Consider the following 285,862-nt stretch of genomic DNA (forward strand, 5'->3'; position numbering starts at 1 on the left):
AATAGTAAAGATAATTTGTAAAAATAGATCAAGTACACTATAAAAAGTAAAACACTGTTTGTCAGAGATAAATTACACAAATCACTTGGATTTATTATATTTACTAATTTTTTGTAATTTAATGTCAAAACTATTAATTCATTGAAGATAAATTGCTAGTTTCTTAACTAGAACGAAAAGGCTGGACAAATGAATTATAAAAAAATAAAAAAAATGTTTAAGTAACATTTAAGTTTTCTACTCAAAACCAATGCATTAGTCGAATAGCTTAAGCATGAACACGCATTTCCTTTTGTTTAGAAAAGATTGGCTAAAGTTTTTTTTATATACAAATAGCTTCCAAAACACAGGTGAACAAAAAAAAAAGGTTGGGCAATTTTAAATGGCAATTCTGAGTGCACATTCTGAATTGTCCACTAAGTGTTGGTCCATGGCTGAATTTAAGAAAAAAATTCAATGTGTTCATTTTTGTCAGCAAAAAAAAAATACTGTTTTAAACTTTAGTAGACAGACATTAAATAAATAAATCGCCCACCACAGAAAATAGTAATATTGCATGATTTTAGCCTGGAAAAAAAAAATTTGAATGACACGAGAAAAAATTATATGCAGTAGAACCCTGGGATACGGCATTAAAAATTAGTAACAAAATACAGTACAGTATATAATACACATGTATATAATCAAATAACATTATAAATAACACCGTATGGTGGGGCAAATACCATAATCAGGAGCCGGAAAAACATTGTATTCTATGTCGTAACCTGAAAAAAACGAACAAAACGTATCCTAGGGCCAACTTATCCTGGGGGTTCTATTGTATTTGTAAATTATTGGAATTTTTGTCTCCCCCCCCCCCTTCACTGATTAGTTGTTTCCTCGTTCCTTCAGGGCCCCAGGGATTGGCTACAAGAATTTCAATTCCTACATCCTTAAAGGTCATGTTAGGCAGCCTGTAAAAACCTTCAAACACAGAGATTGAACTTTCGTGACAAGCTCTTGACAGCAGTCACTGAAAGTCTTCTAACTTTCACTGTTATCTTGAATTGAACTACTTCTCAACACAGCGCTAGACGGCAGTTAGAAGTTGGCCATTGTTCATTCCCAAATTCCTGCTTGCTTTACAACAAAAGTTCACACAAAAGTTTTGTCACCCAAACTCTTCACTCAGATAAGTTCTTGCAAAGCAAGTTTTCACAAACCTAACCTCTTCTTCCTTTCTGAACAGTTACCTTTTTTCTTGTATTATATACCGTTTTTGCTCACCCAGTAAATTTATTCTAAAATTATGCACACACTAGTCATATTCCTGTCATCCTCATATTTCTGTTTCGGAGATTATCCGCATTCCCACGTACAGAAATTGAACTTTTTTCCAGTGTAAAATTAATACATTGGTAAAAATAAAGGGTCAAATTTTGTATGTGTTTAAGTTTTATCAAAATAACCCCAAATGGGATATCGCAAATATATAGCGAAATTTCAGTATATTTACTCATTTTCACCCTCTGACATCGTTTGGTTTGAGATATTTAGCTTTTTTGTGGAGAAAAGCAAAAAGCTGGTGTCTCATGAGTTGCATGCTTTTTGTTTTTCGTTAAAAATGGAGAGACTTATTAAAATAAATTTCAAATTTTTTTTTTTTATGGCACATTACCATGGAACTGCTTCCCTACAAACTACAACATGGCTATCTTTAAATCCAATGTGACCCAATAATTGTTCTAAACTCTCTCATAAATAATGGCGCTTTGTTAATTCCATTAACCATTTCTTTTTTGCTTAAGAATCTATTCTCTGATTAAGGGATTTTTTTTTTTTTTCATAAATGGCAGAAAGTTGTATATGCTTTCAAACGGTTTTTTTTATTGGAATTTGTAAGTTAAGAAGCCTATAAAGTACAGATTTTTTTTTTTTAATAAACATTTGAAAATTTTAAATCAACTAAGTTTTCAGCAATGTATGCCTTCATCAGACCTTTTCTTTACTGGAGAGATGGTGTCACTAAAAAATCAGTGTGTGGTCTTAAACAGTGATTTCCTTTATTGTTTCAAATGTTCTAATCAAGACGGATAAAACTTTTTTTCCATGTGCCTAGCATCAGGTGGAATTTCCATGAACAATTTCTTTCCAAGAACTTCTCACCTGTGGAATACATTTACCTGGGACTGCTTTCTTACAAACTACAATATAGCTGTCTTTATATCCAACGTGATTAAATTATTGTAATAAACTGTTCCATAAATAATGAAACTTTATTAATTCCGTTAACTTTTTTTTTTTTTTTTTTTTTTTTGCTTGGTAGTCACCACTTAGCAAGGCCCAAAGGTCACACAATTATAAGGTTATGAATGTAAGGTGGTAGTCAAGTAATCGTTAATCGTTTAAATTGGATAAAATTTGATTATATATGGGGACAGCTTAACAGGAACTTGTTTACATTGGATTTGAAGGCTACCATGTTGTATTTAACTGGGAAGCAGGCAAAAGTGTTCCATAGGCGAGCAGTTTTAGGAAAGAAGCTTTGTTCATGGAATCTGTGTTTAGATTTAGGCACAGATGTTGGGGGAAATCGTATATAGTGGTTGTAGCTGTCGAGTTTTTGTGAAAGTTTGGCAAGGGGGTTGCATAGATTGGAATTCAGTTAAGCACTTATTTTCATAACAATAGAGCTGAGATAGGCTCGCAGCATCTCTTCTGTGGGAAAGATGTTGCAGGGAAGAGAAAAGGCCATCACCTATTAGGTTTCTAAACTAGTTTTGAAGTCTATCAAGGCTGGGTATGTCGCATTGAGCAGTTCCTGCCCAGATGTGGTAACACTACATTTTAGGGCATACCTGGCTCTTGTGCAAATAAAGGATTGCATCAGCAGTGAAATACCTAAATGGCCTTTTGTATTACAGTAGAATCCCTGGTTTCTTTTTTTTTTTTTTTTTTTTTTTATCGCTAAATTAAATAGCTGAAATGAAAGGCTGTGTATTTTTACTTTGAACAATAAAATAACTGAAATGAAACGCTATGTGTGTAATTTCAATGAAAATTATTCGTCTGCTGCGCGTTCGTTTGAAGCGCCCTGATTGGCTGATAGAGTATCGTACCGCTCGCCATGTTCCGGCATTTTCCGACGGATGTCGATCAACGCTCGGCTAAGATCGTGAAATCGGTGGGTAAAATACTGCAGGAGTACATTTTAGGGCATACCTGGCTCTTGTGCAAATAAAGGATTGCATCAGCAGTGAAATACCTAAATGGCCTTTTGTATTACAGTAGAACCCCGGGATATGATGGCCCTAGGATACGTTTTTTTTCCCAGGTTACACTATTTGCCCCGCCTTACGGTGTTATTTATGTTATTTGATTATATACATGTGTATTATATACTGTACTGTATTTTGTTACTAATTTTTAATATCTACTGTATAAAATTTTGCTTAGGCCCCGCCATATGACAATTTCACCTTACAATTCCAACCCTGGAACAGATTAATCCTGTATTCCGGGGTTCTATTGTATTTAGATTATTTAGACTACTGTTCTCGTCTTAAATGTTACAGTAGTCCGAAAAGTTCAAATAATACAAATTATCAATTGTTATCTTAAAAATTCATGGCCATGGTTAGAACATTAAACCTGCGTCAGTTGAATCCGCTCTTTCCAACAAGTTCACATCTTGAATTCTGGCTGAGCAGTACAGCACTTCAAGGCTGCTTCCATTATGAGCGCAAGCATTTCAGTTACATTGATAGATTCTGTAAAAATGAGGGCCTAAAATCGGTTCAGCATCCTGCTTCACCATCCTAAGCCAGGTTTTAAGTTCGGCACCACAACATTTCTTTCAGCCCGGTGGTGCTGCTGGGTCGATGACTTACTGAATGAAGTCACCTAGGTGTCTACGAAGAGCGTGGCCAAATCCTCGCAAGGAGGGATCTTTGGAGGGAGTCGATCTTACAGTGAGTGCAAACTGTAGTGTTGGAGATAAATTGTTGCCAGCGGACACAAAATGCGGCAAAGGCAGTGATGGTTGAATAATATTTCTAGTTTGTGTAGGTTACTTGCCTGCATAGGTCAAGTCTTGCCGCCATAAAGGAGAATGATGCGTAGAGAAGGGCCTGTTAGATTTTATTTCTTTTCAAAACCAGAGCTGCGATTGAAGTCGGCAGAAGGTGGTGTCAGCATTGCTGATGCAGTTGAGGATGTCTTCTTCCACTCGGCCTGTTGCGATGATAGAGCCAAGGTATTTGAATCAGTCGACCTCGGATTTCCATGTATAGGACAACTGGTTGTTTTTCATTTGACAGAACTTTTTCTTATTGGCATTTATCTTTATGCCAATCTTTTGATGCGTAAGATTTCATCTTGTCAATGGCTCATTAAATGTTAGTGAGGCTTTAAAACAATATGACAATATCGTTAGCATAGAGATCCAATATTTGGCGACTACGACTTGCTGTTATGCCAGGAATGTTGGCCAGGGTGTTCGATGTGAACCAATCTCTCAAAAATTCAGAAACGCATAAGACCTTATTTACTTGCGGACTTTTATCCTCATCTTTATAGTTGTTGTTGTTTCACGTTTCGGTCAACTCCTCCTCTGGCCTTCTTCAGGTGGTTAACCACGACGGGATATCAATGCCAAGTCTCTTAACTGTATCCTCGGTAATTACTGCCATCTACAGTTGTCTCACCACATTTTGGCCAACTAATTTCCTGGCCTGCTTTGGGTAGGATTGAAACTGCTGTCTTCAGACAATGCTCACCTGGAACCGTAAATCAATGTCTACTGCGCCACAGGCCCCAAAGAACCACCTGAAGAAGGCCAGAGGAATAGTTGGCCAAAACATGTTAAAACAATTATCAAGATGAGGATAAGTCTGCAAATAAATAAATATACAAATTGCTCATCTCAAAGGATTCCAATAAAAAGAAAAACAATATTATAGCACATAAGACTTGTTTTCTTATATCTTTGTAAACATGTCATATTGTTCCTTCTGATATGGTGTCTTTGTAATCAACCTTGTGGATCTTTAAATGGTGTGCTATAATTTACTGAATAAATTCAGTTCTAATGCTGTCAGTGTGTCTAGAATGTATTTTAGATTTTGATAATGATACCTTTCCATCATCGGCCTTTTACTTTTTGAGAACTTTTTAAAAGTAAATATCAAGCAATTTAAAAACTTGGTTCCATTTCTAAATTGTTATATAACGGTTTTATAGTCGTAACTATGTGGCTCTTTCATTTGTGTAATTATTGTCACTGCGATTGATAATTCTGAAATATAGAAAATATAAAGGAAAATAATATTCCTTATGTATATATATATAAAATATAATTAACATAATTAAATAATATTGTGAAAGTTAATTCATGTCCTTCAATACCTTACGCACCGATTTTGAATCCCAATAAGTCTAGCCATGCTAATGAGGTGTAGAGATGATGAAGCACATGTCTGGATAACTATCTATTATATTTATACATGCTTCCCTGCAGAGGCATCACTCTGAAAGAAATGATTTCTGTCTAGCATCCAGATATGCATTTCCATAAAAATAATTTAATATTTTCCGTTATCAGTATCATAATTAAAACTAAAATAGTACAATTTATTTATGATGCATCTTTCCCACTCTTACTGGCAAGGCTTGTGACTCGGTGAGTTCCAGGCATCAGTTACTGGGATCTCCCAATTTTGAATCTCGCTAGGCCTAGCCGCATTGGTGAGTTATAAGAGACAATAAAACTTGTGTCTGGATAACTATTTTATGCATTGTACACTGTATATACATATAATTTTTTTGTTTTGTTACTAGCAGTTCAGCCCAGCTTTGCTCAGGCCCTATGTACTGTTCGTAAGTTTATGTGCACATATAGATATAAATAAGAACAAGTAGTTAATAAAACATGTTAAAAAACACTTTGAAAAAGAGTTAAAAACATATTCAATTTTGAAAAGAAAACGCTAAATAAATGGATAGTCCTTAATCCGTGAAGTTTCAAAGAAATACTTTCCTTCTCATCAGAGGGTAGGATTTAGCAAAATGCGGGACCGGATTTTGTTTGCAAAAGTATCAAATGAAACTGCAAGTAAGTCATAGATCTTACTTGATAACAAAAAGTGAAGCAGAGGGAATGGGGTGAATAAAAAAGTGATTTCACGTGAATGGATAGTCTGGTGAAAGGTAAAATATTCAATGATGGTAAAATCCAAAGATGCAGAATCCAAGAAAGTTAGTTAAATTTCCATTCGCACAAGTAAAATCCAAGGGAACCACGTAATTGGAAGATGATCCAAAGTAATCTAAAATGCAGAAATCCGTGAATTTGTGAATTATTCCATGGATTTCTGCATTTTGATTAAAAAGCTTGCTGCATGGCTGAATACGCTTTTTGTAAAATTTAAAATGTTTAGACCCAAAATTGGCTGAGTAGTTTTCTAGAAACCACAAAGGTCAAATCTTTTGAATTTTGACCCCTTGGCAGCCAAATTTTCGACCAAAAACCGATTAAAAAGCTTGTCCTATGTCTGGATACACTTTATGTAAAATTTCAGATGTTCAGACCAAAAATTGGCTGAGCAATTTGGTAGACCACAGAAGTCAATTTTTTTTTAAACTTTGACCCCATTACATTTATTTTGGGCTTAACTAAAATTAATTTTGATCTCTATCCCAGTAACGTACATCTAAAATTTCGAGTGTTTAGACCCAAAATTAGCAGAGGAGTTTGGTAGAGTTTTCAAAGGTCAAATCATTGAACTTTGACCCCTTGACAGCCAAATTTCTGGCGAAAACCGATTTGAAAAACAATGTCAAATCTCAAATCTGTAGACTGAAAATTGAGAGAGTAGTTTGGTAGGGAAATGTACGTACACACACACACACACATACACACACAATTTCACTTTTATAGATATATAGATTATAAGCATTAAATATATTTTATTTTTTTAAATCCGTGTTGTCTCACTTGAAAAAGGAATCTGATATTCACATGATTTTTCTTCTCTTTTAACAGTGCTGTGGGTAAGACCTGTTTGCTGATTAGTTACACAACTAATGCTTTTCCTGGAGAATACATACCCACTGTGTAAGTTGATTTTTGTTTTTTTAATTTCATAAACTTTTCTTTCCTTAGACATTTTAATTTTTTATAATTAAACCTATTAATGTGGCATTTGTGATAAACCTGGATCAAATGGTGGAAGTGGCCCTGATTTGCCTCGCCTCTCTGTCATAAAAGAGCCCATCTTTGCTTGGCATGCAATTTGAAAATTAAAGTTTAACTCGTAGGTTACAAGTGACGTTGATTACAAATATCAGCGTCAGCAGAGACGATTTGTGGTGTTTTTTTTAATGTCGAGGACAGAAAGTTGAGAGATGTAGTTATGCAAATTAACTTGATTTGCTTATGTTGAATTGAAGTTGATAAATGAAAGAACATAATTTGCATTTAGGGGTCAGCAATTCATTTTCTGTTGTGACGAGAAGGGAGAGAAAACATCCAGTAAGATGCATTATTTTTGACTGAGGAAACAAGTTGCTTATTTTCAATAAATTCAGTAAAAAAGTAATCTTTAATGGTCCCATTGAAGCCGGGGTGAAAACGTTTCCCTGAGACTTTCAACCCCCTCCCTCGCAGTGTTTTTATTAGAGTTATAGAGTTGAAAGCAAACCTTTCTGTAGCTTGCCAGAAACATGCATCTACCAAGCTGTACTAATTGTATTGAAATAAATATGCTAACAAATATATGCGCAAAATATGTGATAATATAACCACATAGTAATCTATTACATCAAGGAAAGTTTTCTGTCTAGCTAAAAAGTCAATAACTGAATAAGACCCCCCCCCCCCCCAAAACTAATATATTCTTTGCCACCATTGCCTCAAACAAAATATTCATTCTTTTGGGGAATCAATAGATCAGTCAGGAGTGAGTCAAGATTTAAAGTTTTTTTTTTTTTTTATCCTGTTGCTAGAGAGAGGTGAAGATGAAGAACCAATATGTCAAAATGATTATGCTGTATATAAGTTAATATTGGCAATGATTATTAGATTTTAATTTGGTACTTGTTAAATAATTACTAAAGATATAATTTTTAAAGCATTAGACTAAAGTTGAAGTTAATTGTTTAAAAAAATGTTAAAATCATTTGAAAAAGTTGTATATAAAAGCGAAAATGTGTTTGTGTGTGCACATTTTTGTGTATGTTCGCCAAAGGCTTTTTTTTGCCGGGCTTCTCGGTCTGTTCACTCCTTAACTTTTTATATGCTGTCTAAATCAAAATATCTACGACTTAAGAATGGGGGTCACGGCTATCTTTAATTTGCCCGACTTTTACGCGCTATCTTCGAGATATTTTTCGTTACGCTTTTCAGTATTAAAAAAAAAAAAAAAGAAAGAAAAAAAAAAGCGAATGATGGGGTGGGAGAAACAGAAACTGGCTTTCAGCGCAAAACTAGGTCAAACATCACGCGACTTTCTCGCACCTGTCAATTTCACTTTATAAACATTAACTTACGACACTTGACACTTCCTCTCCACTCGTGGCTGAGATGTTTAGGTCTCAGGATTTTTATCCATTTGATTTCCACCTTCACGTCAAGACTTCAGGGTTCAAGCCTACCTTCCTTCTAAAACGTTTTTTTTTTTCTCTCTTTTACACCTCCAAACACCCGGCCACCAGTTTTTTTTTTTTTTTTTTTTTTTTTTTTAAGCAGGGTTGTTTTGATCTACCTGCCCCGCAACACATACCTCCAAACACCTGGGCAACGCCGGGTATCTCCCCCCCCCCCCCCCCCCCGTTAGTTTCTAATATAAATAAGTCACAGATTAGAGATCAAGTGAATTATCCTGTCGGATATTACATTGAGGTAATACTTTCAGGATGACCCTAGCCAGAAAGGTAAAGCTCAATATTTAAAAAAAAAAAAAAAATAGAGCAATAGAAGTTTAATGATTAAAGTTAAATTCTGTAAATCAAAATATATACATCACTAGATCACTACTCCTCCGACCTGACAGTAATACCCCAGAATATATTGAACTCATTCTGATAATGGATTGTCCAGGGTGTATGAAACTCCTTTTCCTATAACTCCTATTCACCATTCAAATAACATTTTCAATATGTGTTGCAAAGCAAAATACTTGTTTATTCATAGCTGAACATTTTGGTAATTGCATTTTTTTTTTTTTTTTTTTTTTTTTTTTATTACATTTTCACCCCAAACAAGGCAAATTGCCACTTTGATGTAGGGGGCTACTATCAGGGGCAACAACTACTGGGGTACTATGTAGGGATTTGGGCAGCAAGGTGTCGGTTCACGTTACACTTGAACTTCTGCACGTCAGTACTGTTGGGGAAGCAGGGACCTGGAATGGAATTCCAGAGTCTTGCGGTTCTGGGGAAGAAACTATTGGAGTAAAAAGATCTTTTACATCTAGGGACCTCTACAGTGTGGGGGTGGGATAGTAGCCTGTCGGGTTTGTCGAGGGTGCTCGCGTCGTGGGGGCACAAGTGATTGCAATTCGTCAGAGCATTCACCACTAAAATACTTGTAGAAAAGGCAGAGGGATGCAACATTTCGTCGATGGGACAGAGGCTGAAGCTTAGATGCCAGTTCAGGGCCTATCAGGTTTGCGACTCTCTTTTGAACCTTGTCAAGGAGCGAGAGACTAGTAGCAGATGCACCAGCCCAGATGTGGCAGTAATACTCCATACATGGGCGAATGGTGGCCTTATAGAGGTACAGGATACTTTCGGGTGTTAGTAGTTTTCTAGCACGGTAGAGAGAGCCTACCTTTCTTGCAGCGGCCCTGGCAATGCCTTCAATGTAATTGTTCCAACTCATGTTTCTTGTGAACGTTAGGCCAAGGAGTTTGAAAGATGGACTCTCAGATAAAGAGTCGTTGGCCATTGCTATGGGTGGTAGAGAGGGTTTCTTGTAATTATTGAATGAAACTAGTTTAGTCTTGGCAGCATTGAATGCGACCAACCACTTTTGTCCCCATTCCACTACAGATTGGAGGTCTTCCTCTAGTGTTTCTGCCATTTCTTTAGAAATGTGTTCATTCGTCTTCCTGTCGTGTCTGCCATAGAGTGTAGTGTCATCAGCATATATACCCATCTCAGAGGCAATGTTGTCGGGGAGGTCATTTATGAATATCAGGAACAATAGAGGTCCAAGGATAGAACCCTGGGGCACCCCCGCATTTATATCATATTGTTTAGATATGCGACCGTCGAGGACTACCTGGATTTTTCTCTTATGTAAGAAGGATTTAATTATGTTAAGTATTCTACCAGTGATACCGTATGATCTGATTTTACTGAGGAGACCCTCATGCCATACCCTGTCAAAAGCCTTAGATATATCTAGAGCTACCGCTCTGCCTTCCCCCGCTTTGTCCAGTGAATGGTATATACGTTCAGAGATCACAGTGAGGATGTCTGCTGTGGAACGGGCTCGTCTAAATCCATATTGTTTGTCAGTCAGTAGTTTAGCATCTATAAGATGATGGACTAGAGCATGGTTAATTATGGTCTCAAATATTTTGGCAAAAAGTGGGAGGAGGCTAATGGGGCGATAATTTGATGGGTCTGTCCTTTCGCCAGAATTCTTGAATACTGGTACAACAGAAGCAGTTTTCCAACAGCCCGGAAAGCAAGCTTCATTAAGACATTTGTTGTAGAGTTTGGAGAGAACTGGAGCTACTTCGGCTGAGCACTTTTTTAATAGCACAGCTGGGATAAGATCGGGTCCACATGCTTTTGAGGTGTCAAGGTTTTTTATGATAGCATGCACCTGAGCAGGGGTGGTTTTCAGATCGTCTAGTGTGGCGTCTGTCCGCATAGGAAAGTCAGGTAGGGGGTGGTTGGAAGGGTCCAGTGTGGAGTTTGAGGCAAACCGACTGGCAAGCATGTTAGCCTTGTCGGTTGCTGAGGAGACAACCTCGTGATTGTTGGTTAGTGGGGGAATTGTTGATTGCCCATTATTTACTACACTGTTGTAGATTTTCCAGAAGTCTCGAGTTCCTAGTTTTTGTGCTTCGATGCGCTTTTTAGTGGTTTCCGTAAATTCTCTCTTAGCTGTCGCTATTTCTTTCTTAACGTTATTTCTAGCTTCTATATACTTCAGTCTGTTTGAACTGGACTTATGTCAGTTAAACCTACGGTATGCATGCTGCTTTTGTGTAATGGCAGTTGCACAAGTCGACGTAAACCATTGGGGAGAGTGGGGCTTACTATAAAATTTCCGCATGGGAACATGTGCTTCGATTGCAGTTTTGAACCAGTCAGTGGTCTCGTTTGCACATTGTTCAGCAGGGAGAGAGAAAATATTTTTCCATGGAGCATCTCTAATTAGTTCCCTGATGGCTTCCCAGTAAGCCTTATTATAATATCTCGTTGTTTTGAGCACTGGCTCTTCAGTTTTGGGTCTAGAGTTTAGGGCGATTTCAACCATTATCACTGCATGGTCAGCGTTCCCGAGTGGGCTGTGGGCCTTCGTTATGCAGTCATCGGGAACTGTGGTCAAAATTTCATTTCCTCTGATGATATAAGACATTATTAAAATCCATGGATTAAGGAAATAAACATAATTTTTCTCTATATATTCCTTGTTTCAAACAATAAATTCTTAAACATGTATATATATTTTGATTTAGAGAATTTAATTTTAATCATTAAACTTATATATATATATATACTATAAGTTGATTTTTTTTTTTTTTTTTTTTTTTTTTTTTTTCATTCTGACATTTTCTATTTTTTCTATTTAAAAATTATTAAAATTAATATCCTCCACTCCCCTTCTCTTGCCCTCGCCTGTTAAGAATTGTTGAAAGCTACTATCAGCCTACAAGGGCCTATGTATAGGCCTATGATGGAGAGTCGGAGATGTTTTAAATGAGGTTGGCATTCTACAAAGCTGTGCCCTCTCCTCCACTCTTTAACTATGCGATCGATTATATACTCAACAAACCCCTTCAAGGTCACGAAGGGGTTGCGGTTGAGTGAAACATGAACTTGCCTCACCTTGCTTGCACATGATATTTTCCTGCTTGGATCAACTGATGAGGATGTGTAAGCAACAGCTTAGGGATGCACATCAGTGTCTCGAAAACAAAGGTCATGTCCTCACTGATTGACCAGGATACCTGGTAACGGCTGGGCGGAATTCAGCTAGATAATGTGAATTACTTTGCTCTGCTATAACGCCTATTGGGCAGGCAGTGACTAAGATTGAACGGCGAATAGGAACAACACTGTCCGCATTCTTCCATCTCAACTGGTCTCTGTGCTCTCGACAAGAAATACACTTGGACATGAAGTGACGTATTTATCAGGTGATTGTGAGAACCATCTTTCTCTATGGTTGTGAAACCCGGTCTATGAGAATTGTGAATTTGCACAAACTGGAAGTTTCCAACAACAACGGTCTTTGCAGCATTCTCTGTTTCTGTCATTGGGATCATGTTCTGGTTTCTATTCTCCGCCAAAGACTAAACCTACATTTCCTATTGTCCGTCCTTCAATGACATCTCCAGTGATTTGGACATGTGGCTCGTTAACCAAATGGAAGAGCTCCTTCATAAGGTCTTCTCTCTTCCCCTGTCTGCCTGGCTGGCGCAAATGTGTTGGTGGGCATCTGAAGACCTGGGCAACAACAATTATAGAGAACCGGCACTGGAATCAGAAATAATTAGCTACTTCCTGTGCCCTGGCTCAAGATCAACACAACTGGACTACAATGGTTAGAGATGCAGTTCACGCTTGGGAGGAAGTCGGCTCGATCTGACCAGGATAGCCAATACAAGTTTCCCCACTCCAAACAAACCTAAATGTATTCGTGCCCTTGATCATTATTTCCTCCTCATACAAACTTATGAGGAATTTGATTTTTATTATTAAAACAATTCTTTTTGAAGGCAAATCTAATTCTCTGATTCTTTTCACTATTTTACAAAAAGATTATGTAAGCAAGTCTGATAGTTAAAAATAAGTTATGTATTATAAAATACTTTTAAATTTGAAATTTATTCATATCAAAATTTACTGATTTTATTTTTTATTGTAACTTCAAAAAACAAAGCTTTTAATCATGCATACGATTATTTAAATTTGTAGTTCAATGCATTGTCTGTGTTTTAAATAAAATCATTCAGAAACATTCTCGCATTAAAAGAATAAACAAATACATAATTCAACATCAGATAAAATATATATATATATATATATATATATATATATATGTGAGAGAGAGATACTAATAATATGTAGTAATGAATAGTGATATTTACATCTAGAAATAATACTTTTTAATTTGAAATTTATTCATATCAAAATTTACTGATTTTTATTTTTATTTTTTATTGTAACTTCAAAAAACAAAGCTTTTAATCAGGCATACGATTATTTAAATTTGTAGTTCAATGCATTGTCTGTGTTTAAATAAAATCATTCAGAAACATTCTCGCATTAAAAGAATAAACAAATACATAATTCAACATCAGATAAAATATATATATGTGAGAGAGAGATAGTAATAATGTGTAGTAATGAATAGTGATATTTACATCTAGAAATAAAATAGGTTTAAGGCTCCTAAAATTTGTACTAGAATTATACTCAAGGACCTGTAGCACAGTGGATAACATACTTGGTAAAATTTAGTTGTGAAACTTATACTCTTTTGGAGGCTGACGGTCCTCAGTGCAGGCGACAACTTTGCGTATAACTTTGGATTTTTACTCAATCATGGCTGACGGAATGAGAGCATGCTATCCCCATAAATTAAATAAAGGGTTCCATTTTCAATTCTGTGTAGATTCCAGTGCACCTGAAGAAAGTTGGTTACAATTGAAACATTGGGAAAATAACACTCAAGATGAAAACAATATTTAGATTTAAATTAAAAAGTTTATGTGAATATTTATGCTATTGTCCTACTATTGAAATTCTTTTTCAACTACAAAAATTGGATAAAAGGCTTTTTATATATTCGGAAAATAAGCCTTTGCAAACCAAGAGTAAGCTTGAAGCATTCCCTCAAAAACTGAGGATATAGAGGCAATCATAGGGCTGATTTACAATTGTGAAAATTTTTGTATAGTGAGACAAATAACTACTTGTGATTGGTTTGACTACAAATCTGTCGAAACAACAAACTCTTCCAAATTATGCCTATATTAAAAAAACAAACAAACAAAAAAAAAATAAACCTACTAAATCCCAGAAAATCATGTAAAGAGTAGTCTTATCACATATCCGGATAGAACATACATACATAACTCGCTCCTCCATGCTAAAAAGTGAAGACCCCCCTCCCCCGCCCCAATGTATACCATGTCACGAACCTTATACAGTGGAACACTTTTTAGTTGACTGTGACCTCACACAAATTTGTCAACACTACTACAAGGCCACAAACTTTAAAAGAACTCTTCAAAAAAGAAAATCCTAAAACCGTTCTAAATTTCTTAAAGAGCAAATCTTTACCATAAAATATAAATGCCATTAAATAACAAACTATATCAAAACATTGCCCGAATATACCCAGCGAAAATCGACTCTAAAAGTACCAAAAATTTAAATCTTGTATACAGCATTAAATGACCCAAAGAAGGTTGGTATGTTTGTCAAAGAAAGAAACCTGTCAAAGACTGGCATATTTTAATCACTTATGATCCTCGTGTTTTTTTGTTTTTTTTCCGATTCTGTTATTAGTGCAAGAGTATCAACACACCTAGTGACTTGACATGTGAGACTGCAAATAAACTAAATATATTAAATTGTTAATCAGTATCATTTGCCTAACATAATAAAGAGCTGACCAGTTCCAGAAAAAACTATCAGGCTACTTAACAGTATATCCATCACCTGCTTCCCATGACTTCATGTACCTTGATGGAGGGGCTAAGAAGGTACTCGACCTTGCCCAAGGGTTTCCCACTGGCTAGCAGAGAGGAGATGACTTATTGCTCCTGTTGGTGAAAATGCTTCCACCCTGCACTTATAGCAAGTAATTGCAACCTACCATAGGTACTATACTGTAAAGAACATCATGATGAAAATGGTTCAAATGCAGAGAGGACTGATGGCCTATAATCATCAGTGTATGAGAAATAGATCTGATACATGAAGTTTACTGATGCCAATGGAGCACAGGGAGGAGATGGAGTGATTGCAAGAGTTAGCTGTGGTTGAAGTAAGTTGAGGAAATTTCTGCTAGAGCGTTACCACTGTTGACCGAGTGAAAGTCTATCAGGTATGCGTGTGTAGTAAGACAATGTACGGAAGTGAAACTTGGCCATTGCAGATATATATTGCAAGAAAAGAAATTATGTAAAAATAATATGCTGGATGTGTAATGTGAGTCTTAAAGATGCCCTTAGATCTGATGATTTTAAAGGAAGATGAAATCCGGATAGGAAATGGAGATCTGTACTGAACAAGACTTTGTTGATTTAATCATATTAAAATAATGGATGAAACTTCTTGGGTTAGTTATAATAGGGGTAGGCTATAGAAACAAAATTTTTCAAATAAATGCCAAAAGTGGCTTATTACCTTCATTTATATGTAAATAGATGGGAACAAGTGATTTTTTTCAAAACGGGTCAAAATTGGAGGGTCGCTGGCCCCAAATGTGATTTGACCGCGTCAACGCGTGAAAATGGCCCAAATTTCGCCCCCGAACACACTTAATCATTTATTGAAAGCCACAGGGTGCATTTTTTGACTATAAATGCATTTGTATCATTAAATCTAACATTCCCATTGGCTATCCCACAAGTATAGGGCATTTTAGGGTATCTCAGAGTCCAAAATGGGTCAAAATTAGCCAAAAATGGTCGGAAATCACGGATTTTCCAAAATGCACCTCCCAAGCCACACAGGGTGCAATTTTTGACCATAAATGGCTCTATATCATTAAATCTAACATTCTCACTGGCTATCCCACCTATATAGGGCTTTTCAAGGTATCTTAAGGGTCCAAAATGGGTCAAATTTACCCAAAAATTAGCCAAAAATGAACGAAAATCACGGATAATCCCCAAAATGCAGGCATTATATCTCATCGGGCTCCTATAAACACTCCTGTATGGCTTTTTACAGTTGGAAGACTGAAATAACCACCCTGTTATCTTATCCATTTGTATTTAGGGTATTTTTGTTGACTCCTGGAAATTCCGTGCACCAGTTCGCAGATTGTAAGTGACATGTGTTTGGGTGGCGATCTCGGTACATGGGACAGTGCTACGGATTGTACCCGATCTGTTTAATGAGTAGTTCAAATTGTTTGAGGTATCATGCTCTGGCAATTGGTCACTTATATCCTCCACTTCAAATTGATCATCGTCCAAATCCAAACAATTGTGCAGTTCTTGCTCTGCCAGAAACCGTTCATGTTCCATATCGACGTGGAAAGTGTCAATGAGCCATTTGCGAGAGAGAGACTTTTGATCGACAAAGAATCTTCATTCATGTACATCAAATTCATCAGGATTCACATCTTTTGAAAGTATTGAGAAGGACATGGTGCTCTCGTTTCCATTTAATCATATTCACACGTCTGTAGACATCTTTGTCGTAAATTTTTAGCGATCGATCAAGTTTATGCTTTATCCCAGGTATTGTAACATAACGAACATCACTTCCAAAGGCTTTCTCTCCACAATTGTAGTAATCGCAAGGAGAACTGGTGAATATGATTTTTCTGTGTAGTGGTACCATATTTGGCAGCATGATGTTGCACAGCTTGAACACATTCAGCCTCAGTTGGAAGAAAATCAAGCAGAAGATAAGTCCAATCGTCGTAATTATAATCTTCGTCAATCTGCCCTGCTATACCAGCCATGTTCATTGCATTTTACTAACTGAAAAAGAAAGCAAAGTTCAATCAAATTCACAATTAATGCAATGCAATGTTATCGTGTCTATTTAAAGATGCCATTGCATTGTTACAGAAAGAAAACATTTCTTTATTTGGTAATTTTCCATCTATAACTCAAATTAAGCCCCTTTTTGACAACCTATGTTGATTCTTAGGGACTTTTTGACTCTCTTTGGCTAAATCGGCCATATTTAGCCCCTTTTTAAGGTCCTTATACCCCTCATTAACAGTGCAAAAGTTAGGAGAGTGCCTGCTTCAAGCATTTCCCAACAGTTTCTGCTATGTAGAGGTGTCTTTGGGCCCAAATCCGTGATTTCCGACCATTTTTGGCTAATTTTGGGGTAATTTTGACCCATTTTGGACTCTGAGATACCCTAAAATGCCCTATACTTGTGGGATAGCCAATGGGAATGTTAGATTTAATGATACAAATGCATTTATAGTCAAAAAATGCACCCTGTGGCTTTCAATAAGTGATTGTGTTCGGGGGCGAAATTTGGTCCATTTTCATGCGTTGACGCGGTCAAATCACGTTTGGGGCCAGCGACCCTCCAATTTTGACCCGTTTTGAACAAAATCACTTGTTCCCATCTATTTACATATAAATGAAGGTAATAAGCCACTTTTGGCATTTATTTGAAAAATTTTGTTTCTATAGCCTACCCCTAGTTATAGGACAGTCAAGGTAGCATTGTTGGATGACAAAGGAAGTTCAAGGAAAATCTAGAAAGTGATAAGATTGGATTTGAGAGCAAAACAGAGAAAAGCCTAACCAGAGATAGGTTAGTTTAGTAGTCAATTTCTTAAGCCATCCAACGTGCCAGCATGTAAAATCGACATTAAACCAAATTTCTACTATTATATAAAAGGAACTTTGTGTGAATTCATTTCCTATGGCTGGGTCGATTTCTTTTTTTTTTTTTTTTTTTTTTCCAACAAATGTATTATGTTTCTGGCAGTGTTCTTGGGTCAGTTTTGTATCAAAATGTCTTCGCCAAGTATCAATAAAAAAAAATTTTTTTTAAATGCAATGAAAGGAACAGGCGATTTTTGACTAAAGTTTATACCTTACACAACCTAACATTACAAGTGCATTTGAGAAGTTTTATTACTGCACAAGGTTTGGCATAGAAAATTAACAATAGATTCTTTGATATGATAGGGGCGTGTTCGAAATGGTTTTGTTTAGAGCATAATTGAAGCATGATACTTGACTTTTGCATTTTAAATTTTAATTCAAGCCATTATATATAAAAAAAATAATTTTTTTAAAAACAATAGATTCTCTACAGTGCAATGTAGACAATGTATTATGGACTAAGGCACTGCGGAGAAACATGTCAAGCGTCCTCCCAGTGCACCATGGTGGGTTCCCAACTAGAGCAGGCAATTAATCGATTTGATTGAAAAATGGTCAGTTTTGATGACAATAAAATAGGGAGAGTGAAATCTGCATTGATTCTCATTCAATCCCAAACAACATAGTCTCCCTGCTAGTATGGTGAATATATGTGAAGAAAAATTGAATGGTAGAAACTAATAAACTGTCAACTTTCAAATTGTTTCATCACAATATCATCCTCCCAGGATAGGGCAGATGAGGCGCTCTTTTAGCCTTGGTAGTCAATTACCTAGAGATGATGTCCTTTTAAAAACACTGATCCTCATGACCTCACTGGGTTGTCGTCAGAAGGGCACCCAGCCTATAAAGATGTTAAGGAAATGGTTTCTAAAGAAAGCTGACCAAAGATGAGTTTAGAAGTCAATTTCTGAAAGTCGTCCAACACATGCCAATATGTAAAATGGACGTTAAACCAAATATGATGAGAAAACATTCAGTGTAACAAAAATTTATTTGTAAGTAACTGTATTTACTCTGCGTTGCCCAGGATACAGTTAACTTACACCATTAACGATTACTACACTACCACCTTACATTCATTAACCCTTATCCTCGCGTGGCCTTCAGGCCTTGATAAGTGATTTAAAAAAAAAAAAGTAAAATAAAATCATTTTGGTTTTTATTTTGTTTTTTTAATAATTAAAATTTTTAGTTCAAAGGGAGACAACTCAATTATATTCAATTTAAAAGGAGTTATTTCCCTTATATTGAGTTTATGTTTAGGAATACGATTGATGTGTTTACAGAATCTACTTTGACATCCAAATTTGAAAGTTTTTTTTTGATATTACCTATTTATTTCTGAAATAATTTCTATCCGATTTGAAAATATGATTTAAAAAATTTTTGCAGTTTCATCTAGTGATTTTTATCCTCGGTTCCCAAAATCAACAAAGATTAAACCATTCCTGTAATAACCTGGCCCCTGTTGATTGCGGTATAATGCTGGTTTTGTGCAGTTCTGGGAGGTCCACCCTCCGAGGCTTTTTCTTCTCTTTGAGAAGGGTTAGTTTATTGGGCCTGAGGCGCCATTACCGGGGAATACCGACAGAGCTGCCCAAATACTTTATTGCAGGTCCTTCCGGAGTACTGACATCTGAATCCCACTTTATGATCCTGATGTCTAAGTTCTGGCAGTATGAGAACTGTTTATCTTTGCAGAACACTAAAAATAAATTGTGTTCCAAGAAATCCCCATGCAAAACAAAATTATATACCGTATCTTTTCATCTGTATATATTTTTGAATAACTACTTTAAGAAAGCAGGAATACTTTTGCACTAGAACTGTACAAGCATCACTAAATATACTTCCAGTGATTATATTTTTTGATAACGTAATATGGTATCTATATTACAATAACAAAGTTTTTGTATGTGTTTAGTAATATATATTAATAAAATCAAAGGGATGTAGTGTTTACCTGATATACGCAATGGTAAACTTCAACCTAATATAAATAACAGTATTTATAGATAGAAAAGTTAATCCCAACCGAATTAAAAAAAAGCTCAATACGCAAGAGTAGAACTTATTATAAGAGAAAGAATATTAAAACTGTAAGTTGAACTTTACAATCAAAATTTATTGTTCGACTGAATACTCCAAAAAAACAATTTTTACAAAGTCCTTATTCCGCAGAGTTTCAAAGAATGTTATTCTTATTTTTCTCATCAGAGGACATAAAGAAATCAGCAAATTATATTTGTAGCAGTGCTAGAATTTGCTAGATAAGGCATTAAGTGAAACTGCAATTTATTGTAGTTATAAATTGCCAAATAAAAAATGAAAATGTTGGATATGTAAAAGCAAAATATATATACAGGGTGTCCACAAAGTCTGGCTACATAATCTACAGGATGCTTCCATAAAGTCTGGCTACATAATGTAGCCAGACTTTGTGGACACCCTGTATTGTTTTTATTTTGTGGACACCCTGTATTGTTTTTATTTTTGTTTTTTTTTTGTTTTTACATATCCAATATTTTTTCACTTTTTTTATTCGGCAATTTATAATTTATTTTTTTTTTTTTTTTTTTTTTTTTTTTTAAGTATTCAATTGAACAATAAATTTTGATTGTAAAGTTCAACTTACAATTTTAATTTTCTTATATATATATATACCCGGGGCAGAGATGGGACTAGTGCCACTTGTGCCCGGCATGACCAATAATTCGGTCAATGTTATTCAAAATGGATTAAAAATCATCCATTAATTTCCAGCAAACATACTTAGTCTGATCTCAATTAAATTACGTATCTATTCATCTTTCGATAACTAAGTAACCAAAAGTTCATAATTATATCTGGGAATAATACAACGATGCTGTTTTGAACGAATGGTCTTTGTCCGGCCACCATCAGATCCATTGAACATCCCATAATAGCGGCTATAAAAGAGTTGTGGACTTAATTGCTAACCTGGGTAGTTGTCATTGTCATAAATTTCTTTATTCTAATAAATATTTTTCTCATCATAGTAATGAACATGTTCTCTTTTCTTCTATACTTTTGAAAGAAAAAAAATTATCTTATCTACTGTATTAACAAGACTACAAATTATATAGTATCTGGATTGTTTACAAAAATCCACCATGCAAGATACGTTATTCCATCTGTGCTATACAATGGAGAATCACACAATAGCAACTATGATGACTTACTTTGGGTCCACGGACCACGGGTTAAGAACTGAAGTTGACAGAGGGCGGGGGGCACGAGTAGCAATAATAGGCTAGTCACCACTGATATATACATATATAATTAAATTTCAATCATCAAAAGCATGTGAACCTGATCTCATCCCAGCTGTGCTATTAAAAAAGTGCTCAGCCGAAGTAGCTCCAGTTCTCTCCAAACTCTACAACAAATGCCTTAATGAATCATGCTTTCCGGGCTGTTGGAAAACTGCTTCTGTGGTATCAATATGCAAGAATTCTGGTGAAAGAACTGACCCATCAAATTATCGCCCCATTAGCCTCCTCCCACTTTTCGCCAAAATATTTGAGACCATAATTAACCATGCTCTAGTCCGGCACCTTACAGATGCTAAACTTCTGACTGACAAACAATAATGGATTTAGACATGCCCATTCCACAGCTGACATCCTCACTGTAATCTCTGAACGTATATACCATACACTGGACAAAGCGGGGGAGGGCAGAGCGGTAGCTCTAGATATATCTAAGGCTTTTGACAGGGTATGGCACAAGGGTTTCCTCAGGAAAATTAAATCATACGGTATCATTGGTAGAATACTTAGCATAATTAAATCCTTCTTAGATAAGAGAAAAATCCAGGTTGTCCTCGATGGTCGTACATCTAAACAGTGTGATATAAATGCGGGAATGCCTCAGGGGTCTATCCTTGGACCTCTATTGTTCCTGATATTTATTAATAACCTCCCCGACAAAACTGCCTCTGAGATGGGTATATATGCTGATGACACTACACTCTATAACAGGCATGACAGGAAAACAAATGAACACATATCTAAAGAAATGGCAAAAACACTAGAGCATGACCTCCAATCTGTAGTGGAATGGGGACATAAATGGATGGTCACATTCAATGCTGCCAAGACTAAACTGGTTTCCTTCAATAATTACAAGAAACCTTCTCTGCCACCAATAGCTATGGCCAGTGACTCCCTGTCTGAGAGTACATCTTTCAAATTGCTTGGCCTAACGTTCACAGGAAACATGAGTTGGAACAATTATATTGAAAACATTGCCAGGGCTGCTGCAAAGAAGGTAGGCTCTCTCTACCGTGCTAGAAAACTACTGACACCTGAAAGTATCCTGTACTTCTATAAGGCCACCATTCGCCAATGTATGGAGTATTTTTGTCACATTTGGGCTGGTGCATCTGCTACTAGTCTCTCACTCCTAGACAAGGTTCAAAAAAGAGTCGCCAATCTGATAGGCCCTGAACTGGCATCTAAGCTTCAGCCTCTGTCTCATCAACGAAACGTTGCATCCGTCTGCCTGTTCTACAAGTATTTTAATGGTAAATGCTCTGACGAACTGCAGACACTTGTGCCCCCACGACGTAGACACCCTCGACAAACCTGACAGGCAGCTAAATCCCACCCCACACAGTAGAGATCCTCAGATGAAAAAGATCTTTCTACTCCAGTAGTTTCTTCCCCAGAACCGCTAGACTCTGGAATTCCATTCCAGGTTCCTGCTTCCCTAACTGTACTGACATGCAGAAGTTCAAGTGCAACGTGAACCGACATCTTGCTGCCCAAATCCCAACATAATGCCCCAGTAGTTGCTGCCCCTGATAGTAGCCCCCTACACCAAAGTTTCAATGCGCCTTGTTTGGGGTGAAAATGTAATAAAAAAAAAATAAAAATAAAAAGTACATTAACTTATTTCGCTTGTTCTTAATGAACCCATAGGGACCAGTTGCTAAACTATTTTTTTATTAACCGAAATGAGATGAAAAAATATTAAGTATTACCTCATAAATGCTAACATCCAGCTACCTTCTGTGTTTAGTAATATTATATGAAATTAAGTTTAACAAGTGCATGTATGGTCCTCTGTGAGTGCACAGTGAACGAGGCATAAAAAATGACTAAGTTCAGCATTGCCTCCCCCCACCTCCATTTAGCCCCAAAAGTCCCCAGGGGATGTCAAATCCTGGTGAAAATGAACAAACGGTACAGTTTTAGGCCTCAACATATTTAAATTTGAGTTCAGCACCATGCAAAACTGCTAAATAGATATGCACAGAAAATCTGAAAGGCACCCCTAGGGGATCGACCAGAGTTTTCTCTGAAACTCCATTCTGTTACTTTTTTACTCGTATCCTGTTTAATGTTTGAACAAAATTTTTTAAAATTCCGAGGCGTAGTTGAGAAAAGTGCGGACGAACAGACAAGGGTGAATTTACAGGCCCACCTTCCTTTTATCATAATCAAAAGTCCATTAACTCCTCTCACTTGCTAATATCCAACTACCTTCTGATTATGGTAGCATTGTATTTGGTTCTTGAAAATAGCCACATTTATCAAGGACTTTTTTTTTTCTTGCAGAAACATAACGAGGGCCGTTCCAAAAGTAATGCCTCCTATTTTTTATTCTGCCCAAATAGATCAGAGGGATAACAAATTGCTTTGTTATGATGACCAAACTTTGTCATTCATGACATAAGTTTCATCTCTGTTGCAGATGTTAACGGTGTGAAACTAAAAAAGCAACCTTTGTCATGAACATGCATCAGAAGCAGAAATGCGTCATTGAATTCTTGGCAAAAGTGCATTGAGAATGGTGGTAACTATGTAGAAAAATAAATTCTGGAGCACAAACGGCTGCTCATTTTAATGGTACTACTCATTTTTGTAACTCAAATTTTTTAGTTAAAAAAAGATAAGCTTTACTTTTGGAATGACCTGTATAACATCTAAAGTATACACTTAAGTGTTCTTATGGGTAGAAAAAATTAATTTTGGTAGATTGGTCTAATGTTTCTATTTTTCCAAATTTTAGACTAACTAAATCGGTTAGAAAAAAATTAGGTCCAAAGTTTAATTTTTTTTTTTTTTTTTTTTAAGGATTTTATGGCTGTATGAAGTTAAATAAAAGTTTTTAGGGAGGAAATTAATATGTTCAAACTTTGATGACTATTTCTATATACAGTAAAACCCTGGAATACAGCATTAATCCATTCCGGGGTTAGGGTCGTAAGGTGAAATTGCCATATGACGAGGCCTAAGCAAAATTTTATGCAATACACATAAAAAATTAGTAACAAAATACAGTATATAATACACATGTACATAATCAAATATAAATAACACCATAAATACTGTAAGCAGGGGCCGGAAAAACATTGTATTCCACATCGTAACCTGAAAAAAAAAAAAAAAAAATGTATCCCAGGGTTCTACTTTATGTAGAATTCACGATCTGCATTGTTTTTCTTAGAACTATATGCCTAAACTTTTTTCTTTTTATGCAAAGAAACATTTTCGTTTTAAGACAATAAAAAAAAAATTCTAGCTATTTAATCCTTAAAATTTCAGACTATTCAAAAAAATTATAGTCAAACCTTAAAAACACCAGGTCTATACTTTTATATTTTATAAAGAGTTGTAAACTTGGGATCGATTGTTCTTGAAAGTTAGGTATTTAGTGAATTTTTTTAAAGAACATTTGACCAAAATTTGACAGTGTTTGAAAATTTACATCAATGTCTATATAATAGCCATTTTTGCAAAATTATGAAATTATATTTTTTCTTTAGCATTGTGAAGAATAAAATGATGATTTTCTTAAGCACCCTACCAATCTTGGACAATAATTTTTGGTCGAGTTATAGTCAAGATAGTGATAGTGCTAAATATGGTCAACTAATTAACTTTGACCTGACAACCCTGAAAATTATGTTTCAGAAAAAAAAAAACAATTCTGTGGTGACTTAAATGAGAACTCCAATGTGTATATAATCACAATCTGGCAATAACTTTAGCTGAGATAGTAAATTTTTGTTTTCTGACAGTTATGTACATCATAAAGATTTTTTTTTTTCTTTTTATTAGGTTGACTTCTAAATTAGAACCCACTAGCTTTACAATACTTTATTAAAACAAAAATAACCTAATCGATCCATCAGATAAAAGAACTTTCAAACCATAGTGCAAACTCACCTCGTACAGAGTACACATACACAACAAGTATGCAAACAACATGTCTCCTATTAACACAACAGACACATTAACAGCCTTTTGACTAGGAACAGAGCGTAGTATCTGTTCTGATATTACACTTCACCTTTTTTGTCCTCGATCAGTAGAGGAGAAATCCTTCTAGACTGAGGCAATTTTTATTTTTGTTCCTATCCAGAGTGCCCCTTTTTGGGAACTGGATTTTTACCACATTAAAAACTGACCTTGTATCTAACTCTGCCCTCATGGGAAGGTAAGTAAATAGGAACAAAGATGCATTAACAGATATAAGCCAAACGTCCATATCATCGTATTTAGTTGACCATCAGTTTCATATACATGTGTTGGATAGCTTTTACAATTTCACTTCCAAATTAACTTTATTTTCTAGCTTAATCTATATTTGAAATTTTTTCTTAAAATTTTATTCTTATCACTTCTCATGGTTTCCTTGGTCTTCCTCTATCAATTGACCTTGCTGTCTCCACTTCGCCTTAACCTTTCTACATCTGTAATGTTACTCAACACATTGTAGCTTCAGTCGCAAATTAGACAAAGATAAGAAAGAACTTACACTCGCTTTTTCCCCCGTTGTCATGACATTTAATTTCTCATTCTCCTGCCACGCATGAGTCCTCGTTACAGCTGTAATGTCACTCACGTCTCTAACGTGCTCTCAAACACCATCCACATCTCTAACGTGCTCTTTCTTCTTTTTATAGCCTTTTTCTTTACCGGTGATGTCATTTCGCACGCATTTGCATATGCGCGTCCACGCTCCGTTACTCACCTAAGCTTGCTCATCCTTTCAACGTGGTCAAACCGATGAACTATTTCATTCTTCTGATATCATCCTAAACTGATCAAATGTAATCCTCATTGTGGTCATAAGATCTAAGTCTGTCTTTAAAACTCGCATTACACATCCATCTTATTCTCATATTTCTCTCCATGCAACACATATCCTCAAAAGCTAGGTTTCATTCCATCCATCAAACTCCATACACATGCCTGATATACTCTTCCTTTACTCGACGCTGATGTGCTCTGCTGATTTGTAATGGCAGAAATTCCATGAACTTACACCGTCTATTCTTAACTCCTGCAATCACACCAGCACCTCCTCCAGCCTGTGCTCCATGGTATCACCAATTAAGCTAACTTTCTGAGCAATCTCAATAGCTTTGCAATCAAAATATCTTCTCCATGTCTCAATTCTCATCTGTCTTATTTGTTTTAAATTTATTTTTTTACTTTTTTCATGCAAACTGATTATCAACTCTTGGTCGATCTGTAATTTCAGTGCACTTGCGTGCACAATACCTACAGGTACCACAAAATATTGAGACTTAATGTTTATAAAACTATAAGACAATAAACATTGGAAGCCTAAAATTTAATATCAGTTTTTAATTTTTTTAATTCAGATGAACATATCTCGACTCAAACAAAAGTTTATTGACCGAAATAAGCACCATCAGAATTAACACACTTTTGTCAACGCAAAACAAGTGTATTTATGCCAGTAACGTAAAAATCTTGTGTTCTGGTGACAATGAAGTTGCTGAACACGTTTTTGATATTGGTTAGGTTTGTTAAGCATTTCTCATGCAGAAAATTGTTGAGATGCTTGACAAAGTGGTAGTCAGTAGGTGAAGATGTATGAAGAGTATGGCAGATGAGGTCATTTCCTCGCTGAATTTGTTGAATTTCTGCAAGGTTGTTTTATCAACGTGCAGTCAGGCATTGTCATGGAGGAGAATTGGGCCCTTTCTATGTACTAATGCTGGGTGTTGTTGTTGAAGTTTCTGATGCATTTCATTCATTTGTTGACAGTGCTTCTTTGCCATAATGGTTTCGCCTGAATTCAAAAATGAGACTGGTCGCAGACCACTAAATAGTCAGCATGAACTTCTTTTGGTGCAACTCTGGCTTCAGGAAGTTTCGTGGAGCTTCATTGGCGTCTAACCGTCTGAGCCTCGTCAGTTGTCGTAAAGAACCCATTTTTTGTTGCAAGTCACAACCTAGTTGAGAAAGTGGTTGTTCTTGTTGCATAAAAGAAGGGAAGATGACATTTCATAATGGCACCCATTTATCAAGGTTTTGTTTTGTCTTTCCAATATCTCAAGTGGTTGAGAATCATTGTAGACATTACATCTAATTCAGAAGGAAGTTCTTGAACAGTTGTGCATGGATTGGTTTCGACTAAGGCTCTTAATTGAGCGTTGTCAACATCCAATGACTCACCACTCATCTTCCAAACTCTCGTCATCGCCACAAAATTTCTTAAACCACCATTGTGCTGTATGTTCAGTAGTGGATCCTGGGTGAAATGCTTTAATATCGTGAGCCGTTTTCAGCAGTTTTTCAGTATAGCTTGAATTGAAATAAGAAAATTGTGCAAATTTGTTTTGTTTTTTTTTCCATCTTGTATTCAACATTCTGAAAATAAAACATAATTGTAATTTAAATGATTAGATAGAGCGAAAGACACTTTTTAAAATGATATATAAAGTAAAGGTATAACAAAAACTTATTTGAAAATACATCATTTGAAATTAAAAAAGAAAAATTACCAAAAGCGAATGCATTTAAAGATACTTGTAAAATCTATAATATAAAAGCAAAAGTATGTGTGTGCATTTTTTTTTTTTTTTTTTCGTATGTCCACCAAAGGCTTTTTTGGGGGTGTTGCTCGAGGGGGGGGGTGTCACTGTTTCTTAGAAATTTTTATGTACTGTCTAGATTATAATATGTCCGATTTACGAAACGAGGTTGTCTGTATTTTTTTTTATGTTACAAAATTTGTGTTGTAATTTCATTTTCTCTACTACTGTGGCATGATGTTTGACCTAGAAAACCACATGTCGTTTTTTTTTTTTTTTTTTTTTTTTTTTTTGAACGTTTAATTTCACCGTTACTCACTTCTCTGCCCACGTGGTAAGTCATCAGGCTATTCACCTCAAGGCCCCTGGTTCGAGTCGACCTCCTTTCCAAAACGATTTTTTTGTTGTTTTTTTTTTTGTTGTTTTTTTTGTTGGTTTTTTTTTTTGTTTTTTTGTTATTTATTTATTTATTTATTATTTTTTTATTTTTTTTTTACACTCGGGCCAACGCCAGTCACCCCCGCTAGTCTATAAAGGGCACTTGTATGTGCGTTTGTATATCCAACCACGGCATAATCACGTTTACACACCAGTTCTTGTCAGATCACCAAAGTTAAGCAACATTGAGCCTGGCTAGTACCAGATGAGTGACTATTTAGGAATTCTAAAGTGCTGTATGTGCTCTCCACGTATCTCGGCATTGTTTGCAATCATCCTGAACCTCCACTTGTATTTAGCAACGCCGACTCAGGAGAGGTGTACTTAGAGATTGTGCAACTCTTGCCACAAAAATTTCGCGCGCAGGCACCCTTATAGTGAGTATCCATAGTTTGTCAAGACTGAAGGAAGCTACCATAACCAACCAAACATAAAAACCTACAAAACAAACGCAAAGTTGGTATATTCTTGGTGTTGTGTTGAATGAATAATACCTAGAATTTAGAAAAAAAGAATTTCATTCTCTGGCAGTTCATTGGGCCATGTTTCATCCAAAAGGGTTTGTTTTCGGTGTTATTATTTACTAATTTGGAAAGAAATGCTGACTCCTTACTCGAGGATTTATCATATAAAGGAGAGTTGTATATGTGTGTCCAGCAAGAGAGGAATGGGCTGAGAGGAAGATGAGATTGGAGAGAGGAAGATACAGGCAGTGAGGTAGAGATAGAAGTTTTAATATAAATGGTTAACTTTTGCCCCGGGCAACGTCAAGTAGCCCTGCTAGTCTCAAATAAAAGCAAGTGCAGCACACGTGGAGTTTCATAGAGATGCCAGCCAACCAGTGGCATTCACCCTAGTCAGGTTGAACCGGCTTCCCTCAGAGGAAGAAGTTTCATGGAAATATCAGATTCACAAGTGGTTCCCAGTCGCATGTATATCTCGGTGGGAAGAGATGACGACATTAGGTTTTAGCAGATCTTGCAGGAAAGTGTCGAAGTCCTACATACAATACCTGTTATTCCCAAATGATCACCCATCTGGTTCTGACTAGGTTCAACATTGCTCAACTTCAGTGATCTAACAAGAATTGGTGTGTTAATGTGATTATACCATATAAAAAGATGACCAAACTGCATTTTGGTGATTTATTTATTTATTTTTTTATATACTTATACAGTCAGTTGGCTCTCTCTAAAAAAAAAAAAAAAAAAAAAATCAAATGTTATAAAAATGTCACAAAAAAGATTATCTTCTAGATCTCACCTGTTGATCTTCCAAGTGTTCATCTTATTACAGTTGACTTAGAAATTATTCAGAAGATCGGATATGAACTTAAAAATACTTGAACCTGAAAATTTGCCCCCCCCCTTCACCACAACTTTGTCTATCCTAAACAAGATCACTGTGAATTTAAAGCCATATCCATTAGGGCCATCTTAAGTTGAAATTTGTGCAGCAAGCTGTTCACATTACTTAACTTTCTGCATGTTGGTACAGAGTAAAGAGGAAATTCCAAAGGCGAGCAGTTTTAGGAAAAATAGCTATTAGAGTAGAAAGTAGTACGACATCTGTGAAGGGGTGGGATTTAGCTGATTGTCAGATTGGTTGGTGTTGTCTGTTAATGATGCACTAGAGCTGCAAGTCTGTAAAACAAGCACAGGGATGTAACATAGCGATGGGGCAGGGGTTGGAGCTTCGTAAACAGTGTGGCACCTAATAGGTTAGAAACTCCTTGAACTGATTCTGTCAAGTGTCATAACTAGAGGAGTTCTATTTTTTTTTTTATAAATACTGAAAGCCTGTAAAACAGCAAACTTCAGATCTAAGCATAATTTAAGATAAAAAAAAACAACAAAAAAAAACATAACTAGCTTGCATAAGAAACAAGTTTCTTTATCCAATTTTGATATTTAAACTTGTGTGTGTTTTTGACTCCAAGGTTAGCAACATTTCATGCTTACTTTCATGTATTTATTTAATCTACGGGGTTCGCAGGGATAATTATAAAAGTTACACACTTCTGGAGATTGATGGTTACATCCTCAGTGCAGGTGACACCCAAAACACAATTGCAAATTAGGATTTCTATCCAGTCATGGTTGATGGAACGAGAGCATATTACCCCCATGAAGTAAATAAAGGGTTTCATTAGAAATTCTGTACAGATTCTAGAGTTCAACTGAAAGATTCTACCAAATACACCTGAAGATGGTCAGAGGTTACATTCACTGAAACGGTAAATAACACTAAAGATGAGAACAATAGTCCAAAGATAACAAATGATGACTAAGCAACATCTTGTGTCTATTCTTCAGATGTGCTATGCAGAAATTGCTATACTTTACATGGCCGAACCACCTGAAATGCCAAATACGTAAAGCATTTGTAAGCTAATCATTACTAATTTTTTGATGAAGTACAATTCATAGGAATTTTCTTCAGTTTGCAACTGTACATCTTTATCGTTATTTTCATGGAAAGTGTTCGACTGAGCTTCAATCTATGGTCCCCCCCCCTCGCCAAACTTTCACAAGAAACACTAGACTAGCTGAAAACATTATCAATAATTTTCCACACTCTTTATCTGTGCCTAAACCTAAACATAGATTCCATGATCAAAGCTTCTTTCTTAGAACTGCACACCTGTGGAATTGTCTTCCGTTTTCCTGCTTTCCAGCTGTCTATAATATGGTTGTCTTCAAGTCCAACGTGAACAAGTTTCTGATGAGCCGTTCCACTTAACAAATTTACCGAACTTCAATTACTATAGATTACTATATTGTCCTTTTGACTACTCTACACTCTTTAACCCTTATCCTTGAGTGGCCTATCGGCCTTGATAAGTGGTGACGCCTATGTAAATAAAAAAAAAAAAATCATGGCACAGTCATTACGCTGAAACCACATCTCGACTGGTGCATCTACCACTAGCCTCTCCCTCTTGGATAGGGTCCAGAAAAGAGTTTTCAATCTAATAAGTCCCACTTTGTCAACTAAGCTCCAACCTTTGTCCCATTGCCATAATGTTACATCTCTGTGCCTGTTTTATAAATATTTTCATGGAATGTGCTCTGATGAACTCATTGCACTTGTGCCCCCTCGACATGCATATCCCTGACAAACCAGCTCAGCAACAAAATCTCATTCCTTCACTGTTGAGGTCCCTAAATGCCAGAAAGCTTTATACTCTAATAGTTTCTTCCCTTGAACAGTTAGGTTCCTGCTACTTGCTTTCCTGACTGTACTGATATGCAAAAGTTTAAATGTAATGTAAACCAACATTTTGTTAATCTTTCCTAGGCATGGTCCCAATTAGTAGCCTCTTATATTTATTCCAAAAACAAGGCTTAAAAAAAAAATCCTTCAATTTGCAATTATCATTGATTCACACATGGCATTCTCCATCATAGGCCACTAGCAGTTCAGTCCAGCTTTGCTCGGGCCCATAACTTTGTGTGTGTGTGTATATATATATATATATATATATGTATATATATATATACGATTCAGATGTGTTCAAAAGTCAAAACTAATGAAGACAACGAGGTTGTTAAATAGTGCTCAATAAATATATATACACACACTAGTTATGACCAAAGTTTCATTTCATTCGGACAAAACACTAAGAAACGGGGCCTAATTAGAGTTGGGGCCGTTTCTTGGGGAATCACCCTGTGTGTGTGTGTGTGTGTGTGTGTGTGTGTGTGTGTGTGTGTGTGTGTGTGTGTGTATATATATATATATATATATATATAATGTCCAGGTAACCTACATCTAAAATTTCAAGTGTTTAGACACAAAATTGGCGGAGGAGTTTAGTAGTGTTTGCAAAGCTCAACTCTTTCAACTTTGACCTCTTGGCAGCCAAAATTTCATCCAAAAACTGATTAAAAAGCTTGCTGCAGGTTTGAATACACTTTATGTAAAATTTCAAAAGTTTAAACTCAAAATTGGCTGAATAGTTTGCTAGAGACCGCTAAAGTCAAATCTTTTGAACTTTGACCCCTTGGCAGCCAAATTTTCGGCCAAAAACTGATTGAAAAGCTTGCCCTATGTCTGAATATACTTTATGTAAAATTTCAAATGTTTACCGCAGAAGTCAAATTTTTTTTTTTAACATGGACCCCAATTTATTGTTTTGGGCTCAAATCAAATTAAAAAGTTTGATTAATGTCCAAGTAACCTATATCTAAAAATTTCAAGTGTTTAGACCCAAAATTGGCGGAGTTTCGTAGAGTTTTTAAAGGTCAAATCATTGAACTTTGACCCCTTGACAGCTAAATTTCTGGCCGAAAACCAATTAAAAAAAAAAAAAAAAAAAAATTTCCTAAATCTTAATACCCCTTATGTCAAATCTCGAGTCTAGACTGAAAACTGACGGAATAGTTTGGTAGGGAAATGCACACACACACACACACACACACACACACACACACACACACACACACACACACACACAATTTCACTTGTATAGATTTATTGAAGGTCTATTGAAAACGCTTGATTTTTAGAGATTCTATAAAAAACTAAATCGACTGTTTGCAAAATATATAGAATACCATACTGACCCATACCTGTGGATAAGATTTTAAAGCTAAATAAATGAAATCATTTTTGTTGTGAAAACTGATAAGTATTAAACACACCAAAGAGATAATAAAATGCTGAAAAAGTTATGATCCACATAATGTATTATCATTTATTTATCTTTCAACACCTTTTCTCTTTCGGATATAGGTCAAAATGTATGTATTTTCAAACATAATTGCTTTTAATTTCTTTGAAAATTACGTAAAATGATAGATTAGATTTATTTTTAAACTAGTGGGGGCTCCTGGCCTTGCCCGGTCATAAAATACGCTTAAATATGATATTTTAATTTATGCAGATTTCGTATTTATTATTATAGAACCAATTTTCTATTGGTTATTATATTGTCCCTAATATATAATAGTGATTTCAAAATTTAAAAAAAAAAAATTGACTTGGGTGGCATCAGCTAGAATCAAAACCAAAACATTTAGCTTTCCAGTGGTATTCACAATTGTCTGGCCTAAGAATACATGCATATCAAAACTTTATAAAAATTAACATAGTTAAACGTATAAATGTTTGCACATGCATAGAAGATACACATCAAGTCGATTTATGTCTGCCAAGTTCCAATTGTTCAATTTCAACCTCTTCTCAGCTCTTTTTTTCCAGCTAAAAACCAAATAATTTGTTTCACAGATCCAGATATCCTATATGCCAAGTTTCAAGTCTGTAGACTAAAAATTTACAGTAGTTTGATAAAGGCCGCTCCTTATATAGACGGACAAGGTCATTTTTATAATTTGTAAGTTATTTTTAAAACGTTTCATAAGGTTGTTGCGAGGTATCTTTGTTAGTTTGATCATGCTGTTCAGGTGTCACTAATGCCAATTCATTAAAAAAAAAAAAACATGGATCAAATTTTCACTTCAGGGTTTGAAGAATTTGCATGGTGGCTAATTTAAAAGGGGGCTCAAAATGTTGAAGGAAGATACAGAACTGATTAGATGTAAATGCATGATCTACAGTATTGACCGGTGAAATCAAAATTTTGTCACTCGTGTCAATGTTAGCAACGTATTTGGTCGGCTTTTATTCAAGATTCTGAATTCATATTGGAAGGATCCAGCTCAACCAGTTCAGGATGAATGCTGTCACAAGTTCAAATTCATCAACAAGACTTTAGTGACTATTAACAAAGGACTGTAAATGGATGTGGAAGATGAGCATTTCAGATTTATTTGAAAAAAACAAAACAAAAAAAACTAGCAGTTGTTGACAACTAAGGATTTGATAGGACTTAATAACTAGGGCTGTGATAACAGAATATTCTTTTCATTCTATTGACTCACGTATATATCCAACACAGTCAATCAACCGAGAACCACATCAGTCTATATAGAAACATAGTATATTAAAGGATATATATACTCAAGAGTCAAAACAATGAAAATAATATGCTGTTGTCACAGCCCTATTAATAACCAAGAAAATAAAAGTTTTTATATGGCATAATCACATCGGTCTCCATTAGATCACCAGAGTTAAGCCGTGGTGCCCATTTAGAAATACTTGGCTCTGTATGTATCTGTTGACATCTCCCTGCAAAAACTGCAAACCCCAAAGTGTCATCTTCCCTGATTGGGATATGCAAGCAATGGAGGACCGCTTGTGAATTTGAGTTTTCCACAAAACTTCCTCATTTGGAGGAAGCCAGTTCAATATGCCTAGGGTGAGTGCCCTTTCTGTACAGTATGGTAAAATACAAAGGGAAGTCAAATGAGTGCTACATCACTTTAGCAAGCAAGCAGCATTTGCATATATATATAAAAAAATTAAAAAAAAAGGACTTCCTGTTTTGAGAATATGATTTAAATGTTCAACACTTTTCTCGGATCAATTTTTTTTTTTTTTTCTGCGATATAATAAAAAAAAAAAAAAAATTGGTATGTGCATTTTGAATTGAAAGCCATGTTTAATTTCAGATGAGCTTCCGATGGGTAACAAATCTGTATAAGTCCTGGGGATGAAAAAGAGTTTTTGGTGGGTAGCTGATCTGTATAAGTCTTGAACTTATAAATTTGCAGACAAAGAGCGAAGATCTTTCTCGCATGGACATGAAAAAATTATGCGTGGGAATGCTAAAAGATCCAATATTTTTATGGAGCAATTCCAGTTTCTGATTGGTTGCTAGCAGAATGTGGCTCCGTTTGATTGGTTAGTTCCTATCGTCAGTGTCTATAAGTAGAACCTTCCAATTTTTTTTTTAACATAACCTCATTGTATGAAAAATATTGCAGCAGTACATCTTGGTAAACTTAAAATAAACTTTTTTACTATTGCAAAATAATAACTAAATTAAACTTTATAACTTTAAACAAAATCTTTTTTTAAATGCTGTCATTTTGCCATTTCTTATTGCAAAACTCATTCACTGCTAAATTGCATGCATGAATTTACATTTTTTTTTGTACTAAAAAAAAAAAAAAAAGCTTTAGACTTATTTTTATTAACTGTATTTTTGAAAATACACCATGAGCAAAGTTTCTTAGAACTGCCACCTGTGGAACTCTGTACCGTAAACCTAATTCCAGTTGACAATATGGTTATCAAGTTCAATTTAAACAAGTTTTTGTTGAGCCATTCCACTAAATCAAATTTGACCCAATTTCTACCACTACCAATCACCATGCTATTATCTCACTGGCAACTTTACACTCATTAACCTTTATTGAGTGACTTTGAAGCCTTGATAAGTGGTGACTCCCTTGTAAAAATCTGTTATGATGACTCTGTCTGAAGAAACACTGCCTGCAAACAAGTTCGTTTACCCCAAAAATAAAGACCAAGAATAGACAACAATTGAAGACGATAAGATTTATTCATTTTTCATCATCTGTTCTCAATAACTGAAAGTGGGGCAGAGGCAGAGAAGTTTAGAAATTCATCTCGATTTTAGAATGACCACTTGTATCCCTGGTATTTTTTCCTATCATTTTTAATGGAACATGTACTATAGTACAGGGTTTCCCAAGGTGGGTTCCATGGAGCCTTGGGGCTCCGTGAGTGAGGCTGAGGGGTTCCAGGAGCTCTTTCTTCAAGAGGACTAAATGCTTGCTTTATATCGAAAAATTAAATGGCTGCAGATATTTAATTCTTGATCTTTTTTTACTGGAAAGAGATAAGATACATGTGGTTGCTCCCTTTGGCTTAAGCATTAAGTGAAGGAACCAAAAAATCATTAGTTTGTGTTAAAATTTGAAATTAATGTTTTTTTTTTTTTTTTTTTTTTTTTTTCATATTTATTTTAGAAATTATCCTGTTAGAAAAACCTTTGCCCTACTCAGGGGCTTCATGGTGTCCTAAAGTTTGGGAAGCCTTGCTCTAGTGTAATTTTGAAATCTTGTTTTGAAATTTTTAATTTTGCTGATGAAACGTGTACATTTATTTAAACAATTGGTTTTATTTTCAGATTTGACAATTACTCTGCCAACGTAATGGTCGATGGCAAACCAATCAATTTAGGGTTGTGGGATACGGCTGGTCAGGAGGATTATGACAGACTGAGGCCTCTGTCGTATCCTCAAACGGTAAGATTTTTGGATTTTAAAAAAAAAAAAAGATATTTTCTTTCAAACAACTTCTAAATATACAATGTAATGTCATTTTGTAGAAAATAAATTCAAATATATTTCTCAACCTATTTTGTATTCCATGCAATTAAATTACTTTTACTAGTTCACAAAAAAGATGAGTAAATTACATGAAATAAAACAGAAGTAATCTGGAATTCAGAATGGCTGTTTTCATTTATTATTGAAACTAGCCGGGGGGGGGGGGGAGAATATATGCCCGGGTGCTTGTAGGTATGTGCGGGTGGGGGTAAAGAAGAAAACTTAACCCTTTTTAAATATAAAGAAAAAAAAGATAAAACACAGTGATTTTAAAAATCGAAAAAAAAAAATAAGTGGGGGGGGGGCTTGGTGACAGGTGGGCTCGAACCTGGAGCCTTGAGGCCCATAGGCTGAGCCTGAACACCTGAGCTACAGCAACAGTCAATGTAAGAGCGATTAAAAAGTGAATGTCAAACATCGCAGTTTTTAATGAGGTCAAATTGTTTTACTGCGGGATAGTTAACGGTGGTATTTACATCCGGTTCGAATCCAGTTTCGCTTTTCTTATACAAAAAAAGGCGAATCTACACGTGCCGATCCGAAAATGTCGGATATTTAACGTTTCAAAGTCAGGTAAATTAAATAGAGGCAATCACCGTTGTTAAGTCGTAGATATTATCATTTAGACATGATATAAAAAGTTTTAAAAATGAGCGACAGCCTCGAGAATCCACCGGAAAAAGCATTTTGAAGACATGCACAAAAAGCGAACATACATACACACATTTTCGCTTTTATATATATATAGATGTTTTATAAAACATTTCAATAATAAATAGAATTTGTACAAATTCTCATGATATTTTGCAGACATTTTTGGTGCTTGTCCAGAATTCCGTCTCCTGAAAAAAAGGTTCTTATTTAAAATTAGGCTTATTTTTAAAAAAATTGCAGTAAAATCTTTGTATGTACCTATCATGGAATGAAGATGTCATATTCTAAAAGAGCACATAAATTTATCAAGTAGTTTTATATTATACATATATATACACACATTAGCGAGGGTACCCGGCGTTGCCCAGATGTGTAGGGGTGGTGTAGTAAGGAACCCTGGTAGGCAGCTTGGATGGAGAGATGTGTTTTAAAAAAAAAAAAAAAAAAAAAAATTTGTTAGTAGGCATGCAGGCTAGAACCCATAACCCGAAGGGGGAAAAGGTGAAAAAAAAAAAAAAAAAAAAAACTGTTGCATCTGTAGCGAGCATTGGAATGAAGGGTAGTCAAGCGAAAGGAGACAATGGCTTGCAGAAATGTCGATGAAAAAAAAATGACCTCTTTTTGTGAAAAAACGTCCGAGTTGAGGATGAAAAAATTAATGTTTTTGGCCAATTTTTCGCTATTTGTCATCCGAAAGAACAAGCTTTAAGATGATACCGATTTTGTCACATTCTGATACATCTGTCGGAAGTTTTTGCGAGACACACACACACACACACGCACACATTTTGCCTTTTATATATTAACTAGAGGGGGGGTACCCGGTGTTGCCCAGGTGTTTGTAGGTGTGTATGTTTTTGGGTAAATGAAAACAAAAATCATTGGTTGTTTTTAAAAAAAAAAACGAAGCCTTGACGCGCAATTGGAAAATAAAGTGTTAAAAAAAAAAAGAACGTGCGACTTGGCAGGTGCCCATTTTTGACGAGTTAATGACGTCAACTTTGAATGCAGGACAGTGTTTTATTTACCGCGAGTCTGTTCGCTTCTTTTTTATGCAAAAAAGCTTAATGCAGATGCGGCGATCGGAAATTGTTGAATATTTATCTTTTCAAAGTCGGGCAAATTAAATAGATAGGCGATCCCGGTTGTTAACTCGTAGATATTATCATTTAGGCACGATATAAAGTTTTAAGACGTTGTGAGGCAACCGATTGGTTCTCGGGAAAAAGCCTTTCTTGGACATACACGAAAACGCACACACACACAAACATTTTTGCTTTTATATTTATAGAAGATTAGTGAGGGTACCCAGCGCTGCCCGGGTGTTTGGAGGTGTATGTGTTGGGGAAGGGGGGGGGGGGGTAAATCAAAACAATTAAAAAAAAAACGATAAATTTCTTTAGGAAATCTGAAAAAACAGCGTATGTGATAGAAAAAGAAAGAACGAACTGTTTCAATCGAAAAACTCGAGGTGTGTGAAAAAATCGGCAAACGTGAAGCAGACGATGTTAAAACTTGTTAAAAAAAACATCAGAAAAACAAATAAAAAGATATCGTATATCACGATTCGAACTCTCAACGCTTAGATAATGATGCTGCTCTTTAACCAACTGAGCTAAGAAAGGGTCGCTGAAATTGGGTCGGTTTTTATATATTTAAACTAATTTAATGGACGCCGTCTTTGGCACATGCGTATATTGTTATCTTGTCATGAAGGAATGATATTTTTGCTACCCCCTCCCTGTAAAAAAGCGAGCTGTCGAGGGTGAAGGAATTAATGTTTTTAGCCAATTTTTCGATGTTTGTCGACCGAAGGTTCAAGCTTGAAAATGATAAATGGCGAAAATCCGTGGCCTCCGTCGAAAGTTTTTGCGGGACACACACACACACACACACACACACACACACACTTTGCCTTTTATATATATATATATATATATATATATAGACTAGCAGGGGTACCCGGCGTTGCCCAGGGTGTTTGGAGGTGTAAAAAGAACAAAAAAAAATGTGTTAGTAGGCAGGCAGGTTCGAACCTGTGACGCGATGGCGGAAAACCTGAGATCTTACCGTTAACCAAGCTCAATATGGCTTAACTTGAGTAATCTGCAGTATGTACTCAAGCCAGCAGACGTGTTCTGAAGTTGATGCAAATGGTGTCCTGCTGTACTTGAAAAAGTTTCTAATGAAGCACAACTGATAGGATCTGCTTTCTGCTTGCATCCGCATATCCACCTCCTCGTGGAAAGATTATGCTGGCACCCTTGCAGAATATTTGGCATGTCTCATTGCCATGCAAGATGACCAAGCAAACTCCGGCTAAAGAACCGGGAGTAAAGTAAAATGTTGACCCATGTCAATGATGAAATAAGCTATTCAATATATCCTAACCTGCAGCAACTTGTGTTCAATGTATTGTTTACATTAGGAATTGTTTCAACATTAAATAACGCCAAAAGGGTTGAAATGCCATAAACTAACAAACAAGACCCTAAGTGAAACGCTTTTCATTATTGTCACTATTATCATTGTCAAAGTAAAAATGCTTATAAACTCCGTGTTTAATGAGATCAAAGACAACAGGTTTTTCCTAATTTTAGATTCTCATACTTTTGTCGTTGGGGATAGAAACAATTGCTTGCAGATGGGTGGGGGTGGGGGGCATTCAAATTTCTCCTTTCTTGGTACGAGAACTTTCCTTGAATCTTTGGGGGCATACAATTAAGAAGTCGGCTCTGGTACCCATTAGATCTCTGCATGGACATGGAGATAAATCATCTTTAATGAGAAGAAAATATATTAAAGTATGTTAGTTTTGTTTCTCCCCCTCCCTCCATCTCTGAATTGATGAACACATAATCTTTTCAAATGTTTGATTAATCTTATATATATATTATCTTTTTTTTTCTCTTCAGGATGTGTTTTTGATTTGCTTCTCGTTGATCAGCCCAGCAAGTTTTGAGAATGTGAGGGCAAAGGTCAGTTGCTTTTGTTTTTTGTTTTGTTTTTGTTTTGTTTTTGTTTTTTGTTTTTTTTTATACTGGATCACAACTTCACAATGTCATTTTTTACATTTTATGTTACAATATAAAATTGCTTTATCTGAAAATTTTGTTGAAAAAAAAAAAATTTTGTACAAAGGATTGTTTTTGTGATCATACCAGAAATCTGTAAGAGTAAGATTCATCCTAAGATAGAGTACTGCTTGGAGTACTCTTTATTATCTTGACAGAGTACAAAACTGATTTTACAATCCATCCTCTTCTGTCAATATAAATATCTATTTCCAATCCTCTCATGCTGACATTCATCATTAAGGTTAAAGATTGCCAGTTGGACATCTCGTTTCTCAACTCTTTCACAATGCTCTGCTAAACTTGATTTCAAATTGTAGTCCATTGTGTTTCCAGTGGTAAGTAATATGCCTTGTTTAGGGTGCAAAGGATTTAAAATAAAAAAAATTTTTTTTTTTTTTTTTAAATGACAATTATGTACTGCATTAATCAAGGCAAAATTTTTATCAACCTTTGGTGCCAACCCTGTGATTTGATAAGGATTAATACTTATAACAAGACTGGGTGATTGCCCACTAAAACTTGTGGAGGACAGGATGACCTGTTTATGTAATTGGGATCCCATTCTTCATGTTGTTTGATGGATTGAATGGTATAGTGATTGAGAAACAAGGTTGCATAATAAAAATGAAACCTACCGATGTACGATAGTGAGAGAACGTAGATTTATTTACATAAATATACGTGGAGAAATGAATATAGGAGTAAGAGTTTGTTGAGAATGGAATAACGTTACTTGCGATTTATGAGAGGCTGATGATAGATCAGGAGGGCTGGTTGAGTGGCCATACCAACCAGGACAGCTCTTCATTACATGTTTACTGGTTGAGGGTCCAGCATGAAAAAAAGAGAAATATAAGAAACAGGAAGTGACGTGGTTGTGTTACCAGAGTTAAAAGGCAGCAATAGAGTTAGTCTGGGAGCACGATTTTGTATCTGTGTGTCCGTTGGCTGGGAATTTGAATTCCCACAAACTAAAGAGTGCTTCGCTTGCCCTTTTTGTTTATTTCATTTGGTTTTCTTCTGTTGGGTGTACAGTGGGTGGGGTCCACTTGTTTTGTACACAACCACTATCATGTAGTTTTGAGTCCTTGCTACTTTTAGATTTAGTATTTAAAAGCTAATAAGTAACATGAAGCCATAAGGATGGATCTGAGAGAAGAATAACTGGCCAGAGATATGTTGTTAGTTTAGAAGCTAATTTTTAAAAGTTGTCAAATTCATGCCAGCATAGCATAGCTAAACCAAATATGATGTCAAAGATACATTCGGGCTGAATAAAAAAAAAATTTTTTAAATAGGCACTACTTTTGGAACGCCTCTTGTAACACAATTGATCATGCAGTGATAATGGTTGAAATCGCCCTAAACTCTAGACCCAAAACTGAAGAGCCAGTGCTCAAAACAACGAGATATTATAATAAGGCTGACTGGGAAGCCATCAGGGAACTAATTAGAGATGCTCCATGGAAAAATATTTTCTCTCTCCCTGCTGAACAATGTGCAAACGAGACCACTGACTGGTTCAAAACTGCAATCGAAGCGCATGTTCCCATGCGGAAATTTTATAGTAAGCCCCACTCTCCCCAATGGTTTACGTCGACTTGTGCAACTGCCATTACTCAAAAGCAGCATGCATACCATAGGTTTAACCGACATAAGTCCAGTTCAAACAGACTGAAGTATATAGAAGCTAGAAATAACGTTAAGAAAGAAATAGCGACAGCTAAGAGAGAATTTACGGAAACCACTAAAAAGCGCATCGAAGCACAAAAACTAGGAACTCAAGACTTCTGGAAAATCTACAACAGTGTAGTAAATAATGGGCAATCAACAATTCCCCCACTAACCAACAATCACGAGGTTGTCTCCTCAGCAACCGACAAGGCTAACATGCTTGCCAGTCGGTTTGCCTCAAACTCCACACTGGACCCTTCCAACCACCCCCTACCTGACTTTCCTATGTGGACAGACGCCACACTAGACGATCTGAAAACCACCCCTGCTCAGATGCATGCTATCATAAAAAACCTTGACACCTCAAAAGCATGTGGACCCGATCTTATCCCAGCTGTGCTATTAAAAAAGTGCTCAGCCGAAGTAGCTCCAGTTCTCTCCAAACTCTACAACAAATGTCTTAATGAAGCTTGCTTTCCGGGCTGTTGGAAAACTGCTTCTGTTGTACCAGTATTCAAGAATTCTGGCGAAAGGACAGACCCATCAAATTATCGCCCCATTAGCCTCCTCCCACTTTTTGCCAAAATATTTGAGACCATAATTAACCATGCTCTAGTCCATCATCTTATAGATGCTAAACTACTGACTGACAAACAATATGGATTTAGACAAGCCCGTTCCACAGCAGACATCCTCACTGTGATCTCTGAACGTATATACCATTCACTGGACAAAGCGGGGGAAGGCAGAGCGGTAGCTCTAGATATATCTAAGGCTTTTGACAGGGTATGGCATGAGGGTCTCCTCAGTAAAATCAGATCATACGGTATCACTGGTAGAATACTTAACATAATTAAATCCTTCTTAGATAAGAGAAAAATCCAGGTAGTCCTCGACGGTCGCACATCTAAACAATATGATATAAATGCGGGAGTGCCCCAGGGTTCTATCCTTGGACCTCTATTGTTCCTGATATTCATAAATGACCTCCCCGACAACATTGCCTCTGAGATGGGTATATATGCTGATGACACTACACTCTATGGCAGACACGACAGGAAGACGAATGAACACATTTCTAAAGAAATGGCAGAAACACTAGAGGAAGACCTCCAATCTGTAGTGGAATGAGGACAAAAGTGGTTGGTCGCGTTCAATGCTGCCAAGACTAAACTAGTTTCATTCAATAATTACAAGAAACCCTCTCTACCACCCATAGCAATGGCCAGCGACTCTTTATCTGAGAGTTCATCTTTCAAACTCCTTGGCCTAACGTTCACAGGAAACATGAGTTGGAACAATTACATTGAAGGCATTGCCAGGGCCGCTGCAAGAAAGGTAGGCTCTCTCTACCGTGCTAGAAAACTACTAACACCCGAAAGTATCCTGTACCTCTATAAGGCCACCATTCGCCCATGTATGGAGTATTGCTGCCACATCTGGGCTGGTGCATCTGCTACTAGTCTCTCGCTCCTTGACAAGGTTCAAAAGAGAGTCGCAAACCTGATGGGCCCTGAACTGGCATCTAAGCTTCAGCCTCTGTCCCATCGACGAAATGTTGCATCCCTCTGCCTTTTCTACAACTATTTTAGTGGTGAATGCTCTGACGAACTGCAATCACTTGTGCCCCCACGACGCGAGCACCCTTGACAAACCCGACAGGCTACTAAATCCCACCCCCACACTGTAGAGATCCCTAGATGTAAAAGATCTTTTTACTCCAATAGTTTCTTCCCCAGAACCACAAGACTCTGGAATTCCATTCCAGGTCCCTGCTTCCCCAACAGTACTGACGTGCAGAAGTTCAAGTGTAACGTGAACCGACACCTTGCTGCCCAAATCCCTACATAGTACCCCAGTAGTTGTTGCCCCTGATAGTAGCCCCCTACACCAAAGTGGCAATTTGCCTTGTTTGGGGTGAAAATGTAATAAAAAAAAAAAAATTATTTATTAACAATTATTCCAATTATTGTAAGTTTAATGTTTAGAACGTTTTGACCATTTTTTTTTTTTTTTTTTTTTTTTTTTTTCCCCACCAAGATATTGTGAAAAGTTTTGGTTTCAGGGAATACAAAGTTAGACTTAAATAGAATTGGTTGAATTGGAACAATTTTTCAAAAACTCATTTTATTTTCTCATAGGCTTTCACAAATTCACCAAAATAAACATTTTTCACAAGATAATCTCTGCAAATATTTGCACGGAGCAAAAAGAAAAAATGCTCTAAACGAGTTATAAACATTCATACATCAAACTTGTAAAAATAATTGGGAAAAAAAATGAAAATAAAAAAATATAAGAAAATATAACAAATGTTGATGGCTCAACAAAAAATTAAAAATCAGCCATTTTTAAATGCATATGGAATAAACTCACACATAGACAAAGTTCTTATATGTATCTATACTCCTATAAATTCGGTTTTCTTTTGTGTATATTGATATTCATATTAAAAACCCTATTTTCTATTTATTTAAAAAGAAAATACAATTTTCTTATATATGGCTTGTTGAATTGCATTCACTAGCAAAAGATTTAGCTAATTTGCATATTCTTTTAAACATTCATTTTAATTAATTCCCTATTAGTTTTTTTGGTTTTCTTATGGGATGATCATCTTCAGTTAACTATTACGTGTAATTGTATTCATGCAGATATTCTACATAATTTATACTTGCATAATATTTGCGTAAAAAGTTTATAGTAAACACAAAATTGTTTCCATATATATATTTATGTATGCGTATGTATTTTTGTTTAATCTGTCGATCTAGATATCTAAAAAAAGTGAATGTCTGTATCTGTGTACATTTTCCTATGCAATAACTCTGTCAATTTTAAGTCTACAGACTCGAAATTTGATACACAGGGCACTGAGATTTGGGAAAATCTTTGTAATCGATTTTCGGCCAGGAATTTGGCTGTTAAGGGGCCGAAGTTCAACTATTTGACCTTTGAGAACTCTACCAAACTTCGCCAATTTTGGGTCTAAACAGTTGGAATTTTAGATATAGGTTCCTTGGACATGGATCTAACTTAATAATTTGATTTGAGCCTCAAACAAATGTTAAGGGGTCATAATAGGGGTCAAAGTTAAAAAATTGACCGCCTTTTGTTTTTGTTTTTTTTTTCCTTTTTTGCTCAACATACCCCTCCAAACCCTCGGGCAACGCCGGGCCGAAATGCTAGTATATATGTATAAGAACTTTGTCTCTGTGTGAGTTTATTCCGTATGCACTTAAAAATGGTTGATTTTTAATTTTTTTGAAACTTCATGTGAACGTACTCGATGTGTCTGAAAGTGTTTTGTATCTGAATATCTCTAATAAGTATTGAAAATCGATAATCGAAAAAAAAAATCTGATTAAAGAAGTCTGATTTTGACCAAACTTTTCTACAACCTAACATAAGTGCATTTGAGGTTTTATTCCTACACAGAAAAGCTCACCCTATAAAATCAACTATAAATTCTTTTATAAGATGGGCGCATTCAAAATGAATGTTTCTTTTTAGAGCACAACTGAACCATGATACTTGACTTTTACATTTTAAACTTTAAGTGAACCCATTATTTACAGATAATTTTATAAATTCAACAGATTTTCTACAGTGCAGTGTAGACTACGATGTATTGTGGACTAATTCACTGTGCTCAGACTTGTAAAGTCTTCGTCCAAGTACAGTGCAGGGCCGGGGATCCCTAACTAGAGCAGGCAATCAATCAATTCTAAAAAAAAATGGTTGATTTCACAGATTTTGATAACAATAAAAGTGAGGGGGGTCGGACATGTATGGATCCTCATTCAATCTCGGAAAACGTGGGGTCTTCTTGCTTTTCCCTTTTTTTTTTTCATTTTTCTTAAGCTTTTTCTTTTAGGGGATGGGACATCCAACCAGATGTCTGACATTTACCCCTATTTTAGTGAGTCCAACCAAGAGATCTTTTCAGGATTCTAGCCGTCCCTTTCAGTGCAATCGTTTGTATTTCACTTGCACTTGGTTCACCGGGTATGCTTGCTATGTACTTTTTAAAGTTCTTTTTCATAAGCCCAGTTGCTCCTATGATGACTGGTATAATTGAAACGTCTTTTAATTTCCAATTTCGTTTCATATCATACATAAGTCCTTGATACTTTGTTATCTTTTCCCTCTCAGCTCTGTTAAGCCCTGTATCATTGGGTACACTGACCTCTATTACGGTCGCTTTTTTGTTTGCTCTGTCCCAAATCACTATATCTGGTTTAACAGCTGCGTTTTCTAGATATGTAGCAGTAGGGATTGTGTGTGTGTGTGTGTGTGTGTGTGTGTGTGTGTGTGTGTGTGTGTGTGTGTGTGATAAAGAGAGATTCAACTTAATCATGGCAATGGTTAGAATCTTTTCAGAATAAAAATTTCTGGTAGCAATAGCGGTGAAGTCTGAACAGTTAAAAAGCTCTGGCCGGAAATCTTATCACAGACTCCAAAAGTTATGGTCCTGGATATGACCTTAAACTATATCCAGTGGTGAGGCCCCAGCTTGCCATGCTTTGGGGCTTGTGGAGCCACCCTTTAATTACCATTGCTCCCAGGTCCACTCTGACCCAAAGTGGTAGTGCTTGTTAGGGTCCCAACTATGGGTTGAATAGAAACCGACTTGAAAACAACAAATATATTCTATTAAAAAATTTTCCTTCCGAATCTTTGGATTCGGCATTAAATAACCCGAAAAGGATTGATATGCCGTAAAGCAAAAACAACTAAACTAAACCAAAAGTTATATATTTTTTTTTTTTTTTTTTATTAAGCCATGCTCATATAATCATTAGTATTAGACGGAGGCTATTAAGCTAATTAAAGATTAGGAACATCACGGTAGTTAGCCAATACAAAACTCAAAAATGTGACCGTGATACATGTTCATTCACACAATTCTGAGGCAGCACATTTAGGATTGCAGAACATGAAATGCAAAAAGAGATTGACGGTTCATCTCTGAGCAAACACCAGTGTGATTATGCAGAAGGTCTAATGTGAATGTATATCATTGCAGGTTTGGTCGGTTCAGCCACAGCACACTGCGGTATTAAAGCATTGCAGTGGGTCAAGAACCGTGAAATAATCTGTAAGGATGACCATGGTAATAAGCCTATGTATGTGGCTTCAATGAGTATATTAATCTTAATCAAATCCATTACATACAAACTTGTGCTTTCTTGAAATATTTGAAATAAATTTCATGCTCACTTTCTTAATTCTTTGTTTATTATTTTGTTATTACTTTTTCTTAATCCCTTCTCTTTCAGTGGTATCCCGAGGTGTGCCATCACTGTCCAAACACGCCAATCATTTTGGTAGGAACCAAGCTTGACCTGAGGGAAGACAAAGAAACTGTGGAAAAGCTGAAAGAAAAGAAGCTGTCACCTATCACTTATCCCCAAGGCTTGGCCATGGCAAAAGAAATCACTGCAGTCAAGTACCTGGAATGTTCCGCTTTGACGCAGAAAGGCCTCAAAACAGTATTCGATGAAGCCATACGTGCTGTCCTTTGTCCCAAGCCAAAACCCAACAAAAGAAATCGATGCAAGATTTTTTAACTTCTGCTGCTCCTGCAAATTACTACAATTACTCCTCCTCCTCCTCCTCCTCCTATTATAACTCTCCTATTACATACACTTGTTGGCAGATGTGCTGTCACATATTCTTATCATTTCTAACTACGAGCAATTCATACGTCCTGACATTTTTCTATTTGTGTATAAAGCAATGATATATTCTGGCTTCCATTCCTACTTTAAGAAAGTTTTTATTTCAGAAGTGTTGCCTTGGGGAAAAAAAAAAAACAAAAAACAAACAAAAAAGAAATATTTAGAAAAAATCAAATTGGATTTTAAACAAAAAAAGTTTATTTCAATGGATAACTTCTGAGAAAGGAATATGATTTATGAGCACAAAAAAAAAAAATTTAAACAATTGTAAAAAAAAAAAAAACAAACAAACAAAAAAAACTTCTATTTCTTTTCTATTTTTTTTTTTTATCTTGGCCCTTTTATTTTCTTTTTTCTCTCTCTTCTTTTTTTTCTTTTAGCAAATCCTGTGCTTTTATTCTGTTTGTCTAGAGCTTTTTCTTAACTGACTGGAAGTTCTAGCTCATTGATTAAAAAAAAAAAAAAATAACCTCTCCCTCCCACTATGCGTGTAAATGATTACCTGTGTGTGTGTGTGTGTGTGTGTGTGTAATGCGTGCATCTATTTATAAATATCTACTCGTATATATGTATAAATCTATGTGCACTTTACACATTTTTTTTTTTCTTTTGTGGATGATGATTTGCAAATGTTCCTCCCTTTTTACAACAATCCCCCCCCCCCATGTTTATAAATTTTTTTTTTTTTTTTTTTTTTTTCATGTGCGGAAGATAACAAAATAAAACAAAAAAACAAAGCCAATTTCCCCACTCATTCGCAATTTCAAGAAATGTCGTATAAACCAGAAAAAAAAAAAAAAAAAAATGGCATTGTAAATTTGAATCTTTTTCTATTTTGGTTACTTCCTAAATATTTTGAAAACATTTTACTTGCTGGCCCCAACTCCATTTCTCAGACTCTCTTTTACACACACACACACACACAAACACACAAACACAGGAAGCAAAGAAATGTCGCAAGATATACTTTTCTTTATTTCTTTACTTTCTTGATCCCCTACCCTTTCCCCGGTTTTTGAGGGTCATATCCCCTCATTCCATGATGCAATAGGAGTTAATCAGAGCATTGAATCAATTGTAAATTCTCTATACATAAAACATTTCTTCCAATTCCATCTCTTTAAGAAATTAAAAGTTTAACTTCTGTTTAAAAAAAAAGAAGAAAAAAAAAAAGCTTTTGTTAAATATCCTCATTCATTGCCAACTGAATTGAATTGTCCGTTCTTTTCTCGGTTTCAATCTTCTCTCTCTCTCTCTCTCTCTGTTAGATTTAAAAAAAAAATTTTTAATTAAAAATATACAACAAATAAAAATACTCGGAAAGAAACCAGCGTATTTCAAAATTTAAAAAAGAAATCATGGAAAGATAAAATTTGTTTTTGTAAAGTGAACCTTCCAGGAAAAAAAAAAAAAATGGATTGCAGAATTATAGGTGTGATTTCCTGTCCCCCCCTCCCTCCTCCTTTTGGTTTCTCATATCTACAGCATGATTATTACCTTATGCTTACATCAATGGTGGAGGTATCTCAGGAAATGCCTTAAATGGATGCTAGTGTCTTCAAATGAAAAGATTCAAGAAAAAAGAACTTAACTATTAAGATTATAAATAAATAATTAAAAAAAAAATAATAATAAAATACTAGGCTTTTTTTTTTTTTTTTTTTTTTTTTTTTGCCCCCTCTATCTCAACGCTTAAATTTAAATGAAAATGTTGAGTTCTATTCCAATTTTTTTTATTTCTAATTTTTAATTTTTTGTTTACAAGCTTCCCGACTATTTCTCCTGGCATTCAAGATATTGACTTTATTTTTAAAACACATTTTCCTTTTTTTTTTTTTTTTTTTCAAAATATTTAATTAAAAAAATGTACTGCATTTTTATAATTCCTGAAGTGATAAAAAAGGACAAAACTTTTCCCGTTATGTAAAAAGAAATTAAACATACCCCCCCTCAAAAAAAAAAAAAAAAAATCATAATCCAACTCCCCCCCCCTCTTTTTTTTTTTTTTTTTATATAATTCAATTGGATAAAAACTTAGTTGGATTTCAAATCACCACAAATCTTTACCTTTTTGTCCCCCCCCCCCAAATTCTTTTGTTGGCCATCTTTCTCCTTTAGTTAAAAAAAAATATATATATTCTGGTCAGTGTGTGTGGGGGGTGCATTCTGTTTTCCTGGAATTTCTGTAAATACTTTTCTCCTTTCTCCCCCCAACCCCTTCTCTTGTATGAGTGCCATTTATCCTTCCTGTACAGTTTGATAAAACCTTACAACAGTTTTTGCTTTCAGGCTTTTGTTACATAATCTTTCTACTCTTATTTTGATATCTACATTTGTTGCTTATCCATACACTTAAAAAAAATGAAAAAAAAAGAAAAAAAAAGCTATTAAAATGCATGGGTTTTCATTTACTTGTTTTTCTTCTAAATTGTAGGCAGTGCCCTGATTAAATCTGTTTTTTTTTTTTAAATTTTTATTTCTATTTGAATTAAGTGTATGTGTGTATATATATATATATATATATATATATATCATACTTTTTTTTTTCTTTTATTTGAGCTCTAATAAGATTTGTTCTAAATTCGCTGTTTTATCCCTCCCCAACATAATTAATTGAATCCATCATCAATTGTTTGCAGTTATAACAATTAATTTGATCCTTGTCCAGACTTCAACCTAATGCAAAAACAAAATACAGAAATCTTTGTACATACCTGCTACAGTACAAAAATATCATATTCCAAAAATCACAAAATTAATCAAGTATTTATTTTTTTTTTACCAAGAAAATCAAATGCTACGGAGAAGCAAGGATAGTGTGTCTTGCTCTGCCATTTTTAAGAAAGGGAGACAACTTTGAACTACTAAGACTAATAGAAATCAAAATCAGCCTTGTAATGGCTATGAATTACTATTAATTAAATAAAATCGTTGAAAAAATGTTTTTTGTTTTTTAATATTAAAAAAAAAAATTACTTGATCAATTTACATGATTTTTGGAATGTAATATTTTCATTCCTTGATAGGTATATACATCAAAGATTTTTCTGCATTTTTGTTTTTAATTAAGTTGAATTTTGGATAATCATTAATTTAATTAATCTTAGATTGCTAAAAAAAAATTAAAATGAGGTCCAAAGGACTAGATTTGATTAAATTTCATTTTTTTTTTTTTTTTTTTTTTTTTTTTTCTGTCTTTTCAATACAGGTATTCAGTAGCGCCTTCAAACACTATCATAATTAATACTACTTTATTTTATTTTTTATCTCAATATCAATAACTAGCTAAGATTATAAGACAAAATTTTTCAGCCCAAGCTATTTTTAAAATATCTGTTCATGAGACTCTTTAACTCTTCAGAAAAGATGCCTCTCTTAGTCACCATAGTTTCATGATAAAACTGGATGCTAATTACATTTCAATACTAATGCTGAACTCTATGGCAATGATTTGTTGCTAAATCTGTTACACGATTGAAGGGAGATAACTGCTGAATAGTATTAATAATAGTTGAAAAGTTGTCATTTTTTAAAACTTTTTATAATGAAAAAAAGAATATTTTAAACGTTAAGAATGTTAAATGTCGAGTAGAAAAACAATGGTAAACATTTTTCTTTCTCCTAACTTCAAGCGGAAACAAAATCAAAGCCTATTCCTTTTTTTTTTTTCTTTTTTTTTCCACCATTTTTTTTTTTTTTTTTTTTTTTAATGACCATGCTATTTTATTTTTTTGAATAATTTGATTCCCCTCCCATCCTTACAATTTAGGACTGATATGATTTCAGTATCGGACAATATATATAAGTGGATATGTATATATATATATTGCCTTTTGTTTTCGGTGTGTGTGTGTGTGATTCAATGGTGTCATTGTTGGCCTGAGTTGATTTCACTTCTGACACTACAACTTCGGGTGGGGAAAATTGAAAAAAACAAAACAAAAAAAATGACCCCATGAAAAAAGAAAAAGAAATTTCTTATCAAGTCATTGAAATTTGTAGAAAGGTATGGTTACACGACCCAACTGCAGTGTATTTCTGCTGTGACTTGTAAAGGAGACTTAGTGGACATTTATTTTGATAAAATAAAGTAACTTTTTAATTTAAAAAAAAAAAAAAAATAATAGTTAGCTCTCCTATATTTGTACATGCTTTTGTTTGTTTTTTGTTTATCTTTCTGTTTTATGCACTCAGCCAGGATCTAAGTTATTTTCTCCAATTTTATGTTTAGTTCACAAAATTTTTATTCTCTCTGCTGCCTTCACCCTCAGTATGGCTACAAGGGTGAAGGCAGCAACTGAGGGAGGGGGTAATGAGCAGTTGCCGCTGATAGCATCGCTAGCTATCCTTCTTTACATTCAGGGTAAATTGTATAGCTGCTGTGTTCAGCAGTGTAATGTTATGACGATGAATGCTGGGCCTTGACCCAACTCTTTCTTACTCAACTGCAGCTCAATGAGAAATCCAGGATCAGATAGATCTGCAACATAAAATCTAACAAAACCGAACACATTAGGTCAGAGGATTTACTGACAGCACTACATTTACTTAGCATAGATTATCTTAAGGACGAATTGATTAAGCTGGTATGGTTACGTTGAGCATTCGTCCTATTTGATAAACCATTGCAGAAGCATATCTTAAATTGCAGGAAGGTTGACTGGTCAAGGAAAGCTGGAAATCATATGATTGGACAACAGCCCAGCGAGAGGAATTTGAAAGCCGTTGAACCACATGAACTAGTGAGTTTTCCTAATATCAAAATATCTGACCCGTGAACATGAGAAAAGTGTATTCGTACTATCTTGATTCTTTGGATTACTGTCTTCATTTTGAGTGCTATTTGTATGTTTCGGTCAATGTAACCTCTGACCTTCTTCAGGTATATGTTGTCAAACTTGGAATCTGCACAGAACTTTAAATGCAATCCTTTATTTAATCCATGGGGGTTACCTGCTCTCCTGTCGGTCATGACTGGATAGAAGTCCTTGCACACCCATAGCATAGTGGATAAAGTTCTTGGTTAAATTCAGTTGTAAATTACCCAAATTGAGAACAATAGTCTGAAGTTTTCAAATAATAGGAATAGCCAATCCTCATCTCAAGAATTCAGAAACGTAAGAGAAAAGTAAATGTTGAATAAAAAGAAATGGTGGTTTGACAACAACAAATGTGTAGGTTTTGTTAGGTTGGCATTTTTCAGGCCTCACTTGAATTTGGAAATTCCTTTGCTGGTTTTGCATCTCTCCATCGAAAAATTTATCTTCTAAAATTAAAGATTATTTTTGTGAATCAAGATGTCGAATTTTGTCATTTGATAGATTTAGATCTTTCTGAGAGTGGATACTGTTGATTCAATGATCTCAGTATTTTAAAAAATTTGTTTTTATTTAATCTAAATATAAACCAAAGTTTTAAAAATGCTAAAGGTAGATTAAAGTTGCTGGATTTTATCAATATCATCTGTTTAAAGTTCACAAATTTATTTGAGAAAAAAATCAATCTAAACATTGAAATGGCACAATGGATAAATGCATTGATCAACAAGTTCTAAGTCACAGTCCAGTCTTCTGAAGGTTGAAGCTTTAATCCGTACGACAATCGATAATAAATAAGACTGACATTACAGTTATGAATTTTTTAGATGAGAGATGATCGTTTGTATTACTTGTTTTGATCAGACTAGTCTCATTTTGAGTGTTATTTGTGCAATGTTGGCTGCCATTTTGAAAAAAAGTTACTGACTTCGTAGATGATTTCATATTCTTGGAGTTGTTTGTTTTTTAATTTCACTGTAGTTTCGTATGTGTACAAAAAAATAAATTGGTTAGCAAAGGGAGGTAACTGTAATAAAAATTGACAGGAATTATCTCCCTTATTAAAGTTACCCCACCCCCACCCACCCACCCATCCATCCACCCTTTACCAACCAAATTTCTTTACACACATAAAAGCATGGTGAAAAAAAACCCAAGAATACAAAACTATCTATAGAGCCTGAAACTTTTCTCCCTTTTCCAAGATGGTGATCAACATGCCTGACGAAGGTCGGCGGCTGCACCAACCAACATGTTGCACAAATAACACTCAAGATGAGAACAGTAGTCTGATCAAAAGAAGTGATATAAGACTGATATGGTTGCTGGAACAAGAGCAATCTACCCCCATGGATTAAATAAAGTGTTTAGCTTTTAAATCTGTATAGGTTCCTGAGTTTGTATAAGGACTCCCAAGTTTGAGCATATGCACCTTAAGAAAGTGTGATGTTAAATCAGTCAAGATATGAGAATAACAACTAAGACGAGAATATTAGTCCGAATTAACCAAATATTCCAGTTGTAAATGTTTAATTGAAATTAACAGGAAATAGTAATCATATACCGAGGATCTTTTATAACAAGTAAAATATTTGTTTGGATGGATGAATAACATGTACAAAAATGTCGGTAAAATGTTCATTTCAACTTGCTGACATTTTTATTTTGCGCATACTCAAATTCATTCATAGCTAGAAGTGGTTTAATCTTAAATCTTTCTTCTCTGTCAGCTCAAACGGTAGGAAATACGCTTGGAGTACTAAATGTTTTGATTTCAATTCTAGCTGATAACACCAGTCATTTTGAAATCGGTACCAAGCGATTAAAAGAAATCACTTAAAAAATTTTTTTTTTTTTTTTTAATATAAATCAATATTTTCTGTTGAAAGTTCACAATTTATTTAAAAAGAAAAAAAAAAACTCTAAACATTCTAATGAAACCATGGTGCAACGGATAAATTTGAGTACATAATCAGAAAAACTAAAATTGAGATTTTCAATTGAATTGTCAAAAAAAAATATCTATTTTAAATGTAAGATTTTTTTTTCAGTTCATCAGCTCAGAACATTGTGTTGTTATCCAGGGCCACTCCTACTTCTATTTTAAAAGTGCCCTTTTCAGTGGAATGTATTATCGGTTTTTGTCCCACAATTACTATATATTTGGCTTCTTTTTTTTTTTTTTTTTTTTTTTTTTCCCCCCGCCAGATAAAATAAATCCACCCAGAATTTTATGGTCCCATTTTGGACAGCTCAGGCATGATCTACATGCACTCTGTTAAGAAGGAATACTATGTTGAGGTTTTCAGGAAGAGATGCCGTTGAAAGAAGCCAGCACTCTTCAAATCGGGGTCAATGGCATTTTCACCAGGACAATGTACCAGTCCACAACTCCATCCTTGTTAGAGACTTTTTCACCAAGATGGGCATATAGGCAGTTCTGCATTCTCCCTACGGTTCAGACCTTGCTCCCTGTAACTCAAAGAAAAGCTTAGAGGTTGTCGTTATGATACAATTGAGATGAAAACTGCTGTGACAAGCGTCATTGACACGCTCACATCCGAGGATTTCCATGGGGCGTTCCAGAACTTGTTGGAACGGTACAAGCGCATTGCAGCTGGGGGAGATTACTTCAAAGGGGCAAAGGAGACTAGTTTCATGTGTGTTCTATCAATAAGTGTTCATTCAAAAAGTCTGGAAACTTATTGAAGGCACCTCCATATTTGCGTGTTTTTTTTTGTTTTGTTTTTTTTATTATTCCCACTTGAGTACCTGCCCTGAAAAAATTCTCTGCACATCACTGGTGTTATCATAGAATCAGTTGCACAAACAAAAAATTACAAAGCATAATTATGGAGTAGAATTCTCATCATAAAAGAAAACTTGTGTGTATACTCCAGAGAGCTTCACATGTTGTAGAACAAAATTTGGCATTAATCACGGCCATGGATTAGTTTTCCAACTCTTGGGTATGGCATACTAGTCTTGACCCTTTATATGCTTGCCGCATATTTTTCGACATTCTCAGCTTGACTTTTCTTCAATAAAATTTTCCTGGTTGTTTGTTCAGAATTTCCCCAAATGAAAAAAAAAATAGAAAATCTGTATGATGTGTGTACTTGAGATGAAACAAAAATATCATATTCCAAAAATCACATTAATTGATAAACATGGTTTTCTTTATCAAAATAAAATAATTTAAGTGATTAATGGGAATTTGTAGGAATTACAGCATAAATCTTGCAAGTTTAAATTATTGTTGAGTTATCTCCTTTTGTTTCTTGACTTTTTTTTTTTTTTTTTTTTTCAAAATGCCAGGCAAAATAGTCGCTCCTCTGATACTTATTGTGCAAAGAATATTGAACGGAACCCTTTAATTCACGGTGGGTTGTGTACTCTCATTCTGTCGGTCATAACTGGATAGAATTTCAAGAAAGAAACGTAGATAACTCAACAATAATTCAAACTAGATTTATTGTTATTGATATGAATAAAACGCGTGTGTAAATGTTTAACTGAAATTAACAGGAAATAGTAGTCATACACCAAGGATGGTTTATAACAAGTAAAATCTTTGTTTGGATGGATGAGTAACATGTACAAAAATGTCAGAAAAATGTTCATTTCAACTTGCCGACATATTTCCACTACTTTTGCGCATACGCAAATTCATTCATAGCTTGAAGTGGTTTAATTTTTAAATCTTTCTTATCAACTCAAACGATAGGAAATACGTCTGGAGTACTAAATGTTTTGATTTCAATTCTAGCCAATAACACCAAGATCATTTTGAAATCAGTACTATATATTGGGCTCAATCTAATATTCAAAAGAGAATTGGCTCTGTAATAATAAATACAAAATCTGCATGAATTAAAATGTATTTTACGACCAGACAAGGCCGAGTGCTCCCACACTAGTCTGTTAATAAATTTACTTGATCAATTTATGTGATTTTTGGAATGATATTTCGTTTTTCATGGGCATGTATATAATACGGATTTTTTTTTTTTCTTTTTTAATATAGAGTGAATTTTGGACAAACTTTTTGCATAGCTGGAGTCTAATTAACCAGGAAACTTGTTCAAACCATGTTCATCTTTTTTTTGTTTTCTCAGAATATCCTTGATGGATTTGTTAATACGAAGCCCCTTTTTTTTTTTTTTTTTTTTTTTTTTCTTAATTCTTCGAGATAAGGCTGTTATCCTCATCTTTGTATTTGTTGTTTCACTCCGTTTTGGCCAACTCATCCTTTGACCTTCCTAAGGTGATTAACCGTGATGGGATAGGAATGTTAACTTATTCCCAGTAATTACTGAAAACGTGACAAGAGAACAACTACAAAAATGAGGATAACAAACCACAAAAAGACTGAATGCACCTCTTTGATATCTGCATTTTTCTCTGAGTTACTCCATATAGTTCTTAAACACTTAATTTCAAAGGCATTGAGATGCCTCTCCTGCTCTGCCAATCTGGTTAATGTTTTATTTACATATACAACACTAGGAATATTAATGTATTAAAAATCTTGTTGACATATCCTTTCTGCAACGTATATTTTTGAACGTGTGAGTGGAAAAGTAGCCATTCCTATTCAAAGAAAGTTCAGATTTGCAAGTCACTTGTACTGGAGGTTTCCAGTTACAGGATGGAATGATAAAAATCGTCGCCCTAAAGAAAACAACAATACAGCTCTATTTTAAAACTTTTATTGAAAAAATCAATTCGGATAACTTGATTACGTAGTCGAGCTGACATCTATTCAATTTAGTCACCTTCAGCCTTAATCACCACCTCTATACGGGTCCGGAACAAGGAGCATACCTTTTCCACAAGTTCTAGCGGATGGCAGTGATCAGGCTGACTTTGGTGTTGTGGTAGGTCATGTTAGTGATGTTCTTAACGTATGACCAAAGTATTGGTTGGTGCACAAAAAACAATGTTTTTTGACCTACAACTTCATCAAAAAAAACATTATTTTTGCACCGGCCTAATAGTCCAGCGGGTTCAGGTCGAGGGGGGGGGTGAGAGAAGAGTACAAAGTCGTAGCACTCCTGGGTCTCTTTGGACGTTGACCAGTGCTGAATCCTGCTGCCTCACCCAGGGTCTGCCAGCAACAGGGGATTATCACACTCTTCAGCACATCCAGGTACACTTTGATGTTGACTGTCAAGCCGACTTTGAAGGTGTTAAGTGGCATGATGTGGCCCTCACTTAAAACCACACCAAAGACGATAACTGTGGCTGGAAACTTTGTTTTTATTACCCTGGGCACGTCCCTACTATTCTTGGCAATCCAATGATGTATTTTGAGGGTGCTAACAATGGTCCTATTGTCATAACTTGGATTATTAGAGAGTATGAATTATACAGCGGCACATCTCCAATCTCTCGTTAAACATTGTGTCACTTTCAGACATGATAGAAGGCTCTTATCGCCCTTGAGATTTATACACAACTGGCCAACTCGTAGATGGTCTGCAACAAAAAAAAGAAAACCGGTTTTCATCAAACGGAAATGGAATCCTGTCTTTTCTAGGGTGACAATTTTATCGTTCCACCCTGTAGGAAATGATTAGCTTGGTTCTGTAGAGATTTAAAGGCTGTTTTCTATGAGAAAGTGGGAGAGATGATAAGCGAAGCTTGATTGGGGATTTGGTGTAGACGTGCTAAATGAAAAGAATATCTGATGACAAAATTGCTTGGAGAAACGTTGTTACCAATCAGCATTTGTGAGGAGGACATTATATGGGGACGAATCAATAGGGGAGCCCCTATTGATTCGTCCCCATATAATGTCCTCCTCACCAACGTTTCTCCAAGCAATTTTGTCATCAGATATTCTTTTAATTTAATACCATCAATCTGGATGAAAAACCGAGATGAAATTTATTTTAATTTCACTCGGTCATTTTCTTTACGAAATACCTGAGCGTTGTCAGCCAACTTTTGTAGCACTTAATGCTTTAAAATGGAAAAAATTTATAAAAGGGAGATTTCATAAAACAACAAATTTAAAATTCATTTATTTCCAAACCTTTTCTTTTTATACTTTGATCTACAATGAACATGTTTTATTTTCTGCTTTAAACAAAAAAAATGTTTGCAACTACATTAAAAAAAAAAAAAAAAATGGTATCTCCTGACTTTTTGCGTCAATTTCGACTAAAAGTAATGATATCTACTTAATTGGAATGTCAGAATGACTTAAATATTATCGCATTATTATTATTATTTTTTTTTTTTTTTTTAATGAGTTTTTGATCTTTATCGTAAGAAACTGTTGCAATACATTTCTTTGGTAACACGTGAGATAATAACTATTGGAAGTAACTAAGTTATACTAAAAATGTAGAATTTATTAAAAATTGGCAATAGTCACACATTATTTACCTCCCTTCAGAACTCTCTAGTGTTTTTTTTTTATCCAAACATTGTATTTTCACTACTTTTTGTCAAAAAAATATTTTCAATATTTATTTTTTATTTTTTATTTTTTTTCTAATCTTATAATTTTTGGATATATTCATTACTATAATACGACAACTAAGTAGAGACCATTGGTTTGCCTTGAAATTCAATATTAAAATTTTGAATTTCACTATAATAGTGAAGTTGTACCAATTTTTTTCATTTCAAAGTAATATTGTCAACATTCTCCCTTGGTCTCATCAATTTTATTTTATTTACTTATTTTTTATTTTAACCATACAAAATTCTAAATTTTTATTTTATCAATATCGGTTTTAGAAAAAAATAAATTTCATTGGTACTTAGAATGAATGCGTATACAGAGGATAATTCTTTTTCAGAGCCAGTCCTGGAAATGGCCAAAGCAATTTACAAGTTAAAAACTACCATCTTTTTATATATGAATTGTTTTTTTAGGATCTATTTTTTTTTTTTTTTTTTAAACTCTATCCTAACTCTGTGCATATTTAGTATCGTCTGCCTTTATACTTTTTTTTTTTCTCAACTTTCAAATCATAGACTGCTTCAACTATTTCCAAGATTAACTTATCAAAGCACAAAAAATCATCTCAAGATACATCTATTACAAGTACCATTTAATTATAATTTAAAGAATTCCTCACAAAAAAATCTGGATTTCTATGGTTGCAAGCTGTAGTGAAGTAGAAAAAAAAGAAATTTTAAAAAAATATATAAGACACAGCTGTTCCTTCCAAAAGGTCGAGCTCTTCAACATCCAACAATAATTCACCGTCCGCCGTCACTTCCAACCGTCGTTTCACTCTCTGCGCTCTTCACACCTGCTTAAAAAAAAAAAGTACCGTTTATATGCTGCCCATTTCTCCACTTATGCAAATTGACTATCAACCAGAGCCATCTAGTTTTCCATTTCTCCAAACAGCCAATTTGCAAAGGGGGACAACTCAAACCACACGCCCCCTTGATCTACACGATCATCACATGTCAACCCATCACGTAGTCGCTCGACCAACATGGCGGCCGTCTCTCTCGCTGCGATCTCCGCGGAGCCTCTTCGTGAACGTCGCTACTTGGCTCAACGTCGCTGTCTTCCTCTGATGACACCACTACCGGCCGCACATCAAGGATGTGTCGAGGGATGCCGTCAATAGATACATTGTTTGGGGACTGGACACTTGTCACAATGCCCCTCCCCCAGCGTGTGGTACAGTGAGCATCAGGCGGTTTGATCCACACTTCCTCTCCCACTCACACAGTCGCTCGCTTCTCGCCTTCCTCCGCGGGTACCTGTGCAGTTCGGGGATGCCGCCACTCGTACTTGAAGACTGCCCTCTGCGGCACTGACTCCACTTTTTGCCCTGACTTTGGAGCCATATTATACCAGAAGACAGCTTCTGGCGGCGAAATCTGGCCCCTTTCAGCTATAGCCTTAATGGTCCTATGATGCCGCTCCACAATTCCGTTTCCGCCTGGTCTATATGCAGCCCTGAAATAGTGCTGCACTCCCCACTTATCCAACACATTCTTCATGGCAGCTGAGCGAAAGGCAGTTCCATTGTCCATTAGCACTTCTGTCACTGGACTCCTCTCCAAAAACACCTCTTCCAAGACCTTTGCAATTTCACCTGCATTTTCCGCCTTGATTTCCCTCCAAATGGCTACTCTTCCTGGTCCATAGTCGACCATTGACAGATACGGCCTCTGTCGATAGTGCGTTACGTCTATCGCCAACCTGCTCCAGTTCTCTGCCACCTGAACCTCACCAGCTTCATGTCTACTCGGCGCAGGGTCGATTGATTGACACCGGCTGCATCTCTCAACCACTGTCCTAATGGCCTCCTTTGTGATTCTGGGGTCCACCACAAGGTTCTATCCACTCCAAAATGGTGCATGTCATGCAAATCTGTCAGAGTGTCTTCATTCAAACAACATATTGTAACAGCCGCCTCATTCGGCGCCTTTAGCCAGATCTTCCGCACCCTTGTCATCACATCTGCTCTGTTCTTCGCTGAAGGAACGATAGTGACCCTAAGTTGAAGATCAAATTCCCTAATCAGCTCCTTTAACATCATCAATCGATGCTTTACTAGCATCTCGGCAGCGCCTTTCGTCTTCACCCTCCTTTCTCCTGCACTGGATCCTCCCTCTTCACCTCTTTAATAATCTCTCTCATAATGTCCACAGTCTCTTTATCTACTCCATCCTCCCACTCCGCTCCACTAGCTAGCCTTTTGATATAACTACATGCAGTCCGTAACCATCCTGCAATAGGGTAATGGCCCACTAGTCTTCCGCATATTGAGAAGAGTTCTCGCCTGCTCAATTTTTCCGACACCTCCGGGATCTCATTTCCCCTCCGGAACACTAACCATCCTATCTGGTCCTTTCTTAGTTGGAGCCCTAACACAGCTCCTCCCTCCAACGATTCCGGGCATTTTGCAATTAGCCCAAAGCTATTGAGGTGTTTTACTACGTCCTCCGCAGTTGTTACCGTCTCATCCACCAAAATATCATCAATGTAGGAACTGGTGTCTCTTCTGACTGTCCTCCTTGTTTAGCACCATTTTGAGGATCGCTGCCATGATTTTTGGTACAGAATTCAGGCCAAAACCCAACCTAGTCAGGCAGTACGTTCGGCCCTTGTATCTAACCAGCTGGTATTTCCAGAATTCCTGTGAAATGTGGATCTGTAGGTATGCAGATTTTAAATCCACAATCGTCGCAGCCTTCTGAATATGCCTCCACTCTCACATGGTCTCTCCGCACACGTCCATCACATCACCTCTCGTGTGACACGCAACATGTACGTTCAGCTCCCTGAAGTCCAGTACTGGCCGAACTTTTTGTTTTGTGGGCTGAACCACCGCCATTAACGGCAGCATACCTTCCACCTTCTCCGTCTATGGTCTTAAAATCCCCTCTGAGATCCATCAGTCCACCTCCTTCTCAAATTCAACTCTTGTGCCTCCTTGCAATGTATGCTCGTAGCATTCCACTCTGTTGTTCAGTATGGGAGGTTCTCCCTTCCATGCCCACTTGACTGTCCATTTCTCACCATCAAAGCGTGCAGAGAAATCTTGGTCCTCTATCGTGCAACTTTTGTCTAACCTGGGCGTTCCTGTGACACCTTTTTCGAATTGCACACCTGCAGCCCCTTGATGTCCTCCAAATCTCACGGAGTTCCTATATACCGTAACGCCCCCTAGTCGAGCAATTGCGTCCATCCTTAGCACCATATCGACACCCGTGACAATTTTGTTAATAACAATCGCCTGGATTGTTAGTGACATCCCACGTACCATCAACCGAACGATACTTGTGCCATTGCACTTTACCTCTCTGCCGTCAACTGCCGTAATGCTGCTGGTTCCATTGCATGTGTCAACCATGTCTTTGGTGACAATTGTTGAAGTACAGCCCGTGTCGACAAGGGCTTTTGCACTTCGTCCATTTAGGGTCACCTCTACTTGTGGTGACATACCCTGAAGCGCCTTCATCGAATAAGTGGGGTAGCCACCGGCACAGTGGCTTTCCCCTGTTTGTTTTCCCTGGGAACAGAATCTGCTGATGTGGCCGACTTCCCCACAGCGGTAACACGTGACTTCTAGCTTTGGCTCCCTGCACTCCCTCGCCATATGGGGGCCTTGGCATCGGTAGCATTGACCAGAGAACCTGGGTTTCTGCCACAGTCCTCTCTGCTTTTCGTCCTTCACAATTTTCTGCTGCAGTTTGCTTCATTGAGCGACAGCTACGATTCCCTGCTCACTCTCTTTTTTCCTGACCAGCACTCTAGCCTGTGTAATCAACTCCGTCACCTCCATAGTATTTATGTCACCCCCTTCAGCCGGTCGGTTGAGACGATCGTCGACCTCAGAACTCTTCCACTCCAATTACGGCAGCCTGAAAACGACCCGACTCTGGCGGTTTGCAGCTCACTATTTTCGTCCTTCCAGTGACCACTGCCGGTGATAATTCTTAGCCGTTTTAATGTTGCTGATATGGGGTAGTGACAGAATTATCAATTGATCGTCTAAATTTATACTCCGGACCTGACGTTGTGTACTCACTTACCGGCGAACATCGCCAATAAGAGAGCCGTGGATTTTAGTGTGGTGAAAAAGGAAATAAAAACGATTCCACACACGAATAAACAATTAATCTGGGTTTATTCACAATAATAATGGTCTAATAATATTTCAGAGTTTGAAGGAAGTTGGCTGTAGCTATTTTAAAACGGTAGCTTGTGACTCGAGTTCAGATAAGTTTTTCGGCCATTGGAGATACGTGTTTTAAGTCAAAAGCCATCTCTGTCCGACTTTCACACCATCTGAATTCGCCAAAATCGAATTCTCTCTTTTTCTCTCTTCTCCCCTCCTCTCTTCTCCTTCTCTCTTCTCCTTCTGTTCTTTTCTCTGTGTTCGAGGAATATATACATATCCATCAATGCCCTTTAAACATCACGAGTTTGTATTTGTTTACAACAAGAAAACTTGCCTGTCATCAGCTTTCAAACCTTGTTTTCTAAAATAAACAACCGCCTGTCATTTCATCTCGAATTCTGTGTTTCAAAATAAACAGCCAGCTCACTCCAAACTCTGACCGTTACAACAATAAGTATCTCTTGACATACTTTTTCCTTTGTCTGTTCTAACCAAAGAGTCATTTGATCGTCCTATTTTTTCGTTCTTTTGGCTCTTTTTCTATAACGGCATATCAACCCCATAACTTGGTTACATACCTCCCCCACTTAAAAGAAACAATATTGGACTCAATATTTTTTCTAACCCACTTCTTCTTTCTGGGCCTTAATACCATGGCTCTTTGTGGTTTTACAATTTATAATAGTTCATCAATTGGATTCGTTCTTAAAGAAAAAAACTATATCATTCATGCACATGCAAAAAGTTCTCTTTTAGAGTTTAGCGTTTTTCAAATCTGCTTTCAGTTCATACGATTGTCCATAAACCTCATTAATTTTTTTTTTTTTTATATATATATATATTTACATATACACATTTCAATGCATGCAACTATTTAGTCAATAGTCCATTTTTCCTCGGATTTCATTCCATGGCTCTTTCTTGGTTATCTGGCTTCTTCACATATGTATCTCCAACGTTGGTAGGGTATTAGATGCGGGGTTCACTGGTAGTCTTGATTCTGTACCAGATTGATCAGGTCTGGTGTTTTTATCAGAAACCACGGTAGCGTCCCTCACTTCATGCTCATCCCTATTCATTTCAAACAACGAATGGACTTTTCCTTTTAAGCGCTCTAATTGAGAGTTACTCTCGTCCTTATCTATTTTATTAGCATCCTTTCCAGCCCTTAGGAGGCTATTGATGTAGCTAACTCTCCTTTTCCCATACACTAGAAAAGCTATTATCATTATCACGACCAAGATGATTATTGTAGGATTTAACCATTTACTTACTTTTTCCCATCGCCATTTTTCTGGTTCATTACCATCCTTCACTGCTCGTAACTCATCTAATAACTCGCTCATATCAATCTTTCCGTCCAGTTTCAAAAGAGGTGGAATTTCGCGAGCTTCTATCTTCGGAAATTCCTTAGTGATAGGTGTCCATACCTTTGACCAATTTACACGCGGTATTCTAGTTAATGACAGAAAGTCATTTCTGAGTTCAAACTTCTCTTTAAATCTGTAGGACGGCAAGATCTCTAGAGTTGGGCCAAACGCTGCGCAACTCATAGGTAGATCTATAATGGTCATAGGTGGATGAATAAGTATTTCCCCTTGTTGCCGTCCCTTACAGACTTTCGACAACTTCCGTTCACTAGTTGAGGCAACTGCCCAAACACCATCAGATAGATGTATAGTTTGGGGGGTTAGTATATCAATCGACACCTCTGCTCCACAATATTTATCGATCCCCTCCTCATTACCTTGGAATAATTGAACTACGCATAACTTGTGTCCGTTAGTTGCATAGATGGGACTTTCTACTGCACAAACTCTTAGTGCATTCATGCTACACGCTAGTGCTTCGCTAGGTGACAACACTATGAATTTGGTTCGGGCTGGGTTAAAAGCTATTCCTTCCGTTTCAACTTTGTACCTTGCTACTGCTCTCCTCTCAGTGACATTAGTAGGAAACGGTATCGGTAAATTAATTACGTTAAATACTTCGAAGTCGCTATTTTTATCCAATAAAGGTAACTCAACCATTACGTAAATCTTATCATTTTGTAACATCGTAGCACAACTCAAGGTTTTATAATATTCCCATAGACTCTTCTTTGGATCTACTGGTAAGCGTAAAGTATGTGACAAGTCTGCCTAAAGCATCCCAAGTATTGTTTTTAAGTCTTTGGGGGGTATGATGCTCGGTGACATGTGCACTAATGAAAGTAAATCTAATTGTGTCCTAACATGTTCCATTGCCACTGTCAATAACTGAATTGATGAGTCGAGTTGGTTTGTCATCGTCATCAGTTCCAGTATTTGCTTAGTTACAACCTCTACCATACTTATTCTTCGAGCCATAAAAGTCAAACTTTCGTTTAGGCTGACGACTGTATGGGATAGCCAGTTTATTCTTTGTCTATGTTCTGTCAGTTCGTATCTAGTAACGTTCACTATTGATAAGCTTTCCTCTATGACGTGCTTTATCTTCTGTTGATTTTCCTCTAAACTGCTTATATGCCTTTCTAATACTTCTGTGTCACTCTTCGATACGGTCCCGAATAATACGTGCAGTACTTTACCTACGAAAGGAAGTATAGATCTCTTTCTAACTCGTTTTTGGGTCCCATCTGCTGCTAGCAATCCAATATCCCTAAAATATCCTCCAATGTATCGGAGTCTTTGTTTCATCTTATCTAACCGTCCTCCTAGTGATACAAATAACGCTGTATTAGAATTTATCCCAAGTCTTGATTGATTTTTTTGCATCTGCAGCTTTAAGTGCGCTGCTAAGTTAACTTCGTCTTCTAGTTCCGTTTGAACCTTCCGATACGCTCTCAGATCAATGACGAACGTCAGGATCCACTTAGAATGAGTAATCGTTACCTCGCTGGTCTTCTTAAATACCGTACTGTGTGTGTGGCGTAACGCTACTGTCAATCCAACCATCACCGCCATCATCATTATTAGACGCCGCATCCTACAAATACACATAGTAACGTTCCTTTATTATTTGTTCCATTTTATTTTTAGTCACTCAATTCCAGTTCCATAAATAACTTAACGAAAGAATCAGTTTCATCCTCTTCGTCTTCCTTATCCTCTTCATCGCTATTTGTAACTTTCCCCGTTTTAGAGATAACATTGATAGGTCGTCTTACACTGCTTCGCAAAAGTCTAGGTCCCCTAACATCGCCTATTACCTCTGGGGGCTGTGTCGACGGAATCGCATTGCTCTCTGATTCTTCAGCCCTATTCTCATTACCAGCCTCTCTATCTCTCAGTACCGATAGTGGAATATCATCTTCAGATTCCCAACCTTCCGAATCTGGAGGCGTAGTTGTTATCTCTGGTAGCGAGTCGGTATTCTCTACCTCAAATTCTAACTCTAACTCCTGTTCATCCACTACCTCATCAGCCCACCTATCCGTATCTTCCCAATCTCCTTCCGGATCTATCAGGGTGGCTTTCCTTACAGGTCTATCTGTCTGTATATTAGGCATTTTCCACTCCCTAATATTGGCTTCACAGATGTCTGACGCGTGAACCCTCTTCGTTCTATTCGTCAGTTGACCCCATATTTTATATGTCACTGGTCCCGTTTGTTTTACTATACTTTATAGCCCCTTCTATCTCACCCCAGCTCGTCACCGCTGTTCTAGGTGGAATCTTTAAATCTTCACGAGACACAAGATCCACTTGAGTGAGCCTCGTGCTACCTAACATAATCTCTTCCTCCCCAAGGATTAACTTTGGAGGGTCGAATTTTAATACAGCTTTCCTCTCTCTCAGCCAGTCTCCTCCCAGTATCACGTCGTGGGTCATTTTTGGTGCTACATACAATGTGTGGGATGTCTCAGTCTCGCCCACCTTTATCTTTACTTCCAGCATCCAATCTAATCTAAATCTGCCCCCATCTGCCTGAAACACGTTCACTTTAGTTGACATAAATCGGTCGGCAGGGAGTCTTAGTCTTTGCAACTCTAAAGAACTAATGACTGAGACTTCTGATCCGGTGTCTATCAACGCTCTGAACGTTCTGCCCTCTATTTCAATGTTGCAGGTGAGTTCGTCATCTTCGGACCATATTTGACATAACCTAATCCCATCTCTATCCTTATTCGAAGGATTCTTAACCTTACTTTTCCTCTTTCTACAACTGTCCCACAAATGCCCGCTCTTCCCAAACCCCTGGCATGTCTCCTTCCTTAGTGGACAGCTAGTTGCTGTGTGCCCTCTTTCCTTACACTCGTCACACCGTACGAACTCTTTCGCCTTGCAACTTTGAATTAAGTGTTCTTCACTGCCGCACTTAAAACACTTAGGCCTCAGCATGCAGGCCCTCTTTGGATGTCCCGGGCGGCCACAGTTGAAACAGTGCACCCCGTCTATGCACTGGTAACTATAGTGCCCCTCTTTTCCGCAATTGTAGCATTTTAATTTTAAAGCCCCATCTATGCTTTTTCGGACATTCTTATCTCTCCTAGGGATCACCCGCCCTTTTGCTATTGGGGCAACCCTAACTAGTTTAAAGATTTCCTTGTTGGAATCTTCTTAGGGGGCGTGAGTTTTAATTTGGGTCCGGGTGGATTCTTTCTATCCCTATTCCTACATTCATGTGCCCTGTGCCCTTCTTTCTGGCAAACAAAGCACACTAGACCCCTCTTAAAGTTGGGATGGGGTATGTGTCTCCCCTCTCTCTGTTCTGGATTCGAGGCTTCTTCTTCCCCACTCTGGTGAAGCTCAGGGCACTTTGCTCGGATGTGTCCTCGTCGACCGCATCCGTAGCAGACCTTCAACCAGGCTGTCTGGTTCTCCTCTAATTTTCCTAATCTCAGGAGGAGGGCTTCAGCTCTTCGAGCCTGTGCAAAGGCCTCCTCCAACGTGTTAGGCTGTGCCCTTGCCACGTCCTCACGCAACAGGGAATTGCTCAAAGCGTCCGTGAAGAACTGCCAGCTGGGCCTGGGTAGCCGGATCATTTCTCCGATCTTGATCTGGGTAAGCTACCTTAGCGAGAACGCTCATGCGTCCCTCTAGGTGAGCGATGGATTCGTCACCCCTCTGCCTCACACCTACCAGTGCTCGAGCTGCCTCCGTTCGGCTCGAGTGACTGCCGAAGTGCCGCTGGATGTCATTTTCAAACATCTTCCAGTTGGTTTGGGATTTGTATTTATCCAAATACTCTCCAATCCATTCTGAAGCAGCATCCTCGGTATAGTCGTATGCCAGTGAAATCATATCGGCATCCGACAGGTTATAGATGCGCCCTTTCTTCTCTATTGCTTTGAGCCAGGGTCCCAACTCCACAGCTAAACCTGTGAACAATGGGACTCTGGATCCCGTTACGTTAAGTTTTGGGGTTAGCCGTCCCCCTTCTTCAATCCTACGCCCTAACTCCTCTACAGACCTACCGTTTTCATTGGTCATGGTAGTAGTCCTAGCGGATTACGTATTAAATAACAATAGACAAAACAAAAAAAAATATAAGCGCTCTTTGAAAAAGCCCACAAGAAGTCCAAAAACGAATACCGACAAGCAAAAGAAAGTGATAAGAACGAAAATAAGGTGGTTTCCTACCTGATCGCTGAGATGTTGTTGGTTCTGCGCTGCTTTTGTTGACTCGCTTGTTGGGAGGTCCCACCTGTTGTAAACAGTAAACCTCCTGTTTTTTTTTTTGTTTGGTTTTGAATCCGTCTGCCTGGTTAGCTAACACACCTTCTTCCTGATTTCGATAATCCTTGGTCAACGGCCACCAAATGTCACCTCCTTCAGCCGGTCGGTTGAGACGATCGTCGACCTCAGAACTCTTCCACTCCAATTACGGCAGCCTGAAAACGACCCGACTCTGGCGGTTTGCAGCTCACTATTTTCGTCCTTCCAGTGACCACTGCCGGTGATAATTCTTAGCCGTTTTAATGTTGCTGATATGGGGTAGTGACAGAATTATCAATTGATCGTCTAAATTTATACTCCGGACCTGACGTTGTGTACTCACTTACCGGCGAACATCGCCGATAAGAGAGCCGTGGATTTTAGTGTGGTGAAAAAGGAAATAAAAACGATTCCACACACGAATAAACAATTAATCTGGGTTTATTCACAATAATAATGGTCTAATAATATTTCAGAGTTTGAAGGAAGTTGGCTGTAGCTATTTTAAAACGGTAGCTTGTGACTCGAGTTCAGATAAGTTTTTCGGCCATTGGAAATACGTGTTTTAAGTCAAAAGCCCTCTCTGCCCGACTTTCACACCATCTGAATTCGCCAAAATCGAATTCTCTCTTCTCCTTCTCTTCTCCCCCTCCTCTCTTCTCCTTCTCTCTTCTCCTTCTGTTCTTTTCTCTGTGTTCGAGGAATATATACATATCCATCAATGCCCTTTAAACATCACGAGTTTGTATTTGTTTACAACAAGAAAACTTGCCTGTCATCAGCTTTCAAACCTTGTTTTCTAAAATAAACAACCGCCTGTCATTTCATCTCGAATTCTGTGTTTCAAAATAAACAGCCAGCTCACTCCAAACTCTGACCGTTACAACAATAAGTATCTCTTGACATACTTTTTCCTTTGTCTGTTCTAACCAAAGAGTCATTTGATCGTCCTATTTTTTCGTTCTTTTGGCTCTTTTTCTATAACGGCATATCAACTCCATAACTTGGTTACATTTACACTGGGCAGTTGCTGCAGAGCTATAGAAATATGGTCTGGGAAGCCATTGATAAAGGCCATCTTAACCATCTGTCGACGGCCTCCTCCATTGAATCCTGCTAGTTCAGTCAACCTCCTGATATTGTTGGCGTAAACATCGACAGGCTCTCCGGTCCACACTTAGTTTGCCATATGCCACAAACGGTCCTTCGGTAAATGCTTCCTTCAACTTTTCCTCAATGGCGTCAACAGACAGTCGATCCTCCTTCCACATCTCCAGATATACGGCCAGAGCATCACCATCAAGATACAGCGGTATCAAGCTGGCTACATCCGCGATGTCCCGCAACTTAGCGACAAGTTTAACCTTGGTCAGCCAGGTTATAACATCTCCCTCTCCAGAGAACGTCTTAAGCATTTCACTGCTGATCCTCTTTGCTTCCATAGTTCCTGCCGAAATAGCTTGTTGTGAAGTAGAAAAAAAAGAAATTTAAAAAATATATATAAGACACAGCTGTTCCTTCCAAAAGATCGAGCTCTTCAACATCCAACAATAATTCACCGTCACAAAAAGAATTTGCCGTCACTTCTTCCAACCGTCGTTTCACTCTCTGCGCTCTTCACACCTGCTTAAAAAAAAAGTACCGTTTATATGCTGCCCATTTCTCCACTTATGCAAATTGACTATCAACCAGAGCCATCTAGTTTTCCATTTCTCCAAACAGCCAATTTGCAAAGGGGACAACTCAAACCACACAAGCATTTCAATTTTATTGAGTACATGAATAATTTTGTAGAATATTAGCAAAATGTTTATTTTGTGCACTGAAAAATGACCTTCATTTTTTAAATTTAAGACTAAAGTTGCATTGTTTCTTGGTTGAGTTTCAGAATCATATTGGCAAGGATTGACGAGAAATGCTTTTAAAAAAGATGAGTGGTCTCAGCAAGTGCAGGTTTTGCCACACACAAGTAGAGTGAGAGCCACCGGATATCCCGTTGTAAGATTCTATTGGGGGATGGTTGCTATACAATGTGACATCATGGAGTGTGTAAACATCTCCACTGGACGATCTGTAAAATGTCGAATATCAAATGCAGCAGCAAGTACTTGGAACATATACCGTACTTTGGTAATTGCACCAACTAGCTAAAAGTGCTCTTTTGCCAACCATACATATAAAGAGCACTTTTTTCTAGTTGGCACAACCACCTCAACCCCCCACCCCACCCCCAGATTTAGTGCAATTACCCCAAAGTACAGTACCAAAAAGAAAAGTTGTATATAAGTTGTACACCATCTACTATGATTATGCAATTCCTACAACTACGTACCTAAAACATGGAAGTATTAAATCTGAAAATTATATGGGACAAGAAGAAGAAAGAAGCAACCTTAGTAGAAGTTATGTCCTCCCTATGATGCTGGATTAAACAGAGCTGATTAGGAAAAGATAACGAAATACCAAGGTCTTATGTATGATTTAAAAAGAAACTGGAATCTTAAGATCTCCATCATTCTAGTTATTATACAAACAACTAGACTCATGAAAAAGAATTTCAAAAACTACCTAACAAATATACCCAGCGAACTAAGTGCAAGAGAGATTCAAACAATTGCATTTAAAAGGAGGGTCAAAATCATAAAAAGATCTCTCAGTTGGAATATATAAGATAGCGGGTGAATGTTTGGCATCCAGTAGAATGCTCCATCTCTAGCTTGAACAAACTAATTCTTTTTTGTTATAATAAATCCTTCATGTCACTTTTCTTTTGGAATCAATGTACGATTTGGAAAATTGATAACATAACTTTGAAATTGTTTTATATATTCTAAGGGACCCTCTTTGTGTAGGAGTTGCTTTTGTAATAGCAATCTATTATTACTAGTCCAATTTCCTTTCGGTTCGGTTTTTCCTGTGTTGTGCTGTTTCTTATTTTATTTTTTTAAGATGCACGCACACACACACACACACACACACACACACACATTAAAATTTATAAATTCATTTGCGTGGAAATTACAGCATTCACCCACACCAAACCTCTTGGGTCAGAAAGCGGAATGCTTGAGAAATGGGCAACGTAGCTGAAAGTACTTTTTTTTTTGTTTGTTTTTGAATTCATATTTTTGACCAATTAGGGCTCGATTTAAAAAGAAACATTTTTTGCAAGTCTCTGGGAGCCGCTAAAGAAATATAAAAGGCACAGAACTTCTCTCGTCAGAGAAAGGGATACCTGACACCAAAACAGCAACACTCACCGAGTGAAATTCAGTAGCTGAGATGACGGCTTTTCTTGTCAAAAAACATTGGTTGACTCTCTCTTTGTCTCACTTCACCACAACACATAGTCGGACTTTTTCTCGCATGCTCTCAAGTCTTCACCCTTCTACCCTTCCTTCTTTCAGACCGACTGCCACATTGGCGCACACTAAGAAGCAATTTCTTTTCATTTAACAAAAATAAACAAAAGTTTATTTTACATTATTTGGTAGTGTATTTCTTTTTATTTCAGGGTATTTATGCAAGTCCCCAACGATTGGTAAATCCGACGTTCATCTGAAGTGTAGATCACCTGTATTTGGTCAGATTTTTCGTTACCTGAATAAAGGCCAATATTCTCGTTGAGTGAGGGTTTTCCACAAAATTAATTTTCAGATTATAAGTAATTCTTTAATTTATGATATATTTATTTTAAGTGAATAAACATATATATATCTACAAGTGTAAGCCATTTTGAGTTTCAGAACAGTTTCAGATGGTTCGCTGTTACACACAAGTCCTGGGAGGTGACTTATCTGTAGTAGACAGTTCCACAGAACAAAATATTCTTACCGTGTCGAAACCCGGGAAAAGAACATGTGAAATTGCTCCAGAAAAGGTTCTTTATTTATGAAGCAATTCTGGTTTCTGATTGGTTGGTAGCAGAACGTGAATTTATTTGATTCGTCAGTTCTTAGCAGCATCGTTTATAAATAGAATCGTCCGACTGTGTGGGATCATACTCCATTAGTGTTCCAAAATATTGCAACAATATATATATTTATTTCATTATTCTTTGGGACGTACAAAATTTAAATATTGCAATCATGAAAGAAAGACTTCTATTATTTATGATTCAAAATAAAACACTTTTTATTTTTTTTTTTTTTTTTGTTTTAAAAACGAGGGGAAGAGGAAAAAAACCTGAAATTAGACCTTCAGGATCTATCCATCCAAGGTTATAAGGTTTACCTAAAACTCACAAAGCAGATATCCCATTAAGACCCATTTTATCTATGATAGGATCATCACAGCATGAGGTAGCAAAATAGATCTTTAATATTTTACAACCAGTATTAGAACATTATAGTAAATACTGTCATAAAGATTCCTTTTATTTTGCGGACTTTATTCAAAAGTCTACGGTTGTTAATAAATTTATGACAATTTTAAAGAAGAATATTCTCTGTACAGATTTTTTACATCGTAGTCAGATATCACCTCCTGCCATTTCTGAAAGTATATTTGTTGAGCTGATGAAATTTGCCATGACATCTGTTGAATTCAGTTTCAATGATTTAATATACGGGCAAATAGAAGATGTATCCATGGGCTCCGTCCTGGGACAAATAATGGCAAATATTTTTGTGGGTTTCCATGAAGAACATTTAATTTCTGAACCAATGAAACCATTAGTCTATTTTTGATATTTAGGCAATACATTTTGTCTCTTCAGTAACCAAAGTTTTTTCTCAATAAAATGCATCCCATATTAAAGTATACTTATGAAAGAGAGTGTAACTGGTCTATAGCTTTCCTTGATATATTCGTAACAAAAACAACATCTAGTTACCTTATATCAATATACCGCAAACCTACATTTATGGGATTGTATACACACTGGGATTCATTTTGCACCCCCAAAAACGTAAGATCAATTTAATTTGGACTCTAACACATTGTACCCTGATGATTTGTTCAAAAGTAAAAGTGGATGAGGAATTTAAAATGATTACTGATACCTTATCCAAAAACAGATACCCTCTTGATGTGATTAGGTCGGTTATACAAAGAAGATTGAGTTTTCTGAAACTAAAGTTAAAACAGAGACTAAATGTCTAATATATCTTCGTTTACCATGGTTGGGGACAATAAGTGAGAAAATCGCCAAACAAATCAGCTTAATGGTTCAAAAATGTTATCTTGCTTCAAATGTACATGTGTTCTCTACAAAAACGTTAATGCCATCCTCTCGAAAAGATGTTTTACCCCACACACCCCTCATCATAATAATAATGTAATTTACAATTTTAAGTGTAGTTGTGGTGCCAACTACGTGGGTTGGACAACGTTGAGATTTGATGAGAGAGTCCAACACCTTGTACCTAGCAAAAGCAGAAATGGGACATACCGAGCAACGGACGTACTTACCAATACATACGGGTCTTCGATAACCGACCATCCCATTAAAAATCCATCATGTGCAGCAAACTCATTTTCAATTCTGAGTCCTACTTATTCAACATTCCATTTAAAGATCTTGAACACTGCTTACGTTTGGTTAAGGAGGCCTTCTCTCTGTAAACAGAGGGAATGTCTTTTAGGTTTGAGTGTGATTAGTCTCTAGGATCTTTGAAAATATCATAATGTTGCTTTATTTTAATCGTTTCCCTGATATTTTTTTTTTTTCACCCATGAACAGAATGCAACATAACTTTATTTTAATAATGTACGTATTTTTGATTTTTCCTTTTTAAATCCCTCAATATAAATTGAAAAAGCGAGTGTGAAACCGATCAGCTGATTCCCTCCCTTTATTCCCCCCCCTTTTTTTAAACATGTTTTGCGTATTTTACTTTTAATCATGAACAATAAGATTGCAATATATATATATGTCATCTACATACAGTACTGTTTCGTTGTATCACAACTCATCAGTGCGGCTAGACTAGCACCTTTCCTAGTTGAGGATTGAACTTAGAACCATCGCATTATGGCATAATTGCATTGACATACCGGTTCTCGTCAGATCACCAAAGTTAAGCAATGTTGAGCCTGATTAGTATCAGATGGGTGACCATTTGGGAATTCTAGGCGCTGTATTATCTCGGCATTTTTTTCCGGTCGTCACTTGCTACTGGTATTTAACAATGTTGACTCCAGAGAGTTGTGGTTGAAGATTGTGCGCCTCTTGCCACAAAAATTTCATGTGCAGGCACCCCTTCATGGGTATCCATAATTTGTCAAAGACTGACGGAGCCTTTCTTTTTTTTTTCTTTTTTTTTTTATATATATCACACACATATATATATATATTGTTACAACATATCCCAGCCCTACTGGGGACGGTAGAGATGGGTGATGTAACGAAATATATTAAAAAAAAAAAAGTTTCCCAGGTTCCTTGATAATGCGTTGTTATGGGAATGGGATAACCGTCTCGAAGACAACAATAAAATGAAATATACTGGACAACGAAATCACATGAGAAATAACGAGGACAAGTATCGTCAAAGACTTAACAAATTTTATTTATATAAAAAATAAATAACATTCAATTCAAGAAAAGAAAATTAAATATATCTAACTAAATGAAATGATTTAATGATTCAAATTCTACCGAGAGAAAAATATATCATCAACAGTCAATGTTCACAATAAAAGCAAGAAATCGTCTGCTCAATTAGATACAGGTTCTAGGGTAAGAGAAATTAACGTTTTGGTTGAAAACTCACTGAATATCCTTTGAAATGTGTCCTTTCTTTCGTCTCTTTTTTAATATATTTCTTTCTTTTAAATTGTTTACATTTGATTACGTGTGTGCAGGTTAGTTTTCATATTTTTGTCCTTCAGATTATTTACGTTTCATTACGTGCGCGCTAATTGCTCCAAGTATTTGTTTCTGAAGCTCATCGAAGCCCTTGATTTATAGTAAATATTTCACTGCTCCTTTGACCCTTCCTCCGCTGGGTTCATTCTTTTCTTCAGTCAATATTCTAACTTTGATCCCTGATTAAAACAGACTTTTACCATCGCCGCCAACGTCGGCTGGTGTCGTTGATATTTACCTCCGTGACGCCGCTGCTGTCGGTTTTCGCTGGCTTCGCCACCCTGACCCTCGCTGACTTATGTCTTGTCGCTTTGAAGCACGAAGCTCCACTGACTGTTGACAACTTTTTCCAGGCCCCTCTCTCTCTATACGATCTATCTCTCTCTTTCTCTATACAGATTATCTCTCTCTATATATATATACGGTTTATTTCTCTCTATCTTTTCTCTCTCCTCTCTTTCTCATCTATGAGCTTTCTTTTCTCTTTCCTCTTCCACCCTTCGATCACAGTATCTCTGTCTCTTCCTTCTCCTCTTGCTCGCAGACCTCCTCCTCCCCTTTTTTTCTGTTTTGTTTACAAAATGTGAACGAGCAGACGAGAATGGATCTTTTTGGCGCAAAAATGATACAGTAAATAAAATATAGTGAAAATATATCTTCTCTCGGCTAAAAATCAATAAAATAATTTATTATACATTTTCATAAATGTATTAAAATATATATATATATATATATATATATATATATATATATGTATATATATATGATCATATACAGTTGTGCGCAAAAATATTTGACCCCTGTCTAAATTTTCTTGTTTTGTTGAATCTATACTTCAAAAATCTTCATAATGCCTTTTAACGGCTAATTATGAATAAATTGTATATTTTTCAATAATAAATGAGGAAAAGTAATTCGAGATTAATAATATATATCAATTTATTTACAAAAAATATAAATATGGATGTTGCAAAAAATTCGACCCCTTTAATTTAAAGTTTAAATAAAAGCGTCATTAAGTTTATTATTTTAGTCTGACCTTGTATTTATTTCCTATAAATAATATTTATGACTCTACTGAATCTAAAATCAGTTCAAATTGAACTTCAATGCCATATTGAATGATTGAATAATTGTTTCAAGTAAAAAAAAAATTCTTTTTCAACGTCAACAAATCTGCAACTATGACAAAGAACAAAGAGTACTCTGAAGACATTAAAAAGAAAGTAATCGATGCCTACCAGTCTGGAGAAGGTTATAAAAAAATTTCCAAACGTTTTTCTATACCACGGTCGACTATTATGTCCATTATCAAAAAATGGAAAGTAAAAGGGATTGTATCAAGTCTTCCAAGATCAGGTCGTCCAAGAAAAATTACAACACGTGGGGCTAGGAAAATTGTTAGACAAGTTTCAATAGACTCTAAATCTAACCTAAAGGACATGCAGAACGATTTGAAGAATGCTGGCTCAGATGTACACTTGTCAACTATTCGTAGGGCATTAAATCGTGCCGGATTGCATGGACGTATTGCCAGAAGGAAGCCATTACTTTCCAAAGCTCATCAAAAGGCTCGATTAAATTTTGCAAAAAAGTTCCTAGAAATGCCTATTGATTACTGGAATAATATAATTTGGTCAGACGAAACGAAAGTGGAACTATTTGGACGCAACCAGCAACGCTATGTTTGGCGAAAAGAAAATACTGCTTATAATGTGAAGAATACCGTTCCAACCGTTAAGCATGGAGGTGGATCAATCATGGTGTGGGGCTGTTTCAGTATAAATGGAACTGGAAGATTAACCATAATCGATGGAAGAATGGATTCAGTAAAATATCAGTCCATACTGAAAGAAAATCTTATTCCGTCTGCGAACCAGTTGGGGCATGGAAGGAGGTATACCTTTCAACAGGACAACGATCCTAAACACACTTCAAAGAGCACTAAGGCATGGTTAAAGAATAATAAGGTGAAAGTTCTAGAATTGCCTTCCCAGTCTCCAGACCTAAATCCGAGTGAGCACTTATGGCATGATTTAAAAATTGCGGTACATAAAAGAAAACCATCTAATTTGATTGAATTAAAACAGTAATGCCAAGAAGAGTGGCTTAAAATTCCAGTGGACAGATGTAGAAGTCTCGTTAGATGTTATAGGAAACGTTTACTTGCAGTAATCAAGGTCAAAGGAGCTTCAACCAAGTATTAATGAAAAGGGGTCGAATACTTTTGCAGCACCCATATTTTTATTTTTGTAAATAAATTTATTTATATTATCAAGCACTAATTACTTTTTATTATTTTTTGTTGAAAATTATACAGTTTATTCGAACTTAGTCGTTAAAGAAAGTTTTAAAGATTATTGAAGTATCCATTCAAAGAAATAAGACAATTTTGGTAGGGGTCGAATACTTTTGCGCACAACTGTATAATACATCACCTGAATACTCTGTCAGGTGAGTATTTCTTTATATATATTATCAAATATTTACTACTGAAACTCTGTTATTATCTTGCTTATTTGTCACTTTACACATGTTTCATCCATATATCAATGTTCTAGATAATGGGAGGAATCTGATCAGAAATGGAACATACATCAAATCTGTTGCTAAGATCGCTAGAAAAATGTTTGGATCACTCTATCACTTCAGAAGGTATCTGACTGCCAATGCAATCATCTATCTGTATAAGAGCCAGGTACAGTTGGTACATCTGGGAAGGAGCTGCTCAGCAACCTATCTTGTCTGTATAGACTTCAAAACTGGCTTTGAAACCTAGTAGATGATGCACTTTTTTTCTTCCTTTCAACCTATTTTCCACAGAAGAGACATTGTAGGTCTGCCTCTGTTCTATCGTTATTTTCATGGCTAGTGCTCGCCTGAGCTCCAATCTATGCCCCCCCCTTTGCCAAACTTTCACAAAAAGTACTTGACTAGCTAGAGCAACTATAAACGACCCTCCCACACAGATTCTATCTGTGTATAAATGCATACAAGTTTCAAGTTTTATAAGGCGGTACTTTTGAAAGGAAATACAGGTTAATCAAATAATTATATTTAATTAAATTGACAATTGATTGTACGTACATTCTTACAATGTATGATTAAATAAATATACAAAAAAATAATGCAAAAAGCTAAAACATCTAACTATTTATTCAATTGTGTTAATTTACTTTTTAATTCTTCTGATATCAAAATTGAAGTGGGAAGTTTTCCTTTTCTTTCTAGCTGTGCTTTTGACATATGCTGAAGCCTGTAATTGTTGCTACCATGAGCCAAAATTATTTGTTCCATTGTCTCCTGCAATGTCAGGAAAATGTTATTCAACTTTGATTTTTCTAATTCTTGAAAGCTGGTTTCAACTGCTTCAATTAATTCATCAATATTCTTTGGCGCCTTTTGGTGTTGAATGGATTGGATTGTATTGAAGTAACCTAGGTCAAGCACATTCAGATCCGGACTGTTTGAAGGCTGGTTAACCAGTTCAATGTTTAGCCCTAATCTCTCCGATTCTTGTTTGAACACCGGGTGCCTTGGATGTACGTGTGACTTAGCATTGTCTTGTTGAATTATGATTCATTGTGCAATAGATCCACTTGGCCATGTGTTCCGTGTGGAAACAAAGACCTTTTCAACAAGGAATTCACAAATCTGAATTTTCGTGATTGTATCCATGACTTTAGTTACCATTGTTCCAGCAGGCCTGTTTCTGCTGTTATGCTTAGCCGCCTCTTGTTTGACAAATGACCAAATTCCAATCTTCTCGTCAAAGTAACATTTGCAATGTGGATCCCAACGGGGTCGAGCCACGGCAGCCAGAAACATTACCTTTGTAATGAAACGCTTGCTTTTAGTGGTTCTTAAATGGTCATGTTCATCTTTGCCTAAATAAAATTTCCTTGCATTTTGCATCATGTAAAACCATTTCTCATCAATATGTATGACATCAAACATTTCTCTAAAAGTTCCTCGATTTAAATCCAACTGCGAATGGCAAAAATCAATGCAACATTTCAAGTGGTTTTACAACATTTGAATGTGCCCGAATTTCGCCATCTTTCATCCTCGCAATCAACGTTGTCTTAGGTATTCCACATGCTTGAGCAGTAGACCTCAAAGTGGTTCTTTTTCTCAAGGGAATGGTGTTTATTTTTGCCAACTGTGAACTATAGTCCTTCTTTTTAGGCCACAGAGAAACTTACAGCTCAAAGAATCCATTGGCACCGATATATCGGACGAACTGTCTAGTGCTCGTGACCAAATTCTGCCTACAGTATTTCTTCCTATACCGAATTTTGTGGCAACATCTTTGATTGCCCCTCGTTCTAGGATGCGCCCTTTAGACCTTCGTAGCAACGCTTGCAGAACTGCTGTTCATCTTGAATTTGTCAATTCTCTCTTATCACTTCTGTTTTTACTTTCCACATTGGCATCAACTACATTTTCCATATTTATATAGCCACTGTGGGTATTTTTAAAAATAGATTATATAACAGTCAACAAAGTAATGTGCATAGATTAAACTCTAAATGACTTTTAGAACGAAAACTGTTCTTTTTCAATTAAGCATGCTCTAAAGTACTACCAGTTACCCCCTAAAACATTGAAATGGTGCGTGACAAAACCTAAAACGTGGACAGTTTTAATTCTGCACCAACTGTTTCCGACCGGAGGTAGCATTTTATTATTTTACCAAAGGCAAATGAACATAGTTTCCAAGAGAGAGAGAGAGAGAAAAAAAGAGAGTATAGAAAAAAAGAGGGAGAGGCTAAATCTAAAAAGAGAGAGAAAGAGACAGTGAGTATAGAAGAGAAGTAGAGAGATGGGAGAGGCGTCTATTACTCAGGCTCATTTGCTCATAAACCCATCTACCCATGCAGGTTGCTAGGCAACGAAGAATAAAGGAAAGAAAGGGCTAAGAAATGTACTAAGAAGAGGGAGAGAGAGAGAGGGGAGGAAAAGAGGAAGAAAGACCTTCTGGTACATAACAGCAGACTGCTTGGCTGGCGCGCCAGGGCGTGCGCACATGGAAAATTTTCCATCACGTCACCCAGCGACAGATAAATGAAGATGTGGATCCCCCCCCCTCCATCAACAGCGAAAGAAACGAAGTAATGCCTGGGAGGAACTCCATATCAACGGCGAAAGGAAAAAAATAATGCTTGGGAGAACAAGTCGTCGGAATACAGGATGTTAATTTCACGAACACAGGAGACAGGATATTCCGAGAATAACCGAATGGATATGATGGGAATACTGTGTGCTATGAACTATTGTCCAAGGCGAATAAAATGAAGGCTAAAGTTCGCTTTGAAAGTTGAAAGAAAAAAAAAATAAGAGAAAAGAAGCATAAAAAAAACGTGAGTTACCTCTCTCTCATATATTTAAGTCAACGAATTCATATTGCCATTATTTCATTTGGACAGATATATTTTCTTATATTGATATATTTCTCGTTGGCGTCTTTGAATAGTCTACAAAGATACCCCTCCCCATCTTTATAATTTAATTTTTTTTTATTTTCTTTTAATTTTTTTTTTTTTTTACAAGGGTGTCATCATTTATCAAGGCCCAGAGGCCACTCGAGGATAAGGGTTAATAGGTATACATTAGTCATTGTGATTTTAGCATAGTAAACAGTGGGAATTTTGAAACTTGGATTACTTAGGGGGACGATTCAATTAGAACTTGTTCACATTGGACTTTTCCTTTTTTTTTTTTTTCATAGGTATCAACTCATTATCAAGGCCAAGAGGCCACTCAAGCATAAGGGTTAAAGAGTGTACAGTAGAAATTGGACAATATAATAATCATTAGTAATGAAAATTTGTTAAATTTGATAACTTATATGGAACGGCTCATCAAGAACTTATTTACGTTAGACTTGAAGACAACCATATTGTAGTCAGCCGGAAAGCAGGAAAACGGAAGACAATTCCACAGGCGTGCAGTTCTAAGAAAGAAGCTTTGTTCATGGAATCTACGTTTAGGTTTAGGCACAGATAAAGAGTGGGGGGAATTATTGATAGTGTTTACAGCTAGACGAGTGTTTCTTGTGAAAGTTTTGCGAAGGGGGACCATAGATTGAAGCTCAGTCGAACACTTTCCATGAAAATAACGATACATCAGAGACAAACTCGCAACATCTCTTCTGTGAGATAGAGGTTGCAAGGAAGAGAAAAGGACATCTCCTACGAGGCTACGAAGTCTATTTTGAACTCTATCAAGGCAGGCCAAGTCCTTTCTAGCAGCTCCTGCCCAGATGTGGCAACAGTATTCCATCCTTGGACGTACCTGGCTCTTATATAGATAGAGAATTGCATCAGCAGTGAGATATCTACTGGATCGATAGAAAGATCCCACCATTTTTCCAGCGGCCTTGGCAAAAGATTTGATTTACGTGTTCCATCCCTACCATAGTTAGTTCATTGTGTTATAATAAAATTTAACTTTGAAAGTTACCATTGTGTGTCGTGTTTTCCATTATTTTCATATGCTGTTCGTTCGTCTATTATATATTTCCGGTTTTGAAAGAGTCTCTCCATGTTTTCTATTTCAACAAGGTGTACCGAACGCAGGATATATACGTGTTTTAATGTTCATTGTATTTAATGAATGTCCTTTTATTATTTTTTTTTTATTACGAACTCACGAATGTGTTGTTATTATTGTCTGTTTGCATTAATAATAATGGAATTCGTAATACCATTAACGACTACTATACTGCCACTTTACATTCATTAACCCATATCATTGAGTGGTCTTCAGGCCTTAATAAACGGTGACTCCCAGGTAAAAAATAAATAAGTGATTTTTTTTTTATAACTCTTGCTCATCCCCACAAAGCCGAGTGTAACTTAAGACATAGGGGTTATTATTTGAGACTATATCTACAGGGACACTATGTAAAGAGTTTTTTTTTTTTTTTTTACAAAGGAGTCACCACTTATCAAGGCCCAGAGGCCATTCGAGGATAAGGGTTAAAGAGTGTACAGTAGTCAATGGGACAATATCATGGTAATCGTTAGTAGTGTAAATTTGATAAAAAAATGGGATTACTTAAGGGGAATGGTTCATCAAGAACTTGTTTACATTGGACTTGAAGATGACCATATTGTAGTCAGCTGGAAAGCAGGCAAATGGAAGACAGTTCCACAGGTGTACAGTTCTAAGAAAGAAGCTTTGTTCGTGGAATCTATGTTTAGGTTTAGGCACAGATAACGAGTGGGGGAAATTATTGATAGTGTTTTCTGCTAGATGAGTGTTTCTTGTGAAAGTTTGGCGAGGGGGAAACCATAGATTGAAGCTCAGATGAGCATTTGCCATGAAAATAACGGTAAAGCAGAGAAAAGCTCGCAATGTCTTTTCTGTGAGAAAGAGGTTGCAGGGAAGAGAAAAGGGCATCCCCTATGAGGCTACAAAGTCTATTTTGAGGTCTGTCAAGGCAGGGTAAGGTATTTTTAGCAACTCTTGCCCAGATGTGGCAACAATACTCCATCCTCGGACGTACCTGGTTCTTATATATATATATATATATATAGGTAAACAATTACAAGATGTCTGTTCACATTATACTTGAGCTTCTGCATGTTTGTACAGTCAGGGAAGCAGGAAACCAGGAAGGGATTTCAAAGTCTAGCAGTTCAAGTGAAGAAACGACAAGCAGCGAAGGCATCTAGGAACCTCAACAAGGAAGGGGTGTGATTTTGCTGCTTGTCTGGTTAGTCGGAGTGACCACAAGTGATACAAATTTTCGGAGCACATTCCATTATAATACTTGTAAAACAGGCACAGGGGTTGGAGTTTGGTTGATAATACAGGAGTTTTATACAGTTCTAAATATGGAAGTTTTGATGTCATAATCTCTCTCTCTGTTTCTCTGTTCATTTTGTTTACATCATTCCATTGCTCTCACTATTTCTCATCATTTGCAATTATTCATGATACTAGCAGGGTATCTGGCATTGCCCGGGACAAAAGTGTAACATATTTCTATTAAAACTTCTATCTCTCTACTTCCCTCTCTACCTGTCTATCATTCCATCTGCTCCGTTTTACCTCTTCCACTTCCAACCCCCTCTTTTTCCTCTGTCCAGCCCATTCCTCTCTAATTGAACACACACAGATAACTCTCTTTTCTATAATAGATTTCTCTTGGAATGAGTCGGCATTTTCTTTCCAAATTAGTACATGGTAACACTACTGCCCCCTCCTCCACCGACGAAACAAACCATTTGACCCCCAGAGAATCAATATTTTGTTTTCTCAATTTTACATATTCATCTGTGGCAAACTCATAGTCACTCCCAAAAGTGCCCACAAATTAACTCTAAATATATTTACATTTGTTTTTTCTTTTTTTTAATTCAATTTTCACCCCAAACAAGGCACAGTGCCACTTTGAAGTAGGGGGCTACTATAGAGGACATAAGTTACAGGGGCATTATAAAGGGAGATGAGTAGCAAGATGTTCGTTCACATTACACTTGAACTTCTGCATATCAGTACAGTTGGGAAAACAGAATCCCGGAAGTTCTGGGGAAGAAACTATTGGAGTAAAAGGCTTTCTTGCACCTAGGGATCTCTACTGTAAAGGGGTTGGACTTAATTGCTTATCGGGTTTGTCGGGGGTAGTCACATCAAGGAGGTACAAGTGCTTGTAGTTCGTCAGAGCATTCACCATTAAAGTACTTGTAGGACAGGCAGAAGGCTGCAACATTTTGTTGGTGGGACAGACGTTGAAGCCTAGAGGACAGTTCAGGACCTATCAGGTTGGTGATTCTCTTTTGAACGCTGTCCAGAAATGAGAGACAAGCAGCAGATGCAATCAGCCCAAATGTGACAACAGTACTCCATACATGGGCGAATGGTGGCCTTATAGAGGTACAGGATACTTTGAGGGGTAAGTAGTTTTCTAGCATGCTAGAGAGAGCCCACCTTCTTTGCAGCAGCCTTGGTAATACTCTCAATGTATCTATTCCAATTCATGTTCCCTGTAAACATTAGGCCGAGGAATTTAAAGGAAGTACTTTCAGGTTCTTGGCCATTGCTATTGGTGGTAGAGAAGGTTTCTTGTAGTTATTGAAGGAAACAAGCTTACTCTTGGCAGCATTGTATGTGACCATCCATTTTTGTCCCCATTCCACTACAGATTTGAGGTCATCCTCTAGTGTTTCTGCCATTTCCTTAGATATGTGTTCATTTGTTTTCACTTCATGCCTGTTGTAGAGAGTGGTGTCATCAGCAAATATATCCATCTCTGAAACAATTTTATCAGGGAGGTCATTTATGAATATCAGGAATAATAAAGGTCCAAGGATTACATTCATTGTTTGGTCCTTTTGTTACTGTCATTACAACTCTACCTCAAGTTTTTTTTTATCTACCCTGGTGAACAACTTCCTCTCCATTGTTCTGTCAATAAACCCTATTTCCTATAGCTTTGCCTTTCCTGATTAAATTATTTCATCTTGTCTTTTGTTGTGCTTCTTTTTCTCTTCTTCCCTCACATTCCAACACATGGACGGCAGAGGCAATATCAATGGTATCACGTGTCCAGATTTCCAGTTTCCTTTTGATGCGTGGCATCTTGATAAGTGACAAGCAAATTTTCCCAGTGAAGATAATGACTACATGACACAACCTCATGCACAATTATTTCAAGTACTTTACAGACTTTCAGATTTGGCACTTCCCAAAGAAGCATAACCAAAACCGACCCCTGCATTAGAATAGATACTTTAAGAAGATTCTATTTCTAGTATAACAGAGTGCATATAGCGGCTTTATGTAAATACCGAGCTGTGTGCCATATAACGTCACAGTAAGGAAAAAGAAGAAGATGAAAAGGAACATGTTCAAGATCACATTAGAGCTGACTACAATATGGCCGTCTTCAAGTCCAATGTGAACAAGTTCTTGATGAGCCGTTCCCCTTAAGTAATCCAATTTTACCAAATTTACACTTCTAACGATTACTATAATATTGTCCCATTGACCACTGTACACTCTTTGACCCCCTCATCCTCGAGTAGCCTCTGGGCCTTGATAAGTGGTGATTCCCTTGTAAAAAAAAAAAAGAAAAAAAAGTGGGTGACGTTTGAGAGAAGGAGCACAATCACATTTTATTCGAGGAAATTACCTGGAAGTAAACCTCATCACAACACGAAAAACTGAGTTGAGTTGCATATATATATATATATATATACAGGGGCGGAGATGGGACTCATGCCTGGCACAACCAATAACTCGGATGGATTGAAAAATAGATGGTTTGGCCAGAGAAATGTAGCCGAGAAGCGAGAAATTATCAAAGTTGGGCGCCCAACTCCTTTATTGGTGAATAAGATTAGAACTCATTCGTTCCAATCCAAATGGTTTAATGACATTGACTGGTGTTATGTGCAAGTAAATCTGAGGAAAAACTCTATTGTTGGCCTTGCTTGCTTTTCACATCTAAATCAGGACAATCATGGACTGATACTGGCAAGGTACGTTAGTCAATCTGTGCTATACAATAGAGAGTCACGCGATAGCAACTATGATGACTTACTTTTGGTCCACGGACTATGGATTGGGAAATGAAGTTGATAGAGGGCGGAGGGGGCACGATTAGCAATAATAGGCTAGAGTCGCCACTGTATATATATATATATATATATATATATATTCAATAAAAATTAATTTTTTATACCTACAAACACAAGTGTTTCATGCTTACACAATCATCAGTGCAGGAAGTGATAATTACTGCTGGACTTGAGATTTGAACCCAGTCAACAAAGCCAATCTTGGTTTTGTGGGCTATTGTAACTTCCACTCCGCCATCAGAAAATAAGATTTAAATTAGAGTGACTTAAGCTATTTAGCAAGCCATGCAAGTGGGCTTGTCATAATTCAGACAACGAGAGTATTCTGAAAAACAGGAAGTTTGTGAATAATGCATGCAGCTAATTCAACAATTTATTCACAATTCACAAATAGGGCTCAACTTTAATTTTACTTATAGAGGCTTATGACAATATTTTATTTTTATTTTTTTTCAATAAATATTAATTTTTTATACCTACAGTGTTTAATTGGTTTTAGAAATGTGGAAAAGCATGTTAATAGAAATAAGGACACAAACACAACATTAGAGTTGGATCAAGAGATTTCAGTCGATGGTTTTGACCATATTTGTTTGGTAATGTTGCTTTATTGAAACAAAACTCAACATTCTCCTTCCATTTTTTTTCTTTAAAAGCTAATTTACAATTTACAATATATTTATGTAGGTCTGCTCGCTTTCTTGGTCAAATTCCTAGGTGTTCAAAAGTTGAGACTAATGAAGACAACGAGGTTGTTAGACAGTGCTCAATAAAAAGAGCAAAATATTTTTATTATTTGAGGGTAAACAGTTACATATGGTCACTACAAATAGCCATTTGTTTCAGTCAATAAGACTTCCTCAGGCGACCTGAAACCTCTCAACACCACCTATATATATATATATATATATATATATATATATATATATATATATATATATATATATATATATGCATATATATATATATATGACTAATTCATTTAATCACATAAATTATTATACGAAAATATAATTTTATGTGTAAATTTTCAGTATTTACTTCAACACTGCTCAATACCTAGGTAGAGCTCTACCTATGTATTGAGCACTGTTGAATATTCTGTATAGCTTAATTGCCATATATATATATATGAGAATGTGTATGTGTGTGAGGACACTTCTCAAGCTATATACTCAACGAATTTTTGATCTACAGACTTGAAATTTGGTATATAAGGTATTCAGGTATGTGGAAAACATTTTAAATAGTTTTCATCTGGAAAAAAGGGCTGCTAAAAGGGGTATAAATTGAAACCTTAGTACGTGGGGTGGGTCATTGGATTTTTATCTATTTGTCAACTGTTTCTTGAATGCGCATGTGCAAATCGTTCACATGACAGCTACCTTATGTTAAGAATAAGTAGGTTTGAAAATATTTTTTAAGTTTCGTAGCAAGCTGGCCTAATGGTTATCATACTTGGCTCACTGTCTTTAGGTTTTGATTCCGATTCCATTTCAAGTATTTTTTTTTTTTTTTGCTTACAAGAAATGGACTGTTTAGAAAAAATATAATACTCACATGTCTCAGTTTCTTTCCATTTTTTTTATACTTTTGTTTTTAAGGAATTGAACGTCACGCTTAATACCGGGCAATGCCGGGTACATCTGCTAAACGGTATATGGAGCCTTTTCTACTGTCTGTTCGCTTTTTGCTGAATTTCAATTCCTTATTACTTCCTCTCTTTTAATCTATTTGGTCAGATTCTTACTTTGAAGCATTCTCTCCTACAAACTCGTAGATGTGTGAATTGAATACTTATATTGATTTTTTTTTTACAAGTTATGAAATCTTGGGATCAATTATCTCATCTAGTAGTATTCCATCATCTGGCCATTGGATCAAGAGCGAATGTAGGGTGAACAGCTGTAAATCTATACCAACTCCGTTTTTACTGTAAAAACTTAGAATTAAAACAATTGATTAAAGACGTTTCTGAATTTTTGAGATGAGGATTGGTTATTTGTATTATTATTCAACGGACTACTGTTCTCATATTGAGTGTGATCTTCATAACATTCCGCAAGGACCTGTAGCGCAGTGGTTAGAGTACTGGGAAAAATCAATTGTAAAAATGACCTTCTCCTAAAGGTTGAAGGTTCAATCCTCAGTGTGGGCGACCAAAAAATACATTTGCGAATTACTTAAGACCTCTATTCAGTCATGGTTGACAGAACAAGAGCAAGCTACTCCCGTGAAGTAAATAAAGGGTTCCGCTCGAAATTCCGCCCAAATTCCATAGTTCGACAGAAACATTCCCGAGTTTGACAAGATACACCTGAAAAAGGTCGGAGGTTATATCGACCAAAACGTTGTGAAAATCAGACTCAAGATGAAAACAGTAGTCCGATGAATAATGATACAATTGATTAAAGATCTTCAGAAAACACCAAAGAAGACATCTTAGTGGATGTGGTTGAAGAGAGATGATACAAACTGAAAAAAACATGGAATTTACACTAATTTCGACATGACACGTAAGTAAGTAATAATGTTTTCACCTGAAATGCGTTGGTCTCACCAATGTACACAATCACTTTTTTTTTTTTTTTGACATTTATAGTCAATCTTCATGTAACCATGGAGAAGCACCTATTTTTTTATTTTGTTGAATAACTTTATTCGAAGATTGTTGGTTGGCTGGTTGTTTTTGTTTTACGGCATATCAACCCTTTTCGGGTTATTTAATGCCGAATCCAAAGATTTTGAAGAAAAATTTTTAATAGAATATATTTATTGTTTTCAAGTCGGTTTCTATTTAACCCATAGTTGAAACCCTAACAGGTACTACCACTCTGGGTCAGAGTGGACCTGGGAGCAATGGCAATTAAAGGGTGGCTCCACACTCCCTAAAGCCCACAAGCTGGGGCCTTACCATTGGATATAGTTTAAGGTCATATCCAGGACCCCCATTGAGGGACTTTTACCCTCTGCAGGGGGGGGGGCAGTCGGTGTATTCTAATGCCCCATCGACAGGACCTCGAAGATTGTATGTGAACGCATCTGTGTTTGATGTCGAATGGCAGGCATATTTCGTTTTCAATTATGAAATTGAAAAATGTTTATCGAAGAGTGTGTTTTATTTTACATTACATAACTAAAAAAGTAAATATTTTAAGATTTGTTTTAATTTTTTTTTTTTTACGAAGACAACATTGCAAATAAGTCTTGCTAAAGCAAATTATTGTATCGTCTGCGATGATATTCTTGCAGCAGTAACTAAAGGAATAGCTTAATACAAATAGGGAAAACCGACGTTGCCTGGAAATGAATGAATTTCACCCTCCCATATTTCAGTGCCATTGAAAATCGGTAAAATTGCCATTTTTTCCAATCCTCCCCACAGTCCACACTAAATTGTAGTCTATATTGCACTGCAGAGAACCTAGTATTGATTTTATAAAATTATTTTGATATATAATAACTTTAATTAAAATTTAAAATTCAAAAGTCAGATATCATGTTTAAATTGTGCTCTAAACAGAAACATTCATTTCGAATGCACCCCTGTCATATCAAAGAGCCTACTGTTGATTTTATATGCTGGGTCTTTCTGCTGGTGCGGTAATAAAACTTCTCAAATGCACTTGCAATGTTAGGCTGTATAAGGCGTTAACTTTAGAAAAAATCGCCAGTTCCTTTTTTTCATTGGATTTTTTCAATTATCAATACATATAAAAAACATTCCAATACAAAACCTATGTAAAAAATAACTGCCAGGCAAATAAAGTATATTTGTGTGAAATTTCAAAAAAAAAAAAATAAAATAAATCAGCCCAGCCATTTACGAGTTCATAGAGAATGAATTCACAATCAATCATGGACACACACACACACACACACAATTGCTTTATATAATTGTAGAGATTCAATCTTAGCAAAAGCTGGGAACGAGAGAAATGTTGATTTATTATGTTTCCATGATCATCAGCAGCATCTATTATTATTACTTAGCAAAAAAAAAAAAAAAAAAAAAAGAAGAAATCTCCACGATAACAGCAATCCTTAGTAAAACATTTTATTTATTTATTTATTTTTAAATGAGCTGAATTGGAATGCATTAATTTATTGCAAAGAACATGATGGAAGGCAGAAAAAATAAACATCAGCTAGTCTGAATCAAATATCGATTTGTTAGATTGAACCAAGAAGGGATTAAGGACTACCAACTGGTGTGAACCGAAGAGAGAAAGAAAAAGACAGATTTCTGTTGACACCGGTTTGACCTTGACCTACGCACATGGCCTCTCTAAACAAATAGAAAATAATCAACTTGTTCGAATTTTCGAGATTGGTTCATGACAAAGATTTATTTTTTTCTAGTGCATATATATATATATATATATATATATATATATATATATATATATATATATATATATATATATATATATATATATATATACAATTCTTTTTAATAAAACTATTTAAATCAAACTTTTTAATGGCAGGTATTTTATTTATTAAATAAAGAAAAACCCACTAAAGTAAAATTTTATTTTTTAAATGGGGAAAAACCAGCTGTTTCAATCTACTGTAGTTTTTTATTTTTATTTTTTTTTTAATATTTACAAAACTTTTTAATAGAACTATTTAAACCATCAGAAAAAACCCCGCTGTTCCAATCCAGTGTTCCATTTCTGGAGGAACAAGCTCCCGAATATAAGGATTTCTCCATCACTGATCAAGGGAGAGGAAAGATGAAGTGTAGTACCACAAAAAGTTTTTAACAAACAAAGGAAAACCCCTGAGTTATATTATTCTTTTGGTAGCCATTTTTATTTTTTTTAAAAAAAGGTCATATTATTTCGAGAACATTTTGTGGGGAACAGGATTTTCCCTACATTAAAAACTGACGTAAGAATTTAAGATGGTGATCTTTCCTGTCCATGGTCAGTGACGGAGAAATCTTTCTAGATCGGGACAATTTGTATGCATTACAGTCTAGTATCTGTTCTGGTTTTACACTTCACCTTTTCTGTTCTCAGTCAGTGGAAGAGAAATCCTCCATGACTGAGACAATTTTTTATCTTTGTTTCTATCCAGAATGACCCACTTTGGGGATCTGGATTTTTCCCACATTAAAAACCGACCTTATGTCTAACTCTGCCCTTGTGGGGAGACAAGTAAATAGGAACATCACATCTGTAAGCCATAAGTATAAACAAGCAAAATTTAAAAAACACATAATTTTACTATAAATCTTTGGTGCTTGTTTATAATTGGGCCCCCCCAAATTGTTTTTACAAGAAAAATCTGAAAAAAATCTTTATAATGTACATACTTATCACTGCATGAAGATGCCATATTCCAAAAATCACGTAAATTGATCAAGTAGTTTTTTTTTGTATTTAAGAAAATCAAATATTATTACACATTTTAGCGAAGATTTGCTTCACGCCATCTTGTTTGAGACCTAACGACACTAATGACACCTGTCAGAAATATGGGATCAACAAGGGCAGATAATCGACTTTTTTAAATTATTTTTCTTAAATATCGGGTACCTGTACAGTTTAGTCAAGACATTAAAAAATGAAAATATCTAAAAAAGGTTATATTTCACGAATCTGTTATGAAACGAAGTTCTCCGAAAAAAGTCACTTAATTGCATCAAGTAGTTTTTTTTTTTTACAGCAAAAAAACAATTTGTTATGATACCGAGCAAAAGGTTTGATTTTTAGGAAGAAAAGCTAGAATTAAAGACGGGAAGGGAGTGTCGGCACTTTACATTGAGTTATCTCCCTGTGGCATGTTGTTCAACTTCAGCAAATTTCACAATGGCTGACTTCAACGCGCTTTCATAAGAACGTGTTTTTCCGCTGTAAAAAAAAAAAAAACTACTCGATCAAATTAAATGAAATTTTTTTTCGGAGATCTTCAGTCCAAAACAGATACGTACAATATAACCTTTTTTCGATATTTTCATTTTTTGATGTCTTGACTAAACTGTACAAGTGCCAAATATTGAAAACACTTTTTTTATAATACAAATATAAAATAATAAATTAACTTATTTAATGAATAAATAAATTGACTTCTTTTAATAAAGAGAATGTTGAAAAACCTTGGTCAGGATAGTCGGGAACCTTAAAAATCGTCATTTTTTTTTTTTAAATTGCAATGTAAAGAAATACCATTATCTTTTTTATATTTTCATGTTTTTCATGTTCGTTTAATAAAGTTTAAAAAAAAAACTGTTTTAGACATTCTTTTTAGGAAAAAAAATCGTTATGTTAATTTATTATTTTGTATTTGTATTATAAAAAAAAAGTGTTTTCGACATTTAAGAAAAAGAATTAAAAAAGTCGATTGTCTGCCCTTGTTGATCCCATATTTCCGACAGGTGTCGTTAGTGTCTCAAACAAGATGGCATGAAGCAAATCTTTGTTAAAACGTGTGATAATATTTGATTTTCTTAAATAAAAAAAAAACTACTTAATCGATTTATGTGATTTTTGGAATATGACATCTTCATGTAGTGACAAGTACGTACACTATAAAGATTTTTTTTTCAGATTTTTCTTGTAAAATATTTTTTGGGGGCCCAGTTATAGACAAGCACCAAATCTTTTTATAACATTTATTTTTCATAAAAAAAAATAAATAAAAAAAATAATTGCTATTTGCTTGCATCCCCACAAAGACAAAGTTAAATACAAGTTTTTAAGGTAAGGAACAAAATATTATTTAAACAAAATAAATGGACAGTGTGCAGAGATGTTGTCATATAATTTGAAGACTGTATTTTCTGTGTGCCTTCCACATCACAGGAATCCCTTCAGACAGGAATCTAAATGAGATCTTCTACAACTGAGCATTGGTTTAATAAACCTTTTATGGATATTCCAATAACATTCTATTGTCTGTGTATGGACTTGTTTGTTTGTGTTCACAGGATAACGGTTAACAGTTAATGTTTTAAAGAATCAAATAATTAAATAAATATTAAATTGTATTAAAAACACACAAAATTTTTTTTTTTTTTTTACAGAGGAGTCACCACCTTTCATCAAAGCCCGAATGCCACTCGAGGATAAAGGTCAATGAGTGTACGATAGTCATTGGGACAATAGCGTAGTAATCGTTAGTAGTGTAAATTTGGTAAATTAGAATACTTAAGGGTATGACTCATCAAGAACTTGTTTACATTAGACTTGAAGATGACCATATTTTTAAAGTGAACAAAAAAAACGGCAAAAATATAGCAATGAACATGTTTTGATGGGGTACAGGCCTATAATACATTTCTCTGAAAAGAGCACTTTAAAACAGGAGTAAAATGGGCAGGTGCTTGGGCACCCTGAGCACCCCCCCCCACCCCTGCACGTCCCTGCCCTACTAGGTCACAAAGTTTTTCAAATCTGTCCTTGACCATTTGGCTAGGAGCAAAATGTAGGATATGTTATGGTACTATGCTTCATCTTTATAAAAATAAAAGTTAAAGAAAGATTTGTAAATAAAATTATGTATTTTAAAAATTTCGCTTACAGATGTGATTTTATTATGCATAAAAATGCCTTGGTCTAGAAGGAGTTCTCCTTGACTGACTGCAGACAGGAGAGATCAGTGTCCTGAATTCTCAATTATTATGTCGGTTTTTAATGAAATCCTGTTATAATATTATAATAGAATTTGTTTTATGTTATTTTATTTTATTTTATTTTATGAATAAAAATAAATATTCAGAAGTGCCTCATTTTAGGAAGCTTGCTCCTTCCAAAATGGATTGGAACAGCAGGTTTTTCCTTTTTTTTTTTTTTTTAAATTTTTTATTTATTTATTTTTACATAGGAGTCACCTCTTATCCAGGCCCATAGGCCACTCGGGGATAAGTGTTCAAGAATGTACAGTATCAGAATCATAGTAATCGTTAGTAGTGGAAATTCAGTAAATTTATTAACTTAAGTGGAACGGCTCATCAAGAACTTGTTTACATTGGATTTGAAGACGGCCATATTATAGTCAGCTGGAAAGCAGGTAAACGGAAGATAGTTCCACAGGCGTCTAAGAAAGAAACTTATTTCATGAAATCTACGTTTAGGTTTAGGTACAGATAAAGAGTAGGGGAAATTATTGATAGTGTTTTCAGGTAGACGTGTGTTTCTCATGAACGTTTGGCGAGATAAAAAATAAAATACCTGCCATTAAAATATCTGGTCTAAATATTTTATTAAAAAGTTTTGTAAATATATTTGGGTTTGTATTACTGTACACATAGATTCGAAAAAGTTGTCAGAAAACAAATAAATGTTATCAAAGGCAACATAAATTACTTTTCTACCTAACTGGATATATTTTTCGTGTTTTTATTCAATGTAACATTTATTCAGCTCGAAAAGCATACAGTGTTTACCGATGTATTGGAACATTCAAGATGGCGTCTGATTCTTTCTTTAACACGGTAAGTTTGGGAAAAGGTGTTATAAATAAAAAACCGAATAAAATACGGTTAAAAACTCGCTCAATATATGTTACCGTGACATAGGTTGACATATATTCGGCGGATTTTTAATAGTATTTTATATAGTTTATTATTTATAACACCTTTTCCCAAACTTACGGTGTTAAAGAGGGTGTGAGACGCCATTTGAATTTTCGAATACATCGGTAAACACTGTATGTTTTTCGAGCTGAATAAACATGTTACATTGAATAAAAACACGAAAAATATATCCAGTTTGGCAGAAAAGTAACTTATCTTGCCTTTGATAACATTTATTTGTTATATACTTGTTTTTTGACAACTTTTTCGAATCTATGTGTACAGTAATACAAACCCATATATTTATATCTATTATATATTATATATATATATATATAAACGCATTCTACATAAAAAAAAAAATAAATATTGGCAGCAAAAATCAATGAAACAATCACAAATATCTGTTATTTTCTATTTGTTTACAGAGGTCATGTGCATGTGCGGAGGTCAAGATCAAACTGGTGTTGACTAAAATCTATCCTTTTGTTTCTCTCTTCGGTCCATGCCAGTTGGGGTCCTTATCCCCTTCTTGGTCTGTTAGACGCATTGCTATTTAGGTCTAATATGTAAAATCTGACCGACTTATTTTTACAGAATATAGTTATTATTATCACCATCATTTTGGTCTCTATTTCAGAAATTAACATTTTTTTTTTAATATATTGAGCATTTTTTTTTTTTTTTGTAAAACAACACAAAACAAATGTTGAAAAGAAAAAAAAAATAACTTGTGTCTATGTAATTTATATAATATATCTAAATACACACATACACACTTCTGAGTTTATATGTAATTACGAATATGCTGCTGGTGTAGTTTAGCAGCACCCAATTTCTGACCTCGAAAAAATATGTGATATTATTGTAAAGAGTGTAAACCGAAAAACAAAAATTTCACTTCATCTGAAATTACGGTGCGATTTTATCAATAGATTTTTCAAAAGAATAGAAAAAGAAAATTCGAATTATAAAACAAACAGGCAGGAACAAGAAATGACTTCCATAAAAAAATAAATAAATTTATTTAAAAACAAAATAAAAAAAAACAACTTTTCTTATTTTTCAGCAAACAATTTAAAAAAAATATCTTTAATTAAATATATCCTTACTTGATTAAGTTTGGAAAAAAATTTGTTTTTAATATACAATGTATTTACCTTAAAAATAAATATGTGCTTCTTTAAAATACAAACAAAAAAGGCAGTTTTTGTTTTGAGTCGCAGTATCTATAACTTTATTTAATTTACTTGATTAAGTTGTGAAATGTATAATTAATATATTATTAATTATTATATATATATTAATACCGTAGTACCTTTAACATACATATGTGTATCACAGTTTCCAGATTAAATTATTCGATCAGGTGACCCTATTTATTAAAAAGGAGGATAGAAGATAAAATACCACAAACATTAATTTATTAGTATAGAGATACTAATTTAATGTTCACAGTATTTTATCACCTTCTGTCCTCCTTTTTAATAAATAGGAGCTCATCATTACCGAAAACGCAATGTAAAAAATGTTTTTAAATAAATGATGTTGCTTTTGGGTCGTACATAAAACTAAAATATACGTTCTTGGTCTTCTTACTAAGATCCAAGTGTAATTGAATGTCTACAGAATGTCCAGCAGCAATATATTACATATGAAAGATGTGGAATTTTCACAGGTCTCACTAGTTAATAATTAATATATTATTTATTTTTTTTGCTCTGTGCGACCATACTGTTGTCGCCACATGAATTCATCTTTTAAAAATTTATTGATAAAAAAAGCACACCGGTTACAATAATACGTGATGTTACTTTACTGAGGCCAGAAATTGAGTACTACTCGAATACACCAGCACCATGAATATGCATGCAGATATGTACAAATGAAATATTCAGTTTTCACAAAAAAAAAAAAAAAAAAAAAAGCCAGGAATTGTCTTCTGAAACGGACAAACAGCGATTCGCTTCTGTTGCCCTCTTGTTATACACATAAAAATGTAGGAAATTCATAGTCTATGTAGCGGCGGCTTCAGTACTCTTAGTTGTCTCACTGAGCAAGATGACGTCACTATCTACGGATGCCTTCTCTTTCTCTTCTTTCTCAGCGGACAGTTTTACCTCGGATGTCTCTTTCTCACTTGTGTCTCTTTCAACAGGAACCAGCTGAATATACTTTGAAGATTTTCTTTCGTCGTTTTTAACTTTGTCCACCACGTAGTGTCTCTCCTTTTCGGACACGTCCACGTTTATCTGCTTCACCGTTTCCAGCGTAGCTGCAACCATGGCGGCTGCAGCCATCCGCTCCGTTCTACCCCTGCTTTTGGGCTTCTCTTCAGATGCTTCCGATTCAAAGTGAGCCTGAGCCACCTTGTCCATGAGCCAAGCCTTTTTGTCAGCGCTGGCCTGTGCTATATTTTTATCCAAGAGCTCTCTCTCTTCGAAAACACTTGACGACTTCTCATTGTCCAGCAATTTCTTCTTCTCTTTTGGTTTGTCCTCTTGCAAAGGACCAGAATTCGAATACTTTAGTTTGACATGTGGAATACAAACATAGACGGGTCGGTAGAGAATGATTTCCTCGGGTGTCTCATCCTCGTCTCCCATGTAGACACCACCAAACTGAAACTCGGAACTGATGTAAATGCCTCCTTCTACATGACTAACAGCATTCTCTGAAAAAGGGGGGAAAAAAAATTAGAGCGTGCAATTTCTTAAATAATACAAACAAAAATGTCAAAATTATTTTTTATTGATTAGAAAAAATTATTTGTTATTGATTAGAAAAAAATTATTTGTTATTGATTAGAAAAAAATTATTTTTTATTGATTAGAAAAAATTATTTGTTATTGATTAGAAAAAAATTATTTTTTATTGATTAGAAAAAAATTATTTTTACTAACTGGACATACCCGGCATTGCCAGGTAAAAAAATAGGTGCTTACTAAGATAAAGTCGGTAGATCGATTTTTTTTTAATATGTAGTTTTAAGCGAAAACAATATTACATACTTAATTGTCATGCCGAAAATAGTAATATATCCAAAAATTACGAAAAATCATTGAGTAGAAAGTTATTTATGGTTAAAAGTAATTTTTACGGAAAATTGGGTAAAATTGTATTTTTCTTCGGTGTTACAAAGTAGACGGTAGGAGTTTATACACAGGGGACATAACTCTGAAAGGAATATTTTAGATTACTTGTGTCATGGCTGCAATATTTATTGTCTATAGCCATATACTTTTTTTTTTTTTTACTAAAAACACAATAGCAGTTGTTCTATAGGTGTGTCAGAAACTGATCTTATGAATGCATGAAATATATTGAATAATTCGACCCCCTATCTTTCCAAGCTTATAACTACTCGAAAAATGTAATTCAAACCCTAATTTTTTTTTCAATTAAAGGAGCAAGGACCAAGGTTTCATTTAAAAAAACAAAACAAAAAAAAACGTGTTTTTAAAAAAAAAAGGTTTTAAACTTCGGACTTTACAGGTAAATTTCTAAAAAACACTTCTTTTCTTTGTTTTAGATTTGAATATATTGATCTTTTATCTTCAATTTGTGATATATAAAACTTTGGTGCGTAAATTAATTATTTACTTTTTAATAAACATTTCAAAATGGGAGGGGGCGTGAATTTAAAAAAAAAAACGTTTGTCTAAAATATTATATTCAGTTTATTGGAAAGAGCATAAAATTTCAAATTGACCTTGAAAATATTGTAAAAATTGAATCAATAGAAAAATTTTGATAGATTTTTAAAGTTTAAAAATTGAAAAATACTTAACTCGTAAATTTCAATTGATTTCATTACTGTTTTTTAAAAATAAAATATAATATTTCTATTACTTTTTATACAACTTTAATAGTTTATTTTGGAAGTATAATCCATAAAGAAAATAAACAACCCACTTTTAAAAGAGAAATTACGAGTTTTTTATATTTTATTTGTAGTTTCGTGTTAGGGGTGTCAAAAATTTCCCCAAAATTCTGAAACACCTAGTTGTTCTACTGAATGAATTTTCATAATTTTTAGATATATTACTATTTCCGATATGGCTTAAAATGATATATTTAAAAAATAGATTTGCCGACTTTATCTTAGCAAAGAACCATATTGCTGGCCAGAGAGTTTAGTTATATACTATTTAAGATACACCAAATATCATTAGTTATTACGATTTTCCTGAAAATTGGCCATATTTTGGATTTTTGGAAGCATAAAACATAGTCACCTTCATCTTTGAAATTCAAACAGGGAAATAAAATCTCATAAATTAAAGGGAAATAACTCATAAGTTAAATGAAAACTTACTTCCAATTTTAAATGCAGCTGATATTGATTATAATAATAATAATTAAAAATAAATTAAATGTAAATAAAATTAAAAATAATTTAAAGAAGTCAACTTTATATAATACAAGCCTGTGTGCCCAGCATTACCCAGGTGTATCGAGGTGTGTGTAAGGGAGTTGGTTGAGCAAAAAAAAAAAAATGAATAAAAACAAGTCAAAATAGCAGTGAGTACTTGTGCGAGCGCAAAAAAAAAAAAAAATTAGGAGTAGTAGGCAGGCTCAAATCCATAGCACACAAAAGGAAAAGGAGGTGAAAAAAACAAACGGTCTTATCAATGCACCCACTGTATTGTGACATCACGTGCATTCAAAATAACCTGTTTTATGTGAAGTTTGAATGACTTGTAAAAATGTTAGTGAAAAAAGTGACCTCTCCTTGTAAAAAACGACCCAAATAATGAATCTTTTCGGTCAATTTTTCGATATTTGTCATCCAATTTTTCAATATTTGTCATCTTTGAAATGATACCAATTTTGTCACATTCTGACGCATCTTTCAGAAGTTTTGGCGAGAGCTAATTATCAAAACAGATTTTCTTTAATGTAATATGCAAATGAGATAACCTCTTGAATATTGATTCCTTTTGAATAAATAGTATATACATAGAGATCATGCAGGCATAAAAGGATATAAATGGCCGTTTTCAGTATTAAAATTTGTTTTTGAAATAGTGGACAAACAAACAAACAGAGAGGAATATGACTATTATAATAGATTGATTAGAAAAAAATCAGAGTCATTGGGTCATGAATTGAGCTCAGCTTAGATTGTTTTAAACCATGCTAAAAACCGAATGATGATTGTGATAGGTGTGTGTGCAAAAAAATAAAGTTTATAGCTTGTGTTTCGTTGTTTTATGGCATATCAACCCTTTTTGGGGGTTATTTAATGCTGAATCCAGTAATTTTGAAAAAAGTTTTTATGCTTCAAGTTCTTTATATCTTTGAATATGTATTCATGGTGTTTAGTTTGGTTGTTTTGTTGATGAAAATTGTTTTTTTTGTTTTTTTTACTTTGCAAAACTCAATCATGTTCTGCAAAGGGCAAGGAAAAACAAAACTAATGTTAATGTTTAGTGCATTTTAGGTCATGAAGCCAGTATCTTCAGACAGTCTCATCTGATGACAGCAGATATAGTTTGTGATCTTTGTTCTTGCAGTTATACCTTATTTCTGAGAAAAAAGAACTTCAGTTCATGAGAACTCTTTATTTCACAAGTGTACACCCTCTGTCAAAATTAATAAACAAAAAAAAATATATGCTCCATCTGTGTTCACATGAATAATCATAAAATAACATCTAAATTGCTGAAGTTAAAAAAAAAGCAAGAAAGAAAGAACATGTCTCAAACTGGAAAGTTTCAAATTAAGGCAAAAAAATATTATAATTATAGAAAAAAGAAAGAAAATATGTCACATTAGGATTTCTTTCCAAATTCAATTAAGGCGTCGGGGGGGGGGGTGACATGTTATTTACTTTCTGCTTTCTTCAAACACTTTTGTGTGACGGGGCGGATATATATTTATTTATATATTTATATACAATTATTACAAGAAAAAATTTAATTTCAATTTACAACACACACGCACACACACACACGCACACATAAACAAGAAAATTTAATTTCAGTTTACAAATTGGATAATTCTGTAAACTTAAAGCAAGTATAAATATTAATACTAATATTTACATAAAAATCCTAACCAGATGAAAAAACTCAATATTTGAAATAGAGCAATAGCATAAGGAAAATTGGATTTAAATTCTGTGAATTAAAATTTACAACAAATTTATTTTTCGACAAAGATCACAAAAATTAAAAATATTTTCCTTATTCCATGGAGTTTCAATGAATGGCTCAGATCCTCAGAGGAAATGTAGTTAGCAAAATAATATTCATTGGTAGTCTATAAATTTTTCTGGTTAGTACATGAATTGAAAACTAAAATTTTCAAAGAAAACATATTTGTCTGAAAGTTGATAAGCTGCTGAAACGATATATTAAAAGGGGTTCAGGTTTGATAAAGAAAAATGAAAAATATTGGTACAATCTAAAGACAATAAAAAAATTGGATATTCAAATATATATATATATATATATATATATATATATATATATATATATATATATATATATATACTGGCAAAAACCAAAAACAACTCGATTACCGAAATGTTAATCCTGTTGCTTAATATTTGAGTCAATTCACATGGCTTAAATTTTTATTGATATATGCACATTACAATTGGTTAATTGATTTTAAATATATTAAACCTTTGGAGTAATCTCTTCTAATGTGTGTGTGTAATAAGAAACATGTTTTTAATTTTTGTATTCCTTGTCAAAATATAAATTTAGTGTAAATTTTAATTTACAGAATATAAATCAAATTTTCCTTATATACAATTTTTATATATTTATTTATGCATTTATATACAAATAAATACACATTGGTCCTTATTATAGAGTGGAAGATTATTGTTGTTGTTGTTGTTGTTGATGATGATGATGATGATGATGATGATGATGACGACGACGACGACGACGACGACGACGACGACGACGACGACGAGGAGGAGGAGGAGGAGGAGGAGGAGGAGAAGAAGAAGAAGAATGGTTGGTTTATTATCACACATAGAAAAAAGCTGAGTATGGAGTAGATTGTAAGAGTTATCTTTCCTTTACTAGTTTTTCTCTTTTCATTTGAATTCAATTTAACAACTTAAAAAATAAAACAAAATAATTTTAATTGCTTATCTGTAGGATTCCTCCTGCAAAATAACATGCAAACGTCTGGTGATGCCTGTAGCCAATTCCTTAATTGTATGCCCCCAAAGACTCAAGTATAAATTCTAGTAGTGAGAAATATTATAAAAAAGGGAGATAATCTGAATATGATTGGATGCAAAATTTTTAGATGCCCAGTGTTCCACTGCACCATTGTTCTCCCCTTCTGCAAGTCTACCTTCCCCTGTTTTATCCAGTGCATGGTATATATGTTCAGCCTCTATCCCATCAACGAAATGTTGTATCCCTCGGCTTCTTTACAAGTATTTTAATGGTAGATGCTCCGCCAAACTACAAGCCCTTGTATCCCCTCAATGTAAATACCTCCAACAAGCCCAACAAGCAGCAAAATCCCACCCCTACACAGTAGATATCCCTAAATGCCAGGAAGCCTTTTACTCTAGTAGTTTCTTCCATATAATTGCTAGATTTTGGAATTCCCTCTCGGGTTCCTGCTTCCCTGAATGTACTGACAGGAAAAAGTTCAAATGTAATGTAAACAGACGTCTTGCTGCTCGACTCCCTACATAGTATCTCTGCAATTTATGTCCCAGACAAAAGCCCCCTACATAAAAGTGGCACTGTGTCTTATTTGGGGTGAAAATACAATAAGAAAAAAGTCATTGTTCTTGCAGGAATAGTCTTTCATTGAACATTTTAGGTTGTGGGAGTTTATGTAAATTAAAAGTGTCAGAAACAAACAAACAAAAATAATGGCTTACCATACTTAACTTCAGGAGAAGGACTGTTTGGAATTCGAAATGGAATTGTCCCAACTGTGATTGGGAAGTCAATATGAAGGACATCTCCTGTCTTTTCCATGCGAAGAAAAACCTGAAATAGAAAACGTTTTACTTAGTTACCATTTGAAATACACTGACATCAATGAGAAACAAACTAGTTTCTCTAATACTATTTATGTACAGATAGCGTGGCTAAATGGTTAATGACACAGACTGAAACCCATATAGTGCCAAGTTTCAATTCAGTCAGTTCCACAGAAACACTTTCATGAAACCTACACCTGAAATACAACATTCAAAGTACTTCCTTCTCTGGAAATATGACATTGAAAGTTCTTTCTTCTCTGGAAATATGACATTGAAAGTTGTTCCTTCTCTGGAAATATTTTTCTCATATCAGTCATAATTTTAATAACAATAAAATCATTGTGTGCAAGTGCAAACGTACAGTTGTCAGATAAATAGTGTATGAGACATGATATATATGCGTGTGTCCAGTGAAGGGGGCTGCATCAGAAGTCCTGATTTGTTTGTAAAGCATGAAGGCTTTAAAGAATGCATTGTTTTTGCAGCCAACAACTGATATAAGCAGGTTTTGCTCCATGACTCAGCAATTCTGAGCATAAAAAAATGTTTCTGAAAGTCATGGGAGCTGGTACTGTTTTCTGGCTTTGTAGACATGTGTCATGTTGCAAACAAAGGAAATAAATAAAAACCCGGGCCAACATTTTTTTTTTTTTTTTTTTAATAAAAGTTTTTATTACCGTTACTTTGCCATCTCAACACCACTTAAAAGTCTCTTGTCATCGTCCATCTTGCCCGGGGTACACTTTTTTCTCCCATCTCACACTGGCATTAGCCAACCATTTCTAACCTGTGACTTTACATGCCTATTTTCTTCAACACTGCACTTTGTTTCTCTCACCACGTGATGCATTTTCCCTCCTTTTTTTCCTTTTTTCTTCTCATGTACACTTCCTAATTTGCATATGCATGTTTTTTGGCTACTGCTGCTGCTGTAAATCTTTTCACAAGCCAGCTATCCTTTGCTGCTGCTGATATTTTCCCATGTGCTCATATGTACTTTGTTACACAAGTCCATGCGTGCTAGAAACATGGTAATCAAGATGTTCAAGGTTGTTTTGTCGGGACGGACGAGTAATAATTTTATGGCTGTTTATCAAATCAGTGCCTAATCTCAGATGCTGGAGCTTCAAGGTGTACTTCTGCAATTTAAAGCCCGTTTTTCCATGAGACTCATTCGGAAACCGCCGAATTATACCAAACGAATGGAAGTCAATAAAAAAAAAAAAACGAACACAAAAGAAAGAAAATAAAACAATCTAGTGTAATAATTTCATAAATTTTACTGTTTTATTTATTTTTTTCATGGCAACTGTTTTTTTTTTTTGGGGGGGGGGAATAATAAAAGTTTTATTCCTCTGAATTAGTGAACAAATATATTTTTTGTTTTGTTTGTGGGAAAGTTATTTTGGTATTTTTTTTACAACCTGCACCAGCGTAGTATAAACACCCCCAACCTCCCCATGTTAAGAACGGCGGCTTTCGAGGTTGTGGGTGTTTATTCTGGATGCCGTTTTAATATGGGGAGATTGGGGGTGTTTATTCCAAAAGCCGTTCTTAACATGAGGAAGTTGGGGGTGTTTATACTGGAATTATTCATTTTCCACAAGAGTTCTGCTTGAAGAAGTAAAATGATATTTTGCCTTTTCTTTTCTTTTCTTTTTAAACACTTTCTTTTCCTTTCTTTTTTTTTAAACATTTTCTTTTCTTTTCTTTTTAAACATTTTCTTTTCTTTTCTTTTTTTTTAAACATTTTCTTTTCTTTTCTTTTTAAACATTTTCTTTTCCTTTCTTTTTTTTTTTAAACATTTTCTTTTCTTTTCTTTTTAAACATTTTCTTTTCATTTCTTTTTTTTTTAAACATTTTCTTTTCTTTTTAAACATTTTCTTTTCTTTTCTTTTTAAACATTTTCTTTTCTTTTCTTTTTTTTTTAAAACATTTTCTTTTCTTTTCTTTTTAAACATTTTCTTTTCCTTTCTTTTTATCTTCCTTTTCTTCCAATTTTTATCGTCTGCTCACTTGCGTCTCTTTTTGCTCAGTTGATAATAATGCAACAGTTTCCGTCATTCGCCAGTCGTTGCCGAGCGAGACTCACGGAAAACGGGTTTTAAACTGCAGAATTACCCTTCAATGACTTCAAACCCCAGGAAACAAAGCATTCAGGGTAAGGCAGGTATTTGAGGGAAGGTATTAGCTTGGTTGCATATTTTTACTCATGCCAAAAAGCTTAATAAGACGAGAACATCACTGATTCCCTAATAAATAGAAATAAAATCAAATAAAATATGTATTAGATTAGATTTGACGCCAAAACAACGCATTATTACAAAATAAACAGATATTTATTTTGTTTTAAGTTTATATTTAAATTTGTTTGAAATTTATATTGAAATTTATAAATATATAAATTTCAATATAAATTTCAAACAAAATAAATATCTGTTTATTTTGTAATAATGCGTTGTTTTGGCTTCAACGTATCTTATACATATTTTATTTTATTCCAATTCAATCAACGCTTCTATCAAGGAACACAAATCCTAACGAGAAATAAAATCATTCTGACTTAATTAAACAAAGATGGCTTAATTTCAACAGTATTTTCTCTTTGTCTATTGGGATATGAAGGAAGGTAAAGTAAATGGAATTTAAGAAATCAAAGCCAAGTGTTGCAAATAACAAATATGAAAATGTAAAACATTAGCAGATGTTTCTTTTATATCATATATAAAATTCAAACAGTTGGATTTTCCAAGTTAGACCTAAACAGCAATGCATCTCCCAAATCGATATTTATTTCTGATCGGCTAAGGAGGACAAGAAAGTGAAAAAAAAAAGTGATGCCTTTGCTGTTGTGCCTATCGCCAAACTGGAAGTGACGTAGGTTTAAATTAAGGCTAGACAATTGAAAAGAGGCGATGACTTTTGAAAATATCAGCAAAAAACGCGATCTCTTCCTATAGAAAAGTGCCAAAAGGAATTAATGTTTTTGGCCAATTTTGCGATATTTCCGAAAGGTCGAGCTTCAAAATGATACCGATCTCGTGAAAATCCGTCGCCTCTGTCGAAAGTTTTGTGAGATATGATGATTGCAGCGTCTTGTCAAACGAGTGCCACTCCCTCAGACATTTAAAATCCATGAGCCCAAATGCCTGAGGGAGTATCTATACAAAGATGATGTTACAGAGTCTTAGCTTTGTACGACAGCTAAGTCTCTCTCTCGGTTCAAAATGTTGAGATCCAGCAACAAGCAAGAGCAAGATAGCCAGCAACAAATTAAACTGCAGACCAGCTTAATGCGGGTACTGGTCTCCCGCTTTATGGTTTTTTAAATCAGAGATTTGCTTCTCCTAGAAAGGTTGCCTTCACCACGGCTTATGGGAGCCCTCTCCACCCCAAAAGAGATATACAAACATACATACATTCATACATTTATACATACATTTAAACATACAGGTGAGATTTATATTATAGATGAAACATATTATGAAGAAATGCCCGTTTTATTAAATATTAAACTTCTGAATAAAGAATGATAAAGAAATAATTCATAAATGATTCTTTTATAACATAGAATTGAAGGCCATTTTGGTTATTTGATAACTATTTTTTTTGTTTGAAAAATCTTTCTATAAAAATATAAACGTGTTTATGCATGTAATATTGTGGATCTACCTCTTTCCTTTCAGTAAGAATGAATTAATATACAGCGTGTTTTAAAAATAATTTTTTTTTTCTTAACAAAACTCAATTTTCGCTAAATACAGGTGAGATTTATATTATAGATGAAACATATCAAACATTTCTTTGAAAATTATTTTCATTAAATAGTTAATTTCATACCTTATCGTTTTTCGTAATTTTTGGATATGTTCATTACTAGCAGTGTCAGATGTCGCCATTAAAAATGAATGATAAAAATTTGAATAATTAGACTCACTATCTTTCGAACTACTTGAAAAATGTAATTTAAATCCTAATTTTTTTTCAATAAAAGGAGCAAAGACCAAATTTTAAAATAGGTTTAATAGAAAAATATGCAATATTTTTTTTAATCGGTTTTCTTTAAAAAATAATTTCAAGAAATTCAACGAATTTTAACTTATTCCAAATATAAGAATATATAAATTCAAAAAATCACTTACCTATAAAAAATAATAATCAATGGGTGCTTCCATTCTTCATTTGTAAGAATTTGTCCATATTTATATTTTATATTTCATGTACTTTTTAAATAAAATAATTTTTTAAGCGAGGATTCAAAAAGACCATGATTTTAAATTGTAATATCAGATGTTCACACAGAGTTGTCTCTCTTTCTTCCAGTTGAAAAATACGAAATCTTAAAGGTGTACTGGTGTGTGAAAAAAGCTAATTTATTTTTAGTTGTCTTACCTCCCCTTTGAATTTCTGACGTGTTTGCTGTCAACAACCAACTTAATTAGTCAATTATGGGTCACCGTATTTGAAAAATGATCATATTTCACTCATCAGTTGAATAATTTTAAACACAAACCTGCCAACAAATTTTCCATTTTTTTAATTCTTCTAAAGAATTACATGAGTTTTTGATTTAAAATATTTTATGTCTTCTTTATGCAATAAATTGTTTTTTTTTTAAATATAAAAAAAGAACATTGAATGAAATAGAAAAAATTGATGTAGGTGTCCGATTTTTACTGGACAATATTTTCAAAATATGAGGTTTCACTTAAAAAAAAATCAACATGCTTTTTTAAAAAAGGGTTTTAAACTTTTGACTTCATAGGTAAATTTGCACATAACTATTCTTTTGTTTTTGTTTTAAATTGGATTATTTTAGTTATTGATATTTCATCTTCAATTTGTGATATATAAACCTTAGGTAAGAAAATTATTTTCATTTTAATAAGGGGGGGGTGAATTTAAAAAAAACGTTTGTCTGGAATATTATATTGGGTTTATTGGAAAGAGCATAAAATTTCACATTAAACCTGAAAATATCTTAAAAATTGAACCAATAGAAAAACTTTGATAGATTTTCAAATTGAAAAAATTGAAAAAAATTTAACTCCTAAAATTCAATTCATTTCATTGTGTAGAAAAATAGCTGCATGAGCACACGCATGCACTTTGTAAACACTTTTTTTTAAAAATAACATTTCTATTATTTTTTTAAAAACTTTAATATTTTATTTTGGAAGTATATTCCATAAAGAAATTAAACAATCCACTGAATTTTGTATATTTTATTCACAGTTTTGTGTTAAGGGTGTCAAAAATTCCCAAAAAATTCTGACACACCTAGTTCATTACTGCGACAAGACAATTAAGTAGATATCATTGATTTTACTTGAAATTCTATATTTTGATTTTAGAATTTCGGTATTATAACAAAGAAGAACCAATATATATTTTTTAAAAATCTTTTCTCTACATTAATAACATTATGTAACTACTTTGCATGTTTCGGAGTACATGTGAGTGTGTTTGTTTTTTTATTTAAAAAAAATATGATAAATGAAAAATATTAACAAGGGCAAAACTGACCGCAGATAAATGGTAGCAAAGAGTCTACAAACGCAACACGTAATTTTCAGCATTCATACCGCTGTGTTACGTTGTGGGGTACACATTTATAATAGAAGTGATAGAGGGAGCAATTTTTATGAGAGTGGAGTTGAGAGACAGATGTGAAGAGAAGTGTTTTAATGCAAGTTCTTTAAACAGGAAGGAGATGCATTATCAAAAAGGGAGACACAGTCAACCTCTGGAAGGGGGCTTTTAATACAAAGTTCTTTATACCAGACAATGAAACAAACCTTGCGGTTGAAAGACGAACAAAGACAAAATGCTTACATAACAAATACAAGACGTTTATTCATCCAGCTGATGATTGGAATCTGATGCCGGCTACATTCCTACATTATCGTTGTCATGACTCACAGTCCTCCATTTTGCTGCCCCTCATCTTTCCCTTTTTTTGGAGGGGACAACTTGTGACCCTTCACTGCTGACACCGGTGCTTTCTAGTGTTGGGACAATTAATCGGAATCGGGAATCGGAAAAATTGGAAGATTTGTGGGTATTGGAATTGGTAGCGGAATCGGAAAATTTGATGCCTATTTTCCGGTGCCAAAACGATTCTTTTAATTGTCTTTTTTTTTTCGATTTTGTTTAAAGTAAAATCTTCCATTGCTGGTAATAATGATAAAATAATAAATATTTATTGATTTTAAAATACTAATCAAGCTAAAATCGATAGACTATCATCCCCAAATGTAATTTTGACGTTTAGGAAAATATCTACATATTTAACATTTGTGTTTTTACGAAAATCAGGGGAAATAACAATCTTATAGTTAAATAATTAGAGATTTATAAAGAATCGGAATTGATAATTGTATTGGAATCGGGAATTTAGTGCAGAATTGGTAATTGTATCGGAATCAGGAAAAATATTGGAATTGTCCCATCACTAGAGCTTTCCTTTTCACTTTCTAGTGGGTGACTGCCATGAGGGTTTAGCTGCTACCGCCTCCACCTTTCTCTCCTCAACGTTTTTTCCTTTATTCCATTTCCACATTGGGACTTTGATCAATTTCTTACTTTTCTATTTCATCGGTATTTTGGACTTATTCAATTCTTCTGTATTTTTAAACATTTACTGCATTCTCCTTCCACCCCAAGCTTCACGCTAATCCTGTATTATTCTTTCTTTCTGTTTTCAGTTTTTACCTTCTTCATTTTTCAATAAACCTGTTGATTTAACGATAAACTGTCTTCAGAGTTTTGATTTTCGAGAGGTGTTTATACTTTCCGTTGTAAGACTTCAAATACTCTAGACAACGGAGCATGTGGTCTTTATGGGACAAACAGTCGTCTTTTCTTGACCCTCTTCACTTCCTAAGGAGTTTCTGTCACTCTTTCCAGTCTGTTCCACCGGACTGCTTCTTTCTTCCCAACTCACTTGGACTCTCTGATTGACTGTTTGACTGCTGCCTGAATCTAACCTAAGTGTATAAATTAAATCTAACCTTCTTTGTGATGTCAGAATGTGAAACTCATGCATGGGCACATGCACCTGCTTCCAACACGTCTCCTGGCAACACAAGTTCCAGATTTTCTCTGTGGACATTCTTTAATTCCATTGTTCCATTATTCCTACTTCGATCCAACTCAACCAACACAACTTTCTGTTGGTCCTGGATATGACCTTAAACTATATCCAGTGGTGAGGCCCCAGCTTGCAGGCTTTGGGGAGTGTGGTGCCACCCTTTAATTACCATTGCTCCCAGGTCCACTCTGATCCAGAGTGGTAGTACCTGTTAGGGTCCTAACTATGGGTTAAATAGAAACCGACTTGAAAACAACAAATATATTCTATTAAAAAATTTTTCTTCAAAATCTTTGGATTCGGCATTAAATAACCCAAAAAGGGTTGATATGCCGTAAAACAAAAACAACCAAACCAACCAACCAACCAACCAACCAACAACTTTCTGCTTACCACATTCTTTTGTTGCATTAAGTTGTTTCTAATTTGCATTCTTCACTACAATGGATAATTTACTGCATTCCTGGAATCGTATCTAACTAACAAAAATGTAATGATTTTCACTTTTAATAACTGCGTTAGATGTCAGAATTTTACTTCAATAATAATATTCGATCCTAATTGTTTCGTTTCTAACTAAAAACCGGGAGCGTTCCTCCTCAATACACAACACCTGCTGAACCATTTAATGTTACTGCAATAATGTAAATTCGACATCTAATATACTCCAGACTTATGGAATGTACAACACTGAATCAAATGTTAACGTTTTCAAAAGTTTTTTTGCAAAGATGCTGGCACAACATTGAACTCTTTCCCTTTCCTTCTTTTTCACTCTGTTATATTTCACACCAAGCTTTTATGAAAACGCTTGCAGATATATCAGACACCTCTGTTACATTTGTATAAGACTTTTGGGATCAATTAGGATTTAAGGATCCTAGCAGATGTGTAACATAGTACGGACACGCGTATGCAAATACATGCAAAATGATGTCACTAAAAAAGGAAAGACTATAGAAAAAAGAAAAATCGATCACATTAGAGATATGGAGCACGTTCGAGATCACGTGAGAGGTGTGAATAATGTTCAAGATCATGTGGGTGACATCACACAATAAGGAAATAAATGCCGTTATTACAAAGAAAAAGTGAGTTGAAGTTATCTCCTATTCTTTGTCTACTTTGTGACTGAATCTGCATGCAATGCATTTGGTCAACACCAGTTTGATCTTAACCTTCGTACATGTACATAGCATTCTATAAACAAGCATAAAAAAAAAATCAAGGTATTTGTTTTTTCGTCAGCAAGATTTATTTTTTAATGTAGGATGTATTTTTTTTTTTTGAATTTATAAAACTTTTTAATAAAACTATTTAAACAAAACTTTTTAATAAACAAACGGGGGATGATTCTTTTAATTGGTACTGAGCAAAAGCTGTTCCACTTGTTTCTCCAGTCTGCTGGAGGCCCTAAACCATACTTGATCTGACTTTTATAATAAAGTAGTAAAAATTTCAGGGATGATTATTGCCTTTGAAAACATGAAGAAAATCATATGCATGTATATATTCAAATCCAAAACAATCTTTTAACTTCTTTAACTTAAAACATTAATATTGAATTTTATAAAATTTCGCATCAAGATACAAATGAAATTTATTAACAATTTTTTGGAATCGAATGTCCAAATGAAATTGATTACTTTATTTAAGAAAAAAATGTTTCATTTTTTTAGGATAATCAACTAGTGCCACTCAAATTCCAGTGAAGGCCAATGGTTGTTGCCATCGAGAAGTCAATGGTAAAGGGCTGTTGCAATAATGCAAATTCTTTTGTAAAAGTTATCAAAAAAGGTGGAAACATAAAGTCAAGGTGATTCCCATTGTAATTGGAATGTTTGGAACCATAATAAAAAGCTACCATAAATGGCTTAATCAGATTAACAAGACAATTTCTTCTCCAATTTTGCAAAAGATTAGCCTGTTAGGAACAGCAAAAGTATTAAGGTACAGTTTGAATGTCTGATGTCAAAAGAATTGACCTGATGTTCAGGAGAAAAAAATTCAGCTAAAAACATCCAAAAGTTAAGACTACTATGAAATAATAATAATAATAATAATAATAATAATAATAATAATAATAATAATAATAATAATAATAATAATAATAATAATTACTCTGTGGACAAAGAGACGAAACAATAAGCCACATAATAAGTGAATGCAGCAAACTAGCTCCAATAGAATATAAGAATAGACATGATCAAGTGGGGAAAGCAGTATACTTGGAATTATGCAAACAACAAAACCTTGAACACCCAGACAAATGGTACAAGCACAAACTGGCAGCAGTACTTGAAAATGAAAGTCACAAATTCTATAGAACATGGATATACAAACAGATAAACCTATCCAAGCAAGGAGACCAGATGTCATATTAGTTAACAAGAAGGAAAAGACCTACCATATTGTAAAATTTGCTGTTCCAGCAGACCACAGAGTGACGATCAAGGAAACGGAGAAGCGGAGCAAATACACGGAATTGGCTAGAGAGCTCAAAGGGACATGGAATATGAAAAAGTCAAGATAACACCACTAATAGTAGGAGTGCTAGGAACAATTCCAAAAATCTTTGAAAAGAGAATGAGAGGGATTGGAATTAGAGGTATAGCTGAGAAGATTCAACGGATAACAATAATGAAAACTACTGAAATATTAAGGAAAACCGTTGAATGCAGATATTAACATACAGGAGCTACAGGCACAATTTGGAAATACAGAAAATGTTACAGATGTAAAACACAAAAGACCATCACATGAAATCATGAAAGTTGAATCTATATAATTGTAAGTTATCCCCTGCGCCTCTACATTCCCCCATTTTTTTTTTTTTTTTTTTTTTTTGTGTCACCAAAAACTGACACCACACTGAATAAGCAAAGAGAATCAAGTAGGATGGAAAGACCGAATAGCGAAAGTACTAGCCAGACCTCCACTAGATGAGTGCAAAGAGGACTGGGATCTTGGGGAGATTTATTGCCACCCAAATTCCAGTGAAGACCAACCGTCGCTGCCAACAAGAAATCAATCATAAGCGGCTGTTGCGATAACACAAACTCATCTGCAAAGGTTATCGAAAGTGGTGAAGAGTACTGGAAATCTGAGGAGACTTGTTGTCACTCAGACTCCAGATAATACCACAAGTTGTTCTCAAAGAGAAATCTTTGAAGATGGCTTTTGTGAGTACTCCTAGTGATTAAAATAATAATAATAATAATAATAATATCAAACATGAAGAAAATCAATGTAATGCTTATAATTGTAGAAGCACTAGGAACGGTCCCAAAGAACTTGAAAAATAACTTGGAGAAATTGGAATCAAGAGGAAGATTGAGACTATACAACAGCCAGTAATGCTGAAAGCAATGGCAATCTTAAGGAAAACCCTAAGATGTGAATACTAATGCACATAAACTACATTCACTAATCGGCCACATGGAAACTGCAACCGAAGTAAAACAAAAAATAGAGGAACACAGCATAGAACCAAGAAAACTGAAACTGTATGATCATAAGTTATCCCCCCCCCCATCCCCCAAAAGTGCTAGTATTAACTGGCACCACACCAACAGACAAGAAGATTCAAGAAGGATGAAAAGACCGAGGAGAGAAAGCATTAACCAAACCTCTATTGGATGAGTGGGAGGAGGACTGGGACCTTGGAGAGGCTTATTGCCGTCCAAATTTTAGTGATGAACAATGATCATTGCCAGCGAGAAGTCAATGGCAAGTGACTGTTTTTGATGATGCAAATTCATCTGCAAAGGTTATTTAAAGGGATGAAGAATACTGTAAATCTGTGGAGACTTTTTATCACACAGACTCCAGGGAATACCACCAGTTGTTGTCTGTGAGTAACCTATGATGATAACCTGTGTGAAAACTCCTAGTGAGTAGAATAATAATAATAATAATAATAATAATAATGATAATGATAATAATAATAAATAATAAGGAAACTCTTAGAAACAAAATTATACAATAGCAATCTAATTTATTGAAATTGAAAAAAATCTGTTTGAAACGACTTGTGTGTAAAAATAAAAAAACATGATTTTTGTTTGCAATGTAGGGCATACTCACTTTTAATGTATAATATATTTCCACATTTTGACAAACATTTATCAGCGTTGGCGGCATAACGGGGACTTGCAGTTGTTGGACAAGCTCGTCTATTCTTGTAGTCGTGTAGGGAGTCACATGGGGACCCTCAACTTCAAATACTTTATGTGACGTGTCTTTGTTCAAACCCAAAACACCTTTGTTGATGAAGAAAACCACGTACTAGAAAATGAAAATAGATAAACAAAACTTTAAAAATGAAAAAAAAATTATTGATTTAAAATTTTTGTATTTCTGACGAAAAAAATGATTGACAAAATAAAATACCTGAAAAGGTGGTTATATATGTAAAGGTAAATAAAAAAATTTGTTTTAAAGAAGAAAAAAAGTCAAGCATGCGGGGTCCTCCTCCACGAGTGAATAAGCCTGGAAAGAGAATTTTGAGAGTGACCAAGATATAAAAGAGTACTGCTATGTCAAGGAATGTGTAGTCTGTGAAGGTGAAACACCTTGTGCGATGCATGTTATGCAAAAACGCTTTGTTTTCTTTTGTGCTAGTGATGGGACGATTCCAATATTTTTTCTGATTCCGATACAATTACTGATTCCGTGCTAAATTCCTGATTCTGATATAATTACCGATGCAAATTCCAATTCTTTATAAATCTCTAATTATTTAACTATAAGATTGTTATTTTCCCCGATTTTCGTAAATACACATGTTAAATATGCAGTTCATTTCCTAAACATTAAAATACACTTGTAGAGGATGATCTATCGATTTTAGCTTTGCTTGTATTTTAAAATCAATGAATATTTATTATTTTATCATTATTACCAGCAATGGAATATTTTGCTTTAAACAAAATCAAATAAAAAAGACAATCAAAAGAATCGTTTTGGCATCGGAAAATAGATTTCAATTTTTCTGATTCCGATTCCAATAACCCCAAATCTTCCGATTTTTCCGATTCCGATTAATAGGCTCAACACTACTTTGTGCGCATTATCATGATATGCTGAAGGTTGTAAGAAACATTTATGTTATGATTGTGATGAATCAACAAAAGAAGGAAAACTTGCCACGCGCAGGTGGAATCCTTGGACCGAATGCTGTAAATTTGTCATTGATCGAAATGACAGTTTTGACATTGGGTATGTCGATCATGATGAAGTTGTATGTTGGGAATGTTGACTGCAGTGAGCAAATTTATGTCTGTGATTAATGTGAAAAATTGAATTTGAAAGGTTCTGAATAAAAAAATTTGCTTTCACCATGACTAATGTTTGTGCAAAATTTCCAAAAAATTCAAGGAGTGGTTATTGAAAAAAGTGTGAACTAACAAACAGACAAATAATTTGAAGGCCTTTCAGATCATTAAAGTATCATTCATATTTTTTCTGTAATATTTTCACTCATGTCGACCGAAAAATGACCTTCTTTGGTCAACCGAAAGGGAATTGTCTTCCATCATGATAATGCTCGTTCTCACCCAGCACTACTGACTAAAGATCTTCTAGGAGAATTTGGTTGGGAAATTTTACTTCATCTTGCATATTTTTCTGACCTAACTTCTTTGGATTATCTTTTATTTTGAGGATTACAAAACCATTTAGATGTTTTTAGGTCAACATCATCACAAAATGAGATTGAACATTAGTTAGATTAATATTTCACATCAGAACCTAAATAATTTTACAAACCATGCATGTATGCTCAGAACGAGCTTTGTCATACAAGGATCGTTCCAAAAGTAAAGCCTCCTATTTTTTTTTTCTGACTCAAAACGTTGAAGAGCTACAAAGATGGGAGTGGTACCATTAAAATTAGCGACCTTTTGTGCTCCAGAATTTATTTTTCTACATAGTACCATTCTCAATGCACTTTTTGCCAGGAATTCAAGGATGCATCTATGTTTCTGATGCATGTCCGTGACAGGGGTTGCTTTCTTAGAGTCTCACACCATTAATATCTCCAACAGAGAGATGAAACTTTCAGGTCATGAATGTTCAGTCATCATACTATAATAATGCAATTCAAAATCCTCTTTGATACATTTGGATGAAATATATAAATAGGACGCATTACTTTTGGAATGGCCTCGTAATAAAAAAAAAAAATATTTGCATTTTATTTATGGTTTCCAAGGTTTTTTTCTTACTTTCAAATTTAGATTATTTAAAAATGTGGAAAATATGCACTTCAGGTGCATAAATTATTTGATTTGCATAAAACCATAAAGAACTTCTTTTTTTTTTTTTTTTTTTGATAAAGCACATTATTAGACCCAAAGACCTAAATAAAATCATAAAAAGCTTCATTTTTATTATTTTTTATAATTTTTTATTACACTTAATGGACAATATGTAATGGTGGCCATGTTTTTTTTTTAAATTTGAACTAATTAAAAAAAACATGGCCACCATTGCATATTGATGCGTTGTAGAAAAATAAAATGTCTTTCTTTCTTTTTCATAATGCTAAATTCAGGTGAGCTTGGTGTGATGTAGGACAGAGGGGGGGGTTGCGAACGGCTCACAAGTCAGGCACGTATCTCTGCCGTCTCTGTTCTTCAAGTCTCACTGTCAACAAATTAACTGTCTTATTTATATAAATCCGTCTGGCTTTCTCAGCACCTGGGTGTCAACGATTTTAACCTGTGACCCCATCAACGAGTACATCCACCTCTGTTGCCGTTGACAGTTCTCACCTCCGTTCCCCCCCCCCCCCCGCACAACGCACTCTGTGACAATATAACATTTTACTATTTTCCATTGAGTCTAATAAAAAATTATAAAGAATAATAAAAATGAAGCTTTTTATGGTTTTATTGAAGTCTTTGGGTCCAATAATGTGCTTTATCAAAATAAAAAAAAAGAAAAGCCTTTTACCAAAAATGTTTTCAAAGAATTCTTTTTCAAAAATGATGACTCAGATTTTTATTTATTTCCTTTGTTTGCTTGTAACGTTACATTACTAATAATCATGGTTGCTTGCTTGTTTGCACATTGGATGTTTTAGATAGTATAAAACTACTTAGAACCATTCGACCGTTTGTTTTAATTGTTTTAAATAGAAATTTACTGTTGACTTTTTTTAATGTTGCTAAATTTATATATTACTATTACTGTAACATACTGCACATGAGAGCATTTTTTTTTTAAATTCAATTTTCACCCCAAACAAAGCAAGTGCCACTTTGAAGTAGGGGGCTACTATTGGGGACATAATTTGCAGGGGCATTATGAAGGGAGATGAGTAGAAAGATGTTTGTTCACATTACACTTGAACTTCTGCATATCAGTACAGTTGGGAAAGCAGTATCCCGGAAGGGAGTTCCAAAGTCTTGCAGTTCTGGGGAAGAAACTATTGCAGTAAAAGGCTTTCTTACATATAGGGATCTCTACTGTAAAGAGGTGGGACTTAGTTGCTTGTCGGGTTTGTTGGGAGTAGTCACGTCGAGGAGGTACAAGTGCTTGTAGTTTGTCAGAGCATTCACCATTAAAGTACTTGTAGAACAGGCATAAGGATACAACATTTCGTCAATGGGACAGAGACTGAAGCCAAGATAACAGTTCAGGACCTATCAGATTGGCGACTCTCTTTTGAACCCTGTCCAGAAGTAAGAGACAAGCAGCAGATGCACCAGCCCAAATGTGACAACAGTACTCCATACATGGGCGAATGGCGGCCTTATAGAGGTACAGGATACTTTGAGGCATAAGTAATTTTCTACCACGGTAGAGAGATCTCACCTTCTTTGCAGCAGCCTTGGCAATGCTCTCAATGTATATATATTCCAGTTCATGTTCCCTGTAAACGTTAGGCCGAGGAGTTTAAAGGAAGTTCTTTCAGGCAGTGTGTTCTTGGCCATTGCTATTAGAAAATATCAGCAGCAATAAAGGATGGCTGGCTTGCAAAAAAATTAGCAGCAGCAGTAGCCGAAAAATGCACATATGCAAATTAGGGACTGTGCATGAGAAGAAGGCAAAAAGGAGAGAAAAATAACATACACTACGTGTTCGGGGAAGAAGTAAAATGCGCGTTGAAAAAAAATGGACATGTAAAGTCAAGAATGAGAATGGGCCAGCTGTGGTTGGCATGCGGTTGGAGGAAGGAGAAAAGGAACTAGGTTAGATGGACATGTGGCAGAGAGAGACTTTTTAAGTGGTGTCAAGACGGGGAAAGTAACGGTAATAAAAAAAAAATGCGGACCCGGATTTTTTAAAAATTGATTTATTAATTTATTTATTAATTTATTAATTTATTTATTAATTGATTTATTAATTTATTAATTAATTTATTAATTTATTTATCTATTAATTTATTTATTTTCTTTCGTTTTTTGTAAAGTTACATTACTAATAACCATGGTTGCTTGCTTGTTTGCACATTGGATGTTTTAGATGGTCGGAAGTGTTGTGAATAAGATGAGAAGCAGTGGGAGGGGAAATGGTGGGAGGGTGAATAATAGCAATAGCAGCTCTCCCTCCTCTAAAATTCAACCATTCCTTGTCACGGTAGGAGCTGTATAACATGGTAGTGTCAGAGATACCCAACTGGCAGGGTTCCGGTGAAAATCCCAGAGGAGTTAACATCAGGATCTGTTGTTTTCTGGTCATCTGCGTGTCTGTGGCAAGCAAGAACATGTCAGATGCAAAACTGCAAATCTATGGAAGTGAGGATAACAACATTGCAACTGTACATGTATAACTACCATTCCTTTGTGTGTTCCAGGCCAAACCTTCCCCAACTTTGTATGCAACTGCTTTGCCTTGCTGCTTTGTGCGTTGCAGGTCTAACAGTCAATGAAGAGGATTATATGCAATTTAGGAAATCTTGAGGTACAATCGTCTTGGACTCTGTGTAGAATACTGGTTCAGCAGCAGCAGCATCAAGTGGTAAACAGACGGTTTTATGGATCTTGCATCACCAACCTGAATGTTTTGCTTGGAAGCAACTGGGAAGTGACTGTGGATACGTAGACTGGCAACCTGCGTGTGCAAAGTTTGAATCCAGTTCGCTCCACAGAAACACTTTCACTTATGAATTTTAGCGACCTTTCTAGAAAGAATTCTAACTAGAGAGATATCAGAGAAACAAATGGCAGCAATAATCATCTGATTTATTCGAAATGAATGAATGGATAACGCTCAACAATAATGACATTATTGCTTATTATTTGCTTGAGAATAGCAGGAAAAAAAAAGAAAAGAAAGCAAGACAAGGAGAGAAAGAGTATGATGCAAATAAATAAATGACATAAATAAAAAAGAAAAGGAAAACTAGAAAATTTCAGAGCATTATAAAACAGTAATATAAGGTTTAGGGTTAGGCGTAGGAGTGTGCAGGTGGGGAGGAGGAGGAGGAGGAGGATCATCATCATCATCATCATGAGTTGCAAAATTTAAGAAGTTTTCTCTCTTACCTGCATCAGTCGACAAACTATCCAGACATTCTCATCACTATTATTTTGTATTTCAGCTTTCAGTCGAATGTTTTCCCCACAACAGTAGGCACTTCTGTCGAGTGTGGCTTTCAGAACGAGAGGTCCAGTGCCACAACACAGGCAACATGTATTCCGTTTGTCACTTGCTTCTTGTGGAGTCTAAAAACAAAAGAAACAAGCAAAAAAAAAACAAAGAACAAAACAATTACTATTAGCATTAGCAGTATTAGTAGTAGTAGTAGTGGTAGTAGTAGTAACTCGTTTTCAGTTTCAGTATTTCAAAAATAGATTTTTTCACATTAAAAAACAAAAAACAAAAACAATTATGTTAAGTATTGAAACACTATGTTGAACAAAGATGGCAGCAGTAAATCAAATTGGCGAAGAATCAATGCAGTCCCGATCTTGAGTCATTTCGAGACAGACTGATAACTGTGGTTATAAAAACGATCATCCAAATAATTGGAGTCATACCCCCATTATACATCAAAAACATTTTAACAAATTTCTATTAACATTAGTAGTAGTAGTAGTAGTAGTAGTAGTAGTAGCAGTAGTAACTCTTTTTCATTTTCAGTCTTTAGAAAATAGATTTCGCAAAAGTTATGGCCTGTTATAAGTGCTTTCTGTCAAATATCGATGGTTGAATATGGTTAAATCTGTGCTAATTTTTTGCATTAGATATTAATTCCTGTTAATTTCTAACTGTGCATTGAATAGATACCATAACTATTATGCACCTTATAATATCAAAGATCAATACAAAATTTGAACTAGTTCGATCCAGTAGCTTTTGAAAAAACTTCTGGAGTGAATATGGTATTGTGGTGACTAATCCCTTATTGCGCATCAAATGGATACCATAATACTTGGTTTGTTGCACCATGTCATAACAAAGGTTCATACAAAATTTCAATCGGATCAGTCCAGTAGTTTCCAAGAAAAAGTGGAACGGACAGGCAGACAAACAAAGAGAAATATGTCTTGGTAGAGGCCATTTTAGACGATGAAAGTACCTTTGGCTTTTCAAAAAATGACATCAATATTTAAAATAATTTGGTTATAAAAGTTATTATTTTATTATTGGAATCCTTTGAGATGACGCGCGCCCCAACATCACATCCGCCCCCCCCCCCCGATCGCGCCCTCAATGTACACAGTAAAATCTTCGGAAAATGTTAAATGGTGTTCTAATTGGTAAATGTCGGTGCATTACTTTTTGAAAATTTGAAAATTCTATGTTCCAGGTAAAAAAAAACAAAAAAAAAAAACAAAACAAAAAAAGATAAATTACTCCCCCCCCTACTCCAACTTGGAGTGCTTTCCTTTTCTTGTTTTATTTCTTTTTCAGCTAATTTTAAATTTTCCACCCAAAAAGTGCTATAATATATTTTTGAAAATGAGAAAATTCTATGTCCTGGAAAAAAAAATCCCCACCCCCAACGTAGTTTGCTTGGTGAAGCCGTCGTTTATGCTACAGCGTGCATGCGCGTAGCATAAACGGAAGCTGCAAAATGGTGAAAAGTAGTTCGTTGGTTCAGGGGTAAATACCATGCAAACGGTAAATTTGCCCCAAGGTTGACTATCAGATTCGTTGTCAGCGACCTCAATTACCTATAAAAAAACAAATTAGAGTGGTCGGTGTTCTGTAGTAGCGTATCTGGATATTTACCATTATTTGTAGAAAGAATCAATAATTTCGAAAAATTCGAAAATTCTTTAATTGATATTCTTCCGCATATATATTGGGGTGGGTGGGGTGTGGGGTTTAATTTGCGCCGGAAGTTATATTTGTTTATAGCACCCACCCAGCCACCGGTTACACGCGCCAAGGAACATTTGCCAACAACGGAGATAATGTAAGTGTATCATTTTGACATTTTTTATCATTCTGTCTTTTGATTTATGGTTAGGTGTCGACTCCTTGCATGTTAATTATTGGTTACTACATAATGTTAAACTATTCTGACTGATCCCCCCCCAAAAAAAAGGAATTTGTCTGCCACTCCAGAAAAAGAATTGTTTAGAAAAAAAAAAAAAAAAGTCTTTCCAAGATTATTAATGCTATTCCAACTTAACCCCCCCACCCTCCAAAAAAAAAAAAAAAAACTGATTTATCCGCCACAAAAAAGGGTCTTTCCGACATCCCCCTCCCCCGCAAAGTTGTTTTATTTTTCTTGTTTTTCATCTACTTTGAAATTTTCCGCCAAACATTACTATTGCTCTGTGAAAAGGCCGTCAGGTACGCGAGTGCGCGCGCGATTCCGCCATTGAAAAAGCTCGCTTATGTTTCCTCGCGCTCATGCATACTTCTAACATTCCGGGGTCCATACCATGCAAACGGTAAATTTCCGACGGAAACGGTTTTCATATTCTTTTTCAGCACACTGAAATCTACAAAAAAAATATTTTTTTCTTTAAGAACGTGAGTGGCCTTAAAGTAAAATTTTACCGAAATCAGTAAGAAGATCAAAGTTTACTGTTATGTCTGACAATATATGTTACTGGTTTGATATCAACTTTAAGAGCAGAAGACGAAGTATAATTTTTAACAGATTTATTCAACAACTTACAGATCAGGATGGTAATGTAGAAGTCACTGGGTGCGCATTGATTAAAATCTGTAACATGAGACACATTTATTTACCTCCCAAAACTGTCATGGCAGAACTCGTTTTTTTTTTTCCAAGGGCGATAAATCTCCCTTCTTCGGTCCAAGGGGAATAACTCTAATATTTTTAGGTTGTACCTAGCAGTTACATTAGCCGAAATGTTATGAAATTAACAACCAAGATGAGAATATTAGTTTGAATAATTCTACTAACGTAGATTATCGATCCTCATCTAAACAATTCTAAAACACAATCCCTAATTTGCATAAAGAAATAATAATATTAGTGCAAGTAAATATTACAGTGTAAACATTTTTTTTTTTAAAATTTTTATTATCTTTTTGTTTTTTTTAGGAATGGGATATCATACCAGATAACAGACATTCATCCACTATTTCAGAGACTTCAACTGAGAGATCTTTTCAAGAGTCTATTTGCAATTTTTTTTACTCCTCTCTTGTACTTGGTTCACTTGGTATATTCACCAGGTTATTTTGGAAATTAGCTCATATGATTACTGGAATAATGGAAATTTTCCTTTTTTTATGGAAATCGTTCCAGACAAGGTATGAAGCCATTTTATGTAAGGAGCTAACAAAGACAAAATATGATCATCACAAATACACAAGATATCTATTTCCCCATATTAAAAAATATTTTTTTTGTAGATTTCAGTGTGCTGAAAAAGAATATGAAAACCGTTTCCGTCGGAAAAGACCAATGCTATAGATAGGAGAAACAGTCAATTCCAAAAAATCTGCAGTTCTTGGAGAGTAGCTAATAGAATAGGAAAAAAGGCATCTTTCACATCCACCTCAGTCTTGAAAAGACCAAGCTCATAGGTAGAAGCAGTGAGGTGCAGAGAACTTTTTCGGTGCAGATGCTCAAGTGAAATAAACGGCAAAAATATAGTAATGGTGGGTTACAGGCCTATAATACATTCCTCTGAAAAGGCCACTTTTTGAACAGGAGTAAAAAGGGACAGGTGCTTGGGAACCCTTAGTAACCCCTTCCCCCTCTGTACATCCCTGGATAGAAGGAAAACAATTAGCAACAAGAGAGTTCCACAAGCCTGCAGCTCTTGGAAAGAAGCTTCTGGAATAAAAGCATTTTTACAATGAGGTATCAAAAGAGCAAATTAATGGAGACCACTAAAGGCTTCCTTCAGTCTGGAATGACTATGGATAGCCACTGTATGGGTGCCTGTGCGTGAAATTTTTGGAGCAAGATTTGCACAATCTCCAACCACACCTCTCCTGAGTCGACATTGTTGAATACCAGTGGAAGTTCAGGACGACTGGAAACAATGCCGAGATAAGCAGAAAGCACATACAGCACTCAGAATTCCCAAATGGTCACCCATTTGGTACTAGCCAGGGTCAACGTTGTTTAACTTCGGTGATCTGGCGAGAACTGGTATGTCAATGTGATTATGCCGTAGAATGGAGACCACTAGACCAACGTCAAATGAGCTGTAACAAATGAAGCAGAGAATAGATCAGAAAATTCTGGAGAACATCATGCCATAATAGTATTTATAGAAAAGACTGAGACCGGCAACATCTGTGGTAAAGAGAGCGCAGAGAAGATTAAAGAATGAGCCAATCAAATTACGGATATGTTTCTGCATCTTATCAGGAACCCTCAAATAGGACAAAGATTCACCGGCCCAAATATGATAACAGTACTCCATATTCCAGTTTCTATACATGTCATGCATAAAACCTTGGTATTTAATTATCGTCTCTGTCATAGCTCTGTTTAAGATAGCATCATTAGGGTCACTCACTTCAACTATGGTTGCTACTCTGTTTCTTGTCCCATGTCAGGTTTAACAGCATTTTCTAAGTTTACAACAGTATGGATTGCATAGTTATAGTGGATGGTGTATGACTTATTTCCAACAGTTCTTGCTGGTATACGTTCCTAGAAATTGCTGCTACACTAGATATTGAATTTTTTTTTTTTTACAGATAGTCCACTACAAATATTTACACTATAATATAGCATTCTATAGTAGCTATCCTCAAGCAGAACCTTGCAACTGAATGTCAGGTGGCTCACAGATTTTACTTGTGTGGAAGAATGTGCACTTGTTGTCATTACTGAAACCCCCATATTCTTAAAAGTATTGGTCATCAAGCTTTTATCTTGGGCAACCATTATCATGCTCTATTGACCACAGAAGAGCGATCCTCTTTTCAGCCTGTCTACAAAGCTTTCCTTATTGTTGGAGACGCCCCTCCATGGGATTAATGGACTATCTCATGACGTTACTTCCTTTGGTGAGATCACTTCCAGTATCGAGTACCGGTGCCCGGCAGTTAGAGATTGGCACGCAACCAAGGAGGTCGGGTGCAAACTCCCTACCATTGAGGAATGGTATTGCTCAACTCACTTTGCCTGTAATATATGAGAATACATGTTTCGTTCCTAAAAAATCTGTGTTCGTTCATTCTTATTACCATTTAACCCCATAACACTTATCTATATATTCCTGGGTGAATTCATCAAGAAAATATTTGGTAGGCTAGTGGTTGCTCCATTCTTCCATTTTTTTTTAAAATTTATTTTTATTTTTTTTATTTTATTTTTTATTTATTTATTTTTTTTTGCAATGGGAGGTCTTGGTATATTTTTGGTGACTCTTTCTGGGCTATTTCTGTAGCAGACTTATTTTGTGCTTCTGTCTCATTCATAAAATAGTCTTGTAATGGAGATTGTTCCGCTGGTTCTTGTTTCTTGATGCTGATGTACCGATGATGAAGTTTGAACTCTGAGAGTTCATCAGATATTGTCCAGTGCTCACAACAATGACATGATATTGATAGCCAATTTTGAGACACCCATATCTCCTGCTACTCTGGGCAGCTACAGCTTACACAGACACTGGTTTCTATATGTTACTCTGTATAGTGCTAATATTTTCCTCATTTTAGTGTCAAGTCTATTAATGCCCTTTTGGTGCCAATCAACAAGTTCTTGGCTTTCACATCAAAATCACAGTGTAGTATCTGTTTTGATGCTATACTTAACGTTTTCTGTCTTTGGTCAGTGGAGGAGAAATCCTTCATGACTGAGATAATTTTTATTTTTGTTCCTATCCAGAGTGCCCCTTTTTGAGGAGCTGGATTTTCCCCACATTAAAAACCGACCTTGTGTCTAACTCTGACCTCGTGGGGAGGCAAGTAAAAAGGAACAATGTCAAAGCTCTATGTTATCAAAAGCAAGGTTAATTGATTAATGGCAGTTAACTTGTCTTTGTTTATAAGCTGTGTTTTACAGCTTTTTTTTTTATATGGCATACATATTCCCTGCCAATTTTTTCTCTTATAATATCACGAAAAATTGAATCGTTCTCTTTTATGACAAGATATTTGTATTGTTCCTGCTCCTCTAGGTCCTTGATGGCTGTATGTTTATCAAACTGTATCTTCTCCCCAGATCTGAAGGAATATTTAGGACATTTGTCCTTTTTTTTTAAATTACATTTTTACCCCAAATTAGGCACAGTGCCACTATGATGTAGGGGGCTACTATCAGAGATATAGTTGCAGGGAGTTGAGCAGCAAGATGTCTGTTAAGTTGAACTTCTTCAGTACAGTTGGGGAAACAGGAACCCAGAAGGGAATTCCAGAGTCTAGCAGTTCTGGGGAAGAAACTATTAGAGTAAAAAGCTTTCTTACATCTAGGGATCTCTACTGTGTAGGGGTGGGACTTTGCTGCTTGTCAGGTTTGTCGGGGGTATTTATGCCGAGGGGATACAAGTGCTTGTAGTTCGTCAGAGCATCCGCCATCAAAATAGTTGTAAAACAGGCAGAGGGATGCAACATTTCGTTGGTGAGACAGAGGTTGAAGCTTAGATGACAGTTCAGGACCTATCAGGTTGGCGACTCTCTTCTGAACCCTGTCCAGGAGTGAGAGACTGGTAGCAGATGTACCAGACCAAATGTGAAAACAGTACTCCATACATGGGCAAATGGTGGCCCTGTAGAAGTACAGGATACTTTTAGGTGTAAGAAACTTTCTAGCACGGTAGAGATAACCCATCTTCTTTGCAGCAGCCTTGGCAATGCTCTCAATGTATCTGTTCCAACTCATTTTTCCTCCTGACGAAACTTCATTCTAATATCTTTTTAGAAGGTATGTATAACCTGCAAGAGTTGATTTGTCAGCGTCTGAACTGGCATACAGATTAAGGTCATCCATGAAGATCAGGTGGTTGACTCTTATGCGTGGCCTTGACTCAGGCTTTAGTTCCTTTACAGAATCCAGTGTTTGTGACCAAATGTGTATTTCAAGTAAATGAAAAGAATTTTAGATGAGCAAATGTTAAAGGATGGTATTTCGTTAAAATAGAAATCCAAATCTCTTACCAAATATCGTTCATCCATGCAATCGATATGAGGACCAATAATAGTAAAATATTTAATCCCCTGTGGAGAAGAAGCATATGGCATATCGATAATAACTCGGAGATAATAGCGAATGGTGGCCATTTTGCTTTCAAACGAACAAGGGAGAGCAGATTCTGGTAGTTGAAATTGAAACGGGTATCTGTGGTTGCCACGAGGCAAGATAGGTACGCTGCCTTCTTCATTTTTATCTGAAACAAACAAAAAAACAAAAATAAAGCAAAAACAAATTTAAAAACTGTCATAAAAAAAAAAATTAAAACAACTGTGGCATGGTCCCTGGTCTTGGTAGAGGCCATTTTAGACAATGAAAGTATCTTTGACTCTTTGAAAAATGACATCAATATTTAAAATAATTTGGTTATAAAAGTTATTATTTTATTATCGGAATCCTTTGAGATGAGTAATTGGTATATTCATTTATTTATTTGCGGACATAGTTGTTGTTTCACGACGTTTCGGCCAACTATTCCTCTAGCCTTCATCAGGTGGTTTACCATGACGGGATAGGAATGCTGAGCCTCTTAACTGTATCCTCAGTAATTACTGTCTTCCATAGTTGTTGTTGTCGTCTCATCACGTTTTTGGCCAACTAATCCTCAGGCCGGCTTTGAGTAAGATTGAAACCATTAACTTCTGAAACCTTAGAGATTTAACGCCGCTATCCATTGCACAACTATGGAAGGCAGTAATTACTGAGGATACAATTAAGAGGCTCAGCATTCCTATCCCGTTGCGATTAACCACCTGAAGAAGGCCAGAGAAATTGTTGACCGAAATGACGTGAAACAACAACTATGAAGATGAGGATAACAGTCCGTAAATAAATAAATAAATAAATAAATAAATAAATGTATAAATAAATAAATAAATAAATAAATAAATGTATAAATAAATAAATAAATAAATAAATGTATAAATAAATAAATAAATAAATAAATAATGTATAAATAAATAAATAAATAAATAAATAAATAAATGTATAAATAAATAAATAAATAAATAAATGTATAAATAAATAAATAAATAAATAAATGTATAAATAAATAAATAAATAAATAAATGTATAAATAAATAAATAAATAAATAAATGTATAAATAAATAAATAAATAAATAAATAAATGTATAAATAAATAAATAAATAAATAAATGTATAAAAGTTATATTTTAGCAAAGGAAGGAAATGAAGGATAAAATATACAGGCACGCATATAAAAATGGAAATGGATGCAACATAAAGAGAATAGATGGGTCACCAGTTAGTAAGTGCTAACAAAAACATAAACAGAGTTTGGTAAGTGAAAACTGGAGAAAAACGAAATTTTATAACAAAACATTTTTATTCATGAGCTAAGGATATAAAAGTTACTTTTCAGTAAATGTTCATGGGACCATTTCCATACCCATTAATGGACTCTTCCAAATAGTATATATCAATCGAGAGCCAAGTACTCTCAGGGGAATGAGATTTTCTACTGAGATCTGACTGACAAGTAAGCCTCACTTACGTCATCATTTTTTTTCCTGTAACTTTGTTCTTTTTCACTCTATCTTTAAAACCTATACCGTGTACGGAGCTTTTCTTTTGAGATCCCAATTCTGGGTTCACATCAGTAAAGAAAATTGGATCAGTACTCACAAACTTAGAATTGTGTAGATCAGTATGTTCATAATGTGAATATGTATGTCTAAGTAATACATGTATGTAATTATTTGGCAACATGGTATTGTGTATGCATGTGTGTTGGTTTACTTGCTCTTGTTAGCGTGTGTGTGTATATGTGGCACTGTGTTGTAAGTGCCAGTGTGTTGTCACCCCACCCCCCATATCCGGGAGGTGATTTGGTATCTCGTGGAAGGATACAGGTAAAAAAGGCGACCACAATGCAATTTGCCATATCTCTTTCTCTTTTTCACTGGCGACAGCATGGGGTGAGCATATATTTTTGTCCCCCTGTAAAACAGAACGGGGTGGCCACCATCTCTTCACCAGCACTAATTAAGAATAGCTAAGGTTAGTTAGCTCTCTAGAAGTTTGATAATTTAAAAGTTTAAATGTGATGAATTGTTGGTAAATATTTTATTGTAAAATATTGTCAATATATCTTATGAAAAAAATAGTTGAGATTTTCTAATATATTACAACGTGTGTTCGGTGTTGCTTAATCTGCCTTGAACATCAAGATGAAGTTGTCACTCTTCTCAGCCAGAACACAACAGGAAGAAGTAATCCCAGGGAATGGACAACCCAACAAAGAGGTACGTCACCATTTGATTTCCCAGAGCATTACAGACGGGAGCTGGTTGGAAAAAAAAAAAAAGCCCAAGAAACTCTCCCATCCTCCTCAGAACTGTTGCCGTTGTGACCTAAGATGAACAATAATGGAGAGAAGGAAACCCAATAGACTGAGGTTTTATTGTTTGCTGGAATACTATTTGTTAACATCGGCAGGAGTGGACCTGGGAGCAATGGTAATTAAAGGGTGGCTCCACACTCCCCAAAGCCCACAAGCTGAGGCCTCACCACTGGATATAGTTTAAGGTCATATCCAGGACCCCCATTGAGGGACTTTTACCCTCTGCAGGGGGGCAGTCGGTGTATTCTAATGCCCCACCAACAGGGCCTGCTCCTTGTGGAACTGCAGGAAAAGTTGTTGAGGAGCAGAGGGTTCCAAATGACAACAAGGTAACTCTCTGCCAGCAAACGTACATTGGTTGCCATTCCCAGGATGCTTGTGTAACGCTTGGGCAGTTACACTAGTAACTGATGCACATATGCTACATATTGGTTTCCGGTGACCAGGATTTCATTCCTAGCATCGGCCCATAGTGTTGCAACCTTATTCTTGTTAGTGTGTGTATAGATGTGTGTGAAAAGATGAAGGCTGGTACATTAGTCATTGTTTTTTTTTCTCTGGGGCTTAAGAGCACGGAAAGGGGGCGGGGTGTTGTAGCTAGCTGCTTTTCTCCTACTTATAATATTGTTTTTTTCAAAACTGAGGTCAGCAAGCATTTCCTGCCTTTGCGATAATCATCATTCGTTCTGTTTAGCTGTTTATGTCAAATGGCTTCATACCTTGTTTTACTCGTTTGTAGCAGTCATAAATAAAGACTTATTTTGTCATACATAAGAAATGTCCCTGCTAGGTGATTTGGTTACAAACTGACCAATCATCTTGCAGTGCCCATTGATTTTATCTGTCCCCTGAAGGACTACTTCAGCTCCTTTGGGAATCATGACCAGTCAGCTGGGAGAACCTTAGAAGCAATAAGGAAAGACCTCCCCTTTTTCTCTCCAGCCCCTGCCTTCTAGATATTTAAGTATCGACAATCTTTACCTGAATATAACTGCTGGCCGACCTTTGACAGCTCAAAGAACTTTCCTTTCATACTGCTGATAAAGGTGCATCTCATTTCTATAAAGACATTGGACCACTCCAACTATATCATGAAAACATCAGAAACGACTAGGCGTTTACGGTATAGCTTGGTGTGTGTGTATCACAACATGTTTTTTTTTTTTATTTTGTTTTTGTTTTTTAAGCAGACACTTAAAAAACAACTTTCTATGATAACTAATGGTATACATGCCCTGAAGGCAGAAATTCACTTTCATTGAACTTAATATATATTTGTTACAATCTTATATATATATTGATATCTATAAAAGTGAAAATGTGTGTGTGTGAGGGCACTTCTAAACCTATATACTTAACGAATTTTTGATTTAGACTTGAAAATAGGTATATAGGGTATTCAGACACGTGGAAAACTTTTTATTTGGTTTTCATATGGAAAAATGGACTGCTAAGGGATCAAAATTGAAAAATTGGTACGTGGGAGTTATCGGATTTTTAATCTGTTTATCAACTGTTTCACAAATGCGTATGCGTGAATCATTCACATGACAGATTCCTTATGTTAAGAATAAGTAGGTTTGAAAACACTTTTTAAAGATCGTGTCAAGCTGGTCTAATGATTATTGTACTTGACTCACTGTCTTTAGATTTTAGTTACGATTTCAGCTCGAGTTTTTTTTCCTTCAATTACAAGAAGTGAACTGTTTAGATGCACATATCTCAGTTTCTTCCTGTTTTTATTTTAAAAAAAAAATTTTTTTTTTAATGTTTATAGTAAATAAAAATTCTAAATTAATTAAGATTTAATATTTATGCATACTTTCCAACCAAGCAACGCCAGGTGGCCTGTTAGCATATTGTAATTTCGTATACCCATTTTAGCAGCAACCAAATACCATAACAGTGAGAAGCGCTGACTGTTGCCTAGTGCCTAGTTAAGTTTCAATCCTGGCTCAAGGTTGTTGCTTGTCTAGCTGCTCTGATGAGCTGTAATATATATATATATATATATATATATATATATATATATATATATATATTAGTGATGGGAAGATTCCAATATTTTTCCTTGATTCTGATACAATTACCGATTCCCTGCTAAATTCCCGATTCTGATACAATTACCGATTTTGGTTCTGTATAAATCTCTAATTATTTAACTATAAGATTGTTATTTCTCCCGATTTTCGCAAAAAATGCATGTTAAATATGCTGATGTTTTCGGAAACGTCAAATTACACTTGTAGAGATTGATCTATAGATTTTAGTTTTACAGGTATTTTAAAATCAATAAATATTTATTATTTTATCATTATTGTCAGCAATGGAAGATTTTCGTCTGAACAAAATCAAATAAAAAAAGACAATTAAAAGAATCGCTTTGGCATCGGAAAATAGGCATCAATTTTTCCGATTTCAATACCCCCAAATCTTCCGATTTTTCCAATTCCCGATTCTGATTCCGATTAATCATCCCAACATTAAATTATATATATATATATATATATATATATATATATATATATATATATATATATATATATATATATATATATATATATAAATTTGTTTTTGTTTTTGCAATACGTTTTGAATGAATTCAATTATTTTTACGAAAGTTCATTTTTACCTAAATGCGAGTCGGGAATAATTTTTCCTTTGACCAATTTGATCACCCCAAATGGGAAGCGATAATTATATTTTAAAAACAATATATATATATCTAAAAGGAAGTTTGCCTTGGGGAGACTTGTTGTTACTTGGGTATTAGTTAATACCACTATTATCATATATTTTGTAGGTGTGAAACCAACAAGAAATAAATGGTTATGAAATATCATTCTGTTTTCATATCTCTTTCAATCATTTAAAAGGACTACATACATGATTGAGACCCATATATGGTATGGTCATGTCTTATGTTGGACTAAGAAGTTCTATTTACCTTTTCCCCAAACAACTGCTTTCTCGTCAATGTAATAATGGTCTTGCTTCACATTTCTTCGTTCGCCAGTCCGCATAATCTTCCATTCTACATGAACCTTGCCGCGCAGTGTGAGACGAATCCCTGAAAATAAATAACACCTTAAATAACAATGATTCATTCCTGGATTAATTACCAAAGTAGATTAACCTCCAACTATGAGATTTCCATTGTTATCTTTCTTGATATTTTAACCAATATCCCCCCCCTCCCCTCACAACAATAAAAATGAAGTCAGAATAAATGTCCTGAATATGTGCGTTTTATTTGAATTCATAGGATTACTATTCTCATCTTTTCAGTCACCCACACTGAGGATTGAACCTACAACCTTCAGGAGAATATCACTTTTTACAATTGATTTTTTTCAAGTACTGTGCCACAGATCCTTGAATCACACTTAAGATGAGAACAGTAATCCAATGAACCCAAATAATACGAATAACCAATCCTCATCTCAAAAATTCAGAAACATCATGCGCATTTTATTGTCTAACAAAACCGAAGAATATACAACTTTACTGAATTAAATTATTACATTTTGAAAAAAAAACAAAAAAATAACACCAGTTGGATCAAAATTTAAAGCAATCAGTTTCATGTTATGAACTTTTTACAAACTCTCTTGAATGACACGTTCGATAACCATAGTCAATCACTATATATTGCATTGTACTAATAATAAACGATATTACAATTGTTACTTTTGTGAAGGGAATTATGTATTTGGTCAAATCTATCGCTATGTCTATTTGTGTAGAGCTTAACACCCACATCACTTGACCAATCATCACTAAACTTGACCAAAGCATCATACTTAATAATTTTATTTTGGGATATCTAGCAATAACTTTGGTTATGTTCATCATGGTGATTCGTTATTTGACCCACATCTTATATAATCTTGATTTTTTACATTGAAAAACCACCTAACGAAGGCCAGAGGAATAGTTGTCTGAAACGTCGTGAAACAACAACTACAAAAAAACAAAAGTGAGGATAATAGTCCGCAATGAAATAAATTAATAAATTCAGTCCAGTTTGCCATTTTGAAAAAAAAAATTTCAACTTACGGTGTCAGGTGGGGGTATACAATCTCTATTTGTTAAGTAGGAGATTGAAGTTATTTGTTGCCTGAGCTCCTATGCCAAGTTATGAAGACACAAAGTATGCCGATATACCATAAAATATACCATAAAATCCAAATAAATTTATTTACAGCAGATACAAATGGTAATAAGAGTTCAGCGAGAGATTATAAGTAACGTTACTTGCGTTTATAGATTTTGATGAGAAGTCGACGGTGAGGTCAGGGGTAGATTAGCGTTCACTAGACCAGAAAAAGTTTATCGTTACATCTGCACTCTTTGATGCTCAATGAAGAAAAGAGGATCAATGTGTTGCGGGCCAGGATATAATAATCCTAACCTGCTACAAAAGAAAATAATGAAATGAATGGAAAGAAGGAAACAAAACTCAATTGCTGAATAAAATGAACATGTCGTTTATTTTCTTTCGAAAACAAAGGGTTTAGGTGGAACATGTGTTCATTCAGTCGTTGACGACTATGCGCGTGGAAAAAAAAAGGAATGAAGTAGAGGAACGAGAAATGGCAGTCCAGCATGTAGGAAAAGAAAGAGAGAGTGTTGGCCTCAGCAAAACCGCAAGTGCATGATAGCAGTCGTCCACGTGAAAAAGTCTTCAAGCCAAGAGCTGTGGACGTGAACTTGTCTGGTTGACAAACCCAGGTAAAAGGGAAGAAAGAGGAAGTTGAATGTTTGTTGTTGACTTTTATGTCTAGATTTCCTTTCAGGGGAAGTGACATTTCCTGTGTGTGCGCACAAGTGTGTGTATGTGTGCGTACATGTGTGTATGTTAGCGTGTGTGTGTATGCACATGAATGTGAGTGTATATACGTGAACGTGAATGTAAGTGTGTGTCTGTGCATATGTGCGTGCGTACATGTGGGTGTGTGTATGTGAGGAAAAAAACATGTTTGAACAAACGATACAAACCAGAAGTTAACGTGCTGTATTACTCCTTGTGGCCAAGAATGATATTACCAGAGTAAAAGGGAGATAATCGTTTGTGTTTGTGTGTAGAACTCATTTTCCATATTCATATGTTGGCTATTATTATGTATTTGATATAAACTTTACAGGTAAAGTTTTATAGTACGATTGATACACATATTTGAATTGAAAGCCATATTTAATTTTAGAAGAGTTTCCGATGGATAGCTAATCTGTATAAATCCTGAGACAAAGAAAAGAGTTTTCAGTGGAAAGCTAATCTGTATAAGTAATATAAGGAGCTTATATGCTCCTTACATTCCAAATGGTAATATTCCTTGTTTGGGATGAAAAAGAGTAAAATAAATAAATAAATAAATTCACTGCCTGCTGACCTCTATTTGCAGACACAAATAGTACAAGTGAAATATTTTCTGTTAATTATTTTACTAGCAGGGCTACCCAGCATTGCCTATGGTCGTAAGAAACAAAATAGAAGTTAAGCTAGCTGGACGCCCGGCGTTGCTCAGTCGTACAATACGCTTAAACATGATATTTTTATTTATGCAGATTGCATTTGCATTATTATAGAATCAATCCTCTATTAAATGTATATTATGAAGAATAATTTGCCAAGTGGACTAATTTGCAAAAAAAAAAATAAATAAATAAATAAAATAGAATAAATAATAAGGATAATGTAGTTCATCAAATTCCGTCTGTGTTTGTTTACAATATTATGTCAGCTGACGACGAATGCCCTGGAAACTCACTTCTGATCAACATTTAGTTTTAAAATATGCAAACAAAGAAATGATTTGCGGCGATTTTAAATGGTACCTCTTCCTTTATCATAAATTGAATTCATTAATAAGAAAAAAATTAAAATAAAATGGTGAGATATACCTGGGCTTGAACACGGGATCATTGGATCTGTAGTTGAATGCTCTACCACTGAACTGTGTTTCTACATGTTAACAAATCTGATTTTTTTATTTAGCTATATTGAGACACGTTGACCGGAAGTCAGGATCAGCTGATCGGATTGCGTGTGAGTCACGTGATCAGGTTAGCTGAATCGTGGAGATTTGGTTTGGGCTTATAAGACGACGGACGGCTTCACAGATGTCTCCTCCCCTTCACTGGGGGGGGGGGGCGTTGACGTGTACCACGCAAGCCAGAGATTCACTTTCCATCCTTCTGCGAGACATCTGGAAAGTGAAATAAACTATAAAATCAATTCCTTGTCTTGGAGTGATTGAATCTTTGTCCAAAACAGGTACCAGTCTCTCTCCAAGACACAAGATGATTCCAGATGGACCACATCTATGACGCAGAAGGTATGTCTTAAAATACATGTACCACACACACACACACACACACAACGGCATATGAACAAATAGACAAAACAACTAGACGATCACACACGATCCCCTTTATTAGATAACTACACAACAATACGAGGAATATGTAGATACCATTGTTTTTATGTAAAATTCAATATTACGATTTCCAAAATTTCGTCCCAATCGTGTAGAAGCTCCGCCCCCCCCCCCAATTATGTACACACGCACATGCATATACACAATTTTTTACAAAAACGCTTGGGAAATTTATTAAGTAGGTTTAACCCCATGGTGTGAATGCGGTATTGTGGTAAATGGTGCCATTCAAGAGTAATCTCCAAAGTTCTATAGACAAATAAAGACCCTGCACCCCCCACCCCTCCCAATTTCTTACATGACTTCATGCCTTACTGTATTTATTTGTCAATTTTTACTTTTATTGTGACTTTACAAGTGAATAATAGGCACTGCCAAACGAATGTGAAGAATTGTAAAAAAAAAGAATGCATGATCCCATGACGTCAGACTTGTGTTAACTATACGAACTATGGAAAAGCAGAAGCGACTCAATAATTTAAAAAAAAAACATTTGTTTATCTTCTTCAAACTGCAATTAATAATTAATCTTTGTTATAACTTTGTTAGGTTTTAAGATTTACACAGTTTAATGATTAATAATATTATAAATATTTGTATATTACATTTGAAATACGGTTTAACTAAATATGTGCGAGTGTTTATCTGGTTAATTACCGGCTTCCATACTTTTGTTTGGTAAAAAGAGACAAACAAGATATCGTAGTGGGTCTACAAAATGTTTAAGTTTTGTGCAATAATATTTTTAATCGATTTTAATCTGGCGATAAAATAGCTGGCATGTTTATATTAAAATTTAATATTGTTGGAATTTTTTGTACTAATAATTGTGCACCCCCCCCCCGTATACATTTATTATATTTTTATTCTGGTTCTTATATTTGATTTCCTGTATTTCAACAACATAATACTATACAATTTATATCAATTTTTTAATTGCAACTTCAAGGTAAGTTTTTTTTCAATACGTGTATTTAAATATAAATAAAATATTTTTTTTACTTATTTGAACTCCTATGTTTGCTAATAAATAGAAATTTCGATAGATTTAAAAATATTTTGTTCAAATTTCGAAAAAATAAATAGGGGGGCATGTACAATATATATATATATATATATCTTTCCCCTCATATGTTTTACGGAAACTGCATTTTATATATAATTTCATTCTAAAATGGATAAGTATCGAAAATTTCACGAAAATCTGACCATTAGTTGATTTTTGCTAGATTTATTAAACACGTGTATGTTTTCACGTTCGGAATGCTTACTACATGGGAACGTTATTTTAAAGTACCAATTATGTAAACACGATTGTCGTCTCGCAATTTCATTATTTTTATATGAAAAAAAATGATTAATTACTAGTTTATTTTTCCCTTCTTTTAAATGGTTACAAAAGTTATATTAATAAATATATAATAAAGTTAGCTCTAAGAGGGGGGGGGAGTAAAATACTGTGAGGAATTTTGGAGGTTGCTAGTGAATAAGTTTAAAATCTGTTTTTGTCTTTAGAAAAATAGCACCACTCAGAAGGTACTTTTCTCCTCCATCTACCTTATAATAAAAGGAAGAGGAACGATCATCAATGATTTGTCTAGACGGGTAAGAAAGCGACCCGAAAAAAACAAATCGGCTTCACGCTCAGAGAAAAGTACTTTCACTCCTCATCGTGGTGTGTCGTCCGCACAAAAGTCTCAGACGTTCGTGCGATTCATACTTAAGAAATGATCCTTAAAAGTATGATTATGCTTTTGGAGAGCTGTTCGCTTCATTTTATATGTTATTCAGCCTCCAACACTTTCGACGTTGCCTCATTTGCATAATGAGTAATAATATTGTATTCAAATTAATTATTAAAACATTACATGCTTTTATTTTCACAACTTTTCATTAATATTAGTAATTATGATTATTTTGAGTAATCATTTTCTATGATTAATTTTAGTTTAAATGTATTAATAAGACAATTCAGGGTTTTTTTTTTTTAATGCTAATCACTTGGTGACAGGAAGTCGACAAGGGAGGTAATCCCGAAGTTCATATTTTTTTTTAAATGCATTTAAAAAGTTTCGTTTTTAAATTAGATTTGATTTCAGATGAAATTATTAAAAAATTTTATCTTCTGTTTTAATGCTGTAATTAATATCATAATCACTATTACAAACTGCTCCTAGTGTTTGTCTGGACGGTACTTGTTAAGATACAGTCGACACATCAATTTTTAAATATGTCGTTTTAAGCAAAAACAATAGTACGTACTTAATTGTCATGCCGAAAATAGTAATATATATATATCCAAAAATTACGAAAAATTATAAAGTAGAAAGTTATTTCTAGTTGAAAATATTTTTTACGGAAAATTGGGTAAAATCGCATTTTTCTTAGACGTTTATAGAAGGGGACATAACTCTGAAAAGAATATTTTAGATTACTTGTATTATAGCACGGCCATCGAGATATAGAAGGCCGGTGATCTGAAAAATGTCTGCAGGCAATGTAGGTAAGATTTGTCGAAACGTTACTGTCGATACTATATGACAGCATTTTTAAAAAGAGCATTAAAACATGTTAAAAAAGAAAAGAAAGGAACCCAATTCGATCAATAATGAAACTGAACTTTATTCAATATAAAATATAAATATTATCTATGTAAAATTATGTAATTTTAAAGCAATGTATAATCTAATACCGATAAGACTGAATTATGAATTTAGGGAACAAACAATTAAAGAAACATAAAACAAACAATTCTTGGCCTTCGGGACCAGAGCACAGTGTAGTATCTGTTCTGATGCTACAATTCACCTTTTCTGTCCTCTGCCGGTGAATGACAAATTCTTCATGACTGAAACAATTTTTATTTTTATTTTTGTTTCTATCCAAAGTGTCCCTTATTAAGGAGCTGGATTTTCCCCACAAGATTATATATTGAAATATTTAAATATTACTTTTAATACAGAAATTACATTTAAAAGTTTTGGTTTTCTGTTCTTCTATGTTCATTTTTCCCCATGTTTTTCATAAAAATGTGAAGTGCATTTTCATCAGTTACGTGGGTAGGAATTCTATACTCCGCTATGATCTTCATTTTCATATCAGTGCAGAAAACATGAATACGGAAATGAAATTCACATAACTACTAAATGACAATCAAGCTATAATGTGAACAGTGGTTAAAAACTAAGAAAATATAGTAAACATCTACAATATTACCAGGATGGTGGTAAATTTGGGAGGGGACATTATTAATATTGTTTCACTCACTAGGAGTTGTCTCACAGGCCATCATCAGTAATTGCTCACTCGCAGTAACCTGTGGTATTCGCTGGAGACCGTGTGACAACAAGTTTCCCCAGATTTCCAAAGTTCTCCACCTCTTGACCACTCGTGTAGATGATTGCACATTATCACAACAGTCATTTGCCATTGATTTCTCGTTGGCATTAGCCATTGGTGTTTTCTGGGGTTTGGGTGACACCTTGGACTTTCCATCCTCCCTGACTCTTTACAACTAGTTGGTGTGGCACAAGTTGATGTCATCTACAGTTTTGTTCTTTTTGTTTGTTTTTTTTTGCACTTCACGGTAAATGTGGACCCTGCGTAAACAGGTTTTAATTTAATGGTTGCTTCCTGAGTTTTTTTTTTTTTTTGTAATCGAGCATTTTTTTTTTTTTTTTTTTTTTTACACAGTGATCACCACTTATCAAGGCCCGGAAGCCACTCAGGGATAAGGGTTATTGCAAGTACATTACGTTAGTGAGGAGATTTGCTGAAATGTTTACTTAAGGGGGCGGTTCATTAGGAATTTGTTAACATTGGACTTGAAGACATCCAAGTTGTAGTCCGGAGGGAAGCAGGCAGACGGAACAGAATTCCACAGGCGTGCAGTTCTAAGAAAGAAGCTTTGTTCATGGAATCTGCGTTTTGATTTAGGCACAGATATAGAGTGGGGGAAATTTTTCACAGTGGATTCAGCTAGACGGGTGTTTTTCGTGAAAGATTGGCGAGGGGGGACCAGAGATTGGAGTTCAGACGAGCATCTGCCATGGAAATAACGATAAAACAAGGACAGGCTCGCAACGTCTCTTCTGTGGGAGAGAGGTTGCAGGGTAGAGAAAAGGGCATCCCCCACTAAGCCATGTATTTTATTTTTTTATTTTTTATTTCTTTAATTTGATTTGATTCATATTTTTATTTCGTGCTTGTTTTTATTTTATATTCATTTTGTTTTACTTTATTTTTATTATATTTTCTGCATTAATATTTTTTATTTTTTGTCACATTTATTCTTTCATACGTATTCAAATAATGCTTTTGGCCTTTTTGTTTGACTCCAAAAAAGTTTTCGTGATTAAATAAATCAATGAAAACCTTTTGCATATGCGCTTTTTAGGGAGCAACCATTAAATTAAAACCCGTTTATGCAGGGTCCACATTCCCTGTGAAGTACCTTTTTTTATTATAGTTGTTGTTATAATAATAATAATAATAATAATAATAATAATAATAATAATAATAATAATAATGGTGCTTGTGCAGTGTATGCACCATGCTATATTTTAGACAGGATTTTCAAGTTAAATTAAATTTTTATGGTATCTTTTTTTTTCATTAAATTGTTAGGTGAAAGTGCAGAATAGTTAGAAAGCTCCGCCTTCCTGTTAAGAATGGCTTTCTAAATAACATTATTATTCCAGCATGGTGTGTACAGCATTTATTTATAAAATAAAACACAAGAAAATTTAATGTAATCTTTATTTTTAGTTCATATCAAAACTTTAATTAAAACTGATTAGTTAATGAATGTTTAAGATGAATTTGTGTTCATATGTCTCCGGAGACATATTTCATATCCCATTTCAGTCACGTAAATTATTTACAGATAAAATATTATAAAACAAACAAAAACGTTTTTAGTTTAAATATATTTCAAAGAAATAAATTACGCCCGGTGCTAAAATATTGAATTCATCGATCGTCTTTGCAAAAAACAAAAAAAATAAATAAATAAAAATAAAATAAATAAAACAAAAAACTGTTGCGAAAAATGCTTCTAACTTTAAAATGTTTGGAAATACTCAATGAAAAGTTCTATTTATTATTAAAAGAACGAACTGAAAAATATTCTCATATAAAAATTGTTTGTTTAGCAGTTTAAAAAAATGAATGAAATGAAATTTTCGACCTCCTTTCCTTAAAAGTTCCTTCGATAGAAATAAAACAAATTCACTTACCGTTATATTTTGTTAGATTAAAATCATCCCAATGTGCAATTATGATAATTGTAATAATAATCTAAACGGAGAATTGTTTTTTCTCTTTAGGAGAATAAAAACATAATTACAACAGCCAACATATAAGGCAACAAAAAATATTTTTTATGGCTACGTGGTTGAACACAGGAAGCTTTAAGCAACTTCGTGCCTTTACCTACATGTTGATCTGGTAATGACGTCATGCTGTCATGTACATTGGCCTGTACTTACTCTTTATTGCCTACGTTATATCTGCAAGAGATTAATGTGCCTCCCACTATGGCGCTTCTGCAGTATGCTAATGACGGCCATTAGTAGGGGGCGATAACTCCAATTTCTTCTTGGTCAAAAAAAACGGCAAATAAGTAACAAACAAGAATTTTTTCCAAACATTTATTGTATAAAGTTTTATACAATAAATGTTTTGGTCTCCAAATATTTTCTGTTTGTAAAAAATTGGAGAAATTGGTAAATGTGTAGTTTAGCAGTGTAAATTATTTGACAGACAAAAAATTAAAAAAAAAAATTTATTCTTATATAAAACACATTATTAGACCCAAACGTTGAAATTTATTATTTTTTCATTTTTTATTATATTAAATGTACTAGCCTGGGTGTCCGGCATTGCCTGGGTGTTTGGAGGTGTGGGTTGAGCAAAAACAAAAAAAAAATGTGGTAGTAGGCAGGCAGGCTCGAACCCGTACTGGGAAGGAGAAAAAGAATGTGGAAAAAAAAAAAAAAACTGTTACATCTTTGCCATTGCATCCATCGCCAAACCGGATGTAGTGAAGGTTTAAATTAAGGCTAGTTAGTCGAAAAGAGGGGATAACTTTCGAAAATATCAGCAAAAAAAGCGACCCCTCCATGTACAAAAGTGCCCAGTTAAGGGTGAAAGAATTAATGTTTTTGGCCAATTTTTCGATATTTGTCGTATTAAGTGTCGAGCTCCAAAATGATACCAATCTTGTGAAAATCCCTAGCCTCAGTCGAAAGTTTTAGGCATACATACATACATACATACATACATACATGATGATGATTGCAACGTCTTGTCACACGAGTGCCACTCGCTCAGACACTTAAAGTCCATCAGCCCAAAAATGACTTTCCATCGCCACAGGACCATTTTAATAGACAAATACCTGAGGGATTATCTATACACAGATGATGTTACAGATTCTTAGCTTTTTCCGACAGCAACAAGCAAGAGCAAGATAGCCAGCAACAAGTTAAGCTGCAGACCAGCTTAATGTGGGTACTGGTCTCTCGCTTTATGATTTTTTAAATCAGATATTTGCTTCTCCTAGAAAGGTTGCCTTCACCACGGCTTACGGGAGCCCTCTTCACCCCAACACACACATACACACAAACACACACGACGTTAGTTGGCCGTTGACCCCGAAAAAAGGTTCATTCGCCCTTTGGAAGGTCTTGTTTTTAATCCTTCAGGGAGACTAGCCACCCTCCTCACCAAACAAGTCTGGTGGGGGAACCAGTTTAGTCGCCGGTGACCTGACATGAGGCAGGTAGTACTGGGTTACATGGTACCGGTAGCATATGACATGACCTGACATATACATACATACATACATACAGACAGACAGATGATATTTATTATATGAGACTAGCAGGGGTGCCCGGTGTTGTCCAGTTGTTTGGAGGTGTGTACTGAGCCGAAAAAAAAAAAGTGGTAGTAGGCAGGCAGGCTTGTAACGTGATAGCAGAAAAAAAAGTGAAAGGAAACCTGACATCTTACCACTACGCTATGATGCGACAGAAAGTGAAGTGTTCAAATTTAGCGATGTCAATCGAGAACTTGACTTGCAGAGATGCATAGTTAAGTGAATGAGTTCACGCAGGCGTGGAAATGAATGTCTGGCTCTGGCTGTAGGCCAGTTTCTGCTGTATGTGTTTCCCCATGACGTTGGGAAAACTAGCTCCTCCCTAACAGGGGGAGCTCTGGCAGCGTCTAAATGAATAGCAATTGTCTGATATGAAAGGTTTCCTCCACATTGATCAAAACTGATTGCAAGGCAAGTGACTTTGCTTCGATTAGTTTTATTCATACGAGAAAGACAAAGAAACACTCAAAATCAGGGTATTGTTTTAAAACTCAATCAAAATTAAGATAGAGACAACGTCCGTTTTTGAATCTGAAACGTTATAATCTAGGGAATATAAGGAAACTTCTCCAAAAAAGTAACCTTGTCGAGAAGCCTGGTGAAAACTCGACCACTTGTTTGTTCTGAATAAAATACTTTTTATAAACACTATTTTAACTAAAAACAACCTAAGATTGTTTCTCGAAGTTTGCCTATTTTTATAACAACATTATATCAACAAAAAATTAAATACAAACAAATTGTGATTGTTTGTCAAAGTTTGCCTTCAAGGCTGCGTTTTCCATTTGCACGATTCATGTTTTGGATCAACCGGATCACGTGACTCTTCTGGCGGCCATGTTGTAAGCCCTAACGGTATTTTTGGAGATTACCGCCTGGCGTTACCCGGGTGTTTGGAGGTGTATGTTGAGCAAAAATAAAAAACAACAAAAAACGGTCAATTTTTTTAACTTTGACCCCTATTATGACCCCTTAAAATTTATTGTTTTGGGCTCAAATCAAGTTATTAAGTTAGATCCATGTCCAAGGAATCTATATGTAAAATTTCAAGTGTTTAGACCCAAAATTGTCCGAGGAGTTTGGTAGAGTTCTCAAAGGTCAAATCACTGAACTTTGACCCCTTAACAGCCAAATTTCTGGCCGAAAACTGATCACATCGATTTTCCCAAATCTCAGTACCCAGTATATCAAATTTCGAGTCTGTAGACTAAAAATTGACAGAGTTATTGTGTAGGGAAATGTACACAGACAGACAGACACGTTCACTTTTATAGATATACTAGCATGGGTGCCCGGCATTGCCTGGGTGTTTGGAGGTGTATGCTGAGCAAAAAAAAAAAAACCCCAAAAAACAAACGGTCATTTTTTAAAACTTTGACCCCTATTATGACCCCTTAACATTTATTGTTTTGGGCTCAAATCAAGTTATTAAGTTAGATCCATGTCCAAGGAACCTATATCTAAAATTTCAAGTGTTTAGGCCCAAAATTGTCGGAGAAGTTTGGTAGAGTTCTCAAAGGTCAAATCGTTGAACTTTGACCCCCTAACAGCCAAATTTCTGGTCGAAAACCGATTTCATAGATTTTCCCAAATCTCAGTACCCTGTATATCAAATTTCGAATCTGTAGACTAAAAATTGACAGAGTTATTATTGCATAGGGAAATGTACACACACACACACACACACACACACACACACACACACACACACACACACACACACACACACACACACACACAGACATGTTCACTTTTATAGATATATAGATAGATAAATATAGATTGATAAAAGCTATGTAATTTCACATTAGTTTACAAAATTTTAAGTCTAAAATGAACCAGATGATGGCTTTAAGAAGTGCAGGTTTCATTTGAAAGTGAAAGTAATGTCTGTGATTCTGTCTGTAATAGAATGGTAAACATTTTTATCTATAGTTGTACTTATATATGAAGGATCCAGCAAGTACACAATGTATTGCATAATGAAACCAGGCAATACCAGGTTTTCGAAAACTAACAAGGTAAACCGTGGCCCATTTTTTAACTGCTGATGTAGAATGGCGTAAACCAAATAAAACAATGGAAAGTCCGATTCATGCAATGATAATATGAACAGATTGTTTTGGGCTAGACAGGAAACAAACAGAAAAGCCACATGTCAACAGAAGGTTGTCCGCATATTTTTGTTGTTGTCAAAACTTGCCACTCCATCTTACTTTCTCCATAACCACAAGCTAGAATTGTCAAAATAAAGTGCAGTTTGTTTTTATATCAACTAAAGGAATGGTTTGTTTTTGTTATTGAAAATAAATGTACATTTGCACACATTGGAAAAGTGGAGCTGATGATTTTATACATAGATTTCAAAACAGATCCACTTGTTATATAACAAACTAGCCAGGGTGCCTGGCGTTGCCCAGGTGTTTGGAGGTGTGTGTTGAACAAAAAAAAAAAAGTGGTAGCAGGCAGGCAGGCTCAAACCCGTACCGCAAAGGAGGAAAAGAATGTGAAAAAAGAAAAAGTTGTCTTTGCCGTAGCGTCCATTGCCAAACCGGAAGTGACGAATGTTTAAATTAAGGCTAGTCAATCGAAAAGAGAGGATGACTTTCGAAAATATTGGCGAAAAAAGCGATCCCTCTTTGTAGAAAAGTGTCTAGTTGAGGATGAAGGAAGTAATGTTTATAATCAATTTTTCGATATTTGTTGTCTGAAGGGTCGAGCTTCAAAACGATACCAATCTTTGAGACTCCGTCTCCTCTGTCGAAAATTTTAGGCAAACATACAAACATGCCTGCATACATTTAAACAGACAGGTAAGATTTATATAAGGTAGTTTTCAACATTGCATTAAGACCACATATTAAGTAGGTGGTATGTCAATGTGTACATCCTATTGTGGTATTAATTAATGTAAAAAAAAATAAATAGGTTATATTTAAATAAATAAATAAGTATATAATTAAAAGAGAAATATAATTTGCTTGAGTAATTGCTGGTAAATAAGTATGTGGGCATTTATGAAGCACGAGAGCAGTGCAGAAAACTGGAATGATGAGAAGAAAGTATGTACAAATACAATCTTTCAGATAAATGAATGCATAAGTTCAGTCATCATAACAATGCAATTTGTGTTCCCCTCTGACTCATTTGGGCGGAATTTTTCAAAAAAATCTTTCACATATCAAATCGGTAAATATGAGACTTACTGCCAAATTTAAAAAAAAAATTCAGGATTTTGTAACATCTTTAATAATTTAATCGACAACTTGCTTAGCCAATGAAAATGTTGGTAAATATTTTTTTTAGATCCTTTGAAGTTTTTTCAAGTTTTTCTGTTGGTATGGGATAATTACAAGAAAAATTTCTAGGATGCAATTGAAATCAAATACCTATACTAAGATCAAACACAATTTTTTCTTGAATAAAATTTAATGAGTGGTACTCATTTTGTATCAGAAAGTTTCACAATAATATCATGGGTCTGCGTTAACACCAGATATCCGTAAACAGTGGTAGATATGACATCATCAGATGAAAGAATGACAAAGTCTATTCATATAAAATGGACTAATTTTAATATCTATGAAGGCTGACACCAATGCAGAAAACCGGAATGGTGAAAGAAAGTATGAACAAGTACAAACGATCAAAGACATTATTTGGATTATGAATCTTTACAAAATCTATTTATTTTTCAAAAAATCTTTCACATATTAAATTGGTACTTATGAAACTTATTGTAAAATATTAATAATAATATCAGGGATTATTTTAATTATTTTAATTGTTTATCTGAAGACGAGCACAGGTAGAGTAATGTACAAATTTATTTTTTATAAATTTTGTATGTAAACAACTGTGGCTATTTAGCATCTAAAAAAGAAAATGTCCATTCTAAAATCTCCCATAGGCGACATAAGTATTTTTTGAAAGAAACGAAAGCAGATAATATTTTTGATTGCAAAGAACATAGTACATGGATGAAAAGAAAAAAAGGCTGATTAGAATCAAATATCGATTCTTAAAATCTTCCTAGACGGAATAAGTATTTTTGGAAGAAACTAAAGCAGATTATATATTAGTGTAAAGTGCATGGTACATGGATAAAAAGGAAAAAGAGCTAGTTAGAATCAAATATCGATTTGTCAGCTTCAATGCTATGTGGATTTAAAGTTAAGAATAAATTTATTTTTATATTACTTGTTTTGATCAGACTATTGTTCACATCTTATTTGTGCAACGTTTCGGTCAGTGTAGCCTTCAACCCTCATCAGGCATGTTGGTCTTTATCTTGTAAAAGAACACCCCCTTTTGAAAAATTTCAACAATAAAAGGGAGATAATACCATGTTGAACTTTATTAAAGTTATCTCCTCTCTGTCAACCAATCTTTTTTTCACACATACGAAACCACGGCAAAAACACAAAAACAAAAACAACTCCAAAAATACGAAATCAGCCAGTAACTTTTCTTTTTTTTTTTGTTTTACAAGATAGTCACCACTTATCAAGGCCCGGAAGCCACTCGGGGATAAGGGTTATTGTGTGTACAGTACGTTAGTGTTGGAGATCTGATAAAGTGTCTTACTTAAGGAGGCGGTTCATCAGGAATTTGTTCACATTGGACTTGAAGACATCTAGGTTGTAGTCAGGTGGGAAACAGGCAACTGGAACAGAGTTCCACAGGTGTGCACTTCTAAGAAAGAAGCTTTGTTCATGGAATCTACGTTTTGATTTTGGCACAGATAACACAGATAAGAAGTGGGGAAAATTTTTGACAGTGGTTTCAACTAGGCGGGTGCTTATCGTGAAAGATTGGCGAGGGGGGACCAGAGATTGGAGTTCAGACGAGCACTTGTCATGGTAGTAACGATTAAACAAAGAGAGGTGTGGGAGAGAGGTTGCAGGGAAGAGAAAAGGGCTTCACCCACTAGGCCACGGAGCCTATTTTGTACTCTGTCAAGGCAGGATAGGCTGTTTTTAGCAGCTCCTGCCCAGATGTGGCAGCAGTACTCCATCTTTGGATGCACTTGGCTTTTATATAGATAGAGAATTGCATTAGGGGTGAGATATCTTCTGGAGCGGTAGAAGGATCCTACCATTTTTTCAGCGATCTTGGCAACTGACTTGATGTACGTATTCCATTTCAGGTCAGGGGTAAAGGTCAAGCCCAGAAGTTTATCAAAACATGGAGCTTCCCCTAGACGAGAGCCACCCATATCAATTGATGCCAGATGGGGATCAGAGCGTTGATGATGTAAAGATGAGAGCTTGGTTTTAGATGCATTAAAAGTAACCAGCCACCTCATCTCCCACTGTACCACACGCTCAAGATCAGAGGAGAGAGAATCAGAGAGAACTTTGTCATTTACAGCCTTTAATGTGTTGCCATAGATGGTCGTGTCATCAGCATAGATGTCAACGAATGATTTAAGTATGTGTTTTAGGAGATCATTGATGTATATTAGAAAGAGAGTTGGGCCTAGGATGGACCCCTGAAGGACTCCAGCATTAATATTGATGGCCTCTGATTTCTGCCCATCAACTACTACTCTTATGAGCCTATCGGAGAGAAATGATTTTATGATCGAGAAAATATTTCCAGTTATACCGTAGCTGGAAATCTTGTGAAGTAGGCCCTTATGCCATACCTTATTGAAGGCCTTTGATATGTCAAGAGCAATTGCCCTAGAGAGGAAGCCTTTGTCAAGAGATTCGCTAATCCTATGAGATATAACCGTTAGCACATCTGCTGTAGATCTGGCAGAACGGAAACCATATTGCATGTCTTTTTCAAGATAACATAACAAAGACCAACATACCTGACAAGGGTCAAAGGCTACGCGAGACGAAACGTTGCTCAAATAACACTTAATGTGAGAACAATAGTCCGATGAAAACAAGTAATATAAATAATCAACCCTCATCTAAAAAATTCAGAACTTTAAATTTATTTTTTCTTTATATATTAGATGTAGTAAATGTGGCAGCACTCAATGTACAAAACTATAATTGGTATAGCAGTTTCCAAATATAGTTCCACCGTACTTACCTTGAACTTTGAGATTTTCAGTGTTTTCCACAACAACATGGCCAGTGAGCTTCTCCCCTGCATAGTATATATCTCTATCAAGCTCTATATCAAATTTATGGATATAATCCATGATGGTGTTGAATGAGATCTGGTGCTATCTAAGAAAAATAGAAATTAAAGCTGTTAATACTCACATAAAATACAAGTGTGTGTGTGTGTGTGTGTGTATGTGTGTGTGTGTGTGTGTGTGTGTGTGTGTGTGTGTGTGTGTGTGTGTGTGTGTGTGTGTGTGTGTGTGTGTGTGTGCGCATGTGTGTATTCCTATACATATAAATAAATACAGCATATATTGTATACGGAAGAATCACGTTGGCACACCGGTCCTCATCAGATCATCAAAGTTAAGTAACGTTGAGCCTGGCTAGTACCAGATGGGTGACTATTTGGTAATTCTAAGCGTTGTATGTGTTCTTCACTTATCTTAGCATTGTTTCCAGTCGTCCTAAACCTCTACTTGCCACTGGTATTCAACAACGCCGACTCAGGAGAAGTGTGGTTGGAGATTGTGCAACTCTTGCCACAAAAATTCTATGCACACGCACCCTTACAGTGGGTATCCATAGTCAGTCAAGACTGAAGGAAGCTATTACATCCATAAATAATAAACAAATACAGAAAAGATATGCATATTTAATAATTAAATTTTCTTTAATATTTTCAGTTGCGAACATGATAAAAATGCACTCTGTTATAAAATAAAATATGCATCAAATGTGCTTGAAAGCCAAATAACAACTTATTTTACTTGTTTGAAATTTATGATATAAATATGTTTCGGGGTTAAACTCCATCCTCAGTATGTTGTTTTCTTTTCTTTCTTTTTTTCTTTTCTTCTTTCTTGCCATGTTGTAAAGTTGGAGAAAGAAACGTCTGTTTGTAAAGAGCCGCGCGTTGTATCTCAGCGGTTGTATTTTGAAATGTTAGAACAGTGTGTAGGTAACGTGAGAATAATGTCAAGAGTGTGAGTTCCGTTATAGAAACGTTGATTTAATTTGAATAAAATAAAATATGCATCAAGTGCAACTTGAAAGCCAATTCACAACGCAATATTAGGAAAATAAACAAATATTTTAATTGTTTAAAATTTATAACATAAATATATTTCGGAGCTCAACTCCATCCTCAGTACATTGTTTTCTTTCTTTCGTTTTTTTTCTTTTCTTCTTTCTTGCCATGTTGTAAAATTGGAAAAAGAAACGTCAAGATTTTTGGATTTTTTGGACCCCCAAAAAGTCCTCATATTAACTAAGAAATGAGAATTTCTATATGAGATTATTAGATTTTGGAATTTTTCACTTGTGTACCAATTCCTTCTTAACACTAATATAGGGTAAAAGAAAAATGATGTGACTGGTAACTTCAGCTTTCATTTTCTTTCTTAACAAATCCATTGTCCTTGACATCATCTAAGAATTTTACCATTTTTATTGCATCAAATATGTCTCAGCACCAGGGCTGAGGAGTCAGAGTCGGAGTCGAGGAGTCAGAGTCAAGGCCAATTTATGGACCAGAGGAGTTGGAGTCGGAATCAGTAAAATTCACCTGACTCTGACTCCTCAAAAATAACATTTTTTTTTGCACTGGTGAAAATTAGGGAAATATATCTGTAGTGGAGTCGGAAAAGGTGAAAATAAGAACACAACGACTTGGTGAAAATAAGAACATTTATATCAAGCAAGGGTTAGTGGTACAGAAAAGGTTAGTAAGTCGGCTCTGTACAACATCTGGATAGCTTTCATTGAGCAGTCTAGACTTGCTGATTATATGCCTAATGGACAAGTCCATCTTAGCGGCTATAAGGGTGTGTATGTCCCCACTACAATATCTTAAGTCACATTTTTTCAAGGTAGGTCACTCAAAAAACGTTTAATATTACCCGCCGTTTTCTTACTTACCCTCTTGAATAAAGGTAATCACTGGGAAACGCATAGTTCCTATCATCCTTCGTCCGTAAGCCAAACCAAAACAATAACATTATGCATGCAATCAGTTGTTCTCTCCTCGCACAAATCTAATTTAAGGATAGAGTCTACCCCTATGCGTCTAAAAATGCATTTTTATCATAGTGTCTAAAAAGCTTCTATAATATCTTTAAAACATTTTACGAGTACGTAGACAGTATTCTGACACAGCATAAAAGTAGCAGCTATATGGATTGATCTCTCAATTCTAACTCAAGCAATTGTGACGTTACTTTTGAGGAAATTACATTTTTCTAATGTTTTATGTACAGAGCAGATTATTTTTCAGATGTGTGTGAAGTAACTAAAGGTGATCCTCTGAAAATAATGTCATATTTCAAGAATAAGGAAATGAAGGATTTAATCCAAATTGATACTACTTTTATGCTGTCACATAAAATAAGAAAATTATATAAAAAAATATTTAATTCTTATTTTTTAAAAATAGGAGCCGGAATCAGAGTCGGAGTCGGTTCTAAAAAATTGTAGGAGTCGGAGTCAGAGTCGGAGTCGGATGTTCAGAGTCCCGACTCCCCAGCTCTATGTGTGTCAGAAATTTCGTGTAAAATAGTGAATAATTCCACCCCATCTTTCCAAGCTTATAACTCCTCGAAAAATGTAATTCAAGCCCTAATTTTTTTTTCGATAAAAGGAGCAAGGACCAAGGTTTCATTAAAAAAAAAAAAAAAAAAAAAAACAATGTGTTTTTTTTTTTTAAAGGTTTTAAACTTCGGACTTTACAGTTAAATTTCTAAAAAACACTACTTTTTTTTTGTTTTAAATTTGAATATATTATTGATTGACCTTTTCTCTTCAGTTTGTGATATATAAAACTTTGGTGAGTAAATTAATTATTTACTTTTTAATAGACACTTGAAAATGGGGGGGGCGTGAATTTAAAAAAAAACGTTTGTCTAAAATATTATATTCGGTTTATTGGAAAGAGCATAAAATTTCACATTGACCCTGAAAATATCGTAAAAATAGAATCAATAGAAAAATTTTGATAGATTTATAAAGTTTAAAAATTGAAAAATATTAAGTTCGTAAAATTCATTACTGTTTTAAAAAAAAAAAAAATTTCTATTACTTTTAAAACAACTTTAATAGTTTATTTTGGAAGTATAATCCATAAAGAAAATAAGAAACTCACTTTTAAAAGAGAAATTACGAGTTTTTTTATATTTTATTCGCAGTTTCGTGTTAGAGGTGTCAAAAATTCCTACAAAAATTCTGATGCACCTACCCCAGCTCTGCTTGGCACCATATCAACTGAGATATTGTTTTATTGACTACACTCCTATAATAATCTCTAATTTCTATTTTGTAGTTTGACAAGGTCTCTCGAACTTTGGCTAAATGTTACCAATGTTGTTGTACATGAGTGGACTCCTTCCTTCCATTTCAGCCACAAATATTTAAAAAATGCCTCCACATACATTTAAAAAGAAATGACCCATTAGGTAATTCCATGTCAAATCTATCAGAAATTAAGAATTTTGAAATCTATATTCTTAGATTTTTTTTATAATTTGCATTACAAATGAACAAAAAAATTTAGAAATCATGAAAATTTTAGCATGTAACTTCAAGTGGTTTCCGATTTTGAGCATTTTCTGTTGTATGTAAATCGTCTGAGCAACATTTTGATAATTAAATTTTCTTGAACATTTTCAGTTTGAAACATGATGTGATCATCAAAATTTACTCAGATAAGTTTTTTCACCTGTGGAATTTAAAAAATGGCATCAGATTTGGTTTAAAAAAAATGGAGCCTTCCATGTGATTTTATCAGATTTTGAAATTTTTCACGTTCACCAATATAGAGCAAAAAAATTTATGTGGCTAATATGGTAGCATATTTTTCTTTTAGACATTCAGGCAGACAATATGAAGTACCTTTGGACCAATGTCTTTTTCAAAGTTATCTTTTTAGCAAGGGTTCAGAAATAAGCTATTGAGGGAAGCAACTAATTTGGATTTGTACAATTAAGTCGAGAAGACCATGCAAATTTATATAGAATTCATATTGAAATAAGTTTTAGAAAGTAAAATTTCAGTAGTAAAATAGTAAAACAATCTCAGTGATATTTACAATAAAAGCAAACTTCACAACAAAACCAGTATAGGACAACATTATTTACATACTGTTATTTTCTTTATGAAAATGAAATACAGAAATCGTTTTCTTTTTTTCTTTTTTTTTTTTTTTTCATACTGTATCTGTTGTTATTGAAATTACACAAAGAATTTTTTTGATTGGGACAAACCATATATCATCAATTAGCGGGGGGAGCGGGGGAGGGGACCAACTTTGCCCGATCGTAAAATACGCTTAAATATTATATTTTCATTTGTCCAGATTTCGTATTTCTTATTATAGAGTCGTGATTTCAAAAGTAAAAAAAAGTATTTGGTTGCCATCAGCTAGAATCAAAATCGAAAGCAAAACCATAGCATTCAAAGCTGGTGACGTTACCACCGTACCAACGTGACACGCATATGAACTGATTAAAAATTAAAAATAAGAAAATAAGCTAAGATGAATGTACAAAATTTATAACGATTTTTTTAAAAATTTTTACCCATTTTTAACCCCTTAAAAACTATTTTAACCGGCTAAAGACCCATAAAAAACGGTCCATAAAAAATCCAATCATTTGAGGCCCCTAGCGCCTCTGCGACTTTTAGTTTTGGAAGAGATAGAGTTTGAAAATATGGAGACAGACAGATATATAGCCTTTTATATATTAGATTTGTGACCAATTGAATATCTTGCATGGTCCATAAAGATGAATGAAGATGGCGGTTACATCACCTTCTGCATAAATTTTATTAACAATGTCGATCCACCAGAAATAATTATAAACACATTACATACTGCGTTAGATAAATGTCAGTGATCTCAATAATTAATGGTAAGTTAAAGTCGTGGGTGTCAGTATAAGATCGATCCTTGCTGGACAGCTTATGACCAATAGTCAATGTTGACGACATGATAAAATGGTGGCTGCTTCTGGTTCTTGATATTATGTCTCCTCAGGCAAATCCTGCCTCAAGAGACTTTCTCACCTTCTTTCTATCTTCCATACTGATATCAAAGGACTTGATTGCAGAGATCTCTAGGCAGCTTCTAGCATGATTTATAATCCAGATTCTGATTATTCAGAACATGTTGAAGAGGTCATTTAGCTGCGTGCTAATTTTATTGAACCACAGACTCCATCACAAGATAATTTTCCATGGCTTGTAGCAAAGAAAACCCAGCCTGCATCAATCTTAAAGTCCTGTTTATACAGACATAAATTTGTCAAGTTTTGAAAATTTTTATATTGACCCACACAGCCATAGCTGAAATAAGTAATTTTGTTGACATGGGGCAGTAATAAACCGTTAATATTTAGGTTTGATACACAAAATACAATATCATGAGTGTTGTCATCAGAAATACAACACAGATGCTTCAGTGCTCCATCGGAATCTCGATAGTAAAGAATTATAGGGTACAGGGTGCAATATTCCTTGCTTCAATGGAAACTTTAGATTTCGTCTTGCATAAGAAATTGACAGTTTTCTGTAAAGTCTTCAAGAACAACAACCTCATTCGAACAAAGATATTTTTCTTTTTATTAAAGTTTGGCATTTAGCTAGATACAAGTGTCTTGTGAGATTTGTTGATTGTGAATCTTTCATATAGTGTTGTACGGTTATTTAACCAGTTGTTTTCCATTAAATACAATGAAATTCATCCACTGGATCCGCATGAACCAGCTCTTCATCGAAGAACTTCTGCAACGCTTCGTTGGACATATGACTCAGAACGGTGCATCATGCATCCCCTGTTTGAAGAATCTCAAATGCTTTTCTTTTTTTTTTTTTTTTTTTTCCTTTTTTTTTTTACTTTGGAAATCACAACTCTATAATAATATATACGAAATCTGGACAAATTAAAATATCATATTTAAGCGTATTTTACAACCGGGCAAAACCGGGTGCCCCCCCCCTTAGCTCGTTAGTCTAATCTCATTTTTGTTTAGGATGCAGGTGATTTAGCTGAGGATGTTAATTTGCTATCAAATTATACAATCATAATACTTAAGTCTTTATATAGTAAAAGAATAATCTACTTAATTTCAACAAAGGAAACAATCGAAGCAACATTAAAATATAAGTTTAAATATGAAACAAAAATTAATTAAAAAAACATGTTAATAAGTAATTTTTTATTCATTGCAGAAACTCCATGGAATAAGGTTTTCCTTATTTTATTTTTACTCCATCTCGAATAATTAAAATTTTGTATACCTTCTTTACAGGTTTATAAATTTGTTTTTGCAAATTTGAATAAATTTTCAATATCAAGATTTTTATTTTATATATATATAAATATCTACATATATACATACATATATATACATATATATATATATATATCTATATACATATATACATATATATATACATATATATATACATATATATATATGTATATATGTATATATATATATATATACATATATATATATACATACACATATATATATATATATATATATATATATATATATATATATATACACGTTAGCTAATTTTCAGTCTTTCATATAGTTTCTATCTTTTTTCCAATTGTCTTACATTTTGTTTTTGCTGGGGATCACAGATTTATTCCTTCTAGAAAATACTTTAACCACATCAGAATAATTTTTATATGGACGTTATTTTTTTGTTTTTAAAGGACTTAATTCTATATTTTTCAACACAGAAATATTAAAAAAAAAAAAAAGCACATCGTATTTTATAAACAAAACAAAGTAAAACAAATTGCACATAAAAACACAACCAGACAATGATGAGTTGAGCTAGTAATTCATAAAAAAATGACTTACCAATTACTGATTATTGAATTTAGAATCTAAAGGGATTCAAGATTCCATGAATACATATAAACACTGATTTCATGTTGTGATTGATTTAAACAATATAACGTCCATGTAAAGTTTGTGCGTTTTATGTCAAGCAACTGGAAAGAAAAAAATAATGAAGCAAATATCAATTCCGAGATATAATGGAAACATTAAACTTAAGAAAAAAGAACTTGTTATGTATTCACTGCGGCCAGTCGTTCAATGTGCTTTTCAGTCTATATAATTTCTAAATCGACTTTTGTCCCTGGTCTACAATATATACACACTGACAACGAATAAAACACAACATTTATAAAAATATTTTGTTTATTCCACATTGACAACAGTTTTCAATTTAGTACGACGAGTGTTGACATCAGTGAAGGTGCATGGAGGAGGTGTGGTGCGGATGTTTTGGCATATGTATTGATAATGCTTGTCCTCACTGTGTCCAACTCTTCTGTGTGTTTATTTATATGCATATTCTTTAATCCTGGAATGTTTAATATTTCCCATTGTCTATTGTTTCGACATTCTGACCGATATCCCCTCAAATATTTTTGGTCAAATTTTGCATTCCATTTGATAATGGAAAGCCTTGCATTCCTTACATGGAATCGATCTGTGTGGGCGCAACCCATCGAATACCCCTCTTCCTAGGGGTCACCTGCCAAATATCCAACAATTACTGAAAACAAATATGGACTATGAAATACACAGAACAATAAACAAAGAAGATATCCACGTGGATTAGGTTGATATTTTCATTTATTGGGTTTTATGTGTTAGGATGGAACAACATTTCCTGTCATGTGAAACATACCGAATTTTTATGTTGAAAAATCATTTAAAAAAAAAACAATAACAAACAAGAAACAAATCAATATACGAATCTAATTTATAAAACTTACTATGTCTCTGTGTGTTATTTTTATTATTATTTTTTGAGTCTGCTGAGATGAGGCTTCGTAATTTGTGTATTCATTCTTTTTGCAGACAGTTTTCCATCTTATTCTTCAGGTGAAAAAGGCCAGAGGATGAGTTCGCCGAAACGTGGTGAAAACAGCAATAACAATGGAGATAAAGAAGGCCAGAGGATGCGCTGGCCGAAACGTGGTGAAAACAAAAACAGCTATGAAGATGAGGATAACTGAATGCACAAAGTCTTTCTCGATTTTTTTCAAAGTGCATTTTTTTTTTCAAGATGCAAGGAGTGGTTCGATGCGGGTCAAATGATTGCATTTTTGTGGACAATTCTTTTATGGGGTTAATAGCAGGTAAAAATAGCTGCTAAGGTGTCCAAATTTAAAAAAAAAAAACATTGGAACTTGGCAGACGTAAGTCGACTTTAAGTGCTCTTGTATGCATGTGCAAATATACATTTATACGTTAAAGTCAGTTCATTTTTAACTATTTCTTATCTGTTTGATGATAACTCAAACAGTAATGACTAAAGATGGAGTGCTAAACCAAAAAAACTAACTCCTGACAACGATCACGATAATCAAAAGCTCTTGAGATGGATGAAAAACAACTCTTAGATCCATAGGCTACTAATTGACACCAGAGACACGAAAACTAGCTGGCGAAATTCAAAGAAATGGAATTTAGCAGAGAAGCCAACAGAGGTAAAAACATTCAAATCTATAAATACAAAAGCGAAAATGTATGTATGTATGTATGTATGTATGTATGTATGTGTGTTCGCTTTTTCTGTATGTCTACAAAAGGCTTTTTTCAGAGAAGCGGTCGGTCACTTCACAACTTTTTATATCACATATAAATCGTAATATCTCACAGTTAACAACGAAGCTCGCCTGTCTATTTAATTTCCTCGATTTCGGGAAGATAAATATTCAACATTTGTCGCTCGCCGCATGTTGGTTAGTCTTTTTCCTATAACATCTTGGGGGGAAAAAAACAGCGTTCAGCAGTAGTAAATGAATACTATCCCGCAGTTAAACTTGACCTCATTAACTCATTAAAACGGGCACCTGCCAAATCCAAGTAATTAAATAAATTCAAACATGTTTCCGTTAGCATCTCGCGGTGGGGCAATCGTTAACGTTGCACGTTTTTTTTTTCACACTTTAATTTACAACTTTGCCTGAACAGTTCGGGTTCGATCCTTACTTACTTTTTTTTTTTTAACCCCCACCCCCCACCCCCGGAGTTTCCACATACACCTCCAAACACCCGGGCAACGCCGGGTACCCCTCGCTAGTAAACAATAAATAAACGTTGCGATAGCCATTAAAAGTTACTTTTGTGTCTGCCTGGCTTATTTTTTTGTTTGTTTGTCTTACAATAATTTTAACTGCTCTTTTCTCATCTCAAATATTCAGTTTTTACAAGCTGTTTAACAACTTTTAAACTCCTCGGCCTAACATTCACAAGGAACATGAGTTGGAACAGATACATTGAGAGCATTGCCAAGGCTGCTGCAAAGAAGGCGGGCTCTCTCTACCGTGCTAGAAAGCTACTTACGCCTGAAAGTATCCTGTACCTCTATAAGGCTACCATTCGCTCATGTATGGAGTACTGTTGTCACATTTGGGCTCGTGCATCTGCTACTAGTCTCTCACTCTTGGACAGGGTTCAAAAGAGAGTTGTCAACCTGATAGGTCATAAATTGTCATCTAAGCTTCAGCCTCTGTCCCATCAAGGAAATGTTGCATCCCTCTGTCTGTTCTATAAGTAATTTAATGCTCTGATGAACTACAAGCATTTGTACGCCCTCAACATAAATCCCCTGACAAACCTGACAAGCAGCTAAATCCCACCCCTATACAGTAGAGATCCCTAAGTGTAAGAAAGCCTTCTACACCAATAATTTCTTCCCCAGAACTGCTAGACTTTGGAACTCCGTTCCGGGATTCTGTTTTCACAACTGTACTGACATGCAGAAGTTCAAGTGTAATGTGAACTGACATCTTGCTGCTCATCTCCCTTCATAATATCCCTGCAACTTATGTCTCCGATAATAGCCTCCTACATTAAAGTGGCACTGTACATTGTTTGGGGTGAAAATTGAATTAAAAAAATTTAAAAAAAAAAAAAACAATCTGGTGGTACGTTTTGTTTTTCTTTTTTACATGGAGAAGACTCTAGGCCGCTATCTCATTTGCAAAAACATAATAACAAAAAAAAAAAACAATATTTATTTTATATTTTTTTCATAAAAAAACTAATATTTGTTATTAAAAAAGAAAGCATTTAAATCTACTTAAAATACACCCACAAAAAAATGAACCAGGTAGGTACAAAAGTAACTTTTATTAGGTATGATATCATTTATTTATTTATTATATCTGAGTTTTTTTTTTCTCACAGTCGTTTGCTTTGTGAGAATCTGCTAAATCACACAAAGAAAAACTGAGAAAATAAAATAAAAAATGCTCTGTCGTCTTTAATCAGATTTGCATATTTGCATTGATAATGATTTGCTTCCCAAACACACACACACACACACACACACACACACACACACACACAACACGCGCGCGCGTTTACACACAATTTTAAATTCCTAAATTATGATATATATATATATATATATATATATATATATATATATATGACACTTGTGCCAAGCTCTACTTCCTATTGTCGTTGCATATATATAACTTGGTGAGTTAGAAGAGGTTATATTCGATTGTATAAGAGGAGACTTATCAGGATAATCCCCAAACTAAATGTATGTATACCCTTATTAAATAAATGAATCATTCTCAGGCTTCTATATATACTAGCAGGGGTGCCCGGCGTTGCTCGGGTGTTTGGAGATGTATGCTGTGCAAAAAAAGCAAAAAAACAAAAAAAAATGGTTAATTTTTTAAAACTTTGACCCCTATTATGACCCCTTAAAATTTATAGTTTCGGGCTCAAATCACTTTATTAAGTTAGATCCAGGTTCAAGGAACCTATATCTAAAATTTCAATTGTCTAGACCCAAAATTGTCGGAGGAGTTTGGTAGAGTTCTTAAAGGTCAAATCGTTGAAATTTGACCCCTTAACAGCCAAATTTCTGGCTGACACCCGTTACATCGATTTTCCCAAATCTCAGTACCCGGTATTTCAAATTTCGAGTCTATAGACTAAAAATTGACAGAGTTATTGCGTAGAGAAATGTACACAGACACACAGACACACAGACAGACAGACAGACAGACAGACAGACACGTTCACTTTTATATATATATATATATATATATATATATATATATAAGCCTGACGAATTCTCATGAGAATGAAACGCGGAATATTCTGTGTAGCTTAATCGCCATATATATTTTTATAACTTACTACTACATGCCATGAAAATAACGATGATATATATATATATATATATATATATATATATATATATATATATATATATATATATATATATATATATATATATATTATTTTGTGTACAGGAAGTTGTTAGATGAGACAAGTCATTTCGGATTTTCCCTTTAATTGATCAATCTGCTGGATTTCTTTTTCCAAAAAAACTAATCATATATATATGCAGAGAGAGAGAGAGAGAGAGAGAGAGAGAGAGAGAGAGAGAGAGAGAGAGAGAGAGAGAGAGAGATGTGCATCTGTTGGTATACGCATTTACTCTTTTCATCAACTCTAAAGTTACATCAATATTTTTTTTTTATGCCTTGTTCTCGTTTATGTCTATTACTATATTATTTCCCCCCTCACCCCACCTTATTTTAAAGAAAACCAGCCACTGGCAGACAATTCCAATGGCGCATATCGATTCCCTACAGGTTTCTTCATACTGGCACCAGAGCTTCCAAGTAGAAAATACAAAAGGTGCTTCCTGTCTCCGGCCTTCGCGTTTCCTTTATCCTTATTTTTTTTATTTATTCATTTTTTTTTTTTGCAGACTTTTCTGACAATAATCTCATTGATGCTGGCTTGATACGAATGGTTTTCATCAGAGATTCTAGAGAAGCAGTCTGATTTTTCATCATATTTTTTTTTATTTTTTGCCAAAATCAAGAAGATTAAAATTAGCCAAAATTAGTAAAACAAAAAAAAAAATAATAATAATAATAAAAAAATAAAAAAAAGCAGTTGCCAAATAACAGGAATACTAATCAATGTTTAAATATTCATGGATGCTAAGTGATTCCCGCCAACTAAAACGATAAAGCATATTGTCCCCAAGTTTAAATATCACAGACTATTTTTTTTTAATGGAAAACGCTATAGACAAGGTGTGAAGCCACTTGATGTAAAGAACTAACAAATGATGACTACCGAAAGCACAGAAGATGCCCATTGACACCCCCTTCTTTTTTTTTACAAAGGAGTCACTACTTATCAAGGCCCGGAAGCCACCCGAGGATAAGGGTTAATGAGTGTACAGTAGTCAATGGGAAAATATCGTAATAATAGTTGGCAGTGTAAATTTGGTAAATTGGATTATTTAAGGAGACGGCTCATCAAGAACTTGTTTACATTGGACTTGAAGACGACCATATTGTAGTCAGTTGGAAAGCAGGGAAACGGAACAGAGTTCCACAGGCGGGCAGTTCTAAGAAAGAAGCTTTGTTCATGGAATCTACATTTAGGTTTTAGGCACTGATAAAGAGTGGGAGAAATTATTGACAGTGGTTTCAATTAGACGAGTGTTTTTCATGAAAGTCGGGCCATAGGGGACCATAGATTGAAACTCAGACGAGGACTTGCCATGAAAATAACGATAAAGCAGAGACAGGCTGGCAACGTCTCTTCTATGGGAAAGAGGTTACAGGGAAGTGAAAAGAGCATCCTTCACATCCACCTCAGTCTTGAAAAGACCAAGCTTATAGGTAGAAGCAGTGTTGTGTAGAGAACTTTTTCAGTGCTCAAGTGAAAATAAACGTTAAAAATATAGTAATGGTGGGTACAGGTCTATAATACATTCCTCTGAAAAGGCCACTTTTTGATCAGGAGTAAAAAGGGCAGGTGCTTGGGCATCCCTACTACCCCCTCCCCCCACACACACCTCTGCACGTCCCTGGGTTAAAGGAAAACAATCAGTAGGGAGAGAGCTCCACAAGCCTGCTGTTCTTGGAAAGAAGCTTCTGGAATAGGAAGCTGTATCACGATGAGGCATTAAAACAATTGAAGAAGACTACTAGACCAACAAATCAAACGAGTTGGAACAAAGGGATTTTATGTAAAGCACTGTTAAAAGAATTTCTAAAAATAAACCTAGTGAACATTTGCCAGATAGAGAGTGAACTCCCCTCCTTCCCCCCCCCCCCCAAAAAAAAATCCATCCATGGAATCCATTAATAAATTTCACAATTCCTTCTGAAATCCAAAATCATATTTGGTACAAATAAACTTTAGTCTATGCCTAACTCGTCCACCTAATTTTCAGCCATTAATGTTGTTTTATTGCCATCAAATGCGAGGGCATCTTGTTAATCGTTTCATTAGTAGGAGGTGTAATCCTGAATGAACTTCACACCGACCGGACCTAACCTCCACTCCTCAGATTTTTATCTGTAGGGGTTATCTAAAAAAGAAGATCTATCAAAACAATCTCCAAACTATTCCAGAACTGAAGATGCTCGTTACAGTTCAAATCATTTTTATCCAGGTTTGGAGCATATTACTAAATGGCGATAACATGAACTGTTGGAACTTCATAACTGAAACTTGGTGGTTAAGTCAGGTGTTGCAATATTTTTGGTATAATAAATGAAGTTATGATTACAAAAAATTGGAAGGTTCAGTGGCGATAGGAACTGACTAATCAAATGGTACAACGATCTGCTATCAACCAATCAGAAACCAGCATCACTCAATAAAACATGCTGGATCTTTTAGAATTCGCACATATAATTTTTTGTGTTCACACGAGGAGGAATTTTGCTCTTCATCTGCAAACTTTTACAATTCAAGACTTCTATGGATTGACTATACAACTGTATTCTTCGTCTTTGTATTATATAATATATCCTGAGTTACGCTGGCTTTGAATTGCTGGCAGGTTTGTTAGGGCAAAAAACGGTTCAAGAGGTTAAGGCTGACGTATGTCAAACAGGTAACTAGGGTCAGAGAAGACAATCGAGGGTGAATGAGTTCATATGAAAGAAAAACGATGCATGAAAAAAAAAAAATAAAAGAAGGGAAATCTTTTTGGTTCGCATGAAAGGCAGTCGGTTTTCTGAGTTTGGACAAAGCGGATGTTTGAGTTAGACGCGAAGATGCGTCGAAGAAAAAGAAGACGCAAGAAAGTCTAAGTGGTTGATAATGCGATGCCCCCCCCCCCGCCCGTTTGTCACTCATTAGACGAAATAATTTGGAGTTGTGTTTCTTCGTAAGATGTTCTTTCAGCATCAACCAGAACGGCAAGAAAGTATCCCAAGAAAGGACCAGAAGCAGAAAAAGAAAAGCTATGGCGACTTTATTGAACACACACACACACACACACACACACACACACACACACACACACACACACACACACGCACGCACGCACACACGGACGTGACGGGAGCAACTAGCCTAATAAGAAAGAACCTTCAGAAATACTTAGAAGCAATCCCTGGAAAACCAAGCTGTAAAGAAATACAGATAGCAGCCATAAAGGGAACAGTGTCTATTCTTAAAAGAGCCCTCGGATATAAATTTAAATTATAATAGAATCAAGTGTTAGCCCCAGGAAGGAGCCCCTTGATCTTTTCAAACTGACAAAAGTAAAATAAAAAAAAGAAGGGAGACAACCACATGTATAGACATACCTACATAGATAGACGATCACGGCGCACACAAGCATAGACACTAAATAAGAGACTTGCGTAACAAATGCAGACAGAGGCAAGTAATAAGAATCATCATCACCAGTCAGAAACCACCCCCACCCCACCACCACCACCACCATACGGTAACATTCGTCTACAAGCTTTTACAATCCAAAGCTTCTTCGGATTGATACTGTCTGATACTACCAACATTTCTCCTTCTCTTCTAAAACTAAAATGACTTACAACTCAAAATCAGACATAGATTGAAGCTTATATAATTAGTTTTTTTTTTTTTCCAAAAAAAAAAAAAATACCCAGCAGAGTGCTCAATTATAAGGAAAATCTGAAAACAACAGCTTATTATTCATATTTTGTTTACAGAAAGTTTTAGATGAGATAAGACATTGGTACCGTCCTGAGGATGAGTATTGGCTTAAGAGAGCTTGATATGGGTATCTAAAACGGTCCCTAATTATCCAGTTTGAAACCGACGGTACCAATGTCTTATCTCATCTAAAACTTTCTGTAAACAATATATATATATATATATATATATATATATATATATATATATACCCACCAGTTATCCTTTTTTTAAAGGATGGAATTGCCCGATCGTCGAAAACAAGATGCAAGCAAGCAAGGTCCACAGAGTTTTATAATTATATAGATTTCATATCCAAACAAAACCTTAGAATACATAGCCCGGGTTTCTTACTCACAACTTACGATTCGGTTTTGATAATCTCTATAAATGAAACAGTAGATGCGTGTGTATGTGTGTGTGTGTGTGTGTGTGTGTGTGTGTGTGTGTGTGTGTAAATATTTAACCGATAAACTTTTAAGCTACTGATCACATAATACTGAAATTAACAGGAAATAGTAATCATACCCCAAGGATAATTTATGACGAGTGAAATCTTTGTTTGGATGGATGAATAACGCATACAGAAGTCAGCAAGTTGAAATGCAAAATGTTCATTTCAACTTGCTGACATATTTTTATTAGTTTGTGCATGCGTAAAACTAATTGTAGTTAAAAGTAGTTAAATTTTAAAACTTGCTTATCGCTCTGTCGAGTTAGCTCAAACGGTAAAGAATGCACCTTGAATGTGAAATGAGGGAACTCAGTTGGAGTGCTGAATGTTTTGGTTCCGACTAGTCAATGGCACCCCAGTCATTTTTCTTTAAGACTTTTGAAATCACTATTATATATTAGGTACAATATAATATTCAATAGAGAATTGGCTCTGTAATTAATTATTAAGACGAAATATGCATGAAATAAAATATATTTAAGCGTATTTTACGACCTGCAAGGTTAGGCGTCCGTCCTCTGCTAGTCATAAGATACAAAGCTAGAACAAAGCTTCGTTCCAAGAACTTCCCATCTGTGGAACACAATACCATGAAGCTGCTTCACAGCTGACTATAACATTTTCAAATCCAATATAAATCCTAAGAGGGTCGTTTTCAAATCTAATATAAAGAGATTCTTGTTGAGCTGTTTGCCTTAATCATCAGATTCTGACCATTTAACCCTCCGTTTTCAATCCTTTCAAGGTTCTGTTCATGAACTAACAATTTTATTAATCCTTATCCTCAAGTAGCCTTTGGGTCGTGATAAGTAGTGAGACATTAAAAAAAGAAAAAAATAATACATGGCTAGGTGTTAACACCGTTTATGACCCGGTGTCGTCTTGGAGATGGATACCAAGCAAAGTATCTTTTATATTGAAACAGCTACCCAGTCAAGGATTTTCTCTTGGCACCAAAGCCAACAGAGTGGGTTTCAACAAATGGGGTCGCGACACCAATGCCATTGGGGTCGCCAATTAATTTTGAGCTGAATGTGAATATTATATAAAACACAGTGAAAAATATATTGATAAAATACAGCTACAAAAATTTTCGGTAAAATGTTCCCCAAAATTCCCAATAAGAAATTTATTGCCTATCCCAACAACATCCCAACTTCTCATTCTTAAAAACAGGTACTGAAATCAATTAAATGTGGAAGATGATTTCTTGGGTGAGTTATATCGACAATGAAGCCCATGATTAGAATTGCTAACTAAAAAAACTACAATACCAGCCGTCGTATTATTGTCATAACGGTGAAAATTTGTGTTCAAATAATTTTGAATTCAGTTGCAATTAATTCATTTCTGTAGCATGTTTGGAATTTTTTATGAATAAATTTGAAATTAACCATGAATTTACGAGAAATGTATAATTACTTCACGAATAAATCTATATATATAAACGTGAAAATGTATGTGTGTTTGTGTGTGTGTGCTTTTTTGTGTATGTCTGCAAAAGGCTTTTTTCAGAGGGGCGCTCGATGGGGTCACTCATTCTTAAAACTTTTTATATGCTCCGTAGATTATAATATCTAAGATTTACGAAACGAGCTTGTGTGTACCTTTAATTTCGTCGACTTTCACACGCTATTTTCGCGATTTTTTTCACTTACCCTGTGTTCCTTTGGCTTTTCAGTATATAAAAAAAACAAAACTGAAAGAAAGCAATCGTTCTTGGATTTGCATGGGATTAGTGTAGTATCTGTTCCGACAGTATATAAAGCTTGATTTTGAAAAAGTCCAAGAGCGATCACCCACTTGACCACCTTGTGTGTTAAGTTTAAGGGTCTTTTTCTTGTAATCTATAATTCAATAATCGCAATATATGGCAGTTTAATGTACAAAAAGAAAATTAATTTATACATAAGATATTTTAAGGATTGGCGTCGTTTCTTGATATAGTAGTTTGAAAATGGGTCAACATATTTGAAAGGTTGGAAACCACAGGTCTAGGCCATTCTTGATATGACTTGCTCCATGTTGATTTAGGTGTGTTTCTTGTCCTGTGCAGTTCTAGAAAGTTCACCCTCCCAGGCTTTGCGTTCTCCCTTCGAGAAAGGTGTTAGTTTATTGCTATATGAGGTACTCTTACTAGAGAATGTTGACGGAAGTGCCCATGCAGTTTTTTTACAGGGTCAAAGTGCTTTTCCTCTAGGGCACTGACTCTTCAGTTTCCCTTTCTGACTCTTGTGTCACATCTTCCTCTCACTGAAAATTCGCTTTGTAATGCTTGTTAGTGACAAGAAATGCTGTTTCTGTAGATTAATCGTTCCCAGATCTAAAAGTGCCTCATAATAAATTCTATTTTCAAGTAGGTGCAACAAAAGGCATAGATATGCTTAAATATGCGCATCCTGCCAGTTGGAAGCCGCCCAACATTATTTTTATATTTTCCCAGATAATAATGTATTCTGAAATTAACGATCTACAAGTGACGGCTTTAATCAATATGCAGAGTTTTATAAATCATAGAATTGTAAATCATTTCGGACTAGCAGTCACTCTGGACGTCTAATATATAAACGGATATCTGTCTGTCTGTCTGTCTGTCTGTCTTCATATTTTCAAACTCTATCTCCTCCGGAACTAAAAGTCTCAGAGCGGCATTAGAAGGCCTCAAATAATTGGATTTTTTACGGACTGTTCTTTTATGGGTCTTTAGCCGGTTAAACTTGTTTTTAAGGGGTCAAAAAAGGGCTAAAATTGAAAAAATCGTTATACATTTTGTACTTTCATCTTTGTTTATTTTTATTTTTTAATCGGTTTATGTGCGTGTAACATTGGTACAGTGGTAACGTCACCAGCTTTGAATGCTACATTTTTGCTTTCGGTTTCGATTCTAGCTGATGACACCTAAATACTTTTTTTTTACTTTTGAAATCACGACTCTATAATAACAATATAAACGAAATCTGGACACATTAAAATATCATAATTAAGTGTATTTTATGCTCGGGCAAAGCCCCCCCCCCAATATATATATATATATATATATATATATATATATATATATATATATATATATATATATATATATACACACACACACACACACACACACATATATATATATATATATATATATATATATATATAATGCTTATATTGTAAATGTGGCCGTTTTCTCACTTTCAGCTATAGGGTGATCTTCCAAATGCCACACATGGGATCCTTTTGGGAGGAGGTAGTCTAATATATGTCTGTTTGTCATGAACCACCCTCCCAGGCATTACCTACTCCCTGAGTCATGAAAGCTTCACTTCTGATCTGATCTCCTCCTTTGGTGAGGTAGTGTAGTACATATTCGTTTGTCATGATATCACCCCTACCGGCATTACTTCATCCCGTTTTTAGGGGCAGGAGGAGAGCTAATATAGTATCTGTTCTGTGGTTATAAGACCATCACTCTAAGCCTTATCTCCTCCTTTGTGGAGGTAGTATAGTATAAATTCCTTCAATAGCATATCATCTCCCGAGGCATTACCTGCCTCTTTTCGTTCATCATACATACTAATAAAACTATTGAACTGGATGAAACATCTATCTATATATATAAAAGGCAAAATGTGTGTGACCATTTCGTGTATGTCTTCAAAAGGCTTTTCTCGCACATGGTTCTGATGTCGTTACTATCGCTTACAACTGTTTATATGGGCCCTATATCATAATATGTAGGATTTGGGAACGCAGGTCGTCTCTAGATTTATTTACGTCGACTTTTATGAGATTCGCGCTATTTCGCTTTGTGCCCGGTTTGTCCTGCATTTTAGTATAAATACAGTGAAAAACGTTGGGTTCTCGGCTTTCGCTCTGCTTTCCTCCCCTTCCCACCATCATCTGGGGAAAGTGAAAACTAAAAATAATGATCCTGCGATGACCTCATTTAGTGTCGTCCTGTCAATCAAACCTCTTTTAGCTTTATAAGCTTTAACTTAACACGTTAATCAATTACTCTCACTCGTGGTCGAGACCGTTAAGTATTGGCATTGGTTTCCACCTCCGCGTCAAAGCTTCCGGGTTCAATCCCTCCTCTCGACCAAACGTTTTTTTTTATTACTTTGCTTATTCTTTAGTTTACCCCCCCCCCCTACACAGATTTATTTATGCCATTTTTTTTCCGTTTTGGTTTTGGATTTTTTTTTTTTTACATCGTCTGTTTTATAATATTCAAGCAGGATTATTAATTACCCCCCCCTCATACACACACCTACAAATACCCGGGAAACGCCGGGTACCCCCCCCCCGCTAGTATATATATAAAAGCGAAAATGTGTGTATGTATGTATGTATGTGTGTCTGTATGTCTCGCAAAAACTTTTGACACGGGTCACAGATTTTCGACACATAGGTATCATTTTAAAGTTCTAACCTTCGCCTGATAAATATTGAAAAATTGGCTAAAAACATTAATTCTTTCACCCTAAAATCATCAGTTTTGTACAGGGAGAGGTGCCGAAAAAATCGTTCCTTCATTTTCTCTGCTCCTGCTACTACGACAATGACGTCATGTTTGACCTAGAAAACGTTCGCGTTAGTTTCAACCACCTGCAAGTCTTTTTAAAGGTTTAATTTTATCCATTATCAGGTGTATGTCTCTTTGGCATAGGGGTAACGTGTTGGGCATTTCTTTTCCGCCTTAGCCTCGATGTTTCAGGTTCAAGCCTGTCTTTCTACCTAAACTTTTTTTCCTCTTTCACACCTTTTTTTTTCCTTTTTTTTACATTTGTTCGCTGTTTTGCTTTGTATTGGTTTTTCTAATTTTTCTTAACATCGTGTTTTTTTATTAATATTAAAACAGGGTCACCTTCTCCTACATACACACCCCCAAACACCCAGGCAACGCCGGGTACCCCTGCTAGTCTATATATATATAAAAGGTAAAATGTGTGTGTGTGTGCACTTTTTGTGTATGTCTGGCAAAGGCTTTTTATGGGGGGGCACGCTCGATCAGGCCACTCCTTCTTAAAACTTTTTATATACTGTCTAAATCATAATATCTATGAGTTACGAATGGAGGTCGTGTCTATCTTTAATTTGCCCGACTTTTACACGCTATTTTCGAGATTTTTTTCGATTGCCACGTCTTTGTTTTGTTTTTCAGTATAAAAAAGCGAAACTGAATCCGCACCATCAGTTTCCTGGCATTCATGGCAGGGATGTCCACAAAGCAAATCGGCTTTGATCAATGCAGCAAAAACCGTCATATCAGACTATTGCTTAAACAAACAGCCAAATAGGTTTGACCTTATTATCATTAAATTTGCACACCTGTCAACTTTATAAGCCTTAAATTAAAACAGCTTTCGTTTCCTCTCCCTTCGTGACCGAACGGGTTAGATGTCTTTTTCCCTTTCTTTTCCACCTTCGCGTCAATGCTTCGGGTTCGAGCCTACCTTCCTACCAAAACTTTTTTTTCTTTTACACCTCCAAACACCAGGGTTTTTATTTTTGATCTACCCGCCCCCAACACACACACACGTCCAAATACCCAGGCAATGCCGGGTAACCCCCGCTAGAATTATTGATAGTAGGATTCATCTAGTAAAAATTCAATAATCTATTATATGAACCTCAACTGTCTGTTTAAATGTATGTATGTATGTATGTATGTATGTATGTATGTATGTATGTATGTATGTGTTAGGACGATACAAAAGTATAATGCAAGGGGAGTAATTCTTTACTTCTTTGGGCAAAGTTTCCTCCCCTTGTCTGTAGTCCTAGACTTTAAATTCTCGCGACTTCTGACCAGAAGCACAGAGTGAAGGGAAAACAGAATGACTTTAAAAATGGAGAAATAGCATCATTCCCGTCGTTCTTATTATCATACTTGGACTTCTAACCTTTCATGTGTTATGTTTGAATTGTCATTACGTGTGTGTGTCTCCATAATAAACGCAATCGTTATGTAACAACGAGTGATTTTGTTATTTGTTCATATTTGTTTCTATTCTTTAATCATGTGCAGCAAACATACCCACGTGAAGGCTGGACATCCTGCGGTAAGATATTTTATGTTATATTGATCCTAACGCATCCCACTATAAAACAGTATGTATGTCTGTCTAAAACTTTCGACAGAGGCGACAGATTTTCACAAGATAAGTATCGTTTTGTAGCTCGACTCTTTGAACGACAAATATAAAAAAATTGGCCAGAAATATTAATTTCTTCACCCTCAACTGGGCACTTTTCTACAAGGAGGGGTTGCTTTTTCGGTGATATTTTCGAAAGTCATCCCCTCTTTTCAATTAAATAGCCTTAATTTTGATCTTCGCTACTTCCAGTTTGGCGATGGACGCAACAGCAAAGACGTCACATTTTTTTGTTCATGTTCTTTTCCTCCTTCACGATACGGGTTCGAGCCTGCCTACTTACTACAACTTTTTCCTATTTTTTTGCCCAACACATACATCCAAATACCCGGGAAACACCGGGCACCCAGGCTAGTCTATTATATAAAGAGCAAATTGGACACAAGCGTTTGTGTATGTCCACAAAAGGCTTTTTGCATTGCGTGTCAAGGAGTAGCGGTAAGACGTCAGATTTTCTTCCACTTTCTTTTCTGCCTTCACTCCTGCCTGCCTACTACCACTATTTTTTTTTTTTTGCCCAACACACACCTTCAAACACCTGGGCAACGCCGGGCACTCCGGCTAGTAATAAATAAAAATGTTCTATGCTAATAATAATGGGGGGAAAAAAAACACTGCTCATTATAGAATGGTTTGGAAACTGTTATTGGTTGATGACTCCTTTATTTGCGATTTTCTTTTTTCTTTTTTTTTTTTTACACTAGTTTTATTTTTTATTTTCCTTTATCATTGTTGGTGCAACCAGGTTAGTCTCAGACAAATACTACTTTCTTGACTTAAAATGCACCAAACATTGAGGTTATTATTTTTTCCCCTTTCTCTTTGCAAAATTTAATCATGCTCTGAAAAATTAAAAACAAAACAATCCAAACCAAACCAAACCAAACCAAACACCATGAATAAATATCAGGTTGTTTCATAAGTTCCCGCTGTTTTATAAAAAAATTTTGTTCTAAAACGTTTCGATATTTGGCAAAATGTTAGATATCATTAGAAAGCGCGTATTCTGTTCTATAAGATAATGGTCATCGTTTTTTGCTCATATAATTTTTTCTTGTTTTTCAGAACCGTCAAATCGATTGTCAAGTAGATAAAAAATCACATTTTCGACAGCTTCTTCTTTTCACCTTTAATCGAGATCAAAAAGCGAGTGAAGTGACCAAGGATATTTGTGCCGTATATGGAGAAAACGCTATAGCTGAGAGAACTGTTTAAGATTGATTTACCAGATTCAAACATGGTAATTTTTAGCTCAATGACGCTCCTCGTTCCGGAAGACCAATCAAGACAGACAAAGACCAACTCAGGGTTCTTTTGAAGGAAGATGGCCATCAGACATGTAGAGAATTGGGTGAAAAGATGACGTGTGATGTTGCGACAATTTCACGCCACCTTCAGTTGATGGGATTCACACAAAAACTTGGAGCTTGGGTCCCACACGAACTTGCATGCTGTTAAAATTCTTTGATTTTCTTTAAAAAAAAAAAAAAATGGCAGGAACTTATGCAACAACTTAATAGTGGAAGATATAAAGAACTTGAAACATAGAAAACTTTTGCCAAAATGACTGGATCCAGTATTAAATAACTCGAAAAGGGTCGATATGCTGTAAAACAACCAAACCAAACACCATGAATAAATATTTAAAGATATAAAGAACTTGAAGCACAAACACTTTTTCCAAAGTTCTGGCTTCGGTATTAAAAACCCCCCAAAAGGGTTCATATGAAGTAAAATAAAACAAACCAAACCAAACCAAACATCAGGATTAAATATTTAAAGATATAAAGAACTTGAAGCATAAAAACCTTTACCAAAATTACTGGATTCAGCATTAAATAACCCCCAAAAGGGTTGATATGCTGTAAAACAAAATAACCAAACCAACTCCCCCAACCAGCACGCACATATGTATGTTTTTTTTTTTTTTTTTATTATTATTATTTAATGTCCATTTTCTTAGAGTCGGATTCCCTAGCATGATAAATCAATGTCGATTCTACCTTTGAAAAAAATAAAATAAAATAAAAAAATAAACGGATTCAAATAATACATGAGCATCACTGGTTTTACATTTGTACATAATGTATTTGAGAAAAGCAAGCAAGAAACCGCCATTTTGTAATACCTCAACCAAAATGGATGCCGAGAAACGGTTATAATTGACTGAGTGATTGCAACAATTTTTTTTTCCTTTCTGACCAAGTGGCTAGCAAAAATGATCGATTAACCAAAGCACAAGAATAAATTCAGCCATTTGTAGGTTATAGAAAGAATATATTTTATTTCCTTTTTTATTATTATTATTATTATTATTTGGACAATATCCAATAGATGTAATCAAGCTTGGATAATGTATGTCCACTCTTCCCTTTCACAGTCTTTTAAAGAGCATATAACAAAAACAATTAGCCCTACTCTCAAGCCCAGTTAATTACCAACCAACAAAGAGGCTTTTGTTCAATAGCAGACTATTAGACTATGATTTGCAGGATTGAATCTAATAATCAATGAGCAACAATCATTTTCCAGATAAACATGTAATATCACCATTGGTGACATCATCAACAACATGGATAAAACAATACACATGCACACATTTATCTGTGTTGATATCTTTAAAATGAAACGACTTTTTTAAAAAATCTATTTATTAAGAACTAACTTAGAGACATCATCGCTTCCGTTCAGTCTTAAGATACAATGGATGCTTTCTGTAAGGTTAGCTGTGCATATAATTGTGAAGCAAGGGTTGCACAATCCACAGCAACACTTCTCATGAATCGGCACTGCCTTTTTCCAGTGGCAAGAAGAAGTCCAGGATGATCGGAAACGATGCCAAGATAAATGGAGAGCACATACAGCACCTGGTATTCCTAAAGTGGCCACTAATTTTAGTAATGACCAGACTCATCATCGCTTAATTTTGGTATCCTAACAGGAACCAATGTGTTTATGTGATTATCCTGTAAATTTGGAGACTACAGCATTTATATATATAAAATAAAATAGATTAGCCATAAATAAAAGGTGACCTGAAAACTCCCTTTTTATTGGCAAATACACTGAAATGTAAGAGAAGGTATCACTCCTTTTCCTGCATGATTCCTCTTATCCGTGAACCCCAACTTATGGCGAATGTTTAGCAAAGGGGCATTAGGTGCAATTTTGTTTTAGGTCATCATTTGCCATGATTTGTTTGGTATGATTTAACTAAAGATTGAACTTGGGTTTCCTTGCTCGTTAGCGAACTATGTCAAATATATATAAAGAACAGATTAAATAACACTGTCCAACAATTCCAGGTCACCCTTGAGCAAGGTGTAGCATCTGTTAGCCTCCCTCTGATATTCTGGCGGGCTACCATACAGGAGATAAATGGAGTTCCTCAACCGTGGCGAAGACAATATATCTAGAAAAGGAGTTGGAGTGAGGGGCTCTGTTGAAAAGCCAAACTGGATAGAAAGAGTCTGTAGACCTTATATGGCAATTTTCTAGTGATAGCATCACAAAGAAAAGACTCACTTCTAATTTGTCATGCGCCAGCACAGAAGTAATACAGCTCAGAAAACTGTCATGAGAATGCTCATGTCAGTGTGTAACCTGGTTTAACCAGAAATCGTGAAAACATAAGTCTGACATAGATTAACAAACTGATGAAAAAGAAAACGACCTCCTGCAATGCAGCTAGCCCTTTTTTCTTTGTGGATGGTGATTTTTTATAAGAATAAAAGGAAAACACTTGTCTGTTGGAGAATTCTTCTAAGCATTTTTGGAAGCATCTTTCTGTGACTTTTTTCTCAGACAGTTCCAAGAAACATGTAATAATGAGTTTTGTCCTTGAAATACTCAAAAACTTAATCTAATTTATAAAACTCACTATGTCTGTCTGTCTGTCTCCATTTTTTTCAAACTATATCTCCTTCGAGACGGAATGTCACAGAACAGCACAAGGCAGGTTAAATGATTGCATTTTTGGTATTTTTTGTTTACATTAAGTCCAACTCACCGTTAACATTTGAAATGTCGACTTTCCAGGTTTTCAGGTATGCTGACATGAATATCACAGTTAAATTTGGGGCTGATAAGTAGTTTACCAGATATGAAAACATTTGCTATCCAACATGAAAACTAATGAAATTTCTGACAGCCATTTTTTTCACAACCGATGAATTAGTAATGAGCATGCGTGTAAAACAAAACAATTACCACTTTTTTCACTTCCTTGAGTAATTTCATGTTAAGAACGGCTTTCAGAATAAACACCCACAATCTCCCCATATTAAGAATGGCTTTTGGAATAGACAGACCCAACCTCCCCATGTTAAGAACGGCTTTCAGAATAGACACCTCTAACCTCCCTATGTTAAGAACAGCTTTTGGAATAAACGCTCCCAACCTCCCCATGTTAAGAATGGCTATCGGAATAAACACCCCCATTTGGGTGGGGAGTGAAAAAATATTTCCCCCAAATTTAACTGTGATATTCGTTGTCAGCATACACTGTGATATCGCATTCTGCAGACAATTAATTCAACAGAAGGAACTTTGCTCATGGAAGTTTTGTTTAGTCTTAACTACACAGAGGAAGAAATGGAAATTATTTACAGTAGTTGCAGCTAGACGAGGTTTTGTTGTGAATGTTTTAGAGGAGGGACTTGTAGATTGGAGTTCAGTCGAGCACCTGCCATGAAAATAACGACAGAGCAGAGAAAGACTAGCAACGTTTCTTCTGTAAGAAAGAGGCTGTAGGGAGGAGAAGAGAACAATGCTTACTATACTTTTAAATTTGGTTTTGTACTCTGTCAAGGCAGAAAAGGGTACTCTGAGCGGCACCTCTCCTGATGTGGCAACAGTACTCCATCTTAGGAGTACGTATTTTACTCTTGTACAAGTAGAGGATTGTGCCAGGAGTGAGATACTTTCTGAAACGGTAGAATGATCCAACTATTTGCTCATGAAAGCTATGTTTAGATTTTTTTCTATATACGTTAACTAGTGAAGGAGGAGGTCACCCAGCTTTGCCCGGGCGTAAAATATGCTTAAATATGATATTTTAATTTGTCCAGATTTTGTATATATTATCGTGATTTCAAATGTAAAAAAAAAAAAAATGTATTTAGGTACCTTCAGTTAGAATCGAAACCGTAGCATTCAAAGCTGGTGACGTTACCACTCTACCAGTGTAACAAACCTATTAAACCTATTAAAACCTATTAAAAATTAAAAATAAACTAAGATGAATGTACACAATGTTTAACGATTTTTTCAATTTTGACACATTTTTGACCCCTTAAAAACAATTTTAACTGGCTAAAGACCCATAAAAGAACGGCCCGTAAAAAATCCAATCATTTGAAGTCCTTAGCACAGCTCTGTGACTTTTAATTTTGGAAGAGATAGAGTTTGAAAATATGGAAACAGACAGACAGACAGACAAACCGACAGATATAGCCATTTATATATTAGATAACATAAAATCTAATTTATAAAACTCATTATGTCTGTCTGTCTGTCTATTATCATTTTTTTCTGTTCAGAGCGGCGTGGGGCGAGTCAAATGATTGCATTTTTTGTTCACCGTTCTTTGGTGGGATTTTAGCCGGTAAAAATAGTGTGGTCAAAATTTTTAAAAATTGGAACTTGGCAGGCGTAAGTCGACTTAAATATTCCTTTATATGTTAACATCAATTTATTTTTAATAATTTCTTATCCATCTGACGATAGCTCAAACGATAACGAATTAGGCTGGAGAGCTATATGTTTTGGTTTCGATTCTAGCTGTCATATTCTTTTTTTGTTTTACTATAGATTGGGTACAATATAATAATCAATAGAACATTAGCTCTATAATAATAAATATGAAATCTGCATGAATTAAAATATTACATTTAAGCATATTTTACGATCAGGCAATGCCGGGCACCCTGCTAAGTATAAGTTAAAATATTGCTTAGGTCTGGGCTTGAAAGAAATTTCACTTTAATTCATCTAATTAGTCATAAATTGTAATTAACAGAACAAGTCATTCATCTCTCTCTCTCCCTCTCTCTCTCTCTCTCTCTCTCTCTCTCTCTCTCTCTCTCTCTAGGCTATCTATGTATTTCTTTTGTTCTCTCTAACACTGTATCGATTCAGCCACCCTCTATAATTTTAATGTGGCTGTGAGTATTTAGAGAAAGGGTGACTTTTTTTTAACTAATTTACATAATGTGTTTGTACACACCATAAACATGTATGCAAATTAGATAGCAAAATGATAGGACGCTTTACTTCTATATTATTTATATGGATAATACAGAAGTAAAGAGAATTATTATTTTTAGTTATGCAGGAATTTCTTAATAGATATGTCACAATTTATGCATTTTTCAGCCAATCAAAGTGTGTTTTTAAAATGTCAGATTCTTTTTACAAAATCTGCTCTGCTATTTTTGCTCGATGAAAACAGATATCTTCAAATAGCTTCAATTATATATATAATTTTTTTTTAAAGAAATCGCAGCACAAATCGCTCCAGACACAGCATGAAATCACTTGATGTAAGCAGCTAAAAGAAATACTACTTCAAGTTCAAAAACTTGCCAACGATAAGCTAATAAAATAGAATTAAAAAAATTGAAACACTTTAATACATACGTTGAATAAAACCTGCCTAACTTTACAATATGAACAAAGATGGCTACCGGAACAAACACACGATGTTGAGTTTTCTATGAACATTTTTCTTCTTGTAGCATTGTATTGTCATGCATTTTTCTTTCTATTTAAGCAAAGAATTACTAATTTTTCTGAAGAGTATATGCATAAAAAGAGACGGTATTGACATAATAATAACAACCGTTTTTCCTATACTGGAGGAACTGTTTTGCATGAAAAATAAATATTTGGATCTTGGAATGTAACTATACTGTTATTCTTATATACATATATATATATATATATATATATATATATATATATATATATATATATATATAAAATTTCATATATATATACATATATATATATTTAAAATTTTAATATATATATATATATATATATAAATTGTTATTTTAAAACCATTTAAGTAACGACGTTTCAAAAACAAATTTTAAAAGCAAACAATTATGTATATATATATATATAAATGATTTCAATTTAATAGGAAAGAGAAAAGTAACATATATATATATATATATATATATATATATATATTAGAGTTGTACCAATTAATCGGCAGGTAATTAGTAATCAGCCTAATTCGCCACTTTGCTGATTAATCGGTAATTGGCAAATTTGCCGATTAATTACTTTTCTCTTTCCTATTAAATTGAAATCATTTCATCACTGCCAACTGATCAGATAGCACTGACACATTTACATAGTAACTGCCAATTTAACTTAACAGATAATAATGTTTCTGGACACTATTATGGCTTTTTTCTTTTATTAACTAAAATTACAAAACACAAAGTACAATTTCCAATTCTTAAATGAATATTATTAAACAATTAGATTAGAAAAAAAGAAATTACAAGCCAACTACAAAGTACAAATTGTAATTCTATAAGTGAATAACTATAAGCTGAAGCTCTGCACCTGCTGCTGCTCTATTTCCTCTTCTATTCTTGCTGCCTGCCTCATCTGCTCTCATAGTCTTTTCAGTATTTAAACTTAAATTTAAATACTTTTAAGCTGTAATGTAGAAACATTAGAGTTTCTCTAATTTCAGGACACAGCCTGTTTCTCATAGGTTCATACACATTACCACTCCGAGATGAAGGTAGTGCACTTAAATATTTTGAGACCGGTTTACTCAGCAGTAGTAAAGTCTCCTTCTTTTTCCACCAGTGAAATAGATCATCACCCCTTGCGAGTAGTTGTAAAGCTACATAATGGCCAAGTTCTTTTGTGCACTTAACCATACGGAATTTACTCCTTTAGAGTTTAGATTGTGATTCTTGTATTTCTGTTGAAGTTGCAGTCTCCAGGTTTAACTCAGCTTCTACCTGCTCTTTGATTTGTTACTGTAGGCTTATTCGAAGCTAATTCATCAAACAGGCTTGAAAGAGATACAGTTTTACTTTCACTTTGATCTTCTTGACCCTTAATAGAGCTTAAGAAATGTATCCTGCTGATTCTGCTTCGTTATCGTTAGTAGAAAGCAGAGGATGTAGAATCAAATTCTTAGTGTTTTTCAATGTCATTCTTTTGAAATTTAAATTTGAATCTTGGATCTAGGAAAGTAGACACACAAGTTTTATCGTTTAGATGAAATGAAAATCTTGTTTCCATTGATTCATTGAATTGTTCAACAGTGGTAAGGATTCCACTAAAGTCAGAAATACTAGAAGTAGATTGGACAGCTTTTGAAAGAAATAACTTCAAAGCTAAAACTGAAGGTATTATCATCGATATGGTTGAAGTTCTGTGACTTACTAATTTGGTGATTTCTTTAACTGGCTAATTTTTTGAACAAGTCCCCATTGGTAAATTGTTCTGGTAGGAATATTATAGCGTCCCAAATTATCATATGAAAAAAAAAATGAACAAACTTTTTATTAAAAAATTCCGGTTTGTGCAAATCATTCTGTTTCACACATATGCCATGAAAAAAATCCTTTCTGATTAATGTTTACCAGATCAAAAAATATTCTGTTATTCTAAACAACAGCCAAGTTCCTTTCCTTTAAAAACGGTAAACATTAATCAGAAGGGACTTTTTCTGGGCATTCAATGTAAAGCAGAACGGTCTGCACCAACCGAAAATAAATCATGTTAAACAATCACAGCGTTAACTTGAACAAAGCTAATACAAAAATAAAATAAAGATGTTAAAACAATAAAAACAACAACAAAAAAAGACAATATGCAGAGAACTTTTTGGAAATCCATTTTTGGAAATATGTGGAGGAGAACGTGTTTTTCTAACTAGTCTGTACTTTCATTTAATAATTTAATAAAAAGCAAGTGATTTGTGCCACAAACATTGAAGATGCACAACTGAAGTTTTTTTCTCTGTATGTGTTTGACTGGGGAACGGGTTGACGAATGTGACGATATGATCAGTGCCGAATGAAAATTTCAATAGAATCGCAAAGAAATACCAATTGTATAAATAAATATCATTGATACACTTTAAAAATTGTATCCTGTTGATATTCTGCTTCGTCATCATCAGTGGAAAGTAGATGAAGAATCCAATTCTAAATATGTTTTCTATGCCAATCTTTTAAAATTAATATTTGAATCATGAGTCTAGGAAAGTAGACATACAAAAGTTTTTATCATTTAGATAGGATGAAAATCTTGTTTCCATCGTTTCCTGAATTGTTCAACAACGGTGAGAAGGATTCCACTAAAGCCAGAAATACCAGAAATACTAGAATTAGATTGGACAGCTTTTGACAATAATAATCTCACAGCTAAATTTGTAAGTATCATTGATATGGTTGAAGTTCTGTGACTTGCTTCTTTGGTGATTTCTTCAAATGGACTCAGGAACTGAATATTTTTTTCAAACAAGTCCCCTATGGGTAAGTTGTTAAGGTAGAAATCTTATCACCACCTCAAATTACAAGAGCTTTTCATTGTTCTAAATTTATTTTCAGCATATATGTTGAATTCCACCATGTGGTCACACTTTGAATGAGTTTTTCCAAATTAAGCTGATCCTGTATTTCAGTTAATTTGCTAATTGCAAATAGAAAGTGATTAAAGTGAGAAACTGTATTTCTGTTAAATGTAATGGTTGTCTTCACAACCTGAGTTACAATGTATGATAGTTATTCTAAATCATATCTCCTGAACTAGCAACTATATTTGTTCCCGAATCCTGCAAGACCAACAAAACTTTATTTAAGATTTTATACTCAGTCAGAACATTGTGCAAGTCTTCACTTGTACCTGTTTTTGTACCATGGAATGGAAGAACTCTAAGCACAGCTCTGGACTGTTCAAGTCATTTGAAAGCCAATGGCTTGTCAAACTCAGAAAGGGAGCATTATCTGTTGTAGCTGTACAGATGTCTGTAGTTCATAAAATGCTGTGAATTTCAACAGGAGACAGTTGAATTTTTGTTTTACTTTTATAAATATATCGAATATTATTTTACAGTGAATTACTTTTTTGATGGAATGCTGTAATTTGAAAAAAAATTTGCAATAAGCCTATTAAATCCAATGTCGGATGTTACAGAATATGGTTGAATACCAACAGCAATAATTTCTCTTCTCAGATAATGGATCTCTTGTGACCTGTGATCATTAGTATCCCAAACTTTCTTTTTGGCCAATATTGTTTCTATAGTAGTTCAGTGTTTCGCTGGAGGCTCGTAGTTGCTGCCACTTGTTCCTGGAATCGCTGTCCCTGAATATTCATTGTGCTTTTATTTCTTATCTGCAACTTTCGCTTCTTTTGAATGAACCTTTCTAAGATGGTTTAACATATTAGTCATCGTAAAAGTTTTTATTGATTCGATGTAATAGATTGACATAACTTGCAGGCAGCTGTATTCTTATTCTTGGGACTGATATCAAAATACTTTTAATAGAAACTGGTTGCCATAATGGTTGAAGGTTGTTGTCAATATTAATTTCATTTTTTTACACATTGAAATCATATATGTCTGATATCTAATTATCTCAATAAAATATCCATTATCTAAACCAGAAAAATAAAAATGCATATGTAATGGTAGCAAAAGTCCGAAAATGAAGAACAAGAGTATAATTGATAAAGACTGCTTTATTTTCGGTTCACACATCCTCAACGTGAAAACTGAAAAATGAAGTAATAATTTTCTTTGAAAGCGATTTAAAGTAAAAAATGATATTAATTCAATAGGAAGAGAAAGGAGGGAAATTTTCCATATGGTTGCATTTATTTGCCTGGAATTCGGTACAGTTGTAAACGTCTACATGTTAACAGCACGTCATGCCTGTTATTTGATAACATGGTCTAGATGATGCATGTAACTTCAATAAATTTTCACTGGCAAGCAAAACCTGTCTTCCTTTACAATAGAATTAATATTAGTATGATTTATGACAACAAAATTTGCTGATAAATCGGCATTAGAGAACCTATTAATCGGCTGATTAATCGATAATCAGCCGATTATCGAATGCCGATTAATCGGGAATCGGTAATTAGCCAATTTGATAAGCGGTGCATCCCTTATATATATATATATATATATATATATATATATATATATATATATATATATATATATATATATATATATACAGTGATGATCATATTTATTGGCACGGTAAAATAAAAGTTAAATTTTGTCTAATAAATTCTAAAAAAGGGATTAAATTAAAGAAAATAACAAAGTATATTATGTATTTTTAACTGGCCTTTCCGATGCAGCAATCGGATTTTAGAAAAAATAAATAACAAAGGAACAACAAACATTTTTTTTTAATTAAAAAATAGAAGGCCTTACTTTTGGAACGACGCTTGTATAATATAAAACTTTATAAAGCAGTAACACTTCTATTACATGCGCATATAATTATTATTAGACTAACAATTCCAGCAGTTTCATCTCCAGTTCATTCTTCAGGAATAGAGTTGTTCATTTGAGAAGCTTATTCTACATTTTCATCGAGAAGAAATCAATACAGCTTCCTTGTTTTTAGTTATTTTAATATTTTTACACTAAAAATAAAATGATTAGCTTTTCAGTTTTTTTTGGGGGGGGGAGTCTTCATTCAGTATAGTTTCAAACCTTGAAAATAACACTTGAAACTCACACTCAACTAAGCACTTTTTTTATGTACGACTCAAGTCTAAGATGAAAAGACTAAAGATAATCTTAAGCACAAATTTCAATCAATTGATGTTATCTATTGCTCAAGGGAAAAATTGTCATTTTAGAACAAGGTCAAGGTTAAGGATAAGACTTATACAATCCACAAGTAAATCTAGACAGGAATGACATTTAATGGAACTTTTAATTATAGTCAGCTAACGTACTTCCTACTTTTCTGCAGAGTGCTACCGGAAGCGGTGACAAGGCAAATCAGTTCTTTACATTTTTATTGTTCTTCAGTATTTCTATTGTGTAACGATTTTATGAAATAAAATATAAGAAAAGGACATTATACAATAAAAATTTTAAAATATACAAATAAAAATAACACGATGAGTTTTTATTTGTATATTTTAATAACAAAATTTAAAAAAAATAAAAGTTTATATTTTAAATTTTTTATAAGAAATAGATGTTTATCCAGTTAAATATGTTGGTAAGATTAGAAAGTAAAGTCGAAAGAAAAAATTCCCAAAGGTTATGCTCTCTCTCTCTCTCTCTCTCTCTCTCTCTCTCTCTCTCTCTCTCTCTCTCTCTCTCTCTCTCTCTGACACACAGGCTTTTTATTTAAAAAACCGAATGCATCTCATTTGCATATTTCCCTCCAAACTCTCATTACCTCACATGACCACCAGTCCATAAATAGCAGGAGCGGCTTTATTTTTTTCTTTACCCCTTCCTCAGGCAATTTTTAAAATTGCTGGAGTGCCCCTCCTTTAGGGGAGCCTGCGGGGTTCCCACTTTCCGGCCTTGTGCCACATTTTGCTGAGGTGGGCAGCAAATAAATATCTACCCCTTCCTCAGGCAATTTTTAAAATTGCTGGAGTGCCCCTCCTTTAGGGGAGCCTGCGGGGTTCCCACTTTCCGGCCTTGTGCCACATAATGCTGATGTGGGCAGCATTTAAATAATTAACCCTTCCCTGAAATGGACTGCACGTTGTACAAGGTCAGATTTGTACTAGTTTTCGATCACATGAAATTAGAAAAATAAAAGATTTTTTTTAATTTTAAAAATAAAAGTTTTTTATTTGAATTTATATAATAAATATATGTTTATTAAAGTATAAAAATAAAGTTATTGAAATCAAAATAACTAAATTTCTATAATAATAATAATAATAATAATAATAATAATAATAATAATAATAATAATAATAATAAAACCTATCCAATCTATATATCTATAAAGTGAAATTGTCTGTGTGTGTCTCTGCCTGTGTGAGTACATTTACCTACCAAATTACTTTGTTAATTTTCAGTTACAGAGTCGAGATTTGACATAAGGGGTATTGAGATTTGGGAAAATCTTTTTAATCGACTTTTGGACAGAAATTTGGCTGTCAAGGAGTCAAAGTTCAACGATTAAATCTTTGAAAACTCTACCAAACACTTGAACTTTTAGATGTAGGTTCCTTGATTTGAGCCCAAAACAATAGATGTTAAGGGATCAAAATTGGGGTCAAAATTAAAAAAAATTCGACCTATCAGCCAATTTTTGGTCTAAAGATTTGAAATTTTACATGAACTGTATTCAGATATAGAGCAAGCGTTTTCGTCGGTTTTTGGCTACCAAGGGATCAAAGTTCAAAAGATTTTACCTTTGCGGTCTCTAGCAAACTATTCAGCCAATTTTGGGTCTAAACATTTAAAATTTTACATAAAGAGTATTCAGACATGCAGCAAGTTTTTAATCAGTTTTTGGGTGAAAATTTGGCTGCCAAGAGGTCAAAGTTGAAAGAGTTGACCTTTGCAGACTCTAGCAAACTTGTCCGCTAATTTTGGGTCTAAATATTTGAAATATTACATGTAGGTTATCTGGACATGAGTCATATATATATATATATATATATATATATATATATATATATATATATATATATATATATGCACATAAAGTTATGAACAGTACATAGGGCCTGAGTAAAGCTGGGCTGAACTGCTCGTACATAATAAAAGCAAAGTTACTAATTTGCTTTGTCATGGCTTCCGGTAGCACTCAGCAGAAAATTAGAAGTATAATAGCTGATTATAACCCGACTTTCATATATCTACTTAAAGTAAAAAAAAACAAAAAAACAAAAAGGAAAAAAAACAAAAACAAGACATTATGCTTTGATCAATAGTGAAACAATTATTTTTGCACAAAAAAAAAAACAAGGATAAATTACCAAAACATTTCTTTAAATGTTCCGTTCATAATTTTAAAGGGAGGTAGCATAGGATTAGCAAATCTCTCGATGGAGGCAACCTTTCTAGGGCAATTGCTCTTGACATATCTAAGGCCTTTGATAGGGTATGGCATGAAGGTTTACTTCATAAGATCTCTAGCTATGGTATTGCTGGAAATGTCTTCTCAATTATTAAATCATTTCTTTCTGATAGGTTCATAAGAGTAGTAGTTGAGGGGCAAAAATCAGAAGCTCACAGTATTAATGCCGGTGTCCCTCAGGGGTCCATCCTGGGCCCAACTCTTTTCCTGATCTACATTAATGATCTTCCAAATCACATCCTTACATCATTTGTAGACATTTATGCTGACGACACTACCATTTATGGTAGCACATCTAAGACAGTAAACGACCAAGTTCTCTCCAATTCTCTCTCCTTTGATCTTGAGCACGTAGTAGAATGGGGTAAGGAGTGGCTGGTTACTTTTAATGCATCTAAAACCAAGCTTCTCTCTTTACATCATCAACATTCTGATCCACATCTGGCATCAATTGAAATGAATGGCTCTCGTCTTCAGGAGGCCTCAAGTTTTGCCAAGCTGCTGGGCTTGACCATTACTCCTGATCTTAAATGGAACACATACATCAAATCTGTTGCCAAGGCCGCTGGAAAAATGGTGGGATCTTTCTATCGATCCAGTAGATATCTCACTGCTGATGCTATTCTCTATCTATATAAGAGTCAGGTACGTCCAAGGATGGAATAGTTGCAACATCTGGGCAGGAGCTGCTAGAAAGGACTTGTCCTGCCTTGATAGAGTTCAAAATAGACTTCGTAGCCTCGTAAGAGATGTCCTTTTCTCTTCCGTGCAACCTCTATCTCACAGAAGAGATGTTGCGAGTTTGTCTCTGATGTATCGTTATTTTCATGGAAAGTGTTTGACTGAGCTTCAATCTATGGTCCCCCCTCGCAAAACTTTCACAAGAAACACTCGTCTAGCTGTAAACACTATCAATAATTCCCCCCACTCTTTATCTGTGCCTAAACCTAAACGTAGATTCCATGAACAAAGCTTCTTTCTTAGAACTGCACGCCTCTGGAATTGTCTTCCGTTTTCCTGCTTTCCGGCTGACTACAATATGGTTGTCTTCAAGTTTAACATAAATAAGTTCTTGATGAGCCGTTCCATATAAGTTATCAAATTTACCAAATTTTCATTACTAATGATTACTATATTGTCCAATTTCTACTGTACACTCTTTAACCCTTATCCTTGAGTGGCCTCTTGGCCTTGATAATGTGGTAATGCCTATGTAAAAAAAAAAAAAAGTTAATTCAAGTAAAAACTGACGATGATTGTTTACATTGGTTATCTTTTAAACCGACGCATTTCAGGTGAAAACATTATGTATTTACATGCCATGTCGAAATTAGTATAAATTCCAAAAATTATGAAAAATGAGTTAGTACAAAAAGTCGTTTGAAAACGTCTAACCTTAGCATGAAACAAGAAGACGAAAGATGAAACTAAAAAAAAAAAATAATAAAATAATAATAATAATAATAATAATAATAATAATAATAATAATAATAATAATGGGTATGGTTATGTTTTGGAATTTTTTAGACGAAGATTGATAATTTGCGTAATTTGGATTATTCGATCTATTGCTTTCATCTTGGATGCTATTCTCACAATGTTTTGGCTGATGTAATCTTCAACCTTCTTCAGGTGCATCTTTTCAAATTCGAAAATCTATATACCAAACTAGAAGTTAGAAAGGGTGTCAGTCGCTGGATTGAACTTATTTCCCCCCTATTATTTGCATATATTTATGTAGTGAAAATTGTTTGAATAAAATTAATTCATTAGTTAGTTAGTTAGTTAGTAGATGGAATTAATAATTTTATAATTTACATAAAAATTAATAATTTTATTATATCATAATTAGGATCATTTAATTCTTTCTAACTCAACAATAAACAACAACATATGCAAATAATAAATAAAATATTTATCAATATTCAAATTTTATTTTTAGCTGCAATATTTTAAGTCTAAAAAATTCTTATTTTTTACTTTACTAGAATATCTTGTTCTTTACTTTTCCAGGTAGGTTTCTTGTCCTTTACTTTTCCAGGTTTAATAAAATCTTAAGAATATTACTTTTCATGCGCGCATTTTTCCATATAATCCATGATTTTTCCAGGCATTGCTATTGTATTAATATATAAATTTATAATATTCATTAATGATTGTCAAAAAAAATTAGCTCTCAAACACACATTTATGCAATATTTATCATTCAATCACAGTAGTTCCGAGCCAGGGTCTCTACCGAGACTGCGGTTTATGAATTCGTGATCTGTATAGAGCGTAAACTCACAAAAAAGAAGATGGCACTCGGTGTCTTTTTAGATATCGTTGGAGCTTTTGACAACATACCCTTCAGTAGTATGTTCAAGCCGCTACGAGAACTCAATGTGCCACCAGTACTCATCCGATGGATTGAGTATATGGTGAGGCACAGAACAGACAAGTAGAACTACTGAGGGCAACTGTTAAAAGGGAAGTAGTTAAATGAAACCCCCAAAGTGGGATTTTATCACCTTTACTATGGAACTGTATGCTGAATCCTCTTTTAAAGGAGTTTAAAAATAGGAATATTTATGCCCAGGCTGCTGCTGATGACATTGCAGTGCTGGTCGCGGGTTCAAAAGCATCATTGGTCAGACGCATTGCCAAAATGGGACTACATTTTTCATCAAATGTGATAACGAAAAATTTGAGTACATTCAAAGAATATGTATATCATAGAATTCACTAATATTTTTAATCGATAAATTCACCATTTTTTGCTATAAAATCATAAGGAGAGTTAAAAAAAAATTAGTTATTAAAAAAAAAGTTCGGTTTTTTTAATTATAAAAAAAAACGATACACGGGATTGAACCTAAAATCTTTCCACCAACCCCCGGTACTCTAACCGTTACGCTAACATGTCATATTGGCAAAATCGCAGTAAAAAATATTTATATACAAAAAAAGTTATGCAAAATAAAAAAAAAGCGTTAGCCACTTATGTACTTACTCTCCTGTTTGTGAACCCACATATTTTGTTGTAACTTTTTTTCTACTGAACCAATTTTCGAATTTTTTCCCCAAAATGTAGCTAATGAGGTGTTCTATCCAACTATATAACCTGTTTGAAATTTGGTTGCGAACGGAATTAGTGGTGGGGGTTTGAATGTGTCTCGATTCATTCAATTTCGGACTTACGTTTATATTCAACCACTACCGTGGTTGAATGATATATATATATATATATATATATAGATATATATATATATATAGAGAGAGAGAGAGAAATAGATATATATGTATACATGTATGTGTGATGTGTGTGTATATATATATATATATATATATATATATATATATATATATATATATATGTGTGTGTGTGTGTGTGTGTGTGTGTGTGTGTGTGTGTGTGTGTAAGTTCTTCTATATGCTTCATTTTTAACATTACATGGTTATGATTTTTTCTAAGAAAATTTTTTGATTTTCTAATGAGTATATGCAAAGAAAAGTTCAATATTAACATAAAAATATTGATTGTTCTATATAAACGAAACAAGTCTGTAAAAAATATACTAAAGTTTTGATATGTTGAAAGAATTGATTGTTAAGATAAATGAAACCTTGGAAGAATTTGAAATATAGCAGAATTGGTATTTATATACACAGACATTACAGAAAAGAATAGACACCCATAGAAACAGTTTATTTCAATAAACATATAATTTATAGAACAAGATCAAAAGTAAATGGTCACAAATCTAATAACTAAATGATGTTCTTTTCTATTATTATTTATAGTTAATGATTTATAGTTAATGGTTTATAGTTAATGGTTTATAGTTAATGGTTTATTTATAGTTATTTTATTATGATGTTTATTGTATTATGATGTTTATTTTATTATGATGTTTATTATGATTTTAATTATTTTATTATGATGTTTATTGTGATTTTAGTTATTTTATTATGATGTTTATTTTATCATGATGTTTATTATTATTTTAGTTATTTTATTATGATGTTTATTGTGATTTATAGTTAATGGTTTATTTATAGTTTTTTTACATAGGAGGCACCACTTATGGAAGCCCGGAGGCCACTCGAGGATAAGGGTTATAGAGTGTACAGTAGTCAATGGGATAATATTGTAGTAATCGTTAGCAATGGAAATTTGGTAAATTGGATTACTTAAAGGGGTGGTTCATCAAGAATTTGTCTATGGCGGACTTAAAGACGACCAAGTTGTAGTCAGCTGGGAAGCAGCCCAATGGAAGAGAGTTCCACAGGCGTGCAGTTCTAAGAAAGAAGCTTTGTTCATGAAATGTACATTTTGATTTAGGCACAGATAAAGAGTGGGGAAAATTATTGACAGTGGTTTCAGTCAGACGGGTGTTTTTCATGAAAGATTGGCGAGGGGAGGGGCAGAGATTGGAGCTCAGACAAGCACTTGCCATGGTGCCTCGATAAAACAAAGACAGGCTCGCAACGTCTCTTCTGTGGGAAAGAGGTTGCAGGGAAGAGAAAAGGGCATCCCCCACTAAGCTACAAAGTCTATTTTGAACTTTGTCAAGGCCGGATAAGCTGCTTCTAGCAGCTCCTGCTCACATGTGGTAACAGTACTCCATCCTTGGACGTACTTGGCTTTTATATAGATAGAGAATTGCATCAGCAGTAAGATATCTACTAGAGCGGTAGAAGGATCCCATCATTTTTTTAGTTATTTTATTATGATGTTCTAATTTATTATTTATCGTTAATGGTTTCCATATTGCATTAAACTATACTAAATTTATTTAGGACCTTTTGTATGCTTTTGAAACCAGATCAAAAGTAGATTAAATGGATTCAATAAAGGGTTTTGTTTGAAATTCTATAGATTCTTGAGTTGCCGACAAGACATGCCTGAAGATGATTAGAGATTACATTGTCGCCCAGCGCATAAACTGCATTTGGTTTTGGATGCTGCACTCTGATGAAATTTTTCAAGTACGTTTTATTGTAGTTGATAAATCGTGAGTCTAGCTGATCATTAAAGAAGTAAAAGTAACGTCGAATGAGGTAAAATAAAAAAGAACACATAAGAAGGATAAAGAGGAATCCACACAGACGTTCACGCATTTAAAAAAGCCAAGTATAGAAATTCATGAGAATCGACCATGGCAATAATGGCAACAATAATAACTTGATTTACGAAATAAGCCAAAAAAAAAAAATGTTTACATGTCATATGAATCAAGGTAAATAATCATACTTGCAGATAACAACAAAAAAAGAAATTCCATAGGTTAACAAGTAAGAAAAGTTCAATCTGTACTATTTTCTGGGTTGTTGAATGCTTAAAAATGTGAATTATACCTGGAGGGCACGGTTTCAATCCTTTAATCTGGCTTTAAAAGCAACGATATACTTTTTAATTAAATTGTCATTGTTACTAAATAAGTAGTTACTGGAATAGTTTCTAATCAATCATTTTTATCAGTTTGTGCTAACCCTTATTTACTGCGGGACTTGACTTAGACAGAAAATGGCATTCCCTTCCTCATTCTAACCTGCTAGCAGAGAGGCAACACAGTAATTATTAGGGCTAGGACAACTGAATATTCTTTCCATTGTTTTGACTCTCGAGTATATATCCGTTAATATCATATGCTTTTATCTAGAGTGGTGTAGTTCTTGGTTGATTAACTGTGTATAACTGTGTTGGATATATACTCGAGAGTCAAAATAATGATAAATATATTCTGTTGTCTTATCCCTAGTAATTATAATTTCCTCCTTTTTGATTTGGTTTGTGTTTCCTTCTTATGCCTACTTTCCTATTGAAATGTTATCTCTTTTCTCCTTTTTGAATCTTATCCATTTCTTCCTTTTGTAGTTTTCACGGTGATTATTGAATAAAATTAATAACATCAGTATGAAATGTCAACACTATTTTAGAATCGTGCAACTGGTTTAATTAAATATACTTTTTGTGTTATTATTATTATGGGCTCACAAGGCACTTTCACACAGGTCATCAAGGATCTCTCCTTGAAAACAGCCCGTGGTGTTCTCTGGAAACTGAGTGACAACAAGTCTCCCCAGATTTCCAGTACTTTTCACCTCTTTTGATAGCATTTACAATTGAATTTGCGTTATCACAACAGCTGCTTACCATTGATTTCTTGCTGGTAGCGGTCATTGGTCTCCACTGGAATTTGAGTGGCAATAAGCCTCCCCAAAGTCCCAGTTCTTTTCGTACTTGTCCAGCGGAGGTCTGGTCAGCACTCTCTTCTCGGTCTTTCTATCCTCCTTGACCCTTCTCAGCTATTTGGCATCACTCCTTTTTGGGGGGTGGCAGTGACGGGGTAATGGGAGGAGATAAGGTAGGGGATATTATTATTATTATTATTATTATTATTATTATATACATTTTTATCATGTCTCTTCTTATTATAAATTTTCCTAGTGTGTGTGTGCGTGCATGTGCGTGTGTGCATGTGTGTGTGATGCGGTTTATCTCAGCCTACAGGCAATCCACCCAGGCAAGTAAGGTACCGAAATGAAGCTTAAGACCCAGCGGATGTTTTAGTGATATTCATATCCATGTTTGGTGTATGGAAATGCAAAAAAAAAAAAAAAAAAATACAAAAAAATAACGATTTACTAAACAACGTTTTATTTACTGAATATTTTTCCGGTACAAGGACCCAAGTTTGCCCGGCTGGGCAAACGTGGGTTCTTGTTTAACGTAAATTAGAATAAAATATATTGGTAAATTGATAATTAACCTTTTTTTTAACAGTTTGCCCCTACACATTATTAGCTGTGAGACTTGACTCAAACAGGAAATAAGATCAAAGAATAAATATAGTTCTTTTCTACATTCTAACTACTGATAGCAGAGGCAATACGGTCATTATAACTTATTGTCATTTCCTTCTCTTGTGTCTGTCTTTCTATTGAAATGTTTTCTCTTGTCTCCTTCTTGAATGTTCACGACTGACGAGGGTCTTTTCATGTTTTACTCTTTTTTGCAAAAAAAAAAAAAATCATAGTAGCTCGGCGAATACTCGATGGATGACAACGATCAGGCTGGCTTCGGTGTTGTGGGATGGTCATAATAATATATAAAATATAATACAAAATATAATATAATAAACAAATATATTATATATTTATTTATTACATTATTATTATCCTTCTCTCACTGGTCCCCTTCCTTCTCCCTGCTGAATTACTTCGTTTGGTCATACGTTAAGAACATCACCAACATGACCTCCCACAACCACCGAAGCCAGCCTGATCACTGTCATCCATCGAGTATTCGCCGAGCTCCCATCAGCGCTTGTGGAAAAGGCATACTCCCAGTTGTGGGTCTGTATCAAGGCAATGATTGAGGCTGAAGGTGGCTACATTGAATTGATGTCAGCTCTGCTACATAATCAAGTTACCTGAATTGATTTTTTCAATAAAAGCTTTAAAATAAAGCTGTAGTGTTGTTTTCTTTAGGGCGACAATTTTATCGTTCCACTATGTACTTCATAGTGAGATGTTTACCCATGCAGACAATGTGAATTTTGAATAGGTCTGAACTAAGCGCCAGTTTTCACTTCGACTACCTAACCTAACTCTTAACCAATAACCTCTTCTCGTTAACTTTGGTCTACTTAAAGAAGGGTGCAAAAGCATCATTGTGAATCTTGAACACCTGCTGGAAGGAGGATTTTTAGGGAAAAATAAATTTTAAGCAGGATTGCTTCTGAACTCTATCCTACAATTCCCGTATTCTAAATCCACCCTAACATTTTTATTCTTATTGGTAACTACTAGGGAGACCCTACGTTGCCTGGGATGGAACGATGATCAACGAATGTTTCACACTCTCATATTTTTATTATCATTGAAATTGGTGAAATCGCCCATTTTACAATCAAATTGATTAATTGCCTACTCTAGTTGGAGACCCATCATGGTGCACCAGGAGGAAACTTTACATACCTCCCTGCAGCGACTTAGTTCACAAAACATTGCAGTTTACATGGCACTGTCGAAAACCTACAATTTATTTTATAGAATTATGTGCATATATATATATATATATATATATATATATATATATATATATATATATATATATATATATATATATATATAACTACTTCATTTACTCACATAAAATTAATATACGAAAGTATAGATTTATGCGTAAACTTTAAGTATTTACTTCAAAAGTGCTCAATACGTAGGTAGAGCTAGTTAGTAATTTATAAAATATATATGGTGATTAAGCTACACTGAATATTCAGTGTTTCATCCACTCTAGGATTCGTCAGCCTGAATCTAGCTTAATTGCCATATATATTTTATAAATTACTATATATATATATATATATATATATATATATATATATATATATATATATATATATATATATATATATATATATATATATATATATATATATATATAATGGCTGGAATTAAAGTTTAAAATACAAAAGTCAAGTATCCTGCTTTAATTGTGCTTTAAACAGAAGCATTCATTTTGAACGCACCCCTGTCATATCAAAGAATCTACTGTTGATTTTATATACAGGCCCCTTTGGTTTGTGTGGTGATAAAACTTTTTGAATGCACTTGTGATGTTAGGCTGTGTGGGTCAAAATCATTGTTCCTAATAGGTTTCGAAACTAAATTGAACTCTGTTATTGAAGGTGATACATATATTGATTCTTTCAAGAATATTTAGCTGACAATTATTTTTTATTGCAAGAAAAGGACTATTTATTTTTATAAGAATTAAATTGTAAAATAAATTATAACTTAATCAAGCGGCATATATATATATATATATATATAGCTTTAAGTAAAAGGAAAAGAGAAAGATACATTCTATTGTCTTATTATATATATATATATATATATATATATATATATATATATATATATATATATATATATATATATATATATAATATGCCGCTTCATTAAGTTATAATTTATTTTTACAATTTAATTCTTATATATATATATATAAAAAATAAAATATATAAATATATATATATAAATATATAAATATATATATATATTTATATACATACAGATATATATATATACATGCACATATATATATGTATGTATATATATATGTATATATACATATATCTGTATGTATATACATATATATATATATATACATATATCTGTATGCATATACATATATATATACATATATATATATATGCATATATATATATATGTGTATATATATCTGTATGTATATATATATATATATATATATATATATATATATATATATATATATATATATATATATATATATATATATATCAGCATTTTCAGCTCGGTGTTTTGAGGTGTATGTTAAGCAGGAAAAAAAAAAAAGAAAAAAAGCGGTCAATTTTTTTAATTTGACCCCTATTATGACCTCTTAACATTTATTGTTTGGGGCTCAAATCAAGTTATTAAGTTAGATGCATATCCAAGAAACCTATATCTAAAATTTCAAGTGTTTAGACCCAAAATTGGCGGAGGAGTTTGGTAGAGTTCTCAAAGGCAAAACCGTTGAACTTTGACCCCTTAACAGCAAGATTTCTGGCTGAAAACGGATTACAAAGATTTTCACAAATCTCAGTACCCTGTATATCAAATTTCCAGTCTGTAGACTTAAAATTGACAGAGTTATTGCGTAGGGAAATGTACACAGACACACAGATACACACACACGTTGCTCGGGTGTTTGGATGTGTATGTGGAGCAAAAAAAAAAAAAAAATGGTAGTAGGAAGGCAGGCTCGAACCCATACCACGAAGGAGGAAAAGAACGGAGAAAAAGGTGACATCTTTGCTGTTATGACTACCGTCTAACCGGAAGTGATGTAGGTTAAAACTAAGGCTAGATAATCAAAAGGAGAGGATGACTTTCGAAAATATCGGCAAAAGAAAGCGAGCCCCCCCCACCCCGTAGAAAAGTGGACAGTTGAAGGTGAAGATATTAATATTTTTAGCCAATTTTTCGATATTTGTCGTCGGAAGGGCTGAGCTTCAAAACGATTCTGATCTTGGTAAAATCCATCGTCTCTGGCAAAAGTTTTAGGCAGACATGCAAACATACATACATAGATTTATATATTTGTAGCTCAAATTTTCGACCCAAACGGATTAAAATGCTTGCCCTATCTCTGAATACCCTTTATGTCAAATTTCAAATGTTTAGACCAGAAATTGTCTGAGTAATTTGGTAGAGACCGCAGAGGTCAATTTTTTTTTAACTTTGACCCCTATTATGACCCCTTAACATTTATTGTTTTGGGCTCAAATCAAGTTATTAGGTTAGATCTATGTCCAAGGAACATATATCTAAAATTTCAAGTGTTTAGACCCAAAATTTGAGGAGCTTGGTAGAGTTCTAAAAGGTCAAATCGTTAAACTTTGACTCCTTAACAGCGACATTTCTGGCCGAAAAACGATCACAAAGATTTTCCCAAATCTCAGTACCCTGTATATCAAATTTCGAGTCTGTAGACTGAAAATTGACAGTTATTGCATAGGGATGATGATGATGATGATGATGATGATGATGATGATGATGATTGTGGCGCTGACGATGATAATGATGATCATTGTGGTGGTGGTGGTGGTGGTGGTGGTGGTGGTGGTGATGATGATGATGATGATGATGATGATGATGATGATGATGACTGTGGCGATGACGCTGATGATGACAATGATGATAATGATGATTATGTAGATGACGATGATGATAATGATGACAACGATAATGACGATTGTGGTGATAATGATGACAATGATGATGACGATGACGATGACGATGATGATGATGATGATGATGATTTCTCACGTACATTTTCATATATGGAATAAGAAAACATCCTTATCTTAATATTATAGAATAAAACATCTACAGAAAACAATTAGTTCGCCAGGAAGCAGTATTTTTGGCTTGTTTATCGATAACAAAAATCTCAAAATAATCCAAATTAAGCCATAATGGTTTCCTTTCGACAGATATTTATTGTGTGATTACTCAGAGTCTTTAATAAAAGTTAGCCGGCGAAGCAAGGGAATAATTATCATGGGAGCAAAGATATTCTTTAAACCAATCCAATTACGGTTTTGATGGATTCTTCTGCAGAAATGTTCTTTGAAAACGGTCAACAAGTCCATTTGAGCCATTCGCATTGCAAGGTTGGACACAGAAAGTTAATCGACCAAAAAGTTTACAGCCACAATAATTCTAACCCATAATAATAATAATGCACGGAGATAAGGGAAATATATTATCAATTTTAGGTTGTAGACTTGGAGGAAAAACTATAAAAAGTAAAGGTCTAGGGCCAGGGGTGAATGTTGTTTTCTTTTTCTTTTCGACCCTCCACCTCCGACCTCTCCCAAATTGCATTCATCTTAGAAGAACATTACTCGCTCTCCAAACTCCCCACCCCATTTTTTAAATTTTCTTTCCCATTTAAATCTCACCATCACTTCGAGGTTGGTTTGCTTGTTTTCGGTTCAAAACAAACCGGAAAACAGTGGGCAGTCTCTTATTTAGAAAAGGTTGAGAGGATCTTACTAACCAACTTTTTTTTATATACTTTTTTGTTGTTGTTTGTTTTGTTTTTTTGTTTGTTCGTTTTTTTTTTGGTTTTTTTCCACATTCCACGATTTTTGCCAATGAAATTATTGCATATAAACGTTTTTTATTTATTCTCATTTTTTTTTTTAAACGATTTGGGGAAATTTTAAGTAGAACAACCCCGGGAGTAAATGTGGTATTATGGTGGATGATTCTAGTTAAGAGTAGGATAGACATTTTCTAGTCATAGATGACCAACGACACCCATTTTTCCCCCACACATTTAAATAGTCTTGTATCTCATTTGTTGCAAATGTATATATATTTTTTTATATTTCTGCAAATAAATATTTTAAAGTGATGCTCAGAGATTATCTCCCTTTTCCCCAACAAAAAAGTAAGTTCTGCTCAGGAACAGAGTTGGGAACAACTTAATCTTTTGTGATAATTGTCAATAAATACAAAAACAGTGCTGCAGAATCGCTGATAGCTTGAGAGATGAATCTGAAGATTCTATTGTTGGCATTAGTCTCCCCAATATTTTTCTAATCAGAATTATTTTTATACGCTACGTGAAGGTTGCCAACATTTTAAGTGAAAGTGATTTTTGTGGAATGAACTGGATTCGAAGATTCTATTGTTGGCAGTCATTTCCACAATATTCTTCTATTCAGAAATATTTTTATAAAGACATCAGGTACTTACGCTAGGGACTACATGAAGGTTGCCAACATCTTAAGTGAAAGTGATTTTTGTGAAACAAACTGGATTCGAACTTGGGACACCTAGGTCATCAGTTTGTGTTGTTAACCACTGAGCCACCGTCATCTCCTGAAACAATGGATGATCTACTTGTTAAGTTAAAAATTTGGAGAAATGCTATGGAAAGTAAAGGTCTGAGAGTGAATGTTGCAAAGATTAAAGTGATGATCGGTAGTTGTAGTGTTAGAAAAATCTCCAAAAGCGGGATGTCCCCTCGGATGGTCACATTCAATACTGCCAAGACTAAACTTGTTTCCTTAAATAATTACAAGAAACCTTCTCTACCACCAATAGTAATGGCCAAAGACACATTACCTAAAAGTACTTCTTTTAAACTCCTCGGCCTAATGTTCACAGGGAACATGAGTTGGAACAGTTACATTGAGAGCATTGTCAAGACCGCTGTGAAGAAGGTAGGCTCTCTCTACCGTGCTAGAAAACTACTAACTCCTGAAAGTATTCTGTACCTCTATAAGGCCACCATTCACCCATGTATGGAGTATTGTTGTCATATTTGGGCTGGTGCATCTGTTACTAGTCCCTTGCACCTGGGCAGGGTTCAAAAGAAAGTCGCCGACCTGATAGGTCCTGAAATGTCATCTAAGCTTCAGCCTCTGCCCCATCGGCGAAATGTTGCATCCCTCTACCTGTTCTACAAGTATTATAATGGTGCATGCTATGACGAACTGCAAGCACTTGTACCCCCTTGATGTAAATACCCCAACAAACCCGACTAGCAGCTAAATCGCACTCCTACACAGTAGAGATCCCTAGATGTAAGAGAGTTTTCTACTCCAGTAGTTTCTTCCCCAGAACTGCTAAACTTTGGAACTCCCTTCCGGGTCCCTGTTTCCCCAACTGTAATGACATGCAGAAGTTCAAGTGTAATGTGAACAGACATCTTGCTGCCCAACTCCCTACATAGTACCCCTGTAGCTTATGTCCCTGATAGTAGCCTCCTACATCAAAGTGGAAATGTGCCTTGTTTGGGCTGAAAATGAAAAAAAAAAATTAAATTTTTTTTTTTTTTAATTTGTGGAAAGGGAATCAGATACAATTCAATCTTTTATTGTACTTGTAAGCATTGGATACGCAAGAAATTCTGTGGAGTTATTGCTAGGCTGAGAAAGGATAACCAACTTTTGTGAGTCAATGGGGACGAATTCTGTTGTCAACCAAGAGAAGAGACGTGTGTGTGTATAGTCAGTGAAACATGGCAAGTGACAGTTAAGGATATGTATTACATGAAGAAAAATGATATGGGAATAATTCAATGGTTGTGTAATGTAAAATTATTGTGAGATATGAATACCCAATGTGATAATATGATTGAAGCAAGGAGAACAGATTTAGTGTTGTTGGAAAAAAAAAGAACACAAGGCAATAATCATTGATATAGCTGATGTAAATGTGGAGGAAAAAGACAAGAAGGTTGAAAAGCACCAAGGTTTGAAAAGAGGGATAAAAAGATTGTGGAAGTTGAAAAAGATCAAAGTTGTACCTATTGTGATAGGAGCCCTTGGGAGTGTGACAAAAGGATTTGACAAGTGGATTGAGAAAAATTGGGATCCATTGCAATGTTAGAGTGCTTCAGAAAATTACCTTGTTGGGAACCGCCAGAATCTTGCAGAAATTGCTGAAAGACTGAGAAAAGAAGATGCTGACAGCCTATGTTTATTTGTTACGATCTGTCTATCATCACACATACCCATGCAAAGTCAATCAGCATCTTTCACCTCGTCACCCCACATTAATTTTATTACAAAATCAAATTCCACCATAGTGCATTTTAGTTCAGTCAAACACAAATCAGCCATTTTATTCTTTTGTTAAATTATACATTACAACTAAAGCCTCGATTTGAAACACAATTCAGCCAAGTAAAAAAAAAAGTTAGTGAGTATTCTTCTCAGCCCCCCCTCCAAATTTACATGTTTACAAAATTAAAAATTAATTAAAATATATTGTATTTTGGTTGATTCGTACACTAGTAAGCAATTTCATTATTTTCTAATATTGTACATTAAAAACGAAAACTCCCCTCTCTCCTAAAAATATACACAAGCAAGAAAGCATCAAGGAAACTGTAGCTTGAAAGTTCAAAGAAATAAGATGGCGCTTACATCATGGTGAGAGGCGAGAAGAGATGTCACCAATAATTTATGTCAGCAGAGAAAATAAATTCAAAATACTTGCCAAATTTGATATTTTATATTTTCAATCGCCCCCCCCATCCCCCAGCTATCATGGTCTTGCAAAGAAAAGGCCGCGATTTTTTTATCATTACAAGTCAGTGCTTTTTTATAATTTATTTTTTTTATTTTTTTAAGCTGAAAGTGCATTAGTAGAAAAATTAATATGTTACCCTGATTATTGAAGATAATTTCCTTTTTGGACTATTGTTGGCATATTTTTAGTTGAACCCATTGGACATTGGACAATACAACCACAGAAACATTGATTAGCTCATTTTTAGTATAATAACACATAATATGAATAACGGCCATATCTCCAAGGGCATTTTGCATGGCGAGTTGGCAACAGGACAGCACCCCAGAGGTTACCTGGCTCTCTGTTACAAGGATGTATGCAAATGCAATCTGAAACTGACGGGCATCGACCCTGGCAGCTGAGAGCAGCTGGCTAATGACTCTGGAACCTGGTGGGATTCTGTGCGGTGGAGAGAGGAGAGGACAAAAAAAATCTGATACTGGAGGACAGGAGACAATGCGGAAAGCAGCGCTAAAAGACCACAGACTCCAGCACACCATTCTCCTTCCTGTTCCCATGCGTCAGACACTGCCATTCCCAAATAGGGCTCCAAGGCCACGCTTGAAGATGCCCAAAGACAATCTGTTGAAACAAGAAGGTGCATATCATTATCTCCCAGTATAGAAGATTGCTGCCTACTACAACTACTACTACTACTACTACTACTACTACTACTACTACTAGTATAATCTCTCTCTCTCTCTCCCTCACGTATATATTCGACACAGACACACTTAATCAACCGAGAACAACATCCATCTACATAAAAACATATAAGATATTAACAGATATATACTCAAGAGTCAAAACAATTAAAAGAATACGCTGTTGTCACAGCCCTAGCTATTAGCCATTCTCTAATGCAGCGTAAACATTCCCTCATTTCTTAAGGGGACGAGTTTACTGACTGTACCATGAGGGTCCCTAATTTTTGATGGAATGCCACTGTGTCTGTGCAGATACTGTAGTAGTTCCCATTTATAGTGCTATTTTGGGAGGGAGTTGGGTTTTCCCCACATTAAAAACAGATCTTATGCAAGAAAATACCGACAATTTATTTCTTTTAAAACTTCTTTATGTCTCTGTCTCCCTCTCTGTCAGTCTCCATTCATTATTCTTGGTCAACACACCTCTCTCTCTCCGAATACTCCCTCCCTCTGTTTCATTGAGATGACTCCGTGATAGTGTTGATGTGTTTATGCAGTTACTGTAGTAGTTTCCATCCATAATACCCTTTTTGGGGAGCTAGATTTTCTCCACATTTAAAACAAATCTTATACAAGTAAAAATCAACAATTTCTTTCTTTATTTCTCTGTCTATCTGTCTGTCCCTTCCCCCACTCTCTCTCTCTCTTTCTCTCTCTCTTTCGGCAACCCCTCAGCAGTGAGGATGATACTTGTGTTCTGAGTGTGTTTGATGGCTGACAAAGCTGATCCTGGCCTTGAACTGCTTTTCACAGTGCGACCAGGTTGTTCCATTGTGGTGTAGGATGTATGTAGTGGTAGTACTTGTTGTGTTGCTAACCCTAACCCTAACCCTAACCCTAACACGCTTGGGAGTAGTGTATAATAATAACTAGTCCACACATATGCCTAGGGTAGGCACTTAGGTGCCTGCCTACTTCTCACCGATGGCTCCAAGAAGAGATGTAGCAAAATCCCAGCCACACCATGACACATTACCTTGACTGGTAGGCTAAACTTATCGAGGGGACAGTGACAGTTATGCTACTCTGACGGCTAGTCACCAACGGTGTTCCCTGATGGAAGAAACTCTCAAAGCCCAATGGTCGTGATGACGAATGAGGGCTTCAACTTATCCATATGCTCCAGTCGTCTTGGATCCCCATGCCATTAGAAACAACACATGGATTTGTGAAAGCAGGTGTGCGCTCTGCCGTGCAACATTGCATATACTTGAAAGAAACCCACGCACAGGCGTCTGTGTTCGGACTACCGAACAACAACCTCATAATAGTATAATAATACATTTACAAAATACGGGTTTCACCATTTTTGTTTAAAAACTTTTATTCAACCAAAACTAGGCACATTGCCACTGAGATGTAAAGGGCTACTGTGAATTATGGGTCAGGTTTATAGGGGCATCCTAAGTGGGGAGTCGTGCAACAAAATTGTTGTTTATATTATATTTGAATTCATGCATGTTGGCATAGTCGAGGAAACAGGGAGTAGGGAAGAAATTGTAAAGGCAAATGGTTCAAGAGAAGAAGCTATTAGAATAAAAAGCCTTCCTACATTTGGGGATCTCTACAGTATAGGAGTGGAATTTTACTACTTGATAGATTGGTCAGAGCTATTTATGTTGAGCAGGACACAAGTGCAGCAAGTTCACCGGAGCACATTCAATTGAAATACATTTTTTCTTATTTGATGTAAAGACCTATCAAGAACTGAAGATGATTATTGCAAAAACAGAATATGCTTATTGACCTTAGTCTTGAAAAGACCAAGGCTGTAGGTAGAAGGAAAACAGTCACTAGGATGAGAGTTTCATAACCTTGAAGTTCTTGGGAAGAAGCTACTGGAACAGAAAGCTGTATTACATTGAGGTATCAAAACAGCGAATTGATGGAGACCACTAGCCCAATGAGTCAAACGAGCTGGAACAAAGGAAGCAGGGAATAGATCAGATAATTCTGAAGAACACATGCCATAATAACATTTGTAGAAAAGACTGAGACTAGCAACCTCGCATCTGTGAGAGAGAGGTTTCAGTGAAGGAGAAAGTGGGCGGCCAATCAAATTACAGATATGTTTCTTCAATTTATCAAGAAGCTTCAAATGAGGCACAGATTCACGAGCCCCAAATATGATAACAGTATTCTCTACATGGTCTGATAGTAGATTTTTAGAGATTGAGAATAGCTTCGGGTTTGAGAAAGTGTTTAGAGCAATGGAGAGAACCGATTTTACGAGAAGCGGAAAGAACAATGGATTTAATGGATGAACTCTAAGAAAGATTTGATGAGAAAGAAAGGCAAGGAAGTTTTAGAGTCGATCTCTCATTGAGAGCAGAGCCATCCATAAGAATCTCAGGAAGAAAAGGGATACACCTACAATTGAAAGACAATAGCTGAGTCTTAATAAGATTAAACGAAACAAGCCATTTCTTACTCCGATCCATAATCGAAATCAAATCACCTTTTAGATCAACTGCATATTTCAGTTGATCCAAGAAAGATGTAAGAAAAAAACAGGGATGCAACATTACAGTGATGGGACGGGGGTTGGAGCTTGGTAGACAGTGTCAGCTATTAGAGATTCTTTTTGGGACTCTGTCTAAGAGGTGCACCAACCCAGATGTGGCAACAATACTCGATGCATGGGCGAATGGATTTGTTTAATAGAGAGATAGGTTACTGTCAGATGTAAAACGTTTTATAGCTTAATAACAGAAGTCCATTTTCTTTGTAGCAAATTTTGCGGCAGCTTTTATGTATTTGTTCCAATTGATGTTGCCTATGAATGCTAAGGTAAGGAGTTTGAATGTTGGATTCTTGGGAAAGGTGAAATCAGCCACGATAATCGGTGGTTAAAACGCTTTCTTATAATTGTTAAAAGAAAGAAGTTTTGTTTTAGTAGCATTGAATGTAATAATCCAATTTTGGCCCCATTACACTACAGACGGAAGGCAATTTTCCAACGATTCAGTCATTGTTTTGAATATGTGTGCGTTTGATTTTTTTTTTTTTTATAGAAATCGCTCCAGACAAGGCATGAAGCTACTTAATGTAAGAAGCTAAAAAATAATATAAAAATACCACTTCAAGGTCAAAAACTACCCAACAATGTTAGCCGGATAGATTTTGACTCAGAAAACAACAATTCTCCCCGCCCCCCCCCCATGTCAGAAACGTCGCTCATGGAATGTGAGGACAAAAGGACAAAATAGGGGAAGTGAGAGTTACGAGGCTGACAAAAGTAAACCCAAGATCCACTTTCTACTTCCTATATTGCCAATATTTGGCTGCACGCGAGAATAGAGCATGGTGTTATCAGCAAATATGCCCATCTCAGATGCGATTGCATCGGGGGGGGGAGTCGTTTATGAAGATTAGGAATGATAAAGGTCCAAGGATCAATCTCCCGGGATATAACAACATTAATATAATGTTGTTTTAGATGCACAAACATCAAGGACGACCTGGATCTTTCTTTTAGCTAAGAAGGATTTGATTCATCCAGTAATACTTCACAAATTAATTTACATGAGAAAACCTTCATGCTAGACGTCAAAATCTTTGGATACACCAAGACTTACTACTCTAGCTTCATTTGCCTTATCCAGTGTATGGCTGTAAGGATATTGTCGAAATTTATTCTTCCTCTGAAATCAGCAGGTGTAATCCTGTCTCTAAAACTCACATTACACGGCCATCGTATCATTTCTCTACATGCAACACATGTCCCCAACCCTTACTGGCCAGATTTCACTTTGATACGTCATACTGCGCAGTTATACCTAATAGACTCTTCCCTTGGTCGAAAGTGACAACTCTCTGCTCTATTGGACAGGGTATATATATATATATATATATATATATATATATATATATATATATATATATATATATATATATATATATAACTATTTCATTTATTCACATAAATTACACACTATATATATATATATATATATATATATATATATATATATATATATATATATATATGTATCTCGTCTAATAGGTGATGCACGGTCAAACAAGCTCGAATTCCTGTCTCTGCGTCACAACTTTGCGCTTGTTTTACAAGTACTTAAATGAACAAATACCGTTAAATTTCTATGCAAAAAAAAAAAGAAAGTTTTTTCTTCTTTAGCTTGCAACGAACGTTCTCGGCACACACAAAAAAACAACAATCCTTTTTCTCTTCTCGTTTCGACGTTCGTAAAAAAATCTGTCTCTCTTTCTTCCCACTGACATGCGAATTAACCTGTACGTTCAACCGACTCCAAATCAACAAACAATCTCCTCGCCAATGAAAGAAATACCGGCTTTTTATATGCTCAAATTCGACTGCGTCTTAATTTGCATATGCCATTTTTTTGTTTCCTATCTGTCAGGTTTCGTGTTTGAGTGTTGGTGAGATTACACGATATGCACATGGCACCCTTTGACGCTTGTTTTCATGACTGTTGAGACAAGTATGCTCCAACGAACTAGTAACACTGATGCCTCTTCCACATAAATAATCCCCGACTAAGCCAAAAAGAAGTAAAATTATACGCCTTTACTGTAAAGGTCTTCTGGTGACAGAGAGCTTTCTATTCTAATAATTTCTTCCCTTGAATTGCTAGACATTAGTGTTCCTTTTCTGTTTCCCTAATTGTACTAACATGCAAAAGTTTAAATGTAATGTGAACAAACATCTCGCTGCTCAGCTCCCTACGTAGAGTGTTCTTATAGGCATGGTCTCCACTTTCGTCACAGTGACAATATGCCTTGTTTAAGATGAATATGAATAAAGAAAAAATTTTTTAATTTATTTATTGCAGACTATTATCCTCATCTTTCTTGGATGTTGTTTCATGACGTTTCGGCCAACTATTCCTCTGGTTTCCATCAGGTGGTAACCGTGATGGGATAGGAACTCCGTTTTAAAGTTTTGTTTTGGAAGATTGTTATTCTTTCCCGGGCAACACCGGGACATAGGCTTGCTAGTAGTATCTCAATCTCAAACGTCAGATAGGAAGTAGAATAAAATAAAGACATTTGCATTTCTTTCAGAAAAATGCATAAAATCGTATTCCACTTAAAAAGGTCAAATATTTAAATAAAGCATTAATATGGGCTGCCGGTGGAAACAAACAACTTAAAAATAGATTATTGCTTGATGGAAAAGTTATTTTTATAAAACTCCGACTGCAGAGCATGAGACATTTGTCTAAGCACTGGCAGGGAGCATTTGATTTGATTACGAGGAACGACAAACAACGTAATGGATGACTCAGTTGCTTTAAGTTACACTTTTATCGCAATGATAATTATATTGTCAAAAAAAAAAAAAAAAAATAACAATACAAAAATGAACACGGAATCACAGAGATTTTTATTTGAATCTTCGGCTTCCATTGGTTCATTTTTTTTTTTTTTTTTTCATGAAAACGTTTAACTTCGGTAACTTTTGAATTTCAACATTTTTGCATCAGATTTTAGTTTCTTCTTTCACCTTCACAGTAATTAATACAAAAAAATAAAATAAAAATAACTTATTTCCCTTTATCTTCACCTTCATCTGGTGGTTGCTGTTGGGGCGCTACAAATGGCCTGTCAACCAATCCTCTCCATCCTTCCCAGTCCTCTGCACGTTTGACCGCCTTGCTCAGCTTCAATCCTGTCCATTCTGTGATGTTGTCTTCACATCTCTTCTTCAGTCTTCCTCTCTTTCTTCCTCCTCTGACTATTCTCTGGAGCACTGTCTTGGCAAGCCTCTCTCCTCTTGTTACATGGCCCGAACCATTTTAGTTTGCGTCTCCTGATTGTGGTGAGAAGATCTTCATAAGGACCAATAGCTTGCCTTATTCTGTTTCTGACTTCCTTATTGGTTATGTCGTCTTTGAAAGAGATGCCAAGCAGTCTTCAGAAGCGTCTCATTTCTGAGGCCGGAATTCTTTTCTCTAATTCTGCTGTAAAAGTACATGTTTCACAAGCATACAGAAAAACTAAGTAGACAAGGGAACGCTACATAATGATTTTAGTTCTAATGGCGATAAAAAAAAATGAAAAAAAAAAAAAAGAAGTGTTGTTTTAAATCTTAAAATTGTTGGGAAGAAGCAAAAAAACAAAAAAGCAAAAAAAAAAAAAAAAAAAAAAAAAAAACGAGATCCAGCAACTTTCCTTAGCTGAACATCTTCTTTTTTAAATAAAAATCTCTCCAGTCAAGGCATGAAGCTATTTAATGTAAGGAACTGAAAAAAAAAAGTACTACGTAAAAATCTAAAACTAGCAAATGATAAGTGTTAGATAAATAGATTCCGACTCAGAAAACAGCAATTCTTTCCCCCTTTGTTACAAACATCGCTCATGGAATTTGGGGACTAAAGGACAAAATAAGAGAAGCAAGAGTTATGAGGCTGTGAAAAGATTTATTCAAACACTAGTTTACAATCCTCCGTGAAAAATGACATTAAAAAAATTATGCTTCGACAGTTTTCATTTTTGCTATTTATCTATATAATATTCTGCTTGTTCCTCCCTTAGTTAGTCTGTACGTTACGCTTTCAGTTATTAGATAGAGTCAAAACTCGTTACTATGCAACCTAGTTACTACCATGTGTATGCAATACACATATCATTCAACTACTTGGCACCTTGAGATTTCATTCACGAACAATAATGTGTATATATATATATATATATATATATATATATATATATATATATATATATATATATGCGTTTTATTTTTTATTACCGTATCTTTCTGTTAAGTTACATTATCGTTTCAGCTACCCGGCCGTTTTTTTTTTTTGCCGTCTGTAGCTTCCTCAGACTTTTACAGAAATGTTCGTTATGATGGGATGAAAGAGTGAATATATATATATAATTATAACACTCAAATGACCTTGTAACGATGTATGTAACCCACTTTCCGGTTTACGACATCCGGTTGCGCATGCGCGCATAACCTGCGCACTGAAATATTAACGTTATTATTTCGAAATTATTATTTAACATGGGAAGAGTGGGGTTTAAAATAGCTTAAACGTAATACAGAAATGAACGATGTAAAAAGAAAAGTAGACAGTATTAACAATTGTTTATTTGGATAATTTAAACGCAAAAAAAAGAACAATTGGGACACTGAAATATTAACGTTATTATTTCGAAATTATTATTTAACATGGGAAGAGTGGGGTTTAAAATAAACAAAAAATAAAAGAACAATTGGGCCGCTGAAATATTAACGTTATTATTTTGAAATTATTATTTAACATGGGAAGGGTGGGGTTTAATTTGAAATAACTTAAATGTAATACAGAAATGAATGATGTAAAAAAAAAGCAGATATATCAAAATTTGAATTTAAGTATAATAAGTATTATGATATCTGTTCAATGCACATTTACCTATAAGTATGGCCAACCACTTATAATTCAGTAACTGTAAATTTTTTTTTCAAAAATAATCAATTATAATAAACAGAACGACTCATAGAAATCTATATTCTTTTTTCATTTTAATATACTTTCATAGAAATGTTTCTGTTATGTCAAAAAAAAATTTCCTTTATGTCACGCTCATACATGAATTCCATAGCTAATATAACATACTGACCCAACGGGTCACGGGTAGTCTAGTATATATATATATAAATTCCTATCTGTTTGTTCACAATTTGATTAATATATAGAAAATGTTCCCTACTTTACTCTTTCATTTATTTCTATATATAGTTTCATTCTTGCAAACTAGATACAATTAAGAGATTAGTTCATTTGCATATTACATTAAGAAAGATCGATTTTATTAAATAGCGGTATCTTAGTTAATGTTTCTAGCGCGAGAATTGTTTTAAGTGTTCTATTTAAAATTGTTATTTAATAAACTTTAAACAATAATTATATTGATAACATATTTAATTTATAATATATATATATATATATATATATATATATATATATATATATATATATATATATATATATACATTTTGTTTAACAATTTTAATGCCTTGGATAAAATGCTTTTCTAACTTGTATATATATATATATATATATATATATATAAGTTAGAAAAGCATTATATATATATATATATATATATATATATATATATATATATATATATATATATATATATATATATATATATAAATATTTACACAAACAGACATTGTTGCAATTTAAAAACATTATCTTTCATCTATCAATTAATGATATAGATATAAAATTTTCAATGATTTTTTTTTTAAAAGTGCAACAAAATGTACATTACATAAAATAAATCCAAGGTAATTTTTTGATTCAATTTAAATTAAATTTTTATACCTTACTTTGTAAAATTTATAAAAGTGCACTTTGAAGATAAATAAATTTCAAATTGAATCTTGTATCTTTATTTTTAAAGCCTATAGTAAAAAACAGTTTGTTTAACAATTTTAATGCCTTGGATAAAATGCTTTTCTAACTTATATATATATATATATATATATATATATATATATATATATATATATATATATATATATATATATATATATATATATATATACATATATGTGTGTGATCGTTTATGTATATTCATGTTTATTTAATTTATTTATTTGTTTGTTTTCTATTGTTATTGTTAGTTTTAAAGCTATTTTGTATCGCTATCCTAAGTAAGTTTTATTTTGTGAACACAGTTGTTTGCTATTTCCCGCCTACAGTTTAATAGATTTTGAGGTTCTTTAAAGTACAGGATAGAAAATTTTTCATGGAGGCATAATTTACATGGGTCGTCTATATGTCTGCATGTGGTAGCTTGTTTCATTATTTTCCATTCGACTACCGGCGAATGTCCGCTTTCTTTGTGTTCCCAGTATTTATTCGCTAGTGTTGTTTTTATACAGTGTTTTTTTATTTTTGAACGTGCTTTTGTGGTCATAGTATCGGGTTTTGAAATCTAAGGAAGTCATGCCTATGTAATATTTCTTGTTATTCGGGTTTTCTTTCGCAAATATTGTTGCTTCATAAACTACGCTTTTTGTTAGACATTTATTTTGGACTGGGCAAAGTGTGCGGTGTCTACAATTGCATTTATCTTGTTCGTTATTAGTATTTTTATTTATGGTATGGTTGTTCTTGTCCGGAGTTGGTTTGTTATTATTATTATTATTATTATTATTATTATTATTATTATTATTTCTGCTAGTGTTGGTTTTATTTCTGTCATGGTGTCTACTTTTTTTATTGTTTATTTTGTTGTCGTTTACATTGTTTTTATTTAGTATTTTGTTATTATGTGCCGTAATTATCATCTCTAAATTTTCGCAACAACTGTAAGATAACTTCAAGGTATTTTTATTGAAGATTTTGTGTAAGGAGTTGGTTGCGGGAAAGTGTTTTTCAATAAGATCTAGAAATTTCTTGCCAAGTTTTGTTTTTAACATTTGATTGTATGGGGCCGTATACCAAATTATAGTTCTTTTTCTTCTGTTTTTAATTTTATTATAGTTGTTAGTGTTTTGTTGCTTATATTTGATATCGATATTTTTATATCCACTATTTTTTAGGGCTGTTTCGTAAATATTGGATGACCTGTTAAATGCATTTTCATCGCTTGAGTTATTACTGAGTCTACTTACGATCGAGTTAGGAATATGTTTTATAATTGATGGTGGGTGGTTGGACTTAGGGTTTACGTAAATTGGAGTACCGTTATCTTTTAAGTATGGTTCATATGTGTTTTTATCTAAGTTTAACGTGACGTCCAGGAAGTTTGTTATTTTTATGTTAGCTGATATGATAAAAAAATCAGAATCGGATTCGGTAATTTAGCCCAGAATCGGTAATTGTATTGGAATCAGGAAAAATATTGGATCCATCCCATCACTAATTTATATATATATCATCTCTCACATTCTGAAAATTCTATCACTAATTGCTCGCTAGGTGAGAATATTGTAGGGCACCGTCCTAGCGAGAGCAAAATTCCTACTTGTGAGACATCGCTTTGGGTTCCCGTTGGTTGGATGGCCACATCCCTTGTTCGAGACGAAGTAGGCTCATTCCATAGTCGGATTTCATTGCGGTTTGTTTGATCTGTGTTAGTTAATAGACTTTTTTTTTGTGTGCAGTGTGGTTGCTCAAGTGGCAGAGTACTCGCCTCGCATGCAAGAGACTCGGGTTTCAAATCCTGAGTTTGGATGTGTTTAACTGATGAACCCAACTGAGGGCAAAACTCGAGTCTTGGACTTTCGGTTTGTTGGCTGTCAGAGCTTTTGTGAGCTGCGACATTGTTTGACTTTGGAAATAATCATATCATCTCTCACATTCTGGAACCCATTTGTGATTAATTACACAGAATTCTGCCTTTTGGATTACTTCGGAACATATTCCATTAACAGGATGTCTTTGGATTTTTCACCTTTGGATTCTTCAAATTTATCAACAATTTGGATTTTATCTATTTTGGATTTTTCACATGTCATTGATTGCTTTTCTCTGTTTTTTTAAATTTTACATTAATATGATCGACTTAATACTTGCGGTTTCATTAAATATTTTACAAGCAAAATCTTATTCCACATTTTGCTAACTTCTCTCCTTTGATGAGAAGGAAAGTATTTCTTTTGAAACTCTGCGGATTAACGAAAATTCATTTTATTTGTATTTCCTTTTCTGAAAATAAATATGTTTCTGACTCTTCAAGAATCCAAAGGTGAAAAATCCAAAGACACCCTGTTAATGAAATATGTTCCGAAGTAATCCAAAAGGCAGAATCAAAGTTGTCCTCGACGGTTGTACATCTAAACAATATGACATAAATGCGGGAGTACCTCAGGGGTCTATCCTTGGACCTCTATTATTCCTGATATTCATAAACGACCTCCCTGATAAAATTGTTTCGGAGATGGGTATATTTGCCGATGACACCACTCTCTATAACAGATATGAAGGGAAAACAAATGAATACATATCCAAGGAAATGGCAGAAACACTAGAGGATGACCTCCAATCTGTAGTGGAATGGGGACAAAAATGGTTGGTCACATTCAATGCTGCTAAGACCAAGCTTGTTTCTTTCAATAACTACAAGAAACCTTCTCTACCACCAATAGCAATGGCCAAGAACACATTGCCTGAAAGTACTTCTTTTAAACCCCTCGGCCTAACGTTTACAGGGAATATGAACTGGAATAGATACATTGAGAGCATTGCCAAGGCTGCTGCAAGGAAGGTTGGCTCCCTCTACTGTGCTAGAAAACTACTTACGCCTGACAGTATCCTATACCTCTATAAGGCCACCATTCACCCATGTATGGAGTACTGTTGTCACATCTGGGCTGGTGCATCTGCTGCTTGTCTCTCGCTCCTGGACAGGGTTCAAAAGAGAGTCGCCAACCTGATAAGTCCTGAACTGTCATCTAGGCTTCAGCCTCTGTCCCATCGATGAGATGTTGCATCCCTCTGCCTGTTCTACAAATACTTTAATGGCGAATGCTCTGACGAACTGCAAACACTTGTACCTCCCCGACGTAACTACCCCCAACAAACCCGACAAGCTACTAAGTCTCATCCCTTTACAGTAGAGATCCCTAGGTGCAAGAAAGCCTTTTACTCCAATAGTTTCTTCCCCAGAACTGCGGGTCTTTGGAACTCCTTTCCGGGATTCTGCTTTCCCAACTGCACTGATGTGCAGAAGTTCAAGTGTAATGTTAACAAACATCTTTCTACTCATCTCCCTTCATAATGGCCCCGCTAATTAAGTCCCTAATAGTAGCCCCCGGCTTCAAAGTGGCACTGTGCCTTGTTTGGGGTGAAAATTGAATAAAAAAAACAAAAAAACTCTTACTGAGGTGTTTTTCAACATACATTTATTAAATATATATTGTTTTAACAAAAATTAAGACATCAAGAAATGGATTGATAGTAACAAATAGTGTATTTCACCGTTAGTTACAATTGTTTCAAGACTATTCGGACAAATTCAAACATTATATCGTTTGAAAATTTTCACAAAAACAGCCTTTAGTCAGACATATATTTAAAAGAGTGAAGCTGCTAACATTTGTGGATTTTGGATATTTTTATTATTTTCAAATCTTTTAAAATATTTCAGTGTTCCAAGCTTTTAAAAAAAAAAAATTTAACTAAAAAAAATTTTTTAACTAAAAAAACATCTGAAGAGAGCTAATAAAAACTTAAAACGCGTTATGGAAATATTTTAAAATATTTTAAAATAATAAAAGTATCAAAAATCCACAAATGTTGGCAGCTTCACTCTTTTAAATATACATTTTTCTTTTGTTGGAATCACACAACCATTACTATATATATATATATATATATATATATATATATATATATATATATATATATATAGATATATATATATATGAGCAAACAGTTACTAAAATATGTTAAAAAACACTTTGAAATGAGTTAAAAACATATTTAATCTGAAAAGGAAACACTAGATAAATGGATAGTCCTTAATCCGCGGAGTTTCGAAGAAATACTTTTCTTCTCATCAGAGGGTAGGAATTAGCAAAATGCGGGATCGGATTTTGCATACAGAAGTATTTGATGAAACAACAAGTAAGTCAAAGATCTTACTTGCAAACAAAAAAAGTGAACCGGAGGGAATATGGTGAAGAATGTGATTACACATGAATGGATAGTCTAGTGGAAGATAAAAAATCCAGTGACAGTAAAATCCAAATGTAAAACTTCAAGAAAGTTAAAAGAATTTCCATTTGTACACGTAAAATCCAAGGAAATCCCGTAATTGGAAGAAGATGGTCCATAATAATCCAAAGGCAGAAATCCATGGAATAATTCACAAAAATGTGTACAAGGAAAAAAGAAAAGATTCCAATAATATAAGCTCTATTTCCTATTTGGTTTTATCGAGCTTTTACATCTGGCTAAGATAATTTTATAAATATTAATTCTTTAATATTTATAATATATTTTAATTTTACCATCTTGGATCATTTTGGTAAATTTAATTGTAATTTTCATTTTATATATATATATATATATATATATATATATATATATATATATATATATATATATATATATATATATATAAAATAAAAATTAAGAGTTAAAATATTTCTAATGTATTCTTTGTCTTACATAGAATAATAAAAATCTTTGATATGAAACTCAAACATTTCACGTAATAAATTTTTAAATTCATTGTATGAATAAAATTTTATATATATATATATATATATATATATATATAAAAGCTCGGAAAATGATTGAACAAAATAAACATGAGGAGAGGGTAGGTTCAACTGCTTGGCATCATAAATAAGAAAATCGAAATCTGTTAAAATATGTATTAATCAGTGTTTTTTAACCGTCTGAAGAGTTGCCATTTTGGAATATTTTTGAATAACATTAAATTGTCCGAATGGTGTCGAAACAATTGTAACGTTCATGAAAAATACACAATATGATACTATAATTTTTTGTTGCCTTTATTTTAGGGAATTACAGAAACTGATAACCATGAAGCTTAATATTTGAATCAATTTATTTTGACTTAAATTTTTATTGGTATATGTACATTGCCGATTGTCGATATATTTTAATATATTAAAACTTTAGTTAGAAAATATTTTATATATATATATATATATATATATATATATATATATCTGTGGAAATATATCTTATTTCCTTATGATATATACCAATCGATATTTAAGAAGCTCAATGTAATTACAGAGCAATACAGTGAATGAATGACAAAATTTACAGCTTCTCTCCCAATTTTCAGATTTAAATCATGTCAAATCACACTTTCTTTCCTTTTGATGGATTGATTGTTGCTATTTTTCTGATGAGTTAAGTGTCAAATAAATTCACTAATTGATATACTAACTAAGTGATTGATTTTTTGCTACGAAACAGATAATGTCAAGAATTGTAAATGTCAACTGAATTAAAAGAATAAATTATAAGATGAACTTTGGAATATAGTCTTTTGTCATTTATTCACTATATATATATATATATATATATATATATATATATATATATATATATATATATATATATATATATATTTAGTAAGATGATTGATAATTTATAATAAAAATTTAAAATTAAAAATCTGTTTCATAAGAAGGAACACAACAACGCCAATAAATTGTACGATCGTTTCGGAAACGATGTTTTTATTGAGATAGACATTAAGTCATGGACAATAATTTTTACATATATTTTTTTAAAACAAAGTCTCCTCATCAGCAAAAATATTGGGTGTTTTTTTTTAAAAGACACCAAAATAAACCTAACATTTTTTAAGTAGGGCAGATGTATCTTATAATGGTTCGCCTTTTGAAATTCGTAATTATCATCGTCAAAGCATTCATTTGGATGTTAAATGTAGCTTATAAATGCTTAAAAATCATTTAACATCCAAATGAATGCTTTGACGATGATAATTACGAATTTCAAAAGGCGAACCATTATAAGATACATGACTTAATGTCTATCTCAATAAAAACATCGTTTCCGAAACGATCGTACAATTTATTGGCGTTGTTGTGTTCCTTCTTATGAAACAGTTTTAATTTTAATTATAAATTATCAATCATCTTACTAAATATTAAAATAGCTCTAGGATATATATGCCTATTGAGCTTATTATATATCTGCATTACAACGAGCACTGTTTTTTCTTGTATTTTAATTACATTAGTGATTTTACTATCCCATTAAAATACACTCTGCTCTTTATACTGCTGTTCTAATCCCCTTTAAATTTATATATATATATATATATATATATATATATATATATATAATATGTGTGTGTATAATCTTTATCCTCAAATGGCTTTTTCGTCTTCATTAGTCAAATAAAAAACATTTTTATTACTCATTATGTTATTGTCTTATTCATGACTTGAAATTTTGCACTGCCGTTCTGTCACAACGCGCTCCCTACTTTCCTCGCTTCTTTGTTGATTCTCATCCTATAATTTCCGTAATTTCCATGAGAGTTGTTCCTAAACCCTGCAAACATGCAACCATGACAATGGCGTATTTCGTTTCTGCACTTGATGTTACAGCTTGAGAGACTGAAATTGGTTTCACATCAATTCTAACACTGATGTTATTAATAAATTTATTCTCATTAACGAGGAAATTATCATTGAGAAGGAAAAAAATTAATAAGAAGTAATGAATCGAACGCAAAAATTAAAAGATGAAAAAGATAGATTAGAATATGCAACTTTTTTCAAAAAATCCTAACGAAAAATACTTGGGGGAAAAAAAGTGCATTTTACATTTTTCTGTGGAACAAAAAATCAAATAGAAAATTAAAGATTATAAAGAAAAAAGAGACAGAAATAAATGAGAGAAAGGAAAACAAAAAAAAGAAAAAAGAGAATAGAAAATGAAAAGGGAAGAAAAAGAGAAAGCAAAGAAAAGAGGGAAAATTTTAAAAAAAGAAAAGAAAAAGAAACAAAAGAGAGAAAGGTCTATGAGAAAAAGAAAGGAAAAAAGGAAAAAGAAAAGAGAGGAAAATAAGAGAGCAAAGAGCAAGAAAGGAGAGAAAGAAATAAGGAAAGGCAAGAGAAAAGAAAAGAGACGACGAAAAGAGAGAAAGAAAAGAGAAAAGAAAGTAAAAAAGAGAAAGAGAAATGAGAGAATATAAAGAAAAATACGGAGAAAAGAAAAGAGAAAACAAGAGAAAAAAGAAAAGAGCAAAGAATAAAAAAGAAAAAAGAAAAGGAAAGAGAAAAAGAAAAAAGAGGGAGTAAGAAAAGTAAAAGAGAAAGAAAACTGAAAAAGAAAGAAAAGAGAAAAAAGAGCAAGAAAGGAAAGAAAAAGTATGGAAGAACAAAAGAAAAAAGAAACAATGAAAAGAGGAAAAAGTAAAGAGATAAAAGAGAAAATAAAAGAAAGAAGAGAGAGAAAAAAGAAAAGAGAGTAAAAAAGAAAAAGAGAAAGAAGAGACAATAAAAATACGAAGAAAATAAAAAAGAAAAAGACAAGAGAGAAAAAGAAAGAAAAGAGAAAAAACTTAGTGTTTTAACCGACTTTTAATTGACTTCTTTTTTTTTAAATATATTTTTAACCTCCCATCACTTGATACAATTTATTGTGAATTTTACTTTTCACTTCTTTACTTTTCATTTTCGCTCCCAGTCACTTACACGTCATTAAAGTTCTCATTTAAATAGCCCAATAGTGCAATACTAGAGCTATAAATATTTTTCTTTAAAGATATCACGTTAATAGGAATAGACACACAAGTATTTATTCATTTTCAGAAAGTTTGACTTTTATTGGAAACCCCTGGCATACCATTGTTTCAGCTCCCCGCCGTTGTGGCATATAATAATATAATCGGTATATAAGTACTATTTTGCAAGGAACATTATGGTGAAATGATCTGAGGGAACTGATAAGCTATGATCATCGATGTTTGCGAAAACAGATCTGATACATAAAGAAGAAGAAGAAATAAAAGCATCCACACATGACTGAAAAATATCACACACATATATATATATATATATATATATATATATATATATATATTTTTGGTAAAACTGGTAATTAGTATATATATATATATATATATATATATATATATATATATATATATTAGTGTTGGGACGATTAATTGGAATCGGGTATCGGAAAAAAATCGGAAGATTTGGGGGTATCAGAATCGGTATCGGAATCGGAAAAATTGGTGCCTATTTTCCAATGCCGAAACGATTTTTTAATTGTCTTTTTTTATTTGATTTTGTTTAAACGAAAATCTTCCATTGCTGATAATAATAATAAAATAATAAATAATTCTTGATTTTGAAATACCAGTAAAACTAAAATTTATAGATCAATCTCTACAAGCGTGATTTGACATTTAAAAAATATCTGCATATTTAACATGTGTTTTGGCGAAAATCAGGGAAAATAACAATTTTATAGTTAAATAATTAGAGATTTATGAAGAATCGAAATCGGAATCGGTCATTATATCAGAATCAGAAAAAATATTGGAATCGTCCCATCACTAATATATATATATATATATATATATATATATATATATATATATATATATATATATATATGATTATTTACTATAATAATTATTAAATACCTACAGACACTAGTGCTTCATCCTTTCGGGAATCATCAGTGCAAGGTGTCACGATTAACACCGGCCAAGAAATTCGAACCCAATAACGAAGCCATCTCTGACTCCATTAGCAAGGACCAAATCCCTTAGGCCACCGTTAATTGCAAGAAATATTGTTGAAATTTAAAGAATCTGATTGGCTGACAAGCACACTCGACATCATGGACCTATATAAAAAAATAACATGCAGTACATCGGTTACATGAAATAGCCTGATGAATCCTCGTGAGGATGAAACACGTAAAATAGTATGTAGCTTAATTGCCATATATATTTCCAAATCTTTATTTATCTTTCCCTTTGGTCCATTTTTATTACTTCATCCCCTGTTTTCCTTGACATTCTCCTGTGAACTGAACCTGCTACTTCAACTGTTCTACATCTACTAATTCAACAGCTCTTATCTATTCTTTCAATGTGGCCATAACATCGAAGTCTACTTTTTTACACTATACTACCATGTGTGATATACTATATATACTATCCAAATTTAATCTTCCTTTAAGCTCATCAGAACTAAGTCTGTCTTTAAGGCTTACATTAAACCTCCATTGTATCATTTTTATATCATGCAACGCATCTCCTCAACCGTCACTGGCCAGGATTCATTTCCATACATCCTTACATTGTATACATACGTCTGATAGACTTCTCTTTTGGCCGAGAGTGGTAACACTTTGCTGGTTAGTAATGGTAGAGGTTCTCTGAACTTACTCCATCCATACCTAATTCTTGCAAGCGCACTAACACCTGCTCCACCCAGTGCTCTAATGGTATCGCAAAGGTAACAAAAACTTCTCGACAACCTCAACTTTTGCTGACTTTTCAAATTAACTGACAATTTAATTTAAATGAAAGCATATTCCTAACAAAATGTGGCTTCAAGAGAGACAAAACAAATTGTTATCACACGTGGTAGTACGACTAAAACACCCATCAAGTCAACTGGACAATAAACGTAAACTGAACGCTTCCATGTATATTACTCAACACGGAAAATACCGTTGATACAACCCGACATAGTACCAAACACTTCTGTCAATACAACCCGACACAATCTGAAACAATTCCACCCACAGAATCCGGCATGGTCCAAAACAATCCCATCCACACGACTTGACACAATCCTGGAGAAGTTCATCAATATGATCCTAAACAACTCTGTTGAAACGACCCAACACAATCCCGAACAACTCTGTCAAAACGACCCAACAGGATCCCAAACAACTCCATCGAAACAACGTAACTTGATCCTGAACAACTCTGTCAAAACGACCCAACATGATTCCAGACAACTCCATCGAAACAATCCAACACAATCCCGAACAACTCTGTCAAAACGACCCAACACGCTCTCAAACAACTCCACTGAAACAATCCAACACGATCTCAAACAACTCCATCAAAACAACCCAACAATATTCCCAACAACTCCGTCGAAACAACACGTTACCAAAGCAACCTTGGCAGTTACTCACTGAACGACTCTGGCAGCGGCTTTTTATAGCCCTTGGATGAACTCATTTTCACTATAGGTAGGCCCAACTAACACACTGACACTTGAATGCTTCCACGCATGCTCATTACACAAAATTCCAAATTTACCTTAAAAGTCTGTTAGAGTAATTTTCATGGCACTAGTTCTCATCATCTTAACAGCTACAACGAACTATCATTGTTATCATTCTTAGCATCACCACTACCTTCCACAACCATCAGGAGCAATCTTAGTACATTTGAGCGAGTATAAACTTATCTAACTTCTAATCACTTAAGTCAACAAAACTAATTTTCTTCTATTCACTCATAATGCAAAATTCCGCAGTTCAGTTTCCGTTGGAGAATAAAGTCTACAGAAAAGTACAAAGATCAATTCTCAAAGTTGTCAGCAATGAAAAGCCATTGCAAGCATAAACAGATTTAATTAAAAGTTAATCAACCATCACCACAAGTTTTCTCGTTTATAAACAGCCAATCAGGTGGCTTTTCTCATTCATTCATTTTTATTTTATTTATTTATTTATTATTTATTTTTTTTTTTTCATTTCCAAAATGTTTAATTTCCCATTTTCAAATAACATTATTTCATTAGGTTCAATAAAATGACGTTGCGGGTATTTCGGTTCATATTGATTCCAAAAATAAATTGTCATCATTCTCAGAATATCTTCATTTGATTTAAAATTAATGAGAAATTGTTGAAAGAAAAAAAAAAAAACTCAATCATTTGCTGAGGAATTAAACAGATGCACTGCAGAAGATCCCAGCTTGTCAAAAGAGGATCAAATGAATGAAACAAAAACAGGCTGAATAATGGAAGAAAGAAACGAAAATCCTAAAATAAATTCGAGAGAAATTCGAGAGAATTTTACAAACACCATTTATTTTCAAAGAACATTAGGGCAAGAAAAGGAAATCATTTATAGCCTAAGAACTAAGCTGGATCTGTATAAACCTTTGTAGCAGGAAATTTTGACTTTGTTGGTCCTGGGTATGACTTTAAAAAGTGGTGAGGCCTCATTTGGGGGCTGTGAGGAATGTGGTGTTGCCTCTTAGTAACCATTACTCCCAGGTTCACTTTGGCCTAGACTGGTAATACCTGTTAGGGCATCTAGTGCCACCAGATCAGGCTGTCTGAAGATACTGGCTTCCTGACCAAAAATGCATCAAACATTACAGGCAACTGAACACCACCTGTGAATTTAATATTCCCTTAATACTTCCCCCTTGGAGGAAACCAGTTCAACCTGTGTAAGGTGAATGCAATATAACAACAGAAATAATTGGACTTCATATATTGTAAATACAATATCTGAGACCTTCTTCAGATGTATATTATTTGAACTCAGGAATGTTTCTGTTGAACTCAAGAATCTGCATGGAATTTAGAACAGAACCCTTTATTTAATCCACGGGAGTAGCATTCCCTTGTTCTATCAGCCATGACCAGGTAGAAGTCCTAAGTAATTTGCAGTTGTATTTTGAATGTTGCCCGCACTGATGATTGAACCTTCGACCCCCAGAATTGAATTTTACCAATTACAAAATCAAAACGTGAAAATAACACCAAAGATGAGAACAGTAGTTCAAATAAACCCAATAATATGTTTCAATTCATACATATTATTTTTTTAAGATATATATTTTTAATAGACATACTGAAAACATCATTAAAAACTCCTTTTTTTTTTTTAAATTAACTAGCGGAGAGGGGGGGGGCTTTGCCCGGTTGTAAAATACGCTTGAATATGATATTTTAATTTATCGAAATTTCATATATATTATTATAGAGTCGTGATTTCAAACATAATAATAAAAAAGTATTTGGGTGCCATCAGCTAGAATCGAAACCGAAAGCAAAACTGTAGCATTAAAAGTTGGTGACGTTACCACTGTACCAACGTGACACGCATATGAACTGATTAAAAATTAAAAAAAAACTAAGATGAATGTACAAAATGTATAACGATTTTTTTCAATTTTGACCCATTTTTGACCCCTTAAAAACCATTTTAACTGGCTAAAAGAACAGTCCATAAAAAATCCAATCATTTGAGGCTCCTAGCACCAGTCTGCGACTTTTTGTTTCAGAAGAGACAGACAGACAGACAGACATAGTGAGTTTTATAAATTTGATATATGACATGTGGAAAAATTAAAATATCATATTTAATCGTATTTTACAACTGGGCAAAGCTCCCCCCCCGCTAGTTTAATATATAAACGGCACTATGTCTGTCTGTCTGTCTGCCTGTCTCCATATTTTCAAATTCTATCTCTTCCGCTAGTACACATTAAAATACAATCCTTACAAAGTAAATCAAAGAAGATGAAGCAATGTTCCTCTCTTAAAGACAGAGTAAGAACTAAATACGTTTTATTGTTTTGTTCAATTTATTTAAGTATGTTCATTGTTTTTTTACGGTGTTCGTCTTTCACAATTGTCCGTTGCAAATAAATATATTAACTGTACTTTTTGTCTTAGCCTTTCAAGCTGTGCAACGTAGTCGTTACATGTCAACACTCAGGACCCACACGTTGTATGCAGACAGTCGCAAAGAAGCAAAAACAAGTAAAGAAATCGACTCACTCTTTTTTTTTTCAGCTGATTGGTTGGTTGGTTGTTTTTGTTTTACGGCATATCAACCCTTTTCGGGTTATTTAATGCCGAATCCAAAGATTTTGAAGAAAAACTTTTTTAATAGAGTATATTTGTTGTTTTCACGTCGGTTTCTATTCGACCCATGGGACCCTAACAGGTACTACCACTCCGGGTCAGAGCGGACCTGGGAGCAATGGTAATTAAAGGGTGGCTCCACACTCCCCAAAGCTCACAAGCTGGGACCTCACCACTGGATATAGTTTAAGGTCATATCCAGGACCCCCATTGAGGGACTTTTACCCTCTGCAGGTGGGGGGGGCAGTCGGTGTATTCTAATGCCCCACCGACAGGGCCTTTTTTCAGCTGAAACAACAGACATTTATTTACAGGTGATTCCAAAATAATGCCTTGTCTCTTGTTAACAAAACTCTGACGTGTCAAACACATGGCACTCTATTATTGTCGAGTCATGCTTAGGACACGTCTTTCCCTGTCACTCTTGGGCCACGTTTTTTTTTATAACTTTTTTCTTTCCTTCTTCCATTCTGTGACGTCACCTTGCACAGGGTTCGGTCATTTGCATATTTGGCTGTCGTACAACTGTTACTACTGCTGCTTTATGCGTCCATGCTCTGTTATAATTCTAATGATGGATAAGTTTGGCGCTAAAATATAAACAATTCCTGGACAGATGACACGGAGACCTGGAACTAAAAACCTCTTCTCGTCCATTGCCATGACCTGGCAGGTCGAGATAGAACTCTGGAACTCGAATTTTCTGTCTGTAGCTAAAACCTGCTTGCTGAACTAACTTGCCTTACATTCTTGTGTTCCTGTGTTAATGAAACTGTTCAAGAAAGATGATTGATTTCTTCATTTCAAGCCATCAAAGTCAGATTAATACAGATGCTACTCAAAAATGGTTATTTCCAATCTTCAACATGCATCTCATCACCCCAACCACTCTACAAAACTCTCTTGTGGTGCTCTCATAAAATGTGGAATTTAGCCCTTCTCCCCTGTAATTAATATTTTTATCTTAAAAGTATAGTAAGAACTAAATACAATACTTGCAAAACGAAGATGATGTCAGAAACCGACTCTGGTGGTGCAATGGTTCTGAGCACTGCTGAATGGTTTTCCTATGATTGCGCACAAAAAGTAATCAGAGAGTATTAAGAAATCACTGCTGTCTGTCCTGTCCTTTAAGACTCTCACAAAATGAAAAATCTAGCCCCCCCCCTCTCGTAAGCAATGCTCCTCCCTTAAAGACAAAGTAAAAACTGAATATATTTTGTTTTCTATAGTGTACATTGTCTTTCGTAATTTTCAACGGTAAACAAATGAGTTCACTATACTTTTGATCGTAGCATTTCGTTCAAATTATGATATGTTTGGTATATGTGTTTGATACATGAGCTGTGATTCTAACAGAAACATTTACATTTAGTTTTCATTTCATCGGCAATTCCTCACAAATGATGGAACCTCTAGCAATGACCAATAAATTCATTTTCCCTCTTAAAAAGTAGGAGGAATACCGGATATTGCCTGCTCACAAGAATCTGGGAAAAATCCAAAATTGCAATAACTTGAAAAGATGGATGTTTATAATCTATTATAGGCACATTTTTTTTTTTGTGTGCGTGTGTTCAGATCACCTTGTCAGAAGGTAAGCAACATTGAGCCTAGCTAGTATCAGATGAGTGACCATTTCAGAATTCTAGGCACTGTATGTGCTCTCTGCTTATCTTGGCATTGTTTCCAGTTGTCCTGAACCCCCACTTGCTGCTGGTATTTAACAATGCTGACTCAGGAGAGGTGTGGTTGGAGATTGCACAACTCTTGCCACATAAATTCCACGCTTAGGCACCTTTACAGTGGGTATCCATAGTTTGTCAAGACTGAAGGAAGCTACTATGTGTGTTCGGTTAGAAGTTACAAACTATTAAGAAACATTTACAAACTTTATATAATCACATTTGGCATGAACCCAAACTTGTTATGCTGCATGAATATATTAACAGTCATATGCTGAGGGGCAACAGATAGCAAATGATGGATAGTCAAATTTATTATGATAAAAAAATGTTGCTCTTTTATTTATACCGAGTGGAGAACGTTTGAAAATAACTTTTCATTTAGGTCAAATTCACCAATCATCTATGGCCAGAGAGAGAGAGAGAGAGAGAGAGAGAGAGAGAGAGAGAGAGAGAGAGAGAGAGAGAGAGAGAGTTAATGAAAAAGGAAGAGTGAGAGTTAGAGCTGAGTTTTCCAACTTTGCTTATGAATAAAACGGAGGGAGGAGAATTTAGAGAGAGAGAGAGAGAGAGAGAGAGAGAGAGAGAGAGAGAGAGAGAGAGAGAGAGAGAGAATGAATGAATGAAAAAGGAAGAGTTAGAGCTGAGTTTTCCAACTTTGCTTATGAATAAAACGGAGGGAGGAGAATTCAGAGAGAGAGAGAGAGAGAGAGAGAGAGAGAGAGGGAGAGAGAGAGGGAGAGAGAGAGAAAGAGAGATGTTAATCAAGGATAATGAAATAAATAAACAGAGAGAGAGAGAGGGGGGGGGGAAGAGACAGACAGACAGAAAAAATTGTTGATTTTTACTTGTATAAGATTTGTTTTTAATGTGGAGATAATCTAGCTCCCCAAAAAGGGTACTATGGATGGGAACTACTACAGTAACTGTATAAACACATCAACACTATCACGGAGTCATCTCAATGAAACAGAGGGAGGGAGTATTCGGAGAGAGAGAGAGGGGTGTGTTGACCAAGAATAATGAATGGAGACTGACAGAGAGTGAGACAGAGACATAAAGAAGTTTTAAAAGAAATAAATTGTCGGTATTTTCTTGCATAAGATCTGTTTTTAATGTGGGGAAAACCCAACTCCCTCCCAAAATAGTACTATAAATGGGAACTACTACAGTATCTGCACAGACACAGTGGCATTCCATCAAAAATTAGGGGGCCTTATGGTACAGTCAGTAAACTCGTCCCCTTAAGAAATGAGGGAATGTTTAAGCTGCATTAGAGAATGGCTAATAACTAGGGCTGTGACAACAGCATATTCTTTTAATTGTTTTGATTCTTGAGTATATATCTGTTAATATCTTATATGTTTTTATGTAGATGGATGTTGTTTTCGGTTGATTAAGTGTGTCTGTGTCGAATATATACCCGAGAGTCAAAAGAATGAAAAGAATATTCTGTTGTCACAGGCCTACTAATAACTGTGCCAAGTTTTGTTGCTCTACTGCTATAAGAAGTAGGTCAGGAGCATTACTTACTATGGAACTCTGTTCCGATTTCCTGCTTTCTACAATCTGGTTGTTTTCAAGTCCAACATAAACAAATTCTTGATGAGCCATCCCCTTAAGTAATCTAATTTACCAAATTTCCACTACTAACAATTACTACATGTTCCCTTTGACCACCATACACTCATTAATCCTTATCCTTGAGTGGCCTCCAGACCTTGATAAGTGGTTACTCCTTTGTTAAAAAACAAAACAAATGCTCTTCATATCTATCAATCTATCTATCTAGTCTAAGCAGAGTTACTCCCCTTATAACAACATTACCGTTTGGTATATAACTCTAAAGAGATTGGAATGAAAGAGCAATCGCCATCTTGATTCAAAAAACCAACACACAGCTTGGTTCTTTGTTTACTAACACCAGTCCAAGTGTCAGAAGTGGGATATTAATAAAATCGGAATGTGCACAAAAGAAAAGCAAAATGAACAGCAACATGTCGACAACACCGTTTTATCAACCAGGACAATGGCCAAAGTGGATAAGGAGATTCACCTGCTACGGAACTGGAAGGAAAAAAAAGAGTTCAAGTGCACACTCCAAGTGGACAGCCTCATATACATATGTGAAAGACAGGCTGAGAGAACTTGGAAAGAGTTAGGTAAAAAACAACAAAATCATGATTTATGTTCAACAAATGTTATAAGCAAAAAGGTGAATCTCACTGACCTACACATAACAAAACAGGCACTGGATGATGGGTTTATACAGTTTTCATGGCTCAGTTTGAAGAGTGTCAAATGTAAATCACTGGTTTGAATCTCATTAGTTCTAACCACACTGATGAATCATAGAAACAACAAAACATGTCTTTATTTTGTTTTCTTTTTTTTTTTTACAAGGTAGTCACCACTTATTAAGGCCCGGAAGCCACTCGGGGATAAGGGTTATTGCATGTACAGTAATCAATGGGATAGTATCATAGTAATCGTTAGTATTGCAGATTTGATAAAATGTCTTACTTAAGGGTGCAGTTCATCAGGAATTTGTTTATGTTGGACTTGAAGACATCCAGGTTGTAGTCAGGTGGGAAACAGGCAAACGGAAGAGAGTTTCACAGGCATGCATTTCTAAAAAAGAAGCTTTGTTCATGGAATCTACGTTTTGGTTTTGGCACAGATAAAGAGAGAGGGGAAATTTTTGACAGTGGTTTCGGTTAGACGGGTGTTTATCGTGAAAGATTGACGAGGGGGGACGAGAGATTGGAACTGTCATGGAAGTAACGATAAAACAAAGACAGGCTCGCATCTCTCCTGTGGGAGAGAGGTTGCAGGGAATTTACTATCAAACGTTTCAATATATATATATATATATATATATATATATATATATATATTTAAAAGAGTGTAGCCATCAACAATTGTGTTTTTTTTAGCCTTTTATCATATTTTTATTTAAAAATATTTTTATAACGCATTTCAAGCTTAGGTTCGCTCTCTTCAGATATTTTCATAAAAAGGTTTTTTTTTTAAAATGGGAGTTTGAAATGCTATACTGCTGATACTAAATGTGTTTTTCAGAGTGATGTGGTCTCAGACATTCTGTCCCAAACAGTAAGTGTTGGTAGTGTCCGGTCAGAGTTAAGTTCAAAGAGGGGGCTTTTGGTCCATTTGGTGAAGGTTTTTATGGTTTTTTTATGACTTTCTTTTCCCATGTATAGCACACACTCACACACAATCACACACACATACATATACATACATGTACATATACACATGCACACACATACGCACGCAGGCATATACACACGCACATACATAGAAATATATGTGGGAGCATACATATATACATACCCACCTACACACTCACACACGTACTCACACACATCCACCCACTAACATATCACACACATATTGGTTAAATTTTTTTTTTTCCCAATCAAAACATGCATGCATACATGTACTTAATCATTCAAGCATGTATGCACATACACACTCACATACATCCGCAAACTATGCAGGCATGCACATACATACACACACATGGATATATATAGAGACATATGCAGGAGCTCACACATACGCATACATCCATATACACACATACACGCACGAATACATTTACCCACACATATACATGCATACATATATATATATATACACAGACATATACAGATGTGTATACATTCACCCACCCATATATATATGGACATACGCATCCACAATCACACACACACACACACATACATATTCATACACCTTTACCGTACATATATATATTGGTTGAAGTTTTCTTTCTTTCCTAATCCAAGCACATATGCATACATGTATTCAGTCACCCAAACATAAGTGCACGTACACACACAAACAAGATGGAGGATAGATAACAGATGATATATATACACACACACGTATACACAATCACACACATACACGCATACATACACATACACACATATATATACACACATATATGTGTGCATACACATACACATACATACGTATAATTTCTAATTGTTTGTTTAGTTTAGGGAAATGGTATTATACTGGATATGGATGTGCGCACCCGTGAAAGTGTGCGCATGCTTTATTGTGTTTCTTTTGTTTCGTGTATGCGTGCAAGTGTATTTTGTGTTTTGCCTATTTATGTGTATAATTATTGAGAGATGTTTAAGGCGGGGTTGAACTTTGCTATGAAGTTTTTTTCTTATGTTAGTAAGTAGAAGTAGTTGTCAGTTTGGAAGATGGGCATTATCTCGAATCTGCCTCCACTGCATGTGTGTATATGTTGTGATACATGCAGGTGTCTATTTTCCGCGATTTTGAACAAGGGTTTTTTGCAATTATGTTTGTTGTTCCTTTGTTATTTATTTTTTCTAAAATCCGATTGCTGCATCGGAAAGGCCAGTTAAAAATACATAATATACTTTGTTATTTTCTTTAATTTAATCCCTTTTTTAGAATTTATTAGACAAAATTTAACTTTTATTTTACCGTGCCAATAAATATGATCATCACTGTATATATAGTGTGACCTCCAAAAAACGGGCCCCAACTATAATTAGGCCCCATTTCTTAGTGTTTTGTCCGAATGAAATGAAACTTTGGTCATAACTAGTTTATTATATTCAAAATATCACATCAAAACACAAGGGTCTTTGGCCTTTTTTTCTCCGTTCTACAGCATATGTTCTAGATGGCCTCCATTTAGCTTTTGTTTTTTTGGGGTCACCCTGTATATATATATATATATATATATATATATATATATATATATATATATATATATATATATATATATATATATATATATATATATTAGTGCAGTGGGAGCGGCCTTACCCAGTCATAAGATACACTTGAATACATTTTAATTCATGCAGAGTTTGTATCTATTATTACACAGCCAATTCTCTATTGAATATTATATTGTGCCTAATATACAGCACTGATTTCAAAAGTTAAAAAGGAAAATGACTTGGGTGCTGTCAGCTAGAATCGAAACCAAAACATTTAGCACTCCAATTGCATTCGCTACCTTGGGAGCTATTGACAGCTAGCTAAAAAAGATTTAAAATTAAACTACTTCAAGCTATCAATAAATTTACACATGTGCAAAAGTAATAGAAATATGGTGGCAAGTTGAAATGAACATTTTGTATTTCAACTTTATGACATATTTCTATATGGGTTATTCATCCATCTAAATAAAGATTTTACTGTGAAAGCAGTTGTGTTTGAAGGCTGTATTAATGCGGTTTGTGGGAAACACTGTGAACACAATTTAGTATATAAAAGAATAATGGCAATATAAGAAGGAATTTTCAATTAAATTATGTTTATTTCCCAACATAATGTGTCGTACAAGATTAATATAATGTCCCTAATTTTCGAGAGTAGTATCTCTTCTTCAGGGGAGAAAATAAAAAGAAACGTATACAACAGTTTGGTGAGGCTTTAATTTGTCTGTTTCATTTTTTATTTATTTCTTTATTTCCGGAAGTTAGTGTCGCAGATTGGCTTTCAAATCAATTTCCAGAATACAAGTTGTGTTAGATGTTAAGTATTGTTAGGAATTGTTGTAGCTTTTTTAATATTTTTTTTATTCAATGTATATAAATAATTAATTTTTGCCTGTTATGCTTAAAGTGTGTACTTAGCAGTGTTAATGACTGCTGTATTAGTGTATTGTAATATCCGTTTTGGTAAAGGGAATGGTCAAAGGGAGGTAACGCTACGTCTGCTTGGATTAGTTTCCCTGCTTAAGTGTAGATGTCAATATGCATATGCATACACGCCTATGTATACATGCGCATACACAAAGAGAGTGAAAAACTGCCGAGTGAATCCATTTCAAGTATTTAGGAGAATTGAGAAAGCAAATCTATTTCCATAACAAGACTTTAGTAGAAGTTAGTGCTGCTAATGGTACTGAGAGAGAAATATAATGAAAATAGCAAGGTCTCATGTATGACATAAGAAGAGACTGGAATCAGAAAAGTCTCCATCATTCCAGTAATTACAGGAGCAACAGGATACATGAAAAAGAATTTCAAAATATATACACAGTGAACCAAGTGCAAGAGCGATATATATATATATAGAGAGAGTAATTTATAAAATATATATGCCGATTAAGCTACACTGAATATTCCGCGTTTCATCCACTCTAGGACTCTTCAGGCTTATGCGCGAATTTTGTGGTTGTTTGTTGTTTTTATATGCGCATATAAAACGACAAACAAGCACAGAATTCGTGCATAAGCCTGAAGAGTCCTAGAGTAGATGAAACGCGGAATATTCAGTGTAGCTTAATCGCCATATATATTCTATAAATTACTAACTAGCTCTACCTACGTATTGAGTACTTTTGAAGTAAATACTTAAAGTTTACGCATAAATCTATACTTTTGTATATTAATTTTATGTGAGTAAATGAAGTAGTTATGTGTGTACTTGGAAACTAATCAAAACAGAAACCGATTTAATCTCTTTCTCTCTCTCTCTCTCTCTCTCTCTCTATCTCTCTCTCTATCTCTCTCTATCTATCTATCCCTCTTTCCGTGTGTGTGTGTGCATATATATATATATATATATATATATATATATATATATATATAGAGAGAGAGAGAGAGAGAGAGAGAGAGAGAGAGAGAGAGAGAGAGACATTAAATCGGTTTCTGTTTTGATTAGTTTCCAAGTACAACTCTTCTTTATTCTTGTGTTATTCGACCTTTACTTTCACTTTCTGTTTCGCTATTCAAATCAAAATAAAGTCGTTCCCATGTCGTTCAATTGATATTACAATCTTTAACTTTGTTTTACTTGGATTATACGAACTGCTATTCTCCATCTTGGTAGCTAAATTCGCTACGTTTCCACTGATGTAACCTCCAAACTTTCTTCAGGTGCATCTTATCACATCACTCAATAAGTTCAGGGCCTAACTAATAAAACAACTCTTTGGCAAAATTCGACCTTATTCACCAACATAATCACTTTTTAGGGTGAAACATGGATTCCAGCACTTCTCAACAATACTATGCCTTTTTGTAGAACGATTTATCTTTGTCCTCCAAATATGTCTTAGTTTTGGATATCACTTCTTCATTGGAGCCAATTTTCTTTCAAGGTAGCATTCTTTTGGAGTTTGGAAACAGTCAGTAGTCAATGGGAAACCATATCTCAAAAATAGGGAGGATGCAAAAGCAATTCGATGTGCAAGTCATGTAGTTTTGTTATCGTTATGATTGAATTCTGACATGGTGCATTATCTTAGAACAATTTTTCTTTTTCAGTTGTGGTTATTTTTTTTTCTTCTTTCAACCTAGCCAATAATGCTATATAATATTCGTTAGTGACGATTCTTTTATTCAAAGAAATCAATGAACAGAATACATTACACATTCCAAAATATGGGAACCAAAACCTTGCCTGCTGATGTTTGCACATTTGGTCGCTTTGAACAGCTTTCACCTGACCTGAAAGTTTTATCTCTCTGCTGTAGATATTGATGGTGTAAGACTCTAACTCCTGTCATGGACATGCATCAGAAGCAGAGATACGTCATTGAATTCCTGGCTAAACTGCATTGAGAATAGTGATAATTATATAGAAAATAGAAAAAGTAGAAAAATAAATTCCGGTGCACAAAAGGGCACTTACTTTAATAGTACCACTTCCATGTTCGTAGCTCTTCAACTTTTGAATTAAAAAAAAGTAAGAGGTTTTATTTTTGGAATGGCCCTCATATGACAAAGCATGCTCCGGACCCCTAGGCATAACTATTGTTCATTGTTGGCAAAAGTGCATTGAGAATGATGATGACTATATAGAAAAATAAATTTTAGAGCACAAAAGGTCGCTCATTTTAGTAGTGCCACTCCTGTCCTTGTAGCTCTTGAACTTTTTAAATAAAAAAAATGGAAGGTTTTTACTTTTGGAACGACCCTCATATGACAAAGCAGACTTCAAACGCCCATGCACAGACATCATTCACTGCTGGCAAAAGTGCATTGAGAATGATGGAGACTATGTAGAAAAATAAATTCTGGAGCACAAAAGGTCGCTTGTTTCAATAGCACCACTCCCGTCTTCATAGCTCTTTAACTTTTTGAGTTAAAAAAGGTAGGAGACTTTGCTTTTGGAACAACTCTTGTGAATATAAGGTTTTGTTTTTAATTTTGTATAAGTTCTCGAGTTTTACATAAAAATGCCCAAGTTTGTTAGATTTTCAAATCTGAAAAGACACACTTGAAGAAATGCAACAGAGTTTGGAAGCACATATGGCATCAATACCAGCAACAGACAATGTATACAAATGACCGAGCTGTGAGCAAAGTGACGTCACAGCAAGGAAGAAGGAAAGAAAAAATTATAAAAAAAAAAGAAAAACGTGGCCCCAAAAAGACAGAAATAGACATGTTACATATGTGGCCCGAGAGCGACAGGGAAAGATGTGTCCTAAACATGGCCGGACAAAGACAGAGTACCAAGTGTTCGATATGGCAGAGTCTTGTTAAGCACATTGGAGTATGAGAAGATTTTTGAACAAGAGAAAAGGGCGTTATTCTTGAAGTACCTGTAAATAAATGTCTGTTGTTTCAACTAACAAAAAAGTGAGTTAAATTCTTTCCTTGTTGTTTCTTTGCAACTGTGTGCATACAACGTGTGGGTCCCGAGAGTTGACATGTAACAACTACGTTACAGAAGGTCGAAGGTTACATCAACCTAATAATCCAACTGATTTAAATTATCAATCTCTATCTCGAAAATTCCAAAACGTAATTCGCAGTCAAACTTTCATCTAACTAAAAAGTATCAGTAAGACAGTTAAATGTAAAACATAACGAAAACATAAATAAAAATTTAATACTTCGTTACTTGCTTGTCCACAAGAGCTGACTTAGACACAAGGTTCGTTTTTAATGGGGCGATATCTATTTATCCAAAAATGCACATTCTGAATGGAAGTGCTTTAACCTATGGTCTCTGCTTACCAAACTTGCCTATATTCATTCTCATCAAATCTTTCTTTGAGTTCATTCATTAGACTTACTGTTCCTTCTAGTTTTCGTAAAGTCAGTTCTCTCTATTGCTCCAAACACTTTCTGCAAATCTACTATCACGTGTGGAGTATTGTTGTCGTATCTGGGTTGGTGAATCTTCATAATATTTGAGTATTCTCGATGAGATGCAGAAACATATCTGTAATTTGATTGGCCCTATTCTTTTTCTCTACTATCTCTTTCTCTTTCTCTCTTTCTCTCTCTCTCTCTCACACACACACACACACACACACACACACACACACACACACACACACACACACACACACACAGAAAGTTGCTAGTCTCAGTCGTTTCTGTAAGTATTCTAATGACATGTGTTCCTCAGAATTATCTGATCTATTCCATATTTCCTTTGTTCAAACTTGTTTGACTCATTGTCGTACCGGCCGCCTGTTTTTACGATAATCATTCGTCCTTGTTAGCTCCTTACATAAAGTGGCTGGAGCAATCTGGTGCGATTTCCATAAAAAAAAACATATATGATTATACAGTTTTGAACAAATTAAGCAAAAAGATATGTCTATCATGTTTGTAAGTAAATTCATTAGTAGTCACCATAAAACCACATTTAATTTAAAGCCACTCTACTTAAAATATCTCTAATTATATAAATTCATTTAAATTTAATTATATATATATATATATATATATATATATATATATATATATATATATATATATATATATATAGTAATTTATAAAATATATATGGCGATTAAGCTACACTGAATATTCGGCGTTTCATCCACTCTAGGATTCCTCAGGCTTATGCGCATAAGCCTGAGGAATCCTAGAGTGGATGAAACGCCAAATATTCAGTGTAGCTTAATCGCCATATATATTTTATAAATTACTAACTAGCTCTACCTACGTATTGAGCACTTTTGAAGTAAATACTTAAAGTTTACGCATAAATCTATACTTTCGTATATTAATTTTATGTGAGTAAATGTAGTTATATATATATATATATATATATATATATATACATATATATATATAATTTGTGTTGTATATATATATAATTTGTGTTATATATATACATATATATATATATATATATATATATATATATATATATATATATATATATATATATCATAATTAGAGTTTATATGTTCAAATTTCATTTAAAAATAATCACTTTTAAAAATTAAAATTTACTGTTTGAACTAAAGAATACAATGTTTAAATTAGTTCAAAAAATAAATTTTTATTTTGGATTCTTTTTAAATAAAATTTTAACATATAAAATCTAAGTTAATTTGTTCTGTCTAGTACATTGAGCAATTTTATTTGGCTGGGATTGTCTTATAGAAATTTCTCTTCCAGTGTTTTATAAGACTTTAAACCAGTAGATTCACTAACCATAATCTAATTCATTTCAATACCTTAACGTATATATATATATATATATATATATATATATATATATATATATATATATCGTCAAGAATGAGAGTCCATATAGAAATGTTGTTTAATTTAAAAAAATAAAATATGCATCAAAACAAACAGACTTCTTTCTCAAACTTTACAACATGACAAGGAAGAAGAAAAGGAAAAAAAAAGAAACAAAACAACACACTGAAGATGGAGTATACCTCTGAAATATATTTGTGATAAATTTCAAACAAGTAAAATATTTGTTTATTTTCCTAATATTACGTTGTGATTTGGCTTTCAAGCGCACTTGATGCATATTTTATTATATATATATATATATATATATATATATATATATATATATATGTATATATATATATATATATATAAAACAGTAATCTATGAACACGTTTCGCAGTTCTACTACTCTTAACTAGAAATATCTCAGTCACCACAATACCACATTCATCCCAGGGGCTGTCCTACTTAAGATAAACCAAAATTTGAAAAAGTTTTATTGAATTATTTGCAGTAATAACATTTCATTGGCGAAGGAATAGGGAATAAACGAGATACAACAAAAATTGATTAGTTAGGCCCTCCCAACCTTTTCTAAACAATAAACCACCCAGTTTTTTAGTCAGTCTCTAAAAGGGAGTGGGACTTAAGTGTGGAAGAAAAGAAAAAGACGGGAGTGGATTGAGGAGTGTGTATAGTTCTTCCAAGATGAGTGCATATTGAGGATAGAGGCAAAAGACGAAAAGAAATAAAAGTGGGGTGTGGGAATCTTGGAGGCTTTCTATTACCGGAGAAGGTGGGGCTCATTCACTTTACTAGCTGAGAGTCGAGAAGCTTAAAAACTTACCCCAAGGGCTTAGGTCCGACAGGATCTGGAACCACATACGCCATGCTTAGGCGAGGAACGCGTACTCATATCTGACTCCTCTCCTCACATACAAGCTTGCCACTCTTATCCACCATCTTTCAAACTCTGAGGACCTTCATCTTTTTCTTTCATATCTGATCTTGACCTTCAGTTGGTGCTTGGTACTACACTTTTTGATCCTAGCCCAAAAGGCCACATTTGTTTTACCCCCCCCCCACAAGGTCATGACTAGACACAGAGTTACTTAACAGTGGGAAATCTAGCTCCCCCAAAAGGGAAGCACTTCAAAAATAACCAGCTCAGTTTTGTCAGCATTCTTCCATTGCTGAGGATGCCTCAAGCAAAACGCAAATAAACTCCATCAATCTCCGAAAAGAAATGAACCCTTCAACGCCACCAAAAGAAGAGTGTAATGCCTCGGCAAAAACGGCCTTCTAAGACCAAACAAATACTACACTTTGAAAAATTCATTTGCAAAAATAGAACCATTTTTTACAAATTAGGCACAAGGTCATTAAAAATGGGGGAGAAGAAGAAAAGGGTGTGGTCATCCTCTGTTCATCCTACGCTTAACCAAACACATTTATAAAAATTCATACACCATCCACGATGACTATGTAATTCCTAAGGCTGAATCTGAAATAGGGATAAGAGAGAGAAACTAGCAACCATAGATGAAGTCATTGTCCCTAATGATGTTTGGTTAAGTAGAGCTGAGGGAAAAAATGATAACGAAATACCAAGGTCTTATGCACAACATGAAAAGAAACTGGAATCTTAGGAAGATCTCCATCGTTCCGGTAACCCTAGGAGCCACTGGAATCATGAAAAAGAATTTCAAAAACTACCTGACAAATATATCCGATGAACCAAGTGCAAGAGAGATACAAACAACTGCACCTAGAGGGACGGTTAGAATCTTTAAAAGATTATCTCACGGTTGGAGTGTCTGAAATGGCAGGTGGATGTCTGAAATCAGGTTGAACATCCTATCCCCAGCAAAAAACCAAAAAAAAAACAAAAAAAAACAAAAACAAAAAACAACTAAAAAAAAAAAAAACAGTTCATCCTTTCACCATTTGCCCATCACTTACATCTCAGCAATCACCAAAATACCACGTTTACTCTATGAACTACCTCACTTCAAATATCTATTACCCGATTTGTTTACTTTTCCAACGAGAAACATTGAAATGCAACTTTGCAAAACGATTAGATCTAATATTTTTACAAAATTGTAAATATATTTTTTACTCACACTAAAAAATATTTTTAAACATATTTTAAGAAATTAAACCAAACGATGTAGGTGGCACTTTTTTTTTTTGTCGTAAATGCTCTATTCACAAATTTCGAGCATTAAAAAAGCATTAAAAAAGCATTAAAAAGCATTAAAAGCAATAGCAAAATCTTCACATTAAAAACAAAATAACAAATTTGTTTATGTGAATTTGATTTACTGAATTTCTTAGAATAAAAAATCAGATTATAATCAACTTGGTGAATCAGAAAAACGGGTGACTCGAAGTCCGCAGCAAATAGTGTCAGATAAAAAAATATTCTATCTTTCTAAAAAATAAAAAAAAGAAACCAATCAATAAGTAATATATCTTTTTATAAAACTAAAAATAAATTCAAAACAATGAAACAACAACAGTTTATTTATTATTTTAAGCGAATATATTAATTAAGTATAGTAAGAATTTTTTAACTGACACTGTTTGCTGCCGACCTCGAGTCGCCTGTTTTTCTGATTTAACAACCAACTTTGTTTGGTAGTTTTAAGGGGTAACTTATCACTCGACCTTAAGGTTAGAAGTAAGGTTTAAGTTTTTTGTTGCAATGATAGGGGTGCTGCTTGTGCTTGGTAAGCGAAATCTGCACAAATCTATGAAAAAAATAAAATAAAATAAATTACTCTTTGTTTTCAGGAGTTTTTTTTTTTATTTTACAAGGTGATCACCACTTATCAAGGCCCGGAAGCCACTCAGGGATAAGGGTTATTGCATGTACAGTACGTTAGTGTGGGGGTTTAATAAAAATGTTTACTTAAGGGGGCGGTTCATCAGGAATTTGTTTACGTTGGACTTGAAGACATCCAGGTTGTAGTCAGGTGGGAAGCAAGCAGACGGAACAGAGTTCCACAGGCGTGCAGTTCTAAGAAAGAAGCTTTGTTCATGGAATCTACGTTTTGATTTAGGCACAGATAAAGAGTGGGAAAATTTTTGACAGTGGTTTCAGCTAGACGGGTGTTTTTCGTAAAAGATTTGCGAGGGGGGGGTAGAGATTGGAGCTCAGCCGAGCACCTGCCATGGAAATAACGATAAAACATGTTTTTTGTTTTTACTAATGGAGTCACCAGTAATTGCTTATCTAGATCAAAAGCAACCTGAGGATAAAGGATAGTGAGGTGGATGCAGTTGAACGATAAAGAATATAACAAACGAGTTGAAAGGAGAAATGGACTTTCATAAAATAGACCAGGCGAAACCACCATGCAATATAAATTTGAAACAGGATAGTCCATAAAATAAATGTGGTATTATGGTAACTGCCGAAGTGAGAGTCACTTGGTGAAAAAATATACGGAACAGTTCTTGGAGGAAGGGGTCCAAGTGCATCTCGTTCAGAAAGCAAGATAAAGACAGGATGGATGACCATTGGACCAATGACACTCCCTCCACACGTTCCTCATATTTAAATGACCATAATTTGTAAACATTTGTTTACTAATTACGAATAAATCATTCAAAGTGTAGAATCTGTTGCTATTTGGTCTATCGTGTCACAGGAGTTTGGTTTGCTGAGAGCTCGATCCTTGGATTGGGATGATGTATGGTCCAACACAGATTTAGTCCGGTCACAGCAAATTTTGCACCCGTCCAGAGCGGTTCCTATTTGAGGATGCTGATTGCTGGTCTCACCCACCCTAAACACACGTTAGACTGAGTTCATGTATTGTCTAACCTTGTTGCAGTTGGAAGCGAGTAAATAACCTAGTTCGTTAGCCATTCTCGTTTCATGATAGCTTTTTATTTATTTATTTATTATTATTTTTTAAATTTTCTTTAATGTTTTTAGAATGAAATCAACATTAAAAGGGGAAGGGGTGGCGGGGGCGTGTTTCACTTTGATCACGTGATCATACTCTTTCTCTCGGAAAAAAAAAACGGCCGAATAAAAACGGAGAAAATCCATCTGTTGTCATTTTTTTTTTTATTATGCTGCCGCGAAGAAAAAAGCTGTTACTCAAGTTTGAAGATAGATTTATTTATTTAATGAGAATAAGGAAATAAAGAAAAGAAATCAATATATATATATATATATATATATATATATATATATATATATATATATATATATATATATATATATATATATATATATATATATATATATATATATATATATATATATATGTATTTTTAAAAAATGAAGAAATTAATTTCTCTGGATTTTGACACAAACGAAATGCGTTTCCTTTTTTCTTTTCTTTTTTCACAGAAAAAAATGAGACAAAAATCTATGAGGTTGTAATCTAATTTTTGTGTTAAAAAAAATAAAATAAAAACGGTTCTATTTCTATTTGCACTTTCGCCACCCTATTTTCTAAGAATGAAAAAGAAGGGTGGGGGGGAGCTGTCATGAATGAGCGAAAAAAAAAAATACTTACCTTTATTTGTCCGCTTGTTAGATTTGGATTTTGCAGATAATTAAGAGGTTCCAATCGTTTTATGTCCAATTATCAAAGCTTCTTGTTTCCAAGAACAAAACAAATGAATGTGAAAATAATCCTCGATCAATAAATGAATTAAATTTAGACACAAATATTTTTTAAAAGAAAAAAAAAACATTAACAAATAGGATTAAATTAATATTTTCTTTATAAAATTAAATAAAAACAATTTTAAAGCTCTTTATTTTCTTTGCGTTTTTTTCTTTTGTATTTTATAAAGTTAAATAATTAATCCTATTAATTGTTAATACTTTTATTTTGTTATTTTTTATTTAACTGTTACATTTCTCTTTTTAAAATTATAAAATGTAAGTAATGATTGTTAAGAAAGGGAGAGAGATAGAGAGAGAGAGAGAGAGAGAGAGAGAGAGAGAGAGAGAAAGAAAGAAAGAAAGAAAATGATTACTGCCTAAATGAATAATCTGTACTAAATAAATAAATAAATAAATAAATAAATAAGCAAGTAAAAACCAAAAAGAAAGGTTAGATACTACACACGGGCTAAAAACTTTAAAACATCCCTTTCTCCAATCTCTTAAATAAAATAATGCGTCCAGGAGACTAACTGGAAGACTAAGGGTTTGTGGTCTGTGGGTACTAAGAGGACGTTAACTAGTAGAACCAGGCCAAACTTGAGCAGACGGCTGCTAAAAGGTCCCTCATGTCAATATTATTATCCCGTTGGGTAAACTCCATCCTTAAGGTTTTCATAGGAGAGAGAAACTGAAACAGGTTCCTCATTCGATGACAGTTCTCCTCTTCCTCCTTCTCATCTTCCTCCTCCTCCTGCTCATCATCATCGTCATCATCACAATCATCATTGTCATCTCTTTTCGAACGGAGTCTGAGATACTACACAATCGGAAGAAGAAGAAGAAGAAGAAGAAGAAGAAGAACAACAACAACAACAACAACAACAGAAGAAGAAAGAAGAACGAAACAGCAGAAGAAAGAAAGAAAGAAAGAAGAACGAAACAGCAGAAAAAGAACAAAAGAAAGGACGAAATAGTAGAAGAAAGAAAAAAAAGAAAAAACGAAACAGCAGAAGAAAGAAAGAAAGAAAGAAGAACGAAACAGCAAGAGAAATAAATAAATAAAGAAAGAAAGAAAGAAAGATGAACGAAAAAGCAGAAGAAAGAAAGAAAGAAAGAAAACAAAGCTACTAGTAGTAATCACATACTAAGAAGTAACAGTAGTTGTCATGGCAGTAGTTAAATAATAATAATAATAATAATAATAATAATAATAATAATAATAATAATAATAATAATAATTACTAATGATGAAAATAATAATACATTATTTCATTGCACAATTATGGTAGTAAAGAAAAAAGAAAGAACGAAAGAAAGAAAGAAATAACATCTGAATACTACTACTACTACTACTACTACTACTACTACCAAATACCCTGGTGTTTCTTGAAAGTTAAATGAAGTGTGTGATGATATCCTCGGTGCTAAAAATTAAACAAACAATAAGAACATTTTTTTTAATTCATCGATCTTTCTGCCTACCCCCATCTCTGTTTATTGACATATTTTGTTTTGCTGTTGTTTTGTTTGTCAGCTAAGTTATTTGAATAACCAAGACAATATTCGTGGGTAGATCAACAGTCAACACAAACTAAGAGATCGGACACTTGTCAACTATAAAATTTGGAAAGAAACGTCAAAGATTAAAATTCATGCGCACAAAATGTAGATGATATTCTTGACAGTGATGATTAGGCGCCGTGCTTGTTGCAATAATGTTGGCATTATTATTGTTGGTATGTGCAGCGTCTGCAGCGATAATAATTCTCTTGGAGAATAAATGGATGTCATGGATTTTTCCAGTAGAATATTAGCAGATTGAAAAGTTAGTTGATACTGTCAGCTTTTCTATCTTGTCAATCCAAGTGATAACAACCCGATTTGATTTCAAATCTTGCTAATCTTGCGGTATAGTTCACAATAAAAAATACAATATATATATATATATATATATATATATATATATATATATATATATATATATATATATATATATATATATATATATATATAAAGCTGAACGTCTGTGTGTGTGTGTCTGGTCACGAATAGGCTCCTATATGGTTGACTATTATAGAAAACTAATCCCATATAATGATAGAAGATGTATCGAAACACAGGAAAGGGTATGTTTGATCTGGTATAATGATGATTCATTAAAATTGTAGGGTCTGCGTACGCACCTGGTCCACAAGGTATGGAAATAAAAAATGTAAAAATTAAAAAAAAAAGTTTACAAGTGTTTTTGATATAGATGTATATAATAATACTTTGATAAGTATGTTTTAACTTAAATAGGAATGGTATAATAAAATTGTGGGGTCTGCGTTCGCGCCTGGTCTCCATGGTATTATAAAATTATGGGGTGTTCATTCGCACCTGACCTCCATAGAATGGAAATATGTCACAAAGTTTAACAAGGTTTTTTAATATAGATCCACAGAATATTGTGATAAGTGTTTCAGTGTGAACAGATATGGTATAATAAATTATGGAGTTTATCTATTTTATTTTTACTTTCATCATATTTTGCTTTGGTTTTGATACCCCCAAATTCGAAGCTATCTCTTTGCAACCATTCCTTTTCATCACCTATCATACTTTCATAAACCAGAGTCCATTTTCTGTAGGCTGTTTTTGAACCCAGTCAAGGGCGGGTACTTTTGCTAGTATATATATATATATATATATATATATATATATATATATATATATATATATATATAATATTTTTACTTATATAGACAAATATTACATAGTAATACTTAGGTAAACACTTCATCAAATCTCCACACTAACGTAATGTACTTGCAATAACCCTTATCCCTGAGTGGCTTCCGGGCCTTGATAAGTGGTGATCACTGTGTAAAAAAAAAAAAAAAAAAAAGTCGCTACACTAAACATGCTAATGTTTTGGAACAATTGGTTTATTGAAAAACCAAAAGCACCTCCTCAGGAGACAGAAATAAAGCTTGTCTGCTATTCAAAATCGCCGGTTCTTAAACCTAGATTTAAGAACCAGCTATATATGTAATATTTGTCTATATAAATAAAAATATTATACGTTTTTTTTTTTATTATTGAGCACTTTTAATAAGCTCGTTTTAATTCATGGATCTTATCTCCTGAATACCTTTGACTTGGTGTACACACACACACACACACACACACACACATTATCCTCATCTTTTCTTAGTTGTTTTACAACGTTTCAGCCAACTATTCCTCTGGCCTTCGGGGCCTGTAGCGCAGTTGATAGAGACGTTGAATCTCTACGGTTCCAGGTGAGAATTGTCTGAAGATAGCGGTTTCAATCCTACCCAAAGCCGTCCAGAGGCTTACTTGGCCAAAATGTGGTGAGACGACAACAACTACGGATGGCAGTAATTGCAGTCAATGCAGTCTGGAGATTCAGAGTTCCTATCCATCGCGGTTACCACCTGACGAAGGCCAGAGGAATAGTTAGCCAAAACGTCGTGAAACAACTAAGAAAAGATAAGGATAATAGTCCGCAATGAATAAAATTAATAAATATTTTACTTGTTTGACATTTATAAACAAATATATTTCAGAGATATACTCCATCTTCAGTGTGTTGCTTTGTTTCTTCTTTTTTTTTCTTCTTTCTTGCCATGTTCTAAAGTTGGCGAAAGAAAAGTATGTTTGAAAACAACATACTGAAGATGGAGTATACCTCTGAAATATATTTATTATAAATTTAAAACAAGTCAAAGATTTATTTATTTTCCTAATATTACGTTGTGATTTGGCTTTAAAGCGCATTTGATGCATATTTTATTTTATTCAAATTAAATCAACGTTTCAATATTAACTCACACTCTTGATATATATATATATATATATGTATATATATACTAGCAGAAAGACCCGACTTCATTCCGGATTGAATGATGACCAACACTCATATTTTTATTGTCCGTGAAATCATTCATCCTTCAATCAAATCGATTGATTGCCTGCTTTAGTTAGGGACTCATTGCGATGCACCAGAAGGAAACTTCACATACTTCCTTGCAGTGACAGTCCACAATACATTGTAGTCTACATTGCACTGTAGAGAACCTACTGTTGATTTTATTAAATCATTTTTATATATAAATGCTTGAATTAAAGTTTAAAATGCAAAAGTCAAGTATCGTTATTTAATTGTGCTTTAAACAGAAACATTCATTTCGGACGCGCCTCTGTCATATCAAAGAACCTACTGTTGATTTTATATGCCTGGCCTTTCTGTTTGTGCGGTGATGACGGCTTGAACTTATGTTAAAAATGTAAAAGTCAAGTAACGTGGTTCAGCTGTGCTTTAAACATAAACATTCATTTCGAACGCGCCCCTGTCATATCAAAGAGTCTACTGCTGATTTTATATGTCACGCCTTTCTGTTTCACTTACAATCGCCTGTTCTTTCTTTCATCAAATTTATCCGATTATTGATTATCGATATTTATCAAAGATATTCCGATACAAAACCTATCTAAGAACACTGCCAAATACATAATATACAATTGTGTGAAATTATGGCGGTTACCATAAATTTTAACGTTTGAAAAAGGGTCACCATTTCGGTCGGTCCCCCTTTTCGGGCACCTCCGACATTAGAGAGAGAACAAGATTGCTGAAAAAGAACGGTTGTGGAAAGAAAACATTGGTTATAATTAAGTGCGACGAGACTTTAGAATTGATGATGTTTTATAAAGGTTTCCAAGATGTAGGGTACAAAGAGGATGGTAAATTTCTTTGATAAAAGTCTTTAACCAGGGGAAACTGGTCCGTCGCATGTTGATGCTTCTATCGTTTCCGCATGTCTGAGACAGATTTCTTCTTTGTATCTCCCTCCAACACAGTCCTCTATTCCGATTGACTGAAACTTCTGGTAACGTTGAGAGAAGAAAGGAAGGGAAAAGTAGAAGAGTATGGAGAAAGAGAGAGAAATAAGCGAAGCATACCGTAGCAGCATCATAGTAGTAGCTCACTACATGAGTCCCCTTCCAAATAACGGAGTTAAGTACCCTCCACAGAATTATTAAATATGCGTATTACCTAAATTTGTTTAAAAATAAAAATACTCATTTTTCTTTTTCCATGTTACTTTCCTACCAGATCTAGACTTATATGTGTCAGCAATTTTATCTTCAACTTTGTCGGTATCATCTGTCTTAATATGTTTATCATTAGTAATACCGTCATTTGTCTGTGCCTTCTCAGTCGGTCTAATTTTATTAGTACTAGTTGGTTCTATGTACGGCTCTAATCTATCTATTGATACATGTGTATGAGTACCGTTCTTCATATTGATCTGATAATGCTTATCTGATCGAATCAAAATTTTATAAGGACCTGAATACGGTGCTTCTAATGGTTTCATAACTCGATCAACTCTGAGCCATACTTTTTCACAGGAAGATAAACCTTTCGGTATAAATGTTTTGGGACTGTCATGGATATATCCTTTTCCGTTGTTGAGTACATCAATTTGGGACATCCATTCACACAAATTACGTATGTACTGGTTATTAACTGGAGTTTCTCCTACTCTCTGCTTGTGTATCAACTGCTGAGGAATCAATATCTGAGCTCCAGTAACAGACGTAAAAGGGGAAAAGCCTGATTCATGAGGGGGTGCTACATATACCCAGCAGAATCACCAGTATCGCTTTCATCCATGATTCTTTTCGAGCCATTATTGCCGCTTTAAGGGTACAGTGTGCTCTTTCGATCATCCCATTACTTTTAGGGTGATACGAAGTTGTCCTCAATCAGTAAAAACCTACTACCTTGGCTAATTCCTGGAACAATTCGCTCTCAAACTGACTACTTCTGTCAGTTACAACATGCAGTGGGACTCCAAATCGAGATATCCATGCATTGATAAACGCTTCTGGTACCGACTGTGTAGTTATCTCAGTCATAGGCTGTAGTTCAATCCAACGAGTTGCACAATCAATGCAAGTAAGCAAATATTTGTAAGGGCTCAGGTAAGGGTCGGATTCATTGCACGTTAAGTGCAAGGGGCTAACGATATCGATATGTACCGTTTGGAAATGTGTAGATGGTAACTCAAATTCTTGGACTGCAGACTTTGTGTGTCTGTGAACTTTTGATTGTTGACACACTACACATTCTGCGCAAAATTGTTTAATCGTTTTATCTAAACTAGGCCAAAAGTATCTGGACTTGACCAGTTTTATAGATGGTCCCGTACCAGGATGTACTAAGCTATGTAAACTGTTGAAAATAGCTTGACGAAGCTTTTTTGGGATAAATGGTCTGGGGTACTTAGTTGAAGTATCGCATAGGACTGAGCCGACTTCGCTTGGCACACAGTATTCTTTCAAATTAGTGTATGACTTTATTTCATCATCACTTTTTGTGCCTGGGCAATTTCAGCCAAGTTGCATGCATCTATCTCCACAGCTAATGCAGACTGAGACATACAGTCTGCAACTATATTCTCAGCTCCTTTAATGTACTCCACCTCAGCAATATATTTGGCAAGCACTGATAAGTGTCACTGTTGTCGATCTGACTTTGCTGGTGTCTGACTATAAAAGGCTTCGCATAATGGCTTATGATCAGTGAATAATGTCATGTGACGACCTTCTATGAGGTGGCGGAAATGTATCACTGAAAAATAAGCTGCTAGTAGGTCTCTGTCAAACGTGGAATACTTGGCTTGGGTTTGAGAAAATTTCTTGAAAAAGAAACCTATAGGTACTGGTTTCTTATCTATCAACTGGTGTAATGCAGCATCAGCGGCATATTGACTAGCATCCGTAACTAAGTGGTATTCTGTAGCTGAAGACTGTGGATGAGCTAACGCCATAATTTCCGATAATTTGCTTATTATTATTTTGAAGGCGTTAGTTTCTTCCTCATTAAGCTTGGTCTTTGCTTCAGGATCCAACCTCATCCATGCGGATAGTGGTAAAATTATGGATGCATAATTAGGGACTAATTTGCGGTAAAAACTTGTCATCCCCAGAAATCTACGTAAGCTTTTTGAGTCCTTAGGTATCGGAAAATTTTCAAACTCTTTGATTTTCTTTAAAGGAGGCAACAAGCCTTCTTTGCTTACGTGAAAATCTAAAAAAATCTAACTCTGGTACTCTGAATACACAGTTATCTAAGGAAATCTTTAAATTGTTATCACTAAGGATTCTAAATACTCTATCTAAATCTTCTTTGTGCTGTTGCTCACTTTCGCTAAAAACTAGTATGTTGTCTAAATATATAAATATGCAATTTAATTTTTAAAATATTTTATCCATAAAATGCTGAAATATAGCCGCAGCATTCTTTAAACCAAATGGCATGTAATTAAACTCAAACAAACCAAAAGGTGTCACTACTGCTGTCTTAGGCACATCTTCAGGGTGTACCTTCATCTGATGATATACTGCAGTTAAATCTATTTTGGAAAAATATTGTTTATTAGCTAACTGTGTACAGAAGGAATTTATATTTGGTATCGGGTAGCGGTCTGTTTTGGTAATGCTATTTAACGCATGGAAATCACAGCGCGCTCAATATGACCCATCTGGCTTCTTCACCAAGTGCAAAGGGGTTGCCCACTCGCTACTGGAAGGCTGGATAACTCCGGTATTTAGTAACTTTTTAAATTCTGCCTGTGCTGCATCTAACTTAGGACCGGAAAGTTGTCTGGCTTTAGCAAAGACTGATACGTGGCTGCCTGTATCAATCCTGTGATACACTCCACCATAGTCTTTGTTTGTGTCGTTATGTGGTGAAAGCACATTATTATATTTACCTATTACTTCTGTAACATAATCTGTTAGGTCTATTTTGTTAATCACTACAGCATCGGTTCCCGTTACTGCATTGACTGTAATTTCACACTCTGTTACGTTATCACGGATGGATCTATTTTTACAATCCACCCATGTATGGAGTATTGCTGTCATATTTGGGCTGGTGCATCGGCTACTAGTCTCTCGCTCCTTGACAGGGTTCAAAAGAGAGTCGCAAATCTGATAGGCCCTAAACTGGCATCTAAGCTTCAGCCTCTGTCCCATCGTCGAAACGTTGCATCCCTCTGCCTGTTCTACAAGTATTATAATGGTGAATGCTCTGAAGAACTGCAAGCACTTGTGCCCCCACGACGTGAACACCCTCGACAGACCCGACAAGCTGCAAAATCCCACCCCCACACTGTAGAGATCCCTAGATGTAAAAGATCTTTCTACTCCAGTAGTTTCTTCCCCAGAACTGCTAGACTTTGGAATTCCATTCCAGGTCACTGCTTCCCCAACTGTACTGACATGCATAAGTTCAAGTGCAACGTGAACCAACATCTCGCTGCCCTAATCCCTACATAGTACCCCAGTAGATGTTTCCCCTGATAGTAGCCCCCTACACCAAAGTGGCAATGTGCCTTGTTTGGGGTGAAAATGTAATAAAAAAAAAAAATTTTTTTAAATGTTAAATTTGTTTAAGAAGTCAAATCCTAACAAAGGGTTAGTGACATCTGCGATCACGAAAATCCATTGAAAAGATCTTCTCAAACGGGGAATCTTAACTTCGAGGTTTGTCTGACCATAGCATTTTATGCTTTCACCATTAGCGGTAGAGATATGAACAGGAGTTGGCTCCAGAGTAATTCCATTTACTACGGAATTTGGTAAAATGGAAACACTGGCTCCTGTATCTATGATAAAATTGACTTTAGATGCTCCTATTTTAGCAGAAACTTCTAATAACGGCGGCACTACTGGAGCAAACGCAGTCCACCTTTCTAGTTTTCCGAATTACTAGGGGCGGGAGAGGAAGGGCGCGAGTTAGGCAGAGTCTGTAAGCTACTCTCTTTTTTTTGGTCATTTACACCATGGCTTACATGTACGAGCCTCCTCCGCGAAATATATCTTCAGCCACTGTTTCCTTCTATATGGACATAGGCTGGCTGGAATGGTTTCACTAGACTGTCTGGTGGTAATATGGTCGTTTGTCCGAGCTCGACTCTCAACCGCCTGAAATACTGACGTATTTTCTATTAACAGCATCAAGTTGTCGGATAGTCGACCCAACTCCGTTAACGGCATTTCAGTGTGGGCTGCTATTACTGGGGCGATTTGCTTCGGAAGTATGTGTATGAATTTATGGCGCACTATCTCATTGCTTGCCCTATTCTATGTGCGACCTTTACCATCTCCTGGAGGTATAATGACGGACGACCAGCTAACGTAGTGGTCCTCATCAACTTCTCCAGGAGTTCAGGTCTGGTCTTTTCATATGCAGACAACACAGACTCCTTTAACTTTAGTTTAGCGACTGCAGAATTGCTGGAGGTATATTTGTTACCACGTCAGGCAGTAATGTGCTGATAACCGTATAGAACTTAGTATCATCGCTCGTAATGTATCTTAGATGGAATTGAGCTTCTATTATCAAAAACCATCCCTCGACACTCGTCTCCATAAATTGTGGGGGTTTTACGCTAACCTGTTGTGCGTCCATTATTATTATTACTAATTATTATTATTAATTATTATTATTACTATTATTACTACTATTATTATTATTATTATTATTATTATTATTATTATTATTATTAATAATAATTATTATTATTCCTATGATTATTATTAGTTACTATTATTATTATTTAAAAAAAAAATTTTTTATTATTATTATTTGCAGCTGCGACTAAAGGAAATGACTGGGGGATGAGATAAGCAAGAAGAGAGAAAAGCGAGTACTCACCAGAAGTTAATTTCAGCAGGTGCTTGGAGAAATAGCGTCAATTAATTTTTTTTATATATATATATAAATATATATATGTGTATGTGTGTGAATATATAGTCAATGTTCTTAAAGAAAAAAAAAATGAGTTCGTCAATGCACACACGTGTTCCAAAATTGGCTTCACACACGTGCGTCTGGAAGGTTCCTTTTTTGTGTACGGGTTTGTGTGTGCTTCAGAATGAAATTTGTGATTCTGTATTGATTCTTAAAGTCACTTTTTTTGTTGTTACAGAATAGTTTTTAGACCAGATTTTATTTTAGTCATTTATCTGGTGAGAATCACGTAAAAAAAAAGTTTTGTTTTTGGTTTTGTTTTTTTTACTGCTTATTTTTCTTGTTTGTTTTTTTTTGTTTGTTTTTTATTGCCTTATTTAGCGTAAACTGTTTCACAAAAATAGCAAAAATATATATATTATCGGCATTTTTTGGAAAGCGGATTTAAATATACTTTTTTTTTGTAAGGTTCTACTGTAGTTTTAAAAAGGCTTTTTCTTCTTTTTCTTTTTTTTTACTCTGTCACATTCTCATCGTTTTCGTTTTTTTTTTTTTGTTGTTCTTTGAAGATTGCGTGTATATACACACATCGGGCGTTCACCAAATTATGGCGGTTACCATAAATTTTAACGACGTTTGAAAAAGGGTTACCATTTCGGTCGATCCCCCTTTTCGGGCACCTCCAAAATTAGAGAGAGAACAAGAGTGCTGAAAAAGAACGGTTGTGGAAAAGAAAACATCGGTTATAATTAAGTGCGACGAGACTTTAGGATTGATGATGTTTTATAAAGGTTTCCAAGATGTAGGGTACAAAGAGGATGGTACATTTCTTTGATAAAAGTCTTTACCCAGGGAAACTGGTCCGTCGTATGTTGATGCTTCTATCGTTTCCACATGTCTGAGACGGATTTCTTCTTTGTATCTCCCTCCAACACAGTCCTCTATTCCGATTGGCTGAAACCTCTGGTGACGTTGAGAGAAGAAAGGAAGGGAAAAGTAGAAGAGTAGGGAGAAAGAGAGAAATAAGTGAAGCATACCATAGCAGCATCATAGTAGTAGTTCACTACAAAATTTCATAAAAATCAACTCAGCCGTTAGGGAATCTATAAAGGACGAACTCCCCTCTCCCACACACACAAAGTACAATTTATATAATAGATAGATAGATAGATAGATAGATAGATAGATAGATAGATAGATAGATAGAATACTAGCAGGGGCCGCTAGACCTTGCTGGTCTTAAAATGCACTTAATATTTTAATTCATGCAGATTTCGTATTTATTATTACAGAGCCAATTCTCTATTGAATATTATATATATATATATATATATATATATATATATATATATATATATATATATATATATATATATATATAGTACTGATTTCAAAATTTTTTTAAAATGACTTGGGTGCCATCAGCTAGAATCTTAACCAAAATATTTAGCACTCCAGCCGCATTACCTCATTTAGCGTGCCAACCGCGTTCGCTACAGTTTGAACTAACCCGACAGACACATAAAAGAATAAGAAATTCAACCACTTTTAGCTATGATTAGTTTACGCATGCGCAAATGTAATAGAAATATGTCAACATTTTGAAATGAACATTTTGCATTTAAACTTGCCGACTTCTGTACATGTTATTCATTCATTCAAACAGAAAGATTTTACTCGTTATAAATCATCCTTGGTGTATGATTACCATTGTAGTGGTATTCAGGTCTCACAAGATCCCTTTTTCCACCACAAATAAAATAAAAACAAACGTGAAATAAACGGTGTTTATTTACACAAAAATAACACGTAACAAACGAATCATTTTTTTTATTTTTGTGTCCAGGTGTGTCTGGACACACATTTCTTGTAAATGTGAAAGTTATTGAGACTGTTCATTGTTTTAACAAGAAAAAGCAGAGACTGTCCCTTGTTTTCTCAGCGAGAAAACAGGGTTAATTTTTGTGTGTACTAGGAGAAATAAAGAAGGTAAATGTCCTTGCGTGCGGCTGAATATCTGTATTATTCGCTGTGTGTGTGTGCGTGAGGATAAGTGCTTCTCTATGTGTGTGCGTGCATGTAGTTAATCGTGTTTTGTCATGCTGGCGGAAAAATATGTAGCAACGGAGTTGTTGATGTGAATATAGAGGTGAGCAAAGAGAGGTGAGCGAAGAGTGAGGAATGCAGAGTGTGGAGCACCGAGTGAGAATGAGTGAGTGAATTCGTTTAAATATTTGTTGATCGGCTTCCAGGCGATGTGAGAAAAAAAACTTTTGAAAATTAAATCTTTCTCTGAGTGTTGATTGGCCGAGAAGTGCACTCTTTTGTCACATGGTATGCTTCCAACTACGTCCGCCGAACAAAACGCATTTTAAATTTTGTTCCCCACAGAATGTGTGTGGGCGTATTTTTAAAAATCTTTGCACCTCTGAAATTTATCTTTTTGTAATTGTGTTTTAATTTATTTATTTGTTATTTTTAGAACAAGAAGTGAATGCAATTTTTATTTTTTAGGTGTGTTTAACTGCACACTATTTTCTGTTAATTTCAGTGTTATATGACTAGTAGTTTAGCGGTTAAATATTTACGCATAGATACACGTACATATATACATTCATACAGACAGACATCTACTGTTTTATTTATGTAGAAGAACAACTAGGATGAGAATTCCAAGTTAAATGAAACTTTATTAAGTCATCAGATCAATAAGAAAGAGAAAAAACCTCTTTAGGCGTTTCTAAGCCTAATAATTCTAGTCAGAAGAGAAAAAACGAAGTTTATACATCCACAAAGAGCTGGCATAAGGACATTAGTTTAGAAAATAAATAGAGATAAACTATGGGTGAAACGATGAAATTATCGCACTAGAAAAGACAACATGGTTTCATTTCCGTAAGATGAAAACCGTTTTTTTTTTTTTTTTTTTTTTTTGTTGCTGCAGCCCATCTACTAGTTGGTCAGTTGTGTACAAATCCCAAGAGCGAGAGGAGCCATCTATCATGTCTGAAAGTGACACAATGTTCAACGAGCGAGGTCAGAAATGCGCCGCAGTGTAACTCATGCTCTCTACTGATCCAAGTTATGACAACAGGACCATTGCCAGCACCCTCAAAATGCATTGCTGGTTTGCCACAAATAACAGGGACGTGCGTGGGGTGATGAAAACAAAGTTTCCGGCCACGGTTATGGTCTTTGGCGTGGTTTCAAGTGAAGGCTGCATCATGCCACCTCACATCTTCACATTATATATATATATATATATATATATATATATATATATATATATATATATATATGTATGTGTGTGTAATAATAAAAAACAATATATATATATATATATATATTGTTTTTTATTATTTCATATATATATATATATATGTGTGTGTGTGTGTGTAATAATAAAAAAAACAATATATATATATATATATATATATATATATATATATATATTGTTTTTTATTATTTCAACCTCGAAGTATTAACTTAGTTCATTACATTAAAGATTTTCCGTCTACATCATCAGATGATTAAAGTTTTTAATCATCTTATGATATAGGTGGAAAATCTAACGTATTGAGCACTTTTATCCTTGTTTTTTACCAAATATACCTCTTAATATATATATATATATATATATATATATATATATATATATATATATATATAATATTTTGATTACAGAAATTTCCCTTTGGACCAAAGTACCGTAGGTTTGTAACAACAGATTCCACATACAAATTTATCCTGTCTATTAGCCACTATCTTATGTAATTCTAGAATGACATTTTAAATACATTTAGTCGTCATAATAAGATCCTACATTTCATCCTAGAAGCAACATCACCACAATCGCAACCATCTTTAGTGGAAGTAGTTCCTATTTTTCCCTCTGAATATTAAGTCCTCCTACCGCCCCCAGTCAACACCGGGAGGAAATATACACATTATACATATATTGTGCTTGCACCCTTCATAACTGGATCATAAACTTATAAACATGACATAATCATTCCTTTTTCTAATTTAAAAATAATAAAGTCTCCCACGACTAATTCCGCACATTTTAATTGACTGAGCTCTGACCATTCCTATATTCCAGATTAATAATATTTGCATCCTAAATGAACGCTAATGTACCATTCAAATATGTCGTTGCAATGATACCTACTTTTGCCCTCTGAGTAAATTGCTGTGTTCATTTTCTTACATTTTACAGCGTCAACAATATCTATACCAATTTGTATATCCTCCCTCTCTCTCTCTCTCTCTCTCTCTCTCACACACACCTATCTCTCTCTGTATATATTCTTCCCAACTCTCTCCCTCTCTCACTCGGTCTTTCTCTCTCTCACTCTCTTTCTGTCTCTTGCTCGCTTTTTGCATTTCTTTTTTTGCCAACGAAAAAAAACATTTCACAGGAAAAAACATTTCACAGTGGAAAAACAACAAACATTTATTTCCTCTCTCTCTCTCTCTCTCTCTCTCTCTCTTTCTCTCTCTCTTACTCGCTTTTTTCTATTTTTTCTTATGCCAAAAAAAAAAAACATTTTACGGCGTCAACACTATCTACAACAGTTTTTATTTTCTCTCTCTCTTTCTCCCTCTGTATATATTCTTCCCAACTCTCCTCCCTCTCTCTGTCTCTCTGTCTCTGTCTATCTCTCTCTCTCTCTCTCTCTCTCTCTCTCGCTCGCTTGCTCTTCTCTCACTCTGATTATTATAGGAGATGAGGATAACCTTCCGCAAATAAATAAACACTTAACTATTTTCTTTATTAATTAACTCACGGAAATTTTTCCATAATAAAAAAAAAAACAGTTTTCCACACTAATTCCTTCTAAATGAAAAATGAGTTTTGCATTTTTTTTTTTTAGTGGGAAGGGGTTCCATTTGCACAAGCCACAGCAACGCATGATCGGGTACGGCTAGTTTATATATATATATATATATATATATATATATATATATATATATATATATATATACAGGGTGACCAAAAAAACAAAAGCTAAATGGATGGAGGCTATCTAGAACATATGCTGTAGAATGGAGAAAAAAAGGCCAAAGACCCTCGTGTTTTGATGTGATGTTTTGAATATAATAAACTAGTTATGACCAAAGTTTCATTTGATTCGGACAAAGCACTAAGAAACGCGGCCTAATTAGAGTTGGGGACCGTTTTTTTTGGGGGGGGGGTCACCCTGTATATATAAACAAAATTATGGAGCATCAATGAAAAATCGAAATTATGATTCAAACTTAAATATTTCAAAGTTAAGAATAATGTAGTAAACATTAATAAATCTATTTTAATAACAATCAATATTTGGAATGTCCTCCTTTTGCCCTTATGACAACTTGTATTCGTTTTACGTATTATTGGCTAAATTGTTGCAGGTGGTAGGATCTATTTTCTTCCACTCTTCATGAAGTTTGGCCTCTAATTCTTTTTTTGATAAACATTTGTCCATTCTCACTCTTTTTCCCTAGATGGGACCACAAAGTTTCAATGGAATTTAGGTCTGAGGATTGAGGGGCAACTTCATCGCTGTAATCCCTTTTTTCTCAAACCAACCCATTGAAACTTTTAACGTATGGCATAGGGCATTGTCTTATTGGAAGATTACATCACTAGGAATGTTATCATTAAATATTTTAGTCAAAGAGGTTTGGTAAACCTGGTCCAACATGGAGTTCATTTTGCCCTTATATGTGTACGACAGTCCAGTGCCTGAAGAATCCATGCAACCCAAAACCATGGTGCTTCCTCCTCCAAATTTGACAATTGGACGACACAATCAGGATGAAATGGCTCTCCTTCCCTACAGCGAACATAAGCCACTCCAGAGGTTCCAAAAATCTGATGAAAACGATGAGAATTTGCTACACTTTTTGAATAGATTGTATGGATGTGTGTTCACATAAAAATTTCAATTGTTCCTTTCAAAGTTTAGAAAATAGAAGTTAACTTACCTCAAAGTTACTTTCGCCAGATCAAACAATTTTTGCTCAATCATGAGGTGTGCAAATTTACGTTTTTTTTTTTTTTTTGCAAATTCCAATCGTTTTTTTTTTTTTTCTTGAGACAAGTATGGCTTCTTCCTTGCTTTGCATTCTTTTAATCCCGCTTCTAATAACCTTCTTCTCACTGTTCAGGCTGATATGTTTTTGTTTACATCCTCCCTAAGTTCAGCAGCAAGCTATGAACAACTTTTCTTCCTATCTGCAAGGGATGCTCTTTTCAAAGATCTGTCTTCCCTAGCAGTTGTAGATTTTTTACGGCCTTGTCCTTTTGAATTTTTGGAAGACTTTGTTTGAACTCCCTTTCTGGAAGATTGTATCTTCCTGGCAATTTCTACCTGGGAATATCCTTCACCAGATAAAGCAACAATTTTTGCCCTTTTAATATCTGAAAGCTGCTTCTTTGGAGGCATTTTCAACTAAATATACAATTATAACACTGGTAGGAATCAAATATTACCCGGAAAATAAGAAACAACTTTTAGTATGACAATGAATCATTTTGAATATTGGAATGAATCTAGCATGAAACTCAACTAAAATCTTGAAAGAGGCTTTAAATAGGGTTGGATCAAATACAATTGTATTTGTATTTCAATTGTATTTAAATACAATTTTAATGTAATTGTATTTGTATTTTTAGATTAAGGAATAAATGTATTTGTATTTGTATTTTTAGACTTAGGAGTAAAAGTATTTGTATTTGTATTTCTGGTAACCTAAATGAAAGTATTTGCATTTCAATTGTTAAAAGTCAGTATTTGATCCAACCCTGTTCACATACATGTTGCGTACGTGTATCAGTCTACCAGCCCTGTCCACTTCCAGTCACACACGCTGCTGCTAGTTGAGTGACGATAAGTCTGTGAGTCAAGTAGCTTCAATTCAGGGTTGCCAGCTTGGCTTTTTTAAGGCCAAATTTCGCGAATTTGGCTTTTTTTGAAGCAGTTTGGCTTTCAAAATTTTTGTTTGTTTTTTTTCAAATTTATGCTTCAAATTTGGCCTTTTTCGGATAATTTTATATAAATATTTATTAAATATGGATTATTAAAGAAAAAGTTATAATAAAGTAATTTAAACAGTTGTTTGGATGTCTAAACTTGTAGATTTAAAAAAAACACTTTTGACCTCCCACTCCCATTCATGGATTTACACCCTCTCGCACTAAGCGAATCTCACACCTAAATGTTTAATCCGGTTTCACAGTTACTTACTAAATGTCTATATGGACCCTTTCAAAGAGTTCACAGTTGAGTATGAAACCATTTTGGGGACATTTTTTAGTGCTGGCGCCTTGTCCCTGCCAATTAGGTCACTGAGTATATTTCCTCTGAAATAATTAATTCTTGTATTTTTCGTTTGAAATTCTTTAAAAGTAGTGTTTTGAAATTAATTGAATTAATTTATTTTCAATTTATAGAAATTTGAAAACTTATAACTATAGCTATTTAAAGTTGTATTTAAAATGAATATCTTTAAGTATTCATATACTTTTTCCTGAGTAGTCCCAAAAGTTTAATTAAAAGTCAATAATTATAGATTTTCTAACTATCTTGGATTAATAGACACATTTGCCTTAATAATGACGCATAGATTGTTCTTGGAAACAAAGTCTAGTTTTAGAGATATGACTAAAATTAAATTTATCAATATTTTAGAGATATTTTAAGTTGATACCTCCAATCCCCTGAGTAAATTTGGTCTTCTGACGACTGACATCATTCTTTTAAGAATATGATTGACAAATAGAAACTTATTTACAAATTGTACCAATAAATATGGTATGGAAATTGCAACTGTGATACACAAGTGCTGTAGTATTGTAGCTGCAATACGGCGATCTACTGTGGCAGCACCGTTCTTGGAAAATATTGGGATTTCACTGCAGGCTGCTAATGCTACTAGATGGAACTCTCAACTGACTATGCTTAAGTCAGTTCTCAAAGATGTCAATGGCGTCAACTCAGCTATTTGTCTCCTAGGATCGTGCAAGAACATACGAGAATTGAACGTAGTGGAAATAGCAATGCTAAAAGAAGTGGTGCAAATTTCGGACGCATTCCAAGAGGCGATGTCGCAAGTGGAAGGAGAAAACATGGTGACACTTTCTTGCGTTGCACCAGTTGTATTTGGCCTTGAACACAGCCTCAAACTATTCATGGAAAGTAAACCAACCTACTGCTTAAACTTGGCTAATGCACTACAGTCTTCTATCAAAAAGAGATTGCATCCGTTTCTTGATAGGACTGATGTCATTGCTGCAGCTGTCATGGACCCCAGGTTTAAGCTGTCATGGCTGTCATGTGAAAAAATGAAAAATAAAAATATTTCGAAGATTGTGGACCTAATTATTTCGCAGTCAACTCAGTTGTCTTTGAAGAACACAGTTCAAGAGAGGAAGTTTTTCATGACCGTGAACACAAATCAAGACGAGGCTGACATGAATGCAAAACGCCCTCGTCTTTTTGCCTACATGCCACCAGCTGGGAAGCTAAATGTAAGTCCATCAATAAGCGACACTACAGTGGTAAAGGCAGAACTCGATTCCTACTTAGAAGAATGTGTTCTAGCTTTTGACGTCAACCCACTGAGGTACTGGCGGGAAAACAAGAGCTTCAAGATTTTGAAGCCTTTCGCCAGAAATATTCTAGGGTGCTGTGCAACATCGGCACCATCTGAAAGAGTTTTCAGCAAGGCTGGTAATTTTTATACCCCAGAGCGAGCCAAACTTGGCCCGGAAACTTTCAGAGCTCTAATGATGATAAAATGCAATGAGGACATGATATAGAGTGTAATGTAGATGTCAAATTTGGAAGGAAATATTTCTTCTTTTTTCTTCTTTTCTTCGCATATTTTCAGATTGTTTAAATCAGTTATTGTATTTTTATTTGTATTTTGAGATTGAAAAATAAAAGTATTTGTATTTGTATTTGTATTTTTAGAGTTAGGAATAAAAGTATTTGTATTTGTATTTGTATTTCTGGTAACCTTAACGAAAGTATTTGTATTTGTATTTCAATTGTTAAAAGTCAGTATTTGATCCAACCCTGGCTTTAAAGCAAATTAAACATGGCTTCCAATTCAAGAGATTATGTGTCCAGCGGAAGATTTTACTGTATCAGAATCAAAATTCGAATTGTGGCAAGTGAAATTTTTAGGATATTTACGAATCCAAAAGTTACACAAAGTAATTCAGGCACAACCTGAAAACAGAAACAACCCTGAGTTTATTGAAAAGAATTCAACTGTCTTTGCGGAATTAATACAGGGTTTAAATTATAGAAGTCTGTCTCTGGTAATGCGAGAAGCCTACAAAGCACTGAACATATTAAGAGAGCATTATTTTTCGAAAGGAAACCCCCAAATTATCTCTTTAGAAACTAAACTGATTTCTCTAAAATGTATGAAAGTCGAGACAATTACAGATTATATTATAAAGGCTGGAACAATAGCAAATTCATTAAAAATGTCTGACGAAATTATTAGTGACAGTCTGTTAATCTCCATAGTCCTTAAAGGGTTGCTAAGTGATTTTAAGCCGTTTACCACCGTGATAACACAGGAAAAAAACATGACTTATGGTCAATTCAAGGTAGCACTTAGGAGTTATGAGGAAACTGAGAAAATGATCATAGAAAAAAACGAATCTACAAATATGAAATTTAAAAATGGCTACTTAAAAGCACCAAAATTAAATTATATCTTTACCTCGAATAAAAACCGCAACTTTTCCAAAAACAATTGTTCACCTAAGAAAAGGACAAACATAATTTGCTATAATTGTGGGTGACCCAATCACAAGAGTTTCCAATGTAGATACAAAAATTTCAAAGGGGACTCCATTAAAAATGTGGAGAGCTCTGTTAATGAGCATACATTTTTATTTTCATGTACGTTTGACACTTCAACAAACAGTAACAACTTTCTTGTCAAGTGTGGGGCAACGCCACATGTAATTATAAAGGAATCAAATTTTATCAATTTTGATCCCAACTTTAACCCTCAAAGTCACTTTGTAGAACTAGCCAACGGCAGTCGAGTAAACAATATCGTTTTCAAGAGAGGCGATACTAAAATCTAACTAAGGAATAATAAAGGTGAGCTTTGTTTCTGCATTCTGGAAAACGCTCTTCTAATTCCAAAATTTAAACAAAATATATTTTCCTGTAGAAGCCGCCACTAAAAAAAGTGCAAATATAAACTTTAGCCCAATAAATCAAAACTGGTGTACCCGAATGGAACTGTATTCGATAATAAAGAAAATAGAAACTATATTATTTAAACAGTGTAGTCCCATCAAAAACCGCCTACCATGATTTACAAACATGGCATAAGATTCTTGGGCACTACCATATTTTAGATATCAAAAAGTTGCCGAATGTGTCTGACAGAATGAAAATAAAACTTTAAAACACTTGACAAACTGTGACATTTGTACACAAGGTAAAATGGCAAAGTACCAAAACAAGATGCCAGACAAAGAAGGCCACAATTTTATCACTGGTACATTGTGACTTGAAAAGTCCTGTGAAACTAATGGGCAGACGAAACTTCAAGTACGAATTAAATTTTGTAGACGATTATTCCGGTTTAATAATGGTCTATTTCTTAAAGAACAAATCTAATATCTTGCTAGCAACTAAAAAATACTTAGCTGACATTCCCCCCCCCCTACGGTGCAGTAAAGTGTATCCGCTCTGACAATGGTACAGAATTCACTTATAAAGTCTTTGAACTTTTATTAATTAACCATCGTATTAAACATGAAAAATTGGCCCCTAATTTACCTCACTAAAAACGGAGCTGCAGAAAGGTCATGGCAGACACTTTTTGAAATAGCAAGTTGTCTACTCATTGAATCAAAACTACCAAAAAATCTCTAGACGAATGTACTTATGACTGCTGCATATATACGCAACCGGTCCTTTAACAAAAGACTATCAAGATCCCCCATATGAAGCTTATTGCGGTAGAAAGCTAAATTTAAGCAGAATGTATGTATTTGGTTCAACTTGCTTTGCATTTATAGATAAGAAAAGCAAATTAAATATCAAGACCAGTCGAGGTATATTCCTTGGGTATGACAAAAACAGCCCAGCCTATTTAGCATTTTTTCCAGACAAAAATAAAATAAAAAGAATCCAAAGTGTAAAATTCACAGACACGTTTAATTTCAAAGATAAAAATCCATTACATGAAAAGGATGAATTAATATTTCCCCAAATTTATAAAACAAATGACGACAATGAAGTCGCCGTTGACGAGGACAAGAGTATTAATAATGATGATAGAAATGATGATGCTGATCCAAACTTTATCAGAACGTTACCCAAAAAAAAAGAAGGTGGCCCAATGTTTTTGTGGTCGACAATTTGGAAGATTACTAAGTCAACTATAGCTATTCTATGGATGATATGCCAAAATGTTTTAAGGAAGCAATTAATTCAGAACATTGTCAGTAATGGAAAATAGCAATGGAAAGCGAAATAGATGCTTTAACAGAAAATAATACCTATTCGATAGTGGATAAAAAGGATAAACATGTCAATTCTCCTCGATGGGTCTTTACAAAAAGGACTACAGCGTCAGACGTTGAACAATACAGATTTGTTCCTAAAAGATACTCTCAGATTTACAGTATAGAATATTTTTCTATGTTTTCACCGACTACAAATCTAACCACAATCAGAATTTTATTGCAAGTCGCATCGCAATATAACCTTAACATCCATGAAATGAACATCAAAAATGCTTATTTAAATGCCCTGAGAGACGGTGAAATTTATATTACTCCTCCAGAAGGATTCCTAATAAAAAATAAAAATTACATGTGGAGGCTTAACAAATCACTATATGGTCTGAGACAGAGCAGTCGAATTCGGAATATAGTATTTAATGATTATATGATCGAACAACAATTCAAACAATGCCCAGTGAACTTCTGGTTGTATACCAAAAACAAAGCCAATAAATTACTGCTTTTAGCCTTATGGGTCGATGACATTTTAATCGCATCAAATTGTGACATAATGTTAATCGATGTTATGAACTAATTGAATAAAAAATTCAAAATGATCGATCTTGGCAAGATATGGTTTCTGGGTATGCAATTTATTCATGAAAAGGAATTTTTAAAATGAATCAATCGAGCTATATTGATAAAATCATATTAAAGTTTGGAATGCGAGAATGTAAGAAACGCTTTACACGGGTCGAAAATGATATCAATAAAAATAAAGATACAAAATTTGAAATAATTGACGATAAACTATACCGAGAAATAATAGGAAGCCTTATATACTTAATGACTACTACTTGACATATGTTACACAGTAACAAAGCTATCACAAAAATTATATAGACCGACAATGAAAGATTTAAACAGAGCTACATATATATGGTAGTTCCGTCTGCGCAAGGAAAAAGTTAGCAACGCAGAGTAAAATGCCAATAATTCTTAAACCTTTCATTAGAACTCACCGTAGTAAATTTTTAAGGGTCCAGTATTGAATTTTTAGTTCGTTTTAGCAGAATTGCATCATATTTAGAAGTTTTAATTTTTTATGTTTGTGCGATTATCCAGTGTAAAAAGACGTTATACACACACACACACACACACACACACACACACACACACACACACACACACATATATATATATATATATATATATATATATATATATATATATATATTATGTATGTTAACATGCTGGATTGTTATAAATAAGTTGCCAGTATTTATGAAACATTGTACGCCACAATCACGTTGACACATCGGTTCTCACCAGATCACCAAAGTTAAGCAACGTTGAGCCTGGCCAGTACCAGATGGGTGACCATTTGGGGAGGCTAGGCGCTGTATGTACCTTCTTGGAAGGTTGGGTGTGGGGCCAGCACCCTCTACCCTGTAAAAAAAACTACTCGCTACAAAAGTATCTACAAAAAGTTGTAGATGACCTATACCCCTCCAGGGCTCAAGGGTTATTGGATTTATGAACCATTAGCGAGGGGTACCCGACGTTGCCCAGGTGTTTGGAGGTGTGTGTGGAAACTCCGGGCGTGGGGTGGGGGTTAAAAAAAAAGTAAGTATGAGGATCGAACCCGAACCCTTGAGGCAAAGTTGTTTTAATGAGTTAATGAGGTCAAGTTTGACTGCGTCATTTACTGCTAGACGCTTTTTTTTTTTTTTTCCCAAGATGTTATAGGAAAAAGACTAACCCACATGCGGCAAGTGCAATTTTTCAAAAAGCTATTGAAAAAGTAATATGAAATGTTGAAAATACCATTTGTTATCAAGACGATATATGTGTTGGAGATTTAAATTAAGATGATTTAAAGAAAAAAACTGAAAATATACTGAACCGGCTAAGAGACGCTGGCAGTAAATACAAAAAAGTGTGTAATCAACTGTAATGAAATATCATTTTTGGGTTACTCAATATCAAAGGAAGGGATCTCTCCAGATAAAGCACTAATAGAAAAAATTCTAAAAGTGGCTACACCAAAAAATAAAAAAAGAGTTCCTATTTACAATGCCTCCCCACGGGACAGAGTTAGACACCAGGGTCGTTTTTTAATGTGGAGAAAAGGAACAAAAATAAAAATTGTCTCAGTCGTGAAGGATTTCTCCTCCACTGACAGAGAACAAGAAATTGAAGTGCAGCATCTGAAGAACAGATACTACACTTTGATCTTGTTCCGAAGGCCATGGAAACATTAAATAAAAAAAGAGTTGAAGTCCTTGGGTTTGATAAATTTTTATAGAAAATATGTACCAAAATATAATGACAGAACCATTTGCAAAATTAAGGGGAAAAAAATGCGGAATTCATTTGGTTGAAAACTTAAAAACGGATTCTGGCAAAAAAGCCAATAGTACAAATTTTTTACCCTAAGAAGCACAGAACTCTAACTACTGACACTAGTGAGCATTCCATATCCGATATTTTGTCACAAGATGGTCATCCCATAATGTACTTATCAAGGAGATTAACAACGACTGAACACAATTATTCGAATATAGAAAGGGAGGCACTAGCCATTGTGTGGACAACGGACATAGCAAGACAGTTCTTGATGGGAAAAAAATTCTTGTTGAAAAGTGATCACAGATCACTGGAATTTATTTTCAACCCAAGAAAAGAACTACCAAAAGTTACAACGTCCAGAATATGAAGTTGGGCGATTAGACTGATGGCATTCGACTTTGACATTGAGTATGTTAAAGGTAATACGATACCACATATTGATGCCTTATCTAGATTAAGGTTTTATAGAGAGGATAAGGACAAAAACGACAAGGAATTTGAAGACACATTCCTGCACCTTGTAGAAACCGATGTAATATCTGTAGATAAAATGGCCACTGAAACTACAAATGACCTAGTGTTAAACAGAATAGTGTTGAGGATAAAAAAAAATCGCTGTGTAAATTGTTCAATGGCTGAAAGACCATTCAAAGAAATAAGACATAAACTGACTACTTAGCGTTATACACGACATATCACCTTCTATTCTTTTTTGGCCAACTTGCTGCATTCACTTATTATGTTGTTTATCATTTTGTCCTTTTGTCCACAAAGTCTAAATTTACTGTTTTCTTGTGTTTTATTTATTTCAGCTTTAAGGTGGTTCGTTCTAATCGTGTTGTTCTGTTTAGCTGTCAGTAGAGATTCTGTTTCTCTGTTCATGTTTGCTTTCCTTCGCCATGCCCAGGCATTTACGTGATTCTCTTCTTTTGGCAATCTTATGAATTATGATTCACAGTCTTCTACATTTGTTAGTTTTCCTACTGCTTCGTTCTTTTTCACATAGAGTCAGTCGGTATCATCTTTTGGGTGTAATACCTTGTGCATTATCATTAGTTTCCTAGTCCTCTGATTCAGATGTCTAAGTTCCTTTTTGGCCCAGCCTAGCAATGGTATGATACTTTTCACATAGAGTCGGTTGGTATCATCTTTTGGGTGTAATGCATTGTGCATTATCATTAGTTTCCTAGTCCTCTGATTCAGATGTCTAAGTTCCTTTTTGGCCCAGCCTATCAATGGTCTAGAGTACCTTAGTACAATACTGCCCAGGTGTTTATTCCTTTTATTAGGTTTCTAGTGTATATTTTTAAAATAGTTTTTTTTTTGTTAGTCTCAAGCATTCTTTTCCAATCTTCTCTTTCATTCTTTCATTTCTGTAGATGTGATGGTGTCTGCTTTCAGAACACCGAAATATTTGTGTAATATAAGAAAGTTACTAAGTTATTGTCTATTTAAAATATACCAAGAAGGATTTACAAAGAAATTAAATTGAATGAAAATGTAGTATGCACCAACGTTCAAAAAAATTAAAATGCCGGGCAAAATTAATTTTAATTAGTTAGATGCTATTTAATTTTGATTTGTAAAAGCTAGCTGACTTATATGAAATAATTAAATATACTAGCAAAAATATCCGACTAGAGAAAGTATAATTTTGCTAGTATTTATGACAAACAAACATATACTACACTGTTTCGCTGTTGTAACAGAGTTTTAGCCAGCGACCAAATCTCTTTTATTACTAATTATTAGGGTTGTGACAAGAGAATATTCTTATCGTTGTTTTGACTCCCGAGTATATATTTGACACAGTTAGACACAGTTAATCAATCGAGAACCATATCACTCTATCTAAAAACATATAAGATATTAACTGATATATAATCGAAAGTCAAAATAATAAAAATCCCTGTCATAGCCCTACCAATTACAAATGGCGTAGTTTCAGGTTCAGGCAAACAGATACCAAATCTCCATTAATAATAGAAGTAATAGTATACTTTCTGTTTCAGACAGAGATATAAAATCTCTATTTGTAATAGAAATAATAGTATAGTTTCTGTTTCAGACAGATATATCAAATCTCTATTTGTAATAGAAATAATAGTATAATTTCTGTTTCAGACAGATATATCAAATCTCTATTTGTAATAGAAGTAATAGTATAGTCTCTGTTTCAGACAGATATATCAAATCTCTATTTGTAATAGAAATAATAGTATAGTTTCTGTTTCAGACAGATATATCAAATCTCTATTAGTAATAGAAATAATAGTATAGTTTCTGTTTTAAACAGATATATCAAATCTCCATTTTTAATAGAAGTAATACTTTAGTTTCCATTTGAAACAGATAACAAATCTCTATCCTCCCTATATATATATATATATAAAATGAACTCATTTTCCCCTCTGATTTTGACCTTAATAGGATTAAAAATCAAGACATTTCATGCAAATGTAATATGCACAAACTGCAGCACATTATCTGAGGTGTGTTATAGGCCTATTACCTCTCCACTTACTCGAGAATCTTAGATTCCTATATTTTTTCTGATGAGAGTTCACTGCCAAAATCGGTTAAAATCAATGGAAGTGGTAAAATCTTTTCTCTCTTATAAATTCCTCCTTCCCCCGCTACCACTTAACACTGTTGCGGGATCATTCACAAGGGACAGCTACAAAAAAACTAGTTTGGGTTTTCTTTACTTCCTAGTTGCTTAAAAAACTGGAATGGAATTTTAACGAATCGAAGGGTTATTTATGCCATTTTTTTTTTCGCTTTTCGCTGTGTTTTTTTTGTTTTTGTTTTTCCGAACACGTCCATCATTTTTTTCCCTAATTTATGGTTTTTGTTTTTCCGATTTCTTTTTTAAAGAAATTTTACGTTTGTTCGTTGTTTTTTTTTTGTTTGTTTTGGTTTTGCCGATTTTAAACAGGGTTATTACTTCACTTATTCTTTACTTTACCTCCCCCTCCTTACACACACACACACACACACACACACACACACACACACACACACACACACACACACACCTCCAAACAACCGGACAACGCCGGGTACCCCCACTAGTAAGCAATAAAAATAATGGTATGGTTTCAGCTTCAAATAGATATTAAGTCTTCATTAGTAATAGTATAGTTCCGGTTTTAAATGGACAGATCCCAAATTTCTATTACTAATAAAAAATAATAGCACAGTTTCAGTTTCGCACAAACAGATACCAACTCTCCATTAGTAATGCCTTTTTCTTTTTTCTTTCATTTTACTTTGGTCGAATTTCTCAGAAATCAATCCCCCCTCCCTTTCCTTGGGCTAACACTTGATCTCTTTAAAAGATACATAGATATTCAAATATTTTGTTAAAGTCACCTTTACCTCTCAAATGTGGAGTTCATAAAAATGTTAAGAGTATTAATTTTCCTTTCTTTTTTTTTTTTCAGATTGATCATTTAATTATGTTAGGTTTGTTTAATTTCTTTGTGAATCAGATATTTACGTGAACGTAAGCCATTATCAACTTAGTGTTATGGGACTGATAGAATCCTGAACCGGTATTCACTTCACCATTATTATCTACTTTTGTTTCGATTTCATTTGAAATCTCAGGACATCAAGCAGCCCCTTCAAAGAGGTTAGCACTTGATCTGTATATGAGATCCATAATTATTCGAAGGTTCCATTAAAATCCCATTTGTGTCTCAAATGTTAATTCTTATTTGCATTGCCTCCCCACGAGACAGAGTTAGATACCAGGGTCGTTTTTTTTTAACGTTGAGAAAAGGAACAAAAATAAAAATTATCTCAGTCGTGAAGGATTGCTCCTACACTGAGAGAGAACAAGAAATTGAAGTGCGGCATCTGAAGAACAGATACTACACTTTGGCTAAGAACGTCTGCTCTTATAGTATGTTAAGTTAGTAAAAACGTTAAGAACATTACTTTTCCTTTCCCCAATTGACTATTTTAAATATGTTGTAGTGTATCCTTCTTGTGATCTCTCGGCCTTACCAAATTCTGAGATAAGAATTCATCTAGTCTGGTGTAGTATCCAGCTTAGTGATGTTACTAAAACCAACATGACTTAGAGAAGGTTCACCATTATTTGTATTAGCCACTGTTGGCTAGCCATACCGAGTAGATCTTATTTAGGCAGCGAATACTATGTTGTTTTAAATATTTAGTCAGGGTTTATTTGTAGGGAAAATTATCCTCATGCAAGGTTTTACTGACAAACCCCTGTACGGAGAGACCTCAGACACTGGAGGACAGTGTCTAGTAGGCATTTAACTGTGCTTGTGTGTGTGGATAATAGAAAGAAGTTAACCATTTGATTAAACGCATTTCTAAAAGTTGCCCCTACAAGTTCTCATAAGAAGATATGCACTGAAAACTGTTAACATGATAGTTTCATTTTGTGCAGGCTTATAATTCTGTTCTAAAACATTTGAAGAAACTTGCAAATCCTGATTAACGACTCTTATGAAATCCAAGCATCTGGCATTTGTTAAACAACAGGAAGTCGAGATAATTGGAAATTGGTGTAGTCTTGTTTCCAAATAAATCTATACTCTCCAATAATTTATTCTGAATAAAAAAAAGAAAAAAAAAAAAGGAAAAAAAAAAACATAAAGCTAGACACTGGAAAGAAATTTAATGCAGACTATATAATGAGAAATCAGCCAAAATTGGTAATCTTTATGTCGAACTCGGGGGGCGGGGGAAAGGACGCTACCAGATCAGGCTTTCTGGGATAAAATGCACCAAACACTGATGTTATTGTTTTGTTTGTTTGTTTGTTTGTTTGTTTGTTTGTTTGTTTGTTTTTTCTTTCCCTTTGCAAAAACTCAATAATGTTCTGTAAAGTAAGAAAAAAAACAACAAAAAACAAAACAATTTTCCTCTATAAAACAGCCAAAGCAAATATAATAAATATTTGAAAATATAAAGAGCTTAAATATTCATATTATTTGTATTCTTCGGACTACTGTTCTCATCTTGAATGGCATCTTTACAACATTTTGTGCAATATAATCTTCGACCTTCTTCATACGTATTTTGTCAAACTCTGAAATCTTTCTGTAAAACTCGGGAATCTGCACAGCATTTTGAACGGAACCCTCTATTTAATCCATGGGGATAGCATTCTCTCATTCAGGGCCTCTTATAGGAAGGACAAGCTGTAATCTTGTTGACAGGTTATAAGCAATTGACTCAATGTGTAATGACTTCTCATTACAGCAGTGACAATCCTCATAGAGATATTGACTTTTTCTCTCTTTGTCACTGTAATAATAAAAGTAATTGAAAAGAACCACACAATCCCATTATTTGCTCTGGGGTACATAAATTTTTATTGTTTTAATTAGGGTATTTTTTTTTTTTTTTTTCATAAGTTTATCTAGATTTTAGATGATTACATGGGTGACCATTTGGGACTTCCAGATGCTGCAGGTGCTCTCCGCTTATCTAATCATTGTTTCCAGTTGTCCCGAACTCCTTGCTACTGACCTACTGGACTCAAACAGAGCGGATCCAGGAGAGGTGTAGTTGGAGATTGCGCAACCCTTGTCTCACAATTATACAAGCAGCTGCCCCTACAGGGGGTATCCTTTGTCTTTCGAAACTGAACAGAAGCATCAATCAATATTTAAAAAAATAATAACCTTAAATATTAAAGTATAAATGAAAATGGTCATATGGAGGAGCATTATTTGTTAAATTAAAATATCAAGTGTATTGCTTTGTGGCTATTATAATGGAAGTTATTAAAAAGAACAACAATTGCATGATTTGCTCTGGGCTGTTATTTATTAGTATTTTAAAAAAATTATTCGGGTTTGTTTTACAACATATTCCCATTCATATTCTCGGCCATCTCCTGTAGAAACTGTTGAAAAAGACATGCATTCACTTTGATGCCTAAAAGAGAAAATCTATCTCGCTTTTTTTTTTTTTTTGCCAGATCACTTCCTTTGATGACACAACTTCCTGAAAACCTCTAACCTTTAATTTAACTTCTAATGGAAAATTCCTTTTTCTTATTTAATCTGACCTTATGTGGAAATTTCCGTTTTTAATACGCCTTAATAACTATGTATTGCTGCACTCACCTCATGTAATGACAGAAGCAGTTATAAAAACAACAACTCCATTATTTGCTCTAGGCTGCATCTTATTTTATTTATTTATTTATTTAGTTTATTTTACAGTAAGTTCATTTAGATGATTGCACCTTTCTGACCATTCCCTGTGGATGTGATTGAAGAGCCCTAAAAATATGTCTGGTAACTACTATGTTCGTCATCCAAGAGACAGTATTTATATCAGTAGTGACTAAGTACAGTAATACCTTGAGATAAAAATGCACTAAGATACGATTTTTTGAAATACGATGATACATTGTAACTATATTTACACCTTAAGATGCTACAATTTTTTTCTAGATACGATTTTCAATAATCTAGCCTATGAAGAAAAAAGAAAATTACAAAACGAAAAGCTTTCCAAAATTAAAAAACGAAAAGCCAAAAAATAATTATGAAAAGTAAAGCCGAAAAATACTAAACACAAAGCAAAAAACAAAGTGTGTATGTGTATGTGGGTGTGTGTGTGTGCGCGCGTGTACGTTGTAGGCTAGGCTATGCTGTCCCCAGCCCTCTCTCCTTGCCTTCTCCTCCTAGCTCACCTTCATTAGCTGCTCATCCCTGTCTCCATGGTAAGTTGGTTACAATTGCATTATTTAGTTTTTATTCATTTTTTTCTGTAACATTAAGACTTAAATATGAAACATTTTAGTAAGTTCGTTAAATGTTCTTAATTGTGTATAATCATGCTCCTTTTTAATCACCACATTGTGTGTGTGTGTGTGACAGAGAGAGAGAGATAGAAAGAGAGAGGGGGAGAGAGAAAGAGAGAGAGAGAGGGAGGGAGAGAGAGAAAGAGAGAGAGGAGAGGGGAGAAAGAGAGAGAGAGGGGGGAGAGAGAAAGAGAGAGGGGGAGAGAGAGAAAGAGAGAGAGGGAGAGAGAAAGAGAGAGAGAGAGAGAGAGAGAGAGAGAGAGAGAGAGAGAGAGAGAGAGAGAGAGAGACGTAGCCTTGCTTCTTTCCTTTTCCCCTCCTTGCATGCATCCCGTATGCTAGCATCGTCTAGGCGGTAAGTAAAAATCTCTTTTTAATTGTTTTTATTAACATTTATAATTATATATGTATCAATTTCTGCGTCATTACTCTCGCATTTATCTTTCTTTAGTGATTGTTGCGTGTAATTTGACCATAATTTAAGCTTGTTTTTTGGTAAATTGGAACATATTAATTCTGTTTCTTTTAATTCAAATGGGAATAATTATTTTGAGATACGATTTTTTCGAGATACGACAGCAGTCATGAAACAAATTAAATTTGCATCTCAACGTATTCCTGTATTGCCACAAAAGAAAATGATCCTAAAACAAAATGACTGAACAGGAAACACTTCCGGTGTTAGTAAATAACAAGTTTTTAAAAAGTTACCACCTTATGCTATTATTGAGAACTAACAGGGAGACCTTACATTGCCTGGGATATAATGAAGATCAATTTAATGAATGTTCCACACTTCCAATACCTTAATTGCCATCAAAATCGGTGAAATCGCACATTTTTCAATCAAATCAATTGATTGCCTGCTCTAGTTGGGGATCCATCGCAGTACACTGGGTGGAAGTTTCACAAGCCTTCCCCTATTGACTTATCCCACAATACATTGTAGTCTACATTGCACTGCAGACAACCTATCGTTGATTTTATAAAATTATTTTTATATAATAGCTCAAATTAAAGCTTAAAATGCAAAAGTCAAGTATCATGCTTCAATTATGCTATAAGCAGAAAAATTCATTTCCAACGCATTCCTGTCTTATCAAAGAACCTACTGCTGATTTAATATGGCAGGTCATTCTGCTTGTGCAGTAATAAAACTTCTCAGATGCACTTGTGATGTTAGGTATGTTAACTTTGGTCAAAATCGTACTGTTCCTTCTTTAATTGAATGTTTTATCATTAATTTTCAATACTTATTGGAGAGATTCTGATTTAACACCTATCTAAGAACACTCCCAGGTGCATAAAGTACATTTGTGTGAAATTTCCAAAAAAAAATCGACCAAGCTGTTTTGAAGTCCATAAGGAACAAACTCTCTCTCTCTCTCTCTCTCACTCTCTCTCTCTTTCTCTCTCTCCCACACACACACACACACACACACACACACACACACACACACACACACACACACACACAGAGAGTACCTTTTATATGTAAGTAGAGCTATTGTCAAAAGCTATTACTGAGAGATATCTTTTGCAATAACAATTCTTAGCCTGCCTCATCACACCCAATCAGTTTTCAGGGTGCAAAGAGGCCAAAACATAATACTGACATTTGTGCTGTTTCTTATTTTATTTTTCTAAGACACATACACACACACATTAAAATTTATAAATTCATTTGCACGGGAATTACGGCATTCACTCACACCAAACCTCTTGGGTCAGAAAGCAGGATGTTTGAGAAATGGCAAACGTAGCCGAAAGCACATGTTTTTTTTTTTGTTTTTTTGTTTTTTTTTGTCTAAAATATGAATTTTTGACCAACAGGGCTCAATTTAAAAAACTTATTTTTGCAAACCTCTGGGAGCCGCTAAAGAAATATAAAAGGCACGGAAAAGATCTTTCGTCAGAGAAAGGGATAACCGACACCAACAGCAATGCTTGCCGAGTGAAATTCAGTAGCTGAAATGACAGCTTTTCTCACACGTCAAAGAACATTGCTGGACTTTCTCTTTGTCTCACTCCACCACAACACATAGTCGGACTTTTTTTTTTCTCATGCTTTTAAGTCTTCACCTTCCTCCTCCCTTCCTTCTTTCATACCGACTGCCACCTTGGCGCACACTAAAAAGTAGTTTTTTTTTATTTTAATAAAAATAAACAAAAGTTTATTTTACATTATTTGGTAGTGTATTTCTTTTAATTTATTTATTTCAGTTGATTTATGCAAGTCCCCAACACATTCTAACTGTTGTGATAATTTACCCTTTTCTCTCACTGAATGGACTCTTCCTGACTCAATGAATATAGTTGTTATGATCAATCAGCAGAAGTGAGAAGAGGAACGAAATGAAGAAGCAATCCTTGTCAAAGGCTATTCCTGATAGTTTAGCATAAACTACTGACAAATGTTTTGAACAATAAAAATTACATTTAAATTTCTGAATATAGGAACGATCGGGGCTACATCTTCAGTATATATTTGTATTTTACCCCCCGTTTCATTAAAGGCTTTAACAAAAATTAGGATTCTGCGACTAAAAGGAGTTGTGTAGTGATCAACTCTATTTGATCACTATATGGAGTCTTTCCGACTGTACGACTAGAATCATAATGATCAATCATCAGAAGTAAGAAGTGAAAAGAGAAGCGAAGTGAGGAAGCAGCCTCTGTCAACCCATTACCTCTGTACTTATTATTAATAATAATATGATTTCTTGTGAACTAGCATGGATACCTGGCGTTGCCAGGGTGGAGATGAAGTTCTGTTTGGACACACCTGCTGTACTAAGGATATTGGGTAGTTTTTCGTTATTATAGGCCAACTCTGTTGTTACCCTCACAATAATTTAAAAAATAAAAGAACGGATAAAAACACGACAATGTAATTGGCCAAACAAAGAAGTACGTGATAACTTCCTCATCGGATATTTCGGCAGTAGGGATATGAAGAGAAGAAGAAGCTATTCTGAAGATATTGAGCACTTTTTGTTGTCTGTGCTCTAGAAAAAAACTACTCCCCCCCCCCCCCAAAAAAAAAAAATTAATCAAAACAACTTTTCTTTCAATTAAAATAGCAGGGAGTGCCCATGCGGCCACAAAAAAAAAAAAAAATAGTTGCGGTGGCCGGGCTAGAACATGAATTGCGAATGAAGGGAAGAAAGCAAAAAACTTATGGACAAATTCTTTTGCTTTTTTTCATAAACAGCCACGAGTGCTTATTACGTCATGACATTGCAAAATAAGCTTTCTAAATATAGTTTTAGTTTAATATGTGTGCGTCATTGCAAAAGAAGCGATGCAAAAAAAGGACTCCCCCTTCAAAAAAGTGGTCCAGTTCATCACCACAGAATCTATTTTTTTTTTCAAATTTTCACATATTATGCATTTGGGGCATTACCCTTTCAGATAGTATCAGTTTCGATCCGGTTGATGTGGAGGAGAAACGTTTTTAGCAGACATACAAACACGCACACCCAATGATACAGGGCTTAACAGAGTTGAGAGGGAAAAGATAACAAAGTATCAAGGACTTATGTATGATATGAAACGAAATTGGAAATTAAAAGACGTTTCAATTATACCAGTCATCATAGGAGCAACTGGGCTTATGAAAAAGAACTTTAAAAAGTACATAGCAAGCATACCCGGTGAACCAAGTGCAAGTGAAATACAAACGATTGCACTGAAAGGGACGGCTAGAATCCTGAAAAGATCTCTTGGTTGGACTCACTAAAATAGGGGTAAATGTCAGACATCTGGTTGGATGTCCCATCCCCTAGAAGAAAAAGTTTAAGAAAAATGAAAAAAAAGGGAAATACACACATCAACCTGAAAGAACAGTTGGAAATGACTTATATACCATACATTACGACCATGTAATCCCTACAGCCACCTACCTTGAAAATGCTGCTGTGAAACCTGGCATAGTTATATGGAATAAGTCAGAGAGAGTGGCAACCTTGGTTGAAGTGAGTGTCCCTAATGATGGAGGTCTGAACAGAGCTGAAAGAGAGAAACAGACCAAATATCAAGGTCTCATGTATGATATGAAAAGAAACTGGAATCTTAGGGAGATATCAGTCATACCAGTTATTATAGGTTCCACACGGCTTATGAAGAAGAACCTGAAGTCCTACCTAACTAATATTCCTGGTGGACCAAATGCAAAAGAGATCCAGGCACTTAAGGAAACAGAGAGGATACTAAAAAGAGGTCTCGGCTGGTTTCAATAAAAAGCAGGGCGATGTTGACAGCTGGTTTGGCTGCCCTATACCCAACGTTACAATCTTCAAAGGGAGAAAATTATAAAAAAAAACACACACACACAGACAACTCTCTTTTATATAATAGATTACCTTCTATTCGTGTTATTTCTTATGGCCCTTTAAGGTCTCAGCACATATTAACAGAATATCACGTTTTACAAAATTATCAATAAAATAATCTTAAAGAAACATCAGGAGCCGGACCATGACCAAATATTTGATTAACACTTTACTATTTTGACTATGAAAAATATATCAGACCAGATGATTCGGGTCGCTATGTCCAAATCTGGAACTCATCACCTTCCTCCTCCTCCTCCTCCTCCTCATTCTCATCATCATCATTGCTTTAACGTTTGTTTTACATGTTGGCATTCGGTGACTTCTTTAAGAAACTGACTTCCAAACCAACCTATCTCCGGCCAGGCCTTTATTTATCCTTATCTCCCCAAAAGAGCTAAATGTAAACATTCCTCCTCCTCTGACTGAGAAACCATCTGAAGGAATCCACGTTAAAAAAAAAAAATCCTGTATCTTGAAACCATTAGGAACCCAAATAGTTTAACTTTCCTTTATTATCTTATTAATAATTATTCAGGTTTATAAAAAAAACAGTCTCTGAGTTATCCCTAATTGTTGATTGCCTATCAAATTGAAATACAATTGATTTCAGATCTACCCTGATACCCAGGCGGTGGTGAAAACACAGACCAAACCCATTGCAAGAAAAGAACTCAATATGACTTCAAAACAATGCTCAACCAACCAAAGTAAAAAGTGTTGCCACCCAGACTTAGGGTCATGCATGTTGTGTGTGCTCTGTGTATCAGAGCGATAGTTCCAGTAACAAGTAAATGTCTGGTAACATTTTGAATGGTCCATTATTACACAAAGATAAGAGTGTAGTCACAAGGACTTGGAGTTAGCCCCTGCATTTAGGGACTGGAGACGGCCTGATTACATTAATTGGTCCTGACAGGACCAATTAATGTAACCAATGCAGGATTGGGCGAAAGAAATTTAACTCAGCTTTTTCAGTTAAAAAAAGGCATTTATTCATGGCACTTTCCAAAATAATGCAATGACTCCTAAAATACCTTTTAAAAGTCTCTTAGCTTTATCTTGTCTGCGATGTAGTTAACAAAACCCTGCCTTCTCTACATAGGCTTAAAAGTTACTTGCCACCATAGGCCACACTTTCATTTACTGGTCCTCACTATGTGGTGCATATTTTTTTCTCTCTGCTTTTTCTTGTTCTTCTCTTTCTTCACTGTGATGTCACATCGCACACTAGCTTCGTCATTTGCATATGTGTCATGTTCCTGCTGCTACTAACTGTCAGTGGCTCTGTTATACATAGCCACTTGTTGATGATTCAGGAATGACCTAGTGAAAAAACAAAACAAAAAGAAGTGGCTCGGAGAGGTTAATGCAGAAAGGTGGGGAGCAATCCTGCTGTGTATGAGCCCATGAATGAATTGATGCATGCAATTTAGAGTTGGATGGGTAGTAATTTTGACAGAGTGATGGGATGGGAATAGATGTATACATTCACCGCAGATCTGAAATGGAAGATTTACTTCAAATCTGTTGCTAAGGGGGAATGCAATGGTGGTCAACTAGTTAATAACATGGACTGACGATCTGGGTGTTCCAAGTTCGAATCCAGTTGGTTCCACAAAAATTACTTTCACTTACAATGTTGGCAATCTTCTTCTGGTCTTTCCTGAAAGAATTCTGATTAGAAAACATATCAGGGAAACCAATGCCAACAATAGAATTATTGGATTCATACGATATGATGATGATGATGTTTCTAAGGTTCTTGGAAAAATGGTTGGACCATTCTATTGCTTCAAAAAGTGTCTTACTTCTTATGCAATTCTCGACTTGTATAAGAGTCAGATATGTGTTAAGATGAAATACTGGTACCACAGCTGTACAAGTGTCGTTCAGAGTACTCTTATTTTTTTTTTTTTTTTTTGCTACGACAGAGTACAAAATCGAATTCACAATCTAGTGGGGGTATGATCTCTTCTTTTCCTTACAACCTCTTTTCTTGCAGAAAAGAAGTTGCTATTTTATCTATTATATCGTTATTTCTATGAAAGGTGCTTGACTGATATCTAATCTGAAGCTCATTCATGTAAACTATTCGCAACAAGAACTCGGCTTCCTATCACATCATCAAAGAACTTTTTTATTTCGTTATTTACATGGTATGTGCTCGACCGAGTCTAACCTCCCATACTGTCAAGCATTCACGGCAAGAACTTGTCTTAATACCACCACTGCAAATAATTTTCCTTTCTTACTCTGTATACATAAAAATTTCCATGAACAAATTTTTTTTCCAATAAGTTCCTATTTTTAGGATTATTTATGGGGCTGCTTTCCAATATAAACAAATACTTGTCAAGCCATCCTCTTAAGTGATCAAATTTTGTCCATCGTTTTCAATCCTCTCATAATATTGTTCATCATCCGACTGACAACCTTATTAACCCTTATCCTCGAGTGTCTCTTAGCCTTAGTTGTGATTCGTTTGAGTTCATTAGTATAAAAAAAATTCATTCACGTACACAAAAAAGGAAGCAATTATTTTATTTATAATATTTATCTTAATAGAAGAGCTCCCCCACCAAATAAAAAACAGAGTAGCACGACGATTTCAAATGTCTATTTACTTATTTACCTTCCCACAAAGACAGAGTTAAACACAAAGTCGGTTTTTATGTAAGGAAACTCCAGCTCCCCAAAAAGATGCATTCTGGATTAAGCCAAAAATAAAAATTGTCTCAGTCTAGGAGTTTTCCAAAAAATCATATGATAGGATGCAAGTCGGGAGGTTATCAATCTATAGGATGTGTTTTTGCCTTCACGGCAGAGTCACCAACTGTAATCAGTGAATTTATAGGATCGATTTTCGAGAATGTATTTTAGCAGGATCATTAAAGGTAAATTTTACAGATTTGTCAATCCATAGAAAGAGTTATCAACTTACATCCCATAATCTATATATCTATAAACGTGAAAATATCTGTGTGTGTGTGTGTGTCTGTCCGTCTGTCTGTCTGTCTGTCTGTGTACACTTCCCTACCAAATAACTCTGTCAATTTTCAGTCTAGAGACTCGAGATTTGATATAAGGGGTAGTGAGATTTGGGAAAATCTTTTTAATCGGTTTTCGGCCAGAAATTTGGCTGTTAAGGGGTCAAAGTTCAACGATTTGACCTTTGAGAACTCTACCAAACTCCTCCGCAAATTTTGGGTCTAAACAATTGAAATTTGAGATATAGGTTACTTGGATCTAACTTTATAATTTGTTTGAGCTCAAAACAATAAATGTTAAGGGGTCATAATTTGGGTCAAAGTTTTAAAAAAGTTGACCTCTGTGGTCTCTACCAAATTACTCAGCCAATTTTTGGTCTAAACATTTGAAATTTTACATAAAGTGTATTCAGACATAGCACAAGGTTTTTAATCGTTTTTTTTTTTTTTTTAAATTTGGCTTCCAAGGGGTCAAAGTTCAAAAGATTTTACCTTTACGGTATCTAGCAAACTATTAAGCCAATTGTGGGTCTAAACATTTGAAATTTTACATAAAAGGTATTCAGACATGCAGCAAGCTTTTTAATCAGTTTTGGGGTGAAAATTTGGCTGGTAAGAGGTCAATATTGACAGAGTTAACCTTTGCAGACTCTACCAAACTCCTCCACTAATTTTAGGTTTAAACACTTGAAATTTTAGATGTAGGTTACTTGGACATGGGTCAAACATTTAAATTTCATTTGAGCCCAAAACAATAAATGTTAAGGGGTCAAAATTGGGGTCAAAGTTAAAAAGAATTTGACGTCTGCAGTCTCTACCAACGTTTTTCTATGGTAGTTAAGGAAGCCTATTATATAGAAAGGCATTATTGTACATATTCACACTTTTTAATATATACATATGCCCATAAAGTTATGAACAGTACACAGGGCCCGAGCAAAGCTGGGCGGAACTGCTAGTAAAGAAATAAAAATAAATTCAGAAAAAGACAGCACGCGACAAAGAACACGGAATCGCTGTATTAACATGAAATAGACAACATTTATTTACATGTTAGGAATATTAATTTACTAGCGGGGTTACCCAGCATTGTCTGGGTATGGAGAGGTGGTAAGATTATTGAGTAACCCAGCCCTAAAATAAATATTTCAATCCAGCGAGTGCACAAAGAACAAAAGAAATTTAACCAACACCCTAAAAAATGAAAATAGCAGTGAACACACAAAAAATAGCCACAGTAGCCAGGCTCAAACATGTACTGCTAAGAGAAAAAGGAAGTGCAAAAAAATGGAAACGTTTTATTCGACTGGCCTACGGCAAACTGACAACGTTACAATCCTCGAAATAATGCCTTTAAAGATTCGCCTTTTAGTTGTACAAATATCCTCAAACCATGTAATCACTAAAAGGACTCATTCAGTCGACACCGGTATCTCGCTCAATGTAAACAGAAGTTTATCTAATGTAAAATTAAACCAACATTTTATTTTTTGTTGTTCAATGTTTTTAAATTTAAATTATAAAACAGAACACATTTAATCATTGTAAAACTCCAACCTGCATTATTTCTTTTTTTGGAACAATATCTACTGTAAAAGTAAACCAACATTTTATTTTTATTAATCAATGTATTTAATTTTAAATTATCAAATAAAACACATAGACAGTTTAAAGGCTTCCAAATCACACAAAATCCGGGTCTTGACTGTAATAATCGCATAATCGTTTTTTTTGTTTTTTTTTTATTTAGCATATAAAGAAAGAATTTTAGACAGTTGTACTTTGAGAAAAAAAAAGAAAGGTTTATCTAGATGTTTGAAAAGGAAGAAGAAATCAAACGTTTTAGACAGTATAAAGGCTTCCAAATCACACAAAAACTGGGTCTCAACTTTAATATTCGCATAATCGGTTGTTTTAAATTTTTTAATCAGTTTATAAAGAATGTTAATCATTCATAATGTAAAACAAAAAGAAAGGTTTATCTAGCTTTTAGAAAATGGAAGAAAAAATAATGGGTATCAGCATGTGACAATGTGTTGGAAAACAGTATAAGACTAAACTAGTTTCATTCAATAATTACAAGAAACCCTCTCTACCACCCATAGCAATGGCCAACGACTCTTTATCTGAGAGTCCATCTTTCAAACTCCTTGGCCTAACGTTCACAGGAAACATGAGTTGGAACAATTACATTGAAGGCATTACCAGGGCCGCTGCAAGAAAGGTGGGCTCTCTCTACCGTGCTAGAAAACTACTAACACCCGAAAGTATCCTGTACCTCTATAAGGCAACCATTCGCCCATGTATGGAGTATTGCTGTCATATTTGGGCTGGTGCATTGGCTACTAGTCTCTCGCTCCTTGACAAGGTTCAAAAGAGAGTCGCAAACCTGATAGGCCCTGAACTGGCATCTAAGCTTCAGCCTCTGTCCCATCGACGAACTGTTGCATCCCTCTGCCTTTTCTACAAGTATTTTAGTGGTGAATGCTCTGACGAACTGCAATCACTTGTGCCCCCACGACGTGAGCACCCTCGACAAACCCGACAGGCTGCTAAATCCCACCCCCACACTGTAGAGATCCCTAGATGTAAAAGATCTTTTTACTCCAATAGTTTCTTCCCCAGAACCGCTAGACTCTGGAATTCCATTCCAGGTCCCTGCTTCCCCAACAGTACTGACGTGCAGAAGTTCAAATGTAACGTGAACCGACACCTTGCTGCCCAAATCCCTACATAGTACCCCAGTAGTTGTTGCCCCTGATAGTAGCCCCCTACACCAAAGTGGCAATTTGCCTTGTTTGGGGTGAAAATGTAATAAAAAAAAAAAAAAATGTAATAAAAAAAAAAAAAAAAATGTACGGTGTATGTAAGCACAAAAGATGTAGCACACTAACGAAGCTGTATAAATAAAAAAGTTAACATGTACGGTATATTTAATGAAAAAATGTAAGCAGTCTTGGCTTATGAACATGTTTCGATGTGTTAACATGTTTGTAATTGGGGTATTTCATTTAAAACGATTACCTCTTGTATAGAGGAAAGACATGCTTGTAAATCTCAGGAGCGTTCGTTTTGTAGTAAGATTTACATTCTGGAATGAACGAATAGTCAGTTCTCAGCCAATGAGATTTGGTGGAATGTGAGGAGGAAGAAATCATTATTTTTGGAATCAAAAAAGAAAAGATTATGTTAAGTATGTAAGTATATGAGCTAGATAATAAGGGTCCAACCCCTTGTCTGACCAAAATGCAGAATACCTCCCGGTGTTGACTAGGAGCTGTAGGAATACCTTTTATTTTAAGGAAAAAATAGCAAGTACTTCCACTATAAATGGTTGTGACTGTGATGATGTTGCTCCTAGGATGTAATGTAGGATTTTAATATAATGAATAAATGTGTATAAGATGGCGTTTAAAAGTTACATTATAGCCTGACTAATAGTCTAGACATAATAAATTTGCATGTGGCTTCTTTTGGAGCAAACCTAGTGTACTTTGGTCCAGGGGGGGGGTTCTAATTATTATGTATGGAGATATTGTTCCAACATAAGTGTTTTCTTCTGTTGAATGTTCATAATGAAAGATAACTGAAGTGAGGATTTTGTAAGAATAACACAAGGCTTGAAATTACTGATTTTTTTATGATAAGAGTGCCGCATGAGGGCTTTAAAGTTCATGTGGCTATTTTTGAGAGAAACTGTCGATAAGTTTGTAAGGATGTCCTTGGATACGCATGTCGCCATTTTATTGAAATCAAAGTTAGATCACTGGAAAAGAAAGATTAATTTTGTTCTTTCTTCTTTTCTTTTTTTTCTTTTTTAAAAAAACTCATAAACAGAAATGTTATGAGAACCACAAGTACTTTGTGGGGAGCGCCAAGGTTGCATGTTGCTATTTTATTAGCGAATGTGTGTGTGTGTGTGTGTGTGTGTGTGTGTGTGTGTGTGTGTGTGTGTGTGTTCGTATCATAAGAATAGTAGTTTGAAAAAAGAATATTCAAAAGAAGGTTTGAGTCCTAGCTATATGTGGTAAATTTCCATGCTGGCCAATTAAGTTCAACCGCATCGCACGTAAAGTCATACATGATGCAGATTTTTACGTCTCCTCGAGACGGAATTCCTTCCAACACATGTTGAACTTGTGAAATTGAAGAGAAACCTGATTGGAGATAGTAAATCCTTTATTCAGGCTAAAATTACAATGTAAGTTCAAACTGAACAAAACACTTAGGCACAAGGTCAACTCAAAAGGGGTGAAATTGGAGGTTGTTGGTCATCCTTGTCATTCCAGAACTAAACCAAAAGTTTCTCTTAGCTAGTATTTTTTTTCACCATAATGCCGCATTCACCCTTTCGTACTGGGGGACGTGTTACTTAGAACCCAGTTGTTTAAAACATTTTTTATTTATGTGTAAAAACAAAAAAGATAACAATAATGGTACATTAATCTATTTATTGCGGACTATTATTCTCATGCAGTTTATCTTGGCTTCTGTAATTCTTTCGTAACGAGCGAGCATCTCTGACATGATCTCGATGTCACATCTCTATGAACAACGTCGACTGTCGCGGACAGGATACATTTAACCAGCAAGGAGACTCCCTTCCCCCATGGGCTGCCATATGCTGAGAAAACCTCAAAATCTTGGGCCAGTACCTGACAGTCCACAGAAAAAACGGAATGCGTCTTCTGAATTGCAACCATATGCACTCCCAGGGACAAGAGGTCGTGCCAGAGGCAAGCCGCCCGGCCCGATGATCTCAAACTTCTCGCATTCAGACCAGCTAAATTAAAAGTCATATATATATATATATATATGCATATATTTTTTTCATATAGAAAATCATTTTTAACGATTTTTAGCGATTTTTAAGGGGAAATTGTAGTTAACATAGGCCTATTTTGATTTCGGTAATTCGAATTGAGTTGTCTCTCTCTATTATTTATAAAACATGGCGGATCAAAACAAAACGTCTCACTTCGTCATAAAATTTGATTTTTTTTAGTTAAAAGAAGAAAACCAATCAATTTACATAATTCTTTAACGGGTACGTATATGATGCAGTTTTCTTCTTTTTTTTTTTTTTAATGTTTTCAGTATTTTTGTTTGGAAATTGAATCAGTAATAAATAAACACCAAAAAACAAAACAAAAAAAAACATGCATAAAGAGACAGAGGAAACTACACCTACAGTGTGGATAAAAAAGGAGATCTGTGATTGGTGAAATCAAATAAGCGAATAAACTAAAACTATTGCTGATTGGCTGGTTGCGTCGTGAGTAAAAACCAAAACAAAACCTTTTTCGAAATGTGCGTGTGTGTGTTTTCGTAACGTGTTTCCTGTTAAAACTAAACGTAGACATTATTAACGAGATAGAAGAAAGAGCGAGTTGTCATGGCTGAGGAAGGCCGCCAATTTCCCTCTACGGGAAAAATCCCCGCTCGGAAATTTCAACCCCCTCCGGAAGGGATAAAAAACCAGTTCGCGAATGACGGTAGTTTTCTTGAGATGTTCAAAAAACAAATGGAGAAGAAGGAGAAAACGAACAAGGCCAATTCTCCGGAGGTTTCAGCGGAAGATGGTGCCAATTCGGATCCAAAGAAGAGCGCAACCAAAACGCCGCTTCTATCGACGACATCGAATGACAAAATCACGATTTTTTCCGACGATTTGTTGCAAAACACTAGAACGACATTAACCAACACAGATGCTTTAACGACTAGTTTGTTCCCTCTTGTAAGGTTTTTCTTTTCTACGGTGATGACTTGAATCCTTCATTTTTTTTTTCTTTTCTTTTCTCTCTTTGTTTTGTTTTGGAAAAGAGGAAAGAAGACGCCCCCAAAATTATTTACATTTTATTTTATTTTATTTTTATTTATTTATTTTTATTTTATTTATTTATTTTTTGTGGTGATTGCACAAAGAAAGATGACAGATTAAACAAGGGAGATAAACTGTGAAACAAAGGTGATGTTTTTTTTGTTTATTTTTTTAATTAAATTGTTAGGTTAAATTACAGTATTTACAAAACACTCTCCCCTTCCCATTATAAGAATGGCTTTCTAAATAATAACATTAATAAGTGCATAAATATCAAACAGCAAAAACAATACTTGAATTCAATTAATTAAAATTTGAATAATTTCCAGTTCTGTTTTCGTAAATTTATATCAAAAATATTTTTTAAATAAAAGAGGGTAATTTGATTGAATAAAGAACAATAAGCAAAAATTTAAAGTAATCTAAAATATGATTTCTAAAAGAAGCAATCTGAGTTATGGCCCCTGTTTCTGCAATCTTATTTTTTAAAAAAATCGATCTGTCGTCTTTCTTTGTATTAACATCTTTTTCTTCACGCCTTATAATGAAAACGCTCCTTTTTTCACAGGCTTTGTCTCGTGCATCAATTATTTTGATGTTTATTTTGAATACTGACAACTTACTTGACTGCACGAATCGGCATATATATATATATATATATATATATATATATATATATATATATATATATATATATATAATTTAAATAACATGAATATTATCCACAGTTTTTTTTTATATAATATTTACTATTTCGATTGTAAAATAGGGTAAATCTTTACTATAACCCCGTCACGAAAAATCGGGTGCTAGTACACTTATTGATCCGCGTTATTTTTTAAATAGTATTTTCAAGTTTTAAAGTTTTATTATATCTATTTTTATTAAATTGTAAGGTCAAACTACAGAATAGGTGAAAAACACCCTCCCCTCTCCCTATGTTAAGAATAGCTTTCTAAATAATAACGTTATTATTTCAGCACGGATTAATAAGTGACTTGCACTAGTACCAAAAACCGCCTTATTTATTCTTTTAATTAGTTCTAATTCTCGACGTGGTCATTAAAAATAATCCTCATCTCTTCGAGTCTCTTCCCATTTCAATAACAGATAGGTCATTTTTATTATATTTATTAAGTATACAAATTGCCTCAGTCAAGCAGGATTTCTCCTCTAACAGAGAAAGAAATTAAGAACTAATCCTAAAAACAAATGAGAAAAAAAGGGTTTAGATAATCTACAATAATTTAATAATTCAGAGAATTTTAATTTTCTCATTTTATTTAAAAATAAAGTTATTTAAAACGCTTTTGCGAGTAAAATATAAATGTCCCATTGTTGTGCAAAAGAAATAATTTAAATGTTTATATTATATCGTATTTTTGCCATGAAGTAGAATTTACTTATTTAAGTATTGATAATCTCATGCTTTGTGCCAGTAAACACTGGCGTTGATTCAACGTTTTAGTTGCTAGCTGTCATGTTTTGTTTATTTCAGCAAATTTTTAGCCTAGGGTTCTGTAATGATACACAACTTTCTTGCCAGAGAGCGTTTCCGTTTGCGCACGCGCGTTGCCGTTGCATTATTATTCCACGTCCGATTTACGCGGCGATTTTACCGAAATTACATAATGTCCACGAATAACATCGCATGGTCTTCGGGCCAAGATCACAGTGTAGTATCTGTTCTGATGCTACATTTCACCTTTTCTGCCCTCGGTTAGTGGAGGAGAAATCCTTCATGATTTAATTTTTATTTTTGTTCCGATTCAGAGTGCCCCTTTTGGGAGAGCCGGATTTTCCCAACATTAAAAACCGACCTTTTGTCTAACTTTGCCCTTGTGGGGAAGCAAGTAAATAGGAACATCGCAGCAACTCATTCTCATATGGCGTGGTGTGTGTGTGTGGTGCTTCATAGTACATAAGTCGAGATTCCTAACTCAACTGAAATTGAGCTATTTCATTGACCTTTTAGCTGTCTGACTGATTCAAATGCTCTGGATAGCCCTAGGAGGTCCAGGTCCACCCTCCCAGATCCTGCCACCCGGCTTTCGGGTAGAGCAAGTTTACCACTTGTTGTTTCAGGCGCCTTTACCAAGGAATACCGACTAAGCTACTCACTTATTTTTGCTGGGCCAGTGTGCTCCTCCTTTTTTGGGTATTGACTCATTTTCCTACCCTCCGACCTTGTGTCATATCCCCCTGCGGTGGGAGAGAGCTAAATGCAATAATGCTGATATTGCTTCCTTCCCTAAAACTGTTATTTACTCTCTTGCCATCACAAGAAGATGTGACACAAGGTTAGAAAGGTGCAGAAAGTCAAGCTAGTGTCCAATAAAAGAGGGACATTCTGGCCTAGCAAAAATTGCCTCTGCATTCCCCGGTAGGAGCACCTCAGGCAGTAGGCAATAAACTTGCTCCACCTGAAAGACAGGAAGTAACGGTCTAGGAGGACATACCTCCTAAAACTGCGAAGGACCAGCAACATATCACAATCAACGGGGGAAAAGGCCATTTTAGAAATGGCATAGACTATGTTGATTTTTGTTCAAAGAAAAAATCCCTCGGCCTACAAGTGCACTTTGACTCAACAAAAGTAGTTTTTGTTTTCATTTTCGGAAGAGTTATACTGGGAAGATTAATGCTTGTTTTCTAACCAAACTTTTCTGGTAATTAACAAATCATCATGATAAAAATCATTAAATAACGAAATATTTATTAAATTTTATTTGATTTGATTAAAGAAATTCATCTTTTTCAAAAGAAAAAAAAATATATTAAAAAATGCATTCTATTAATTTTATAATATTCTAAACTGAATGTTATATTTTATTTGTGAATTTAAAACAAAATATTTATATACTAGCTATATAAAATAAACGAATTCTTATTAAAATTATTTATGACAAAAATGGAAGTACATAAACGACTCGTATGTGATACAAAAAATAACACACGCGCTATCATATTAATATATAGATTACTGTATTTTGAAAAGAGAATTTTAGATGTGGAACTCCTACATCTTTATTCAGTGGTTCTAATAATGTTGCGTTTTATTGATTTTTTTATAAAAAAAAATAATTGTAATTATTTTTGTCTTGTTTTGTACAGTCAAATTGTGCCAGTGCCAATCATAATTTTTTTTTTTAAATCCAAAGAGAAATACATTTTATTTTCAAACATCAGCATCTCATTAGTCTTCAATATTTATTTACCAACATGTGTTTGTGTTTTCTTTTAACCCATCAATATTATATGAAGATGAAAGCCCTTCTAAACAGGGTAACGAATTGAAAAGTTGCGACCCTTGAAAACATATTTTCCATCTTTGATATGTGTCTCTCCTTGTTAGATATATATATTGACCTCCTTTCGGTCTTTAGAAATGGATACATCCTGTGGAGTACCTGCACAGGAAGTCTATAGTAAAGCAAGGGTTGTGTAGTCTCCAACTACACCTTCTCTGGACTGGCATTGATTGAATTCAGTGGTCATAAGAAATCTAGGATTTTTTTTATTTTCTTCCTTTGAAGATTGTAATCTTGGGTATGGGGCAGCAAAACCAGCTGCCAACATTGCCCTGCTTTTTATTGAAACGATCTGAGAGCTCTCTTTAGTAATCTCGTTGTTCCCTTAAGTGCAATTGCCTGGATGGATCTCTTTTGCACTTGGTTCACCAGGCATATTAGTTAGGTAGGACTTCAGGTTCTTCTTCATAAGCCCTGTGACACCTATAATAACTGGTATGATTGACATCTCCCTAAGATTCCAGTTTCTTTTCATATCATACATGAGACCTTGATATTTGGTCTGTTTCTCCCTTTCAGCTATGTTCAGACCTCCATCATTAGGCACACTCACTTCAACCAAGGTTGCAACTCCCTGACTTATTCTATTTTTTTTTTTAATTTTCTTCCTTTGAAGAGTGTAGCACTAGGTATGGGGCAGCTAAACCAGCTCTGAACATTGCCCTGCTTTTTATCGAAACTAACCGAGAGCTCTTTTTAGTATCCTCGTTGTTCCCTTAAGTGCAATTGTCTTGATCTCTTTTGCACTTGGTTCACCAGGAATATTAGTTAGATAGGACTTCAATGCCATGATTACTAGAGATAAAAGTTTGTATTATTCCAATGTTTTTTTTTCTAGACTAGTTGCACAGCAAAGGCTTAAGAGTCTAGTTTACCCTAATATTTCATCTATACTCATAGAAATATATATGAATTTATGCCTTATTCAAAAGTATTAGTGAAAGTGATGCAGTAGCTTGAACAGAACTTGAACCCAGCCTGCCTGACTTACAGTCTCACACCTGTAACCACTACATCACATGACTTAAGTTTATATAAAAATATTAAGTTATACTTAATACATCAAATGTTTGTCTAGGAAGTTGCTTATATATTGTCATTGAACATTGAAGGTTCTTTTATAGAATATTGGCTCCACTGCAAATGCTCTCTATGTTTGATTTAAGTACACAAATGAGCCATAATTTTGCTTATAACAGAGACCAACAACCACAAGATGTGCATTATAATCTCAGGTATTCCAAACCAAAATGTTATTTTCCTTATATTGTTGAACCATGCATGAACTGCTGACTGATCACCTTACCTCAAGCATATGTGCCGTGGTTCTTCTTCTTATGAACCCTGTCTTGATTTCTAGTATTGCCGCTTGCTGAGTGTGAAGCAACAGTTCACAATTTATATACATAATAAAAACAGCACGGATACAAAAATTGTATGCAAGTAACTACTGAACATGTGTGAGTGTTGTTAAGTTTTCTTTGTTTGAGCTAAACCTAACCCATCTCTCAAATTCAGGATTTCGGCTAAAACTGTCATTCACAACCCTGTTGCTGCTCTCTCTTAACAACCAGTCTTGCTCAAATATATTCAGCCAATCTGATGAGTCGTAGACAACGAAACATGTGTCAGTGGATAATTATATTTTAAACAATATATATGCCACTCCCCATTTGGGGATACCAAATTGGTAAAAGAGAAAATTATTCCCAACTCGCATTTAGGAAAAAATGCACTTTCGCATGTAAATAATGGAATACATTCAAAAGTATCGCAAAAACAAATAAATATCATCTCTCTCTCTCTCTCTCTCTCTCTCTCTCTCTCTCTCTCTATATATATATATATATATATATATATATATATATATATATATATATATATATATATATATATATTGAAATGTTTAATTTTCTTTCAACTTACTTCCACTGGAAATTGAAGATGTCCGCTTTCTTTCTCATTTGTCCAAATCCACCATCTGATCCTCTGGCTGTTAATGGCTAATTAAAGGCTTTTAAAGAGAAGAGTTTGTTTGTTTAGCCACGCTGCATGCCACAACACAGATTTCATTCATAAAGCAATAGCTTCATAACTATTCTCAGATTGGTGAAGATGCTCGGGAGACTAGCTGAAGACAATGTCGAACCTACCTCTGGTCCACAGGTCTATGATGTCCATCACTGATTCTGA

General features: G+C 34.6%; 3 protein-coding genes and 1 non-coding gene across 5 annotated transcripts in view; 2 read left to right on the forward strand and 2 right to left on the reverse strand.

The window, feature by feature from the left end:
• The window catches only part of LOC145280031 (ras-related C3 botulinum toxin substrate 1), an 88,351-nt gene extending 36,876 nt beyond the window's left edge, over positions 1 to 51,475 (forward strand). Inside the window, exons 2-5 of the mRNA XM_080131694.1 lie at positions 7,025 to 7,096; positions 36,038 to 36,155; positions 39,809 to 39,871; positions 46,927 to 51,475. Coding sequence (XP_079987820.1) covers positions 7,025 to 7,096; positions 36,038 to 36,155; positions 39,809 to 39,871; positions 46,927 to 47,217 — 544 coding nt within the window. The 3' untranslated portion in view covers positions 47,218 to 51,475. The remainder of the gene's footprint in view (positions 1 to 7,024; positions 7,097 to 36,037; positions 36,156 to 39,808; positions 39,872 to 46,926) is intronic.
• A 44,715-nt stretch (positions 51,476 to 96,190) lies between these two features.
• Positions 96,191 to 237,545, reverse strand: LOC145280034 (arrestin domain-containing protein 3-like). 2 transcript variants are annotated; one of them, XM_080131695.1, is made up of 9 exons: positions 236,705 to 237,545; positions 154,557 to 154,690; positions 147,668 to 147,807; positions 131,244 to 131,366; positions 125,900 to 126,129; positions 118,891 to 119,070; positions 113,483 to 113,683; positions 102,195 to 102,306; positions 96,191 to 96,998 (listed from the first exon to the last, which is right to left on the reverse strand). In XM_080131695.1, exons 3-9 carry the CDS (start codon positions 147,777 to 147,779, stop codon positions 96,340 to 96,342), a joined length of 1,617 nt encoding a protein of 538 aa, XP_079987821.1. In that variant the 5' UTR covers positions 147,780 to 147,807; positions 154,557 to 154,690; positions 236,705 to 237,545; the 3' UTR covers positions 96,191 to 96,339. The 2 variants fall into 2 exon arrangements, with proteins under 2 accessions (XP_079987821.1, XP_079987822.1); XM_080131696.1 differs by lacking the exon at positions 154,557 to 154,690 and having other exon boundaries at positions 236,705 to 236,837.
• Positions 136,261 to 136,486, reverse strand: LOC145280641 (small nucleolar RNA U3). The gene has a single exon (XR_013868602.1). It is a non-coding gene; the product is annotated as a small nucleolar RNA U3 (small nucleolar RNA).
• Positions 237,546 to 279,801: 42,256 nt separating the features above from the next.
• The window catches only part of LOC145280035 (telomerase RNA component interacting RNase-like), a 25,374-nt gene continuing 19,313 nt past the window's right edge, over positions 279,802 to 285,862 (forward strand). The window contains exon 1 of the mRNA XM_080131697.1: positions 279,802 to 280,274. Coding sequence (XP_079987823.1) covers positions 279,933 to 280,274 — 342 coding nt within the window. The 5' untranslated portion in view covers positions 279,802 to 279,932. The remainder of the gene's footprint in view (positions 280,275 to 285,862) is intronic.

The sequence above is a fragment of the Euprymna scolopes genome, chromosome 7 (genome assembly GCF_053919585.1).
Source record: "Euprymna scolopes isolate OS-2025 chromosome 7, ASM5391958v1, whole genome shotgun sequence".
NCBI lineage: Eukaryota > Metazoa > Mollusca > Cephalopoda > Sepiida > Sepiolidae > Euprymna > Euprymna scolopes.

Coding starts and splice junctions, on each gene's coding strand:
- LOC145280034 (XM_080131695.1), bottom strand. CDS start 147,779: ATGGATTATATCCATAAATTTGATATAGAGCTTGATAGAGATATATAC. Junction 113,684..118,890: donor TAGTTTGTCGACTGATGCAG/GTAAGAGAGAAA, acceptor TTCATTTTCTAG/TACGTGGTTTTCTTCATCAA. Junction 102,307..113,482: donor AAATATATTATACATTAAAA/GTGAGTATGCCC, acceptor TTTCTATTTCAG/GTTTTTCTTCGCATGGAAAA.